Here is a 288358-nt window from a genome sequence, read left to right as displayed (position 1 = left end):
TGCCTCCTTTGTCATAGATTAGTTGAACATATAGATTTGGATTTACTTCTGGGTTTTGTATTCTGCTCTGTTGATCTGTGTCTATTTTTGGGCCAGTACCATATTGTTTTATTATAGCCATATAGTATATCTTGAAATTTGGGATTGTGATACCTCTAGCTTTGTTTTCCTTCCTCAAGATTGTTTTGGCTATTTTTTTTTTTGTGGTTCTGTACAAATTTTGAGGTTATTCTATTTCTGTGAAAAAAATGCTATTAGTATTTTAATAGGGATTGCTTTGAATCTCTAGATTGCTTTGGATAGTGCAGATATTTTAATAATATTTTTCCAATCCCTGAGCATGATTTATCTTTCCATTTGTTTGCATCAACTTCACTTTCTTTCACCAGTGTTTTATAGTTTTTAGAGCACAAGTCTTTCACCTCCTTGGTTAAGTTTATTCCTGGGTATTTTATTCTTTTTGGTGTAATTGTAAAGGGAATTGTTTTATTAATTCCTCTTTCTGCTACTTCATTATTAGTGTATAGAAATGCAACAGATTTATGTATATTAATTTTGTATACTAAAACTTTACTGAATTTATTCTACTAGTTTTTTACTGGGGTCTTTAGGGTTTTCTTTTCTTTTTTTTTTTTTTAATTTTTTTTTCCAACGTTTATTTATTTTTGGGACAGAGAGAGACAGAGCATGAACGGGGGAGGGGCAGAGAGAGAGGGAGACACAGAATCGGAAACAGGCTCCAGGCTCTGAGCCATCAGCCCAGAGCCCGACACGGGGCTCGAGCTCCCGGACCGCGAGATCCTGACCTGGCTGAAGTAGGACGCTTAACCGACTGTGCCACCCAGGCGCCCCAAGGGGTCTTTAGGGTTTTCTATGTCATCTGCTAACAGTGGCAATTTTACTTCCTCCTCACCAATTTGGATGGCTTTTATTTCTTTTTCTTGTCTAGTTGCTGTGACTAGGAATTTGAGTACTATGTTAAATAGCAGTGGTGAGAGCGGACATCCTTGTTTTGTTCCTGATTTTAGAGGAAAAGCCCTCGGTTTTTTCATCATTGTGTGTGATGCTAGCTGTGGATTTTCATATATGGCCTCTAGTAAGTTGAGGTATGTACCTGGTAAACCCACTTGTTTATCATGAATGGATGTTGGATTTTGACAAATGCATTCTCTGCATCTGTTGAGATGATCACATGATTTTTATCCTTCCTTCAGTTAATGTGGTATTCACATTGATTGATTTGCAGATGAACTATCCATGCATCCCCTGGAATAAATCCCACTTGATTGTGGTGATTCTTTTAATGTATTGTTGAATACGGTGTACTAATATTTTGTGGAGAAGTTTTATATCTATGTTCATCAGAGATATTGGCCTATAGTTTTCTCTTTTTTGTATTGTCTTTGGTTATGGCATCAGGGTAATGATGGCCTTGTAGAATATATTTGGAAGCTTCCTTCCTCTTCTATTTTTTGGAGTAATTTGAGGAGAATAGGTAGTGCCTCTTTTTTAAATGTTTGGTAGAATTCACCTGTGAATCCATCTGGTCCCAGAATTCTGTTTGTTGGGAGGTTTTTGATTACTGATTCAATTTCATTGCTAGAAATTGATCGGTTCAGATTTTCTACTTCTTGCTGATTAAATTTTAGAAGATTGTGTGTTTCTAGGAATATATCCATTCCTTCTAGATTGTCCAATTTGTTGGCATACACTTTTTCATAGTAGTTTCTTATAATCCTTTGAATTTTTGTGCTACCAGTTGTTAGTTCTCCTCTTTCATTTCTGATTTTATTTATTTTTGTCCTTTCTTTTTCTTTTTTTTTTTTTTAATTTTTTTTTTCAACGTTTATTTTATTTTTGGGGGGACAGAGAGAGACAAAGCATGAACGGGGGAGGGTCAGAGAGAGAGGGAGACACAGAATCGGAAACAGGCTCCAGGCTCTGAGCCATCAGCCCAGAGCCCGACGCGGGGCTCGAACTCACAGACCGCGAGATCGTGACCTGGCTGAAGTCGGACGCTTAACCGACTGCGCCACCCAGGCGCCCCTGTCCTTTCTTTTTCTTGACAAATCTGATTAAAGTTTTGTTTATCTCTTCAGAGAATCAGCTCTTGGTTTCATTGATCTTTTTTATTTTTACTTTTTTAGTCTCTATTTCATTTATTTCCACTCTGATCTTTATTACTGTCTTCCTTCTACTAACTTTGGTCTTTGTTCTTTTTCTAGTTCCTTTCAGTGTAAGGTTACATTGTTTGAGATTTTTCTTGTTTCTTGAGGTAAGCTTATATTGCTATGATTTCTCTCCTAGAACTACTTTTGCTGTATACCGAAGATTTTGGACTGTTGTGTTTTCATTTTCATTTGTCTCCATGTATTTTTTAAATTTTCTCTTTGATTTCTTCATTGACCCATTGGTTGTCTAGTAACATGTTGTTTAGCCCCCACATGTTTTTGTTTTTTCCAGTTTTTTCTTGTAATTGATTTCTAGTTTCATATTGTTGTGGTTATAAAAAATGTGTGATGTGATTTCAGTCCTCTTAAATTTATTGAGACTTGTTTTGTGGCCTAACATGTGATCTGTCCTGGAGAATGTTTTATGTGCACTTTTCATTGCATTAGTAAGGTTATGGACTGCTGAGTTTCTACTCAGTGATGGCAGCGTCTCCTAAAGAAGCAGCAATAGTACCTCTCACAGGTCAGCATTAAGTGTGAGCTTGTGGGCTTCAGCCCAAGAGTGGCATCAGCATTCTGGTCTCTAGGTAGGACATACTGTGATCAGTTGTTTGCAGATCTGGCCAGAATTCTTTCTCTCCCTGTTTCCATACCCTATTGCCATGTGATTTTGAAACTCCTCCCATAAAAAGTGGAATCTGTTTCTCTACTCTTTGAATCTGGGCTGGCCTTGTTTCTTACTTTGAACAATAGAATGCAGAGAAAATGGCATTATGATAGTCCCCAGCCTAGGCCTCATGGGAACTCACAGGCTTCTGCTTACTCTCTGGAGCCTCCTGACTGCTAATGGAATAAGCCCATGCTAGCCTGCCAGCGAATGAGAAACTATGTGTGTCAGAGTCTAGCCAGCCTTCTTGTCCCAGCTGAGGTCTCAAATATCTAAGGGAGCCGAGCCAAGGTCAGCAAAGCCAATGCACACTCAACCATGGATGTACGAGGGACCTCAACTGAGAACAGAAAACTGACTAGCTGAGCCCAGCCTAAATTGTCAACCACAGAATTTTTTCTTAAATAACTCTGGTTTTATATCTGTAAGTTTGCAGTGGTTTGTCACATAGCAATAGCTATGTAATAGATACACACCTTTTTCCTTATTTTTTAAAGCATTTTTATACCTTTGTAGCGAGTCAGTAGCATTAAGTTGTTTCTGCTGTAGATGTATAGAGTGATTTGTGTTTGCTTGACTGGATTCTATTACAAATGCTTTAGTGTCCATTGAATTCACAAATGTTACAGTGTCCATAGAATGGAATTCTGTGCAGCCATCAAATTAATGAGGCAAATTCCCATAGCATGTTTCTCAGTGAAAACAATGAAATTATGAAAACTACATATAGTATGATGCCAATTTGGAGGCACACACACAGTGATAATTATCATCTTATAATCCCGATATCTTTTCATTTTGTGATTTTTTTTCTTTTATTTTTTACTTTTTCTGCATTTGCTAAATTCTCTGTGAAAGCATGCTTTGCTTTTTTTTTATAATTAGAAAAAATTTCATGGGGTGCCTGGGTGGCTCAGTCGGTTAAGCATCTGACTTCATCTCAGGTCATGATCTCACGGCTTGTGGGTTTGAGCTCCACGTCAGGCTCTGCACTGGCATTGCGGAGCCAGGAGCCTGCTTCACATTCTGTGTCTCCCATTCTCTCTGTCCCTCCCCACTCGCGCTTGTGCACGTGCTCTCTCTCTCTCTCTCTCTCTCAAAAAATAAGTAAAAATAAATAAACATTTAAAAAAGTTTATAATTAGAAAAAATTTCAAATTGTTAATTTTTCAGGACATCTAGATTGATATTCAACCTGGTGGAGTCATGATACCTTCTGTAACTCCCCCTTTAGCAATATATTCAATGTGACTTTTTTTTTTCCTCAAAAAAATGGTTGACAAGAAATCAGGGTCTTACCTCTCCTAAAAGCATTCCAAGCCAGGTTGCAGTCACTCTTGTTGCCCTATAGTCCACAATCATGCAGTAGCATGTGAAGTCGTATATAAACCATTTTTTTTGGTTTCTGTCCTCTCCCTAAATACTCTAAGTCACCTTACCACTCAGCGGCTGCCGGAACATCCTCTTGACATGTATCCCCTGCATGTGTCCAGCTCTAGATAATTCAGCAGATACATGAATCTTTGGTTACTGATAATCTTAATTGAAAGGATATCATGCTTTTATGCTGACTTCAATACCTATAAATACTGCATTCCTGTGACATAAAAGTGTAATTAATGGAGACTTGGCTTAGAAGAATTCAGCCAAAAAGGTGATAGTTGGAGGGATGCAGCTTCTGTGCCGTTTTTGTTTTTTTTTTTTTTACCATTTTTAGTCATTTATATCATAATGTTTATTGGACCCTATTTATTTCTGCAATCCAAAGATTAATTAGCATTCATTGACTCCAGTAGGAATATTTTCTACATAATTGTGATTCATCTGTTTTAGCTTAGATTCATTTATTAGAGAATTATATTTGATTGCACTTTAATGAACCAATACATAAAAAATGAGTGCATTGAAATTCCTTCTATCTAGTTATAGTGATATGTACTTTAGATATTCGGGCATACAGATGTTACATAACGCAGGCCAGAGCCCCATCTTCAGTGTACAAGTGGCTATATTTAAGGTGAAGACTGGGCCAGCATGGGTAAAGCAGAGCAGAACATCGAGCTGATTATCGATGTTAACCTCTGAATTCAGTTGACATACAGAACCCTGGCTCTAAACATTTTTTGTTAGAAGTATCCCCATCAGTAGACTGCTGGCTTGTAGTAATTGGCTTATATCATCATCAAAATTAGAGACATATAGGGATCAGCTGGATTAGGATTTGAACCCAAGCAATCTGGCATAGGAGCCTGCACTCTTGATGGTAGATTTTGGAGTCAGGCTGCCTGGGTTTCCTTTTGGCCTCTGCCATTTACCAGTCTTCACATCTGTAAAATGGGGATATTAATAGTACCTACCTTACTGTCTTTCCACGAGGCAGTGTATGTGAAGAACGGTTCTGGCAGGGCACCTGGGTGGCACAGTTAAGCATCTGACTCTTGGTTTTGGCTCAGGTCATGATCTCACGGTTCATGGGATTGAGTCCTGCATTGGGCTCTGCTCTGACAGTGTGGAGCCTGCCTCTCCTTTCCTCCCCACTCTTAATAAGTAAATAAACTTAAAAAAAGAAACAGTTCTGACATAATGGGGGCTCAATACATGTTAGTCTTCATTTAAGAATGCCATGCTGTGGGGCACCTGGGTGGCTCAGTCAGTTAAGCGTCTGACTTCAGCTCAGCTCATGATCTCGCGGTTCGTGAGTTTGGGTCCCATACTGGGCTCTGTGCTGACAGCTCAGAGCCTGAAGCCTGCTTCAGATTCTGTCTGTCTGTCTGTCTGTCTGTCTGTCTCTCTCTCTCTCTCTCTGCCCCACCACCGCTCCACTCTGTCTCTGTCTCTCTCTCAGAAATAAATAAACATTAAAAAGAACTTAAAAGAACACCATGCTGCCTCCGAGGTATGAAAGTTTAGATCCAAAAGAGACCTCAAAGATGATTAAGTTCACTGTTTTTCAACTGCGGTTCACAACCTGTTAGTGGATTTTGAAATCAGTTTAAGGGCTCACTTCTGTCATTTAATAAAGCAAGTGAGAGGGGCGCCTGGGTGGCGCAGTCGGTTAAGCGTCCGACTTCAGCCAGGTCACGATCTTGCGGTCTGTGAGTTCGAGCCCCACGTCGGGCTCTGGGCTGATGGCTCAGAGCCTGGAGCCTGTTTCCGATTCTGTGTCTCCCTCTCTCTTTGCCCTTCCCCCGTTCATGCTCTGTCTCTCTCTGTCCCAAAAATAAATAAACGTTGAAAAAAAAATTTAAAAAAAAAATAAAGCAAGTGAGAATATGATAAGATAGAAATTATCAAAATGCATCGCATGTAGTAAGGTTAAGTATTGTTTCATGAAACATTTGTTTTAAAATAATAGCAGACGTGATTGATGTCCTGCCCACATCCCCTCAGGTCTCTTTTGTTGGTTCTGCCCATCCCTCCATGTCTTTGTGCTTCTCTTCTAAACAATCTTCCCTATAGTTCTTGGGAAACTACCCTTCAGCTACTGGAGGCACATTAGCCTAATGTATTGTTATTATTTATCTGTTGCTACCTAACAAAGTGTTCAAAACCAGGTGACATGAAATGACAAGCATTTATTACCTTACATCATTTTCCGAGGGTCAGGAAACCAGGAGCGACTTAGCTGGATGCTTCTGGCTTGGGGCGTGTCCCAGGAGCACAGTGGAGCCCTTTAGCTGGGGCTGCAGTCAGCCTGCTCGATGCTTGAGTGGGGCTGGAGGCTCTGCCTTCAAACTCAAGCCTCAGTTCTTGGCTGCCTGTTGCCTGGAGGCCTTAGTTCCTTGTTATGAGAGTCTGTATCATGCGTCTTTTCATAGGACTGCTCATAAAAGGAGACCTTGCTTCCTCCAGAAGCAGTGATCCAAGAAAGAGAGAATCCAGGATGGAAGCCACAGTCTTTTATATCTTAATCTCAGAAGTGACATGCCATCGCTTCTGCTGTATTTTATTGGCTACACAGACTGGCCATGGAACAGGATTAGGAGGGAACTACACGAAGGTGTGAATATCATAAGACAGGGATCATTGGGGGCCACCTTTAGGGTCTGGCTACAACAGGTACCATGGGCTGAAATACCTGGAAGTTACATCTTTCTGGTGGCCTGTAACCAGTGACTGACTAGGAATGAAATGTGAAAGCCCAGCTCCCTTGCCTCAAGGTGAATCAAACTCTGTGCTATATTTTATTCTCCAGAGCTCCCCATGGGGTCAGGCTGAGGCTGAGACTTCAGCTGAAATCTTACCGTGGGTTGATTTCTATTCCTTTCCTGCTCTGCCTCTTCTACCCCCACACCAGTTACCAGTTTCTCATGGGAGCACATCCTCAGTAAATTACTTGCACTCGAATCCTTATGTCAAGGTCTGCTTCTGGGAAATCCCACCTAGGGTGAGGTGGTATGTGTGCATGCGCACACACGTGCACATGCTGGGTCAATATAAAACATGTCTTACTATAAGTCATGGTCAAAAACGTTGAATTGAGAAACAGCCCCGACTCTGATCTGTATCAGTCCTTTTATTTTACAATTGAGTGAACTGCTGCCCAGACAGGTGAAGTGATTAACTCAAGATTACCCGACCCCGAGTGGTTAGATGAGCCCTTGATTTTATTTTGACTTCCTATGCTTAGCCTCTGGTTGTAAAATCATTTCTGTTGGATTGAATTCCAACTCTGACACTTGAGAGTTATGGGACTTAAGTCAATTCAGTCCTTCTGGGCCTTAGTCCCCTGATCTGTAACATGAGGATAATCATTGCTATGAGTAGAAAGAAGAGATCGGATAGAAATGAAATCGAATTCAGCTTCACTATTCATTGGCTTCCCCCACCCCCGATTTTTTTATTGTAATAAAATACACATAACATGAAATTTACCACCATAACCATTTTTAAGTATATTTATAGTTCACTGCATCTGGAGCCGCCATCACCACCATCCATCTCCAGAACTCTTTCATCTTGCAAGACTAACTCTATTCCCATTAAACTGTAACTCCCCATTCCCCTCTCTCTGGAGCCCCTGGCAACCACCATTCTACTTCCTGTACCATCCATTGGCTTTTTGACCTTAAGCAAATAGTGCATTTTCATTCTCTTCATCTTGGGTAAAAAGAGACTAATACTTTCTAGCATATAGTTTATCAAAATAGCTGATATATACAATCAATGGTGGCTGGGATTAAATGTGTGAGGGTTTTTAGTTTTTTGTATCTCACAAACTGGTAATATGTCTAAAAATAAGGTAGAATTTGATAATATTCAGCCTTGAGGGGCCATTCTTCTTTGAATAAGGAAGTGGAATGATTTTATAGTTTGTATTAACATGAGCTTATCTCTTCATTTAGAACTACTACCACTCTGTCCTGATGGGTCAAATATTTCAAATTTTTAAGAAATAGTTAAAAGGAAATGTATCACGTGACACAAATTGTATCAGAAACCAGAAGAAAAGACACTTAGAAATGTAATAACTTGAGGCCTGTATTCAGAAAGAACCAATTTGCACTTGGGTTAGCCTGAGTGCAAACTAGAAGGAGAATGAACTTGCCTACACAGAGGGGGAAAAGAAAAATAAAGCCTGATTCTGGCTGAGGGACTATAAAAGTAGTTCTTGTTTTGTGTGTGTGTGTGTGTGTGTGTGTGTGTGTGTGTGTGTGTGTTTTAGTAAACAATTGAGGTCACTGAAAATTATGCAAAGAAACAAGCACCCATATACATGTCTGGTGGAAAATAGTACATATCTCTTATGAAAGGCAATTTGGCGATATTCATCAAGATTACACAGGCAGTTTGGGACCCAGGAATTATACTTCTGGACATGTACATATGTGCATGTACATGTCACTTACTCTGTCAAGTGTTTGCTTCATAGCTGAATGGATTATATAGGTAATATACGGTCTCTAGGCAGGTGGGGAGACCGGGAAACCTTTTACAGGCATCAAAATGAACATTCATCTACCACATATATAAGAAGATGTATATGCAAGGTTGTTCATTGTTGCTTTTTTTTAATTTTGGTACTACTTAAAAGCTTGGAAGCCATCCAATGTCCATCAAGTTAGGATTGGTTTAAGAAATTATGATACATCCACACAATAAAAATGCTATGCATATATGAAAAGATTGAGGCTGATTTTATGTGCTGATATGTTACAAATTGTAAAATATATTAAGTACAATTGGCAAGATGCAGTATAGTGCATATGCTAACTTTTGTGTAAAATAAGGAGGAAATATGAATATTTATGTTCAAACACTGGTAGGATAAACAAGCAATGAAACAAAATACCCACTTTGTCGAAGCTGGAGGTAAAACAGTAAAATGCACATGTTCAGTTCTCCCCTCTGTATAAGGAAATGTACTAATAATTGAAAAGAATGTTTCACAACATTTGGACTTGTCTCTCAGAGTGTCAGACATCAGTCTCCCAAACCCAGAGGCACATGTGAAGCTGAGCAGCCCCCTTGAAGCCAATTATGTGTCTTCAAGATAGATGATGTGCTAAGGATTGAAAAACATTACTTTTATTCCATTCTCTTCACAAGTCCTTGGGCACATGAACGTATTTGGAATTTACTGGCTTTTCTCGTCCTTTGGGGATTCAGCCAAAACTGAGGCAGAAAGACTTTCATTCTTATATCCTCTTATACAATTTTACTCTTCACTGGTAGAATACAGAATTGAATGTATCAGTTGCAACTCATAAAATTGTCCCGCACTCTCGCCACTTAGGTGAGAGGTTACCTCATTTAGTAAACTACAGTTAAGCAATTATTCTCATCCCTAAATTCCCTGCCACACCTAGCACAGGGCCTCATTTAACAGATGCTCACTAAATGTTTGCTGAATTGAGCCACCTGCTTTATTTTACATTGATGCCAGATGCAGATAAAATGTTAAAATGATTTACATTTCAATTGTGACATTAAAATCTAGGACTACTATCGTTGAATAATGCTTATTCAAATGCTTATTTCAAAAGACCCCTTAGTTTATCATTTTGGAAAATATGCTCTTATGCTTTGATTCTCAATCTCTAGATAAAAGAGGCAAGTGCAATTGCCTTTTCAATTTCAAACCTTAGAAACAGAGCTCTTCCAGAGCACACCTTCTCATTAACTTAATTTGCTTCAAATGTGGTACATTCCATGCACAAAATCAAATAATTGGTGATAATTATACTACCGAAAGCATAAAATCTAGGTTCCTGACTGGGAGAAAGGTTACATACTAGAAGAAAATATTTGCAAATTATATATCTGATTAAAGTCTTATATCTAGAATATATAAAGAACTCTTACAACTCAATAACAAGACACATGATTAAAAATGAGGAAAGTACTTGAATAGATACTTCATCAAAAAAGACATATAACTGGATAATAAGCACATGAAAAGATGCTCAATATCATTAGTCATTAGGGAAATGCAAATAAGAAGCAAAATGAGACACTACCCTACATCCACAAGAATGGCTACAATCAGCAACAGACATGAAAAAGTGTTGGGGAAGATATGGAGAAATGAGAACTTAATACAGATGGGTATATTAAATGGTACAGCAACTTTGGAAAAAGTTTGGCAGTATCTTAAAAGGGGAAACACACATTTTCCATATGATCCAGCAATCCTCCTGGGTATCTACCCAAGAAAAATCAAACCGATGTTCACACAAAGACATATGTGAATGTTAGTAGCAACATTATTTATAATAGTTAAAAACCGGAAACAGTCCAAATGCCCTTCTGCACAACAAATGAACAAATTGTGGCATATCTGTACAATGGAATTTTATTCAGCAATAAAAAAGAACAAAGGACTGATACATGCTACAACATTGATGAACCTCAAAAACTCTTTGTGCAGGCAAAGTAGCCAAACATAAAGACTACATATTGTACAAGAATTGGCAAATCCATAGAGACAGAAATTGTGTAGTGGTTGCCTGGGGCCGGGAGTAGGGAGGATGGAGAATGACTAAAAGTGGGATTAACTAAAAGGAGGGGTCTTCTTGGGGTGGTGGGAATATCTTGAAATTGAAATTTGGTGGTGGTTACAAACTATAAATTTACTAAAAAGCACTTAATTGTATACTTAAAACAAGTGAATTTTATGATATAAAGTCATATCTCAATAAAGCCATTAAAACGTTTTTAAACTTCAGGTGACAGGTATTCTTTCTGATTTTTTATCCTGCATTTTTTTCTTAAGTATCAAACTTAGATTTGACGATATGTTTGTATATCTTAGTTTGAAATTAAGGAATATGTGTTCCTTGATGAATGTTCAGAAAATATATGCCGGAAACATCCTTCTGTAATTCTATTCCCTAACCTAAACATTGTCAGTATTTTGGTGGACACCTTTTGTAGAGGGTATCCATCATAGTTCTCATATTCATAGCTGACCATTAGCTTTTGGATAGTCTTTGAATAGTTGGGGAATGTGATGGTTTAAAACCTATCTGAAAATTTGTGATCCCTCCCATCAAAAGGGAAAGACTAATCCCCTTTTCTTTGAACATAGGTGAGGATTTGTGATTACCTCATTGACTAGAATGTGGCAGAAATGGGGACATCTGGGTGGCTCAGTTAGTTGAGCATCTTAACTCTTGATTTTGGCTCAGGTCATGATCTCAGGGTCATGGGATGGAGCCCCACATTGGGCTCCACACTTAGCGTGGAGTCTGCTTAAGATTCTTTCTCTCCCTCTGCCCCTCTTCTCTGCTTGCATGTATACACACTCTCTCTGTAAAATAAAAAAATAATAATGAAATGATGCTTCTGACCTTGGATTATTAAAAGCCATGCCACTTCTACATAGCTCTCTCTTTTGCGATGCTCACCTTTGAGACCTAATCATTATGTTGTTAAGAAGCCCAGGCCCCATGGTGTCAAATTCTGGCTTCCCAAATACCACCAGAACAACACATTGATGAGACAAAGCTGAGCATGTTGCTTAAAACACTACCTAATGGAATCTGAGAGTCTCAGACAGGGAAGACAATATATTTAGTGATATATTATGAGAGTTGGTCTAAAGTGGGTCTTTCAGTATAGGGGCTTGACTAGGTTTGGGTAAGAATCATAGGATTGGTGGTCACAACAAGGTGAACATTTTGAGGCTGAAGGCGTGTATAAACTCTTCTATTGAAGAGTGATAGGTCTTTCAGAAAGTTCCTATAAAGAACAATAATTTTATTTGCAAATTTATCTTCTTGGACAACAGCCTACTAGAATATTAAAGTCATGTTAACAAATATAATGGAATAGTGAAGTCAGTTTAGTTTAGAAAGTAAGCTGTGTAGGAGTAAGTAGTTTGGTTCTTAGTGGAGAGGACCTTATGTTAGGTATGTGGTCAATGGCCTCAGGTAAATTCACAGCCTGAAAGCCAGCCTGACTTTCATGTCACTGGCTTTACATGTCACTGGACATGTAAATGAATGAGCTGCTGGCGATTCTAGCCCCCAGTTACACTGAGCCAAACAGACTAACTGCCCCCTGTAAACCTTGCCCAAATTACAGATTTGTGAGCAAAATAAATGTTGTTGCTTTGAGCCACTACATTTTTGGATGGTATATTACACACCAGTAAATAAACAGAAAAAGGAAATCCCCATACCTGAGTCCAGGTCCCCCAACATAGGGGTAAAACCTCAAATTCACAGCCCCACTTGCATCTAGTATACAGGAGTGTGACCTAGACCCTGTCAATCTGATGTGAACATCGGTTTATAAGTGAGCAGTCTGTGATGCTTCCATTTCATCTGGAGCGGTGTCTAACCAATGGTAGTGGCAATGATGGTAGTTTCTTGGTGGCTGGCAACTTGAGTGTCTGCCTTAGATCTGGCATCAGGATAGCAGCCATGAGGACTTCCTCTAGTGATTGGTGGCAGTAGTTTTTCAAGTCTGTCTTGCGGTATGGTTTTGAGTTCTGTTCCGGGAAGTTTAGCTTCTAGCCCTCTGAGCAATTTCTCGAAGCGTTAATGAGTGACTTTTCTACTTAATAGTCAACTTGATCAAGAAAGTCATATAGGAAGTGGCTACAGGTAACAGATCCTCAGGAGAAAAAAGGAAATGTCAGGTTAATTATCTCTTTTAATTGTTATTGATATCTCTGAAAACCACTGGCACTGGGTTAGTCCAAGACATGCATTGATCAAGAACAACAACAACAAAAGCCAATTAAATTATTATCTTTGCTCACTAGGAATAACATGCTCATTTGGGGTAAGGTTCTAAGGGCGATAGGGGCAGTTGGACTAGAATGATATGAAAGGCCTAAGGAATTCAAACTTTATAGTGTCAGTCTCTTCTAGCTGAGCTTGACAATATAAAGAAAGAAAAGAGCAAGGCAAAAGCAGAAATTTGTGGCATTTCGATGATTTTTATTCAAAGAATCTCTTATTGCATGCTGCCTCTAGGCTGAGACAGCTGAAACAAAACTCAAATTTTTATTCTTAGGCTGCTGTATAAAAAACATTGGTTTACTAGATATTTTACATAAAAGTTATATTTGTGTTTGGAGAGAGTAGGATCCCCAGAATTGGAATGGAGACATGTAGAATGCAGATAACTAAGTACTCCAAACCCCACAGAGCCTTCCTTCCTCTCCTGGTTGATGAAGCTGTTCATTCCTTGAAGACTCTGTAACAACCTTGCTGAGAGCATTGCCTTTAATTTTTTAAAAATGTTTGTTTGTTTGTTTATTTAAAATTTTAATGTTTATTTAATTTGGGGGGGGGCAAAGCACGAGCGGGGGAGGGGCAGAGAGAAAGGGAGACACAGAATCTGAAGCAGACTCCAGGCTCTGAGCTGTCAGCACAGAGCCCAACGCGGGGCTCGAACCCTCAGACGGTGAAATCATGACCTGAGCCGAAGTTGGACACTTAACTGACTGAGCCACCCAGGCGCCCCGAGAAAATTGCCTTTAAAAGGATAGAAAATTTCTTTTGACTTCTTAGATAACTGCTTCTGAGTATTGTCACACCAAAGCTAGCTCCAGTTGGCAAATTGTGAATTTACTAATGTATGTTGTGTTATCACAATAGATTCAGTGAATGCCATAGGAAGGAAGGCAGAACAAAACACTAGATCAGTCTAAATTCATTATTTAGGAAGCTCTTACAAGGAGATTCTGATTTCACTGTGCTAGCTTAAGATGCCAGAAGTGATTCCAATGGTTTGTTCAGTTGAACTCAGTAAGGGGGCCAGGGTAAATGAAGTCAAGATGCTAAAAGTTTCTTGGTGCAATACAAGTGAAGGAATCCAAAGATAAGAAAATAGGAATTTTGTAGTGGATTTGTTATGCATTGCCTATTCTTTCACTCAGTTCACAGTTTGAAACTTTATACCTAGTGCTTGTGCCATACCTTCTCTAGTAGTGGGTGAGATATATAGGCAGTGAACCAAGTGCTCAGTTTAACACATACTTGGAACTGAAAACGGTTAGCAGTAACCCAGTGCTCATTTCCTGACCTTTCCTAGACACAAAGTAACTAATGTGTTCTTTCCAAAGACAGAATGCAGGGCACTTAATGATTTGATGAAGTGTGCTTCATCAGTGAAGAGAAACAACTAACGCCCACTGGCCTTGGAAAGTAGTGGGGAAAGTATTTGACACTGCTTTGCCCTGGCTGGCCACATGAAGTACCAGTCTGTTGTTATGTATTAAGCCACAGCCTGCAAGATGCACGAAACTGTCAGGTCCTAATTGTTGGGATCAGAGGGAACTTACAGTTTAGGTCAGTGATTCTCAATTGCGGGTGATTTTGCCCACCAGAGGATATTTGACAATGTCTTGTAGACACTTTTGGTTGTTGCAAATGGGAGGCATCTAGAGAGTAGAGATCAAGGATTTTGCTAAACCTCCCACAGTGCAAAGAATGGCCCCCTCTTTCCCAACAAACAAGTATCCAGCCCCAAATATACATAGTCCCAAGGTGGAGAAACCCCGGGTTAGGTGCGTATAAAATATGTACAGGAAATAGAAGCTGACCAGCCTTGCTGTGTTACATATAGAGCAAAGGTTGGCAAATATTTTCTTTAAAGGGCCAGATAGTAAATATTTTAGGCTTTGTGGGTCATGTGGTGCCTGTTTCAACCATAGACAACACTCATTAATCAACGAGTCTGTGCACCAATAAAACTTTATTTCTACAAATAGGTCATGAGCTGGATTTGGCTTATAGGTAGTAGTTTGCCAAACCCAATAGAGAGATTAGCTTGACTCTCATATAGTAATTTTGTCATTTATTGTATGATGCTAATAAACAACTGTTTTATACTGTTTAGTAATCTTTTTATTTTGCAATGAACCCTTTTAGTCCCAATAGGCTTAAAAAATGAAATTCATGATTATTAATGACAATGAACTACTGAATTTCCATTTGTCAAGAAAGTTGATCATGGGTATATAATTTGCACAAAATTTTTGAAGACATTTACCGTTCACCTTGGGAGCCAAAATAATATAATGGACTGTATAAAATCCAGGGGTATGAATCTGTGGGATACATAAATATCTATTTTGAGACAATACTTTATTTAAGAAGCCTGGGCCTGAGGACTTCTGTTTAACATGTGCATCTTCAGAAGATGTATTTATATATCACTCTGTAAGACATCACTTTTCATTTAGATCAAATATTCATTTTACTAAATTAATGTCATTCATTTCATTCTAAGTTTTCATTTACACATATTAAAAATGAAATGATACATGTTATTGTGTTAGCTCCATTAGTAGAAGAAATGCTAAAAGAATTAAGTGAGGCCAGTTTTATATCAGTGATATTGGAAGCTTAAAATGGAAAATCTGCTCATATCAATGATGGTTCAATTTTATTTCACTCAATTCAGGGAATCAAAGTTTTTAGAAGTTCATTTTGTCAAAGGGAAAAAATGGGATTATTACTAATTAAATTGAAAATTTAGTTAAAAAGTTCAACACTGAATACAGAGTTGTTTTGTGGTACAATATGAAAATACTGTTTTGTTCAGTTTGGTGTCATAGTAAAAACAAGGATTTTACTAAGTAAAGATGCCTAAGGAGCTGAAGTATATTTGGAACTGGTTGACAGGGTCAAATGATTCCAAGCTGAGTCAGCAAGCTATGCCATTATAACAACCAAAATTAAAAAGGCCATTGTCAACATTTACAAATACTTAATAAAACACACATTAACTAAATTTTAAAAACTTTGGTGATAAAGTTATTGAACATAGAATAAATATTTTAGCATGGCAGTACATGGTTTCTTTCAAGCTGTGGAAAATGCATATAGGAAAGACTGGGGAAATTTTTTAAATTAAAATAAGCTTTAGGGGCGCCTGGGTGGCTCAGTCAGTTAAGCATCTGACTTCAGCTCAGGTCATGATCTCAAGGTTCTTGAGTTCAAGCCCCGCATCAGGCTCTGTGCTGACAGCTCAGAGCCTAGAGCCTGCTTCTGATTCTCTGTCTCCCTTTCTCTCTCTCTGCCCTTCCCCCACTCACACTCTGTCTCTCTCTCTCTCTCTCTCAAAAATAAGCATTAAAAAATTAAAAAAAATAAAATAAGCTTTAGTTATACTACAATTATCAAATTTATATTTTTGGCTCCTTCGCTAGCAGGCCAGAATGGGCAATGCCAAAGTAATATTTCTGTGAAAGTGAAATGTTTATTCTGGTAACATTGACATGAACTGAAAAGTCAGTTTCTCCATATTTCCATCTTCTGATGATTACTGTGTATATCTTGCTAGTACAGTTGCTTTCCTCTGATTTGTGCAAAAAGTCACCCTAATCTTTTAACTTTTATATGTATGAAAATATGTACCACAAAATGACACTCTTCAGTATTTGTTCTAGGCTTTTTGCTGACCTTCACAGAAAGCACTTAGACTTTTAAGAAATACAATGAGATACAGAACAGGTCACTAATGAGGAGATAAATGGATGGTCCCTCTGTGCCGATCAGAGCTGTTGTTGAGATGAATTTAATAATGGAATCACTGAAAAGGTCATTAAGTTCCAAATACAGCTAATTAAGAAGCAGCTGAGAAGGGGGAAAAGGGCCTTCTCTGCCCTCCACTGCTCTGCCCTGTGTTCTTTCTGGTAGATATTTATTGTTTTCAGCTGCCCGGTATCAGCTGCTATTTTCCAAGAGTTGTCCAGTTTTATTTTGGGGAATATTTGTCTCTCATTAGGGTGGTCACACCAAGAGGTGTGACATAATGCCAGATTCTTGCCTCCCCCTTTGGAAGTCAAAGGCATTCAGTTGTCCCTTGACTTGGCCACTTTAAGAGCCAGCATGGAGAATTTGACCTGAACTTGGCTAATATGATGTCTCTCCTAAGACTTTGAATCTTGAGCAATTGATGCCCAGAAACAGAGGTCCTGCATTGATTAGTCATTTCTTGCATTGAGTTGGTGATTTTTGATTCTGTGCCCTAGGCCTAGAGAGTGACCTTGATTTCTGCAGGCTCCCCAGCATGCCTTTCTAATCTTTTGCCTTCAGTTTAATCAGAGTTTGTTTCAGTTACCTGTAAACAGGGAATCCTAAATGACACATTCTCCTTTAGCAGGGCTTTTCCTACATCTACCTCCAAGTAAATTACTTTACAACCTACCCACCCTTCTTGAATCTGAGGAAGCCATTTCTTACCAAAGGTAACTTGCACTGTTAAGAGCTTGGTGTGTTACTCTTCCTAGGAGTCTTAGGATGATGAAAAGATCTTTAGGAAGAAGGCAGTAGACAAGCCTTGAAGATTAAATGTTCAGATATTTGGTTCTCATAAGACTGTCAAGTAAAATGCTACCATTTTTTGAATACTTGGCTATGTGTGTCATTGTGCTAGGTAAGCACTTTACAAAAACCCCCATGGCAACACTTTGAAGAAGGCATTATTGTGCCCATTTTATAGATGTGAAATAAGAGGCTCAGAACAGTGAACTAATTTGTTCCAGGTCACCCAGCTAATATTTGGGGGATCCAGAATTTGAATCTATGCTATTTGACTTCAAAGCCATTTTCTTAACCGCTAGCATGTGCTGTCTCTCTGTAGGATGGGTATTGTCTTGGGAAAGAAAGATTTTCCCTTTCAGTCATTCTGTATGTGTGCTTTACCACCTCTGTGTGGAATTGGCCCAGCATAGGCACCCAAGTATAACATGCCAATATGGAGGCTGACATTTTTTCCCCTGTATGAAGCTGCATGGGTTAGTTGGACCAGGCTGGAAGTGCACTTCTACAGCTTTTCTATCAGGACTGAGCTCTTATTTTAGTACACTACTGAGGTATAATTTACATACATCAAGATTCAAGCATCTTATATATACAGTTTGGAGAACTTTAACAAATGTATGTATCGTGTAACTATCACCCAGCTCAAGATGCAGAACACTTACATCTCCCAGAACCATCCTTTACTTTCCTTTGTAGTCAATTCCTCCACCCATGGAGACAACCAGTTTTTAAATTACCATAAGTTTTCTTGCTCTCCAATGCCATATAAATGGACTCATATATGCAGTCTTTTGTGTAAGGCTCCTTTCACTCAACCTACTGTGGTTTTTTTTAGGTTAGTCTATGTTGTTGGATGCATCTTAATGAGTTACTTTTATTGCTCATTAATTGTATGAATATGCCATGGAGTTTTTTATCCATTTGCCTGTTGATGGACTGTTGTTGGAATATTTTCAGTGAATAGCTAGCCTGAATAAAGCTACTTTCAACATTCTTATAGAAGTCTTTCTATGAATTTATGCATTCATTTCTCTTGGCTAATATATACTTAGAAATGGAATTGCTGGTCACGAAGAAGCAATATAATACATTTTAATACAAACAACAAGGATGTAAAATTCTGCATTCCTGTCAGCAATGTTGGAGAGTTCCAGTTGCTCTACATCTTTACCCACACCCAGTGTTTTTGATATTTTTTTATTCTGGTGGGTATATAGTTTTATCTCATTGTCATTTTAATTTGTATTTCCCTAATGATTAATGATGTTGAACACTTTTGCTATGCTTATTGGCAATTCAGATATCTTTTGTGAAGTGCCTGTTCAAGTCTTTGGTTACTTTTTTATTATTGTTGACTAACTATGAAAGCGTGTGACACCACAATTGACCGACACAGACAGTCTGTATTTTGTACACGTCAGCATAACCACCAGCCCAGTGATGTTCAATATTTACCCAAAGCTAAGTTGAGAGAGGTCATATTTATAAGGATTGCCTTGCATAAGATGTCCCTGTCTACTTTTCCAGGCCAGAGGTTTCCAGTTGGCAGTGGTAGGCCAACTCTGGATCACAAAAGCATTTTGTTCAGCTAGTATTTTAACCGATAGAGTTGTTAGTACATTAAAAATCAGGAGACAACTCCCTACACATCTGACCTTGTAGGCTCTTAAAAAATTTGAAAATCTGGAAACATTGGGTCTACTCTTTCCTCATGGCAATATCAGCTAAAGCTGAGAAGTGGCCGCCCTCTTAGACTGGACACGCACTTTTCACTTTAGCACAGCTCCATTGCCCTACTCCGTATTGGCTTATTCCCAATCTGCTTCGCTCACAACTGGTTTAGTATCTCCTAATGACTGTTAGGAACTAAATAACTCACCACATCACCCTCTTAACTCTACAAATGCACAAATTTGTGACTCAATGGAAAAAGACTTTATGCATTTTATATATTTAATTTTATTCCAGATTTCATCTTTTCTCTGTCCTTATCTTTCTTCGTCTTGAACTCCTCATTCCTCATTAAGGGATATTGTTGTAGAGGATTTATTTAAATATTTTTTTGGAACAAAGCAATGTATTTTGCCTCTGCATGTATATTAGGAATGATTGTACTTCTAAGAAAGTAAAGCCAGCCATTAGTTATACACCCCAAGTAACTCATTCACTTCTCTATTTCAAAGAGGATGGTCAAGGGGGAAAGAGGTGATAGTAAAAAAAAAAAAAAAAAAAAAAAAAAAAGAGGTCCTCCCAACATTTGACAAGAGTGAGCAGTTTCTTAGCAGGCACTAGGCCTAGAGACCCTGAAGAATATAATACCCCTGGTGTAAGCAAGAAGAGTTAGATACAAACAGAGTTTATGCGCATCTGGTCTAATCATATTACAAAATATATATCACTGTATCACTCTACACCCATCAGAATGGCTGAAGTTCAAAACAGTGATATCACCAAATGCTAGTGAGGATACAGAGGAAACTGAATCACTTATACATTGCTGATGGGAATGTATGGTACAGCTACTTTGGAAAAAAGTGTGACAGTTTCTTACAAAACTAAACATTGTGCTTACCATACAACCCACCAATTTCACTCTTGTGTGAGTGAAATGAAAATTCGTTTTCACACAAAAGCTGTACACGAATATTCACAGAGCTTTATTCATAATATCTCTAAGCAGAAAACAACCCAATTGTTCCTTATTGAGTACATGCTTAAACAGCTCTGGGACATCATCCATATCATGAAATACTGCTCAGCTATAAAAAGGAATGAGATACTGATATGCACAACAACTTGGATGGATTTCCAGGGAATTATGCTGAGTAAAAAAAAAAAAAAAGGTAGTCTCAAAAGTTTACATACTGTATGATTTCATTTATATAACATTCTTTAAATGAAAAAGTCATGGATATGGAGAATAGATTAGTGGTTGCCAGGGATTAGGAGTATTGGTAATGGTTGGAGGGAGGTGGCTGTAGCTATAAAGGGTTCTTACGAGATCCTTGTGATGGAATTTTTCTGGATCTTGTCTGTGATGGTCATCATATGAAACCACATGTGATAAAATTGCCTAGAACTAAATACACACACACACACACACACACACACACACACACGACTGTGTATAAAACTGGTGAAACCAGAATAAAATTGGTAAATTGTATCAATGTGAATTTCCTGGTTGTGATATCGTACCCTAATTAGGTAAGATGCTACCACCATTAGGGGAAACTAGATGAAGAGTATATCCAATCTGTGTGTATTATTTCTTATAATTTCATGCAAATATACAATTACTTCAACATAAAAGGTTGAAAACATACCATTATTTATACAAAAGTGTTAATTAAAAATTTAGCTTCAAGTCAGTGGGTTTAATACTATAGAAAAATGATTTAGGTAATTATGTATGATTCCATATAACTATGTATTAGTCATTATATACCCTATCAGGAAAGAACCTGTTTCAGTTACTATGGCTGTGTAACAAATTACCCCAAAATGTGGCGGCTTGAAATAATGACAACATTTATTTTGCTCACAAATCTGTAGTTTGAGCGAGATTCAGTGGGGATAGCTTATCTTCCTCATTTTGACATCAATTTGGGGGGCAGTACTTAAAGACTGGGGGCACAAATTATTTGAAGGCTCATATATATAAAGATTGATGCTGGTTGGTTGGTATTGAGATCAGAGCTGGAGATGTCAACTAGAACATCTACACATGATGTCTTCGTGTGGGTTGGGCATTCTCATAACATGGGGATTGAGTTGATGATAAGAACCTCCAGAGAGATGGAGAGCTTAGTGGAAATTCAGTACCCTTTCTGAACTAACTTCGGAAGCCATGCAGCATCACTTTTGCCATAGTCACAGTCCTTCCCAGATTTAAGGGGAGGGAACATAGACCACATCTCTTGATATAGGAGTTCCAACATCACAGTACACATTTTTAAATTATGGAAGGAGGGAGGGTGACTAACCAAATATATACCTTCTTTCCTCTCCTTGCAGTGCCCTTGCCCTCTTCTCTGCCCTGCTGGAAAAATACCTTCATTTCTATTTATTAGAGACTCAGAAATCTGTTAACACTTCTGTCCTCTCCCCGAGTACAGTGACTAGTATGGGGGCTTTGCACTGTGTCAACTTTGCTAGGCTGAACGACATATTTCAGAAACCCCTTTCTTATACGTTCCTGGTTATGGTGGGCCAAAAGAGAGACTGTTATGAGATTTTGAGGGAAGAAGAGAACAACAGCTACTCTGTAGCTCACACACATCATCACTGATCTGTTACTGCAGTGACACAGCAGCTGGGCTTTCTGCTGCTCCACCCTCCTCTAATTCTTCCCTCAGCCGCTTCTATCCCTGGGCTAGCTGTGTGAGCTTAGTTCGGTGATGAAGGGTCCCTAGCTTCTACAGGGCAGCCATTACATTAAGGTTAGAGACACAAACTGACGGTTTTTCAGCCCCTCCTTGAGGTCTTCAGCTGGTGCTTGTGGGTTCCAGCTCATTCTTGCTTTCTGTCACTGCATATCCATCTTCCCTTCACCCACTGCCCACTCTGTGCACTTTAAGCTTCAGCATCAGAAGCAAACACAACCATCTTACAGAGACTGATTAACTAGCTTCCACAATTGTGTGAGGTTGCATCCCTGTAACAAATCCCTTTTGTGCATGTGCTCGTGTGTGTGTATGTGTGTGTGCATGTAGTATGGTTTTGTTTTTCTGTATCCTATAGGATGCAAAATTTGGTATCAGAAATCCCTAGTTCAAATATGCAAGTTCCTGGGAGTTAATTTGTAAATTGTATATTGAGGTATAATTGACATATTGATTAATTTTTCATTCAACATCCAACAGATATTATGTCAAGCCTCTTCCATACCTCTATTCATCTAGTCTTTTTATTTTTAATACAGACTATTTCTTTAAAAGTATGACTAAGTGTGATTTAACTTTTGATATTTTTGAAACCCATTAAATGTATAGATGAGAAAATAAATTTGGGGAAGAACCTAAGTCCCATTTTCCCGCAGGGGAGAAACTTACAAGAGATGTAAGTATCTCTGGCTTATCGAGAATCATTTTGTTTATTTGGGCACTGCCAGAGACAAATGGAATGTCAGGATTTCAAGCTATGGGAGAGACGTTAGGGGTGGGGGGTCTTCGGTGGGCTTCTTAGGGGGAACATTCCTGCACATCCTATTGTTTAGCTTTCATGTACACCGTGTCTTGTGTAGTGCCTCCCGAGGAGCTGCAGAGAGGAACGCTGAGTGAGAGAACAAAGAGCGTCTGCATGCACACACCCCCACCCGTTCCTGGGGTTGGGTATTCCCTATTCTTCTGCTCTGAGGATAGGGAATTGAATTGATTAGGTAATTTGTACAAAGTGGTCTCCATCAAACAATCTTGTGATAGTCTTACTGACAAGGGCTACTTAGCTGCTCTTAAACCGCATAAATCACAATTTAAAATCAGTTGCACAGAGGGAAACATTGCTGTGACTCATTTTTCCTTGAAGACAGATAAGCATCAGCTCATACATTTTTAGAGCGCTCACATTTCTGTGCGGATGTGTCTGTTTTGCAATTTAAATATTTCATCTTTGAGTGACACTGAAAGGCTGCAGTGCTCTAATGCTGCTGGATGTGTGAGACCCCTAGATTTTGGTTAATTATGTGTATTGTTCAGAGTACCTGGAAGTTATTTTCTTGATGCCTATATTTTGAAAGATTTACAGCATATCACTTTGCAGAGACTGAGTCTTTACACATCAAAGCACTGCAACGAAGACAAATACATACCTAAGTTTTATCTAAATTAGACCAAAGAACCATATAGACACAAATGCCCCACAACTGTGACACATTTGGATGACTGTCCCAGTCACTATACTGAAATAATTCTTTATTGGTTGGTGAAGAGATGCTGCTGTGTGCTCCACAAGCCCCCCTATCCACCAGTCCAGTAACCTCTGTCCATCCCCTAGAGACCCACAAACCATTCCTTGATCAGGCAAATAAAGAGCTATTGTCCACCACAGCAGGGTGCCTTCAGGACCCTACCTCAGCGCTCGGGTGGGTCTTCAGCCTGGTGCCTGAGGTATATACAGCTATTAAATATTTCCAATATCTCTCCTGCACACAGCTGAAATGGAGAGAGGGCTGGCATGGAAGTTGGGAGATTTGAGTTGGAATCCTTGCTTATCCTCTCTGGGCCTCAGTTTCCCCCGCTTATAAAATGGGAGGTTTGGACAAGATTATATCTAATGACCTGTTGAATTCTATTCTGGAATTCCATTATTTAGAAACATCTGAACTTTTTCCATTTTCATCTTGGAGGTTTGGTATCTTGCAGAGGGAAAAGAATGGCTAAATGGAGTGGGGAGAGCTTGTTCCAAAAGGCTGGCCAGGCAGTGGGATGATCAGGAAAGAAGGCAGAGGAAACAAAACAGGTAACACTGTATGAGATCCCTGCACAACCATGCTGAGAAAACCATTTGCAATTCTGATTCTGAAACCTCTCCAAAAAATTCATGGTGGAGCTGAAAAGTGCCCAGAGCGGGGGAGCTAAGATGACTGGGAAAATAGGGAGCCCCCCTATTGAAGGCAGATTAAAAGATTTCTTATTCTTCTGCAAGGTTGCATAAGAGATAGAGTGAGAAACACGGAGGGATGAACACCAACTTATTTGTCAAACCTTACAGCAGCTCTTGAAGATGGAAAGAACTAAATTTAGAGGCCTCTCCCCTCAGCACCCCTGATAGGGGTGTGAAGTAGAGGCAATGAATTTATGAAACTTGTTACCCCCAAGAAGCAATATGAGCAATTTATACAGATTCTAATAGGAGAGGTGTTACTTTGTGGTGGCAGATCTATAACCTGTTAAGGGCACACTAGGGAAGGCAATTCTGACCTCTTTCTAATCTAGTATGGCCACCATCAAAGAAAGAATGTAGGCCCAAATGGTATCTAGGAATGTTCCCAAGAGGACAATTCATTTTCATCATTTTCCCTTTTTAATTTTTCTTTGTTTTGTTATTATTATTTTATACATGTAATGAATTGTCACTTCCAAAAAGAAAATTCAAACCGTTCAGAACTAGGAAGTGATAAGTAAAAATTTCCCCTGACAACATCCTTCTCCTCAGAGGTAACCGCATAAATAGGTGCCTGTCCATTTTGCCTTGTGAAAAATATATGTATGATAGCATGCATTACAGTTTACTTCATGAAGTATCTTGGGTGCCTTTCTATATCAGTACATATAAATTTACTTAATTCTTTTTAGTGGTTGTGTATCATTCTACTATGCAAATAAACCATGATTTCTTTAGCCCACTAACAAACATTTAAAATTTTTCCAGCATTTGCCACATTTGCAATGTTATGATGAATATCCTTGTATCTCCCATATATCTTATACCTTGGTTCCCTTGTCTGTTAGGGTGGTCCTATACAATAATTTTCTGGAAAAAGTACCACTACATTAAATTCTGTCAGTGAGACATTTTGATAAAATGACCAAATTTGTCCTCCAAGTCATGCTCTAAGCAACTGTTGATGAACGTTTTATATTCCCTACACTATCACGATATGGCAGTTCTTACAATTCCATGTTTTTATGCATCTCCTCCCAACTGAACAGAAAAGTATTCGCTTAAATATATTCCTACTCTCCTAAGAGCACAGATGTTATGAGGATAGCAAAGTGATATAAATAAGCTTGGGGACTTGGAGACATGCCATGTAACAATATCTCTACTGGCCAAATAGATTAAATTATGAAGAATTTGCTGATGAATTTCATTTCTGCATTCCCAAACAGGGTATTTCATCTGAATCTTATTTTTAAAATGTACTTTATTAGATATTTCATTCACAGAAAAAATATACCTTAGGAAGTATAAAGAATAAACACCTGTGTAGAATCATCTTTCTTTGTGGCAATGAGAGGTTGGATTGAATGGAACAATGGCAGTTTTCATTTCCATTGACCTGATCATTATGGAGATCCCACAGTGTCCCCCTTTTTAAATCTTTCTTTGCCTAATCCTTTCCCTACCCGTATTCAGTAAAGTGTAAGTGATCAATAGAGCTTATTCAATTTAATTTTCTGACTGTTTTGAAGGAGTTAATTTCAGTGAACATGGTGGGTTGGTTTAAATTCAAAAGCTAAGGAGTTAAGGTGGTATTCATCCCAGGATTATATATATACATTACTAAGAAACAAGGCCTTATATCCAAGGAATAAATCCTTAGTTGTGAATTTTTCGGCATCCAAAAGCAGATGGGAATGTATATGATAGAGTGGGCCTGGAGGGAGACCTAGGTGGAGGTACGTGTGTGTTGGGGAGGTGGGGCAGTGATCCATATGCTTCTGAAATATACCTGCTGTTCCTGGGTATGCAAATTGATGAAAAACTGCCAGAGCTGCAACGCTGGCTGATGTGAAGAAATAGCTCCCTTCTCTCCTCCTCCTCTGCCTGCAGCATATGGACCCAGAGACTGTTATAAGCAGGAAGATAACCCGGATACTCCATACCTGAGCCAGTTGACTCTCTACTCTACCATAGCTGCATCCTACTATACCACAGAGACATATGCCTTTGTGTATCTGATCAAGAAGGGGGTGTTTTTCAAGCAGGAATGCGGAGCCTAGGGTAGAAATTTCAGCTGGCTTATGGATCTGGGCATTGGTTTGCTACTCCCTGGCACTTTGGTTTTTATTACCATGGCTACACTTCCCACACCATGAGACCATGGGCATTCATTGGCTTCATGTTGCTTTTTCATTGGAACACCATACAGCATTTTTTAAGCCCCAGTAGTCAGAGGCATTTGTTTGCAGAACCTAATTCCCATACAAAATAAATAAATAAATAAAAATCACTTCCTCTTTTGCAAGCCTGCCAATTTGTTTTCTTCAAGGGGCAATTATGTTACTGCCAAAACCGCACTGATAAATAATCTCCCTGTATTTGAATTTTAAAATGAAGCCCTCCAGAGGGTTAGGCTCAGAAAGAACCAGTGATAGCTTACTTTGCTGGACTGAAGCGCAATTTAAAATTCACATCTTAATAAAGAGAACTTCTTCCTTTCTATTTTGAACTGAAAGAGAGAAAATAATGATGAAAGGGAATTAAGACTTACCTCAGTCATTAGGGAATCCCAATGGATTAGACTTACTAATGGAAACCCAATTAAAACACATTTTTGAAGGGTTTTGTTAGAACTCACAAACACCCCAGAGCTAGTTCTAGAATGTCAGCTTTTTTCTTTTAAGTCTACAATTATATTTTTGTTGTATGTTGCATACCAAGTAGGACTAGAGGAAATCAGTGTCTATTAATCAATTTTTAGGCGATGCACAGGTCCCTGGCACTTTAGAGCCAGACATAACTTCATGATTTCTTTATAGTGCACATGCCATGTCCTGTCCTTTTATTAGAGAAGCCTGTCATTAATAAAAGAATCTACATTGCTTCATTTGTGTCTGAAGATCTGAAAATGTCATACTTAGTAAGTTCATAGCCTCACGCCAACAGGCAGGCACCTGCCAGGTTGAGAGGGTATAGCCATCTGGAATAGCATAGAACAGGGTGAGGAAAGCTTTTTCAATTTGCAAAGAAAGAAATTACTGCCTAAAATGAGCAATATGGGACCAAGAAAAAAATGAATTCCCCATCTACTCACCTGCTATTCTTGATCTACAAATAATTCAGTCCTTTGGTTGTTTCCAAGGAGCTTTGGGGAGGAAACCCATTTCATAAGTCCCCATGGCTCCAGAGATTGCTTCAGTGGTTATTATCACACCCAAGACCCCTGGATTCCTATGGACTGTTACATGGTTCAGCTGACTCTGACTCACCAACACATGCTGCTGTGAAGCACCTTGATGTCCTCACTGCTGATAAGCCCAGCATGAGGGTTTGAAAGCCACGGATCCAAGATGAAATGGCTGCCTTGGGCTCATTGCAGGTGTTAACACTCCTGGTTTTATCTCGGGTACAAGTCACAAGACTGGAATGGCAAAGGTTATACATTTTTAATGCACTGCACTGTCGGTCTGAGAATATAATGAAAAGAGCCTTTTCTTAAATATACTCCGAGGCAGGAGTCTTCCTGGGGGTCTTCATGGTGCCAAAGCCATGAATGTTCAATTCAGTGATGAATCAGCCAAGCTGGTTGTCTCAGTTTTGTTTCTCCCAGAAACAGACCTCAAGACGAGTATCCAAGTTCAAGCAGCTTATTTGGGAGGTTATTCCCAGGAATACTGCCAGGTGAAAGCGGAAGCAAGACAAGGAAGATAAGGCAAGCAATAAAGGGTGAATTTTGTAGTAAGATACCACTGTGGAATCCCGAGGGAAACTTCAAAAGGTAATGCAGAATAGGAGTTGGCACACTACAACCTGTGGGCCAGATGCAGCCTGGTTTTACCGAGCCTGTGAGCTAAGAATGGCTTTTTATGTTTTTTAATAGTCACAAAAATCGTGTCACATAAAAATTATGTGAAATTCAAATTTCAGCATCCATAAATAAAATTTTATTGTAACAGCCGCGATCATTCATCTCTGAATTGTTTATGGTTGCTTTCACTCTGCAACAGCAGAATTGAATAGCTGCAACACAGGCCATGTGGCTGCAAAGTCTAAAATATTTACCATCTGACCCTTTGCAGAAGTCGTTTGCTAACCATGACGCAGACATGCCCCTCAGAGTTATCCCACCTGAAAGGCTTGAGAGCCGGTGTGCTTATCCAGTTCCCATCCATTAGGACACGAGGGCTTTAATTTCCTGGCACTTACGTAGCCTGCCTTACAGAATATCCAGGTATTCTGAATTCTATGAAAATTCATTCTCATTACCAGATGACATGATTTCATATTTCTCCCACTTAAAGCATTAGATTCAAAACATGCTCCCTCTGTAGAGCAGGGCTGGTGGTATGAAGTATGTTTTTTCAGTTGACAACAGTCTGTTATAATGAGTAAGGTGGAGCTGAGAATGCCCTTTTCTTCCATATAACTTCACCAAGTAGACAGTTATTTCAGTTAGAATGATAATCAAAACCTAAGAAGAGGCTAAGTTACATATTTAATTTCACTTTTAACAATATTTTGCATATAAATAGCTGAAATGGAGACAAAAGACAGAAGCATTGCCCAAGTAATTGTAAAGCAAAATTGGCATTTGCCAAGGCAAAATTTGTTCTGGTGCCAGATTATAAACACCACTTATTTTTAAGACTGTATGCCTTCTGCACAGTTGCTTTTTAAAAATTTTAATGTTTATTTATTTTTGAGAGAGAGACAGAGCAAGTGGGGGAGGGGCAGAGAGACAGGGAGACACAGAATCCGAAGCAGGCTCCAGGCTCTGAGCTGTCAGCACAGAGCCTGACTTCAGGCTCATACTCATGAACCGTGAGATCATGACCTGAGCCGAAGTTGGATGCTTAACCGACTGAGCCACCCAGGTGCCCCAGTTGCTTTTTAAATGAAGCCTATACACAGCCAGTTTCATACAGCCTTATGCACTAATTTACTTAGATGGTCAAACACCACCAAAGTCTCCCTCTCTTTAAAAGTGACAATAGTGGGGTGCCTGGGTGGCTCAGTCAGTTGAGCGTCCGACTTTGGCTCAGGTTATGATCTCACAGCTCGTGAGTACGAGCCTTGCCATCAGGCTCTGTGCTGACAGCTCAGAGCCTGGAGCCTGCTTCAGATTCTATGCCTCTCTCTCTCTCTGCCCCAACCCACTCTCATTTTGTCTCTGTCTCTCTCAAAAATAAATAAACATCAAAAAAAATTTTTTTTAAATAAAAGTGACAATAGCAGCATAGCTTAAAATCCAAAACGAACAATTCAGAACAGATTAAATTGAAAACAGAATCAACTTCTTCAGAAACAATTTCAAGTTCATCTATAGTCACTAAAACTAAGCACGGTTGTTTCCTCAAATGAAGTTGTTAAAGGCTCTGGAGATTTAGAAATTGTTTTCTCTTAACATACCAGTATATTGTTAAAGAGAAAAAAGTCTGTTTGTCCTAGCCCAGGTTCAAAGTTAGAACATGCAGTACACTTTAATGATGTTGTGCATTGCCCTCTTATTCCATACTATACATGCTGGAGAACTACAAGATTAAGTGCTGCCAAATTAAGTCTGCATAAACTTCCCCCTGTTATTTTGAAGGTTAACCTTTTGGTCATGGGATTCTCCCACTGACAGAGAATTCTCCTGTGCAAAGATATCTCAGTTTTCCTGTCTTAGATGGAGGATGGTTGGTGATAGTAGGATAGGAAAGCACCAGTCTTATCTACAGTGGCCTGGTTTTATTTTTCTGACTTGCTATACCTTTTTTTCCAAGGCTAGAAGACACTTTTCCTCCCATTATTTAAGGTGGTCCCCCAAATTCCATTCATTCATTCATTCATTCATTCATGCAACTATTCATTTAATAAATCTTTGAGTTCCAATAATATTTCAAGCAATATCCCCTCATTTCCCCCTGGCCCCTCACCCCCAACTACCACAGACACCCCTTGTGACTAATCTCAGGTAAAGCAGATTGGAGGATGGAAAAATGCAAGGCCCATGCTGGGCTGGGAGCCTTCCACATGACCATAGCCACCAGAACCACATACGGTCTCCACGATTTTAGATGGTGGAGCGGGGATATGAGGGTTGACTCCGGGACTGAGAAATTCTGGGTTGAATCCCCTGAAAGAGCTCCTGAGGAAACCGAAATGATTTTACCAGCAAGATTTACCTTCTGGACCCTGAAGGCCATTAGGCAGCTGAGTAGGTTGGACTGTCAAATACAAGTTATTAAGTATTGCAAGGGGCGGGTTCCAGCCGAGTTTAGGCAGTATGGCTATGTGATTAACAAGATGGCTCTGGAAATGGATGACAATTACAGTTCAGCTCTATGCCTATAAAATCAGTTTTGTGATCAATATTAGGAGAATTTTATCTGTGTCCTCCATTAGGCCAAGCAGTGTACTATATGGCCATAAAAATACAAGTTCTGTTTCCTCTCTTTAAATCATACCTACATGTTTTTCTTAGGGTTCCAGCCTTAGGCTAGTGGTTTTGCAAAAAGTTTACTCTTGGTGCATGCCTTTTCCTCTTCTGCTGGATCTTTTCTTTTGAACAATAACTAGCCCCTTATTTCCATATACAGTACTTGGAAGGAGTCCATTATACCCTGCACCAAATCTCATTGATACCTGTGAGATCATATATGCTTCGGAATATTAAAATATTAGATTATCTTTTTATTGCTTTTAATTATAAATACTCCTTGGGTTGTTATATTGCAGGAGTAGCAAACACCTGGTAAGCACACTCTAATCCCTTCTTCCTGCAGGGCAGGCATTGCTAATCAGACAGAGCCCTCTGAATGCAGCTTCAAAATATTTCTCAACACAAAGTTCAGGAAACCTCTATCAAAATGAAGTCTATTTGCCATTCTTGGTATATTAGGCTATGAATCCTGTTCTTAGGGGTTAATATCAAGAAAATTACTTTGGAGATAGGTTTGAGCCAGTTTTTAATTTGGAAGGGATGAAACGAAAGAAATAGAAGAGCAAATAGAGCATTGCTCATATAAAGCAATGTTTTTCCGAGGAGAATGCTTATTGGATTTAATTTCCATTACAGCAGGTGGATTCTAACGTTTAACCAGAATCTCTCGGGTTTGAAGAGACCTCTCGTGGGTCATTTAGCTCATATCTCAGCACTACCACAAGATAGATCTCATTATTTTTCTTAAATCCTGTCTTAAAAATGAATGGGTGTCTAATGAGTCTTTAAATTGTGATTTTACTACCTCCTCTAGATGCATGTTCCATAACTTCTGTATTCTAATAGCTTCATAGCTTCTGTATTTTAATAGCTACCAATTCCTCTCTAATAGTTATTTAAAAATTTCCCATAGCATCACAGGTCCTTTGCTGCATCCTTTATACTCACTCTGCCTTTAACCTTTCAAACTAATCCAGTGGGCAGTCACAGCTAGCAGTCTCTGAATAAGAAACATGAGCCATGGATGTTATGGATAGACTGGTCACTATAACCCCTTGAACTCAACAGCTGTTCCTGGCCAGTTCTTATTTTGAACCCCACCTCCCCTAACTCCAAAAGCTTGGAGGATGCTTGGCAATCATGTGTCTGCCCCCTTTGGATTTAATACTGTTACTTTGGGTCTTGGTTTTTCTCACTTGCTTGCTCCTCCATTTCTCTGTACCCTGGACTGCTCATCCAGGGATCCCTGTAGTGTTTCTCCTGACTGTTCAGCCCTGACACTCAGGCGTAATTCAGACAGATTCTTCTAGAGCCTCATTTAAAATGTTGATATTAAGGCATGATTATGTCTAGACTGTGCATACCCAGGTCTACTAATTAGGGTCCTTATCACCCATAGATGGAGTGGGAAGTTATCTTTGTGGTATGATTTGAGTGGGTAGCCTCTATAATCAAAAATATCTTCCCTACTCAGGAAATTCAATCACTGGAGAGCTTTTCTCTTGATTAATCATAAGGCAATCCAAGACTCTCTTTTAAAATTCTGATGAACTAGAAGGGTTAACCTATTAGATCAGAAACTCTTTAGTATGAATTAGGTATTTTTAGCCCACTTTCTTCCCAAATAGGTGATAGTTGAGCATAAGTAGTATAATGGAGTCCTTGGAAGAAGTGATGCTGAAAGAGAAGAAAAGAGCAAAGTCATTTAGGAAAAGCACTGGAGGAAAATTTTGCCTACTTCACCATGTAGTCATGGGCTAACCTGAATCAACTCTCACACCCACACAAGTAAGACTTTTTCATTGTGTTTCCTTGAGGCTAGGTTCCAAATCAATATCTCTTCTACTTACCAAGTATTCTTTATTCATTAATCCTACCTTTGGCTGCCTGAGACTTCAAAGATTATCTCCATACCATCTTATTACCAGGACCTGGGAGGCCTTTCTTCTTTTTCACTGCCCATCAAATCTCAGCTTCCCCTCAAGGCCAAGATCATTACATAACCCTCCACAAAGCCTTCTGAGAGACTTCAAAGCTGACATATCTCTTTACTTTCAATTTCTTTAGCAAAAATTACTCTAGGGAATGAAAATGAGGAGGAAGCTGTGTTCATTGAGTACCCACTGTGTGCCAGGCACTATGCTAAGCACATTTCATAAGGCGTCTCATCTTAATATTCACAAGTCATATCACATATGTGTTATTATCTCCATTATATAACAGAAAACTAAAATCAGAAACGATCTGTAATATTCCAGAATTTAGGAAACCAGTCCAAAATCCCTATCATTTCTCTGCCCATCATTCCCATGGGAAGTTAGCATACATAGCTTTGTACTGATTTTTTCAAGTGTGAAGAAACCACTGTGTAACATTATTTAATGTTCTCTTTTACTTACAATTTTTTGAAGTATTTAAAAAGTAAAAGAGACTAAGTACAATTACACCGAGGATTATGGAAACTCAAAAGGGAAGTCCACAAGGATTGCTATGGCAAGATTCTGCATTTTATGCTACAATAGTGCCCTCCTCCTGACTGCAGCCTCCACAAACGATTTATAGATGTGCCAGCGTGTTGGTTCCCTACAGCCTTCAGGACAGCTCAGTGCATCCTAGAGGAACTAAATGGCTCCAGCCAATTGCTGGGCATGAGCACTGTCCTCCTACTTATCCCACAACATCACAAATATTACCACTTTTTATGTGTGATATGACAGAAATGTTAGAAAATTATCCTTCTGAATAACGATTCTTACAAAAGAAGGTTTCAGTGTAGTATCTACTTACTTATGGCCAACTTTTCATTTTTGAATTCAATTTTTATTTAATTTCTAGTTAACATATATAGTAAAATTGGTTTCACGTGTAGAATTTAGTGATTCATCACTTACATATAATACCCAGTGCTCATCACAACAAGTGTCATAAGTATCTTGTTTTTAAAAATATTTTTAATGCTTATTTATTTTTGAGAGAGAGAGAGCAAGAGAGAGAGACAGGGAGACACAGAAACCAAAGCAGGCTCCAGTCTCTGAACTGTCAGCACCGAGCCTGACACAGGTCTTGAACTCACAAGCTATGAGATCCTGACCTGAGTTGAAGTCAGACACTTAACCAACTGAGCCACCCAGCCACCTCAAGTGCTGTAAGTTTCTTAACTTACAAATGAGACTCCAGGCAAGTGATGTTAGTTATATGGCCACCTAGTTTTCTTATAGTTTTGAAGTGTGAAGCTTTGTACTACAGAGGAGGTAAAATGAAAATAAAAAACAAAAAGATCTATTCTGGTTAGAGGAAATAGAGATCTGTCGGGAAAATTGCCTTGCACCTAACTGGGAAAGTGAAGGAGAAAGATGTTATGTCTTGTGTTCTTACAGTAAGCATTAGATTAGAGCAGTCAGCAAGACTCTAATTTCAAACCCATGAAAATTCAAAAAAGCTGTCCAGCTAAAGGTTGGCAGCTTTTTAGCATCTAGAAGCTTGGAAAGTCTCTGGGTGAGATGAATCACAATTTTCCCAAGAAAAGAATGGAAATAATTTATTAAGGAATTATTGGTGACAAGTAGCTTTGATTTAGCATTGTGCCACTTTGCCAAAACGTCTATTGTAGTTCTTACTAGTCACTCCATCTTTCCACTTATTAGTATTTGCATATTTGCATAAAAGTTAATATTTTTTACTTTCAGTATACCTACATCATTATATTTGAAATGAGTCTCTTGTAGATAGCATACACTCAGGTCTTTTTATTTTTTTCATCCATTCTGACAATTTCTTACTTTTACATTTACACTTAATGTAATTATTGATGTTTGCATTTAGGCTATTTTATTGTTTCGTGATTGTTCCCTCTGTTTTTTATTTGTTTTCCTTTTTCTGCCTCTTTTTGGATTATTTGAACATGTTTTAATATTCTATTTTTTCTCGTGTTTTTTACTCTCTTTATATAGTATTTTTAATGTTTGTTCTATAGATTATAATATATGCAACTTTTCAGTCTATTCAGAATAAATATTTTAGTATTTTAAGTGGAAAGATATTAGCACCATATAGGTCCCTTTACCCTTTATATTGTAGTTGCATTTTTTGTAGTATATCTACATATATCAAAAACTTCATCAGAAAAATCAGAAAACTCATCAAAAACACGTCGAAAAATGTGATAAATTTTGCTTTCAGTTGTCAAATATATTTTAAATAACTCAGTAGGAGAGGATATTCTGTTTACCCAGATATTTACCACTTGGTTGCTCTTTCATTTCTAGTTCCAAGTTTCTTTCTGTGTGAAGAACTTCTTTTTAGCAATTCTTTCAGAAACTTTCTGCTGGCAAGGGACTTTTGGTTTCCAGTTTCACATGTAAGTGGCTTGGAAGTCACCACTCAATTCTAACAAGTAAAAACCTGAACAGACTGGAAAATCACCTCTTCTTGGATCCATAAGAGAAGGAAGGATATAGGACAAGCTACTGTCCCAAACATTGGAGACAGAAAGGCAAATAAAGGGATTTACAGCTTACTAGAACAGAGACTAACTTGGAGAAACCACGGTAGGGACCAGTGCTGGGGTAGGGAGATCTGAATTGTAATTGACAAATTGCTAAAGGCTCAGTGTTGAAAACTCTGAGAGTTAAAAACCCTAGAGGGACCCACTCATGGGGGAAATCCTACAGTATTGTGAGACTTACCTCCAGAAGCTCAACCAGGTTCCTAAAGTAAATACCAGAGAAAAATCCCCTCAGGCTTCCAATAGTGGAAGGGGAAAAGGAACCATTTTGAAATGTGCTAGAACATGCTGTTCTTAACCAGGCCTATCCTCAAGGGAAATGAATTAATTCAGACCCTAACTGAGCAGAAGAAGTGAAATACCCAACTCCAGAACACTCTCGCCATCCTGTCCCACCCAGGAGGGGAGAAAAAAAACTGAGAAATATTTGTGAAGTTTATAGTCCAGAGGCACAGGCTCACTAAAAGACTGACCTAATCATAGGTCATAGAATGCTTTCCCTTTCCCCACACTTCACCACCACATTACTAAAGACCTATTACAGTAGTTCCCTTTATCTGGTACATCATATCTGACTATCAAAAAATAAACTTATAAGACACACCAAAAGGCAAAACAAATAGTTTGAAGAGACATAGCAAGCATCAGAACCAGACATAACAGAGGTTTTGAAATTATTAGACTGGGAATTTCAAACAACTGTGATTAATATGCTAAGGGCCTTAATGGATAAAGTAGACAGCATGTAAGAACAGATGGGCATTGTAAGCAGATAAGTGGAAATCTTAAAAAAAGAACCAAAAAGAAATTCAAGAGATAAAAGACATTATTACAGAAATGAAGAATGCCTTTGATGGGCCTATTAGTAGACTGGACACAACTGAGAAAAAAATCTGTGAGCCAGATGATATATCAACGGAATGCCTGAAAACCAAAAATCAAAGAGAATAAAGACTAAAAACAGAATAGAATATCCAAGGAATGTGGGACAACTACAAAAAAGGTAACATACTAGTAATGGTAATGCCAGAAAACCCAGAGAAGAGAACAAAAGAGATATTGAAACAATGTGACTTAGAATTTTTCCAAATTAGTGTCAGACACCAAACCATGGATCCAGGAAGCTTGGAGAACATCAAGCAGCATAAATACAAACAAAACAAAACAAAAAACACAGCACCATACAACTTGGCATATCATTTTCAAATTGAAAAAAATATCAAAGATAAAGATAAAGTTCTGGAGAAGCCAGAAGCGCAAAACATTTTACCTAATAGAGGAACAAAGTTAAGAATTAACATCCAACTTCTCAGAACCATGTGAGCAAGAAGAGAGAGAAATGAAATATTTAAAGTGTTGAGACAAAAGAAAAACACCAATCTAGAGTTTTATACCATGAAAAATTATCTTTCAGAAGTACAGGGTAAATAAAAACTTTCTCAAACAAAGATTGAGGGAATTTGTTGCCAGTAGACCTTTCCTGCAAGAAATGTTAAAGAAGTTCTTTGAAAGAAGGAAAATAACATGTGTCAGAAACTCAGATCTACATAAAGATAGGAAGAGTATCAAAGAAGGAATAAATGAAGATAAAATATTTTTTTATTTTTCTTATTCTTAATTCATCTAACAGATAACAGTTTGTTCAATATAATAACACCAACAATGTATTCAATGATGTATACTTATCTGCATGTATACGTATATGTGTGTGTGTATATATGCTTACGTATGCTTATATGTAAGTGAAATTAATGACAGCAATACTACAAGTTATGGGAGGAAGGAATTAGGATTATTTTGTTATTATAAAGTACTTACATGACCATTGTAGTGTTACAGAGGTTACAGTGGTACAGTGAAAGAGGAATTGGATTAGATGTAAACACATATTGCAAACTCTAGGGCAACCACTAATAAAAGTTAAATACGTGTAACATATGCTAAGAAAGGGGAGAAAATAAAATCATGTAAAATCTCAATTAAAACCACAAAAGGTAGAAAAAAGAGTGGAAGACAATCATAGGAGCAATGGCAACATATAGAAAACAGTAATGAATATGATAAACATTAGTCCAGCTATATCAATAATCATTTTAAATTCAGTGGTCTAAATGTACCATTAACAGAGACTATAAGGGTAGATCAAAAACATGAAAACTATGTTTTATATGAGAAATCTTTAAATATAAAGACATATATAGATTAAAAAGCAAACAGTGGAGTGTTTTTCTTAATTTCTTTCTGAGACTTCATTATTAGTGTATAGAAATTCAACATATTTCTGTATATGGATTTAATATTTGGCAACTTTACCAAATTCATTCATTAGGTCTAATAAAACAATCCCAATTATAATTATACCAAAAAAGAATAGAATACCTAGGAATGAATTTAACCAAAGAAGTGAAAGACCTGCACTCTAAAAACTATAAAACATTGAAGAAAGAAGTTGAAGATGACACCAACAAATGGAAAAATATACCATGCTCATGGACTGGAAGAATTAACATTGTTAAAATGTTCATACAACCCAAAACAATCTACAGATTCAATACAATCCCTATGCTAATAGTATTTTTCAGAGAAATAGGACATATAATCCTAACATTTATATGGAACCACAAAAGACCCAAAATAACCAAAGCTATCATGAGAAAGAAGAACAAAGCTAGAGGCATCACAGTCTCAAATTTCAAGATACACTACAAAGCTATAATAAAACAATATAGTGCTGTCACAAAATGGACACATAAATCAATGGAACAGAATAGAGAGCCCAGAAATAAACCCACATCTTTATGGTCAATTAATCTATAACAAAGGATGCAAGAATATACAATGGGAAAAAGACATTCTCTTCAGTAAATGGCATTGGGAAAACTGGACAGCTACATGAAAAAGAATGAACCTGGGCCACTCTGTTAAACCATATACAAAAAAAAAAACCTTAAAATGGATTAAAGATCTAAGTGTGGGACCTGAAAACAAAAAGGTCATGAAAATATAGGCAATAATAACTGTGACATTAGCTTAAGCAACATCTTTATGGATTTGTCTCCTCAAGCAAGGGAAGGAAAATCAAAAACTATTGGGACTACACCAAAATAAAAAGCCTTTGCACAGTGAAGAAAACCATCAACACAATAAATAGGGAAACTACTGAATGGGAGAGGATATTGGAAAATGATAAATCTGCTAAGGAATTAATATCCAAAATATATAAAGAACTTATACAACTCAACACATCCACAAAAAGAATAATCCAATTAAAAAATGAGCAGAGGAACTGAATAGAAATATTTCCAAAGAAAACATATAGCCATAATCATCATGGAAATGCAAATCAAAATCACAATGAGATACCACCTCACACTTGTCAGAATGGCTAGAATCAAAAAGACAAGAAATAACAAGTGTTGGTGAGGATGTGGAATAAAGGGAACCCTCCTACACTGTTGATGGGATATAAATTGGGGTAACCACTGTGGAAAACGGTATGGAGGTTCCTCAGAAAATTAAAAATAGAATTATGATATGATCCAGTAATTCCACTACTGGGTATTTACCCAGAGAAAATGAAAACACTAATTTGAAAAGATACTTGCTCTCCTGTACTTATTGTAGCATTATTTACAATAGCCAATTATGGAAGCAACCTAAGTATCCATCAATAGATGAATGGATAAAGAAATGTTTTGGGGCACCTGGGTGGCTCAGTTGGTTGAGCGACCGACTTCGGCTCAGGTCATGATCTCGCAGTTTGTGAGTTCGAGCCCCGCATCAGGCTCTGTGCTGACAGCTCAGAGCCTGGAGCCTACTTCAGATTCTATGTCTCCCCCTCTCTCTACCCCTCCCCTGCTCACACTCTGTGTCTCTCTGTATCTCAATAATAAATAAACGTTAAAAAAAATTAAAAAGAAAAAAAAAAGAAATGTGTGTGTGTGTGTGTACACACACACACATACAATGGAACATTACTTAACTATAAAAGAATGCTATCTCACCATTTGTGACAACATGGATGGATGTAAAAGCTATTGTGCTAAATGAAATAAGTCAGATAAAGACAAATACCATACGATTTCACTTATATGCAGAATCTAAAAAATAAAGCAGAAACAAGACTCATAAATACAGAGAATAAAGATGGTTGTCAGAGGGGTGAGGGTTAGGGGGAATGGGTGAAATAAGTGAAGGGGATTAAGAGTTACAGACTTCTTACAAATAAGTCACAGAGGTGAAAAGTACAGCATAGGGAATATAGTCAGTAATATGCAATAGCATTGTATGGTGACAGATGGGTAACTATGCTCATGATGGAAACATAAGATAATGTGTAGAATTGTCAAATCACTATGTTGTACATCTGAAACTAACACTGTATATAATAAATATACTTCAATAATAAAAAATGTAAATAGTGAGGAAAAATACCATGCTAACACTAATCAAAAGAAAGGAGGAAGGCACCTGGGTGGCTCAGGTTGAGCGTCTGGCTTTGGCTCAGATCACAATCTCACAGTTTGTGAGTTCGAGCCCCACATTAGACTTACTGCTGTCACACTGTCAGTGCAGAGCCCACTTTGGATCCTCTGTCTCCCCTCTGTGCCCCATCCCTGTTTGTGCTCTCCCAAAAATAAATATTTCTAAAAAGGTAAACAGGAGTAGCTATATTAATTTAAGACAGAGCAAACTACTAAGTAATGAAAATTATCAGGAATAAAGAAAGGCATTATATAATGATAAGGTGGTCAATTCTCCAAGAAGACATAACAGTTCTTAGCATGTATGTGCTTAACCAGAGCATCAAACTGTTCTCTTTGAAGTGAAGTTTTTTACCATGAAGCAAAAACAGATAGAATTGTAAGGAGAAATAGTTGAATCCACTATTACAGTTGTAGACTTCCACACCGCTCTATCAGGATGGATAGATCCAATATGCAGAAAATCAATAAGGACATAGTTGAACCCAGCAGCACTAGCAATAAACTGGATATTATTGATGTCTATAGCCTACTTCATCCAACAACAGCCGAATACACATTTCTCTCAAGCTTACATGGAACATTCACCAAGATATACCACATTATGGGCCACAAAACATACCTTAACAAATTTAAAAGAATACAAATCATATAATGTCTTTTTTTAGATCACAGTGGAATTGAACTAGAAACCAATAACAGAAAGAAAATTGGAAAATCCCCAAATGCATGGATATTAAACAACATACTTCTAAATAACACATGGGCCATAGTAGAAATCAGAAGAGAAATAACAAATATTTTAAACTAAACGAGAATGAAAACACAATTTATCAAAGTTTGTGGGATGCATTGAAAGCAGTGCTTAAAGTGAAATTTATAGCATTGAATACATATATTAGAAAAAAAGAGATCTAAAATCAATCATCTAAGTTTTCATCTTAGGAAACTAGAAAAAGAAGAAAAAATTAAATCCAAAGTAAGCAGAATAAAATAAATGTTAAGGAGTGCCTGTGTGGCTCAGTTGGTTATGCATCCAACCCTTGATCTTGGCTCAGGTCATGATCTCACGGTTCATGGGTTTGAGCCCTGTGTCAGGCTCTAAGCTAGAGTGGAACTTGCTTGGGATTCTATCTCTCCCTCACTCTGCCCCTTCCCTGCTTTCTCTCTCTCTCTCTCTCCCCCCCCCCCAAATAAATAAACTTTAAAAAATAAAGTAAATGTTAAGAATTAAAGCAGAAATGAAGGAAATTGAAAACAGGAAATCAATAGATAAAATCAACAAAAGCCAAAGTTAGTTCTTTGACAAGATTAATAAAATCAATAAACCCCTAGCCAGGCTGACTAAGGAAAAAGGGGAAAAGACACAAATTACTAATATCAGAAATGAAACAGGGACATTACTACAGATCCCATAGAAATTAAAAGGTTAACAACTCTGTTCACAAATTTGATAACTTAGATGAAATGCACCAATTCCTTGAAAAACGATCTGCCACAATTCACACAAGAAGAATCACATCATCTGAATTGGCCTATATCTATTAAAGAAATTGAATCAATTATGAGTAACCTTTCAAAACAGAAAGCACCAGGCCCAGATGGGTTTAATGGTGAGTTATACCAAACATTTAAGGAGGAAATTATACCAATTCTCTATAATCTCTTTCACAGAATAGAAGCAGAGGGAATACTTCCTAACTGATTTTATGAGACCAGTATTATTTTAATATCCAAACTAGACAAATAAATTATAAGAAAACTAAATATCTCTCATGAACGTAGATTCATAACTCCTCAACAAAATATTGGCAAATCAAATCCAACAAAGTAAAAAGATTATACACCATGACTAAGTGGGATTTAGTTCAGTGGTGCAAGGCGGGTTCACCATTCAAAAATCAACTAATGTGATCCATTATATCAACTAACTAATAAAAGAAAAATCACATGATTATATCAATAGATAGAGAAAAAGTATTTGACAGATTCCAACACCAATTTATGATAAAAAATGTCAGTTAACTAAGAACAGAGGAGAGCTTTCTCAACTTGATAAAGACTATGTACAAAAAGTTTACAGCGAACATACTTAATGGTGAGAAACTTGGATATTTCTCACTAAAATCAGGTACAAGGCTAGGATGTCCCCCCTTTTACCACTCCTTTTCAACATTGTGCCTGAAGTTCTAGCTAATGCAATAACATGAGAAAGCTAAATAAATGGTACACAGGCTGAGAAGGAAAAATAAAATTGTGTTTGTTTAAAAATGACATGATCGTCTATGTAGAAAATCCAAAAGAATCAACAAATACCTCCTAGAACAAATACACAATTATAGGAAGATTTCAGGACACAAAGTTAATACATAAAAGTTACTCACCTTCCTATATACCAGCAATGAACAGGTGGAATTTGAAATTAAAACCACAATACCATTTACATTAGCACCCCCCAAAATGTATAAATCCTAACAAAATATATATAAGAGCTGTATGGGGAGAACTACAAAACTTTAATGAATGAAATTGAAGAACTAAATAAATGGGTGATATTCCATGTTCATGGATAAAGAAGACTCAATAACGTCAGGATGTAAGTTCTTTCCAATCTGTTGATCTATAGATTCAACACAGTACCAATCAAAATTGCAGTAAGTTAATTCATGGATATTGACAAACTGATTCTAAATATTTATATGGAGAGGCAAAAGACTCAGAATAACCAACAAAATATTGAAGGGGAACAAAATCGGAGGACTGGTGCTGCTTGACTTCAAGACTTACTTTAAGGCTGCAGTATCAAGACAGTGTGGTTTTGGTGGACAAATAGACAAATAGATCAAGTGACCAGAATAAAGAACTCAGAAATAGACCTCCATAAATATAGTCCACTAATCTTTGATAAGAGAACAGAGGCAATACAATGGAGCAAAAATAGTCTATTTAACAAATGATGCCAGAGAAACTGACATCCATATGCAAAAAAAAGGTTAGACACTTATAACAAAAATCATTTTCTCTGACTGCTCTCCAGACTTTGTATTTATTTTTTAGCAGTTTGATTATGATGTGTCTGTAATTTCTTTGGGTTTATACTATTTGAGATTCATTGAACTTCTTAAGTCTGTAGGTTTATGTCTTATGCCACTTTGGGGAAGGTTTTAACCACTATTTCCTCAAGTAGTTTTTCTATGGTATACTCTTTCTCATTTCCCTTTGGTATTCCAATGACATGTTAAACCTTTAGTATTATCCTACAGGCCCCTGAGGCGATGCTTATTATTTTTTTCAATATTTTTCTCGCTGTTGTTTAGGTTGGATTATTTCTATTAATATACCAATAAATTCACTGTTTCTTCTATTATGTTCATTTTCCTTTTGAGCCCATCTTGTGAATTTTTTATTTTGGTTATCGTATTTTTCAGTTCAAACCTCCATTTGATATCTCTTTATATATTTTATTTCCCTGCTGAGACTTTCTATATTTCCATTTATTTCAAGGGTGTTCTCCTTTATTTCTTAGAACATGTTAATAATATTGCTTTAAAGTTTTTGTCTGATAATCCCAACATGTCATCTTGGCATTGGTGTGAGTTGAGATTTTTCCTGGTTCCTTGCAATATCAGTAATTTTAGATTTTTTCCTGGATATTTTGGGAGACTCTGCATTATGAGTTTCTGGGTATTGTTTAAATCTTATGGGGAATGTAGATATTTTTAACAGACGATTGGTTTGAGTTCAAACCAGACATTCCAACCAGCCATCTGTGGGTTGTGTTTCCAACGTCAGTTCAGTTTCAAAGCCTTTGCAGCACTATTCGACTCTATCTCATGTGTGGCCACCCAGTGGCCAGTCTGTGATCTGGGCAGTGTTCTAGCCCATAATTCAGTTCTCAAAATCTTTGTTGTATTGTTTTGGGTCAGATTCATATACACACAACTAAAGACTGAGCTTAGGCACTAATAAACAATTTTATGGGTTGGTTTTCCTAAGTTCTACCCTCTTCAACATTTCCCCATTCCTTTTTCCTCCCTGGGGCTCACCTTCCAGGCTCTAACCCAAAGATGGGCTTTGGGCTACTATGCTGTGCTGTGCATTTCTCACAGTTGTACCTATGTCTAAGACCAAGCAGCAGGAGGGAAGAGAGAGAAAAACAGCAATGGGAATTGGCCACATCCCCTTGGGACACAGGTCTTCTGATCAGTCATAATGGTTCTCCTCCCTCAGAGTTTTGGGCATCTATAGGCCCCCATTGCTGGTGCTGTCTCTACTGTTGCTGCTGCTACTCTAGGATTTCCTCGAGTGCAAGAGAACAGAGAAAAGGTGGCGGGAAGCCTGAGAGATTTCCCCCACTCTCTCTAAACATCAAGAGACCTTCTTCCTCCTTTTCCAGACAAAACTAGTGGGCTTCTCCTGGAGCTCTTGTCCATGCCCTAGTTCCCATTTCTAGGTTTTGGTCTGCCTTGAGTCTAAGCCAGGGATAGCAGAGGAAAAATAAACAAACTCATCACCAGTTTGGTAGTACTTTTGATTCTGGTCTGTTTTATTTCCCAATCTGCATGCTACTGTGGACTTTTCAGTGTCCTCAACTAGCTGCCTTATGCATTCTTTCCAGGTTTTATAGCTGCATTGAGTGGGATATACAGAGTGTTACCCTGTATATCTTTTACCCCCTTTTACTTAGGTAAAAAGTTACCCCCTTTTACTTAGAACCAGAATCTCCTATTTGTTTCATATATATATCTGTGTATTTATTCACAGAACCTCTTTTGTTATTTCTATAACTTTTTCCTCTTGGAAAAGCCTCCTCAACTTCTGAATAACAATACTTAAGTAGAGTAACCTAGAAGCAGAGAATGAGACAGGGATTCTCTTGAGGGAGTGTTCTCGGGAGGAACCACCAAGGAAGGACATGAAGGAAGCAGGAATGGCAGAAGAGACTAAGCAAAGAAGTGGATTCAACAGAAGTCTAGCATCACCCTGATTTTATGGAGGATTCAGAGCAAAGATGATATCACAGAGTGGTCTCCCTTGAGGCAAAGGATTTGGTCTTTTGTTCCTTCATATCAGTCAGTCATTTGCTGTGTTGGTAGGTATGTTCCCTGTGAGGCATCTCTGGATGAGGTAGCTCCTATCAGTTTAGAAAAATTCTCCAGAGAAGAGTGCAGCTGTGAGCTGTTATCAGCTAACACTTACAGCTGCTAAGTAGCAAATAAATAGAGCCAATCTTGGTTCTGGGTAAGATGGAGTCAGCAACCGAGAATGGGTACACTATACTGGTAAAGGGGCTCTGGGTGGGGCAGAAACATCATCATTTTAGTGATTAATTGCACATTTTGATGATAATTGTCACTGAAGGCTTCCATTTCCTTCCAAAACACAGAGAGCCACTAACTAATGGTGGCAGTGCAGGAAACATGCCTAGGCTGAAATCCATCTCTGGGGCGATGGTTCTTAACATTTAGTGTGCATGAGAATCACTTGGAGAGCTTGTTAAAGATTCAGATATCAATACCAAACCAGAGGTTCTTATTCAATTGATCTGTGATGGGAACTGCATTTTAACAAGGACCCCCATGATTCACTTTCAGGTTATGTGAGTGATCATTCAATCCAACCTATTTCGATGATGGCAGACGTCATTCTGTTTTCATTGGTCTCCCCCAATAAATCTGAAGCTCCTATAGGAAGACGTTAAACTGCACTAGTTTCCCCTATAGTGATGTTCACAACCATGATTTTTAAAATACCAGATATTTTTTAAAAGTCTCTATGAGTTCACTGTTCCAGTGATCCAAGTAACTACTTTATGGGGAGCCTGAAATAAGGTTGTTATAAGTGTCTGGGGCACAAAAGCAAAATCTCAGAGCATGAGCCATAGGAACTGTAGAATCCTAGGAGGCAACACAGGCAGCTAGCCCCACCAGCAGTGAATCATAACTTTTAAAAAATAATCTTCAGATAGTCCAGGGGTATCAGAGTCTGACTTACACAAAATGCCCATCTCTGCCAAGTGCCCAGCACCATGAATCAAAGCATATGGCTGGGATGGGCCTGGGAGAATAGCATCTGTTTTTACAGCTGTAATTGTCCATACAGATTGAGGTCAGCATCAATCATATCACCGTTCACTATAAAGGACAGAATATTGATCAGTATCCATGCCTGCCTAATAATACTAGCTACATTTTGGATATCTAGACAGAGTCTTAGATCAAAACGAAACAGTATTTCCAAAGGGACATAATAAAACAAAAACTAACATGAGAAACCAATAGACTATCAAGTATTCTTTTAATTCCCTTGTAAGAATTAGGCTGCACGCTGTGAGAGCAAAGGATTTACTTAGGAAGACCTACTTACTGACATAAAATATCTTCCCACAGAAAATCTTAAAAAAAAAAACCCATTTATACGCTGCCGCATTTTTATACTTCATGAAACTTATCAAACACAGCGCTGCACACTTAAATAGAGCAGTGATTTATCTATTCTTGAAGATCAAATGGAAGCTATGAGGTTCATCCAGTTGCACTGTGGGAAATCTGGTAGAGGGAAGCATGTTAAGATTTTATAGGCCATTAAAAGTGCAGATATTTTAATGATTACTCAGATCAAAATGTCATCTATAGACATAACAAATAAGTGGTTTGGGATTTGTTACTTCCAAAGGGGCTATCATTGAGGCTGACCCTTGCCCAAGGGCATGTTTATAAATATATCAGCTTTACAGAATGGGTAAAACACCTAGTTGTTTATATTCCCTTAATGACTGACTCTTTGTCTGCTTCTGACTTATAGTTAAATGAGCTTGTTGTTTGCTGATAAATCCTCCTAGGACTCAAGAGGTCAAAGTAAAGAACCAGTGTTGTGTGGCAACCCATGATCATCTGTCTCATTTCCTTGAGGAAAGAGCAGCCCTGAGCTGAGGCAATGAACAGTAGGCAAGAAATTGATTAATAGGCATCAGGGAAGATCATTTTTCTGGCTTCATTTATATGCTTCTGTAAGCAGGCAGGCTAGAGTAGACGTGCCTCTGAGAAAAAGTGAAAAACAATGGGGATGGGTTGGGGATTTGGCCAGGGAGATGTAATCCTAGGAGGCCATTTTGTCTCCTGGGTTTAACAGTTTCTGGAAGAATCCAGAGACCATGACAATAGTATGAGTGAATTGACTAGGTCTTGTGTTGTAGGCTGGGCTTCCTGGGAAGCTGACTCTGAGATAGAGCACAGGAGGCAGGATGCTTATCAGGGCATGCCCTTGTTATCAGCTCCTGGGAAAAGGAGAAAAAGCAAGCAGGAGTGGGCACAGGGAGAAGCTGAGCTGTGATGCAGGCCCAACAGTAGCCTCGGCTGACCCACAAGTAGCTCTGGAGTTCCAATGGCCCTTTAGAGTTGTCCTCATTTGGGCCAAAATGGTAGGAATTTATATTCCTACATTGATTTGTCACTGGATATCAGCCTCAGAAGGTCATCAAGGAAACTGCCTTTGAGGCAACCCCTGAAGTGACCGAGAGCTAAGAGTTGTCTGCCATGAGGACTCCTAGCAGCTGTGACAATAAGGAGTTGTTTGAAGAGAGGTCTGGGAAAAATGTGAAAGTGGCTACTATACCTGATCAAATTTGGGCTGTGGCCCATCTGAGTGATTATACTGGGTAGTGGGAACCCCAGAGAACTGTAAGGGTAGCTGTCAAAGGCAAGTTACACCACGTGAATTTTGTTGCCTCTGCCTCAAACAATCATTTTATTCTGGGATCTGACAAGGCAGTACATTAGCAAAGTGTTCTGGACCTGGCCCTAGGTCTGTCTACAGGGGTAAGGCAAGCTATGGTGGAGTCGAGGGAGGAGGTGACAGAGGCTGGGGCTGTCCATGGAGCATTAGAATAGTGAGTGGATATATATTATCCAAGACCTTCAGCAAGGGTCAATATAGGGCATCCAAAATGAAACAAAAGTCCAGTGGGGGTGACACTTGGATGTCCATGCAGTCTGTTGGGATGCAGGGGGAAAATGATAACACTTACCCTTTATTAAGTATTTGTGTGAATCAGGAACCCTGCTATGCACTTTACACACCTCATTTCTTGGTTACAACTCTGTGTGGTAGGCATTATTATCTCTATTTTTATGGGCAAAGAAACTGATTCAGAGAGGAACTTACTCAAAATTACACAGTTGGTTAAGTGGCAGATTTGGGAGACAGACTTTCTGGGTTCAAATTCTGACTCTTATTACATGTGTGACTTGGGGCAAGTGCTTAACCTCTCTATCTTAACCTCAATATCTTCATCAGTAAAAAGGGAATAGTAATAATACCTACTCTTATGGCTGTTGTGAGCCTTAAATACATTAATATTAAAGTGTCGAGAGCAATGCCTGACACAGCTTAAGGGCTAGGTAATCGCGGGGCACCTGGGTGGTTCAGTTGGTGAAGCATCTGACTTCCGTTCAGGTCATGATTTCATGATTCTTGAGTTTGAGCCCCACATCGGGTTCTCCACTCTCAGTGCAGAGCCTGCTTGGGATTCTCTGTCTCCTTCTCTCTTCTGCCCCTCCCCTGCTCATGCGCACATACTTTCTCTCTCTCTCAAAAATTACTAAATGTTAAAGAGGTATGTAATCGTGTATGAACTAAGGGAGTAAGTCAGCCTAATGCCAAAGCCTATGTTCTTGACTATTATGCTTCCCTGGCAGGAGTCTGCTTCTCAGGATGTGGAGGGAGAGAGCTAGGCAGTGTAAATACTAGGAAGTAACTAAGATATTAGGAGACTAATCATTTATTCGTTGATTAACAAATATTTACTGAGCAAAATAATACAAGTATTTATCCTTTATATATGTGCTAGGCACTTTTTCTAAATAGTAGAGATAAAGAAATGAAAAAAACAGCTAAAGTCCCAGACATCATAGAGCTTATATTCCAGTGGGGAGACGATAAACCAAATAATAGATAAATATCGAAATAACATCAGGTAGAGGAAAGAGTTGTGAAGAAAACAAAAGCACAGTAAAGGCACAGTGCGCTATGGAGGTGGGGCTGTGGAGAAGGGCGGAGTGTGTGCTACTTTGGGAAAAAACGATCAGGAGAAGCCTTTCTGATGAAGTGACATTTGGGCAGAGACCTGAATGAAGTGGGAGGACCCAGGCAATAACCTGGATCACAAGCCCAGGCAGACAAAATAGCAGGGAAAGAAGGATCCTAAGAGCCGTCCCGAGTTGGGATACGTGAGCTGCCCTCAGAAGGAGATGAGATCTTTGGTGAGGCAGTTGTCTTCAACAGAAGCAATCTCCAAAGTGGGCTGACAGCTGAGGGCCGCCCGCCAGCGGTGCACCAGGCAGCTGGGGAGATAAGTGTTTGATTCCTGAAGGGCCATCTGGGTGGTACAAACCGGCTTCCACCGCCTTGTGCGTGCCTCATTTGCTTGTTCTATTTGGCTGACACATAGAGAAACAAATCCTTGCCACCAAAGAATATATGCTAAACATTTTGAAACTTCCGTTAAAGTTCTTGTGCAAAAGTACAAAGGTTGAAGTGGGACTTTGGTTGTACATAGGAAGAAAGACAGTGTAAATATTGGAACAGCGATTCCTGAATAACACAGGGGGAAGGAGCAAAAGTCTGAATCGGAAAGTTCTTTGGAAGGGAGAACTTGGCAGATGGGTGATTTTAAAATGTAATACCATGGATTCTTTTGCAATTTGATAACACGTCAGCACTGCCCACATGCTATAGAAACCATGTGCGTGTAGAAGGCCGTCATTAGAGCTGGAAATTGCTTTGTGATTTTGGCAATGGTTTTGCTCTTAGGCCAGGTTCAGATTTCCCTGTTTCTGAATTCTAACCAATGATTGCCATTATGGCGTGTTTGGGAGATGGTTGCTGGAGACTGTAGGGAGAAGACAGAATTCTCTGCCTTTTAAGGAGTCTTAATCACGGTTTTGGCGGCATAGGAGCCTTCAACTTAGTAAACTGAGCAGCCATTTCCATAGCAGAGAAATAAGCTACTGTTTGACCCAGAGAGGCAGCTTTCAGCTGTTGTTTGTTGACCTGAGCCAAGGGAAACAAGATGACAGATTGGACAACCAGCACACCATGCAATTTATGCCCTTCACGGACTGTCAAACATTAATTTAATTTAATTTTAATCATTACCATCTGGTGCTTATATAGAGAGTCAGGCCCAGATAGATATTTCGTTATCTCGAACTGCTGAACAGTGCTGTGTTTTGGCCTGCAGCCCCATGCATACACCCTGAGGAGGGGGCAGAGGGATCATGGGAGGGGAGATTTGCACTGATGCCAAACATACAGCCATTGCCAGTTCCAGAAGCTGTAAATGGGACCTGTTGTTGGTGCTGTTCCCACCATGGGTCAGTGGCCCCTTCTCCTGTCCCATTCACGGGGGCATAAGTGCCGAGTCATGTCTTTGTATTCCTAGACCATTGGCAGAGGGGACTGGCTGGGGATGGTGTTTGAGTGAATTGGGCACACTTGACTCTTGGGCTCAAACCTCTTGAGTAGCCAAAGTGACCAGTAGCCACATTTAACTTGTTAATGATCAGGTAATTATCAAGCATTGACAATGGGGATAAGGACTGGGATCAAATGACCTCTGAGGAATCATCACCCCTGAGAATCTGTGATCCTTTGTGTCAATCAGACTGCCAGGCCCAGCAGGGAATGAGGAGGAAATATAAGGCAGCATCCCTGCCCTATGAGCCAGGTCAGCCTCAGGAGGGAGTTTCCTTTTTTCCCAGTCCCCAGACTGAACCTCGGGTTGTTGGTGATTAGTAGGGGGTAGAAGGAGTACCACTGAAGCCCCAAGGGAATAGGGGAGGGGGCATGAGAGAGAAGCCCTTCATTTTCCTGAATTTTAATTTCTCAGTTGCAAAGTACCTGGGTACCTACCAGGCTGGAGAATGCTATGCATCAGGCTAGCTCTGGCTTCAGGAGACGACACTGAGTCCTGTTCATTGCTCTGTGGACCGAGATCATATGACCTACTTGAGACAGGAGAGCAAAATTTTCCTTTTCTTTGAAGATAGAAACAGGTCTTTTTCCCTGATTTTTCTGAAATAAATTTCAGTATATTCTCATCGCCCCCAAATCAGATGATACAGAAACAAAAAAGTAAAAAATTGGTCACACAAAGATACAGACCACTGCTAACATTTTGCTATCTGTCTTTACACACACACACACACATATACATATACACACATATCTTTACAAAAATGAGATCATGTTATAGGTAATGAAAAGCACGATCTCTTGCTGGGTGACTCTCTTCTCCAGCCAGATGTCAGCGGGACCAGAAGGAGCATTGAGGGGCTTCAAGCAGGGAAAGGGAGAGTAGTACTGCAAAAGTTGCCACTTCGGATTTCAAGGCTGGATGTTCTTTCCAGCTCAAGCTGGGTCTGTCCAACCCACTTCTTGGCAGCCACGAAGGGCCGACTTGCCAGCCCTTCTGAAATATGATGCCACATCTTATTTGGAATATGAATCTTGTTTCGTTCTATGAAACATTAAAATTTTACTTTTAAAAAGTAACAAAGTACTTTTTATCACTGACGCTAAAGGGCAAGTACAGGTTGGAAGAAACATTTGTAAGAGTTAAAATGGAGCATGATAAGGAAAGAGCAAATCGTTTCCTGCCTTGCTTTCCTGACTACACAGATTCTGTTCTTTATGTTAAAAGAGAACACTATTTCATAAAGAGCCCTTTTTGATCTACATGCATCAAAATTAAAAAGATGTGATCTTCAAGTGTATTTCATCCCAGGTAAACCATGTGGTTGAAGCTGTCTCCTTGGGGGGACTCCACTTGCTTTTGGAGAGTGACCAGAGAGTAGAGGCCCACAGAGCCAGGTGGCATGAGGAGTGGTGGAAGAAGCCAGGCCCGTTTCAGTGGAGAAAGAGGGTCTTAGACTAATGGAAAGGTGGCATTAACTTATTTTATATTTTTTTGGAAGCCAGAACCAGAATGAAAGGATCAAACTTATTGTGAGACAGAGAGCTGACACAAGAGATTTGAGAGGATGGAGAAGGAAAAGGAGTGAAGGCAGCTAATATTTATTTAGCACGTACTATGTGTCAGAAGTTGTATTGAATTCCTTGTATTTGGGGCTCCTGGGTGGCCCAGTCATGATCTCACGGGTTCGTGAATTCCAGCCCTACATCGGGCTCTCTGCCCTGACATTTCTCTCTCTCTCTCTCTCTCTCTCTCTCTCTCTCTTTTCCTCTCTCCCATTCTCTCTCTCAAATAAATAATCCTTTAAAAAATTCCTTGTATTCTCTTGTTTAATCTTCACAATAATCTTAAGAGGTAGATAATATTACTGGTGTTTTATAGCTAAAGAGAATAAGACTCAGAGAGGTTAAGTAACTTGCCCAAAGTTACACAGCCATTGAATAGAAGAGTCAGGTTCTGGGGCACCTGGGTGGCTCAGTCGGTTAAGCGTCTGACTTCGGCTCAGGTCATGATCTCACAGTTCGTGGGTTTGAGTCCCACATCAGGCTCTGTGCTGACAGCTCAGAGCCTGGAGCCTGCTTTGGATTCTGTGTCTCCCTCTCTCTCCGTTCCTCCCCCACTCATGCTCTGTCTCTCTCTCTCAAAAGTAAATAAACATTAAAAAAATGAAAAAAATGGAATAGTCAGGTTCAAGACTCAGGTCTGCTTGGCTCCCAAGTGACTCTCTTGAACATAGAATGGGTATCCCTCATGAGCTACTGTGTTCCTGGTAACCTGGGTGTGTTCAAGCAAAGACTAGATGGTTATTTGTCAGAGATGTTTCTAAGGAGATGCATGCGTTGGTACAGAGCTGGAACACATGGCTTCTAAGAGTCCTTCCAACCACATGTTCTACTAAGATCTCTCTAAAACATGTCACTCTTGCTTGTCATCTGGGACACCTACTGTGGTCACGATTAGAATTATGTTTTTGGCTAAAGCATTATCCTCAGAAAAAGCAACTGAAGATATATTCCCATGAGTGTTTTCTTGGACGACCAACCCCAGCATACATCATTGGTCCCCTGTCCATACTCACTCAGCACTCACCATTCCCATACATGTCCATGGGCTCTTGCTCCATGTCCATGGGCTCTTGCCACAAGCTCACAAACTCTCTACCTGAGAGGGCATTCTTTTGGTTCTCAAAGAGTAGTCTGGAAGTACAAGAAAGTTAATATCCTCAGTCCTCAGCTAATAACAGATAAGATATGAAGATAAATATTCCAGCTTCTTTGTTCTTGTTCAGGATAGCCCCAAAGCATGCCTCATATAGTCCCCCAGAGTTCCCCAGTAGGATTGAGTGCTAGCTGCCTATAGGAGTAACCTGTTGTTTAACACAGCCATTATTGGTTTTCTTCCTTTTCCTTGTCTCATTTACCTTAATGCCTGCTGATGTTTTCAGGGATCACCTCTTAAATGAACTCATTGTACTCAGATTCTTATCTCAGGTTCTGCTTTTAGGGTAACCCAAACTAAGACACCAACATTATTTACCCATTAGCACGGAGTTTCTCATCCTCGGCACTACTGATATTTTGGGCTGCATAATTTCTTGCAGGTTGCTGTAGAATGTTTGGGGCATTGTAGAAAGTTTCATAGCATCACAAAAGCCTGCACCCACTAGATGCCAGTAGTTCCTTCCCCCTAATTATGACAACCAAAAATGTCTCCAGACATTGCCAAATGTCTTCTGGGGAACAAAATCAGCCCTGGCTGAGAACCACTGCTTGTTTGAGGTACCCACAGGAAGTACAGGGAGGGTAGGTTTTGCAAGGTAGACCTGTTGGGCTAGGCTGTGGACAAGCTTCTCAGTGTGCTTCAGGGTTTAGTGGGGGTTACAGGTGGAATGAGGAGGAGACTGTGTGCGTGCGCGCGTGTGTGCATGCGCGTGTTGTGGGAGAGAAAAATTAGAAACTCTTCGTTTTATAACTGTGCCTGGTGTCAAGCTGTCCCTTGTCTAAAGTACATGAACAGCTTAGAACTAAATTGTACCCCTTACAGTTCCTTTTAGAAAAATGACAAGCAACAGAGACCATTTTGCTGTTTTTTAACATCAGTTTTCATGTGAGTTCAGTTTGGATGACAAGTTCTTAAGCAGCCATTTCACAGCCTGTCAGTTTCTGCGTTGTTAGGGATGTTTTCACTTTTAAGTACTTCTGTGCAGCTATTAAACAAATCAATATGCGGTTCCAATATAGGGAGTGCTGTCAATTACAGTAGAGGGCCTGATAAAAGATGCAAACAGTTTCTTAGCTGGAGCTTTGGGTCTATTTGGGCCTTGAATATGTGAAAATGAGACACCTGAAGAGAGTTACAGATTTTCAGCGATGCCAGAAGAGATTTAAGATGTAGACTCTAAAACCCCTATATTCCCTGTAAATAGAAGTAGCAAAGAGGTATACATACAGTATAAAGTCTTTATTTTATCCATTGAATTCATGGTAAAAATGTACAAATTGGGGTTTCTCATTTCCACTGTACTCCGGTACCTTCCAAGGTCAAGTAGAGAAGCAGGCTGGTGGTGGATACTGTACATGCCCTGCCCAAATACTATCGGATCCCTTTTGGCAGTTTGGTGTGCTCAGCACCCAGTTCTGGTGTGCTTTTCTGCTAATGACTGGCACCTGTGACCTTTGGCTGTCCCTTGAGATACTGGAGTTGTTTCACCTGTATAAAGACCATGGGAATTTATATTTCTCTGGGGATCCCCATAGCCAATGGACAGGACTATGAAAATCCAGTTGCCTTGCCCCATGTTGAAATAAACACTAAGTGTAATTTACACTCCAAAGCTAATAAGCCTTGAGATTATTAGGAAGCTCAGACTTTTCCTGAAATTGCAACCTTGCTTCTTGGCCTCCTTTCTTTCTCTGTGCTGCTTTCTGCACTCTCTTTTGGTCTCCCCTGGGAGCACTTTCCCAATAAATCACTTGCACAGGAATCCTCATTTCAAGGTCTGTTTCTGAGGAATCTGACTCAAGACCTAAGCATTCCACAAAGTCTACATTGGAATGAGAGAGGAGATGAATTTATTATTCACACGGGATGTTCCATAATCTTACCTCTCCTATAAAGTAGATGTTCATTAGATGTTTCTTGCTACAGTGGATGATGATCTTGGGCTGGAGAAATGAGAAAATGAAGAGACTTCTGCTGCCTAGGCATTGCTCCCCTTCCCTCCACAGCTGAGAGAGCCACAAGTGACCTCAAGAGGTGTTGCTGAATCTCACTTAGGCATGGGAAGTAAGAAAAGCTGGTTTTATTCGTGTTTTAAATGAATTGGCTCTTTGGCACCCAAGCCTGTGCCTCTGTGCTTTCATACTTAAAAGGACATTGCCACTGAGAAGAGTGATTCAGCCAAACAGGTCTGCAGCGAGGACGCTTGGATCAAAAACCTACTGGGATATGAATCTGATACTTACCAGGATTTGAGAGGATCCCCAAAATTTTACTGCAAAATTCATTAATGATACAGCACTATTTTAAGTGCTTTCTACTTGTTTGGCAATGTTTTCTCATGTATTATATAATTTAATCCTTGTGGTATACTTGTGAGATATTAACAGTCCTATTTTATAGGCAAGAAAGCAAGCTGAGGCTCAAAGAGCTTATGCTACCTGCCTAAGGTCACACTCATAGTAAGTGGCAAAGCTGGGATTTGAGCACACGTTGACTTGCTTCTGACAATTATGTGCTTGACCACCTATCACAGCACAGTTCCAACACTGACTGTCTTCTCTCTAACATGATGAGGGAAATATTTGTCAAATTGTGCACAAGGCAGAAAATGATCTCATCTGAGAAGGTTTATGTAGACATTTTTCTTTTCCAAGAAGAACAAATAAATGTATAGGAAATTGAAATATATTAAATGAGCCTGACATGTTATAATACAGATAATATGTTATATGCTGAAGTTTTCTCTAAGCCCAGCATTTTTTATTACAAGGTCAATATGATGACTAAGGGTTAATGCACAGGGTAAAAAATGAACATTTTCTTTGCAATCATTTGGAGGGTATTCCATCTTGTATAATTTCTTTCCTATTTGGGTATATGTGAGGATTGTTCTTGGGTTTGAATTTTTGTTTTTCCCCTCCCTCCTAACCTCCAGCCTCCTCTTTTTGCTCTAGAACTAAGACTAGAAAGGCTGCACAACTACTTCCGTTTTACCCCGTTCCCCCCAGGGTTGAAAAATGTGCTATTCCTGAATTCTAACAGTTTTTGCAAATTCCAAATGCAGTATGAGAATACTTTTGGGCACAACCTTCCATGAAAAAAATTTACAATTTACAGGATATATGCCCATATTTTGGCTTCAGCAGTGAACGGAGACTGCAGATCTCTTTTTGAAATTTTAACATGTCAGTTTCCAGCAACATAGAAAATAAAAGTTGAAAGTAGCTGCAAAAGACTGGGTGGCTCAGTGGGTTGGACGGTTGGGCATCCGACTTCGGCTCAGGCCATGATCTCACCATTTGTGAGTTTGAGCCCCGTGTCGGGCTCTGTGCTGACAGCTCAGAGCCTGGAGCCTGCTTCAGATTCTGTGTCTCCCTTTTTCTCTGCCTCTGTGTGTGTGTGTTTGTGTGTGTGTGTGTGTCTCAAAAATAAACATTTAAAAATATTTAAAAAAAAGAAAGTAGCTGCAAGAGAATGAATTTTTATTTTCATTTAGAAGTAGGTCCAAGGTTGAGTGCAAACTTTCCTCTCTGGGTTCAAATATTGTTTATCCTGAATAGCATATGCCTTCCTGTTTGACAGAAAACACATTAAAGTGTTCTAATTGTGAAACAGCCCCAGGCAAGTGGTATTTAGGAAAATAAAATGCTAAACATGAAATCACAAACCTGGAAGAGACCCTATGAGATCATCTAGTTCTACCCTCATCTTCCAACTGAGAATAGCTAACTCATCCTGTATGGATTATTTTCTATTGTGGTAGGATTTATAAGTCTACACTTTCATCTTTACTTCCCTTTCACATGACATGTTTAAGTTAATGGTGGAATATCTGGGTAATCACAAGAAGCCACCAGTACCTAACAAAACACCTGGCACATAAACGGTATCCAGTAGATCTTCTATTAGAAGGAATAAATGCATCAACACATGAAAAAATGAAGCCTGACTAGTAGAAAATTTATGATGGGATTCTTACTGGTATGATTAATTAATAAAGTGGAAATGAATTATGTCCAAATTCAATGTCTTAGAAGCTCATCCATTTCTCATTCGATAGTGTAGATTTTGACCTTCTTAATAATAATAAGTAAGGTGACCATGTAATGTATATTCCAAACAAGGACCCTTTTGAGTGTGAACGGGGATACTATTTTATTTATTTATTAGGGGAAACTATTAATAATTGCACCAGGACAACAAGACTGCTCTGGACAAACTGGAACTAATAGTCACCCTGTAAACGAGGCTTTAGGAGCAGGAAACGATAAATTCCTATAGACTCTATAAAATAAGAAACAAGGGAGTTTTAAGTCACAAATGAAGACTGGAGGCATTTCACTATCGATACTTAACATTCTTAACCTTGAACGTTCTTACCTCATCTTGTAAGTAAGAAACGGGGCACAATGAGAGGTAAAAACTCCTTTCTAATAATTAGGAAAGAAAGAATTAAACTCTTATCAAAAACTAGACTTAGAGTTCACCCTGCAGCCCTCTAGAACTGTCTATCGGATTGAACAGACTGGGTAGCCCCAGCCCTTCCCTACCTCCTCCTATCCCTGCCAACCTCTCACCTCTAGGCCCTCCCCTTCAGTTACAACTTCCGGTGGAATCCTCTGCTCTCCCGTGCTTCCAAGACCCTCAAGCACCATATTTTACGCTTCGCTCCTCACGGCTCACCAACCATGAGCACCCAGATCCAGCAGAATTATTCCGCCCAGATGGAGGCTGCACTCCAGCGCCTGGTGAACCTGCATCTGCAGGCCTCCTACACCTACCTCTCTCTTCGCTTCTATTTTGAAGGAGGCAACGATGTAGCTCCGAAGGGCATGGGCCGCTTCTTCCAAGAGTTAGCTGAGGAGAAGCGTGAGGGCGCCCACCGTCTCTTTAAGATGCGAAACCAGTGGAGCGGCTGCCCCTTCCTTCAGGACTGGCAAGAGCTGTCCCAAGATGGGTGGCGTGGCAGCGTGGACGCCATGGAAGCCGCCATGGCCTTGGAGAAGAACCTGAACCAGGCCCTTTTGGATCTGCATGCCCTGGGTGCCGCCAACGGAGATCCCGGTCTCTGTGACCTCCTCAAAAGCCACTTCCTAGAGGAGGAGATGAAAGTCATCAAGAAGATGGGCGACCACCTCACCAACCTCCGCAGGCTGGCTGGCCCTCAGGCCGGGCTGGGTGAGTATCTCTTCAAAAAGCTCACCCCGCAGCACAACTTGGAGCCTCCCGTGCAGTGCCCAGCAGCCTTTGAGGAACCCGTCTGCATTTACCCAGCATCAAGATGTCTGCTCAAGCTTCTTTCTTCAGCCAGAACGCAAATTTTTAACCATGCTGACAAGCTTGCCTATGCTGTGAGATCAAATGGAAACAAAAAAGGTTCTTTTTGCAGGAGTGGGAGGTGGGGAGGAAAGCTAGGCTGTGGGGAAAAATATGAAGAATAGGAGAAAGGTAGCGTGATTAATCCTCTAGGTTTTCTAGAAATTGTACCTAGCTTTTGTGAATTGCTTGTGTACATTGAGGATCTGATACACGATGGTTTCTCTGTTAAGAAAAATGAACTTACCTATTCATAAAATGCATACAAATTTAGAGGTTTTAGAATTTCTCTGAAACCATTATTGGTACTGGATTAGATCCCGTTGTTCTAAAACTTACCTTTGGTTTTGCCTAGCAGAGGGGAGATAGGAGTACCTTGTGCTCACCCCCAACCCTCAAACTCATGATAAAATGGCTTTCCCGGTTTTCAAGTTGCTGTGATGCCATCTGTTATGTTGAAGGTAATAAGAAAAGCCCTGTGAAATTTATCTTTTATGTTTTCAATTAGGTTGCTACCGAGAATACTGGTGATGACATCATACACTGACCATCTCTATGAAGCCTCTCAAAGAGAAATTTCTTTCTGGTCTCAGTATTGCGAATAACAGTTCTTTGCCTGGGTAATTGATTTGTTTTTGTTTTGTGGACACTGCAAATGATTAAGTTTCCTTTTCTGACTGCCTGTGAGAAAGCTTAGAGCCAAATCCGTGGTCCACCCGGTGTCAATGATAGGATTGTATAAGCATTTCTACAGAAGCTTCATTTCTGCCTCTTCTGTCACTAATTTCTTGATATATTTTATGGTTTCTTTTAAGCCACCTTAAACCATTTCTAGAACAAGGTTGTGTGTAAATAGATAAATAAACTTTAAAAATGCTGATTGATGGGGCGCCTGGGTGGCGCAGTCGGTTAAGCGTCCGACTTCAGCCAGGTCACGATCTCGCGGTCCGTGAGTTCGAGCCCCGCATCAGGCTCTGGGCTGATGGCTCGGAGCCTGGAGCCTGTTTCCAATTCTGTGTCTCCCTCTCTCTCTGCCCCTCCCCCGTTCATGCTCTGTCTCTCTCTGTCCCAAAAATAAATAAAAACGTTGAAAAAAAAATTAAAAAAAAATGCTGATTGAAAAACTGGCTGTGCAGTTCATGCAACAGAAAAAAGAAGATAACTTTAAGGAAGTCCTAATAGAGCCAAAGTGGCTCTACACTATTAGAATGGAGATGGGTCAGATGGAGGTTAAATTCCAGAAGCCAAAGGAAGGAGAAGCAGTAAAATGTAGCATTCTTTTAAAAATACATTGGATTTTTCTGGTGGATTCCTTTCTACTAAATCTATAGTCCGACAGATAGCAATCTAATAATTGTGTATTATTTTCCATGCTCTTTGAAAAACTGGAGTTATAACTTGTTCTCAAGCCACAGAAGTGAAAAAAAGTCAATTCTCTTCCTACAGCAACTTTCCTTCCTGGAGCAGGAAGACCAAAGTCATACTATCATTGCTTTTATCGTCCAGGGGTCAGAGGCATAGGAAGAACATTTTACAGAGATTGGGACAAGTGTTTTTCTCAGTTAAAGAGAAAACCATATCTTCCTGTTTTCATGCAAAGTCTTTTGATAATAAAAAGGAATGTACTGGAAAAGTTATTCCTGGAGAAAGGAATTCTGCCCATTTGCTGGTAGTCGCCAGTAAGAGATGGAAGGAAGCAGTTAACAATTTTCAGATTTGGATTAAAACTCAGATCTCTGTACTTAAAATATATACTTTCAATCAAAATTATTTTCAAATTGGCACTCAAACACATAAATCAAAATGAGAAAAAAAAGGGGTGCCTGGGTGACTTAGTCGGTTGAGTGTCCAACTCAACTGATTTCAGGTCATGATCTCACAGTTTGTGAGTTTAAGCCCTACATCGGGCTCTGCGCTGACAATGTGGACCCCACTTGGGATTCTCTCTCCCTCTCTCTGCCCCTCCTCTGCTCGTGTTCTCTCTCTCAAAATAAATGTTTTTAAAATTTTTTTAAATGAATGAGAAAAAAATCACCTAATATTGTGAGATCAATTGAAAGACTATAATTTAAGGTAGATTGTTTGGGAAGAAAGATGCAAGCATATATTTCCAAATAATGACATTATATTTGTCATTATTTATTAGTGTCTTTTAACGTCAATAATGGGGCTGTACAAGAAAGCTTTATTAAAGTCTCCCAAATAGGCTGAAATGTTCCTTGGGCATCACATAATTCTTGAAAAACAGCAACTTGTGGGGCAAACAAATCATTCAAAGACATATGGACAACATATTAGTTTGCTTTTTTTTTTGTTTTTACTGTTTTATTGAGGTAAAATTGACAACTAAAATTATAATATATTTAAAGTGTACAACATGGTAATTTGATATACATTTACATTGTGAAATTATTACCACAGTGAAATTAATGAATACATTCAGCACATCACAGTTACCTTTTTGTGATAAAACTTAAGATATACACTCTTAACATATTTTAAGTATACAACACAGTATCGTTAACTATTGTCACCATATATTAGACCCTCAGATATTATTCATCTTATAACTGGAAGTTTGTACTCTTAGTTTGGCTTTTAAAAATGACTTAAGGTTCTTAGCAAATTTGCGGGGAAGTGGGGAGTTGATGACATTAAAGCTCTAGAGATTATTTTGGACTCAGGTCCCACAGTGATTTCCTTTATGGCTAACCACTGTGTGTGTGTGTGTGTGTGTGTGTGTGTGTGTGTGTGTTTGTGTGTGTGCGCGCGCGTGCATGCACTCTTTCACAGAGAGTTATAGTAAATAATTCCTATAGGCTGTGAGTAAATTCCTTATACCAGGGGTGCCTGGGTGGCTCAGTCGGTTACGTGTCCAACTCTAGATCTCGGCTTAGGTCATGATCTCACAGTTCTGTGAGTTTGAGCCCTGAGTCAGGCTCTGCACTGATGGTGTAAAGCCTGCTTGGGATTCTGTCTTACCTTCTCTCTGCCCCTCCCTGACTTGTACTCCATCTCTCTCTCAAAATAAATAAATAAACTTAAAAAAATTCCTTATACCAGCCTTCAAGGCTCTCCTTGGTCTACCATGTCTAATCTATCTTTTAAATGGAATTTTCTAGGGGCGCCTGGGTGGCGCAGTCGGTTAAGCGTCCGACTTCAGCCAGGTCATGATCTCGCGGTCCGTGGGTTCGGGCCCCACATCGGGCTCTGGGCTGATGGCTCAGAGCCTGGAGCCTGTTTCCGATTCTGTGTCTCCCTCTCTCTCTGCCCCTCCCCCGTTCATGCTCTGTCTCTCTCTGTCCCAAAAATAAATAAAAAACGTTGAAAAAAAATTTAAATGGAATTTTCTACCACTTCCCTGTTGTTGGAAGTTTGGGGAGTACCAGCTGTTCATCTTTCATCCAAGTTCTGATCACTTACAACAGACACAAGAAGTCAGATGGAAATCCAGATAGCTTTATTGGTGATGAAACCAAATTGGAGAGTGTGTTAGGGCTTCGTATTGCCACATCCTGAATTAATTTCAACCAGCTAGTAGTTCCAGGAAGTGAAGCTGAAACAAAGAGCAGAAACCAGGATGGACCAACCAGAGGCAGGCTCAGCCTTTTCTGATAACCCCATGGAGACTGGAACCCAGGGCAATGCTTATTGCCCAAGGGAAGTGGGAAGGACATGGCAGGCCCTATTACCTTGCCATTGCAGTGAGCCTGAACTACAGCCAATGTGCACTTCATAGACATTAGTCTCTCAGAGTTCCCTGTTAGAGACCAGAGTGGATGTTACCTCTCTTTTATAGAAGTGTGAGGCCTAGGAGATAAAGGTCTCCTGCAAATAACTGCAGGAGCTCTCTGCCTTGGCCCAAGTATTCAGTTTGTTGTCCCAGTACTTGAAGTTGTCATGTGGCTCCCCTTACCTGGAAGGCCCTTCATACCCCTCTTAACCAAAATCAAACTCATTCTACCTTTCAGCCTTGTTTAAATCTACCTTGTTCTGTGAAATCTTCCCTGATGAACCTAATCCACTCATTTGGCATGGATTCATCTTGTCTTCATTGTCTTATGGTACCCACTAGACTGTAGGCAAGTTGGAATCTGAAATACAGGTAGCATGGTGGTTGAGCAATGGCCTCTGGGCCAGACTGCCTGCCTGTGTTCAAATCCTGCCTCTACTCTAACTCATCATGGTCTAATCTCTTCACTTTTCTTGGTCCCAGCTTCCTCATCTAATAAACTGGACATGATCACAATAAGGATAATACCATCCAACTCACAGATTTTAGGGAGGATTAAATAGGATAAACCATGTAAAATCTCTACATTGTGACTCAGCACATGGTAAATGCACAATAATTATTAGCTATCTTTATCAACTGACTTTATATCCCAGCAGAGCTTAGTAAAGAGCTATGATAAGAACATCTCAAAATAAGTTTGCTTCTCAGTTTTAGGAAAATAGATAACTTTAGATTCTAGAATCTTCCTTAATGATCATTCCTCCCTCTAAATAGGCCCTATGTGTAGAAGTATAATATAGGTATTTGCTTATTTCTTGAACGTGATGTTCAGTGAGTAGGAGCGGGAAAAAATGAAGGAGGACCATTCTCTCTTCAGCCAAATAAGCAAAGCCACCTTATTTAGAACCTGGGATTAATTGTTTTAATTACCACACTGCTAAAAGCAGGCATGACAGCATTTTAACCTTTCTCTCAGGAAGGACAAGCCACACAAAGGGGTCATTTCAGAGCTGAAACTAATTAGCTGCTGGCTGCTACTCTTCGCATAGTTTCCAATTCTTGGGAGTCTTCTCTGCCCACTGTTCACCCACACATCCTCCTCCTTCCATTTCATGGCAGCCTTGGATATTCAGCATGAGGGAGCAGAGACTGAATAGGCACAGTCAAACTCCAGGCATCACTGAAGCCTTGAACTTCTTTATTTAGGGCCTGTTTAAAGCTCTGTTTTGTGTGTATGTGGGGGGGGGGGGGCGGGGAGACTACTGTGCAGTTGACTGTTTCTCTCCAGAAAGATGTACGGTCTTAAAGGGTTTGGTTAAAAATGCTACTTATTTAGGGGCACCTGGGTGGCTCAGTTGGTTAAGTGCCCTACTCTTGATTTCGGCTCAGGTCCCAGGGTCGTAGGATCAAGCCCCATGTTGAACCCCGCAAAGAGCACCACGTCGAGCCCTGTGGAGCCCTGTGTTGGGCTCTGTACTGACACTGTGGAGCTGCTTTAGATTCTCTCTCTCCCTTTCTCTTTGCCCCTCCCCCACTCACACACACACACACACACACACACACACACACGCACACACACTCTCTCTCTCTCTCAAAATTAATAAACTTTAAAAAATGCTATTTATTTTACAAGAGGGAAACATTTTTATTACATTCATGTCATGTTATTTATCTCCATAAGCCATTTATCCACCTCAATGAATAGTTTTTTCTTCACAATAATAATGAAGCAGGTGCTAATACATAGGGAATTAGGAAGGGGGCCACACATTAAGAAAGAATTTGGAATTAATATAAGGTTTCAACTGAGTATAAATTCTTTAAAAAGCAGACATCCTCCTCAGGATTTTAGCATTTCTGATGGCTAAATTAGGGATCATAAGAGGAAGCCGAGAAAAGGTCTGTATTTCACCAGGAGACCTCAAAGGTCCCCTAACTGTGTATGGTGTCCGATCAAAGTGTGGGAGATGTGGGCAGAGGGAACTATTCTGGGATTTAAAATCAAGCACATATTCCTGCTAAAAATTCCTACCCTGAATCTAATAATGAGAGACCATCAGACAGATCCAAACTGAGGAGCATTATACAAAGCAACTTGCCTGTAATTCTTAAAAGTGTGAAGGTCAAGAAAGACAGAGAAAGACCAAGGAATTATCCCAGGTTAAAGAAGAACACAAAGTGTAACAACTAAATGCATGATCCTGGATTGTATCTGTGTAGGGGGAAAAAAAAAACTATGAAGGACATTAAGGCAATTTATAACATTTTAATTCGATAATGGTTTTACATCAACATTAAATTTCCTGAGTTGGAAAGTTGCATGGTGGTTAGGTTGCAGAATATTTTTCCTTTTAGAAGACACTCGCTAAAGTTATTTAGGGGTAGCTGGGCACAATTTCTCCAACTTGCATATAGTTAAGAAAAGCAACTGGTGAGTCTGTATGAAGGGTGAACTGATGTTGCAGTATTTCTGTAAGTTTGAAATTATATCTAATAAAAATTCATCCCACAAAAGATACCAGTCACAGATGATTTAGACCTATAACTACTGTTCAAAAATAATTTGTTGAATAAATATTGTAATGGCTTTCAAATGACCCTGTGAACTTAGATTTCTAGTCACAGGGCTTCAGAAACAATTTAACTACCAGAAAGTTCCAAGTTGTTTTCTTCTTCCTGAATATAAATTACATACTTACAGATTTTTTATCTATCCCTCATCCCCAAAAAGGATGTCAACAATTTTTTTAAGAGAGTGGCCGAAACAAGGAGGCAACGAAAAGAAAATCCTACTCTTTTATCACTACACAAGTGATACTGCTGCTGGATTAAATATTTTAATTTTTCAGACCTTACAGTTTTATTTTTTCAAAGGAGAATCTGTATGACTTGCTTTTCTGGTGAAAAAATTCTTCCTTTCAGCTATTATATGCCTTTTAATACTATGCAGAGCTTCAGGATTTAAAACTCCTGTCAACCTGAAAGGTCACACAACAGGATGGAAGATTCAGTTTGGCTTTCATTTTTATTCTCTTCTTTTCAACTCTCATTCCGCACTCGTGAATACTCTCAGCACCTGCACTTACAACCTTTCTTTTGGGCCTTCCTTTCCACTCATCATCACACAAAAAAAAGAGCATTCGCTGACGTTCAAAACTTACCTGATGTTTATAACTAGACCTCACTATTATTACAAGCTGGTCGAATGATGTTCCCAGCCAGGCTGTTTTGTCATGTTGGACATAAACAATCTCACAGACTACCAAACTCAGAGTTACTCTGAGATCATGATAAAATGAAACAAAATGAGGTCATTTCATAATTTTGCCTAAGCACAGACCAAATCAGTCACCATACTTCTCACAAAATATCATAGCATTGCCCTTGCTTTCTGACAGCATCTAATCTAGAGCAAATCTCTGCTTCCTTGGTCACTCCAAAAATCATCTGTCAAAAGCCCAAATCCTAGCGTAGTTTCTTTCAAATGTATCCTTATTGAAATACCCCAAAGGCCCTCATGATGTGTGTTCTCTCTCTGCAGTGAGTAAAATTCCAGCTTGCTTAACTACAGGTGTGTTCTTTTTTAACTTAAAAAAATATTGTTTATAGTTGATATACAATGTCATATTTGTTTCAGGCACACTAGTGATAATAATTCTATACATTATGCAGTGCTCACCATAATAGGTATAGTTACCATCTGTCACCAAACAACACTATTAAAATATTATTGACTATATTCCCTATGCTATACTTTTCATCCCCATGAATTACTTATTTTATAACTGGAAATTTGTATCTCTTAATTAATCCCCTTTACCTATTTTGCTTATCCTCCCACCCCCCTCCCCTCTGGCAAGCACCAGTTCCTTTTTATTTATAAGTCTGTTTCTGTTTTTCTTTGTCTGTTTTTAGGTTCCACAATGAAGTCATATGGTGTTTGTCTTTCTCTGTCTTACTTATTTCACTTAGGATAATACCCTCTGGGTCCATCCATGTTGTCATAAGTGGCAACAGCTCGTTCTTTTTATGACTGAGTAATATTTCAGTGTGTGTATGTATACACCACATCTTCTCTATCCATCCATCTATCATTGGACACTGAGGTCCTTCCATATCTTAGCTATTGTAAATGATGCTGGAATGAACGTTAGGGTGCGTATAGCTTTTCAAACTAGCGTTTTCACTTTCTTTGGGTAAATACTCAGCAGTGGAATTACTGGATCACATGGTATTTCTGTTCTTAAATTTTGAGGAACCTCTATGCTGTTTTCCACAGTGGTCACACCAGTTTGCATCGTGCATGGGGTTTTGCAACACTCAACAGAAAAGGGGTTCCTTTTTCTCCACATCCTTGCTTACACTTATTTCCTGTCCTTTTGATTCTAGTCATTCTGATGAGTATAAGGTGATATCTTATTGTGGTTTTGATTTGCATTTCCCTGATGATCAGTGATGTTGAGCATCTTTTCATGTGTCTATTGGCCATCTGGATGTCTTCTCCGGAAAAATGTCTATTCAGGTCTTCTGTACATTTTTAAACTGGATTATTCTTTTTTTTTTTTTTTGGTGTTTTGGTGTTGAGTTGTATAAGTTCTTTGTATATTTTGGATATTAACCCATTAGCAGATTTATCATTTGCAGTTATCTTTCCCTATTCAGTACATTGACTTTTCATTTTGCTGATAGTTTCCATTGCTGCTAGTTTATTTTTGCTTTTGTTTCTTTCTCTTGCCTCAGGAGACATATCCATAAATATATTTGCTAAGGCCAACATCGAAGAGACTATTGCCTATATTTTCTTTTAGTAGGAGTTTTATGGTTTCAGGTCTTACATTTAGGTCTTCAGTCCATTTTGAGTTTATTTTTATGTATCGTGTTAGAAAGTGGTCCGGTTTCATTCTTCTGCATGTAGCTGCCCAGTTTTCCCAGCGCCATGTATTGGAAAGGCTGTCTTTTCTCCATTATATACTCTTGCCTCCTTTGTCATAGATTAATTGACCATATAAGCATCGGTTTATTTCTGTGTCTCTATCGTGTTCCACTGACCTACGTGTCTATTTTTGTGCCAGTACTACAGATGTGATCTTGGTCATCATTGCCTGAAGGGCAATGACACAATATTCTGGGGGAATATTCTGTATTAAATCTACAGATATTTGAGAGATATTATTAGAAGTGTCCAAAGCAGGTATGTCCAGCCTCTTGTTTCACATAATCAGGAAGTATTTATTGGTCATGTTCATTTACTCATTCAAAAAATATTTGTTGAGCATTTACTCTATGCCAGGCACTGAGCTAAGTGCTGCAGATAACGAAATGTGTGACACAGTTTACTTTCTCAATGAACTCATACTCTGGTAGTCAAGACTAACATATAAAAATATTACTTCAGTACAACATGATAAGTTGTATAGTAGAGGTGAGAGCCAGGTAGTGGTTTGCAAAATAGGGCAGGATTACTCTACTTGGGTGGAACGTGGAATATTTTTATGAAAGAAGAGTAACTTAGCTCATCTTGAAAGATGATCAGTGTTGACAAGGGAATAAGAGCTATTCTAGGCACTTGAGGTAAATGGAATGACTCGAGTGCTTGAAATGAGAAAGTAGACCACAAAGAAAAGTCTGGAGAGGGAGTCTGGACAACCCCAGGTCATGGTGGGCTTAGTGGATTTTATTTCACTGTAGCACAGAACTCGTCAGAATTTATGGAGAAAGCAATACAAATAGAAGCTGCAGCCCGTGCATTCATAGAGTTTACATTCCCGTTGGTGAAATGAAACTCACACATAAAAAAACAATCACAAGTGATATAGAATTATAGCACCCACATCCTTTTGTCTACCCTGGAAATTGCTTGCAAATAATTCCCATACAACCCCTTGCCAAAGGGCACTCTGTTTGGTCTGTATGTGGGAGTGTTCAGAAGGGCCCAAGCGTTAACTCTCACCCCTTCCCTCATAGCGACCTTGAACCGGTAAGAGAAGGAAATTAGCACACAAATATCTCAGTGTCCTCAGTGTTCAGTAGCACAGTTCTGAGACATGTTTTATAAAGTATCTCAGGAAGTACCCAGTGAATTGAGCCCTGGGTTTCCCACAGCAGTAACCCTTTCAGTTACACACATTTTATTGATTGTCCTTCCTTCCTTCACCCTGCTTCTGGAGATCACACCTCTTCTCTCAATAAACTGCTTGTACCCAAACCTTTGCTCAAGGTCTACTTCTTCACAACTACAAACTGAGACAAAAGTAAAGGAATAACTCATGTGTTACAGTCTCTATTGGCTCTAGGAACTTCTGGACAATTGCATTATTTTCTACTTTTATCCTCCAACCAGCATGCCTCACTCTTCTTCCCCGACTCCCTTGCTCTCTCTATTGCTCATTACTTTGCCCCTAGGTAACAGTCTATCCTTGCAGTGTGACGGCTCCAGGAAACACTCAGCCTGGAAAGCCCTGACTGCCGTGCAGAAATGCTGCTCTTCTGGTCTCAGCTTGGCAAGCGAGTTGGCTGCCTTTCAGCTTTCAGATAAATTGTCACATGTGGGAGGGGGCACTGAGACCATTACCAGTCACTGTCACTTCCTAAATATTCATAAATACAACAGCTGGGGCTGGGTAAACACATTTTTCCAGACAGCGGTCACTTGGAATTCTCTGACTAATGACAACATTAGTACTGGAATCAAGTATAAATTTATTCCTCTAAACATCCAGGTCATGGACACACTGAGACTTGAGAAGAACATTTGAGCCTATTTCTCTGAAGCAAATATTAACGAGCCGGATTTCTATTCTTGAGTCAGCTCACATTCCAATTATTATTAGCTGGTTACATCAGTAAACTTGTATTTAGCATGACACCTGTTGCAAAGAGGATCATGTTTCTTTAGGCCTGTAAAAACATTTTAAATCTCTAGGAGCAGTCAAAATTTGCCGTTAAATCTGCTCCTGTAACAGCATTGACTGGAACATCTTTGTGGCATGATGCAATAGAATGAGAAGTAAAACAAAAATAAGAAATTGGAATATGAAGCCTTTTAAAATGACTGGCCAAACGTTAGTAAGAGCTTTAAAAATATATGTTAAAAATCAAATTTAGTAAATTACCAGGTTATAAAATCACCATATAAAAATCAATGGGAATGGTAAATGGGCATAAACTTTTGTTAAAACTCATTGAACTATACACTTAAAATATGTGCATGTTGTTGCCTGTAAATTATACCTTAATAAAGTTGATGAAAATTAATAAACTTGAAATATACCAATGGTAACGAGTGAGAAAATATAACGGAAGGGAAGACCCCATTTAAAACAGCAAATAATAACTGGAAGCCTATATCACCTGAAACTAATGTAATGTGTGTCAACTACTCAAATAAGAAAATAAAAACAGAGAATAAGCCAAAATAAATAAGCTAGAATACCTAGGCAAAACTTTATTTTTAAAAAGTCCGTGAGTTCGAGCCCCGCGTCAGGCTCTGGGCTGATGGCTCAGAGCCTGGAGCCTGTTTCCGATTCTGTGTCTCCCTCTCTCTCTGCCCCTCCCCCGTTCATGCTCTGTCTCTCTCTGTCCAAAAATAAATAAACGTTGGAAAAAAAAATTAAAAATAAAATAAAATAAAATAAAAAGTCCAAAGCCTAAACAACAGATGTTGGCAAGGTTGCGGGGAAAGAGGATCTCTTTTGCGTTGTTGGTGGCAGTGCAAGCTGGTGCAGCCACTCTGGAAAACAGTATGGAGGTTCCTCAAAAAACTAAAAATAGAACTACCCTAGACCCAGCAATGGCACTACTAGGCATTTATCCACGGGATACAGGTGTGCTGTTTCGAAGGGACACATGCACCCCCATGTTTATAGCAGCACTATCCACAGTAGCCAAAGTATGGAAAGAGCCCAAATGTCCACTGATGGATGAATGGATAAAGAAGATGTGGTATATATATACAATGGAGTATTACTCGATAATCAAAAAGAATGAAATCTTGCCATTTGCATCTACATGGATGGAACTGGAGGGTATTATGCTAAGTGAAATTAGAGAAAGACAAAAATCATATGACTTCACTCATATGAAGACTTTAAGAGACAAAACAGATGAACATAAGGGAAGGGAAACAAAAACAATACAAAGAACAGGGAGGGGGACAAAACATGAGACTCTTAAATATGGAAAACAAACAGAGGGTTCCTGGAGGGGTTGTGGGAGGGGGGGACGGGCTAAATGGGTAAGGGGCATTAAGGAATCTACTCCTGAAATCATTGTTTCACTATATGCTAACTAATTTGGATGTAAATTTTAAAAAATAAAATAAAAAAAAAAGTCCAAAGCCTATATGAAAAAAATTATAACACACTTCTGAAAAACACAAAAATACACATGAACAAATAAAAAGACATACTGTGTTCTGGGTTAGAAAAATTTATTGTCACTAACGTGTCAATTCATCTTAAGTTAACTTATAAGTTTGCATACTGACTATTCAATAGTGTTACAGAATTGTTCATTTTTTATATGAGAGTGATATTGCAATTAAAAGAATTCTGGGGCGCCTGGGTGGCTCAGTCAGTTAACGGTCCGACTCTTGATTTCAGTCCAGGTCATGATTTCAGGGTTGTGGGATTGAGCGCTATGTCGGGCTCCACGCTGAGCATGGATTCTCTCTCCCTCTCCTTTTGCCCCTCTCCCCGACTCAAGCTCTCTTTCTCAAAGTAAAAATAAAATAAAATAAAATAAAATAAAATAAAATAAAATAATTCTTCTCTCTTAGAGATACTTTTTGAAATACTTATGAATAAAATAATATGATTATCTGGGATTTGCTTCAAAAAAATCTAGTGGTGGGGAGAGGGGAGAAGTGGTTTAGGGCATATATGAATCAAGATGGCCATGTGTTGATAACTGTTGAAACTTTGTGACGGTATAAGGGGAGTTCATTATACTACTCTTCTTAAGAACTTTCCTATATGTTTTTAAAATTTCACATTAAAGAGTTAAATAAAGTATAAGATAGTCTGCTTTTAAATAAGTAATAATTCTCTTTACAGATATCATTATAATTTTCTGTTTTCTTCTTTTAGAATAATTGATCAAACAAAACCTCAGAATGTAAATCAGTGCTTCCCAAGACCAAAATGAAAAGAGAGGAAGAAAAGAGGAAGGGAGGGACAGAAGGAGGGAGAGAGGGAGGAAAATATATAAGTATATATATAATTCAAATCAGAATATATTACAGATATTTTTCCTGTTTTTATTTTTTGTTATTCTTATTTATTTTATTGAAGTATGATTGACACACAACTATACTGTTTCAGCTATACAACATGGTTCAACAATTCCGTGTTATGGTATACTCGCCATAAGTGTGGCTACCTTCTGTCACCATACAACACAATTATAATATCTTTGACTGTGTTCCTTATGCTGTACCCTTTATCCCTGTGACTTTCTCATTCCATAACTAGAGGCCTATTCCTCCCACTTGCCTTTACCTATTTTGTCCATTCCCCCACCCCTCCACCCCTCTGGCAACCACCAGTTCTCCATATCTAAGATTTAAGAGTCTGTTCCTTTTTGTTTGTTCATTTGCTTTTTAGGTTCCGTATATACGTGAAATGGTATTTTTCTTTGTCTGACTTATTTCACTTAGCGTAAAACTCTCTAGTTTCATATGTGTTGTTGCAAATGGCAAGATCCCATCCTTTTTTCTGGCCGAGTAATATTTAATTTTACACACACACACACACACACACACACACACACACCACATTTTCTTTATTCATTCATCTATAAATGGACAACTGGATTACTTCCATATCTTGTTTATTGTAAATAATGCGATAAATAGGATTTCATATATCTTTTCAAATTAGTGTTTTTTTTTCCTTTGTGTAAATACTCAGTAGTGGAATTACTGGATCACATGGTATTTCTATTTTTAATTTTTAGAAAACCCTTCAAATGATTTTCCACAGTGGCTGCACCAATTTACATTCCTACCAATAGGGCACAAGTGTTTGCTTTCCTCCGCATCCTCGCCAACACTTGGTATTTCTTATGTTTTTGGTACTAGCCATTCTGACAGGTGTAAGGTGATATCTTATTGCAGTTTTGATTTGCATTTCCCTGATGATCACTGATTTTGAACATCTTTTCATGTGTCTGTTGGCCACCTGTATGTCTTCTTTGGAAAAATATCTGTTCAGGTCCTCTGCCCATTTTCAATCAGATTATTTGCTTTTTTGGTGTTGAGCTGTATAAATTCCTCATATATTTTTTGATATTAACCTCTTATTGTGTATATAATTTGTGAGAATCTTCTCCAATTCAGTAGGTTGCCTTTTCATTTTGTTGATGGTTTCCTCTGCTGTGCAAAAGCTTTTTATTTTGGTGGAGTGCCAGTAGTTTATTTTTGCTTTTGTTTCCCTTGCCTGAGGAGACACAGCTAGGAAAATATTGTGACGGCCAATATTGCAGATATTTTGTTACTCTTGTAAATTGACAGTATGCATTAGCCAGTGATTCTTAACTAGGTGAACATCAGAACTATCCAGAGAGAGATGTTTTTTCCTTCTTATTCCCTAGATCTGGGTGGGGCCCGAGCATCTGTAGCTTTTAAAAGTTCCCCAGGTGATTCTAATGTATATTTTTTAATGAGAGTCACTGTGAGCATATAAAATGCCTAGAAAACTTCTGCAATCAAGGAACTTATTTGATACTGCTTACCTTGATAGTTCCCAAACTTTTGTGACCAAGGAACCCTTTTATCATATAACACCTGTTAGGATCTACCCAAACCAGTGTCAGTAACAGGCAGCAAAATACAAGTTTAGGCTTCCTTGAAGGCTATCTCAGCAGTAGAAGTTTGAATTGGATTACCTCTGAGATAGCTTCTGGCTATACAATTTACATCGTAAGGCCCAGATCTCTAGGGATGAAGAGTGACTACCAACATAATTAACTTTGTATTCAGCCACGTGATTCCATCAATAATATACTGATAATTTAAATGTATTCTTAATCCATTATTTCTGTTTCTGTCTTCCAAATCCATCCCCTTATAACACCCCCCTACACACACACACACACACAATTCAGTTCAAGTACTTCACCTGGGTGAGATTGGTAAAAATATCTTTCCAATGTTGTTATCACTCTTTAGTGTAAGAAATAGAATTTGTGGCACTGCCTTAAAAAATAAGCCCTGCGAGTAGAATACTTACAGCTTTCAAAGAGGAAGTTGAAGAAAATTGCTTTATATTGACCTCCCTTCCCAATTAAAAAGCAAATGTCAATGGGAGCAGAGCCCTTTGGGAATTAATGGTTGTTGCTAGGGTGACCAACCAGTCTGGTTTGCCAGTAACTGAGCTGTTTCCTGGGACACAGGACATTCAGTGCTAAACGAGAACAAGGCAAATCAGGCAAATCTCAGGCAAATCAGGACAGTTGTTGTCGAACCACTTAGAAAGATGAAGAGAATTGTGGACAAGGTGTGTATTTTTCCCTGCGGGCTATTATGCAATTGCCTTTATCTTCCGGACTTTTTCTATTCCCGCCATCGTGTAGTGGCTGGCTGTGCCTCAGTGTCATCCATTATGTTTTATTACCTCTCCTTGCTGTGAAAGTTGGAGGGCTGCGTATTTTTCAATTTTACTTCTGTCTTTTCTGAGTTTTAGTCTTTCATCCCCTGGCAACACGGGGAATAAAGAGTAGGAGAAAGCATCCTTGGCTGCTATCCATTTACATGACAACTGTGCTATAGGTGGGTGGAGAGGCAGGGGCAGAGAGAGGCACATGTTAGAAAACATGATGATGACTGGGAGATGCTGAACATAACTTATTATGCAATGAGCCAGCTCGTGCCTGATTTGCATTGTCCCTTATTGATTGATTAATTGATTGCAATAAGCCCAAAACCAAACTCTTACTTTGGATGCACTAAAAAAATGCTTTACCACATCCTCAGTCATAATTTATTCGTTGTTTACTGGTTCTGAGGATGCCAAGTACCAGTCACACTGGAAAGCTAATGCCTTTCAAGCACTTTATTGCCACCACCGTAAGCTTTGCCACCTAGCTAAGTTTTTTGGACTGTAAAGTCACCCCAGTTGATAGATTATCTGTTAGCATTTCTTTTGGTTGCTGAGACAGAAGTTGCAAGTGTTACACAAAATAACAAGACTGACTCCTTCTCTGCTTTCCAGGCAGCAGGTCTTTTTAAACTTTTTAAAATACCACACATGTATTGTCTCCCAGTTTCTGGGAGCCAGGAATCCAGGCCCAGCTTAGCTAAGCCCTCTGGCTTAGGATCTCTCATGAATTGCAGTCAAGATGTGGACTGTCGCTGTAGTGTCACTGGGGAAGAATTCACTCCTGAGCTCACTCCTGTGGCTGTCAGCAAGATTCAGTTTCTTGCAGGTGTTTGGACTGAGGGCTTCAGTTCCTTGCTGGTTCTTGATGGAGGGCACATTGAATTCCCTGCCACATGGGCCTCCCCAGTGTGAGAGCTTGCCTCATTCAAGCCAGCGAGAGCGTCTGTTAGCAAAAGGGAAGTCACAGACTTACATAACTAATCATGAAAGTGTCATCTATCACTTTTGCCATATCATATTTCTTAGAGGCAAATCACTAGGTCCAGTTCACATTGAGGGGGAGGGGATTGATATGGGTGTGAATACCAGGAAGGAGGAATCATGGGGAGCCATCTTAGCTCTCTTCCATTTGACAGTTTTGGAAGGAGCAAAGCAAAGTGACTGAGCTGCCTCTGATTCCTTGTTTGTATTTCTGATATTGCCGCTCACTGGCTCTATAGCCTTGGAAAAGTAACTTCTTGAACTTTAGTTTCCTCCTCTGTGAATTCAGAAGAATAATAGTACTTAGCTTTCAGAGGGATTGTGAGGGTTAAATTTAAATGAAATTATTTACATGCACATTTAGTATGGTTCCTGGCATGTGGTAGGTACTCGAAAATGTTACTTGTCTTAGCCAGGGTTGCCTAGCAGCATCCTAAGAGGCAAGCAGATGGGTCAGGGAGCAGAGAAGGAGAAGAAGGCAAGCAAAGGTGGAATCTTAGCAAAGATCCTACAAGGGGGAACTTCAGCCTGATCCTGCAGGGAACCCTTAGTGTGAGTTGGCCTTCCTGGTTATATCATCTTGAGGTCAGGCAGCTGTGCTTTCATACTGCTATGATCTATATCCACTGGGTAACAACCACCCACCTCAGGGTACAGTGGGAGGATGGGAACTCCCAGCACTAGCTCTCTGACCTTGTGGGTAAAGTAGCTCCAGTAGCCTGAGGACAACTCTCTAAAGAAGAGCCACCACAGGTGCTGGCCTGGCCATTTAAAGAACACTGATGTTGGTGGAGAGAGGGCACATAATAGTAAAATGGCAAAAAGTGATCACTGATATTGTCCAATATATTACCCAATTAAAAAATGAAGGTTCTAGTCTGAGTAGAGAGATAAAACAAGTTCACAGAAATCTATAATCAGTTGCAAGATGTAATAATTGGTGTAATTGAAGTTTCAGATTGGGTCTTGGAAGAATTTTCAACCAAGTCTTTACAAGAGAAGATAGACAAGAAAGCATCCCAAATGATATTGAGTATTGGTCAGGATTTTATAAGCAGAGATGAGGGAAGTGGTATGAACCAAGGCATGGAGAACCTAGGGAGAGGTATAGGGAACAGCAAGTAATTCAGTTTTCTGGAATGTATAATAGGAGTAGAGGAGGGAAAGCCAAGCATAGATGACGCATGAATGTAAGGATGATAAATTTGCACGTAATTGAGAAGGAACTAGGGAGCTATTGAAGGTTTTTAAGCAAGTAAATGACCATTGCTCTAGTTTTGGAAATTAATTTGACCTTGCTGACTATGATGGATTGGAATGAGAAAGGAAGGGTAGGGGAAGGAAATTAGAAGATTATTACAAAAGACAATATGAGTGATTGTGAGGGTTAGGAGCAGGGCAGTGGTGTTAAGAATGGAGTATAGAGTGTTAGAAAGTAGTCCAGTGTCATCCTTTTGGATTTAGCTATCCAGTTTTCCCAGCACCATTTATTGAAGACTGTCTTTTCCCCATTGTATATTCTTGCCTCCTTTGTCATAGATTAATTGACCATATAAGTGTAGGTTTATTTCTAGTTTCTCTATTCTGTTCTATTGATCTGTGTGTCTATTTTTGTGCCAGGACTATACTATTTTGAATACTTCAGATTTGGAATATAAAAAAATGAGTAAACAAAGAAAAAGCAGAATCAGACCTATAAATACAGAGAACACACTGATGGTTGCCAAAAGGGAGAGGGGTGGGGGGGGCTGGGTGAAAGGGAGGGGGAGATACAGGCCTTTCATTATGGAATGAATAAGTCATAGGAATAGAAAGCAGAGTATAAGGAATACAGTCAATAATATTGTAACAATGGCATAATGGGACAGATGGTCACTTGTGGTGACCATAGCATAATGTATAAACTTGTCAAATCGCTAAGTTGCACACTTGGAGTTAATGTAACATTATGTGTCCACTATACTCAAATTAAAAAGGTAAATTGAGAAGAAGAAGATTAAAAAAAAAGATGGAGTGTAAGGGGCGCATGCAAATGTTGCAGAGAGCTTACAGATTTCTTACTCGATTAGATGTAGTGAGGAACAAAGAACAGGCTTCCAGCCTTTGGGAAAGGAGATAATTTGTGGGAGAACGTAACAAATTTACCTTTGGATCTGCTGAGCTTGAGATGTTGTTGAATTATCCAGGGAGTGACGTCCATGACGAAGTTCTGAACATAGGAATAGAGCTTAAGGAAATAACTGAATTGAGCTGTAGGTTTCGTAAGGTGAGACCACAGACATTGATGAGCTCATCAAGGCTCAAGAGAAAAATGACAAGTCCTGGAAAGCCTTTAAGAGCAAGAGGAGGAAGAAAGTGCAGAAGACAGCATCCAGAAGTAGAACCAAAATGCTTCTGTCATAAAAGTTAGGAGAAGAGGAAGACTACAGGAGAGCAACATGACAAGATGGAGAGAGATGGAGAGGAACAGGGAAAAGGATACAGCAATGAGATTGACAGCTAGCAAGCCATCTGTGACACTGGTGAGTGGTTTTCGTGGGGTGGCAAAACTGGAGTCCACACTTCAAGGAGATAAGCAATAAGCAGGTTATGAGAAATTTTTTTCAAGAAGTTTGATTGCAGCAAGTTTGGCAGCTTGTGGGAGGTAGGATATAATTATTTTTAATACTGGGTAGACATAAAAATGTAAGCAAATGGAAGGAACAGTAAAATGGAGTAATTAAAAGTATAAATTGATGGAGCTAGATCTAAAGTGTCACCAGAAGAGATTGAGGTCAAGAGAAAAGGAGTATTCTTCCTGTCCCTTGCAGGCACAGGTCAGGTTTAAAGCCGTTCATTTCAGCTTCCTATGGTTGGTGTAGTTATTTCCCCCCCACCCCTCCACCATTCCCTTTAAGCTTATAATCTTTCAAATCGTTATTCAAATGTCTCTAGTAAAGTGTCTAATTTCAGATGAAGCTTGCCATTTGGGAGAGTAATTTGCAAAAGATGACTGTATCGGGGTGAGGAATAGCGGATGCCTGACTAGCAGTGAAAGCTCACAAACCCACCCACCACACGCATCATTATGGAGGAGAGCAATCACCCTAAAACAAAATGCATTTTCCACATCTAATCTTTGGTTTCTGTGTTAACTAAAGGTTACATTAGCACACAGGTAAAATATCTTTCAATTGAATTTTATGTGCCAGTCACTCTTGATACCTCTAAAGGTAAGGATTTGAGGAGGAATCTGTTGGTCAAAAGCTGTATATAGAATAAGAAATGAAAGAATCTTAAAACTAGTGCCCAAATTTTTTTTATCTTCCATATATTTTTGTTTCTATTGTTTGGATTTCTTTTCTCAGACCCCAGGAGAAGGGCTTTGTGGTTCTAAAATGGGTCTGGGAAAGAAGGAAGTGAAACTATCTCTGTGAAATTATGAGTATTTTTTTAGAGTTTCGTCCTGGATGACAAACATGGAATTAAGCTTCTTAGAGGCAGCAAGGCCCTACCCTGTGCAGACAGTGACAATGGCACCTATGTTTCCCTGTGTTTGGGCTTAGTGTTTGGGGTGGTGGCGGTGACCTCTGTAAGATGTGCAAAGCCACGCTGCCCTGTGTAGCCACTTTCCTCCTCCTAGATTTATATATGTTATGGTTAGCAAACTGGGAATTAACTTAACCATATGGTAATTGCATGAGGGGGTTTCTTTTCACCGATCGGTAGCCCACAAGAAGAAAACCTAAGGACCAAACAATGGAATAAAAAAATTCACAAATTGAAATTAAGAAAACATTGCTGAAATGAAGGAGTTTTGAATATATTGATGGGGATGGCATACTGTATCCCAGGAAAAGTTGACATTTAATGAGCATGCCAGTTATTAATCTCACAGCTCCAAATATACCCTTCTGTTTTCCACTTGGTGATGCTGTGGCCAGAGCTCTGCAAATTACATTTTGCATTTGCCAGCTTGTTCCTTGTTAGGCTCTGCCAAAAGGGGGCAGGAATAGGGGACATCTTTCCTCCTATTTGCATGATACTCTCCATTGCATAGACCCAGCAAAGGTACTTTATTGGTTCCTGTTTCCAGCTTCTTTTGGCATCCACATAACTGACTGGTCTTGTTCCTTTGAGATAACAGCAGCAGAGTGCACACTCTTCAGAGGTCTGAAGTTGAGCTATGCATGGTCTCTTCAAATTCCTGAAGTGACAGCACCAGCTAGGCAGCACCCTTTCCTTGGGGATTGGAGTCCCCTCCTCCAAGCTTCTAGATTCTGATCATGACTTCCCTTTGTTTTCTCAGTCTTAGAAGGGATAGCTGTTTCCTGCAGGTATTATCTCTGGGTTCCCCCAGCATTCTCCTTTTGTTCTGTCAGCTCTCTCACACCTGTGAAAATTTCCCTGTATTAAATCCCCTCTATTGAAGTACCTAATATGAGGTCTCTTTTAATGACTGGACCCTGACTGATAGAGTGGGCAAGAACAAAACGTATCCTAGCAAATTTTGTAGACCTCAGAAATGAAGAGGTGTCCTTCCTCTTAGCCTTAAAGCATAAAGATAAAGCCAGCTACAAGGGAAACAAATCAGGTTGACTTCTGACTTTTATTTATTTTTTTAAAAAAATTTTAATGTTTATTTATTTTTGATAGAGAGACAGAGTGCAAGCAGAGGAAAGGCAGAGAGAGGGGAAGACACAGAATCCAAAGTAGGCTCCAGGCCCTGAGCTGTCAGTACAGAGCCTGATGCAGGGCTCAAACTCACCAACCACGAGATCGTGACTGAGCCGAAGTCAGACGCTCAACTGACTGAGCGACCCACACGCCCAGCTTCTGACTTTTACACAGTAATATTCAATCCTAGAAAATAGTAAGTACAGTAATGTCTCTAAACTTGTAAAGGAAAAAGAATCCTGAGACGATTATAACCATCTAAAATTTTGTGCAGGTATAGAGCCAACAGATAAATATTTTCAGATATACAAGAATTCGGGAAATACAGTCCTTTGAAATCTTCTTGATGAAACTAAAATAAGAAATTTGCTCAAAAGATGAATGGGGATTTTATGGCAAGTGAACTGGCACTAGGCACTAACTTCAGACTAAAGTGAGATGGTAGACTGCAACTGTAAAATACGGAAACAAAGCAATAAAATTCCTAACAAGACTCAAGAAGTAGAGGAGATACATCTTCTAACAGATTGTTGATTGTTTGTAAAAATGCAATTGACTTTTATACTTTTTTTTAATTTAGGAAACCTGCTAAACTCTTCTTCACCCTAATAAGTTATAAATTATGTCAGCTTTTCTACACAGATAATCACATCATCTGCCATCAAGCCAGCTTTTTCTTCCTTTTCAATTCCTGTACATTAAAATATTTTTCTTGGTTTTATTGCACTGGCTATGATGTCCAGTAGAATGTTGACTAGAAGTGGTAATAAGAAGTCTCCCTTGTCTTTTTTTTCTCATATTAATGGTAATCCCTTCATTTTGCCACCATTAAGTGTAATAATTGCTATCAATATTCATAGCTGTCCTTTATCAGGTTAGAGAATGTCCCTTTTATCTTGAGTTTGCTGAGTGGTATGATCATGAGTATATATTGACTACGTCTGTAGTCATCAAACGAACTGAGGTGCATCTCCTCTTTCTCAGCTTCCCTATGTGCTTAAATGTTAGATATTACTATCTATATATATTCACTTGTCTTATTATTTTATATATTGAATTGGTTTTATTATTTTGTATATTCAATTTGGATCTTACTCATTATCTTTCCTTCTTTCATTTTAGATTTCACATCTGAGATTATTTTCTTTTGCTTGAATGACAGTCCTTTAGGATTTACTTTAATGAGGATCTGTTGATAAAAACCTTTTAATTTTTGCTTAGAAATATTTTTTTACTTTATCTGTATTCTTGAAATATAGTTTCTTTTTGTTAGTATAATTTATTGTCAAATTGGCTAACATACGGTGTGTAAAGTGTGCTCTTGTGACATATAGTTTCTGTGGGTACAAAATTCTAACTTGACAGTTATTGACCCTCAGAATATTAAAGATATTATTTTATTGCCTTCTGACTTCACTTGTGGCTATTGATCTAATAGCCATTCCTTTATAAGTGATTATTAGCCTTTTCTCTTTGCCTGATTTTGATATTTTCTCTGTTTTTGTTAATCCATAGTTTCATTAGAACATATGAAGGTGTGGATTTCCTTTTATTTGTCCTGTTGGGATTTATTAAGACTTAATAATGAGATTTAGTGTTTTTCAACAATTCTAGAAAATTCTCACCCATGATCTCTTTAGTTATTTTCCTCCTTGTCTTTTAATCTTTCCTTTATAGGTTTTATCTCCTGTCTCTGGGCTACATTCTAGATAGTTTCTTTAGCGGCCAAGCCTCTTTCCTTCCATGCTGTAGGACAAGAACTCCCAGTTTCATCTTCTTTCTGTCTGTGTGGAATCCATCTTTTATTCCTCTCTGGAAACATGAACTTAAATGGAGTTTGTTCCTGCTTGATAGACTCTATTGGTAGTCCCCTAACTTTCCATCTCCTCCCAATTCTCATTTCCCTCCTCTGATAGTACACAACAGTTCAACAAATCTTCTGGCTAAGGAGACATCCACTAAGAGAGTGCGATTCCAGTCTCCTTTTCTAGAAATCATCTATAACTTTATAAATAACTCTCTTGAAGCCCCCACCTTGGCTTTGAAAAAGGGAAGTATCCTGCCCTAACCCAGAGAAAGGGTGTATGGTAATGGTGAAGGGTCAAAACAGCTTATTTTTCATAGACTAAAGGCCCATGGGCTCTTCCCCGAGTTTTCCCTTTATATTGACTAGGAGAAGGATGGGGTAGGGTGGGTGATGACAGTGTCTGTTTTTACATCGCCACTTTATATTCTTTGCTTGGGTGTGGCTAGCCCCAACTCTAGATGGCTTGATGAACTTAGATTTAGGATACTAATTAGCCTTTTGTCATCAACCTTGGGCCTTAGCTGTAATGCCGGGGCAACAGAAAAATACAACTCAACATCTGGTTATACATCAAAGCATTATTTTTGAGAAAGGTTGATCAGGCATTCCTATCAGCTGTATTCCCAACTGTACTTCTTAATGTACTGTGCTAACTCAAATAACTAAATGCATATGTGTTTAGAAGAATCACAAAATATTTTTGAGATCTTAGTTTTGATACAGCAGTTTGTTTTTTAATTTCTAAAATTACATGTGCTCTGGAAAACAGCTTGTTAAACACTTTAGGATGTGTAAAATTTACACAACTCAATATACCCTAGCCACGTATTGGGCAGTCCTCAAAACAACAGCAAGTAAACAAAAACATCAACTTCTGGTTAGCTTTCCAAATTAGAGTGAGTACAAGCACAATCTATTGATTGTCTGGGATGAACACACACTGGCATCATCCATTAACAACTCTAATTAGGGGAGCCATCAATTAAAGTAAAGCAGGCCTTGGGCTGAAAATAAACATGACAGAAAACAGTCATGATCTGCTAATTATCTGATCACTAATGGACATTGGTGAGTTAAAGGACATTATGACTCATAAAAACAGTGAACTTTTAGGATAAAAGGAAATGTGCTTATTATAAAACAAGTTAAACAAGACAGAAAAGCACAAGGAAGAACATAAAAATGTCCTTCCACCTAGAGATAAGTGCTATTCATATTTTGGTAAACATCTTTATAGACATACGGGTAATGTTCTTTTAAAACAATCACATTTTGCCACTGCTTTGGCTATCTATGACGTACCTTACCATTTCAGATGCTTCTCAATATTCTCCATAATCTCTTCACATTATTTCATTTTATAGAAGATAAAGTATCAGCCAGTGTCCATTTGTAGAGACATGCCTGAGCGATGGTGCCTGAGAGGGCATCTTCAGAAAACTGGAATGTAAAAAAGTTATGGAGAATATCGAGAAGCATCCCCAAAATTCAAGAGTTGTCCACAGTTTTAGGAAAATTTTCCAACTTTGATAAGGAAGATTATATTTAAAGGCACGGTGTTAGCAAGTTCATTTTGCCCTGTTGATCCCATGCTGGTGTTAGATCAGTGGTAACTTCTTTTTGGTTTTGTCTGTGTGGATCTTCTTTCTAATTGTCTTAATGGTGTCGTCTTTAATTGCCTAAGCAGGACTGCCACCTAGCTTCAGTTGCTAGGCTTTCAGAATGTCAGAGGTTCCGTCAAATAATGAGTGGCCAACTTGAAGTTCCCTTCGAATGCTTTTATCACTTATTACTTCAGGAGCTTTATCTCAGGGGAAACGGCTCTTCATTTGGACTTTTACAATTCAAGCTTTTTTATGTTGTCACTGCAGGCATTGAAGATTTCGGAGGAAAAAGTAGAATGATTTATTCTTTTGTGAGCAGAGAATAACAAGAATGAACAGGACCTTTGGCCACCCAGAGGATGGAGCAAAGGAGAGTGAGCTATGGTCCTTGGTTAAGAGTGGTGGGCATGGGCATCCTTCTTCCCGAAGAAGATAATAAGTTTCAAACATCACTGAGATTCTCAGGTGCCTTGTAATAGAAATAATTGCTTGATATCTGTCAGAATCAGTGGTTCTCAACCCTGGTTGCACATTAAAATTATCCGGGAAGCATTGAGACAGTAATGGTGACTAGGCCCGCCTCCAGTGACACTGATTTAGTTTCCAAGATGTTTCTCCAGCATCAGTATTTTTAATAATTCCAGCAAACACACAGGGCTGCGAATTGATGGTGGAAATGAATAGGAGGGAGAGGAAGTCTCATTGTATCTGTAATTTAGATCATGCTTGATGTCAGTGTGAGCATCTTTTGGGGAAGGAGAAATAGAAAAAAAAAACGTAGGGAATGTCCCCACTTGCATCATTCGTGCTTAGCACTAGGTATTTCCTTATAGCTAGGGTAACCGTAGAATTTATCCACATCAGGACACTTGTGAGAGTGGAAGAAGGAGCTAATAACAGGTATGCCAGGACATTGCTTGTTAATTGTAACTGTCCAGGCAAATTGGAATCAGTTGTTACTCTGCTCTTGCTATGGCCTGCCTCTCCTCTTGGTCTCAGTAATGGCCCAAAGTTAAGCCATGCTGTTGTTGATGTTTTAATACTTGCCTGTTGGAAGACTTTTAAGTCACTTTTAAAAAAACATGCCTTTACATGTCAAATGATTTGGCAATCAGTTTTTGGAAAGCCATTTTTGAGGGTTTAAAAAATTCTGCTTTCCCAAGATTCTTCTTTCACTTCACTACCACTGCACTCTTGCAGGAGAGACAGGAAATGAAACCCACATACATTGCCTTTTGTGTGGGGGGTGGCGTGGGGGGAGGACTGTGGATACTCTTTAGAAGACTTCCAGGCAAAGTTTAATGAGAAAGACGTTAGAAACTACTTGTTCTAATTAAGTTTTTAGTTTGTGTGTGGATTTTGCATGCACATACTGCATTCATTTCTTATTAACAAAGATAATTAAATGTTAACTGGACTTAACACATTTGTGAATGCATACTCTTAATTGATTGCCTTTATTGATTAACGTTGTTCTTCTGTCCAAATGAAATGTCTGTGCAAGGTCTTTAAAGAAGTAGAAGTATCACATAAGTGGAAGGCATTATGATTATCACTGAGAGTTTGTACTTTAAAATAGAATCCTAGGGGCTCCTGGGTGACTCAGTCGGTTGAGCTTCCGACTTCGGCTCAGGTCATGATCTCACGGTTTGTGAGTTCGAGCCCCACATTGGGCTCTGTGCCGACAGCTCAGCGCCTGGAGCCTGCTTCGGATTCTGTGTCTCCCTCTCTCTCTGCTCCTCCCCTGCTTACACTCTGTCTCTCTCTCAAAAATAAATAAAGATCTTTTAAAAAAAAGTAAAAAAAATAGAATCCTTATTTTCCTAGGATGATTTGGTTCAATGGGTTTTCAATTTTTTTTCACCTGAGAACCATTCTAGCATATGAAATCTTACATGGTAATTCAGTAGATAAAACAAGTTAAAGACCAGTGCTTGGGTTGAAGTGAGAAGAGGTGATTGGAGTGAGGATGAGGGGAAGGGGGCCATGCCTCACCTGTTCAGTCCAATCCCTCACCCCTTTCAGGATAATGTATAAGGTGAAATTAAATGGAATCACTTCTGTCCGTGGGGTTTTAAGATGGAGCCAGGAGGCCATTAAGGATGTGGGCCTTATGCTCGTCCTCACTGGGTGGAACCATGAACTTTCGAACTGGGTCAAACTGCAGATATTCCAAGGACCCTGCACAAACACCTGCAACTTGCTATGGTAACAGACATTTGCTTAGTGACAGCCTTAGCAACCAATTATATTTAAGCAAGACTAGTTTTCTGCCACCAACACCAATCAGAATTCTTTGTAAGCAGCATATACAAACATGCTCTTTTGTCTTTAAAAACTGACTTTTGTGTTTTGTGTCCCTAGTAGGACACAATTTGGGGTGCCACCCAAATCTGTGCTCCTGAATTGCAGTTATGAGACCCCAGATAAATGCTTTTGTTTGATTTCAGTTCTGCCTCTTTTCTCAGTTGACATTTCAGGTGCAGGAAGAGAGTAGAGGAATAATTTTGGGCTTGGGAACTCAATATTGTGGACCTGGTTTTGGTCCCAAATTTCTGTTACAGCCCAAAATATTAGTTTACTTCCAGAAGTTTCCTTTTCAATTGAGGGAGGATAATAGATTCTGCCATCTGCCTGTCACTCAGGGATGATATGTGAGCCAAAGTTGATCAGTATGGCATGCTTTGATTTCTGCCAGTGACAATTTACATAAATCTAAAGTATTTTACGTTTGTATAATGAAAGTATTGATTATTAGAAGAGCAACAGGCCTAGAGAGAGAAAATGAGGCAGAAGTTTAGTTGTTGAGTTAAAGAATATTTTAGCAAGAATCCTACTCTCGTTGTATCTTCTGTTATTCATAAAGCGAAAGTGACAGGTGTACAGTTTTGTTTGTTTCATATATCCTTTTCTTACAGCATCTTGTCTATCAACTAGTGAATGGATAAACAAAACATATATCCCCACTATAGAATACTGTTCGGTAATAAAAAGAAATGGGCTTTTGATACATGTAAAAGCATGGCTGAATCTGAGCGATATTATGCTGAAGGGAAGAAGTCCAACTCAAAAGAACACATATTCTACGATTTCATTTATGTGACATATTACAAAAGGCAAATCTAATCCATATTAACAGAAAGCAGATCGGTAGTTGTCCAGACCTAGAGATGCCGAGGCTCTACTAGAATGGGGCACAAGGGAGTGTTTAGGGCTTTTGGAAATGTTTGCATCTTGATTGTGATTTACAGGTTTGTAAATTTGTCAAAACTAATCAAAGTATATACTTAAAATAGGTACATTTTAGTGGGTGTAAACAGCATGTCAATTTAGTTGATTGAGAAGTTTCATTTTCTTAGGACAAACAGTTGGTTTTTGGCACCAATGCCAGCGGAACAAGATGAAATATTATATTGAACTAGTCCTGTGCGAGATATAGGTTAGTTGCCTTGCTTTTATCTCTTTGACACTATTGTATCTTATTCTAGAAACTTAAACGGTAGATGTGAATATTATGGCATCTTTTGCATTTACCTAGTTTCACTTTATCCTCTGATATATTTTATTTTTCACCCCATTTTTAATGGTTGCTATTTTATTTGTGTTGAAATGCACCCATGTAAGTTATGTTAAGTCATTTCTAGTACAAGGTAGAGTATAAATTTTTAAAATTAAAATAAACTTATTTGGGCTTATCTTACTATAGACAAAAGTTATTTTTTAAAAAAAATTAAAAATTTATTTTTAAAAATTTATGTATTTAAATTCAACTTAGTTAACATACAGTGTTGTATTCAGGATTAGAACCCCGTGATTCATCACTTATATATAACCCCCAATGCTAATCCCAGCAAGGGCCCACCTTGATGCCCATCACCCATTTAGCCCATCCTCCCACTCACCTCCCCTCCAGCAACCCTCAGTTTGTTCTTTGTATTTAAGAGTCTGTTATGGTTTGCCTCCTCTCTGTTTCTATCTTACTTTTCCTTCTATTCCCCTATGCTCATCTGTTTTGCTTCTTAAATTCCACATATAAGTGAAATCATATGGTATCTTACCATTTGCAACAACATAGATGGAACTAGAATGTATTATGCTAAGTGAAATAAATCAGAGTAGTGTGTATTTTTACTTCACTATACTTGTACACGTATTAGTACACACACACACACACACACACACAATTACTAACCATTAATAGATTTAGAAATCCAATAAAGTTGGTGGATTTGAGAGTATATCTCTTAACTGTGATAGGACTAATAATGCTTGAGGTTTTCTATGACTCCTCTCCTGAAATAAATAGAAACTTGACCAAATATGACTAACAGTGACTACCCTATAATTGAGAAAGCTGGCAAGAAATAATTCTAGACAATTCATTGGAAGAGCATGGTATAGATTTAGGTATTGTTTATCATGTCAATGATGGAGGTGGAGATTAATAACAGCAAGCCCTGCTGCTGTGATATTTAGGAATCCTCACAATAAGCTTTTATTTCCTGTAATCAAAGCTGTCTTATGGCATCAATGAAGTGTGTTGTTCAAAGGAGATTTCTCATTGGGAAGTGTGCCCAAATAAAAGTACATAAATGAAGTTTTAGATAAGGAGTTGATGAAATAAATCTAGGAATAATCCTTATTAAGCACTTTCCTACCTTATATATGAAATGTATATGATTTATTAAGAAATGTGTCCCCGTAAAGTAAGAATAAGGAAATCACTTTAAAAACATACAACTCCATTTGAAGGTACAGGTGGTACCCACATGTGGTTGTGATAGGAATGGGCAATACAGATATGTTAATGAAATTAAAATTATCTGAAAATATCATGTTTAAAATTTGTTAAAAATCCAAAAAACAGAACTAAATAGAAGGTGAATAGTACAGCACAAAAAGTAGAGCAACAACCATCATCTCTAATGTTTGTATCAGTTAAAGGTTGCTTTGTTGTAAGTTGAACACCCTTCCTTTAAACTGTTTTTCATAGACACAACTACACTATGGGAAAATAAATTAACTTCTTTCTCTTTATTACAAATATTCATAAAGGAATAACATTATCACACACTTTTCTTTCCTTAAGTTAAAAGCAAAGATGAACTAAAATTTCTCCCAACGTTGGAGATTTGTAGCAAAACTTTAGCATCAATATTTTGCCTGCTCTCGACCCTTGCCATTCAGTGTGGTCCACTTGTAGACCAGTAGTATCAGCCGCACCTGGGAACTGGAAATGCAGACTCCCAGGCCCCACCCCAGACCTTTTGAATCAGAATCAGCATGTTACCAAGTTACCCAGAGGAGTTTGGATGTGCTTTAAGTTTGAGAATCCCAGTTTTAAACCCTCAGTGTAACCCAAATTACTCAAGAAATTGCTAGAGTGACCAGCTATCCCCTTCTACTCTGTACTGAGACATTACTCTGGACTTAGGGCTTTCGGTGCTAAAACCAAGAAAGTCCAGGCAAATTGAGACAAATTAGGAACCCTAAAATTGACCTAGGTTCAACGTTAGAATTGACAAGGAAAAAAATGGATGTGGAGAAATTACACTGTGGGTCCATTACTATGTTCCCACTCACTAATTTTAAGCTTTAAGAAAATAGATGAAACTAGGAACAGCTCTCTGCTCTCTGCGATGTTGAGACCTCACAGCTCTTTATATCCTCCTGCAAATCAAAACATGGAGTCCAGCGTCAGAGTTCTAATAGGTAAACTCTGTTTGCTTTGTCAGTAAACTTCTTGCCACAGATTAATACACTAGATAGTGTCAAGCAAGACATTTTGTTCTATTCCTTTTCTGGTTTCTCTTCTCATTCAGGATTGTTGAACTGTACCTCTGGCCTGTGTATGATTATCATACAGTTGCAAAACCTCTAAGGAAGGCCACCTGGGATAGAGCTGTTTGCTCTCATTAGCTTGGAAAACAAGGCTCTGTTTATTTCTCATGCTATTGTCAGGGGGACCCTGGTTTAATTCCAACACAGGTCTAAGTGTTGATTTCACACAAAGGGATTCGCTTAGGTGTCTGTGGAAGTTCTAAGGCAGCCTCCCAGGAGCCACCTGACTCAACACTGTGTGACTAGGGAAAACTGGGTGTACAAAATACACTGTGTTTTTCTTTTACCACATGTTATTAGCCAACAGTTATGAAGGCAAATCAAGTAAATAAAATGCCAGCAATGCTCTCTCATTTATCATAGGCACCAGTGTTGATTTTGAAATCATGCCTGATAAGTGTCCCTTTTGTACAGTGCTCACCCCCCCCCCCCAATGTGGGATGGGTGATCATTCACTGAAGCAGATACTTCCCGTGCTCTGCCCATAATTCCTCCAATCCATTTACGATTTTCATGCTTTCTGTCCCTATGTAGTCTTTTGTTCCCAGCACTCGCAGCTAACACTCTTATTTGGCGGACTACCCTTAGGCAGCTGGAGCTAGATATGCTTGGAGACATGGAAAGATGGAAGTGCCTGGGAAGCTATATCCCCTGAGTGTAGCACTTACCCAGTAACTAACAGTGAGGAGAATTAATATTATAGCAACCTTGCCCCCAGATGGGGACAATTCTTAGATGTGTTTTATACTGTCTCCATAACTCCCCTCTGGGATTGACCCAAAGAAATATTCCTTGGAATTTTGCTTGCTATCACACCCTGGCTTGGCCTCCTTTCCTTCCTTGTCCTATTTCTCCATGTGTCTAATGGAAATACCTCCTAACAATTCACTTACACATGAATTCTTGTCTCAAGGTCTACCTCTGGGCAACCTAATTTAAGACACACGTGTTATGTAATTTAAAGAGCATCCATATCTCTCCTCTCTCAAAAAGACATACACACACACACACACACACACACACACACACACAAATAGATATGCAAATGCCCCCGAGTGTATGCAAAGATGCTCTACCTTGATCATATAAGAGAAATGAAAATTAAAACTACACTGAGATACTATTTTCACCTGTGAGAGGGGCAAAAACTTTCAGGATTTGACAACATACTCCATTGGTGTGGCTGTGGGGAAACAGACACTCTCATTATGGAGCTATTGGAAATGCAGTTCCTTTGGAGAAGAATTTCTAACATCTCTAAAAAATTACATATGCACTTACCCTTTGTACAAGCAGTCCCACTTCTAGGTCTAACAAAAACACAAGTTGACATGATTTTAAAAAAGTGCTCCTTTTATCACTCTATGCAGTAGCAAAAAGAATGGAAATAACCCAAATGTCCCTCAGTGAAGGGACTAATGAAGAGTTTTGCTTACAGGAGGAGGGAGGGAATATATGAGCAAGAACCACGATGGAAGCTAGAACTCTCTGAATGTACCTTATTCTATCATTTTGACTTTGGGATCATATATTTTTTTTTATACAAAGAAAAACAAAAATTAAATTAAAATAAAAAGCAAGCACCTCAAAAATATAAAACAAACTTTAATGATGGAACTTAGTTATAGATTAATATGGTAGCTTAACCGCAGAAATATTTCAAGTGACTTAAAATGCATTTCTTCTACATTCCTTGAGGGATATATTCTAAAGACCAAATAACCCCCCAAAGAAATCTTATACTGCACTCAATAGACTTATTTTTTAAACTATTGTTGTTTGGGGGACAATGATATGTGAAATAGTGTAAATCAAATTATTAATTATGTTAATTACAAATAAATACTTTCACTGTAAGAGAAAAGGGATACAAATATAAAATCAAGTTAAGACCCCTGTAACCTTAGATTTTACTTGGAAATGGCAGTATAAACTCATGATTTGTGTTTCACTTTCTAAAAATGCATCTATTTCCTAATTCTGTTCACTGAAAAAGTATAGGAGCAATGAAAACCCAGTAGGAATGAGGACCCCTAAAATTCCATTTATGATCTCTAAATAGCATTTTCCACAAAAAAGGAATCAGAGTTCCTTAGAGTAATGTTTAAGTTCCAAGTCTGGGGCAGGAATGTATAAAAGGAGTCAGAGACATCATGTTGTTCTAGAAAGCAAAGAAACTATCAAAGTATATTGGAGTCATGACAAAAAGGTTCCTGCTGGTGAAATATGGGACAATTTGAGCATCGGAAAGAATAATGAAGCACACCAAATATATAATTACCCACGATCTTACAAAGTTGTAAGAAATCATTAGGTGGAAGTCAACAGGGACCTTGACAATGGAAGGCTCAGGCTGACAGCACCTGAACCCACTGTCATCAATCAAGTCACAGAAGGAAACAATATGACCTTATTGTCATACAGGCCAAAAAAGATAATGAGGATAATTTAATGAAAGGACTATTTACTGAGGTGTGGGCATGGTTAAAGAAAACCAACACAGGGGCACCTAGGTGGCTCAGTCAGTTAAACATCCAGCTCTTGATTTCAGCTCAGGTCATGATCTCACAGTTCGTGGGTTCAAGCCCTGCATCCGACTCCACACTAACAATGGGAGACTGCTTAGGATTCTCTCTATCCTCTCTCTCTGCCCCTCTCCTGCTCTAGTGTGTGTGCATGTGCTCTCTCTTTCTCTCTCTCTCTCTCTCTCTTTTTCTCAAAATAAATAAAAACTTTTAAAAATTTAAAGAAAACCAACACAGAATAATGAAGTACTCAAGAATTTGTATGAGCAGGGGACCATTAACCCTAGGCCTAGAGGGATAAAGAGAGCAGTTCCTGGAACCTAAAAAGAGAGCTGGAGCTGCAAGAGAAGGCTACCTAATGGCAGCCGTGCCCTTTGGATAATGAAATGTAACCACTGTCAACCTGGGGCAACTCAGCAGGGAAGCAATCAGAGGGATAAATACCTTGACTTTACTCCCTTACCATTCTATGATCTATGGGTGTCTATCATTGGATAACCAGGAACCAGAGGACAAAGGAGATTGTTGATGCAGTCTATAAGAGTTGGCTCCTAGGGCAGACAGCAGGATGGAGAGAAGTGGAGAGTAGAACCAGAGGCACCAGTCTAATTCTTTAATAGACCTGAACAAAAGATCAGACTTCATAAGGATGCTCCCAGAATTCAGGATTTCTCAAGTTCTCCCTCATTTTGAAAACCAGTAAGAAGTAGGTTCATGTTGCAGTGAATTCCAATAAAGTCTTCAGAATGAAGGCTGTAGTGACCCTGTTGTTCATCCCATCTGCCAACTGGCAGACTAAAACATCTATGGTAAGAGTCAAGATTTGGTTAGAATCCTGAGCTCCTGGGGCTCTAGAGAAAGATAAACCCTGTAGAAATCTAATTTGTCTGGCCCCTTGCAGTTCCTTTAAGTTGATTTTAAACAATCTTCTTCAACAAAATCTTGTCCAACTTCCAAATCTTTTTTCCTCTCCAACTAATTCTTCCAGAGCTCTTGCTCTTACTATCCATGAAAAGACCTAATTATTTTTGTCACTTAATAACTAGTGTGACCATAATATATAGTTGATATTCATGATTCACAAATGGATTCATGATTCCACATTTAGGAATTTGCCTGCTCATGGGGCGCCTGGGCGGCTCAGTCGGTTAAGGGTCTGACTTCGGCTCAGGTCATGATTTCACAGTTTGTGAGTTCAGGCCCCCATCGGGTTCTGTGCTGACAGCTCAGAGCCTGGAGCCTGCTTTGGATTCTGGGTCTCCTTCTCTCTCTCTCTCTCTCTCAAAAACAAATAAACATTAAAAAATTTAAAGAAGTTGCCTACTCGCTAAAATTTATTTGTAACACCAAAATGAATTCTGGTGGTGCATTTGCTGTCTTTCACAGACATGTGCAGAGCAGCAAAAATATTAAGTTGCTTGCTCGGCGTGCATGTTCCTAGCTGAGCTTGAACATGGCAATGCTCTGCCTTCTTGTTTCAGATCGCATACTATAAAGAGACATCCTCATTTCAGCCTATGTAATGCCGTGTTTTCCCCATTTCTGTGCTTCTGTCAGTGATTTTGTGGTTTAAAATAGCCCTCAAGCATAGTGTTGAAGTTCTGGCTAGTGTTTCTAAGTGCAAGAAGGCTGTGATGTGCTTTATGGGGAAAATACCCGTGTTGGGTAAATTTCATTCAGGCATGAGTTACAGTGCTTTGGCCATTAGTTCAATGTTAATGAACCAACAATGTACATGAAATCAGGTAACACTGACTGTCGCACTGGAGAGAATAATTCTCAGGTGGATGACTGGAAGCGTGGCAGAATCCTATGCTTACCGCATCTGTTGATACCCATGTGCCTGCTGTTAGGGAATAATAGCTCCTCCTTAGTTCCACCTTCAATTTCTGTAATAGCAAAATCTAACTGGGTCAAAGGAATCGGGAAAATAGTTTCCAGGCTTTGCATCCTGTGGTACGAAGGAGAACTTAGAAGTTGGAGATCCTACCAAATATCAGTAAACCCGATATGACCTGGAGGAAAAATAACTCTGATATGAGTAAATACCAATGAACTATTCAGTAAATGTTTTCTATGTGCCATCTTTGTGCCAGGCACGTGCTATGGGATTTCAAGCAGTAATTTTCAAATTATGGGTGAAAATCTATAATGGGTTGTATTATTAATTTGTTATGTGCATCCAGTGTTTTTTTTTTTTTCAACGTTTATTTATTTTTGGGACAGAGAGAGACAGAGCATGAGCGGGGGAGGGTCAGAGAGAGAGGGAGACACAGAATCGGAAACAGGCTCCAGGCTCCGAGCCATCAGCTCAGAGCCCGACGCAGGGCTCGAACTCCCGGACCGCGAGATCGTGACCTGGCTGAAGTCGGACGCTTAACCGACTGTGCCACCCAGGCGCCCCGCAGTGTTTTTAAAATAAAATAGAGCAGAGGCAACTGGATGGCTCAGTCACTTATGCATCTGACTCTTGAGTTTGGCTCAGGTCATGATCTCCTGGTTTGTGAGATCCAGCCCTATGTCAGGCTCTGTGCTGACAACGTGGAGCCTGCTTCAGACTCTCTCTCTCCCTTTCTCTCTGCCCCTCCCTTGCTTGTGTGCTTGCTCTCTCTCTCTCTCAGAATAAATAAACGTTTAAAAATAGAGCAAAGCAGAACAGAATACACATATAAGACTGCATCAAATGTAGTGTGAGTGAATATTGTTTGTAAAACTTTTGTCTCAGATACGTAGATATATATATGTCTACTTGTTTCTGTAGTAAAATGCATTTCTTTGTGTTGATTATAGTCAAATAAAATTCAAGAAAATATAGCTTTAGAGGAAGGATCAGTGAACCTTTTCTTTAAAGGATCATATAGCAAATTTATTAAGCTTTGACGGCCATGATTCTATGCTACATGTACTCAAGTCTGCCTCTGTACGATGAAAGCAGCATAAATAATCAGTAAACGAATAGACAAGGCTTGTTCAATAACAGTTATATAAACCAGGTAGATGACCAGTAGCTTTTGACTCACAGACCTTAGTTTGCCAACTCCTGATTTAGAGCAGTGCTTCTCAAACCCTCTATGGTAAGATGTCAGCTTTTTATTTTTGTGTATTGCTGCCCAGCACAAGTATACAGTTCATACTATATACGACTCATCCCAGCAAGCTCAGCACCCAGTCTGGTCTTTCCATGTTCAACAAGATGAGTACAGTGGTCATGAACTTAAAAAATATGGCAATGATGGGACGCCTGGGTGGCTCAGTCAGTTAAGTGTCTGGCTTCGTTCGGCTCAGGTCATGATCTCACAGTTCGTGAGTTCGAGCCCCGCATTGGGCTCTGTGCTGACATCTCAGAGCCTGGAGCCTGCTTTGGATTCTGTGTCTCCCTCTCTCTACCCCACCCCTCTTGCACTCTGTCTCTCTCTGTCTCTCAAAAATTAATAAACGTTAGCAATTTAAAAAATATGGCAATGTTAAATTTCTATAAAAGATTATAAATACATATTCTCAGTTTGTGTACTTGTTGCAGACTGGTGACAAAAGAGTTCACAGGCCAGGGACCAATTCTGGTCCATAAAGCACATTTTCAGTAGCACTGCTTTATTGCGCACGCGCGCGCGTGTGTGTGTGTATTTCAAGTATAATTAACATACAGTGTTATAGTAAGGTGTAATAATTTCAGGTATACAATATAATGATTTGACAATTCTATACATTAGTGTTCACCACAATAACGGTACTCTTAATCTCCTTCACCTATTTCACCCATCCCTCCACCAACCTCCCTCTGGCAACTACCAGTTTGTTCTCTATACTTAAGAGTCTGGTTTTTTGTTTGTCTCTTTTTTGCTTTGTTCATTTGTTTTGTTTAAATTCCACATATGAGTGAAATCATATGGTATTTGTCTTTCTCTGACTTATTTCATTTAGCATTATACCCTGTAGATCCACCCATGTTGTTGCAAAAAGGCAAGCTTTTATTCTTTCTTATGGCTAAGTAATGTTCCATTGTGTATATACACCACGTCTTCTTTATCCATTTATTTATCTGTGGACACTTGGGTTGCTTCCATATCTTGGCTGTTGTAAATAATGCTACATAGGGGTGCATATACTGCTTTGAATTAGTGCTTTCATTTTATCTGGGTAAATACCCAGTAGTGGAATTGCTGGATTATATGGTAATTCTAGTTTTAGCTCTTCGAGGAAACTTCATACTGTTTTCCATAGTGGTCGCACCAATTTGCATACCTATCAACAGTACACAAGGGTTTGTTTTTTTCCACACCCTTGCCAACACTTGTTATTTCTTGCATTTTTTACTTTAACCATTCTGACAGGTCTGAGGTCATAGCTCATTGTGGTTTTGATTTGCATTTCACTGATGATTAGTGATGCTGAGCATCTTGTCATGTGTCTATTGGCCATCCGCATGTCTTCTTTGGAAAAATGTCTATTCAGGTCCTCTGCCCACTTTTAAATTAGATTATTCGGGGTTCTTTTGGTGTTGAGGTGTATGAGTTCTTTATATATTTTGGATCTTAATGCCTTAGCAGATATATCATTTGCAACTGTCTTCTCCCATTGAGTAGGTTGCCTTTTGGTTTTGTTGATAGTTTCCTTCACTGTGCAAAAGCTTTTTATTTTGGTTGAGTCCTAATAGTTTATTATTGCCTTTATTCCCTTGTTTGAGGAGACATAACTAGAAAAATGTTGCTGATGTCAAAGAGACTACTGCCTATGTTTTCTTTGAAGAGTTTTATGGTTTTTGGTCTCACATTTATTTTTTTTTAAATTTTTTTTTCAACGTTTATTTATTTTTGGGACAGAGAGAGACAGAGCATGAACGGGGGAGGGGCAGAGAGAGAGGGAGACACAGAATCGGAAACAGGCTCCAGAGCCTGACGCGGGGCTCGAACTCACGGACTGCGAGATCGTGACCTGGCTGAAGTCGGACGCTTAACCGACTGTGCCACCCAGGCGCCCCGTTTGGTCTCACATTTAGATATTTAATTTATTTTGAGTTTATTTTGTGTATATAGTAAGAAAATGGTCCAGTTTTATTCTTTTGCATGTAGCTGTCCAGTTTTTCAAACACTATTTATTGAAGAGATATTTTTTCCTCCTTTGTCACAGATTAATTGACAATATAAGTATGAGTTTGTTTCTGGGTTTTCTATTCTGTTCCATTGATCTTTGCATCTATTTTTGTGCCAGTATCATTACTGTTCTGGTAACTACCCCTTTGTAATATCTGGGATTGTAATACATGCAGTTTTGTTCTTCTTTCTTAAGATTGCTTTGGCTATTCAGGGTCTTCTGTGGTTTCATGCAAATTTTAGGCTTATTTTCTCTAATTCTGTGAAAAATACTAGTAGTATTTTGATAGGGATACTAAGTTTGCTTTTGGTGAATACAAAGCCAACATATATGTTGAACGACTCCCGTGAATCCTGTTTGACACTTTGTTTTGGCCATTATAACCTGATTGAATTAAAATCAAGGCATCTTTCCTTTTCATGAGAAACTATGGAATAAGGAAGAGATAAGTAACATCATCTTAGTCTACAAATGGATGATCTTAGGTGCCAGAGACTGGATGCTTCCACTAGGGTCACTTGGTGAATTGGGTCTTCTGATTAATTAAATTGCAGAGATGGCACGTACCTCCGGTGTGTTTTTGTCCCTAAGAGAATGCCCAGATGATTTTGGCAACTAGATCAGCTATGGATCAAGCTACTGACACTCCAGCAGTCTCTTCATCCTAATATCCTTCTGTGAACCCCAGGATGCTCCCCCCCCCCCCCCCCCCCGGTGACATTACTCTTGAGGAAGGGTCGTTTGGGACTTTTTGTGCTTTGTGGAATGTTTTTCTTTTTAAGTTTATTGACAGAGAGAGAGAATGAATGAACAGGACAGGGGCGGGGGGGGGTGGGGTGGAGAGAGAGAATCCCAAGCAGGCTGCACGCTGTCAGCGCAGAGCTTGACACAGGGCTTGAACTTACGAACCATGAGATCATGAAGTGAGCTGAAACCAAGAGTCGGATGTTTAACCAACTGAGCCACCTGGGCACTCCGGGACTTTTTGTGCTTTGAAAAAGATTCCACTCCACCTATGTCCTAGACTCCATCTTCAGCCTCTCCTCTCCTCCATGTTACCCTAGAAGAGTCATACTCTCATCTACTTTAAGTTGGACTGACATCCGAAGAGATTTCAGACTGAAATCTTTGAAGATAAAGTTTTTATTTTGCTGTTTTGAGGAGCAAAGACCCAGGAAATATTAGCAGGACAAGAGTGGGACAGAAATCAGACAGAATATGAATTTTGCTTGGGTTCATTTGTTTTTTATTATGCTGTGAACTAGAAAGCTTAAGATTATTCTTGATAACATACCCATGAATAAATGGGTCAGGGAAGCATACTCTGAATCAGTCTTGTCACAAATAAGAGAAGAGGATGTTGCCAGACTGTGAAACACTCCCCCATGGGTAACAGATCTATTAAGTAGACATTGTCCCCCTCCCTGCCAGCAAAACACAATTAATGTCATGGAGAAAGCTCAAGTATGGTTGGGGAGCACACGTTTTATAAAAAAGCTAACTGTCTAAAACCTAAAATGTATGTATTTAATTTTCTCTGGAAATGGTTTGTGATCATCTTCCCTCATCACTGCATTTTTCAAGATGGAGAAAGCCATTGTGTTCGTAGTACATTTCAAGTTCTTGGAATGACCGATAGCATTGCTAGTTGGATGATTTGGGAAGGATTTTATTCTCTTTAATATATTATTTTAATAAGTAAATTTAAAGCAGACTATTTCTCTAGTTTAATTGCTTTTGTGACATTCCACTGAATCCCTGTAGTTTATACAATAAGGCTGACTCTGTTGGAAGGGTGAGCTGCCCAGCCAAAGAGAAGAGAAATCACTCTTGGGCCTAAATTTATTCCTAGTGTTGACTCATCTTCCCAGATGCATCAGCACAATCTTACTCACCTTGACATGGCAAGAATGAGACCATTGATCTGAGTCAAGGACTCTTCCAAATCCTGTTCCTGTTCTTCCAAGGCCAGAATGCAAACTCATCATCAGACATATGGGTCATAACCTTTTTTAGGTCACAAAAATTTTGAGTATCTGATGAAAGCTATGTTAATTCAAGTTCTCTAAGGTGGGATTAGCTGTGTAAGAGATTTATTGAGAGAAAGGCTTGTGAGGGAATATGAGTGGGGAAAGCAGAAAAAGGGAGGCTAGGAGAGCTGTCAGACTGAGGATATCTGATCTGATCCCCTATCAAGGAGAGAGGAAGGGAAGGAAGGTTAGGTGAAAGTGTCTTAGACTTCAGTGCAGTTTTCAGAGAGTTCAACAAGGCTCTCCAGGAGTCCTTGAGCCAAAGTTGGCCTGTCATAGGAATCCTACATCTGCCAGGAACATGCATGCCTTTGTATTCCTACTATACTCATTCACTGGCTGGGAGCCACTGGGAGATAGGGTCAATTACACTCCCAACAGTCAGAGGTCTAAAAGGGGCATTCTTATGGCTGCTTGTCTACTTCTTGTGCTGCACAGATCTACCTCCCACAAATTCAGGGAACAGATCCTCCATGGTTATCATGGGCTTCTTTTCCTGAGGGGAAAACACAGAAAAATAGGGTTAGTGGGGCAAATTGTAACCGCTGTTGTTACAGTTGGTCTTGGAGCTCCAATTATAATTCATCATCTCTCTCCTTTACTGTCTATTCTAAATTTCTCTCACCCTCAATTATCATCTCTCTAGGTCTTTGGCTTTACTTGATAGTATAACCAAAACTTTCACTCCTGAGATATCTATGCCTTTGGGAATCATACTTTTTCTGAAGCTAGAATTGCTACACTTGCCCGTTCATAGTTATACTTGAGTAAGAGCATACCAAGAGGTACCCAAGTGGGAAGTATTCTTCCCTACTGCCATTATGTAGAAGCAGCCCTGCTTCCTCCTGATGATCAGCATCAATTACTCTTGCCATGATTGTGACTCCTCTTCTTGCTTTCTGATCCCTGGGCACAAGAAGTCCAAAGTGTCCTGGTGTTAGCCATAGCTTATAGTTCAGTGGGACTCTTCCTGCATCCTCTGTAAAAAATGTACTCTTTTCGAGGACCATGACCACCAACCCTATCATGCCCAGAGTTGATGGGACTGGAAGCAGAGTCCTCCAGTATTAAGTGGAGCCACTCATATTTTTATTCCTTAGTCTTTGAATCCATTTGTTCTTTCTACTGGGGACACAACGCCGGATAGAGGTCTCTGATTTAATATATACACTGTGTCCTGAAGGGCACCCTCTTCTTTGAGAATGTTGCCTCAAAACTGGTACTTTATTTATTCCTTTCAAAAGCCATACCAGTGTTCTGCGAGGCTGATTGCTTCTGGATAGTGTGGTGCATGATACAACCAGTGGATCCCATGGTCATGGGTTCACTTCCACCCCTCCTTTGCTATAAACTGAGTCCCCTGGTCAGTTGCTATGTTGCATGCTTATGGATCAGGCCTTCCTTAATCCCCTGGATAGTGATACTGACTGAAGCTCTACAGGCAGAAAATATGAACCCACACCAATCCTTTCAAGAGGGGTTGACTTAACACCAAATAACCAAGGGATAGTGCCATATCTGGGAGTTCAGTATGGGTCTCTGTTGCCAACAGGATGGACATTCAGAGGCAGCAGTAACTAGATCAGCTTTGGTAAGTGGGAATCCATATTATTGGCCTATATCTTGGTCACCATGGCCACTTAATGAATATGTCTATCATGCCAATTATGAGATGGCTAATGACAAAGGCTAGCTGATGTCAGGTAGCTGAGTCATTTTGCCTCCTTGGTTGTTTGGTGCCTCTTCTGTGGTGTGTGCTTTCTGGTGGACATTTCCACGTGATACGAAGATCTTCACATTTTGTACCTACTCCTCTATTTCCATCCACATTCCTCTACCCTAGAACTTCTGGTGTCTGATCTTTGAGTCTTCCTCCCAGGTCATTGGCCACTGCCCATGAATCTAAATATTCTCATCTCAGACCATCAGTCCTTCCACACAAAGTGGATGGCCAAATGCAACACTTACTTTCCACTCATTGGGAACATTTTTCTTCTCATTGTCATTCATGGATACTCCCGAGCATAGCATAATATAGCCACCATCCATTTTCGGCTTTCGTTCACACACTGAACCAAACGATCTGTAAACCAAGCAAGAGCTTTATTCTTTTCCTTCAGCTGTTTGTATAACTTTCCCCCATGTGGCTATAGGTTCAAGCCTTGGTGGGGCACTGGTGCAACTCTTATGGGTTACATGGGGATCTGGGATGACTGCTCATGCAGTTTATTTGTGTCCTCTGGTCTTGCTCAGGTCCCATCCTGGATGTACCATTTCCATATTATTATGGACTGATGCTAGGATTATCTGACTTTATAGCTTGACAGTTCAGAAAGAACTCAACTGAATGGATAGTTCCAGCTACATGGTCACTTAGTACTTATAGTCAAACATGTTGTCTCTACTGGAGCCCAGTAACATACCAGGACTTGTTTCTCCAAAGGCATATCAGTTTCTGCCCTGGCTGGCCCTTGCTTCTGATTCCCAGGGCCTGTGTGGCTTTTCTCTTGCTAGAGTTTGCCATAAGTTCCATACTGTATCTTTTCCCACCACTGACACTTATAACACCATAAGGATTGGGCCATACAATCCAGCAGACCTATGGTGTTACAATAACCTGGACCTGCTGCAGAACCCTTTCCTGCTCTGGACCCTACTTAAAGCTGGCAGTCTTCCACGGCAGAGGAATGTTCCTAGGAGGGCATTGTGCTGCCTCCAGAACCTGAAGAGGCCTACCAGATGCTGTGCTTCTCTGTGGTAAGGGACATAAGATTCAGCACTCTTTTTTACTTTGGAAAGAGTGTTCCAACATGCCCTTGACCCTTGGTTACTGGAATAACCACCTGTGAAATCTTTAGCAATTAAGGCACTACTTGGTGCCAAGGACTGGCTATGCCCCATCTACCAACCAGGACAGCGTCATCTTCACCTGCAGGGCAGTGAAGTACCAAGTTTCAATTGCATATCTTACCACCTATATTCTCAGACTCTCAGTACTACTTATGTAGTCCAGACCTAATGAGAAGTAGATGCCACAATGGAACTAGCCATATAAGAGATTTGTTAGGGACTATGCCTGTGAGAGGATATAGGGAGGGAGCCAGAAGGGGCTGGGAACCTCAAAGCGGATCTGACTCTGGGTGAAAGAGAGAGAGAGGGGAGGAGGAAGATAGGAAGGTTAGGTGGAAGCATCTTAGACTGCATTGTGGTTCTGAAGGCATTCTGTAAAGCTATCAGAGAGCCCTTGAGCCAGGGGTGCCATTGGAGAAGTCCTGCATCGTTGGCTTGGAGCAGGCTGTGGGAAGTATGGCTTTGGCATCAAAACAATGATAAATTTCAGAGTACAACAGCTGGGACCACCAGTCACTTATGGTCCTTGCAGTGGATTTGAGAGGTCCATTTTCATGGCTACCACAAAAGCTTTGTAACCCTTCACAGAAAAATACTAATATACACATGGGGAAATGTGTGTCATTTCATGGGGTTCACAGACCCCTTCAAGTCCATTTGTTGGACCACATGGATGGTTAAGACCACCTGTTTACAGAATTTATTGCTGACCTCATTTAACAAGAATCTTCTGTGGGCCTTTATCTGAAACAACACATCTTCAGAAAACGCTGTAAATTTCTTAAGGATGTATTATAACCTCTTCATTAAAAAGGAAAGAGCCAGGGAGCCTGGGTGACTCAGTTGGTTAAGCTTCCGACTTCAGCTCAGGTTATGATATGGTTTGCGAGTTCAAGCCCTGCATCAGGCTTTGTGCTGATGGCTCAGAGCCTGGAGCCTGCTTCAGATTCTTTGTCTCCCTCTTTCTCTACCTCTCCCCTGCTCATGCTTTCTGTCTCTCTCAAATATAAATAAGCATTTTAAAAAAAAAGGAAAGAGCCTATATCCTCCTTAATATATAGGTACAGTACTAAATACATTATAGATAATCTGAATATGTTGGATGGGTACCCAATAAAGATCCCAGCCAAAATAGTCCCATTTTGGGGATAGGTTTAGCCCTAGGGTTGGGAAGCAGCAGCAGCTTTTCCATCTTGAAGCCCTCTCTTGTTTCGTGGTTTGAAAGAGCAGAAAGTTGGTGACTCTACCAATTGCAGAAGGTTCAGGCTTTCGTTCTAATTAAGACAATGCCCAAATTCTGTAATCAAATAAAATGTTTGCAAAATGTAATTCCACTTTGGTAAGCAGTGTAGTTGAAGCAACGCAGTGAAATATGTGTCTAAATCCAAACAAAGGATGACCTTGGGCAACTCATTTAATTCCTGTTGGATTCCCCTACCTTTTTTAATGTTTAAAAATATAAATACTGTACATTTATTTATTTTTTTATTATTGTAATTGAGATCAAATTTATATGCTTCAAAGTACATGAATATCAAAGGAATGGCTCAGTGAGTTTCTACATACACCTAGGTAACCACCAATCAGATCAAGATATAGAACATTTCCAAAGCCCCCAAGGCTCCCTCATGCTCCTCCCCAGTCAGTACCCATCCATGTAAAAGTAACCACTATTCTGACTTCTGTAACCATAGATTAACTTTGCCTGTCCTTTAATTTTATGAGCTCTTTAGTGCCTGGGTTCTTTTACTCTGCATTATGTCTGTGAGTTTCATCTAAGTTTCTATAGGTGACTGTGCTTCATCTATTTTCATCGTTGTGTAGTATTCCATTGCATGAATATACTATCATCTTACTGTTGATGGGCATTAGGATTGTTGCCAGTTTGGGGCTATTATGAAAAAAACTGCTGTGGATTGCTGAACATGTCTTTTGATGGACACGAGCACTAATTTCTCTTGAGTGCATATCCAGAAGTGAAATTGCTGGGTCATGGGACATATGTATGTTCAGCTTTGCTAGATATTGTCAAATAGTTCTGTAATGCGGTTGCACAAACTTACACTCCCATCAGCGAGGTATGAGAGTTTTAGTTATTCCTTCTCCTACCCTAGCCTCATAGAAAATAGGTATTGTAATTCTTCTAAATTTTAGTCATTCTGGTAGAGATAGTCCACTTTTAAGTAAGACTAACTGGGCTATTACCTAGCAAGAAAAAGGCATATCAGTGCTCTCAGAACCTCTTAGACAGTTTGGCACGGATTTACCCTGGTAGATACACAGGGTTTTGAAGTGGACTTATTTTCTTGACTATTTATGACAGTATTCTTGGTCCTTTGGAAGCAGACCTCTAGAAATAACAGTTTTACAATGACAAAGGCCCTTAGAAAAACCAATGGAAATGATTCCTGGAAACTGAAAGTCGAGTCTATGGTCCAAATAGAAGTGGGATGAGGGGAAAATGGCCACTTCCGGGATCAGAGAAGTGGTTGTCTTCCAAGGAAGGCATGGATCCTGTATTTTATTACTGAGAATAACTATCTACTCTTACTTAAGTATGTACAACTTCTTCTCAATGGCAATTAAAGGATTAATAATTTAATTATCAAAGAAATTAGACTTTGTTAGGTCAGAGCAACAGATGTTTACATCCATAAGGTTCTGCTGTTACTGAGCTTTTATTGATAAAGAGGAAGGACTGGGAAGCCATTAATAATTATAACTAAGTAGTTTGCCTACCTTATTGTACTCTTAGGCCCATGGGCAGGAAATATGTTTGTTTAATCTATTAATCTGTAAATCAAGACTTGAAGACAAGAAATATAGATCCAGCACCTCCTTTAACCCTTTCCCTTATCTAGTATTACTTTATAAAACTTCCTTGATTTGCCTATGGGGCTCTATGTCCAAGGTATCAGCATAATTAAAAATGAACAAGTGTTTATTAATTGCTTTCCTTGTGATAGGTAAGGGGCTACGGATCTTTGCATCTATTATTATATTCATACTTCACACTGAGTATCTCACTTAAGTTCTTCTCATCCTGAGTAGCTAAGAGATTATATGTTATCAATACTGCTTTAAATATAGAATTACAGAGGCACAGAGGTAAAGTGACCTGCTTGTATATGTTTCATAACAATTTCAAGTTCAAACTGTTTATTCTTCTTCTTTAACTTTTAGATTTGATTACCAAGTCCTGTCAGTTTTCTCCTGGATCAAATCGCCAATTTCCCCAGCTCCTACTCCAGTTTAGGGCGTAAAATAGCCATGAAACTAGTTTCTTAAGTAAATCTATACAATATCATCAAATCCCTATTGATGAAAGACTGCTTTCATGATGTCTGTCTCTCATGTCAAACTGTTCAATGGCTCTCCAAAGTCTACAGACAAATTTTTCAGACTTAGTACTTTATTGATGAAGGTGCTCTTCAGTTTTGTACCAACATACTTTTCCAAATACATCCACACACAAATCCTCCATTTCTGACAATATGGACTATTCATGGACCATCAAATAAGAATTCTCATCTCACACATTCCCATCTCACACATTCAATCACCATCCTGCCAACTTGAATGCCTTTTTTTTTTTTGTCTGTCCAAATGTTGCCAGTCCTTCAGTGGATGGAATCATATCCATCCACTGACCTGCACGTTTTCTGATCAGTCCTAAGGGAGGTATTTTTTCCCTTCTCTGAAGTCTTGTGGCATTACACAGTTGTATTAAGCAGACGGCAAATTATTTCCAGAGTAACAACAAAATGAAAGGTGGCATGGTAGATTTGAAAATAAATTATATACTCCTTGAACAGAAAGAGCTCCAAATGTGAGGTGACAATATAGATGGAAAATGTAATTAAACAATTAAAGATATATTAGTAACATTTTTGAGTATGTGCTATGCAGCAGACCATACACTATTTTCCCTGAATTTGCACATTTGTATCTATAAGTAGGCACTATTATTATAATCTATTTACAGATGAGGAATCTGAGGTTAGAGATGTTATAGGACTTAGCCAAGGTCATTCAGCTAATAAGAGGGGAGGTAGGATTTGAATAGCCCATATTTTATCCCTCAGGCTATGGTGCACTTAAGATGTGTTCTCAGGGAGGAAGAAAGGGAGATTGGGGGAAGTGACCCATTGAAACACTAATGGGAAGATGAATACAGAGAAGCAGAGGAGGGCAAGAATTAACAATGGAGAAATAAAAAGATGGAGTGACCCATAAGCCAATAAAATGAAGTTTAGGGCCCTGGAGCGGTTCTGTCAACATTTGTCTTCCAGGGTTCTCCTTTTAGAAGCAGATCTGTTGTAGAGTCTTCAATGGCTCGAATTCAGACAGATATTTAGTTCTTAGCTTTAAAGCTGTAGATTGCCATCTTATTGGTTTGTCAATAGTTGAGTAGACTTTTAAGAACTAATACATACCAAATATCTAAGAGATTGGTGGGTAAACCAGGTAACAGTGTATTCATGTACAATGACACTGTTTTAAGATACGTTCAACTCACAGCTGTCATCACAGAACACTCTTAATGGATGTGTCCTGCCATTGGCATTTAGAATAAAAACCAAAATCCTTGCCTTGGCCTCAAGGGCCTACATGGGCTAACCCCTGTTAAACTTTCCAGACTTTTCTTGTGCTCTCTCCCTTGCTCACTCCACTCTAGCTATACTCCTCCTTTTCCAGTTCCTTGAAGATGCCAAGCCCTCCTTCCCCTCAGGGCCAAACCTGTGTACTATTCCCTCTAGCTAGAATACTCTTATCCTCCATTTTTCCCTTAATTATATGAGGATCAGAAATTAAATACTTTAATTTCTTTTACTGATTTTAGTTAAAGAAATGTAATTTTTACAATTATATTTAATGAAAAGCCTTGAGGGGAGATAATCTTATTAGCATAAGTACTTTGAGAATTAATTCAAAGTGTCATGATGATTGTGCAAGTCTCAGGAAGATAACAAAGAGAAGTCAGAGGACATTTACATTCCAGTGACCACGTCAAAAGGCACTGTTGGAAAATAGCCAGTAGGGGCATAAATTATTGAAATTAGGATATGTGCTCTGTCCCTTGTTAATGGGATAAGATCTTCAGTGAGATGTTCTATGACAAGGCTTGTAAATACAAAATGTCTAGTGCAACCACTTCTGCTCATAAAACTGTTATAGGAACTTGTAGTTCACTAAAGTGATCACATATTTTTGTAATAAAAAATGCAATGCGCTCATTTAAGCAATAAATGAACTTACCAGCCCTAATGCTCAACTTACAGCTATAGAACTGGCATCACCTCAGACAAATCTGATTCAAATCCAAAGAAAAGCCTGTGCCCGCCCCCTCCCCCCCCCCCCCCCCCCCCCCCCCCCCCGCGGCCAATTATTCTCCTCAGTCAGGGCTCAGTTTTAACATCACGTTCTCTGAGAGGCTGTCTCTGGGCATTGTATTTAAAGCAGCACTGCTCAAATTTTAGAAAGCCACTTGGTAAAACTACAGAGGCCCAGCCTCTCCCTACTTCAATAAGTCAGGGCCTCTGTATTCTTACTAGCTAGCTCTCCAGGTCATTCTGATTCTCACCAAAGCTTGAGAACTACTTATCCAAATGTGTATCTATCCTTTCATACCTTTATTCTCTGTTAGAGCATCCCATTTGTTTCCTTTAGCTCTTATCGCAATATCTGCTTACACGTGGTGGTCTGTGTCCCCTGCTAGACCATTAGCACTAGGTGGGCAGACACCATGTCCTTCTTGTCAATTACTGTATCCCCAGTGCCCAACACACTGCCTGCCACAAAGCTGGGGGATCATAACAATAGATGGCTTGTTATGCACAAGATTAATAAAAAGAGATTTCAATGTGGATTTTATCCATAGTTAGCACAACCCAGACTTGCTTTACAGAAGTGAGTCATAAACTTTTTATTTTCCACCAGAATCTTTTTCGGGATGCTACTAATTACAGATAAAATCAGACTACAGTCAGCTGTTCTGATTTAATCAGGAGTGAGTGTTCCAGAGTTCTTCCCACGTGGGCTCCCTTGGATCCCCACAGGCAGTATAGGACCTTGCTTCACAATGGGTGGTCTCTGGACCAGCAGCACCAATGGATGGTACAAAAGGAATGCTGGGTAAAACTGCTGACACCTTAGCACAAATCAAAGCAGTAGAACTACAAGTCATTTTATTCTTCACTAGCACAGTCATGCAGTTTTTTTAAAAGCCAGATTCACTTATGAAGGTCCTTGGTGAATCAGTAAATATAATATTAAATGTCAACCCTTGAGAACATGTCTCTTTAATATTCTGTGTGATGCCATGAGACAAACACATTATGAAATATTGTAACTGTCTGAGGAAAAGCACCTGTGCAATTCCTTGAGTTGTGTGTTAAACTAGTTAGTTGCCTTTTGAATGGTACACCAGTTTTAATTGGGGGGAAAAAAAACAACAACTGACAAACTATGGTCATTAGGTCTTGGATATTTGGCAGCTGCCTTGAAAATGAATGAGGTAAACCTGTCACTTCAAGGAAACTAAGTGACAGTACTTACTGCCAAAGAAAAAATGTGAGCCTTCAAGAGAAAATTAGATTTGTGTAAAGTCTGTATCTGCTTTGCAATTCTTAAAGATTTTTCTAATGAGAGAGGGGGTTATCTTAGTCCATTTGGGCTGCTGTAACCAACCACCACACAACTGGGTAAGCTTATACACAGCAGGCATGTACTTTTCACAGTCCTGGAAGTTGGGAAGTCCAAGATTAAGATGCTGGCAGATTCAATGTCTGGTGAGGGCCCACTTTCTGATTCATAGAAAGCTGACTTCTGGCTGTGCCCTAATGGTAGAAGGGGCTAGGGAGCTCTGTGGGGTCTCTTTTTATAAGACACCTAATTCCACGAGGGTAGAACCCTCATGACTTAAACACCTCCCAAGGGCCCCACCTCCTAATACCATAATCTGGGGGTTAGGACTTCAACATATGAAATTTGTGGGGACACATTAAGACCACAGTAGTGTTGATATTAACAAATGTGATTTTTTATTAGTTTTATTATTTTTAAAATATTTATTAATTTTGAGAGAGAGAGAGAGAGTACATGCAACCAGGGGAGGGGCAGAGAGAGAAGGAGAGAGAGAGTTCCAAGCAGGCTTCATGCTCAGCATGGAGCCGGACGCCAGGCGCAATCTCATGACGGTGAGATCATGACCTGAGCCAAAATCAAGAGTTGGACGTTTGACTGAGCCACCCAGGCACCCCAACAAATGTGATCTTTTAAATTTTATGTAATATAATATACCATCATTGGGAAGAGCTATATAATTCAGTAAACTGATATTTTCCAAATGACCAGTGTGGAATCACATATGGGTAAAAACCTATTTAAAGTGCAAGATAGGCATGCAGTGTAATGTAACAGTGTAGAAAAGTTCACTGATGTGGTTTTAGATTCCAAATTGCAATGAATCTTTAAGGAGCTATCACTTGAAGAGTTTCAGAGTAACATCAAAGAATACCCATGATTATTTGAAAATGCTATTAAGATAGCCCTCCCTTTTCAACTACTCATCTGCATGAGGCTGGATGTTCTTCCTGTACTTCAAACCAACATAGCACCACAGATGGAATGCAGAAGCAGATATGAGAATTCAGCTGTCTTTCATTAAGGCAGGCATCAGAGACATGTGCAGAAGTACAACACAGTGTCGGCCGTTCTATTTGTTAACTTGGTTTTGGAAAACATGTTTTTTTTTTAATAAAAATACATTGTTTATGGTAACCTGTAATGGGTTTACTATTGTTATTTTAAAATGAATTGCTAAATAATTGTTTCTAAAATTTCTGCTTCTGTTTCTGCTGTATATATGGGATACGTGTATCCCACATAAACAAAAGCTCTTTAATATCTTCATGATTTATGAGAGCATAAAGAGGGCTTACACCAAAATGTTCAAGAACTGCTGACTTAACAAGTTTGCAAACTTGTTTCTTTGAGGAATTTTAGCCTCAGAGATGGATAAACCCTGATGAGTTCTCCTAGTCCCTTTCTCCTTTTATCACCTAGCCCCCAAGTCCAACGATCGCCAAATGACTCTGGTTTATTTCACATAAATGTACATTCCCATTGTGCTTTCCTAAGCAAAGAGTTTAGTTACTTTGATTAGATGTTTGAACTTGTGGGCGTCAATGATTTGGTTTGGCAAAGAGCCAGGTCGCTCATCTGGGTAACATATTCACAAACTGGCTCCTAGAGATACATAGCTCAGTTGAAGCATCCTCTGCTGCGCTCTGCCAAGTTCACGAGGCAAGCTCACTCCTTGCAATTTGTTTTGGACACCAACTTTTCTACTCAATATATTTCTGATAGTGGAATATAATTTTGTTGTGAAGGGCCAAAGAAAAATACAAAGTATTAGAAAAAATAGATCAAAAAAAGGGGGCTAATATTTATTTAGCACTTGCTCTCAGCCAAATACTCTTACATATTTTACTTCATCTAATCCTCCCAATGACTATGAGGTGGGCATTATTATTCCCATTTTACAGATAAGGAGATCAGGGAGATAACTGTTATATAGCAGAGGAGGGATGAAACCCAGGCTGCGGTGGCTCCAAAGACAGTTTAACAGAGGATCAGGGTTGTGTCGAATGCTTTATGGTGGCGCTTTATCGATGTGGTGATGAAAACCCCTCAAATAAGTCTTTATGATAGCTTCAGACCAATGAGTCTCAAAGTGTGGTCCCTGGACCAGCAGCATCGGCATCTCTGGGAACTTGTTAAAAACAGATTCTCAGGCCCCAATCCAGACCTGCTGAATAAGCTTTGGGGGAAGTCCAGAAGCAAACGCAAAGGGCAACCAACTAAACTCAATCTATAAAGAGACTAAAATGTGACAGAAATAAACCAGAAATATCATGTCCATTAGCTCGGCTCCACCCTTCTCTGGGGAAGGCAAATTGGTCTCCTATTCCGTGCAGCTAATAAATTCCTTATTATGAATTTGAACATGCGGCAGAAAAAGAATATTTACTATGTATAGTGTTCTGTTTCCTTCTAAGGAAGGCTGATCCAGATAACCAGAAAAGTTTCTGCTTGCTAAGCATGACCTCTTCACTATTTTTCCAATGGCTTCTTAACTCTCTACTTGTCCCTCGATGCCTGAAGGATGAGCAGTATAGTACAGACCTCTGCGAAACCTTCTTTGGGGATTATCTTAGATCAGATTCCCTAGAAGCAGATCCTGAGATGGGGATTCTTGTGCAAGTAATTTATTGAGGAAGCACTATCAGGAGAAGGGACACAGGTTACACAGCAGGGGAAGCTGCCTAAGGATGTGTTCTTAAGCAGATACTAGCCTCAGCCTGATCCCATGGGGAGCTCTGGAGCATGAGTTTTACCAGAGTGGGCTGCTGGTGGGATGAGGGTTAGAGCCTAATCTCGCAAGCTAAGTGGTTGCTCGTAGCTGAGGATGACGCTTCAGAGAAAGGGGCAGCTGTGAGCCATTAGCAGCCACCCCTGACAGCAGCCGAGGGGTGGTAAAAGGGCCTGGATGGGGCACCAACAGCATTTACTACATCAATATTTTTGGGTCTCTGTTCACATCCCTGGGTATCTATATCCATGCCTGCCTCAAGTGTGAACTCTCCTCTCTATCCCTTGACCTCACAGAAGCATAATCCTGGACCAGCCAGCTTTCTATTCCCCACTCAGCCTAAAAGGTAAATCAAGTCAAGTGGCTACATTTGTGGGATCCCTGACAATTTTCAGAGGGAGTTGAATACATGCATTATCCCTCCTTATAGAATATATTTCTATCCTAGGAACATTTTTGTTGTTATTTCCTATTTTCTTCCTCTGCAAAATGAAAGAATAATCTGGCTTATTTCTCAACCTCCTTCCAATTGAAAAATTCATTTGCCTGGGGATACCTGGGTGGCTTGGTCGGTTAAGTGTCTGACTCCTGGTTTTGGCTCAGGTCATGATCTCACTGTTCGTGAATTCATTTTTTGTTATTATTATTTTTTTACCATTCATTTTGGAGAGACAGAGTGTGAGTGCGGGAGGGGCAGAGAGAGAGGGAGACACAGAATCGGAAGCAGGCTCCAGGCTCTAAGCTGTCAGCATAGAGCCCAATGCGGGGCTCGAACTCATGAACCATGAGATCATGGCCTGAGCCAAGGTCGGACGCTTAACTGACTGGGCCACCCAGGTGCCCCTCATGGTTTGTGAGTTCAAGCCCTACAACGGGCTCTGTGCTGCCAGTGTAGACTTTGCTTGGGATTTTCTCTCTCCCTCTCTCTCTGTCCTGCCCTGCTCATGTTCTCTCTCTGTCTCTCTCAAAATAAAAATAAATACATACATGCATACATGCATAAATATCCATTTGCCTGATGGTTTTGCTCCCGAAGGCAGTTGTTGTGCTTGCATTGTTTAGGAATGAGTTTTACAAAAACATTAATTAAAAATTAAGACTGGTGTCATTGATATAATTCAGGCACTTTTAAAACCGTAAAAAGATTTCATCCTTATTAGGAATTCCCTTCCATTTGCTCCAACCAAGATTTTTTTTATGATTAATTGACTGACAATAACTGACTGGATAATTATTAGGGATGAATTTTTTTCAAAAGATTAAAGAACTGCAGAGTTGATTTCAAACTCCTGCTTCAGTGATCTCTGTCATGTATTTGCCACACAAAGGTAAACAGACACTTTCACTTCCATTGTGAAGTCATAATGAAACTGGGGCAGAAACCCAGGCAAGATACCAAAACCATCACCAAAACGTCCCTAGGTGTCCTATTTCAATCAAGTCCAAGGTGATATTGAAAAAAAAAATGTAATGTAAATAGTTGATGGTAGGGCCACCCCTACCAGATACTGGCCCTTTGTGTGATTTAAAATAAAACACCTGTTCAGGCTTATGAAATGTGGAGAAGTGTCCCCTCTGGGTGAACAACTTATTAAAAAGTCACTCCTTCCTCCTGGCTCTCCAGCCTGTAAAGAAGCACAAGACTCGGTAACTGAAGTGCAAATCACATTTCAGCACTACTCACACCTTTCACCTGAGACCTTTGCACAGAGCGTAACTTTCACGTCAGTATATGGTGTTCCTAGTTGTAGGAGTCTGACGATTGTGACTGAAGCGGTTTTCTGTTCTTTGATGTGACCTTTTATATTTGTCAAAAGACATCAAAATTCCTGAGTGGTGCCTCAACCATCTCTGTAATCTAGGCATTGATGAGAGCTTCCAAAACAGAAAGGCCCAAAGAAAGAATATATTCTGGACACCTTTTCTATATGTATTATTCATTCATTTTTATCACCCGAGGAGATTTGCCTGGAAACTTTGGCACTGGTGCTCTTGCCATTTTAACTGAGGTTCTAAGGTCACTTGCTTGTGCCATCTGCCTGGTGGTTTTACAATAGTCAAATCATTCATGCACTATCCATTAGAAATATCTGATACTGAATTACTTGTCTAAAGTAATTCACCCAGGGGTGCCTGAGTGGCTCAGTTGGTTAAACGTCCGACTTTGGCTCAGGTCATGACCTCACAGCTCGTGGGATCAAGCCCTGCATTGGGCTCTGTGCTGGCAGCTCAGAGCCTGGAGCCTGCTTCTGATTCTGTGTCTCCCTCTCTCTCTGCCGCACTCCCACTCATGCTCTGAAAAATAAATAAATAAACATTAGAAATAAAAGTTCCTAGAAACTTCTCATTGGGAAAAAAAAAAAACCTGTTGATTCTTCCTGACACTGAAATTACTGCTGTATAATTACTTCTTGTTTTACTTCCAATGTTACAGTGAAGAAAGACTGGAAGAAAGGAACTCTTTGGCTAGTTATATTAGGTAGATAGGATCTATTATGTACACCAGAGACCCAAGGATCGTTGCTGGAGTTTTAGTTATTCTTTGTTGAGGTGGTAGTTACATAGGAAAGGTGAACAAGGAGGAAAGTGTAAAAAGAGAAAGGAGGTAAAAAAAATGGCTTTGGAATCCTTTCTTAATAAAAACGCTTGAGAAAGTCGGGATAGAAGGAACATACTTAAACATCATAAAAGCCATTTATGAAAAGCCCACAGCTAATATCATCCTCAACGGGGAAAAACTGAGAGCTTTCCCTCTGAGATCAGGAACACAACAGGGATGTCCACTCTCACTGCTGTTGTTTAACACAGTGTTGGAAGTCCTAGCATCAGCAATCAAACAGCAAAAATGAAATCAAAGGCATCAAAATTGGCAAAGATGAAGTCAAACTTTCACTTTTTGCAGATGACATGATACTCTACATGGGAAACCCGACAGACTCCACCAAAAGTCTGCTAGAACTGATACATGAATTCAGCGAAGTTGCAGGGTACACAATTAATGTACAGAAATCGGTTGCATTTTTATACACCAATAATGAAGCAACAGAAAGAGAAATAAAGAAACTGATCCCATTCACAATTGCACCAAGAATCATAAAATACCTAGGAATAAACCTAACCAAAGATGTGAAAGATCTGTGTGCTAAAAACTATAGAAAGCTTATGAAGGAAATTGAAGAAGATACAAAGAAATGGAAAAACATTCCATGCTCATGGATTGGAAGAATAAATATTGTTGAAATGTCAATACTACCCAAAGCAATCTACACATTCAATGCAATCCCAATCAAAATTGCACCAGCATTCTTCTCAAAGCTAGAACAAGCAATCCTAAAATTTGTATGGAACCACAAAAGACCCTGAATAGCCAAAGTAATATTAAAGAAGAAAACCAAAGCAGGAGGCATCACAATCCCAGAGTTTAACCTCTACTACAAAGTTGTAATCATCAAGACAGTGTGGTATTGGCACAAAAACAGACACATAGACCAATGGAATAGAATAGAGACTCCAGAATTGGACCCACAAATGGCCAATTAATCTTTGACAAAGTATGGCCAATTAATCTTTGACAAAGCAGGAAAGAATATCCAATGGAAAAAAAGGCAGTCTAACAAATGGTGCTGGGAGAACAGGACAACAACATGCAGAAGAATGAAACTAGACCACTTCTTACACCATTCACAAAAATAAACTCAAAATGGATGAAGGACCTGAATGTGAGACAGGAAACCATCAAAACCCTAGAGGAGAAAGCAGGAAAAAACCTCTCCAACCTCAGCCACGGCAATTTCTTACTCGACATATCTCCAAAAGCAAGGGAATTAAAAGCAAAAATTAACTATTGGGACCTCATGAAGATAAAAAGCTTCTGCGCTGCAAAGGAAACAACCAACAAAACTAAAAGGCAACCGACGGATTGGGAAAAGATATTTGCAAATGACATATCGGACAAAGGGCTAGTATCTAAAATCTATAAAGAACTTATCACACTCAACACCCAAAAAACAAATAATCCAGTGAAGAAATGGGCAGAAAACATGAATAGACACTTCTCTAAAGAAGACATCCCAATGGCCAACAGGCACATGAAAAGATGCTCAACGTCGCTCCTCATCAGGGAAATACAAATCAAAACCACACTCAGGTATCACCTCACGCCAGTCAGAGTGGCCAAAATGAACAAATCAGGAGACAATAGATGCTGGAGAGGATTGGAGAAACGGGAACCCTCTTGCACTGTTGGTGGGAATGCAAACTGGTACAGCCGCTCTGGAAAACAGTGTGGAGCTTCCTCAAAAAATTAAAAATAGATCTACCCTATGACCCAGCAATAGCACTGCTAGGAATTTACCCAGGGTATACAGGAGTGCTGATGCATAGGGGCACTTGTATCCCAATGTTTATAGCAGCACTCTCAACAATAGCCAAATTATGGAAAGAGCCTAAATGTCCATCAACTGACAAATGGATAAAGAAGATGTGGTTTATATATACAATGGAATACTACCTGGCAATGAGAAAGAATGAAATCTGGCCATTTGTAGCAACATGGATGGAACTGGAGGGTATTATGCTAAGTGAAATAAGTCAGGCAGAGAAAGATACCTTATGTTTTCACTCATATGTGGATCCTGAGAAACTTAACAGAAGACCATGGTGGGGGAGAGAAGGGGAAAAAAAGTTACAGAGAGGGAGGGAGGAAAACTATAAGGGTCTCTTAAATACTGAGAACAAACTGAGGGTTGGTGGGGGGTAGGGGAGAGGGGAAAGCGGGTGATGGGCATTGAGGAGGGCACCTGTTGGGATGAGCACTGGGTGTCATATGGAAATCAATTTGACAATAAATTATATTTAATATGAAAAAAATAAAAATAAAATAAAAATAAACACATCAATGACAGTCATAATAAATGACCAATACAGGGAGAAAAATAAAGAGAAGTTCCTTGAAATACCAGAATTTACTTTCCTTAGAAGGCAGTGGGAAATAAAATATGACAAATTTGCTGTGAGGAAAAAAAAAGTGGCTTTGGAAAAATTAAGGCTAAATCAACCTTCCCTGTTTTCATTATTCTTAATATTATAAATTATGTCTTCTTAAGATTAAAAGGTAAGAAAGCAAATAAATTCCTACAAGTTTGGGTTGAGAAAGATGTTAAATTGTGTGTACACACACAAAAAAGAATGCTTTGGGGCTCTTTGAGGTAAAGTGACTACATTTTGACAAGAAAATGATTAGAAGTTCTGATTGAGGGAAGAAGATTATACCTTCCATGTAGTTCAGAGAGTAGCTAGTAAAGAGAAGAGAAGTCGTTACCATGGGCTACCATTTAGAGAGTGGAAGGATACTCAGGATTATGGCCTTTGTATGTAGGCAGTTTGAGGGAGAGCCTCCACAGTCCACATGGCAGCTTCTGGTTAAATCATTCCTATACTCTGCTGAAAGAAGATAGTCCATTAAACTCCACTCTTTCTTTCTTAAGTGTTCCCAAGAAATTACCATAGACGAGAAAGTCAACCTTGACGTTTATTAGAAAATTTGATTTTTCCCTTGTAACATTACCAGGCTTTTTTTCCCTGAAAATGTTTTATTGCATCTTCATTGCAAATCTAATTTGTAATTCATCTCTTACTCATTTAAGTCTTAGCTCTCTGCTGAAGAGTATCTGTCAACCAGCCTGGAAACATTCTTCTAATAGTGGAGGTGGAATGTAAAGATAGTTACTTTTTTTTTTTGTCTTCTGCAAAATACATTATTTTCTTACAGTTCCATTTACATTGTTTAGCATTTTAAGTAAAAATTTTCCATTTGTATCATAATAATTGGACAATACATATTTGGGTCACCCACAAAAGCAGGTAGCTTTAATTACATTATAATAATCCAGTGATGCAAATTTTTATTATCTAGAACAGAAATTGGGGAGAAAAGAATGGACTAAGATGTGGCAAGCAGTGGGTTTATAGACCTATCCAGTGTATGGTGTGAGTAGATGCATGATAAGCAGAAACATGAAAAAAATTAAATCGCTCCTGCTGGGGAATTTGAACCTACGAAAATATCACTCTCTAATGGATCTTATGTTCCTAGCTAGGTTTCCATGGTTTTACCACTTGTTCACAAAGGCTTCTTCAGACTTTTGACATTAAGTATTTGTTACAGAGAAGAAATGTGTTCTCCTGAGAAATCCTCCTTCCTACAAATGCCTGGAAAAAACTCCAGAGTTTGGGCACTGTTACCACTGTTTTCTGAGAATTTCATCATTTGCCTCCATAAGTGAATGTCTGTCTACTTCATTTGCCTGAAAATTGTACTACATCAGCAAGATTGATCATTTGGCTTCCTTGTTGGTCCTGAGGGATATAAACACAGCCCACAGATCTACCAGCGGCTGACTGCCTGGTAAATGTTTACTTATAAATTAGCGTGGGTGATAATTTATTAAGGTAATAAGCATAGATTACATTTAATGGCTTAGACATTATGCATTATGAACATAATATTTTATATTTAGTTGAAGCAAATGTATATGACTATTAATATGATACTCAATGTAACTCAGAAATTGTGAATTAGAGAGTTTAAACCAAGTCAATCCATGTATTATAGTGCACTGGCCCTTAAATGAAGGCCTTCAGGAAGGTTTCACAATGGCAGAGCAATATCATATCATTCACCTATACTGTGAATCAGGATTTGTTTATTTCTTAGATTCTCTTCTCCTTCCTCCATATAAACTGACTCATTTGGTCACTGAAGGACGTTGCTTCTCTTTTGACAAACGTCACTGCATCAAAACTTTGGCTTCTGGAGCTGAGGTGAATAATCTGTCAGCAGGGACACCATGACAGCCTGGGATGACACAACAAAGGAAGAGAAAGAAAGAAATGGGCAAACATTAGCCAAGAATCTGTTTAGGGACCTGGGGAAGAGGAACTGGATTGCAGCTTTGAAGACCTGTGGTTAAAGTGTGTTTTCCCAAGAAAATGATAAAGGGACAGTTCAGAACTAATATTTATTTTTATTTGGAAGGTCAGGAGGGATCAGGCTGACCCAAGTATATGCACAAACACCATGCTTACTTGGGCCTCATTCCAGGACTACTGGGTAAGAGAGTTGGAATGAGATACCATGGTGGTAGCCATGATTGGATTTTCCAGTTATAAGTGAAACCTAGATATTGGCTGGTTTTAGAGCAATATAATTCCTCTCATCCTAGTGTTTACACTGTGGTTTGGTCACTTGTAACCTAGAGAAGTTTAGAATCAATCAGATGTAGAGTAATCAAAGTAAATCGTTTCAGCTAACAAATAATGTCTCCCTGAATCTGGGTCCTCATAAAAGAATATTGATAACCAAGGGTAGAGCTTCCCATTAAGCTGTCACCCACAAATGGTAATTTTCACTTTTACTCTCCCCAACTTCCATAATGACTGTAGTAATAGTATCAGAAACAACCATGACAAATGCTTATCGAGTGCTTACCATGTACCAGACTAAGTGCCTTATCACGTGTTAGTCAGTTAAGAAATATTTTCCAGGCACTGTGCTAGGTGCTGCTAGGTGAGTTAGAGAGAAATGTCGATGCATTATCTCATTTAATACCACAATCTTCTAAGGTAGCTTCTGTTGTTATAATTTATGGGTGGGGAAATCCATCCTGGAAACAGCAGGTAGTACACAACTGGGTTCGGATCCAGGTTTCTCTGACTCCACCCTTAGGAGGTAGTTTTACTGCCTTACAGGTACTTACTATCTCCTGTTGACCATAGTGTCCACGTGTCCCTAGCCTATACCAGAAGTGCAAACCTTATATTTTAAAGGTGTTCATTGAGCAGTTACCATGTGTCGGGCCCTGTACTGAGTACTTTATTGGCATCATACCATTTAATATCCTTCCCTACTGCATGAGGTGGTAAGACATATAAAATACAGATGAGGAAGGTGTAGGTTTTTCCTGAGTGATGCAATTGTGTCTGTTTTCATCTCCATTTCCATACGGATAAACTGGACTTAGAGAAGTTGTGGTACCTGTCCAAGATCACACAGAGAGCCAGAATTTTAATTTGATTTTCAAAGTCTGTTCTGGAAGCAATACCCTGTACTGCCTTTAGTCTACAAAAATGTATTGAACACATATTTAGGCTGTCAGGCACCATTCTAGGTATAATGAAGAATATAGATAAGAAAAAAGCTCTTATGAAGGACTTTCATTAGGGGGACGGGCAACAAACAAATAAGAAAATATCAAGTCATGGTAAATGTCATTAGAAAATAAAATAAAAAACGGGATAAAAGAGGCTGGAGAACCTCTTAAGAGTGGGTGGCCAGGAAAGGCCTTGTAAAATGAATGACATCGGGATCTGAATGACAAGAAGAAACTAGGAAGGCCAAACCCTGGGATAAAAACATCTTCCAGGTAAAATATTTTACACTTTTCTATGGCTTTCTAGGATCACATCTCAGGTTTTGTTTTATTGTTAATGGTCATTGCACATGTCAAATTTCTTTTCAAATGTCAAATTTTAGAAAGTCAACTTGGAGTAGAGGTGACAGATTTGGTTAAATAAATAAATAAATAAATAAATACTATTAAATAGGCATTTCAGAAAATAACATTTTTAAAAACTATAAGTATGTGCCAAATATTACACGGGATATACCCATACTAAAAAGTTATTGGTTGCTTACCTAAAATTCCAATTTAACTGGGTGTCCTGTATTTGATCTGGCACCCCGAACGTGGAAATAAAGGACTAAAATACTGTGAACTACATTTGCAAGGGTGTTGTGCATCTAAGGACCGTCCTGATGGCAGTGCTTTGAAGCATCAACTCTGTTGCCTGGTCCCTTTAGGTTACTTTAGCTCCACAGTAAAAGCTGTAGGCAGAGGAAGAAAGCTACCTGACGTTTTATGGGTCCTACAGCCTTACTAATTATTGCAAAATACAAAAGCTTTGTGGGAAGGAGGGGGTGTATTTAAAAACAAAACAAAACAAAACAAAACAAAGGGATTCAAAGGCCTGTGCACTATGGAGAGAACAATGTGATTACTGGAGTGTTCTGAACAGCATGGCTGGAAATCACCCAGCATGGGGACCTTGAAAAGCTCCTCTAAGTAAGTAGTGAAAGAGTATGCATTTGCTTTAAAAATGCTGTGTGCTTTTAGGACAAGCCCCCCCCCCCCATTTAGTTATATACCTGCCATCAGTCATTGTGGACATGTTAGAACTTGAGGCTAGATTGTACTTTTCCTTTCTTCTTCCATCCTGATTTTAAATGAAATTGTGTGTGGAAATCATTATCTAGACAGGAGTCCTGTCCAGCAGAATGTTCTGCAATGATGGAAATGTTCTATATCTGTGCTGTCAAATACAGATATTGTAGCCGCCAGCCCTGTGTGGCTATTGAGCACAAATGTGATTAGTATGTCTGAGGAATTGACTCTTACATTGTATTATATTTTATTTTTATTTTTTATATTTACATTTTTATTATTATTTATTTTTTTAGGTTTATTTATTTTGAGAGAGACAGAAAGAGCACAAGTGGGGGAGGGGCAGAGAGTGTAAGAGAGAGGGAATCCCAAGCAGGCTCTGCACAGTCAGCATGAAGAGCCCGACTCGGGGTTCGAACTCACTGAACCATGAGCTCATAACCTGAGCGGAAATCAAGAGTCAGGCGCTTAACCGACTTAGCCACCCAGGCAACCCTATTATTTATTTTTTAGAGAGAGAGAGGGGGGGAGAGGGGCAGAGGAGGAGGAAGAGAGAGAGAGAGAGAGAGAGAGAGAATATCTTAAGCAGGCTCCATGCTAAGCATGGAGCCCAAAATGGGGTTCATTCCTACAACCCTGGGATCATGACCTGAGCTAAAATTAAGAGTCTGGTGCTCAACTGACTGAGCCACCCAGGTACCCACATTGTATTATATTGTAATTAGTTTAAATTTAAATTGAGATAGCCATCTGTGCCTAGCGGTTACTGCTTAGGATAGGGACGTTCTAGAGGAAAACAAGTATTGTGCCTTTAGAACATCCCAGAGAAATCTATCTCAGCAGTGTTGAGCCCAAACACCATTCTAAATAAGCTATCTAAGAATAATTTCTTTGCATGTAGACTAGACAATCTCTAGGATCTCCTCTCTCTTGAACATGGCATACTACTATGAACTATACAGGTGAGTGGGGGCTGCCCACTATTCATTTTTGAAACAATCTCCAGTGTGCAGCGGAGGGACTGGCACACACAATAGATGTCCAGTATATGATTGCCAAAATGAACTTCACTCAGTGGGGCCCGCAATCATCTAGTTCAGAGGCATGAAGAGTGCAGCATGTGTATCACTACCTCCCCTCCAGATTCCGTGTCAAGTTTCACGAGTCAGTTACGCCCCTTTCTTTCTGAGACCACAGGCAGGCTTAGAATCTTCTGAACATAGGACTCCAAGTAGCCTGTTGGTGAGATTAAGGACCTAATATTAAAAACCAGTTGCCATCTGTATAGCTTGATTTATTTATCTCATACGTGAGGAAACCATGACCTAGAGAAGTAATACTTATCCAAGCTGGCACAGCTGACTAGTATGAAAGACTATATAAAGTATATAAAGTATATGGTATATAAAGAATGCAGCCAGGGTGCAAGTCTCCTCACTCCCAGGTGAGTATTCTTTCTATTTTAGATGCTCTGTGTTCATTTTAACATGGCTATGCCTCTTGTTTGCTTTAAAATGTATTTTCCCAGCGGGTGATGGGCATTGAGGAGGGCACTTGTTGGGATGAGCACTGGGCGTTGTATGGAAACCAATTTGACAATAAACTATATTTAAAAAAAATAAAATAAAATTTATTTTCCCCTAATGATAGTGGCACTTCAGGAAGGTGGGATATGGAGAGATGGTGGTAGCACTTAGATGGATGGAAAATAGGTAGGCATGAGATTTCACTTTGTGTGTGTGTGTGTGTGTGTGTGTGTGTGTGTGTGTGTGTGTGTCTTTGTAAGCATTTCAACCATGTGAATACAGACGTATTTAATTTTTTTTAAGTAAATTCAATTTAGGGGCGCCTGGGTGGCTCTGTTGGTTAAGCATCTGACTTCAGCTCAGGTCATGATCTCACGGTTCGAGAGTTTGAGCCCCATGTTGGGCTCTGTGCTGACAGCTCGGAGCCCGGATCCTACTTCGGATTCTGTGTCTCCCTCTCTCTGCTCTTCCCCTACTCATGTTCTGTCTCTCAATCTCTCTCAAAAATAAATAAACATTAAAAATTTTTAAACAAAAGCTTTAAAGTGAATTCAATTTCAAGATGCGGTTTAATAAGCTCTTCAAAAATGCAGAAGTGCAGAGCATCTCCATAAATGATATTTTAGAAACCTTTCTTTTAGTTTTTTTTTCCCCACTGAATTTCTACAGAGGTCATATTTTAACAGATTTAGGTTGATTTATCTTTGTAACTTCAATCATCTTCTGAGAAAGACTAGAGCTTGGAAAACATTTCTTGCCATGTCTCTTCCTGACGTGTATGGTTGGAGAGCTAACATTTTCTTTTGTGTAGTTCTTTGCTACTCGAAATGTGGGCCCCAGGACAGCAGCATCTGCATGACCTTGGTGCTTGTTAGGAATGCTGAATCTTGGGCCCCATCTCGGGCTGGCTGAATCTGAATCTGCACTTTAACGAGATCCCTAGGTGATTCAAATGGATATTAAAGCTTTAAAAGCACTGGTCTAGATTACATAGCAATTGCCATTTTGGCCAAAGCTAGTGTCCTGAGGTGGCAAGCTGGAAGGTACGGTAAAAAAAAAAACATCCCTCTTATTAGATATGACAAATTTAGGCCTGATCCATAACTTTCCATTGCAAAGGGAGTCATAATTGGCTTTTAAGCAGCCACAGTGGAGCTCGAATCTCTGCTGGTCACTGTATTAGGTCAACAATGAGGATGTTGTTGACGATAATAATTATAATAAATTTATAGTGTATTAGATATGATACTAAATGCTTTACAGGTATTATTTTAATGCTCACAATAACCCTATCTATTCCCATTGATAGATCAGTTAAAAAATTACCGGGTAGTCTTTTCCAGCCTGTTTTTCTCTACTCCAGAGGTTAAAGGCTAAAAACTACATTTCCCAATGGCCCTTTGTAGCAACATGGATGGAACTGGAGAGTGTGATGCTAAGTGAAATAAGCCATACAGAGAAAGACAGATACCATATGGTTTCACTCTTATGTGGATCCTGAGAAGCTTAACAGAAACCCATGGGGGAGGGGAAGGGGGAAAAAAAAAAGAGGTTAGAGTGGAAGAGAGCCAAAGCATGAGAGACTCTTAAAAACTGAGAACAAACTGAGGGCTGATGGGGGGTGGGTGATGGGTATTGAGGAGGGCACCTTTTGGGATGAGCACTGGGTGTTGTATGGAAACCAATTTGACAATAAACTTCATATATTGAAAAAAATAAAAAATAAAAAAAAATAAAAACTACATTTCCCAGAAACTAAGGTGCAGGCATGCCACCCAACTGTATCTACTCAATCTTAGAGCCATAAGGGTGCAATGTGCAATGGAAGCCATCCTCTGGGACATTGGATCTTCTGCTCTGTATGCAGGTGGGGGTATCTGGTTCAGCTGGGGCGGCTATAATGGAGTGTTTGGCATTTCGTTTCAGGGCCCTTAGGTGCCCCGCTTTGGGGTGGCTGTGTCAGTGGTGGTTAGCTACTAAAAAACCACAATGTTGCTGGGCAGTTGTCTTGCCTGTGTTGTTTCTGAACATGTGGTATCTGAGAACGATTCACTGCACCTTCTTTCCCCAGAGCTTCTGGGCACTGCTAAATGTCTTTTAATAAATTCCTGTATTACCTTTTTATCTTTCCTAAAGTGGACTCTATTTGCCAGTGAGACCCCAGTAATTGAGATCAGTTTTCCAGAGAAGAAGGTGAAGTTTACAGTATTGTAATGCAGAGATTTGGGGTTAATATTTCCTTGAATAGCAGTAATGAAGATGAAACTTCTGTTAAAGGGACCAGTGTTTTCTAAGATTAGTTTTGTTGCAATTGTAGAAAAGTTCAATACCTAAAACAAATATATCCATGTGGCCAAGTCAAGTAGAGAACCCAAACAATTATCTAGGTAACTCATGAAAGGAAGAAAGAGAAGAGGAAGGAAATAAGATTTCTTTGAATGCCCATTTTGTGCCAGGGACTGAATTAGAGGCTTCTGTAAACATTAACAAGGGGATTGTAAAATAAGAATTATACAGTATAATGGTTGGCAGGCAATGGTGGCTGGTGTTCAGGCTGATCAAGAGCAGTCAGAATTTTTATTAAAATCTGTTTGGAAGGAGATCAATTGTACACCATTAAAAATGCAATAAAAATGCTAATAAGCAATAATAATCTATTATGAACTTCCTGGGGAAAAAAATAGATGCCATATGAGCAAGTCAGGTAGGTGGATAATCTTGGTTGCAAATTACTTACCAAAAGGCATGAATGACCAAGTTAGGGCCGCACAGAGAACCCCTTCTTAGCTTCTGTTCCCTATTGCTTGCTTACCATGATTGTCCACTTCCTGTTTTCAGCCTCTGGGAATACTAGTGATCGTGGAGAATAAAACACTTCATCATCCACTTCTTCTGGCTTTCTGGGCAAGCAGTGTAAAAATGTCCAGTCAGAGGCAGCAACTTTAGCAGTCTAAAGAAGAGATGGGATAAGACCGTGTTTTGACTATAATACGTGGCTATCAAATTTGTCTTGTCATTTATTTATTTTAAAGTTTATTTATTTATTTTGAGAGAGGGGGAGAGAACACGAGCAGGGGAGGGGCAGAGAGAGAGGGAGAGTGAGAGAATCCCAAGCAGGCTCCGCGCCGCCAGCACAGAGCTCGATGTGGGGCTGGAACTCAGGAACCGTGAGATCATGACCTGAGCCAAAATCAAGACTCATACACTTAACCAACTGAGCCACCCAGGTGCCCCTGTCTTCTTCAGCATTTAGATATACATATGGCACTGAGTCAGAGACCAAATGCAAAGGCAGAGACAAAGGGGCAGAGTGATGGTTTAACCTCAAGGCACGGAAGGGAAACGTAAATGGTACTTTCAACGTAGGGAATTTTATCGTCATTTTCTTTGACTTGGGAGATCATCACTCCAAATTAAACCACTCACTCGTTTTATGGTTCTCTGTCTAGAGGGATTGCGGACATTTCAGTAAAGAGCCCTGTTGGTACAATATGTGGCTGATAGCAAAAGTCACCCATTACACTCCCAATGTATTTTAAAAGTCGCCCTTAAGGGACTGTGTTCTATTTTGAGCTCATCTCCAAGTTATGGATTTTAGCAGCTGAAGCATACTTCATCACTAATTAAAACACCTTTGAAAAAGAATGCTGAGATAGGAGTGCACAAAGCAGGATTATGGGTAGTATGCACTAGATGTTTCCTTAATGCAAAAGTCCTAACAGTTTTAATTTTCTCCAGCCACTAATTCCTGAAAGCTGCATTTCCCCAGCCATTTCCATTGTTCACGTACAGATTCAAAACTGCATTCCCTCATAATTTCTTACCTCAAAATTACTGCCTGTATACTAAAATTTTGTTTTGCTTCCCATACTTATTCTAGGTTCAGAACCTTCTGAATTTCTAAAGTAATGGCAGAGGAACATGGAAAACGAATAACATTTGAACCAGGCATACATCAGTGGGATGAATGTTCTTCAAGCCTGCAGTCCCAGCGCCACAAAAATGCCTAAGGCTGGTCAAGGCAAGTGCGAGGTAAACCACAAGGAATTTAGAATTTCTCCATGAACCTGTTTACCTGTTTGCCACATATATGACAAAGGATTCACCATAATATATAAATAATTCCTATAACCAATAATAAAATGGTAAAAACAAATAGGAAATGGGCAAAGGATACGATAACAGTTTATAGAAAAACACATGGAAATGGCCAATAAACGTGAAAAGATGTTTAACTTCATTAGTAATCAGGGAAATGCAAAATTCTAAAAGCATGAGATATAGATTGTAAAAATGAAAAAATGTATGTAACAACTAACGATGGAAAGAGTGCAGAGAGTATAAATTATCGATTCTTCTTGGATGGCTATTTAGCAGCATTTATCATATTTTTTAAAGTATATACCTCTTTACCTAGAAATTCTTTTTCCAGGGATCTATTCTCCAATAATACCTGAACGAAGAAATCTGTATAAGGATATACACTGCAGCATTGTTTGTAGTTGGGATAATTGGAAATAGCCTAGTTTATCAACATAAATCATGGTCCACTCATACTTTGGAATTTTATGCAGCCACTAAAAAGAATGAAAATTGTTTAAATAAATGGACAAGAAAATTTGTCAAGTGGAAAAAGTAAGAATAATATATCTAATAAGCCTTTTATGAGAAATCAGTAGGGGTGTGTGTGTGTGTGTGTGTGTGTGTGTGTGTGTGTGTGTGTAGGCATATATAAATACACAGGAAAAATTTTTTTTTTAATTTTTAAAAGCCTGGATGACTCAGTTGGTTAAGCATCCGACTTTTTTTTTTAATGTTTATTTATTTTTGAAGGAGAGAGAGAGACAGAGTGTGAGCCAGTGAAGGGGCAGACAGAGAGGGAGACACAGAATCCGAATCAGGCTCCAGGCTCTGAGCTGTCAGCACAGAGCCCGACACGGGGCTCAAACTCACGAGCCGTGAGAACATGACCTGAGCCAAAATCGGACACTTAACCAGCTGGGCCACCCAGACACCCCTTAAGCATCCAACTCTTGATCTCAGCTCAGGTCTTGATCTCAGAATTGTGAGTTCAAGCCCCTCATTGATTGGGCCCTGTGCTGGGTGTGGAGCCTACTTAAAAAATATATTTTTTTAAATGCACAGAAAAGGTCTGCAAAGAGGCACATGAAATTGTTGAACAGCGGCTACCTCTGGAAATAGTCACTTAAAGGAATGAAGGAAAGACGTTTTCACTTTTTATTTTTCAAACTTCATTCTATTGACATGGATAAATAAGGAGCTTCTATATTTATATATTGCTGGGGCACCTGGGTGGTTCAGTCAGTTAAGTGTCTGACTTCAGCTCAGGTCATGATCTCACAGTCTGTGAGTTCGAGCCCTGCATCAGGCTCTGTGCTGACAGCTCAGAACCTGGAGTCTGCTTCAGATTCTGTGTCTCCCCCTCTCTCTGCCCCTCCCCTGCTCATGCTGTCTCTCTCTGTCTCAAAAATAAATAAAAACATTTAAATATTTATATTTATATATTGCTTTGTCAATAAAATACCTATTGCAACTGCTCAACCCCTTTCTCTACCAAAACAGACTAGTTGCTCTGCTGACAAAATCCCAATGTCCACTTGCCTTGTAGAGTATTCCTCCAAAACAGTGGTTCGCAAAGTGTGACCCTGGAGCAGTATCACGGGGGAACTCGGTCCAGATGCCAGTTCTTGGGTCCCAACTCTGACCTACTAACTCAGAACCCCCTGGGGAATGGGGTCCTGCTCTCTCTGTATTAACAGCTCCAGGCAATTCTGAGGCATTTTCAAGATTGAGAAGCCTTGCTTCAGATATTAATGAAAGGCATCAGATTAGATAGGATCCCCCTGGGAATGCCCTGGAAGGAGTAAGCAAAACCAAACTGGACTTGAGAGTCCTTAACTACTAGAGGCAAGGACTAGCCTGAAGAACATAATTATGCCGCTTCTCTTAGAGGAGAAATCCGAAGAAACTGCATGCGACAAGAAGTAACAGTGTCTCTAGAGAAAATGCCTCCGTGCCTCCGTTGCTGTGAGAGGGAAAAGCTTGCTTCTTCCTTCTGCCTGGGTTTCAGATTCCTTCACCCAGGACAGAAGTGTCTTTCCAAAGGACATAGCTAATCTTCAGGAGGAGAGAAATCCCTGGAGGATACAGCCAGCGAGTCCTTTACAGGGAATGAAAGAACAGTCTGCCCTCCCCAGAGTGAATGAGTGATTAGATGGTGCTGGCCTTTCTGAATGGAATTAATGAACCTTCCGAGAGGCATCAATTTGTACCTTCATTGTAACCTGGTAACCTTGGAAAGCCTGGAGCCGCTTTTTCTTCTCCTCTTCTTGTCCCATGCTTATCCAAGTGTCTGTAATTAACACGTTGCCTCCTCGAGCCGCTTCCAAGGGATCGTGCGTCAGCGACATCTTGGTGCCGTTCTAGCATACACAAGCGTGCCAGTTAAACAACTGGGGCAGAGAAAGGCGATTGTAACTTTACATATAAGGACCATACCTCCTTGGCATACTGCTCTGCCAGCTTGGTTACACTGGGATCCGGCTCATAACCCTGCAGGGGGAAGAATTCAACCGTTTGTTAGGCAATTGTAATGTATTAGGCTGTCTTATATGTGTGTTATTTTCCTTTCAACAATATTCTCTCTCTCCTTCCCTTTGTTGCTTTAAGTTGTAGCTCAATGCGCATTCGGCAGAATTTACATCTAGAATGTAAAGCTTAATAGTGCTTTTTGGAATTTAAAAAAATTGGTAAACTGAATAGGTAACCCGTCTTCCTTTTATTATCTTTGGCAGCTTTAATTATCAAGATAAACAGGGCGTGGCGCTTTCCAGCTCTTGGTAGTGCCTCTTCTTGTTCCTCTAATAGCCTAAGAGGATCGTATACATAATTCTACTAATTATGCTAATGAAATTTTATCTCAGTCTTTCCACTTTGAGCTGTGTGGGTTTTTTTTTTTAATGCTTTTTCTTCTGGAGTGCTTTTCCCCACTCATTTCTTATGGATAAACGCTTTCGGGTCTCAGCTCAAATACTTCCACCTCAGAAGAACATTCCCAGAGCACCCCAGCGAGGCACTAACAGGCCAAGTGCACACCCCTTATTCTTCTGTACTCACTAGCAAGTGTTCTGAGTGCAGGGCGCGTGCTTAGAAGTGGCATTTACACAGCAAGTACACTACTTTTGCTCAAATATATGTGAATGGGACGGTTTGGCGAGAGCAGGGTCGGGGCTTGGGTGAGACAAGCGAGGTGCCTGGGACACAAAGTCTGAGCAGGCCTGTCAGGGTCTTTGCGGGGACAAATGGCGCACCCTAAGAGCTTTGCTTACTTAGCCTAGTCTCAACTCCAGGTGAGGGGACATTGCGGGGGCACTAAAGCCCCCCGGGCTATTCTAGACCCCACAGATACTCCGCTTCCTCCCTCCTCACCCTCCCATCTGCTTTGTACACAGCAGCAAGAATTGTTTTCTCTGAAGCCTGCAATGTTTACTACTTGTTTCTGAAGTCAAAGCTGATTAAGAGTATCAAGGCTCCCCCCACCCCAACCCCAACATTCCCTGTTTCTGTCTCTTTTAATTCTCCTCAACATCTTGCTGCAGGAAAGCCAATCTTATTGTTATCCCTGTACATGTCTTGCCCTTTTCTGCCATCTCAGCCTTTCACCCTTGAACACCCCCCGCCCCCGTCCCCTCCTGGGTGTCTTCATTGGAACATGTCAGCTACTCTTTCATCAAACCTCTAGCCCAGCCTCACCTCTAGACCCTCCGTATGGAGGTCTTTTCAGTCCGAACACCACAATTATTCTCACCGCCCCCTCCATCCTTCTCATTTTCCTCAAATCTTAGCACTTCTTATGAGCTGGTTTTTATAGATTCTCAGCAGAGCATTGTGGTGCACACTGTGATATGCCACTCGGATCCCCGCTTCATGAATAAAGGACCTATTCCCCCAGCTGCTGGGTGTGCTGCCAGAAGGTGGCTTTCAGCCGTCAGCCCTCTTGGGGCACCGCCTCAGCTGCAGATAGCGGACTCATCCAAGGTCACATACCCTTCGGGGGCGACCTTCATTCAATGACTGATTGACGGGAGGGGATGGAAACCCTCCTCCCTCCTCCCAACTTGAGAGCAGCTCTAAATGGCCATCTCAGATCTAGAAGTCTCAGTAAGGCCAGAGGAGGCTGCTGTTGGGCCTGCCCTGCAGCTCGGCTTCTTCCCCTGCCCATTCCTGCTTCCTTCCCTGCCCTTCGGCAGGTGTTGATCTCCAGAGCATGTCCTAATAAATACCCTGTACACTAAACTCTGTCTGAGACTCTGTCTCAGAGTCTACTCCTGAGTACCTCAACCTGCAGCAGGCACGTTAAGGTTTATTCATTTGAAACCGGTTTCTATTTGCACATAATTGTCTACCATAGTTCCTTCTCTCATTACAGAATTCGTGAAAGCAGCTACGCATGATGTTGATGATGATGGCTGCAGACATTTTAGAAGCTATTAACCCCCTCAATACCCATAAATTCTGGAGGTTTTTCTTATCAGGATTTGGGGAAGGTAATTAATAAGGCTTGGCTGATTTAGTAACTAATATCGTGACCATTCATACTGGTAAACATAAATGAAGAGACTTAGCCAATACCCCGTGTGCCTCCTGCCCTGAAAATTTAGCCTTCCCTTTAGACAGCAGGTTTTATACTCCTTACATATAATCATTCTTACAGAAGGAATCAATAAGTACTTAGAGAACCAACAGAGAGGTTTGGGAATTAGAAAATCACCCAACCTTGCACGCACCAGGCCATGACTGAGAATACAAAGAAGAATTCTTTACTCACAGCTCAGCCTTCAATACGAAATCACTCATTGGCTTTTACATAAATCTTAAAACCAGAGGAAGAAGGTGATTAACAAACCCAGTTCAGTCTAAAATTCACTTAGAACAATGTTAAAATCATTACCATCAATAGTTTATGGAGCAATTTTACAATCAAGGACAAAATTATGTTTTCTCGAACATGTAAGTTATTCTCGGCTGAAGAATGGGGAAATAGATTAATTATGGCCTTGGGAACTTCAGGGCTTCTTTTTAAAAAATTTTTTTTTATGTTTATTTATTTTTGAGACAGAGAGAAACAGAGCATGAGCGGGGGAGGGGCAGAGACAGAGAGAGAGAGAGACACAGAATCTGAAGCAGGCTCCAGGCTCTGAGCTGTCAGCACATAGCCCGACATGGGGCTCGAACCCATGAACCGTGAGTTCGTGACCTGAGCTGAAGTTAGACGCCCGAGGGGCTGAGCCACCCAGGCATCTCAAGGGCTTCTTAAATTTACAATAAATCTCCTAGCTTTATCTTTAAAGGAAATAGGCCTACTTATAAATTAATGGAACAACTTCTGTACTATCAGACTTTCCTGAAGGTTTTTTAAAACTCTTACTCCCACCGAAATTTAGCCAAGTTTTAGTACTCTTTATCATTTAAATGAGTTTCTGCATGAGAACAATACTGAAATCACTTTGTAATATTAGAATTTTTTTCCTTTGGTGTTAATAAAACATCTTTGACATGCAATGAAATGTTTAAATCATATAGTTCTCTGACAGAATAAAGCCTTTCCAGAAACATCTTCTAGCAGGGAACAATTATTGTTAATATACGCTTTATCTGTAAAAACTAAATACAATAATAGTTTGCATTAATACAGAGCCTTTCTTCAAATTAGAATTATAGCCAGAGTGTGCGCTCTTTCCATAATGTGAACAGGAACCGCCTTAAGCGCGTGTCAGATCTGACCCTTTATTTCAGTTTACGCTGAAGGAAAGAGAGTGATCTCTCTGAGTCCCCAAAGTTGACTATAAGCGGGCAGCTTCTAATACATGCCATTGTCCATGCCTGACATTGCTTCTATGGCAAGTGTATTAGGTAGAACAATATCCTCCAAAAATTCATCCTCAGTCAGAACCTCAGAATGTGACCTTTTTGAGGAGGGTCTTTGCAGATGGATTAGGGTGGACCTAAATTTAACATGACTGACGTCCTCATAAGAAGAGGGGCATCTGTACGGAGAACATAAAGGAAAGAACATGGAGGCAGAGTCTGGAGGGATGCAGCCACAAGCCAAGGAAGCCTGGGGCTGTGGGGAGAGAGACTAGGAAGGATCGTCTCCTGGAGGCTTCAGAGAGCATGGCACTGCCACCATCTTGATTTTGGACTTCTAGCCTCCAGAACTGTGAAGTAATACATTTGTGTTGTTGTAAGCCCCCCAGTTTGTGGCAATTTGTCATGGCAGCCCTTGCAAACGAAAGCAGTGGGGCGCATTGACTCAAACTGGTTCAGCAAGAACACTGGGGAAAAGCATTTTGTTTTCTTTTTCTTTGGCAGGATGCAGCAGACGATGTTGGTGCTGTACCCAAATGCCATCCTAGGATCCCTTTTTACAGCTTTCCCCCCTCTCCCCATTTCAGTAGGCTTGGAACAGCACTTGCAGCCCTTCTTCGGAAGACAGCGCTCTGGCTTCTCAGCTGCGTGCCCTGCCAAAATCACCAGGGGATTTGCCACTCTCCCTCCCCCTGCTGCCCTTGACCAATGACCGATTCAAAGGATGAAAGCCCACCTTCCTTGCTTGGGTTGAGACAATGCTGGGGCATAAGTTACACTCCCGAGCTCACCCATGGGATCAGGCGGAAGCTTCCTTCTGTGGGATAGTGCCCAACATGGCATTAGAGTGAGCAAATCCTATAGTTTGCCTGGCAGTCTCCCACTTTTAGCAATGATGGTCCAATGTCCCTGGAAAGTCCTCAGTCTTGGGCAAACGGGATAGGTTAGTCACTATAAATGGCCCTCTTGCTTAGATTCTTCCCTTTCTCTGTCCGTCTCCCTTTGGAGTACTTCTTTAATAAGTCCCCTGTACACAAATCCTCATCACAGGGTCGCCTTGTGGGGAACCTGGCCCAAGACAGTGGTGCAGGAAGGGGTGAAGAGGGCAAAAAAGCCTTGGGAATTTGGATATGTCCTATTGGAGAAATTCAGCCATTAATCCACATTGTGTGACTCATGTTCCTGGTGATTGGCAAATAAACATCTCAAACTCAAAAACAGAAGCAGGGAGTAATTTTTAGGCCTCACACATTCCCCTCTGGATATCTTAGCTTATCCAAGTGAACCCTCACACTGAGTACGAACAGCAAACACATGCCTGGTTAGAAGCACACTAGTGCACATTAAGTGTGAATACTCATCTCTTAATAAGAGGGCCAGTTCTATCTTTTACTTTGTTTCTGAAATGGTTTCTGTTTTGGAGAGTTTTCCCTTCCAAGACTCCTGATAGGATATTAGTAGCCAATCAGAAATATTATGGGGGAAATATCCAGTAGCAATGGGGTATTTAACAGGTTCTGTGGGGATCCTTCAGGACTGGTTTGTGTATGAGTCTCTTGTAGGGTTATTTTTTACCCTCTAAAAGGCCTATTTATTTTGTATGAGGCTGGGGGTATCTTAACAGAGGGCTTCTCCTGGGAGATCTACACTTTTTTATTTGGGTGTATTTACTTACAGATTTATGTCATTATGTAGGTAAAACATTTGCACGTTAAGAAATTCAAACCATGTAAAAAAAAAAAAAAAGAAATTCAAACCATGTAAAACGATATACCATGAAAATAAAGTCTCCCTCCTTTCTCTGTCCTTGAACCTCCCAGTTCCCCTTCTCAGAGGCAGCTACTGTTACAAGCTTCTTACATATCAAAAGGGTTACTTTGGACCTATGAAAGAAGTCATGCTTCCCCTGCATTCTGTGTGAGATTAGCGGCAGGGTAGGAAGTATATGGAGGGCACTGTCACAGCCATGAAGGACTCAGATTTAAAAAACTAAAGGGCTCCTGGAGTTGAGTTTGAAGCACTAAACTGATGTAGATGCCATCATTGTGCCCTTCACATTAGATTGACATTTTTCTACTAAATTGCAGTATTAGAAAATGACAACATCCTCTCCATGCCTTGGGAGTTGTATGCTGTCTGGATTTCATTGCTTTCTTCAGTCTTTGTGGTAGCAATGCAAAAGGATGCCAGTCATCATAATGGCTGGTTTTAGGGCATTCAAAGGGATAATTCAGACAGGCTTTTAAAAAAGACTCACAGGATGAAAGGCATCAGCCAAGATTATCTCTTAGGGTAGAGATGGGAAATTGGGCACTCAAGAGGCCAGATAGCTGTAATAGTAAGGTTGGTAATGTAAACTAAATTTCGTGGCCTCACCTGTGCTTACCTTGAATGGAAGAGAGGTTTGTTTTCACTAGGTAATTGCATCTGGGATGATTTAAGAGAGAGTTAGTCTCAACAAAGAGATTTTCCCTACCTTTGGAGTAGCCGCCTGAAGGTGCATCCCAAATTTTGCAGCACTCATCATGATAGAATGCAAAATGTTGTTCCCATCCCCAATCCAGCTGAGGGTAAGGCCTTTCAGAGAGCCATAGTGTTCCTAAAAGGCAAGCGAGAAGATTATATCCAGGAGGAAATCCACTTATGTGAAACAATTATTAGGGCTAAAATGAAGGAAACAGTCTTCACCTAGTTTTTAATACTTTGTTGGAATGAATAAACCTTTTTTTGCATTATACAGGGCCATTCAATAACATGAATGTGCAATCCCAAAAAATAGCAAAACAACTTAGTATCTTAAACCAAGACATCATATGAACTTGTACAGAGACTCTTATTTTCATACATTTCAAATCTGAATCTTTGTTGTATTCTTTTATTCATTCATTCAACAAATTGAGTGCCATCAATGTCTAGAGGCTTTCCTTGGTCCTGGAGATAGAACAATGAAGAAAGGAGACAAAAAAATATCACTGCCTTTGTGGAGCTTACATTCATTGGTATTAGAAAGGGGAAATACAATGCACCTGGAACAGTGGAACATGGTGGCTGTGTTCCCATTTATACGAAGTTAAAAAACATGCTCATCAATATTCTTGGTTGTTTATGGATACAGATGTGTAAAGTATAAACACATGCCTGGGAATTATAAAAACAAACACCAGGATAATAATTTCTCTGTGAGGTGAGAGGAAATGGGATCAGGGAGAGTTACACAGTAGGCTTCAATTCTACTTGAAATATTTTATTTAAAAACAAAAAAATTCTGAAGTTAGATCTGACAAAACTATGTAAGGGACCCAAAGGTGTTTGTTTGCTTTTTCTTGAAGTGTCTGTAGGTTTCACATATTTTATATATTTATAAAGATGATATTTAAAAAAGAGAAAGGCAAAGCAATTTGGAGTTCGCAGAACTATTAGATGGCTAAGCTAGGATTTAAATTCAAGCCCATCTGATTTAGATTGTGTTCTTAATAAGCTGTTTATTCGTTCAACTCCTGCTTTGAGTATCTTCTATATGAAGGCATTGTACCAGGTTCTACAGGGGACAGTATGATGGATAGGACATTTGTAATCTAGTAATGATAAAGCCCCAGGCGGAAGCATTAAATTATCTGGCATATATGTAAAGCCACACCTGCAAACAGCCACTTGGTATCCTACATTGTTGTATCATCTTTGGATGAATTTTATCCTCATCACCAAAGAGTTTCATTTTGAGTTTAACTTCACATTCATATGTGCGTTGCTTATCCAAATAAGGAGGAATATGGACCTATCCAGTTTTCCCTGTCTTCCCAGAATAGTCCATCAACACGGAAACCGTGGTTGTCAGGATTCCTGGTGGCAAGCCCGTGTAGATTGGCTGTGGCAACCCAAAAGAGATGAATCTTTCAGAGTTATTCAAGTTTCTAATTTAAGGAGACATAGCTAAATTCGCCTCAGTTCTCTAAATTCTACATGTTCTTAACTCCTAAACAATCAGTATATTAAAATGATAGAAAATGGCCTCCTTCTCAGAAAGCGATTTAGTGGTTGACCACTTTGAATATTCAAAGCATACTCTACCAGTCTTCACTCCCAAGCCACAGAGCCTGATGTATGCTGGATTACATAAAGCTTTTCCATTCTGCATGCTCCAGCCTTCTCTGTTCATCCATTGTGTTAAATATGTCACCAAAAAGCAAAGTAATTGAGAGAACAGGGGATGAAAGGGGGGCTAAAAGAGGTTGGGAGTTGGGTTGAGAACAGAAGGATCTTCAGATCTGTTTTTAACAATGTCCTGTCATCCTTGGATATTTGGTATGCACACATATGCTATAATTCTTTGCCAAGATGATATTTGAAAACAAAACATCAATACCATGATTTAAATGGCTCTATTTAGAACTAGTCAGGAACAATTTGATGATTTTGCTCTTGTGGAAGGCAAAGAATGAGCCAACCTGGAGTGTGAGGTAATCAGCCAGGATCTGGATAGGATGGTACAAATCGGACAGCCCATTGATGATTGGGATGGATGCTTCTTTAGCCAGGATATCCAGATCTGATTGTTTATACACTCGAGCCAGCACTGCATCTGTCATGCTTGACAACACGCTGTAGCAAACCAAGAAAAGATAATCTAAGTTAATTAGGCTTATTAATTCCTTCTTTAATACATGGTCTTAAACAGGAATAAGAAATGCTAATAAATTAGAATTTCTACTAAGTTACAGCTACCTATCAACATGATAGGTTTAAAAGCTAATAGTAAACATGTAGTCATTACAGAAGCCAGATGGTGTTCCAAAGGTCTTATCCAGTGACCGCTAATTTTACTATTTTTTACAAAGCAATCGTGGGCCTAACAGTCCTGATGATGAATTATAATTGGTAAGTGGCAGTTGGTAAAGTTTTAAGGGACAAGGCTAAAAATAAGGTACATTAATGACCTTGCATGTGGCTAATTTTCTTTTGCATTATCCCAGAGACAAATACACATACTCACTATAAAATTGAAAGTACCAGTGTGGCAGCCATGAAGGTGCACACACACATTGTCCCACAAGAGAGAACCTTCTGGGAGGAGTCCCATTAGCTGACAAACTCCAGCTGCTGTACTTTTGGGATACACTGCAGTGTTCCCACTAAGGCCACACTCCCCCCAGGCTGTTCCCAGTGGGGGCACCAGAGTTGAGCTCCAATGGGCACTCTTTGCTCCAAGGTCCCCCACTGGCCTGGCTGAGACTTTCTTAGAGCTGTGCTGCAGTCTCTGGTTCTTTATACCCTACTCCCTCCTTCCTCTTCTTTCACTGGGGTCAGACCTGCATCCTGCTCTGAAGGCTCTCCCTGCCTACTCCTGCTTCCTCCCTCCTTGATTCTTCACAATTGTTTCCCCCTACAGATCTCTTGCATGTCTCATTCCATCTTGCAGTCTGCTCCTCCATGAACTTGAACTGATACAGCCCACAATAAATTCCTGCAGGGGCTGAGCCTGAGGAGGTATTCAGCCCTTGTCCCTGCACTCTGCATAGCTATTGGCATCTCTGAAAATATCAGAAAGCGCTCAATATCATAAACACAAAAATCCACCAAGAAAGCAAGACAATCCAAATTGTAGCCATGAATTCAAACAACACACAGAAAAATAGATGTTATTATTCTCATTTTATAGAAGAACCTAAGACACAAAGAGGTGAAGTAACTTGCCCGTTATCATGCAGCTAATCAAGTCGGAGGAGCTCATATTCAAATTAAAGTCAGTTTAACTCTAAAGTCCATTACAACACATTGCCTCAATTTTGCACATGAAAACATCTGGAAGGAGAGCCTTGGATCCAGATTTTAACTTTTTTCCATGCGTCAGAGTGATGGTGGTTCCTCAGCTAAAGCTAACAAACTAGCAAGGATAGCCTTTGGCTTAAAATCTTGGTTTCTTATTATTTAAAGGGAAACCCGCACAATAAAGGCTCCTAACCAGGGGTGCTTGGGTGGCTCAGTCGGTTAAACATCTGACTTCAGCTAAGGTCATGATCTCACAGTTAGTGAGTTTGAGCCCCACGACAGGCTCTGTGCTGACAGCTCCCAGCCTGGAGCCTGCTTCAGATCCTGTGTCTCCCTCTCTCTCTGCCCCTCCCTAGCTCACACTCTGTCTCTTTCTCTCTCAAAAATACATAAACATTTAAAAAAATCCAACGGTTTCTAACCATTTGAATTTTAAAGAATTCTTTTTAATGGCAAAAATTGGAAAACCTCTCATGATAGTAGTTAGAGTAGATATAGTCATAATTATAGAGTATCTGGTTTGGGGTTCCTATTCTGGTTCTGTAACTTACTAGCTATGTGACCTTGGACATGTTATTTCATTTCTCTGTGACTTGGTTTCTTCATCTGTAAAACCATAATAATATCTATCCTATTGAGTTATTCTGAGAATTACATTAGATTACCTATTTAAAGTATATAGTGTGATGGCTTATTCATGGTAAGAGATCAAAAAGTGGTAGATATTATTACCATGTCAAAAGAAACTGCAACTCAACACAGTTGAAAAATCAAATAGTCCAATTTAAAAGTGGACGGAGGACCTGAATAGACATTTTTCCAAAGACATACAGATGGCCAACAGACACGGGAAAAATGCTCCAATCACTCATCATCAGGGAAATGCAAATAAAAACCACAATGAGGTATCACTGTACACCTGTCCAAATAGCTAAAATGAAAAACATGAGAAACAGTAAGTGTTGGCAAGGATGTGGAGAAAAAAGAACCCTCATGCACTGTTTGCAGGAATGCAAATTGGTGCAACCACTATGGAAAATAGTATGGAAGTTCCTCAAAAAGAATTAAAAATAGAATTACTATATGATCCAGTAATTCTATTGGGTATTTACCCCAAAAAATGTAAAACACGAATTCAAAAATATATATGTACCCCTGTGTTTATTGCAGCATTATTTACAATAGCCAAGATATGGAAGCAACCCAAGTATCTATCCATAGATGAATGGATAAAGTAGATGTGGTATACACATACACAATGGGATATTACTCAGCCATAAAAAAGAATGAGATCAAGGAGCACCTGGGTGGCTCAGTTGGTTAAGCATCCGACTTTTGATTTGGGCTCAGGTCATGATCTCCCAGTTTGGTTTGTGAGTTTGAGCCCCATGTCAGGCTCTGTGCTGACAGTGTGGAGCCTGCTTGGGATTCTCTCTCCCTCTCTGTTCACCACCCCCACTCCATTCTCTCTCTCTCTCAAAAAAAAAAAAAGAATGAAATCTTGCCATTTGCAACAACATGGATGGACCTAGTGGTTTAACACTAAATGAAATAAGTCAGAAAAAGATAAATACCATATGACTTCATTCATATGTGGAATTTGAGAAACAAAACAAATGAACAAACTAAAAAAAGAGACAAGTAATAAAACAGACTCTTAAAATACAGAGAACAAACTAGTGGCTGCCAGAAGGGGATGTGGGTGGAGGGATAGGTGAAATAGATAAAGGGGATAAGAGTACACTTATCTTGATGAGGACTGAGAAATGTATAGAATTGTTGAATCATTATATTGTACACCTGAAAGTAATATAACACTATTAATTATACTTGAATAAAAAAATTAAAAAGAAAATTTTTTAAATGCGTAAAAACTAAAGCTAGTATATATTCAGTATGGTCTTCATAAATTTGTATTTTAATTATCATATATGTTTGGGAAATTAGTCCCTCTTATACATCTGAGACATTTTTACTCAATCTTTAGAAAATTATTGGTGCTTATAAAATTCAAGGGCCACTAAAAAAGTTCCCTGACCCCAGAGATTAGAGAGTCAAATACTGAAAATCATATTCCTATAACAATATCTCCTAGACTCAGATTTTTTTCAAATTTTCATGGATTTCTCATATCCATAATTCCCAGATTTTCAGATTTCATGGATCAGCAAAATTTCCAAAGCAATATGGAGATCAACATAAGATTCCCAACTTTTTGTTTAGTAAATTAGGGGCATGAAACAGGAAGCAAATATATACATATAATATGTTAATATCTTCATTTAATTAAAGAAAGGACATTTTAACACCCAAAAAGGTGTGAATGACCTAATCTCAAAGAATGATCCTTGGAATTGAATTAATTTAGCTTATGAAATTCACTATATTGTCTTTATTTTTCCTATTTTACCACTTCTGATAAAAACTTCTCATGGCAGGGCATCAGTGGAGGGGTCAAATTTGGAAACCAGTGCTCTGAACTATCTAATCACATTGTATGTTGTAACATGAAAGAGGTGAATGAAAGAGCCACTTTAGAGTTTTCTCTTGCAAAATAGGTGATAGTTGATGGTTGACTTGAGATGCAGGTTTTCAAATATTTGCTGCATATAAAAGTCACCTGGAAAATTTTTAAAATTCTTGGTGCCCAGACCATAATCTTTGTCAATTTTGTCAGAAAAATAGAATCTCTAGGGATAGGTATTTTTTAAAACTTTCCAGGAGATTCCAGTGCGCATCCAAGGTTGACAACCAAAGCTAGCACCTCACTCCTCAGATCAACAACATCACCCTCACCTGGGAACTTGTTAAAACTGCAGAGTCACAGGCCCCACTCAGTTTCACTGAATCAGAATCTGCATTTTAGCAAGGTTTCCAGGTGGTTAATTTGCATATTAAAGTATGAGATGCCTAATAAAGACAGAATTGAGGCCACCATATTTTTAAAAGTACCATTCTTTTCTTGGAACCCTAACCAGGCCAAAAAAAAAAAAAAAAAAATCAAGAGATGGCAGCTCACAGAAACAGAGAATTTTGTCCATAATCTTGCGGCAGGGAGTGCTTTCTAGTTCAACTGAAGGAAAAAAAGCATCTCAAATCCTGAGAAATGAATAATCCACTCCACTAAAGCCTCCTCATTAGAATAACCAGCTGCCCTTTCCCATCGGATGCCCTAAGGCAATGGTCCCCAAACTTTGGTGTGTATCAGAACTAAAAAACTACAGAGACCCACGTTCCTGAAATAGGGGAGAATCTGGGTCTTTGTACTATTACCAAGTTTCCTGGGTAACACAGATAACCTTAAAAACGTTGAGAACCACTCTCCTAAGGCATAGGCTTCTATTTAAAATAGAAGAATTTTAGGTCTTCTTCCTTTTCTTCAAGATCTTAATACAAATTTCTTCCACAGTACAGATATACTGATGCTTCATATTATAGAATACAGGCTTTTAACTCTATCATGATGGAGTAAGTTAGATGGAGATAGATATCCCACTAAGGTCTATAACTATAATTATTAATTCCTTATTTCAGATGAATTAGTTAATTTTATTATACCTAAAATCCTATGAGAGAGAGAGGTAGCAGAGTATTTGACTGGAAAAGACTTCTTTAAATATACATCACTTCCTAAAAAGTGTATGCAAATAGGATAAAAAAAAATCTGGATTAACCATTGCAGTTGACCTTCTGGAATCTCATGGAAGGAAAATGGGATTTTACTTCTATTGTAGCTTCTCAAATAATTTTGGGGAGCTAGAACCATGGGCCTCCAACCTCTTATGGTTTCAAGAACTTTACAGTGTATTGTTGAGTTTTGTTAGATTTAGTGTGGTATTGCATGTAACTGTTATCTTAAACATATAGATGAGGAAACCAAGTCCTGGCAAACCTCAAAGTAGTTAGAGCAAGGTTAGAAAAGAATGAAGAAAGTTGAGGCTAAAAGAGGGAGACATGAGGGGGCAATTGGAGGAGTCAATGCCCTATAGATACAAATTTTTCAAGAAGATCAAAAAAGGGCTGTTGTAGTTCCCTCCCTTGCACAATCCCAAGAGCTCTCGAAGCAAAGCAGCCAAAAGCGAAACATGAATTTACTTGCCCTGTTTATAATGCAGAGTTGGTATCCCTGGAAACCGTATGGCCTAATATTATGGGAAAGCACCTGGTCTGCTTTATTGAGGTTGCCCAACACCTCCTAGAAAAGAGGGTCTTGACCTTGGCTACCTGTCAGTACTCCCTATGGAGCTGTAAAAATCCTGATGCCACCTTCTGTCCTTTGAAAAGTTAAAGCAGAAGATGAGGTGGGGGATTCACATGAATATTCTTAAAGGTTTCCAAGTTATTCCAGTATGAAGATAAGACTAAGAACCAATGTCCTCAAAGATAAAGAGAGGAGGAGGGGGACGGTGGGATATCCTGCTGCTGGATGGAACTATGGATCAATGTGGAGGAGGAAAGTCTTAGTAGTTGCTGAAATCTCAAACTATAAGATAAGTAACGGGTAACAACATGGTATGCTATACTGGAAAGAACAAGATCTCATACACTTATAGAAGTATTTTCCTTTTAGCCCAGTCACTATCAAGAACAGTCCAGTGGCAGCAGCAGTGGCTATAATCTTTTCCCTCTCAACACTTGTAAGTATCCCTAGTGCCTAGAATTTGGTCTTAATATTGTTCTATTAAAAAAAAAAAAAAGGAACCAGAAACTATTAGAGGATAGTCAATTCTATGTCCTTGCACTGGACAAAAATCAATATATGTCTGTAACACCCTGTTGTTTCCAGGAAGCAAAAGCAATTTTATTTATTTTTATTTCTTTTATATTTCTTTCTCTTTTTAAAGTTTATTTATTTATTTTGAGAGAAAGAGCAAGAGAGAGAATCCCAAGCATGCCCCACGCTGTCAGCCCAGAGACTGATGCAGGGCTCAAACTCATGAACTGGGAGATCATGGCCTGAGCCAAAACCAAGAGTCGGACACTTAACCAATTGAACCACCCAGGTGCCCCCCAAAAGCAGTTGTAAAATTGCAGAGGCAGTGCTAAAAGGGAAAAGAATCTACTTAAAGGAGCTCCTATTTGTCAAGTTGTGATCACTTATAGTAATAAAAATCATCAAATACAACAAGTTGTGCTTGTAGAAGTCCATGATGCTAAGAAAAGGGTTATTATAAAGAAAATGTACAAAATATAATTGTAGTATCAATGAACAATGAGTATTACCACGTACGCTTCAATTTATTTACTTAAGAAAGTACTTCCATATACAGATAGATATTTGTGGGCTATTGTTAAGTATATTTCTGTTTATAAAGCAGAGATGCATATCATTTTTAATATGTGTAAATCACAAAGAATTGCATTAACTTATAAAGCAAATTCCTAGAGACAGTAGAAACTGTACAATAAATGGACAGATGCCCTCAGCATTTGTGGTTTTATATAAAGTGAGGAAGAGTCCCAACAGTTAACTAGCACCAGTTACAATATTCAATTTCCAATTAGAAAGATGATACAACCATTTATTCTAAAATAACTTAGTTAACTGTCCTAAAGAAGAATCTAAATTTTCAGACACCTCCTGTCTCTCTGGGAATAAAATTTCTTGATGACCCAACTAATTCTAAAACAGTGTCATTAAGAAAGGCATATACTTTAAAATATCGCAACCAGGCTAGGTTAATATGTCATAAAAACATTACAGTGGGTCTGCCAGAGATTAAAAACAAAGAAAATCAAATTTAAAGGATACTTTATTTTTGGTTTTTGTAAAAAGTCAGAATTTATATGAAAAATGAAAATCGAGATCCTATGATAGACAGAATAATGCCCCCCCCCCCGAAGATGCCCATGCCCTAATACCCAGAACTTGTGATTGTGTTAGCTTAGATGGCAAAAGGAGTTTTGTAGATATGATTAAATTAAGGATCTTGAGACAGATTATCCTGGGGTGGGCCCAATAGAATTGCAGTGGTCCTCATAAGAGAGAGGCAAGATGTCGGAAAAGAGAGAAGATGCTAGCCAGGCTGCTGGCTTTGAAGGTAGAGGAAGCTGGAAAGGGCAAGGACTTGGATTCTCCCCTGGAGCCTCCAGAAGGAGCATAACCCCATGGAACCTTTAGACATCTGACCTCCAGAGGTGTAAGATAATAAATCTGTGTTGTTTTAAGTCACTAAATATGTTAAGGCACCGACAGGAAACCCATATAGATCCATGATAAAAAGTGAAAACTATGTCATAAAAAATATATTCAGCCTAGTGGTTAGCAGCTTGAGTTTATTTCATCTTGAACCTACCAAAATTGAGTATTTAGCAACCCATTCAACCTGCTTTCCTAGCCTCCTGAGATGACTTTTTTTTTTTTTTTTTTTTTTTTTTACCAGATGAGCCTGGTAAAATTACATACATAAGTTCTGAAAAGGTATCAAAGTAGTCTTTTGTAGAATTTCTGACAAATCAGCAATTGATAGAAGTTTAAATTCCAGGACCATATAAGGATAAGAATAAAAGTAGGAATGGGGCACCTGGGTGGCTCAGTCGGTTAAGCATCCGACTTCGGCTCGGGTCATGATCTCGCGGTCCGTGAGTTCGAGCCCCACGTCGGGCTCTGTGCTGACAGCTCAGAGCATGGAGCCTGTTTCAGATTCTCTGTCTCCCTCTCTCTCTGACCCTCCCCCGTTCATGCTGTCTCTCCCTGTCTCAAAAATAAATAAACATTAAAAAATTTTTAAAGAATAAAAGTAGGGATAAGAATGTAAAACAACACCTGTGATGTCAATAGCGGTGTGCCCAGTTTTGTTGTTAGAATATTAATCAGCTCTGTAATCAGTATGCCATTTTATTTATATCTTTTCCTTTTAAAAATGTTTAGAGCATTCAAGGAAATCTGAAATGCTAGGCTTATGATTACGTTAAATGTTTAAAAGCATTTGATTATTTTTGCAATTAGTGTTTAAATGGTTGAGGAGACTTGTTTTGTTCATTTGACATGTATTTCATTTATTGGTTAAGTAGTATGTGAATGTTTAAAGAAGTTGTTCTGAAACTTGAACACGCATCAGAATCACCATGAGGGCTAGTTGGAAAACAGCCAGTTGTGTCTCTCAGTAGGTGTGGGTTGGGGCCCCAAAGAATTTGAATTTTTTTTTAATGCTTATTTATTTTGGAGAGGGAGAGAGAGCAGAGTTAGGGGGGCACAGAGAGAGTGGCACAGAGGATCCGAGGCGGGCTCTGCACTGACAGCAGAGAGCATGATGCAAGGCTCAAACTCCTGAACCAGGAGATCATGACCTGAAGTCCAACGCTAACCAACTGAGCCATCCAGGTGCCCCAGAATTTGCATTTCTAACAAACCCCCAGGTACTGCTTATGCTGCTAGTTTGGGGACCACATTTCAAGAACCACAAAGGAATGTTAGCTATTTTATGTTTCAAGGAATGCTAAATGCTTGATAAATTCACGAGACTAATATGTTGGACAGTAAACAAGGTACAAAAAGTAGGTCCATTCCTTTAGGCACAAAAAGCCCCTGGACATTAAAGCATCTATGGGCAAAAGGGAGTGCAAAAAAGCTTGATAGAAAATGTCACTTCAAGGGCACCTGGGGGGCTCAGTCGGTTAAGCATCCAACCCTTGATCTCAGCTCAGGTCATGATTATCAGGGTCTTGAGATTGAGTTCCACATCAAGCTCCATGCTGACTATGCTTGAAGTTCTCTCTCTCTCTCTGTGTCCCCTTGCTCCTCCCCAGCTTCTGCTCTGTCTCAAAAAAACTAAAAGGGGTGCCTGTGTGACTCAGTCTTTGAGCGTCCAACTTCAGCTCAGGTCATGATCTTGCAGTCTATATGTTCAAGCCCCACTTCGGGCTTGCTGCTCTCAATGCATAGCCTGCTTCAGACCTTCTGTCCCCCTCTCTCTCTGTCCCTCCCCCACTTGTGCTCTGTCTCTCTCAAAAATAAATAAAACATTAAAAAAAAAGTAAAGAAAATTCCACTTCAATCCTTCCACCACAGAAGCTGATGGTGAAGTGGAATTAATGACACAGGGGAAGAGGAGCCACTCCCAGATTGTTTCCACATTGGAATCAGTTGTGGGAATAAAGATGTTAAAGACCTTTAAGTAGACAATTCGTATTTATTTTGCAAATGATGCTGCTTTCTACTTTATGTTTAAAGTTACGATAAATCATAAAGAAATCACCATTCTTAGTTTTCTTCTTCCAAGCTACTAAAGATCTTTAAAAAACAAAAAACTTTTCATTGGAAACAATGACAAACCCATACCTAGAGCTGGATTTACGGGCCCATTAATAGTAATCTGGGATTTTGGTAGCTCTCCATCAGTTGAAAACCCCAGTTTTAAACATTGTAAGACCTGTGTTGTATGTGCTACACATGAAAGGCTGACAAGTTAAAATACTCTCTGGCTCTATAATGACTTGATTTTTGTCTGTTTTCATTTCCATTGCCTATACAGAGTTCTGTCTGCCTTCTGTTGCATTCCTGCAGTTTTGTAGACAATCTTGGGCATCTGTCAACAACGGTAGCAAAACAGCCTTTGCAAAATCCAGATTATCCAATGTTAAACTTTCTCATACATATCATTTTCCTCTGGAGGTTTGATAGCCAATATTAGGGTTTAAAAATAATCCACAAGTTAAAATATGTATTCAACTTGATTTTACCTAAATGTTTAAAATGTGGTCTACACCACACCCCCACCCCACCTCCCCACCTTCATCATCTCTTTCCTTACTGTGTAGAACAAGGAGAAACATGGCATAGGACTGTAAATGAAAAGACGATTCAGGAGATAAAATGTTAACATTGATTACTTCAGACTGATGGCAGTATTGATGGTTCTATCTATATTTTTAAATCTCTTTTAGTATTTCCTACCAAAAAGAGTATTACGGTAATAACCACAAAAAACCTCCTATCTTTCAAAAAAGAAAATTCCCTCCAAACATGATTTTGCAAGTAATTGAAAATGAACTAGAGCTTCTTAGAGCAATGGCTAATTCTTGGCCTTGGTAAAGAAATGAGCAAGATGAGCCTGGAACATCGTGCCATATCAAAAAGCAAGGGAGTTATCAAAGGCTAATAGAGTTATGTCAAAATGACCCAGTAGCCAATTTGAGGACAGATCACATTGGCCAAATGGGGGATAATTTGAGCACCGATAAGAACAATGACGGCAGTGAATTGAAACCTTCAAATATATTAAAATACATGACTTTATAAAGATACTAAAAAACAGAAGAACATGGACAAGTCATAACAAGACCAATTTCAACTCAATGTAGAAGAGAACTCTCAGGTGGTTTGTATAAACTCTCATCAGAACAGTCAGACTGCATCAGTATGAAACTAGATAGCCCAGGGTATAGAGTGCCCTGAGAGCAGATGCTTCCATGCAAGCTCAAGGACAATTTTGAGGAAATGGCGTAGAGGCGGCATGAAAAGGATGGCTAATCTAAATAACCCATAAAGACCTTTCTGACTTTGGATTTCTATTATTCTTTGACATTTTTTCCTTTGGTATAAGATCAAAACTTTTTAATGAATTAACTGAAATGCCCAGAAGGCCAAAACAAAACAAAGCAAAAAATACTATAAGCAAAGTCCCCCATGGCCCCAGGAAGGCCTGATGCGGACTCTGTATGGTCGGGTGAACAGATACGAAAAAGCAAACAAACAAACATAACAAACAACAACAACAAAACAGGAAAAAAAGCCACCAATATATAGTGTTCTGGGCCAGATCTTAAGAGCAAATGTGGATATTGATGAGGTGGACAATCACATAACAATCCTGATGCTGTCAGAAATCGAGTTGTTCCTAAACTCATTGGAATGTGATGAACGCATTGCACAAGCCAGAGACAAACATAACTTGTGTTCTCATAGGGCCCTGCCATGCATTCTTCCTTTTGTCCTTATCTTGCCTTAAATCGGACAGTGTGCCCCCTGAATTCCAGTTTGTTACCAGTGACACCTCCAATCAGTTGAATAGCTGACTGGCAAACAGTGGGAGGAATTTTTGGCTGTGCATGACACCACTGAGAACTCTGTAATTATTACAAAATGGATTATTTCCTGTTTTTATTTTTTAGTGAAGCAGGCCAAGGCCTTAGAGGAGACATAGACTTTATCCCCAATGTAAATTGGTCAAGGAATAAACTTGTTAACAGAGTCTCCCTCCAGGAGAGAGAACATTCCATGTACTCTGATATCTCTACCCAGGTTATAATTTTAGTTGTATCAATATAAGAATAATGAGGAAACAAAATAATACCTTTAGCAAACCTAGATGGGCTCCTCTCAAATGGTCTGGTGTTGGAAGAAACCCAGGGATGTTTAATAATTGCCACATGCAATTTATTCATGAAAGCTTCTATAATGGCCAGATTATTTTGACTTGGATATTATGCCTTGCGTTGAGGACCTCGGGGATAAATGGGTAGGGCATCATGGCATTGAGAATGACCTCCTCAAAATGTGCTATAGGAATTTCAGTGTTGGGTCACCGTACGCTGACTAGGGGACCACAGCGAGTGATGTCTCACATTAAATCAGAGCTTGTCCTGGGATTGAATTAGGCCATAATTTGGTTCAATCAGTATTACTTGAATTTATTCTGTGTGCCTGTCCTTCATAAACATTATCTCATGTATCATCATGTAACTCATTAAGATCAGTATTTGTATCTCCATTTGCTAGCTGAGAAACCTAAGAGTCAGAGGCAACTGCTCTAAACCACAAGACCAATGTGGTACGAGCTGTGACATAAACTGAAGCCCAGCCCTGCTTCAAAGCCTCTGCAGTTTACACTATGGCAAATTGCCTCTAGACTATGAATGGTCATAGTTCATGTTGGGAAGGACTGGCTTTTGTTACCATTCACCCAAGGATATACAAATGTCATGCCTGCTAGTTTTTTGGTGACCTCTGTAAAGATTCATGGAGATATCATATTTCCACTATATATATATATATATATATATATATATATACACACATACACACACACACACACACACACATACCAATTTCTTAGTTCCTAATTAGGTACCAATATTTTAAAACATTTTTTAGAGCGGGGAGGGGGAAGGGGGAAGGGGAGGGGCAGGGGGAGAGGGAGAGCAAGAATCTTAAGCAGGCTCCATGCTCAGCACACAGCCTGGCATAGGGCTCAATCTCACGACCATGAGATCATGACCTGAGCTGAAATCAAGAGTTGGATGCTTAACTGACTGAGCTACTCAGGTGCCCCTAAAACGTTTTAGTAAGAAACCTAAGAAAGATTGCCTTTTTCAGGCTTGATATCACTGGTATAAATACCTTTAATAGTAGTATTCCAGCTTTTTAAAAACATTCCTTTCAATATGACAGTGGTTCACTCCACTTGAGGACTGTGTCTCATCCACAAATCCCTCTATAACTTCCAATATTTGAACTGTCAGAATGACAATGATTTGAAAGCTTTCCGTGTTGTTACAGGGGCATGCAGATATGTGATTATGTAGTGGGTTGAATGGTGTCCCCTAAATTCATGTGAAGTTCACCTGGAAACTCAGAACGTGACCTTGTTTGGAAGTAGGGTCTTTGCAGATGTAATTGGTTAAGATGAAGTAATACTGAGGTAGGGTGGGCCCTACATCCGGTAATGGATGTCCTCATAAAAAGAGGAGGGGATACACAAAGACATACAGAGAAGCAGCCCACCTGACCGTGGAGGCAGAGTTTGGAGTGACGCAGCTACAAGCCAAGGAACACCAAGGAGGGATTCTACCCAGAGCCTTCAGAGAGAGCATGGCTTTGCTGACACATTGGTTTTGGACTTCTCGCCTCCAGAGCTGTGAGAGAGTAAATAATCTCTGTTGTTTTAAGCCACTAAGTTTGTGCTCGTTTGTATGGCAGCCCTAAGAGACTAATACAGTGGTTTATGCTGCTTTTCCTTTCTACTACTTTTCCATTGGTAGAACACATTCTAGCGATTGCTACCATAAGTAAATTACAGCTATAGGGAAAGTGAGTAGAGTGGAACCAGCATCACGTTGTTGGGTTCTACAGGAAGCCTTTCGTACTCATGGTTCCTGCAGCTGTATGACTAAGTGCCGTATTACAGTGAGATGACTGTGGAGCTATTATGCCCCTTTCACTGATGGACTCAGAACATTAGGCATAAACAGCTCTGATTATGGAAGAACGAGAAAGCCCTGAAACTGGAGTGATAATGCCCCACTGCTGTTGCTAAGTTCCATCCGATTTCAAACTTCTGAAGGATGCATCATCTCAGTCATGCTAAGGTGTCACTTCTGGTGTCACATGTAAAAGGACAAGCCCACAGTGAAGGGAAAAATAGACTATCCAACGCTTAACCCCAGGAGAGCACCAGAGAATTGGCAAAAATCTGAAAACACCCTCACAGCTGAAGTAAATTTACCTGAAAAAATACGTATCTGTTGTGTCTTCTGGTATGTTACGGGGTGGGAAAGAATTGCTGAGAGAGACTTTTCAAAAGAGGGAATTGAGCAATGCTTGATTCTCTCTGATGGGTGCTTGGCCCTACAGGGATCCACACTGAACTGCGGAAACAGTTCAGATCTTGAGGCTGCCCTCCTATGGGTGCAATATGTGCTCCCTTACCAGTTAGGGTGCATCTAGGTAAAGGATATTTAGCAAAATCCAGAAGAGATGAGAGCTCAGTTGTGCAAAAATGAGTTAACACAGCAGTTCTGACATGGCTGTCTTCGAAAGGCCTACTGACAGGGCTGGCCCTCAGCTGGCGTCTGGGAACTTAGACTTCGGGAGGGTTTCCACCAGTCCTAGAAATAGTAAGGATGGTTCACTGCCTAAATTGTATAAACACTATGGATGATGTTGAACACTTCCCTTCCTCCTGGGAGTCCAGAACTTGGGTTTATGCTAGGCTGAGGGTGCCACACAATCTAAAGTAACCCCCACAGATCACCCTGCTTTTGCTTCGTCCTAACACTCATCCCAACCTGCTGGTCTCGTCACGCTTTCTTTGTTTAGTGAAAGCCCCCTCCCTCTAGAGTATAATTTCCATGCAAACAAGGATTCTGTTTGATTCGACCAGCATTTCATTCTCAGTGCTAAAACAATTCCTGGAAGAAAACCTAGGCATTCAATAAATATTTTTGAATAAACAAATAATTAAATCATTTGACTAAATAATTGACACTTTGGAAATTGCACTTAACAGCCTTCGGGAGGCTAGCCCAGTTTTGCCTTTTTCTTTTCTGTTGCCACATTCACTGTATTCCCCCTTTGGGTCTTCTCTCACCAACGGGCAGTCACTTTTTTTGTTTTATTCCACCGGGCCCCCAAAGTAGCCAGACAGGCGGATGGAGAGGCAAGGCCATCAATCAGTGTCAGGTGTGCACTGTTCTCTTGATTTGAAAAGGCCAGCACTGTCATTTAAACATCATCCCATCTCTTCACATCTTACAAAGTTTAACTTTGACAAAAAGCAAGGAGAGGCAATTGCTATGGATTTTACGGTGCATATTGGCAGGGTAGATGTCATTAAGATTCACTTCCTTGCTTCTCCTGTTCAATTGCTTCTGTGAAAGGCAGTGGACTTCTCCTGTCTTCTTCAGTTTAGATTCATTGAATTTCGGAATCTCAGCCATATCTTGTCAGATATTTTGGCAGAGGAAGCAGGAATGGGGTATACAGAAGAAAGTCAGATGCCACGGTAGCTACCCTGCCCCCCTTGCTGACATCCCCACCTTGCATTTCAGCCTCTTCTGTTTATTGCGCTATCCTTAGTCTCCTTGTACCTAAGTATTTCCTCCTGCCCTTCCCTAACTGTGCCTGTCCACAAGGTTCAGCCTTCTGCAGTTCTCCCACAATGCAGTTCTCCCACAGTCAGTTCTACCACTGAGCTTATAGTTCTATTTATCCAGCATTCAACTTCCCCCAAGGTCTATCTCCAGTGGCCTGTGGACATTCATATTGGAAGTTCAACCTTTAATGCAATATGTCTCATACCTAATCTAGCACCCTCTCTCCAAAGCAGACACTCCTTTCATTTTTCTGCTTCTGCTAATGTATCCACAGATATTTTAAGAATAACCAATGTGAAATCATTTTGCCTCCACTATCAACGTACCCTTCACAATCGGTTATCATGAAACCATATAAATATCTTATTAACTGTCCCTTCCTTACCATTCCTTTAACTCACACACTAGCACAGTAGATTAACAGCACAACAGCCCCGGATTACTACACAACCTTGTAATTCGGGGTTTTGCAAAGTGTGGTCCAGCCACCCAGGCAACAGAATCATTTGAGGGGCTTGTTGAAGTATAAATTCCTCAAAACTATCTGAGCTCTCACCCGCAGAGTTAGAATTTCTGAGTCTGGGCCCAGAATTCTGCATTTGTCTGCATTGGGACACCCCTCTGTTGAAGGCCTACCACTTCATAATCTAGTATATTTGCATGCACTTGAGAATATAAATTGGGCCTTAAGGATCAGAATTCCCTCACTTTATAGAAAAGGAAACTACGATCTGGGGAAGTTTTCACCTATGACTCACAGTAGGTAAGTGGCAAAGCTTGGACTAGGTCTCGAGCCTTGTGATTTCCAAGCCATGCCTGACTGCTAGCCTTTTAAAGGCCTGCATGGAAGGTTGGCCCTTGGATGGCATCCGGGAATTTCAATTTGGGGAGGGTTTCCAGGACTGATAAGAGTGGCCCACTGTGCCTAGAATGTTTTTGTTTTTGTTTTTACAAACAATATGGTTTAAAGTGAATGCCTGCTCTCCTTCTTAGTGTCTGGATTTGGGTACATGTCAAATGGAGGATGCTGTGTGACCAGCCTCCAGTAAAAATCCCGGGTACTGAGTCTCTAAGGAGCTTCCCTGGCTGGGAGCATTTCACACCTGTTGTCACAACTTGTTACTAAGGAAATTAAACGGGCCTTGAGTGATTCCATGAAAAGGACTCTTGGAATCTTGCATCTGGTTTCCCTTAGACTTCTCTACATGTGCCTTTTCAGTTTGTTGATTGTGTTTGGTATACTTTCACTGTAATAAGTCACAGCTGTGAGTATGACTATATGCTGAGCCCGTGAATCCTCCCGGTGAATCATCAAACAGGGGGGTGGTGTTGGGGACCTCAACACACATAAGTCAATGCTTTCCATAATGTATTTCACCGTCTCTCTCCTGGATTATATATGAGAGGCAGTAGGGGTAGCCAAAATAGCATGGCCTTTAAAAAAAAAACAAAAAAAAAAAACGTGATTTAAATGCTGACCTCACTGCTAAACTCCATTACTTCTCTAAGTCATGGTTTTGTCATCTATAAAATTGGGCCAATAATACTTAATGTGTAAGGCTTTTACAAAGATTTAGAGATAATGTACAAGAGGGCCACCCTTTAGGGAGGAGCTATTATTTTTATTCAGAGTCTTTTGGGTAAGAAGGAATGATCAGAATGAATTCTATGGATCCACTTTTATGTATCCGTATATCCACGTAGCAATGGAACTAATTACAAAGACTAAAAGGTCCCAATTACGTTGGAACTTGTGAGCAGATCGTTGTTCTTGGGACCTGTGTAGAGCTCCTCTAAGGACTTGCATGGGAATTGTTGTGTGGAGAGCAAACACAGCAAAGAACATGTTTATACTCATTCTCAGCTTTCAACCCACGCTTGGTTATTTGTCTCTTGCTTTTGGGCTCCTGCCCACTCCACTGATTTCCGGGTCCTGAACTTTTTCTGGCTGTCAGTCTGCACCCCTTAACCCTTTATTGGATGTTCAGCCGTTCCTCCAAGTTTATCCTTTTTGCAACCACTACTTCACACATGACTTACCATCATTCGCTTGGTTCTATATGGAAGATCCCCACTGAGACTTCTCCCCTGGATGTGCCCCTGGCTTCATCCCTTAACCAGCTTGTAATATTTGCTTAGGAATGAAGTATAGGTCACTTTTGTGGAAGCAGAAGTATTAGGCAAATGTAACCCCAGTCAGCGGCAGCATATTTGGAAGAAAAACTCGTTTAGGTTTATTTATTCTTTTTGTTCCATGCATCCGGAAGATGAACACAAATGCTTCTCAATACTAACATGGTCCTATCTGATATAATATCACTAAAAGGTCTAAAGATGAGTTATTTCAAATCTAGCAATTCAGAGGAGGTAGATTCTTCAGTACATACGAGGGTAGCTTCCATAAAAAGTAGTGTTGCAAGGACACTTTATGGCATATCATTTTCGGGAAAAAGTCATTAGTCTTTGATATCAAGCGTGAAATATTTAAACAAAGACATTTGCTCTGTAGTTCTCATTCAAACATGCTCTAATGGTGACAGCATTTCATGGGGAGTCTGGGGGAGGGGGGGGTCTATATTTCAGTCTTTATAATATAATGGTTAAGAGACTTTTCCTACCTCTACTTCTATCTAGATAGGGGTGAGCTACTAGTGCTTGACAATAGAATGTGTGTGCAAGTGATTGTGTCACTTCCCTGCTAAGGTGAGTTTGAAGCAAGTATCCCATCCCTATACTCTCTTCCCCTAGCTCCTGGCCAGATGTAGACACCCAGGATGACCTTGGACACCACACGTTGAAAATGGTAGAGCCATTCTCATTTGGAGTCCCTGAAAAGCCACATAAATAATGAATATTTCCCTCTTACTAAGTTACTTACTAATGGCTAACATCCACACTACTTTAGCCATTGACATTATAAAATTTTTGTGTCATAGTAGCTAGTACGTTCCTAATTGTTGCACCTCTTTATGCCAATCTATTTGGTTTGTTATAGGATTAAATAAGTTAAAACAATGCCTAGCACATAATAAATGCTCAGTAAATGTTAGCTGTTAATATTATTACCTGCTCTGATGCTAACTAGTTAGTGAGTCACTGAACATGTCAGTTTCCTTGGACATCTGTTTCTTCAGCTGTAAAATATGAGTCACACTTGATGTTTTCCAAGTTTCCCTAAGTTTGAAATTTTTATAATCAGAAACCCTTTCAAACTGCTAAGGAAAAAAAATTATCTTAACCCATAGAAACTGACCAGAGGATGAGGAGAGAGGTATTCGGAGCATCAGGTAAAGAGAGGAGGAAAACAGAGAACAGTACAAAGGATGCTGAGGGAGAAAAACCTTATTTAAAGAGAAGCATATTTCCTTTTTGAAATTTATCAATTCTGAAATAAGCTTTGAAGGGAAGAAGATTTACAAACCGAGCTGTGTCCGTGAGACTTTCATTCACACCCAAATGAATATCTTGCGTGGTAAGAAAACAAGGGTGTCCTCCCAGAAGTGCAAAGCCTACAATAAAAGAAAAAAGGGGGGAAAGCATTTTGAAAAAGAGAACTAAAGTAGAAAACAACATTGGGGTGTCTGGGTAGCTCAGGTTGGTTACACGGCCGACTTTGGCTCAGGTCACGATCTCGTAGTTTGTGAGTTCAAGCCCCGCGTCGGGCTCTGTGCTGACAGCTCAGAGCCTGGAGTCTGCTTCGGATTCTGGGCCTCCCTCTCTCTCTGCCCTTCCCCTGCTCATGCTCTGTGTCTCTCTGTCTCTCAATAATAAATAAACGTTAAAAAATTTTTTCAAAAAAAAAGAAAACAAAATTATAATTGGCACCATCTCAATTGAAAAGTCAAAAATTTTAAAGCTCTCTAATGTCTCTACTAGGAAATTCCCAGGCAAAGCAAAATGAGTGACTGCGAGAGGTAGATAAAATTTTCTGTAAAGACACTCAACTCTCCTTCAGATGGGGGCCCATTTATCTACCCTGTTGTTCAGAACCTTTCAATAATGGGGCATTGTTCCCTTCTGGAGGCTATGCCTGGTTTTGATTCTTTAAAATGTATAATGATGTCCATCCCAGAAAATGGAAAAATAAAATGTAGTGTGGGATATCATGGATTACAATGGAAAACTACTCAGGAATAAGAAGGAATGAACTCTGAATACAACATGGATGAACCTCACGACAATTATGCTAGGTGAAAGAAGCTAGATACGGAAGAGTAGATAATGTATAATTCCATTTATATGAAGACACAGAATAGGCAAAATTGCCATAGAGTGGCAGAAATTAAAAGAGTAGTTGCTTCTGGAGAAGGTGATTGTCTAGGAAGCACTGGTGAACTTTCTAGGGTAAGAGGAATGTTTTAAACTTTGATAGAGTTAGTAGGTTTATAAAAGTTGAGGGGTGCCTGGGTGGCTCAGTCGGTTAGGCATCTGACTTCGGCTCAGGTCATGATGTCACGGTCTGTGAGTTCGAGCCCCTCGTCAGGCTCTGTGCTCATAGCTGGGAGCCTGGAGCCTGCTTTGGATTCTGTGTCTCCCTCTCTTTCTGCCTCTCGCTCCTCTCTCTCTCTCTCAAAAATAAATAAACATTAAATTTTTTTTTTTAAAAATTGAAAATAAAGTAAGTAGTTGCTTCTGAAATGGAATGAAATAATTCTATTCTACCTATTTTATGCTAGTTAAGAGTGTTCACTTAAATATGCCCAGACTAGGATTTTAGCTAGAGGGTACTATGTTCTGACTCTGGCGATGACTATTCCCAGAGCACTACCATGTCCTAGCACTTTATAAACATTCTTCCATTGAAAACTTTACTCTAATAAGAGCACAGTAGATATTATTATAAGAACTTCATAGGCAAGGGTTCTGAGAGTCAAGAGTTTAAAAACTTGTTCAAGATTGTTTTTAAGAGCCTATGTATAGCCCTAGGGCTTGCCATAGGGGAGCCAGCCCTTGAGCTAACTTACAAAGGAATTTGCAAAGACAAGACAACATAGTGGAACTGGACTCCGTCTTCTTCATCTGGAAAATGAGGCAATTTGCCTAGAGCCCTTAAGATCCCTTGCAGATGTGATGTGCTACATCCCAGGTAGAATCAGAGAACGTGAAACACGCTAACAATCCTACTTGGTATGGGTCCTGTAATAAAGAGTCTGACTGAATTTATGATGTTTAACTGCTACCAACTTTCAAGCCAACCATCACTCTCTCTTCTCCTTCTGCCCTATACCTAGGCAAGCTGGTAAGAATGTACAGACACTCCTTGCTTTGGCACTAGCGGGAGGCTCAAACTAAACAAAACCTGGCCAGTGCATGGGAATCTTCACCCCAGCCCCACCTCCTAACCGCAAAGCCCAGGACGGTATCATTTTTCCATACTCTGATGCCACTTTGAGACCAGCATGGGAGTCAGTCCTGCTCTACCCAAGAAGCCACATTATGTGAGTAATAAACCTTTTCATACCCTCTTGGTGCTTGTGTGGCATCCTCACTGTCAATAATCAAATCAAATTTTTGTGGAGGGCACATTTTGTCTCTGTGGAGTGACTGCACTAGGCCTTGGCATCACAGCATAGTTCTGAAATTTATGCATTCATTCTACAAAATGTGCCTGGTGCTATTCTAGGTACCGGGAAAAGCATTATAAACAACAGGGTACAAGTGCCTGCTTAGAGTGAACTTACATTCCAATGGGGAGAGAGATAAGTAATAAATTGAACGAGGAGGCGCCTGGGTGGCTCAGTCGGTTAAGTGCCTGACTCTTGATTTTGGCTCACGTCATGATCTCATGGTTCATGGGGTCAAGCCCCACATCAGCACAGAGCCTGCTTGGGATTCTCTCTCCCTCTCTCTGTGCCCCTCCCCCAATCACGCACCCATGCTCTTTCTTTCTCCCTCTCTCTCTTTCAAAATAAATAAATCAACGTTTAAAAAATAAAGTGAGCACTGGGTGTTGTATGGAAACCAATTTGACAATAAATTTCATATATTCAAAAAAACAATAAAAAAATAAAAAAATAATAAAAAATAAACTGAATGAATAAATGAAGTATGTTGTTATGTTAGATGTTGAGAAGTGCCATAAGAAAAATAGAACAGTGAAGGGAGATAGGGAATATAAGGAATGAGTTGTAATTTTCGTATGATCAAGGAAGCCACACTGAAACACACCAAACAGTGGAAAGAGCATGTCCTGAGGTCCTCAGGAAGGGTCACGACTGCCGGGTTCAAGGGACAACAAGAAGGTTGGTATGGAAGGTACAGTGTAAGGAGGAGAGCAGTACGAGTTGAGATTGCAGAAGGAAGGTAGAGGGGAAGAAACAACTTTGACTTGTCTGAGTAAGATAGAAAGCCACGGGAGGATTAGAGCAGAGGAGTCACACGATGGACTTAGGTGTTAATATAACATCTGTCGTGGGGCAAGGGTGGAAGCAGGGAGACCTGTCACTAGACCTGTCTGCAAAAACCTGGGTGAGAATTGATAGCTTGGACCAGGATGGTAACTGCTGAAATGATGGCAAAGTGATTGGATTCTTGATATATTTTGAAAGCAGAGCCAGCAGTCAACTGAACACCTTGCCTCATACCTCACTGGAAAATGTAGCAATCAGAGAACTTCTAGATTCCACCACCCCGCCTCCCTACCTGCCAGCATCTGTACCCATATATTCTACTTCCCTTCCTCTTAAGCATAGATGAACTTGTCATGCCCCGCATACTAGAAGCCACACCCCCTTGTGTACTCAGGAACATTGCTGTAGTAATTCTTCCCTTTCTCCCTTACACTACCTTCATCACGAATATGCTATTCTCATTTCTATTCTCATTTTTCACGCATTCGATGAAGGCAAATTTTCTCATCCCTATTTCTCCCTGCTAAGTATCCCTTTAACTGTTTGCTCCCTTTGCAGCAAAACTTTGTTTTGTCTTTGTCTCTTCAGTTCTCTTTTCTCATTTCCCTCCAACCTATCCCCGTAAAGCTTTGGCTCCCCTCCCTCCCAACACTGCACCAAAACTCCTCTCACCAAGGTTACCAATGATACATCTGGTGGCTATTTCAGTCCTCATTGTTCTTGAATTAGCAGAAACAAAGTTGTTCACCACCTTCTGCTTGATAAACTGTCTTCAAACACTGTCCGGGACACCACACCTTCTTGCTCGTTCTCAATCTCCGTTGACGGTTCCTTCTCTTTTCCTGGACTTCTTAACGTTGATGTGCTCCAGGGCCAGTCCTTGGTCCTCTTCTCTCAATCTATACTCATTCCCTCTATAATCATATCCAGTCTCCTGGCCTTAAATACCACCTATATGCTGATGCCTCGCAAATATCTCTAGGGCAAATCTCACTCCCATACCCCAAACTAATAGCCAACTGCCTTTTCATCGTCTTTGTTCACGTGTCCAATAGACATCTCAAACTCAATGCTGCCAGAACTGAACTCTCAATGTCCCCCTCTCTCCTGCTCCACCTAGTCCATCCTGCTCACAGTTGCTCAGGCAGAAACCTCGAAGTCATCCTTAGTGTCTGTCTCTTACCTGATACATCAGAAATCTTATTGGCTGTCCCTTCAAAATACATCCAGAATCTGTCCCTCTTACCCCTTCCACTGCTGCCACTCTGGCCCTAGCCTCCATGTATTATAGCTACCTACTGGTGGATTCCACTGCTTCTATCTTGTCTCCACCCCCAATCCCTGCAGGTTGTTTTCAATAGAGCAGTCCGAGAGAGCCTTTTAAAATGCAAGTTAGATCATGTCCCTCTGTTCAAAACCCTGCAAAAATTCCTCATTTCACTCAGAGTAAAAGCCAAGTCCAAATAAGGGAGTACATGTTTTGCCCTCAGTTCCAGGAACATTGTTCTCCTTCTGTCCAACACATTGTATCACCCACTTATTTATTATGTCTATCGTTTATTATCTGTGTCCCCACTAGAACATAAGCTCCAGGAAGGCAGGAATTTTCCTCTGTTTTGTTCACTGGTGTATCACTTTCAAGAACCTAGAATAAATGCTGGTACATAGTAAGTGCTCAACAAATACTTACTGAATGAATGTAGGAGGGATCTTGACTGCAAACATCTAATGCTGTTAACAGAAAGAATGGAATTTTCTATTATGTGTGAAGTGAGCTAATGGAATTGAGTGATGATTATAATCACTAATCACTCTTGAGTATTAAATCTGTTTCTATATAGGAAACGTCACCTAAGCAAAGGTGAATACTGCACATTCATCAAGAAAGTATTCTTTGTGCACCTACTATGTGCCTCGCACAGAGATGAATGTCGCTGAGGGTTGGAGACTATGGAGGGAGGTTTCAGACAAAGTTTAAGACCTCCTGGCAGGTCTGCTCCAAGTCATGCTGTGACTAGAAGTCATTGTGCTATAACAATGCAGGATTGGGTTACTGCCTTTTCATCTCTGTCTCTGTGCTATAAAGAAGATTCACATCAAGCCTGGACTGATGAGGTAGGGGTAGGAAGAGGGATTATAGAAAACATTAAGAATAGGAGTCTGAGCCTTCAGCACTTCTCAAAGGAGATGAGATGGAGCGACGTTGCTTCCGAGAAGGAATTTCCTCTGCAAGTGTGGTCTCTGGTCACAAAGGAACCTCAGACCCCAGTGTAAGAGCACAGCTCAAGCATTTGCCAGCTCATCGGACCCGGCTGGTGATAAGCGCTTCAGGAGGGGGCCAGAGGTTCAGAGAAGCCTCCAGGAGCTGCCGTTGCTGAGGAGAGGAGGGTAGAGGGACAGGGCCCTCCTTTCTCTTTACCCTTCATCCAGAGAAGCCTGCTTTTATCTGTCATTTGTTCTTGCACTCAAGTTGGATATTTTTGGACAAAGCGTTTCTTCTGTTAATATCTTAATACCTTCCTGGGAAAATAAGACTACATCTGATTTTGCCCTTTTCCTCACAGATCCCTGCAAGCTTTGGAAGAAGGGTATAATTAGAATTCATGCACTGGAAATATGAGGGCTCTGAGGGTTCTTGCTGGTAGAACTAAGGCAGTCGTGAACCTCTCTGTGCTTTACTTTCATACCTGCAGAATAGTATCACATTTTTTATATTGTCACCTTTGTAAAGATGATACATTTGAAATAGCTTAGAAAGTGCCAGCTTCTATGTCACCTTGAAAGTGAGATACCAAAGTTAAATAATGAAAAGAACCATCTCTTAGGATGCCCTGTGCATTTTTTTCTATCGGCTACTGCACTTACCAAGATTAATAAATGTATCCGTCTATCTGCTCAATTAATTTGCAATAAAAGAATATAATCATCAGTAGGCACACAGGAGAATTGTGCAGCTTGCCTGGCAGGCATACACAAAAGAGTGGATGAGGAATAAATGATCTACAACTACACACAGCGACGTTGGTACATCTCACAAACATAATGCTGAGCAAAAGAAACCACACACAAAAGAACATATGCTGAATGATTCCATTTATATAAAGTTCGAAAACAGGCAAAGCTAATCTGTGATGTTAGAAGCCAGGATAATGGTTACCCTTGGGTAGGGGGAATGGCAACTGGAAGGAGATACAAGGGAGGTCTCCGGGGTGCTATTAATGCCCTATTTCTCTATCTGGGTATTAATTACAAGGATGTGTTTACTGTAAGAATTCATCGGACTACATATGCATAATGATTTGTGCACTTTTCTATAAGTGTTTTACACTGAATAAAAAGATTACATGAGCAATTAATATGGCTTAAGTTGGGTGATGAATTTTATTCTGTTCCCTCAGATCAGCAGAAATACTGTTGTATCTCTGCAACTCAGGCTTGGGATAGGATCCTCAAGGACTTTCCTATGAGGAGACTGGCACAAATCTGGGGCAATAATAGACAGTTTTAATTGCATCCCATTTTCGTTCTAAATACCAAGATAACATGAGGCTCCTGGGTGGCCCAGTCAGTTAAGTGCCCGACTTCAGCTCAGGTCATGATCTTGTGGTCCGTGAGTTTGAGCCCCACATCGAGCTCTGTGCTGACAGCTCAAAGCCTGGAATCTGCTTCAGATTCTGTGGCTCCCCCCCGCTCTCTGCACCTTCCCTGCTCATGCTCTGTCTCTCTCTGTCTCTCTCTCTGTCTCTCTCTCTGTCTCTCTGTCTCTCTCTCAAAAATAAAAAAAAATTTAAAAAATTTAAATACCAAGGTAATAGGTTTTGATGGAAAATTGTGCCGAAGGACAACTCATAAGATGCATATATACATTATAAAAATGCCCTGCCATGGTTTTGGTTGAGGTTTACTGTTTCTGTAAGCATTTAAAGCAACTACTTACTCTGATTCTCCTACTGTTGAGTTTGGCAGGATGCCATATACAATTAGACCCATGGATACTTATTGAGGTTAATGATGAATACTCTGTGAACCATAACTTTTTATGGTCACGTGTTCCTTTTCTCATGTATTCGTCATAACAGGTTGCAATTTTGTGCACGTTTCAGAGCACTTCTGTATGGAAAACCATCATTTAACAAGATGCTTAATGCCATCCACAGAAACAATTTTGCTGGAACAAAACATGATAATTACCTGTTCAAATTAAATTAGATATTAAAAAAATACATTTAATAATAGCTACCGATCCTCGGTCTGCCACTTATTAGCTGTGTCTGTGGGCCATTTGCTGAACCAGTTTCAGACTATTTTCTTCAATGGTCTTACCCTCACAGAATTGTCATAAGGATTAAGTGAGATAATCCATGTAATTAATGTAGAGCATTTGGCACAAGGTCTGCACCCAAAGGCTTATTAAGTCTTCACTCTTGGTTTTATTAATAGCTTAACTACCATATAATATATATGAGTGGTAAAACTGATCAGTTGTTCGGGGACATTTGATATCAAAAATAGCATTTGAGCAGAGAAAAGTTGTATAAAACACCAACAGCTAAGAAAAATTAATTTAAAAAAACTTAAAATTGATAAATGTCCATGTACTAATCAATTATTTTGATGACTTCAAAAAAGAACACCTCTCTTAAGTTCTGACAAAATAAACTCTGCCCAACTCATAGAGGACCGCTGTTGAAAAGGAGCCGAATTTGAGAATTACTGACTTGTTTATGCAATATTCATTTTTCCTTTGCTATATGTCAGATGTCAACATATTTTGTAAAGGGGCCATCTTAAAAGAGCAAAATGTTCTCATCTGTTTTCTTCCTGGGACTTAAAGATCAGGTGACACCTTACATGTTTCCCCTCACCCTCCTTTCTTCAGTCAAGGGGCAAGGGGAGTGCATTAGTAAGAACAATGAAGTTTAGATCTGAATCCTGGTGCTCTTTGTTAAGTAAGTGAATTTACCAAGTCACTTAATCCCTTTGAACTTTATTTTGTCACATATTTGATGAACCTCATTACTGACCATTACAAGGCAAGTATTGCATGAAGTAGTTGTTTGCTTCTAAATCCTAGAAAGCTCTGATACGTGTAGATGGGATGAGCTATTTGAAGAAACAACCAATGTTTTTGTTTGTGGTTCCTCGTACTTGATCCTATCCATTTGTCCATTTGGGCAGTCATTTTATTGATTCAGGGGAGGTCTGATAAAGCAGAAATGCAGAGAGAAAGAAAAGAGGTGGTGTGTGGCTTATAAGTTTAAAAATGGACTTTTTTGAAACATTACAGAGATAATAGCTTAAGAGAAATTTTGAGTTTTAATAGCTTACAATTCCAGGCAGAAACAGTAGATTTGAAAGACATCTTGGCGAGTCAGAGCCAGTTTTTTCTTCCTGCTTTATCACCTAGCCTCCAATACTGGGAACTGGAAGGGGAAAAAGAGGAGCAAGAAAAGAAGCAGCAGAAGAAATAAAAAGTGATGGACCTTTGACACTGTACCTGTCGTCTGTCCTCCCAGGCCACGTACTGAAGGGTGGATACATGATGGACATTTCAGATGAGTTTGGGGAACCCCAGAGCTGATAACATGTGTCTCTTGCCTTTAAGACAGAGTTCTAGGAGGCAACACATGTTATAGTACTCCGTGGCGCCCAGATTGAGGAAGGAAGGATTGAGAAAGCCTTGCAGTTTCTCTGTACACGGGATGGCAAGGAGAACTGCCAAGAGGTTGGGAGAGTCAAACCGAGAAATATTTCACGTCTTGTGATGATCCAAGTGCAGCAGACTCCACAGTGAATGGGAGACAGCCAAGGTCCAATGGGGATACGGAAGTCTCAGCAGACTCCAGTGTGGCCATTTGATGATGATGTCCTGCTGACCAATGACCAGACCCCCATAGCCCTAGATGTCTTACTCGTGTACTCTCCGGGACTTAACCATGACTGTGGGGAAAGGGAGAGGAGAACCCAAATTGACAAAGTAAACCCTGAAATGACTGAGGATTGCCTAACATTGCCAAGATTAGGTTTCCACCATCCTGCAAAATTGGTACAGGCTAGGGAAAATCCTTTACGTGTTGGGAAAATACACATTTCTTGCCCACGTGAGTTTGAAGGCTGAGAATTTGTGTCCACTCACATTTTCTACTGAACACGAAAAGCTCTTGGAGACTTCTAATCAAGTGTTCGTGGAATTCCTACAGATGACACTAACCTTTCTGCTTACAGCTTCTTTGAGAATTGGAAAGAGCATTCAGAGGCTTGCCCTGCTACTCCCAGTGACAGTGTTTTCCCTTTGTGGTTGCTAAGGAGACACAAATTCCCCCACTGGATGATTCCTCCCAGATCCTCACCCTCTGGCCCCTCTTCAGCACAAGTGTGACCTTGTCGGTGGACTCACCTGTTTCTGTGGACAGTCTTGTTCGAGTACTTCTTTTTTCAAAAATCATGCCTAAGGACTTCCCTTGTAATAAAGGCAAATACTGAAAATTAAGGACAAGAATACAATTAAAATGAAAAATATATTTTATATCCAGTATCAAAGATTATGTTTCAAAAGTTATTCCTTACATTATCAGAAAATGTAGAACAACTAATCACTGCTTCCATCCAAATAAGCACTCAAAATGTTATTGTAAAAGTGCATTTAAAGTGTTTTTTGTCATGGGGCACCTGGGTGGCTCAGTTGGTTAAGTGTCCAACTTCAGCTCAGGTCATGATCTCATAGTCCCTGGGTTTGAGCCCCGCATCAGTCTCTGTGCTGACAGCTCAGAGCCTGGAGCCTGCTTCAGATTCTGTGTCTCTCTGCCCCTCCCCTGCTCGCACTGGTGTGTGTGTGTGTGTGTGTGTGTGTGTGTGTGTGTGTGTCAAAAATAAAATAAAAACATTTAAAAAATGTTTTAAAAGTGGTTTTTGTCATGTTCTGTACAAATAGGAGGAAGGGAACAAGAACTACAGATTATGGGCATGTAATTGCAAAATATTAGTTGCTCTGGGTTCAGCCTGAACACTTGTTCTGAAGTATGTTAATATTTCTTACTGGAACCGTCTTTTTACCTAAATCCATGGAAACCCCTATCAATGTTCAATGACCTTGAAGACGCTTGGTTCAGTAGTGTTTTCTCAGCTAGAAACAATGCTGCTCTGTCACAACATGGGGCAGTAAGACTCCTAAGGATGAAGCCTCAGCTACACTTTTCTCATGCATCCTTGTGGGAGCGCAAAGGCTTTGTTTCTACAAGTCTTTTGGAAACAGTCTGGAGAGTTTGGGTGTGGGGTGGGGCTTTTCCTTCTTCCTCTTCTGTAGATGGACTTCCTGATAGGGTGAGTTCTGGAACAAATAGATTCCTGCCAGCTAACTCTTCTTACACATGAAGTATGAAGAACAGGCCTGGGATCTTGGGGGACCTTTTCTGCTTATTTCAGGTCTTCTATGGGAATGTCAACCCATAGCACTTGGAGTCACTCCTGTTCTCAGAACTTGGAGAGCTAGTGAACTAGATTAAGAAAATCAAGGTTGTGTAAACCTTTCTTGGCCTGGCACCAGATCTTTAAAGTGCTTTTGAACAAGCTTGGAACACGTATGCTTTCACAATTAAGCAGTCTAAATGAGACTGCTGCATGAATTAAGCGTGTTTCAAACATAAATTGCTCAAAATGCAGAATAATGCTTACAGCTAAGCACCATATCCCATCTCTTCTCCTACTTGGTTACCACTTAATTGTTTCCTTGCTAATCTGAATTATTTTCAACACGGTAACATCACTGTGAATTTTTAACATTATCTTAATAATCATATATCTGATATTCATCCACAATTGAAATTTGTTGCCAGGAAAAAAAAAAAGTATTGTCCTTATGTTTAACTTGATAGAAAACACACAGAGAAAAGAATGAAGGTATAAAAATAAAATCTTTCCAGAGAAATGATTCCTTAGGTTCTGATCCAATTAATAATGAATTTCAACATTCCGCATGAGAGAAGCACAATGACTTGTCATTGAATAACTGATTTTTATGCTTTTTATACGCCTGTACACTCAGTGATAATCAATTACCTTGACTGTGTGGTTTCATGACTTAGCTACTGTTTAGGAATTTTAATATATTTTCTTTTCCCTCTTTCTTTGGAAAGGCTGTCTTTAAAAGGGCTGGTAGTAGGGGAAGGTAAAATGAAAATGCTACATACCTCTCCTTTATGTTTTATCCTCAATTTTAGATCTGCCGATAGCCATAACATATACTTAATTTCTTCTCCTGTAAAGTCCTTTAGAGTGAGGAGGTCACGACCCTTCAGCTGTACTTTATTTTGTAGTGGCTGTCCACATCTACACAAAAGAAAAAAGAAAATTCAAGAGAAACAGATATTTAAGAAAAAGACCCCATTGAACTGGGGTGATTTGGTGTTCGATTCTTGAAACAAAGCGTAGAAAATCGCATGTAGCCTCATGTGTTCCTGCAAAGTGCTAACGCGCTAAAATTGATAAGGCTGTGGTTTCCTTTTTTTTTTTAATTTTTTATTTAAAAAAAAATTTTTTTAATGTTTATTTCTTTTTGAGACAGAGAGAGACACAGTGCAAGCAGGGAAGGGACAGAGAGAGAGGGAGGCACAGAATCCGTAGCAGGCTCCGGGCTCCGAGCTGTGAGCACAGAACCCGACGCGGGACTCGAACTCACGAACCGTGAGATCATGACCTGAGCTGAAGTCGGACACTTAATTGACTGAGCCAGCCAGGACCCCCTCCATTTTTGATATCCAATATTTTGGATGTGGAGAGAAAAGAAAAATTTGAGGAAAGAGGTTGAATTCTTATTTGCTGGGAATAGCCCTCTTGGTGGCTTAGCCACTTACTAGTAGTGCCACTTCAGGCAGGTTGCCTAACCTCTCTCTGCACCTCGATTTCTCACCTAGAAAATGAGTATAATAATCTTATAGCATTGTGAGGATGGAATGATTTAATACATGCAAAGCAGACGGTGTCTGGCATAGACTAAGCACTTGATAAATTTTAGCTATTATTATTGAAATCATTAGATTATATGAACAGAATTTATAATGTCCATACCATAGAAAACATTTTCATTCTTTTTCCTCTACCACCCTTCAAATCTCTTCTTTGGAGATTTGTTCTTTACTTGTCCCTGGTCAAATACAATGGGCCTTGTGGCTTTTCTGGCAACTTTCAGAAAAAAAAAAAAAAAAAAAAACTCTGTGCTTACTTTATTCCCTCCAAAGAGTCTTAGTAAAATAATGCATAATAATAATAATGATTTTTTTTAACTCTAAGAAATGTACTGCAAGTTAACACCCTTCTTCCTTCCAGCTCATGCCTGATTCAAGCCGGCCTCCTCTAAAGGGACGAGGGACCATGAATTGTTTCCTCTATTTCCCACCTTTAGTCGCTCCAAGTAAAGCCAAGGGAAAGTGAGGAGTTAAGGGTCAGGCAAAGTCTGATTCTGTTCTAGCAATTTAGCATTGGCCTAGGTGCTTAAGGCTGACACTTTATCTTCTGGGGTCCTTTTGAGGGTCCTTGGGAGAACTCTGTCATCACTGGAAATTTCTCACAATAGTCCTTGTTGGTGGACAATTACATTTCTCCTGCCATCCAAGGGAACACATCCAGACTCCTTTCACAGAGATCTCCCCACCCTTCGGGAGGTCTCTTGGCCATCATGTGAAACAATACCATGCTAAGTCTCTTTCTCAATCTGTATTGGTTCATGGGAATCCCTTCATGTACTTTGCTCTGACAAAAGTCCGTTTCTTTCCAGTATGAACGCATCTCTTATTCTGCCATCAAAACAGCTAGGCAGCCTGTCCCTCTTACTCTAGATTTCCTAGGTAGAGACTTGAAATTGGTGTGCAGTGTCCCCAAGCTCTCCTGTTGAACCTATCAGTGCCATTGGAGCCACGTTCCCTAGGCTTGAGTTGAGGGAAGAGTACCTCTCCCCGTCATATACAATGGTAAGACTTTCAAAATCTTCTTCCAATCTACGCCCATCTCTTGGTTTCTGCAATACATTTTAGAAGCTGGAAGTGGTCACCAGTGGGTTGCAAGACTAATTCTTGTGTATCTCCTTTGCTCCTGTTTTAGTGGCGTAGCATCTCGCTTTGGAATGAGGGAAGAGAAAACCCCTATTGGGCCTAAGCAGAAACCGAGACGGAAAGAGTCCCATTTTAACACTTTGTTACATTGTGATGGCAATAATTATTTTGGGGGGTAATCAGTATCTAAAATTGAAAACATTTATTCTTTTGTTATTCCTAGTGTTATCTCTATTTAACAATAATTATATTGTATGCCATTAGAAATTGTGAATAATGAAGGGCAAATTGTGGTTCACCACATGGGCTAAACATTAATTTTACTAGAAGCAGAACCATTGTCACAAAATGATCATGCTTGAATTCTAGCTTAAGAAAAGAGCTTGTGCTACTTGAGATGAAGAGTAAATTCTCTGGTGGGAATTTCTATATGTCTTTTTGCAATGGTGACAAGATAGGTAGGAAAATCACAAATTCACTCAATTTTGTTGTTTCCACTGCATGACATCAAATAACTTAGACAAAAGAATCTTTCACTAAACCCCCAACTTTCTGGCAGAGTTGATTGGTTCGTTTAGTCTCCTATAGATGAATATTTTTTTCAGTTGATTTTTTGTGACGTTAAGCCCTTCAGAGATTCTAGTTAGTAAGAAAAGGAACTTCCATAAAGATCGAAGTTTTGTGAGTTAGTTGGCTAATGGTTGATTGATTGATTTAATGTAGGATACCAATACCATATTCAGTCCATAGAAATTAGTGTTTTCAGCTTGTATGTGGATCAAAATTTTGGTCAACATTCCTGCTTCAAAGATGTACCATAGTCTTCAACTTGTAAAAATATGTCATTCATCTACTCTCTAAATGGAAATTTCTTTAAGGCAGTGGTCCACAACTTATTTTTATTATAGACCCATAACATAAAACATTTTGAACATGGATCCACAATGTATGTTTGCTTATTTGTATATGTGTTACTACCCTGGTAGATTGTGTAAAAAACAGAACACAAAAAATGTAAAAGTTTAGATGAAGGAGAACCAAAATTTTAAACGTAAATTCGTAAATATACAAAAAATATTTTGCTGGCTAAAGACGTTTTAGAATAGACCTTCATTTTCTTCCTTCCATTAGAACTCTAGTAAAAATCTTAGAAAACTATGTCCAAGACTTGGATGATAGTATTCAGAAATTTGAGAACTTTAAAAACATGGCCTTTAGGCAGAAAATGTGTTTTTACATTTGCATTTTGGTTATATGTCTGGTTCTGATGTTAATTAGTGATAATATTAAGCAACACTTGGAATATACAAGTACCGATATTGTTAAGAAGTAAACCCTTTGACTGACACTGATGAATTGTTTAGAGTCAACTGGACCTGGGGTCTGTAAACAGTTTATCATGTCTGGCCTGAAATGGAGGCATGGCAGCTTAAACTTTCCCAATTCACATTGAAGGCATGTTTGAAAATATTTTTTTCTTTCTGGAATGAGGTCCAAGTAAGATAAAATCACAGAAGATAAACTCTCCTGACTGCGTGTCTTACAATAAAGCATTAATATTCCATGGCTTAAGACTTCCTCCAGTATTATTTTTAACAGAGAAAAAAACCTTGCTGGAAACCCCTGCTCCCTAGGATTTAAGAAATGTGTGAAACACCACTATAGTTGGTAAACTCACATCCATTGACAACAGGAGAAACCACTGGTATGCTAATTTTGAGGACTTCTTGCCTAGAGCTTAAGTTCAGACTTCTGGCAGTTTTAGAGTCCACAAAAGCTGAGTCTCCAAACTGCAAAACTTAAAGGATTGAACACCCTCCCCGACTCTCAGCCTTTGCAGGCTTGTGTCGTGTCTATCTACTTCCTTCTTTTTTTTTTTTTAATTTTTTTAATGTTTATTTATTTTGAGGGAGAGAGAGAGTGCAAGCTGAGGAGAGGCAGAGAGAGAGAGGGAGACACAGAATCTGAAGCAGGCTCCAGGCTCTGAGTTGTCAGCACAGAGCCTGATGCGGGGCTCGAACCCACAAACTGTGAGATCATGACCTGAGGCGAAATCGGACTTAACTGACTGAGCCACCCAGGCACCCCTCAATCTACTTCCTTCTAAATACTCTTGGGACTACAAGTTTTATTCAACAAAATATCACGGATCTTGGAATTGTGGTAGTGGTTGGTGGCGGTGTTGAATCTCAGAGAAAAAGAACTGAAAAAGGAAAAGAAATTATGCATGGAACTTAATTTTTCTCCTGGGTTCTCATGAAAGGAAGCAGGAAAATAATGGTCAAAGAGGAGACTCAACAACACCTTCAACTACTGCAGAAAAGCTCCAACTTTCAGCTCTCTAAACAGAAGACAGACTAGGAGAAGTAAAAAGTCTCGGGGTCTTTCTCAGATTTGTCCTCATACTCGAAGAAGTTGGGATTAGGGTTGGGTTAATGTTATACTGTTGGGATTGCATTGTGAGATGCATCTCTTGTTATTTCTCCATTGACAGACTCAAATTTAAAAATAAAAAGAAGACACCAACATCCTGCTGGAATCTTCCCTTTTTGTCCGGACCTTTCATTTAAAAATGTGTATAGCAACAGAAACCTTATTTCAAATTCTCTTTCTTAGAGCACAAGTAATCAGAAGAATAACTCTTTGTGACTCCAATCTCCATACGGCAGCCACTGATAATATTGCCTTCACTTTTGTTGTCCTGGGATAGCATCTCCAATATATGTTAGCAGATAAGCTTTAAAAAAATACAGATGAGGTGCCTGGGTGGCTCAGTAGGTTAAGACTCTTGATTTCAGCTCAGGTCATGATCTCACAGTTCGTGCAATCATGAGATCAAGCCCCACATGGGGCTCTGTGCTATCAGCACAGATTCTCTCTCTCCCTCGCTCTCTACCCCTCCCCCACTCATGCCTGCGTGTGCGCACATGCTCTCTCTTTCTTTTCCATACTCTCTTTCAAAATAAATAAACATTTTTTTTTTTCAACGTTTATTTATTTTTGGGACAGAGAGAGACAGAGCATGAACGGGGGAGGGGCAGAGAGAGAGGGAGACACAGAATCGGAAACAGGCTCCAGGCTCCGAGCCATCAGCCCAGAGCCCGATGCGGGGCTCGAACTCCCAGACCAGGAGATCGTGACCTGGCTGAAGTCGGACGCTTAACCGACTGGCCACCCAGGCGCCCCATTTTTTAAAAACCATAAAATGCAGATAGTTCTGGCTTTGCATAGTAGTATGGGACTGTAAATGACCATTAAATCTGCAACCATGCAAAGCAACTTTATTAATAAGTGGGAAATATCACAATTGTTCTGTGACTTTTAATGTTCTGTCAAAACATTTAGTACTCTCCTTTTGTCAGTTATAAATGAGTAGGGAAATGAAAAAATTAGCAAAAGTGAAATATATTTATTATGCCATAATTTAAAACATTAGAAGCATTGAGAATTATAGTGTTTTATTTTTTGTAAAAAATGGTCAAGAGTAGTTTGAACCATGCATGCTGTCTTCTTATTATATAGCATATGTTATAGAGCAAACATCTTGTCTATGCTTTGGTGAATTGCCATACTCTCTACGTTTGGATCACCTGCCAACATTTTATCCTTTGCACTTTCGATATTATAAATTATCTCTGAGAATTCATTTAATGTGACGTGCTTTGCTGGTGTCACTTCCTATGGAACATCTTTACACTCGGTGTCACAACTGCTTTCCTCATTTATGTAGGTAAGTTTGTCTTCACTAAGTTCCTCTGGCTGCATAGCTGCAGCCTTTCAAACAATTAGCAGGGTCAACAATACCACCATAAACTATTTCTTCTATAAATGCATTCCCATTTGATTCAAATTTTACTGCCAGTGTTGTGGGTTGTTTTTTTTTTAATTTCTCTTCTGTACGTTGATCTCTGTCAGACAATTCCTCCTTTCGATTATTCATTTTTATAAAGTGGCACCTAAGCTTATCATTGGGAAAAAAGAAGGCATCACAACCACATTCGTTGCTGTTTGTAGGTAAACTGAATGACAGATGCCCAGTGAGCAACCACCAAAACTTTGAAAGAAGTCATGCGATTGGTCATTGATCATGATGTGGAGCTCTCATTCACATAGTGATTTGTGGACAAAAGAGCGAGCAGTGAAGTTTTTCCTTTATGCAACTGCTCACAATTAATATACTGTGGCAGCTGAAATCAACAGTGTACTCAAAAGACTGGTGTTATTTGACTCAACTGTGCTAATTGAAATCCCTGCATATTGGGACCGTGCAAAGGAAGGAATGCCTGTGCTCCAAAGGCTTTCTCATTGCAGAACTCTTCACATACCATTCTTTCTGTCCGGAACACTCTCCCCTCAGCTCTTGATGCTGGCTTTCTCAGCCTTAGGCCAAGGGCTTAAACACCACCTCCTGGGAGATTCCTTCCCTGACAGTGTTGAGTAATCTCCGCTTTGCCTTCATGTTGTTCATGCTACTTACCATAATTTTTAAATATGTATTTATATGTCTGTTTATATTACTTACTTTTTATCTTCCCATTAAACTATATGATCCATGATGGCAGGGATCCTGCCTGTTTTATTTATTAATGTACACTCAGTGCTTGTTACAATGTCTGGGATATAGTAGGTATTCAATAAATATTTCCTAGGTAAATGGGCGAATGAATGATATTACGTGTCTGGACAAAAGTAAAACAATTTGTATAAGAATGAATTCAGCAGATTTCTGAGAATTAATTTAGAGAGATTTTCCCTGATGGGTTTTCAATGTCCTTATGAAAGTCTGATGACAAAAAAAAGACACCAAGAGCCCCCAAAACAGAATTATTGTTGAGGGAAGAGCAAGTATGGGCTGTAGCCTAGGCTGAGCACAAGGCCTGAGTGTCATGGAGGAAAACTGATTGTGGCCTAGTGTGTTGCTAAAGCTGAAATTCCCCCAGGGCTCAACGACTCTGGTGTAGTATTTGCACTCCTGGGAACAATAGTTGGACATACGCACATGAAGCAAAAGCATTATAACCTCGGAACTCAGGCACAGCAGTCTGAGTCAAGTGCAAAAACCTGGAAGACTGGTGAGAGGATCTGGTGGGACAAACTTTTGCCCACAGCACCCTGAGAGCCAAACCCAAAGTACAGTAATAGTGAACTATACCAATACTTTGGTTCCCTCTCTCCACAAGCCCCTTTTATACTAAGTCCCCAGGGCTCTTGGGGACAAAAAGGGTAGAGAGGTAGATACTGTACATCTGGTTATCATGGTATGTGAGTGATTAACTGGAAATGTTTTTTAATTGCATCTCAACCAGTGAAGGGGAGTCATACTGTTTACACCATTGAAAAATCATTAGACTAGTCACTGCCTGTCTCTGTTCTATCCAGGAGGTGGGGCAGGAAGTGTTCCCATAGGAAAAATTGCTGCTTTTCATAGATATCAGGAACTAACCAGGAAAATTTATCACTGGAAGGAAAGCAAACACAATGGTTCAAGTTTAAGTTCCTATCCTGTTTACTGTCTTCTCATAGACCTCCTCTTGGCTCTGAAATGGAGCTGCCACACCTCTTTCCTAAGCTGCTTAAAATGTAGAGAAAAGCAGAAGAGGTCCACAGTTGTACCTTTGTTGAAACACCTCTGCCGTAGGCCTCCCCCCGCTTTTTTCCTGGTCTATATCAAGCATTTCTGGCTTTCTGGTGATAAACCCACACACAAATTATCCAGCTAAAACCACTGGCATAAATGGCTACTTATAGAGACCTCGTGCTTCAGTTGGAGGCAGCCTACCCTGGTTCTCGAGCGCCTGAACCAGGGCCAGAATCACTATTTTAGTGTTCCCATAAAAATACTTGGTTTTCTCGTACACATAATAGGGAGGATCCAATACTGGATGAAACAATGGGAACCACGTACAGATTTTCTGTCAAAACTGTCATTGCAGTCTGGTTAAAGCCAGAGTTTTTGAAAAAGGCAAGACTAGTTCCTTACATTAATTGTATCCCTGGAAGAAATAATTACAGAGATTTCTCAGCCCCAAATCACTGAATGCTAAGAAGTTAAGCCAAGGTAATAGTAGATCTTTGTATTAGCTTTACCCAAATATCTTCCTAGGTAGAAAATGGAAGCATATTCTGTATTGGCAGAATAAAGCCTTTCATTGCAAGAGTCTGCGTTTTCTAACTCTGGTAAATTGTTTGGAGCACGGGAGGAGACCTGGATGTGTTCCCTTGTATAATTGTATTTTGTTGGAAGAGAAAGTGCTTGATTTGAGTAAAATGTGGTCAGTCAGGGGCGCCTGGGTGGCGCAGTCGGTTAAGCGTCCGACTTCAGCCAGGTCACGATCTTGCGGTCCGTGAGTTCGAGCCCCACGTCGGGCTCTGGGCTGATGGCTCAGAGCCTGGAGCCTGTTTCCGATTCTGTGTCTCCCTCTCTCTCTGCCCTTCCCCCGTTCATGCTCTGTCTCTCTCTGTCCCAAAAATAAATAAACGTTGAAAAAAAAATTAAAAAAAAAATGTGGTCAGTCAGAAACAGACTGCCAGAATAGGAAAAAAATTCAGTGTTAAGTGATATTTTGATTCCCATGGAAAATTTGAGATGAAGACTTTATCTTCTGGAGGCATAAGGGGGTAGTCAATGGGCCGTATGGCTGAGATTTTTGTGTTTCTTTAATGTTGCAGATTGATGCAACCATTAAGGCGTATGTTCTTGGTTTTATTTTTTCTTTCTTTACTAAGATATCTTGGCTGTATTTTAAAAAAGGATACTGCGTAAGGGTAGAATGGCCAACTTTATCAGTTTGGAAGGATCAAAATAATCAAAGCAGTGGAATAAAAACAGCAGTGGTTTTAATTATTCAAATTCTAGTCCTAGTCAAACTTTGACCTCGGGACGATCACTTTCCATCTTTGGCCTCAGTTCTTTATCTGAAAAATTAAGAAAATGAACTTACAATCAGTGATCTCTCTTGTCTTTGTCTTCCGCAACATTCGTGAAGTTTATAAACACAAGATTTCCCATAGGCCATACTGGAGCCATCCGAATTCTCAGTGGCCTGCCTTTAATTTCATCCCTTTCTTGCCATCTCAATATTGGAATGCATGCAAGGGAGACTGACTTTACCTTCACAAAACCCTTGAATCTCATCCTACTGATTTGGAAAAAAAAAAAAAAAAAAAAAAGCACAAACGGTCCAAATTTCTTTACTTTATTAACAATAATAGTTTATTACTAAAAATCGACTTGCAACCTTTCTCACTGTTGCCACATGCTCACATGTGGTATAAATCACTATTGTAATGGGGGGACTAGGTGGTTCCTAAGATATCTTAGATCGTCAGCCTTCTAAAATGGTGCAACTTCCGCTCATCTGAAAAACGAAGCAGGCTCGCTTTGTGCAGACCTGCTATTATAGGTCTGGAACCCTGACACTGTTGAAAATCTGTAGCTGCCCTACTTCTTCTATCTTAGTTAAATCACTACATTACTAAAAATAACAAACCGGAAATAAACCCAAATTTTATTGTTGGCCAAGGGAAATATCATGACCCCCTTCCACGCCTGATCTCAGACCCTGTATAGTTTTGTGAAGCCGGGAAGTATGTTTTTAACAGGGCATTCATTTTCAGTTAGGACAGAAGACGTGACTAATCACAGAGGACTGTTTTCTCTCCTCTAGGCAAGAGCACGGATGGCCTGTAATCACTTCATCGGTGTGTCCACACGCGTACAGATAGCATGGGTGTGGGATGAAGGGAGCATAATGAGTTATGTAAGCCCTTAGAGAGGTCTGGAATGAAATACCTGAAAACCAGTCACCTCCGCTCCAATCCATAACCTCCACAAAATTGGGTGGCTTAGCTCAATATTCTCTGAAGAAATTTCTATTTGTGAGATGAAATTGAACTGCACTTACAAATTGGTCTTCTCTGATAAAGAAAGAGATTTTTTTAGTGATTTCTTTAAAAGCTCTAAGTGGTTTCCCTAATAGGCAACAAATCACAGGACACTGTCTATTATCCAAACACCGCCAGGCTCTAGAGCCTTGTTTGTGAGATGAAAAGCCTATGGATTGGGTCTTCTCGGCAGTCTTGGTGTCTGATCCTATTGATTTGGGGGAAAAAAAGAAATAATAATTGACGAAAAATGATTGATTCAGGAGGCTGCATGAATGGTTTCAGCCTCACTTAAGCTGTTATTTTTATCCTGTCCATGGCAATATGGCTGCTCACTTCAAAACGGTGCGGTACCCGTTTTATGGCATTGCCAAACACCGACCACACATTTCTTATCACTCTCTGGTGTTAAGGTCACATGGTATATTCTGTAGCAAGGTCCCTCCACCCTTCCCAAGAGATATGGGTCGGGGGTGGGGGGAAGAACTCGACTCCCTGTGGAAGGCTGAAAGTCAAAGTACAATACAGGCAGAGTTGACTGGGAGTTTTCCCTGTTGTTGAGAGGTCATCAAAGGCCTTAGGTCTTACTGGACCTCAGCAAATCTGAATTCATCTAGCTGGCAAGTAGCACGGCTAACGAAAAGAGTTGGAAAGAAAAATACCCACGCCGCATGAGAACAATACCGTTTCAAAGTCAGCCCATTTTCATGAGGCTTATGCTCTTAAGTTTCTAACGGCATGAGTGATTCGAGGCTCTCATATTTTCAAATAGTAGGTACAGATTTGGGCTGATTTAGCTAGGCTTTAGCCTCAGCCCCATTCACTGTGAGAGACAGCTAGCCAGGACTTTGAGAATTATGGTCTGACTACTGGATGTAGATGATAGCATATTAGTAAATACCAAAGAAGCCTCAACATTTGGCAGATGTTTTAGTTCCAAACATTTAATTTGTGACCGTTATTTATTTTTTTTTTGCTTCTTTTTTTTTTATTTTTTTTTCAACGTTTTTTATTTATTTTTGGGACAGAGAGAGACAGAGCATGAACGGGGGAGGGGCAGAGAGAGAGGGAGACACAGAATCGCAAACAGGCTCCAGGCTCCGAGCCATCAGCCCAGAGCCTGACGCGGGGCTCGAACTCACGGACCGCGAGATCGTGACCTGGCTGAAGTCGGACGCTTAACCGACTGTGCCACCCAGGCGCCCCAGTGACCGTTATTTAAAAAATCTCTCGTGGTTGGTGGGTTTGAGCCCCGCATTGGGCTCTGTGCTGACAGCTCAGAGCCTAGAGCCTGCTTCGGCTTCTGTGTCTCCTTCTCTCTCTGCTCCTCTCCTGCTTGCACTTGCTCTCTCTCTCTCTCTCTCTCAAAAATAAACATTAAAAATCAATAATCACTGTAATTTTCAAAGAAGAGTAGAAGTTTAAGTTTCAAGCTTTGGCTGTTCATTCAGGTGATTATTTTCAGCTCAGTGATGATTCTTTGTTAAAAACTATGGGAAAAAATGTCATCAAACTGTTATCTGATGTAATGCAGTGACATGGAATAATAAAATAATGAACATTGGTCTGTCACTTTACAGTTTTCACGCGCATTATCTCGCTGATTATCACTAGACTGTGACTTCATGTGTCTGGTATGAAGTACCTTCTTTGCCACTGTATCTCCAACACCTTGCAAGGAGCATGGCTCGGAAGTAGGTGCTCAGTGAGTATTTATTAAACGAATGGTTGAACCACCTTGTGATGTAAGCAGAGCAGGTATTACTCTTTTTCCCATTTTATAGGGGAAGCAACATTACAGAAAAGTTTAACGACTTGCTCAAGGTGATAGAGCCAGAAAGTGGTGGTACCAGGCCTTGAATCTTGTTCTTTAGACTCCAAAACCTGAGATTTCCTCCACATCCTTGGGTTATGTGGTCAAACTCTAGTACTAATTGGTAAACCCCAGAATTTCTGTCGGCCTCATAAACCTTCTCTGTAAAATAAGAGAAGGCTAATAATATTCTGTGGCTCTGACGTCCCACCTAGGTCTAATACTATGAGCTCAATTTACAGTATCATTTACAATGTCATTCTGGCTTCTGAGAGTCTTCTATTCACCAAAGAAATGGTGCTAATGATACAGTCCAGAGAGGTCAGAGCTGTCAGGTGGCCCAGAGGAGGGACTCAGGGCCACTGTCAAAGACCCACTTAGTCACAGTGGGAGAAAACTTCAGACAACTTCAGACTAGAAGCTTCTCCTTTTAGGAAGTCAATGAGGTTGTTTTGAGGTTGGTTGGAAAGAGTCTCTGGGAAAATTCTATGTGATTGTTAACATGCAGTTACTGTAGAAGCTTTCTTGCAACGATGTGCACATTCGATGGCCTTGCTTCCTCAGTTAGCTAGTTGCCCCTATCCCCTTCCCCACAGACACACCCCACACCACCCCCACTGCATGCTCAATAACTATAGAGCAGGATGTAACTCATAGAAAGAATTCACTGGAAACAGCCGCCTTTCACATGCTACCAAGAATTTCAGGGATAGATTCCAAACATGGATTTTGTTTTAAAAATTTCATTATCCTCATCACACATAAGGCTCCTTGGCAGAAGCTTTGTAAATATTTATCTGGTTGTTATTTGGGGGTCTCATTTTTTTTAAGAACTGATTAATCCCCACTCCCTAGAATGATGTATTATTTTCAAGCAAATCCAAATACAAGCTGAAGACCCTGTGTAAATTGGTTGTAATTTTTCTTCAGGCAGGATCCCGTTTAGAATGTACACAAATGGAAGATGTCAAGAACATTTAGCCTGTTACACCCTAGGAGGTTAGTGACGCACCCCCGCGCCCCCTGCTCCCAGCCTGCTCTGAAATCTGATTAGAGAGGACTGAGAAATGAAGGCTCACCTGGAATTAGAGACAGCTGTCTCAAATAAAGGTAGAGCCTGGCACTAAACCCTCCAAAACGACGCCTTTTCGAGGCTGTGCTCCTTTGCAGAATAGAACTTCAGTTATCACCATAGTTCCTAAGTCAGGCTCCAATCTCTGGCCATCACTTACCGAAAATTTCGAACCACGAAATTGTGACCATCTCTAAGAGCTGCCTTGTTCAACAGGGTCCTCAAATTAAACAGCATCTTCTTTTGATAATGAAAAAGATCACTGTATGCTCTTGAAAACGCCTCACCAAGGTCGACAGACAGTGGGCTCCACCTAAAAGCTAAGAATGCTTTCAACTGCAGTGCGAGAGCAAAGGTAAAATCACCCTTCAACTACCTTATCAAATTCCCCTGGTTAGAGATACTGCAGGTCAGGGTACAGGAATGCCTGCACTTTAAGCCAAGCTCCACCACTGCGTGCGTGTGTGTGTGTGTGTGTGTGTGTGTGTGTGTGTGTCTGTTTCGAAGGAATCCTGATTCTTTTGGTGACCAGACTCCTCATTTTTCATAATATATTTATGCTGTCACATACTTGCACAAAATCAATTGACAAGTACTCATTGGGCGTATAATATATGCAGGGAGTTGCAGTGCTGGCTGCTGTGAAGGTACGTAGAAATAACCCACTGAGAAAATGTGAATCGTCAGTGCAGAACCCCAGATGTAGACATGACAACCCGGAGTATTTCCAACGGTATTTCATTTGTAACTCTAAGTCTCAGCTTTCCCGCAAAAACAAACAGAAAGAAATGCCCCGGAGCTATTTTTTTGGTGGCAAAAAGCTGGAGTGGGGAGGTATAATAAAAAGATCTCACTCCTGGAGCTCCCATTGTGCCTTGCACATAGTAGGTCTTCGATAAGCAAGTAGTTGCTTATTAATTCTAGCAGGAACCCACAATCAGTAGAAGTGGGGAGGGGGTACCATACGCTCCTCCCCTGGTAGCCTCTCCAGATCACTAAGAGGTCTTCCAATGCTTTACATTTATTCATTCATCCACAGTTATAAATCAGATATTTTCAAAATCCATTCTGTGTCAGATATTGGACTGGGCTGGAACTTCAGTGAAGGAAGATGATCTCACTGTCACAGAGTTTGCAGTTCAGTAAGTGTGATAATATTTGTAAATAAGCATACATAACACAAGCCCGTAGGAGAGGTCCAGATAAAGCGCTACCATATCACAGGAAAGAAAAAGTACTCTAAGCTGGGAAGGGTGGGAGGCAGGAAAGAAAGGGCTGCATCTTCTGATCAATTTATGTGACTTTAGCAAACCCAGGTAAACACTCGCTGGAAGTTTATGCAATGCAAAAAAATATGCTATTTAAAAATTAATTATGGCCACTTCAGGAACCGGAATGGCTATGATGTCATAATTAATGTCAGCAGGGAAATAAATCTTATTGCTATTCCCTTCTACTTACAAAGAATGATGAGGGACAGAGCGGGAAAGACTGAACTGTTCAAACCTTTACTAAGTCTTCTGTTCCAGAAAGAATATTCCAGGCAGAGGCAAGTGTTCACAAGGGTACAAGAGTAAGAAGGTATAGAGTGAATGTTCCAAGTGGGAGAATAGAAGTCTGCTTTGTTGGAAAAGACTGTAAAGCATCTTTGAAGAGGCAAAAGAGGCCAATTGTTGGATAGGTTTCAGACAGTGAAATTGCTGTATGTAATACAAGGAAGGAAATTGAATGTTTGCAGTGAGATTGAGGGAAAAGAGGTCAACCCGTATGCTAGTGTAAAGCCCATATCTCCAGTCAAGTGTGCTACCTACACAAACAACTCGTGTTAGCAATGCTTGGGGAGAAATCAAGTGTCTGCAGTGCTGTGGTGTAGAAAGTAGGTGGCATTTCTGAGATGCCAAAGCGACTCAGAAACCCTTCTAATTCTACTGAGGTAGGAGCTCAGTCCCTCAGAGGAGACTAAGAAAACTGAAACCACCCACAACCCCTAGCGAGATTGGAACATAAAAGGTGCACCACACGTGGGATGAGGTTAGAGGCAATTTCATTGAATCTCAAAAGACGGTATCTGGGTAACATGTGGAAGAGCACCATAGAGGGTTTGACATTCATCCTCAGAGTTCATGCTTTCATTGACCCACACCATGACTCCTCTAATTCCATTTTAACTGCGTGGTTTGGCACCCTACCTAGTTCCCTTTCTTCACCCAGCCCTCCATTCACTCATTTTTCTCTTCCACCACCAACAGTTGTGCAGTGATCACAGACTGGGTCTCTGTACCAGGTGGGCTCTGAGGGAAATAGTGATAAATAGGAGTGATGGATCCTTTCCCACTCGGAGTCAACCATTTTGTCTCTGTGCTCTGACGCCAGGCATTCTAACCAAGGGGGAGGGGCTTGTTCTCTGCTTCCTTGCTTCAGAAAAGAAAATGAAAAAAAAAAAAAAAAGTTCTGCTTTGTGGCATTGATGGGTTTGTGTCGTGTAAATGCTCCCACCACGGCCAGATCCAAGCTCCCAAAGTGACATCACTGAACATGGAGTTGGGGGAGAGGTGTAGGATGGGCTCTCACAAGCCATTGTGAGCACAGAACTGCCGACCACTCCTATCCGGAAAGGATTCTCTCTAGATTTGGAAAGGAATATTGGGGCCAGATTGTTGAGGGCCTTGAAAGCCAGATTATGGGGTTAAGAATTTAATCTATAGTCAAATAAGGAAGATTATTAAAGTTTTAGAGCTGGGGCAGACAAGGGGACATATGTTACTATCTGCGCCATATTGTGAAAACATGAATCCAGCAGCATTGTGTAAGAAGTATGGTGGGGAGAATATGGAGGCAGAGACAAAGGTTATTGTGTTAGAACAAGGACGTGAGCACATACTGGGGATGTGGAAATAGAAAACAGAGGATGGATGCAGAAAGATTTAGGGATTAGAATCCACCTATCAGAACAACTGATAGGATGTGGAGGGAAGGGAAATGGTAAAGTTAATGAGACTCCAGGATTCCAAGTGTATCCTGTCATTTGACATTTGAGCCTAAAATTCCAAATGGCCAAATGGTACCATTGAGGATATAAAGAATGTTAGTTTCTTGATGTTTTTTAAAAAGTTGTTCTTTTTTAAGTTTATTTATTCTGAGAAAGAGAGAGAGAGTGTGGGCAGGGGAGGGACAGAGTGGGGGGGGAGGGAGAGAATCCCAAGTAGGCTCCATACCAACAGTGTATAGCCCAATGCAGGGCTTGAACTCACAAACCCATGAAATCATGACCTGAGCCAAGATCAAGAGTCAGATGCTTTAACCAACTGAGCCACCCAGGCGCCCCTGTTAGTTTATTGACATTTAAAGCTTATAAGCATCATGTATGAACTTGAAATATTCCTTTGAAATTGCTACTGTTTCCCTAGTGAAGTTCAGGCATCGAAGGGGGAATCAACATGACGTAAAGAATTATGGGAAGGATGCTTGAAGATCAAATGCCATCTCTGGCTGGGTTGCTAACAGATAGCAAATTTGGCCAAATCAATCACTTGACTGCCCTTTCACCCTCCGGGTCCTCACCTGTCTAAATAAAGGTTTTATAAAGTGAGCTATTACACTACTTGCTAAACTTTAACATGATAACCAAACATGAAGTGCAGTGTCTAACAACCTCAGCATAGCTATTGCCAAAGATCTATTGCAACTTTGAGCTCTGTACAAATAAGACATATGGCTGTGACTGCAGTGAGAAACTCTGTTTATTTCAGTGTTAGTAATTACATAAATACTTTTTATAGCTGGTTGTATGGAATCTTTAGAATCCTAGGAAATGTAAAGCATTTGCATGCAGTACACACTTGAGTTACAAGCCCTGTGAAATTGTCACTGGTGCTCTATCTCACACTAGATAAGAACAAAAAAAAGCACGTATCCCAGTGTGAGACCAGAAACCATCCTGTGACCGTGAGGAGGAGCAGCCTTAGAATGAAGTGTGGTTTGCCAGAGTGCAAGAAAGAAGGAATCTTGGTCATTTATGACATCACTGAGTTGCAAAATCAACCAACCTCATGACCCTCCTTACCACTAGATACCGTGTCCTATAAAATAATAAATGCCCTTTTTGTTCAAGCCGCTTTGGGTTTTTTTAATTTAAATTTTAGTTAACATGCAGTGCAATATTGGTTTCAGCAGTAGAATTCAGTGATCCACCACTTACATACCACACCCGGTGCTCATCCCAACAAGTGCCCTCCTTAGTACCCATCACCATTTTAGCCCATCTCCCACCCACTTCCCTCCACCAACCCTCAGTTTGTTCCCTGTCATTAAGCATCTTTTGTGGTTTGTTTCCCTCTCTTCTCTCCCCCCTCCCTTCCCAAATGTTCATCTGTTTTGTTTCTTAAGTTCCACATATGAGTGAAATCATATGGTATTTGTCTTTCTCTGGTTGACTTCTTTCACTTGGCAGATACATTCTAGCACCATCCACTGTTTAAGTCACTTTGAATTGAGGTTTTTGTTACTTGCAACTAAACGCATGCTAACTAATACACAATTTGGCTTAGGTTTTTAAAGGTTTATTTCTCATATAACAATAGGGAAAGAATAATGTCCTTCAAAGATGTGGGTTCTAGTTCAGAACCAATCATTTATTGATGGAATGACGTTGGGCAAGTCAGTTTCCTTATCTACAAACAAAAACAATACTCTTTTTCTCTTCTTTATTTTTTTAAATTTTGGTTAAATGCACGTACTTCATATATTTTGTAATTAAAAATTTAATTAGCATGCAGTGAACTTAATTTTTTTTTTTTTTTGGCACACAGGGCTATGAGTTGTAGTGCCTATATAGATTCGTGTAACCACTACCACAATCAGGATACAGAACATCTCCCCCCCAAATTCCCCCTTAAATTCTTTCGTAGTCATACCCTTCTCTCACCCCCAACCCCTGGCACACCGATCTTATCTCTCTCTCCTATGCTCTTGCCATTTCTAGAATGTAACTTAAATGGAATCATACAGTATATAATCTTCTGAGATTAGCTTCTTTCGCTCATGGTAATGCCTTTGAGATTCATTGTATTACTGTTTATCAGTAGTTTGTTCCTTTTTATTGCTGAATAGTATTCCATTGTATATACCATATGGAATACTATTGTATACACACACACACACACACAATGGAATACTATTCAGCAATAAATACACATGGATATGTATATATCACAGTTTGTTTATTCATCCCCACTAAAGGATATTGAGTTGTTTCCTCATTTAGAACTTACAAATAGAGCTGTCACAAACATTTATATTTAGGTTTTTGTGTGAACATAAGTTTACTTTCTTTAGGGTAAATATTTAGGTGTAGAGTGGCTTGGTTAGATGGCAGGTATACATTTAACTTTTGAAGAAACTGCCAAAATATTTACCGGAGCACCTCTGCCTGTTTGCTATTCCCCTCGTGATGCGTGAGGGCTCCAATTGTGTTGCCTCCTTGTCAGCATTTGTTACTGTCAGTATTTTTCATCGTTGCCACCCAGATAGGTGTGTGGTCACTTCTGATTGTGGTTTTAGTCTGCATTTCTCTAAAGGCTGATGATGTTGACCATCTTTCCATGTGCTTATTTGTCATCTACATATCTTCTTTGCTGAAGTATATGTCAAATCTTTTGCCTACTTAATTTTTTTCCAGTTTTATTAAGAAATAATTGACATACATCACTGCATATATTTAATACAACATGATGGCTTGATTTACATATGTTGTGCAATGATGACCACAATAGGTTCAGCTAACATCCATCTTCTCATACACATACAATAAAAAGCAGAGAGGGACGCCTGGGTGGCTCAGTCACTTAAATGTCTGACTTGGGCTCAGGTCACGATCTCACAGTTCGTGAGTTTGGGCCTCTGTCATCTCAGAGCCTGCTTCAGATTTTCTTCCTCTCTCTCTCTCTACCCACCCCCCTGCTCGTGCTCTCTCTCACTCTCAAAAATAGATAAACAAGCATTTAAAAAAAGAGAAATAATTAAAAAAAAGAATATAAAAGAGGGAAAAATTATCTGTGAGAAGAACTCTTACTTTTCTACATCTCATATAGAATGCCTACTTTATTTTTTAATTGAGTCATTTTTTATTTAGTTTTGAGAGTTCTTTATATATTCTTAACACAAGATCTTTATTGCATATGTGATTTGCAAATATTTTCTTTCAGTTTGCTGCTTGTCTTTTCATTCTCTTGATGGTGTGTTTTATGGAACGAAAGTTTTAAATTTGGATCAAGTTCAACTTGCCGGTTTTTCTTTTTATGGGCTACACTGTTGATGCTGTATCTATGAGCTCTTTGCCTCACCCAGGGTCACAAAGATTTTGTCCTATGTCTTCTGAAAATTTTACAACCTTACAAATTACATTTAGATCTATGATCCATTCTGAGTTAAGTTTTGTCTGAGGTATGAGGTTTAGGTTGAGGTGTTTTGGGTTTTTTTGCGGGGGTGGGGGGGTGGGACACATCTAGATATCCAATTTCCCTTTCCTTAAAAGTCTTCTATGTTCTAGGTCATATCCAATTTGCTGAAGAATCCAAAAAATCCATTTATGTTAATGTCCCTGGAATGCTCTATGAACTATAAAGCTATGTCCTATTGTAAGAATGTATTTTTATGCTGTTTGGATCTGCATGGGAATTGACAATAGAAAATAAATTAGAATTATGAGGGGTACCGGGGTGGCTCAGTCAGTTTAGCATCTGACTTTTGATTTTGGCTCAGGTCATGATCTCATGGTCATCATCTCAGGTCGTGAGATCAAGCCCTGCATCCAGCTCTGAGCTGGCCATGGAACCTGCTCAAGATTCACTCTCTCCTTCGCCCTCTGCCCTTCCCCCTCTTGTGCACATGTGCTCTCTCATACATAAATAACTAAATATTTAAAAAGAAAAATAAGCTAGAATTATGATTGTGGAGGAAATCATCTATCAGCTGGCTACTGTTTTTCTCTCCACTTGTATGTATGTCCCCCCCAGAGTTCCTGCTTTACAGCAAATTTGGAATATTACTTTGTAATTAACAGATAGTAATAGGACTTTGTCAAAATATTGATTCAGGGGTGTTTTCTTGCTGCACCACTACTAAGTATTTGTTCAAACATGCAGGCCCCAGGGGAGATTGTGAAATCAGTGGAGATTATCTCTGACCCCCTCTCCACCTCTTTTCCCACCATATCCTTTCAAGTGAGGCATGTGAAGAAGGTAGACAGGGTCCTCCATGAAAACCAAAATTCTGAACCAGAGCGTGAAATGCTGATTATCAAATTCAAGTGTAATCTCTCTTTTCTCTTGTCATAAAATCACATTTCCATTGAAGTCAGTCTTCTGTTAATCATTTACTCTGGCAGTTGGTGATTTTAAGCAGGACCTAGCATTTTTCAGAGCTTGGATAGGGACAAAAATCTCAAGTTTTCCTACCTGGTGCTCTTCATTTTGCGGTCTGGTAAATGCTGGCAATGTTAGGAAATGCACACACAATTTGTGAGGTAGAGGAAGGACAAATAAATATGATTAATGATCCAACCTTAGTGTCAGAGGCACATGAGATGCAAAAGGTGAGTTTATCTTTCATGGGTGCCCTTTTATTTGCTTAAGCTCCCACCCAGAATCCTAGAGCCATCTGTTTCCCCATAGGCTGATTCTAATTCCTCCCCTTGGAAGCACAGAGGTCAATCTGTGCATAAAGAAGATTTATTAACAGAGCAAGGGCTATTGGGAATTAAACAAACAGAGAAATCACAGAGGCTGAAAGTTCACCAAGTGCCTCGACAGTAATACCTGATGCTCCTTAGGACTGCCAGGTACTTCTAGAGTTTGAGTGATATGGGGGCCCTGAGAGGCTATTGGCATTGCTTCCTGCTGCCCAGTGTTTGGTCTAGAAGCACTGTCCCAATAGTAATTTCCATGGCAATATTCTCACTTGAGCCCAGGACACATTTCCTGGATGTCCTCAAAAATCACTGTGTGGTGAATGCCTTCCCCACCCTTTTCTGGTTCTTGATGAAAGCTGCAGTCTTCTTTGTGGTTGGTGTCTCTCCCCAGACACAACCTGTGAAGTCCTCTTTATCTGCTCATGATTGTTTTATTTGACCACATCTTCTAAGTAGGGGCTGTGCTCTCACCTTCAGCGACAAGCGAAACCCAGCCTTCTTCTCTTAAGGCTGCTCTCCTGGTAGCAATTCTGTGGCCTATAAAGCTAGGACCTAACCAGGGTCCAGAAGAGAAACTCTGAGAATCCTGTCTCAAAAGTGAGAAATAAGTCCTTTCCCTGGAGCTTTGTTGACTATTTGGAGTCTGGGTCATGGGGACTAGGCACTCCCCATGACCAATTCCAGCCTCCAGAATTCTTCCAACATCCTTTCTTCCAAAGAATCAAGGAGTTCGTGGGTTCCCAGGTCATCCTCAATTGTTACCCAGTGTGTTCCCATTAAAATATAAGCAAATCAGGGGCACCTGGGTGGCTCAGTTGGTTAAGCATCTGACTTTGGCTCAGGGCCTGATCTCAGGGTCTGTGAGTTCAAGCCCCGCGTCGGGCTCTGTGCTGACAGCTCGGAGCCTGGAGCCTGCTTTGGATTCTGTGTCTCCCTCTCTGACCCTCCCCCGTTATGTTCTGTCTCTCTCTGTCTCAAAAATAAATAAACATTGGAAAAAAAAATTTTTAAGATAAGGAAATCATCTGGGAAGCCATACAAAGAATTAATCCAGAGATGGGGATGAATATGTGATAATGGATGTAGAGTACATATGCTACTGAATACCATACTACAGTACTGTACCTGGCTTTACTGAACAATAATGTTAGCTTTTATTAGTTACTGGCATTAGAACATGCAGTGAGAACCCCCACACCTTGTCCCAGTTGTTGGTTTATTGTAGTCACTTTCCTGGAAATAAAAGAGAGGTGTCCTGGTTTTTCTTCCCAACATTATCCTCTAAACTAATCAAAATTAAGAAAGAAGCAAAACTGATGTGTCTCAGTGAGGACCTATGATGTGTTTTCTTCTCTCCTTTCCTTTTCCCCTTAAATGATGGGAAAACCAGGGACTTTGTTCTCCCTCAGTACTTCAACTGACTGACTTTTCATGTTTCTAATATTTTACTGTCTGATAGTATTTTCCTTCTGTACCCTGCCATGCTCACCAACCTATTCCATTTGAGATGGAAATGAGATAAAGTAATTAATGATTAATACAAAGGACTCTGTAAATGCCAATAGTCAGTGTTGCTCTCCAGTATAATGAAACAGTGGAACAAAAATGGATCATTACATCTTTTTGCTTCCATGGCCACTACTCTTCTGCCAGTTAAAATTTATAATTATTGCCTGTTTGTTCAAAGCAACGAGGGACATGAAGACAAACCAGTCACTATTTTGAAGCAGGTGTCCCCAAGCAATTGAACACAAAACGAGTCTGGAGACATCAGCAATACATTTTGCGAAGTTCACGTGACAATAACACATCATGATCACCTTCGGTTTTCAGTGACATGACTGACTCTTCCCCCCCACCCACCCACAAGCTCTTTTTCTGCAGTGAATGTGCCGTTCGCATCTCATCTCTCCTATGAGTTAATTTATATCACTACCAGGTGTTTTTATGCACCTTGTGTCATAGCACAGGACACTGGACAGAGAGGATAAATAATCCAGGTAACTTTAGGTTAGGTAGGGGGCAAAGAGTAAATGCATTATTGAGTTTAGAACAAACTGTTTGATCAGCTTGAAGTAAATGCTATTTGCTAGTTTTCCTGTTGTAATTCCAAATGGGACAGCACTTTGGAGTTGCTAGGTGTAAGTGCCATACCTGGAAGGCCACCTATTTCTTTGTGTTTGGGGAAGCCTGGGGACCTTAGTATTATTCTACAAATGATTAAGACATAGCAAAGGATCCAAAGAATTGGGTTTCCATTAGAGGGTCTGGGTCTATTCACCACCCAGAATTCAGGGTTATTTTGGAACCAAACTCCTATAGAAGTGTGGAACAATTTTGAAATTGACCACAGTTTTCAGAACATTCTGTGCTATTTTTTTCTTCTTCATCCTGACACTACCCTTTCATTTAACAAAGTAATGTTGGCATCTGACACTATTCCTTAACTTTATTAAGTAAGTATAATTAAAAGTTATTTACGTTCAATTATTTGCTTATCTGCTTCTTTGATTGTGCCTTCTCTTTTCATCAATACCAATTTTAGCTTCATCTAATCAAAGTGGTGAAATAATTAGATAGATAAGAGATTTAAAGTAAAACTGATGCATCAACCTTGATAAGACCCTAAGGCTTCCCAGAATATTAACTTGCTTTACCACTGTTATCCCTAAGGTTCACCTTGATTTTTATGTGCCTCTTAACTTGGGTGGGAGATACTGAGAAAGCTATTAAAATCAATATGAAATGTTGGGGCACCTGGGTGGCTCAGTCCATTAGGTATCCAACTCTTGATTTTGGCTCAGGTCATGATCTCATGGTTCGTGAGTTTGAGCCCCGCATTGGGCTCTGTGCTAATAGTGCAGAGCCTGCTTGGAATTCTCTCCCCCTCGCTCTCTGCCCTTCCCCAGATTGTACTCTCTCTCTCAAAATAAATAAGTAAACATTAAAAAATCATAGGAGGAATTCCGTAAATATTATGACTTGCTGATATATGTTGAAGTTTCACGTACAGTGAGAAACTGGGTCAAAATGACCACTTAGAACTACTCATTAGACAAAAGGAAAGATTTGAGACTATGCATTTATTAAACTTAAAAAAAAATTTAATGTTTAGTTATTTTTGAGAGCGAGCACAAGCAGGGGAGGGGCAGAAAGAGAGAGGGACAGAGGATCTGAAGCGGGCTCTGTGCTGAGAGCAGTGAGGCCAATGTGGCACTCGAACTCATGAACCATGAGATCATGACATGAGCCGAAGTCAGACACCTAACCATCTGAGTCACCCAGGTGCCCCAAAGATGCTCTTTTACTGAGGAGAGTTACCTTGTAAGATGAAGGCAGTTGTCTTCATCCACCCCCACCAATCCCCAAGATCATCAGATCTCATCATAATTCTGGGAGGGGGATGGCAGTGACAAAGTCTGAAGCAAAGAATGGCAAAGAACTTGTGGATCTAGTTTATATTGGAAAAACTCTGGCAAGTGACTATGAGAATAGAGTAAAAGTATGCTTGATCAAGGATGAGACGGGTAATTTTGGATTGGTCTGGATCCAACAGCTGAAGATTCACTGTGGATTGAGCAGCTATATTGAATCTGAGGAATAAAGGAGGGAAATGCTCCCAAAGGGCAAAACTTCAAGTGGTATACCTTGACTCGCATTTCACTTGGAGGGAGAGAAGCCTTGAGGCATGGATCTATACGCATTCATAAGCAGTGGTTAATGGTTTGGCCAGATGATTAAGGACATGGAAGGGACAAGATTAAAGACTGAAGACAAGTGTTTTCCACATGAAGAGCAGCTGAAAAACACCAGAGTTGTATTGAGAGAAATACGTGTTCATTGAAGTTTTGATATGAACAGCCCAAGAGGTTTACGTGTTCTATTAGGAAAACAGTGATTAGTGCATTCTATTGTGTGGACTAATATATATCTTTGGCTTCCCAGCATTTGAACCCCCAAGTATATTTAAAAATCTTGTTCCTTTCCTACTCTCTCGTGTAAAGATCTAGAGACATAAAGGGAACTTCCTAAGATCAGGGAATGAGGGAAGGAAGGAAATGAGAGCGAGAGAGAGAACAGAGAACTGGAAATAAAAACCAAATCCATATACTCCCACTGATAGTCTTACTGTTACAAATTAATAAATGATACATAAGAGGTCATTTTTTAATTGAGATTTGTCTTTTTTTTTTTTTAAAGAGGAGGCAGAATTGTCTTGTGAGCTCTTTCCAGATACCTAGAAATCCCCAGGTGTGTGAGTTTTGAAAGAAGGCAGCAGCCCGGTTCCCATCAAGGAAGCCAAAGGAAGCAATATTCCCTATCCTCCCTCCCCTCGGCGAAAAGGGTTAACTAGTAGGTGAACTAGCCCTAACCAATTGGATGCTTCCACCCAGGACTTTTCTCTCAAGAGTGTGACCAAAAGACGAAGGGACAAGATTAGAAGCACGGTGAAAACAGTGGCTTTGTCTAGCAGTGAAATCCTAGCCAGATTGTTCCTGCTGGGTAGCTTTCCTTGATCTATGCCTTTTTTTTTTTTTCACAAGCCTCATTCCCCAGTCTTCCATTGATTCTCTGCACTGGTTGATAGCCTCAGGTGCTAGTTATCTACCCAGGAAAGTTGATTTGCATGGGCTACATCAGTGAGCTCTCAGGTCTTCTAGCTTCTGGTTGGATTTGGCCATTGGAACCCCAGCTGGAGAATGGAGGGAGAGAGTAGAATGAAGTCAGAATATTTATGTGTTTAGATATGTAATACGTAATATTTCTGGCTTCCTATGAGGTCACCTTGGGTTGGCTGTTCCTCAACAGAAATGAACTGTTCCTCTCAAGGTGGCCTACTCTACATAACTCTCTCTCCTTCCAAGTTTTTTTTTTAATGTTTATTTATTTTTGAGAGAGAGAGATCCTTCCGAGTTCTAATAAGCTCACCATGCCTTCAACTTCTGGGGCCAAGGGATAGTAACAGTTCTATTGCTGTCAGCACTATGCCTTGTGTTTGCCCTAACCCCCTTCCGACCCTTTGGAATTAGTTCCTTTGTAAATAAACCTTTCTCCAATTATCCTAATAAGAGAGTACCATCTGTTTGTCAGCAAGCTGATATGCCTTCAAGTACCTTCATTTTCTGGTTAACTTTGTGCCAAAGAAACCCAACAGACTTAGCGTTCTGACAAGAGGATAGAGAAGGAGCAAAAGCCTAGAGTTGGGGTCAAAGGTGAAATTTTCAGTGAATGGTAATAAATGAGAGTGAATGTAGCCAAGGGACTCTGTTAGGAAAAAGTCACCCATGGAAAGGCATAGATAAAAATAGCTCGGAACCCACTTACAGTCTTCAAGCCTGACCCCCAATCACAAAGGGCAATGGCTCACAGTTGATGTAAAAGGAAGCTTCTGTTCATAAACGTACAATTGCTGAATAGTCAGGCCATTCATTTTTAAGTGTCTGGACAGTCATTAAGTCTGCCCTCCCTCCCTCCCAGTTCCTGTGGTGTTTTACACAAAGCAAAATGCACATAGGTTCTTCCACACGTCTCCTCTAGAGTTTTCTTTTCTGTCAGAGAGACACAGCAGTGCCATGTTTGCAATGATGAGCGTGAAAAAGCTATTAATCTAGCTCCACCTAGATGCACCAAGTCTAACTGCAGGGCTGCCTCCAGCTTCATTGTGTACAAAGTAATGAAATTCTAAAAGCACGGACCCTGAAACAAAAACCGGGAATTCAAGTTATGGGAGAAAGCAAATAATATGTGAAGAGCTTACTGAAAGCCAGGCACCACAGATTGTGTACACATAATCTCATTTAAACCGCACAATCCTGCAAATTAGGAGTTATTCTCCTGATTTAACAGGTGAAGAATCAAAGGCAGAGTAAGCAACTTTCCCAGATTATTCATGGAACAAGCGGTAAAGCCATAATTCACAGCCGTGCTAGTCCAAGCCTAGCTTTGAAACTGAGGTGCGCGGCCCCCAGGGGATGCTCGAGACAACCCATTTTGGTGGAGCAAGCCAAATAGTAGAACTTTCGGTTCTGTTTCATTTTCATCAGCTTATCTGAAATCTTTTTGTGCATATTTTACAATATACACAATAATATATGAGTACAGCAGTACATGCAGACAAATAGGTAAATACACATGTATTTCTTCTGCTGGGTAGTTTTCCTTGATCTTTGTCTTTGTATTTTCTGAGCTTCATTCCTCAAACTTCTCACTGATTCTGCATGCCAGCTGGTAGCGTCGAGTATAGGTATAAACCCAGGAAAACTGATTTGCATCGGCCACATCAGTGAGCTCTTACATCTTCTGGCTTCTGGCTGACTATAAATGACGTGCGATCTAAAAGGTTTGAAGACCACTGCTCTGCGCCTCTCAAAAGGCAGTATAGTGTAGTTGTTAGGAGGATGGATTCTGGAGCTAGACTGCATGTGTTCCAACCCCAGCTACCACGTTTTAGCCGAGAGACGTTGGCTAACTTCACCTCTCTGTACCTCAGTTTCCTCGTCTACAATATGCAGATTTAGATAATTAATACATAGAGTGCTTTGACCAATATCTGACAAAACTAAGAGTACAAGCCATTATCATCACATTACATGATCCTTCAAAGTAGTCATCTAGGAAAGTACCTTGTCATAGAAGTCCTGCCATATTTCCCTTACAACTCTTCTTTAGGAACTGGCTCTTGAGTTAGTCTGTGAGCCACCTGAGATCACCAGATCCCCTTCTTTTAAAAAAAAATTAATGTTTATTTATTTTGGGGGGAGAGAGAGTGGGAGAAGCAGAGAGAGGGGGAGACAGAGAATCCAAAGCAGGTTCCACACTGTCAGCACAAAGCCTGATGTGGGGGCTCAAACCCACAAACTGAGGGATCATGACCTGAACTGAAGTCAGATGCTTAACCAACTGAGCCACCCAGGTGCCCCCCCAGATCCATTTCTTAATAGTCATCCTTTATTTGTCACCCCAAAGGATATTGTTCTTCTTGAAAATGTTTTTTTACTTTATATCAACTTAAGTTTCATATTATTTTTGAAAACAAATCTATTTTCTAAAATCTAATACAAATGCAAAGATTAAGGGTTTACATTTCTGTAGTTTTTTACAGAAACATACCTCAAGCTCTCAAGTTTCTTCCAAGACTATCAAAGCATGTTCTCAACAATTTCAGTGTCCTCCCAAAGAAGGGGAAATGTCTCATTTGGATGCCTAGTTATGTCTAGCGAAAATAATGGTCATTTTACTGCAAAAAATTAACCATTTTATTAGAGCATGGTGTAATATAGGGAGTCCAATCATCTACATCAAATAAAACTAGGTTTGACTCCTGGCTCAATATTTGCTAATAGAATCACTTACAGATCATTAACATCTATGAAGTGATTTAATAATTCCTTGCTGCAGGTTTGGGGTGGAAAATGAGCTCAGTGAGGTAGAGAGCCAGATGATGTAGTCTGTTGTTAGGACTATGGCTTTTTTTTTTTTCCAGTGAACAGGGAGGGTCTGTTGGAGGGTTTTGAGAAAGAAGAAGGCGTGTCATTTTCTTAAAAGGATTGTTCTGATTCCTGGGTTGTGAATAGTGTTAGGATGGAAGCAGGGACACCAATTAAGAAGTGATGGCAATGGTCCAGGTGAGAGGTAATGATGTTTTAGGACAGGGAGGTGATAGTGGAGGTGATGAGATTGTAAGGAGCTTAGACGTATTTGATAGAGATAGAGATAGAGATAGAGAGATAGAGATAGAGATAGAGATAGAGATAGAGATGGAGATAGAGACGGATCTCAATCAGGTAGATGTGTATAAAATACAACAAAGGGACACAATCATTACTACTTTATGCTCAAAACTTGTGCAATAATCAATGGATGGCTAGTTCAGGATTGGTGTGAACTAGAATCTTATATTTTTTCCTTCCAGTCATATTTTAATTTTTCCTCAATAGGCAGATAACATAGTCTTCCTGAGAGTTAGGGTTCTGTAGCCAGACAAATATGGGTTCAAATCTTGGCTCCACCTCTTACTAACTGTTTGACCTAGAGGAAGTTACTTAACCTCTCTGTACCTCGGTGTCTTTATCTGTAAAACGCGGACACTCAATAACATGTATCCTAGACAGTTTTGTGAGGATTCACTAAGTTAATGTGTCTAAAGTCCTTAGAACTGTGCCTGCCACATAATAAATGCTCATTGAATGTTAGCTATTATGATTTTCAGCTTCTATTAGTTGTTTGATTTCTTATTTTTTATTTTGAACCCTTTTGTTTTGATCAAAAAGCAAATTGTGTTAATTATATAAAAAAATTAAAACCATACAGATAGGTAGGGCTTAGAAATTAGAAGGCCACGGGGCACCTGGGTGACTCAGTCAGTTAAACGTCCAACTCTTGGTTTCAGCTCAGGTCATGATCTCATGGTTCATGGGATCAATCCCCCAGGTCGTCCTCCATGCTGACAATGTGGAGCCTGCTTGGGATTCTCTCCCGCCCCTCCCCCATGCACTCTCTCTCTCTCTCTCTCTCTGTCCCTCTCTCAAAATAAATAACTTAAAAATTTTTTTGATGACCTCTCTAATTGCACACCCCAGAGGAAACTACTATTAAACAGTGTAGTAAATATATTTTTTTAATTTGTTTAATGTTTATTTATCTTGGAGAGAGAGACAGAGTGTGAGCGAGGGAGGGGCAGAGAGAGAGGGAGACACAGAATCCGAAGCAGGCTCCAGGTTCCAAGCTGTCAGCACAGAGCCCGACGTAGGGCTCCAACTCATGCACGGGGAGATCATGCCCTGAGCCGAAGTCATAGGCTTAACCGACTGAGCCACCCAGGCCCCCCTAAAGAGTGTAGTAAATATCGATCCAGATTTTTACCTATGTGTTTATCGCACCTATCCATATATGCATATATGTTAATTTAGTTTTTATGAAATGGGATAATACTCTACATATTATTTTGCAATTTGTTTTTATCACTTAAAATTTGATCTTAGATATTTTTCCATTTAAGTGCATGTAAAGCTATTATATTGATTTTCATGATTGCATAGTATCCTATTGTGTGGAAGCCCAATAATTTACTTATTCAGTAGCTTATTGAAGTCATTTATCTATCTTTATCTATTTATTTATTTTGTTCTAACAAACAATGGAGTATTTTTGGTGCACATATTTTTGGTGCAAATTTCTATATTTCTGTAGGAAAAAATTCTGAAAGAACTTATTATAGAAATGGTTTTGATGAGTAAGAATGATATGCCTTTTTAAAAAAATTGTAATTTATATTGCCAAATGACCTTTCGAAAAGATCATATTTTTGTTGAATTCCCACAAACCGTGAATAAATGTGCTTATTCTTCTGCTAACTATATCCTGGCAATCTTTTTAATCTTTGCCAGTTTAATAGGAAAAGTAAATAAGTGTTATGGTTTTATTTACACTTTTAATAATACAGTTAACTGTCTTTTCAAATGATTAAAATTTGAATTTTTTGGTACAAACTTCTTATTTTGTCCATTGATTTTTTTTTTTTTTTTGGCTGAGATCTTTTTTATTTATTTTTTCCTTTTCTCTCCTTTAAGATTTGGAAAAGGCAAGCTATAGGCCTGGAGAAAATATTCATAATACATAAAACTGACGATAGACACTGGATATCTATCCAAAAGAAGTTTTGGCATTTGTCCGAAAAAGAACCCAAAAAACAAAAAACCATGAATAGCCAAAGCAGCTTTATTTATGAAAGCCCTAATGTGGAAATGACTCAAAGGTCCACCAATAGTTAAATGGATAAATAAATTAAGGTATATCCCTAAAAATGAACAAATTACCAATACACACAACTTAAAATAATTTCAAAAACACTATGCTGAGCAAAAGAAACCAGACATGAAAGAAGTTGTACAAAAGACAATACTAACCTATGACTGATGAAAAATCAGAATGTTTTTTTTTTTCTCCTAGGAGGTGGGAGTGGGGAAGGAAATGTTCATCTGGCTTAGGCTGGTGGTTACATGGTATAATGGTATAAACATCTGCCAAAGCTCATCAAAGTATGCACTTAAATGGGTGCATTTATTCTATTTCAATTATGTCCGATCAGATTGACTTAAAAAGGAAAACTTGTTTTGTTTCTAATTACAAACACTTCAATTGTGCATTTAGGAAGAGAAAATAATATAAGTCACTCACATATCCACCACTCTGATCGAAAAGATGTCAACATTTTGCCATATTTGCTTTATTTTTTTAATGTTTATTTATTTTTGAAAGAGAGCGAGAGAGACAGAGCACAAGTGGGGGAGGGGCAGAGAGAGAAAGAGGAAGACACAGAATCTGAAGCAGGCTCCAGGCTCTGAGCTGTCAGCGCGGCACCCGACGCGGGGCTCGAATTCACGAACGGCGAGATCATGACCTGAGCCGAAGTCAGACGCTCAACCGACTGAGCCACCCAGGTGCCCCTTGCCATATTTGCTTTAGATCTCTGTTATTTTTAAAGAAGCAAACCATTACTGATGCTTGTTCCACCATTCATCCCTTCTTTCCTGTTCCAGAAGAAATGACTCTCCCTAATGTGATGTACATCATTCCCATGAATGATCATATTGCATATACGTCACTCTACAAATATTCTATTTTTCATGTTTAAATTCTTTTTCAACAGGGGTACCTGGGTGGCTCTTGATATCAGCTGAGGTCATGACCCCAGGTTCATGGGATGGAGCCCCATGTCGGGCTCCATGCTGAGTGTAGAGCCTGTTTTAAGATTCTCTCTCTCTCTTCCTCTGCCCCTCTCCCCACTCATACACCTCTCTTTCTCTAAAATAAAATTTAATAAAATAAATTATTTTTGATAAAATAGCATCATATAGTGCATACCATTTTGTAATCTTATTTTTCTCAACATTACATTTTTGAGAATTCTTCATGTCCATACATGTATAACTGGCTCCTTTGTTATAACTGCTATATAATATTCATTCCGGTGTGAATAAACAGCCTTTCCATGCCTCTACTGGTGGACATTTAGGGTCTTTCCACTTTTTTCTAGGATAAACAGTGCTGTCGTGAACAACCTCATGTATGACACTTTGGGCATAGTTACCTTTTCAACTTTATTTAGTTTGGCAAATTATTTAAATAATGTGATCGTACTAATTTGCATTCTCACTAGCAAGCGTCCCATATTCCTAAATACTCAAACACACTTAAAATTAATAATGTTATTATTTTTGCCAATAATATGAGTGTAAAATGTTATCTCATTATTACTTCTTTTGCATTTTCCTTATTTCCAATAAGGTTGAATATCTTTTTATATGTTTATAGGCTATTTGGATTTTTATTGCTGTGAATGAAATATCCTTTGATTATTTTATATTTCTTATATTTTTGTCTTTTTCTTACTGCTTCATTGGTATTCTGTACATACTCTGAATACTAGATCCTTTATCCAACAAATTGTCTATAATCACATTTACCAGCCTGTTCATTTATTGCTTCCATAAACTACTTCCTATGCTTATGAGTTAAACTCTTGCTACATAAAGTGTGATCCATGGACCAGGAGCGTCAGCATTAGCTGGGAATTTGTTAAAATTGCAGATTCCTGAGGCCCACCCACAATCTGCTAAATCAGAAACTGCATTTTAACAAGACTACTGGATGATTTGTATGTGCATTAAAGATTTTAAAATAGCAGATTAAATGATTAAGAAAAGTGTAAATTTTCTTCCGTGAGTAATAGGATAGTCGTCCCCACCTGCCTTCTGCTGCTTTTCTATAAATCAAATTCCCTGGCTTTGGACCCAAATGTCCTCAGTTAATATATCCTGGAGCTGCACCACAAAATTTCAGCAAAGAAGCTATTAGAATCTGATTTGTAAATGTGGATGTTTATGGGATTTCAGAGTGGGGTTTTCAAAGTGGAGATACACCTGTTTATCTGAGTCCAAAGAAAGAAACAGTGGTGGCAGCTACATTGTTATACAACTCAAAATGCAAGCCTTGGAAGTTTCATTGAGTGCCCCCAAGAAAGGAACTGGTTCGGCGAGGAAGCGTGATCTGTCAACTGTCTTCCTTGTTTGTACCTGCCTCTATTTTTAAGTTGACACAAAATGCTCCACAAATGAAAAACAACTAAAATTAATAGGGGGAAATCCAAGAGTTGTGCATATTGTCAGACGTGCGATGACTCCCGTATACCTACATGATTTCCTGAGGCTAGCCACCTAGGAAGGGGCACGGAAAAGAGCACGGGACTGCAGCCAAGAGTCAGAAAGTTATACCTTAGAACTCCCTGCCTTCTCCAACACGAGGGAGGTGATTCCACAGAAACCATCGGCCTATAGGGATGTGGCAGAGATATTTACCACTCCCTGAATGTCTCAGGTGCTCCCACATTTCCCCGCCTGCCTGCAGTTCACAGGGGCACAGCTCATGGGATCAGGCCAATGGGTTGTAAGAAGCCCAAACGTGTCACCTGTTGCCTGAAACATTTCATTTCCTGCTTCCTCTCTCTCTTGGCCTGCTATGGCAACCAAAGAGGTCAGGAGTCACAATGGTGCCTTTGTAAGGTTGTTGAACCTCCGTCAGTTGTCCTGGCCCCTGAGTGATCAGTGAAAGAGGATCCTCCCAGTGAGCCACGTTGGACATGTAGCATGAGTGAGGAAAAAACATTTTTGTTCGTGTTAAGCCACTGAGATTTGAGTGTTTCTTACAATGCAGCATAGCCTGGGTTATGCTGATACAGGGAGCATAGATGAGTCTGCCTTATTAACAACAGCTAACATTGCTGAGTGTTACTTTCTAGTCCAGGCACCGTAGTATAAGTTCTATGTGCATTATCTAGTATCTCACAATAACCTTCGGAGATAGAAAATAGTATTATCATATATTATATGACGTATGTGATATGTACCTATACCATATGTATCAGTTTTATATAGATATAATCTACTATATGTGTGTATGTATGTACATATCAGTGGTATATTGTACACGGAGGCTTTCTTCCTTTCCTCTTGTTATGCTAAACGTACTGTCTCTCCTTCTAGCTAAGACTAGTCCCTTCACATGAGATCTGGATGCTATCTCTTCCTTATGTTATTGGTTATTCTTTCACTCTCTTGAACCTGTGTTTTCTGTCCTATTCTGTTTGCCCCTCAGTATTCTCAAGTCTCCCCAAACTTATCAGAATCCCTCCATCTACCCCCCTTCCTCCTCCTCCAAATACTATCTCCTGTCCCCTCTTATTCCATCTCAATCTCCTGTGTCTAAAGTGTTCACCCTCACTTGTTTCCTTCAGCTTCTCCCACTCTCAACTCCAGTATTATTTCTTCCTCCATCACTCTACCAAACACCTCTTTTCAGCACTACTGGTGATCCCTGCATTGCGAAATCCAGTGGGCAGCTTTCACCTTACCTCATTTCTGAGCGTCGCGTGACAACTGACCACACCCCTCCTGTTGAAACCCTATTCTGTCCAGCTCTCCCTCCGTGGTTTCTCTCTCTTTTTTAGCTTCATCGTCTCTTGCTGGGCCATTAAATATTGGCCTTCATCACAACTCATCCTAGCCTCTCTTTTCTTTCCTTCTATAGTCACCATATAGCCAGTCTTTTATAGTCACTTTTATAGCCAGTCTTTCACCTAGAAGTCTTTCCCAAGGCTTCCTAGACCCAGGCACCCCCAAATATGTGCCTCTATCTGGGACTCCTACTTGCCAATTGGCTGCTCAGCTCGGCACCTCCAGTTGGATGGATGCCTTAGTGTGCTCAAGGCTGAACCATACTGTTCCCTCCGCCCCACCTACTTTACTCCACCCTTCCTTTTCTTTCCTCAGTGTTCCCCATCTTGGTGAATGGCACCACCCTTCCCCTATTTGCTTATGTTGGAAACCCTGGAGTAGAGCTACATCAATACCTTCTGGAATGCTCAGGCAGCAAAATGTGCTTTCTCTTTTTGAAATTAAAAAAAAAAAAACAACTAAAGCATATCATAACTAAAGTAAGTGTTTAGAAATTCTTATTTTCCCATAGTGACTATTATGATGCTTTCGTAAAGAATATTAACCTTTTCCCAAAATAATTTAGGGCCCTTTGCTGTTGTTGTAAGAGCTATTTGTTAGCCCTGCACTGCCTAAGAGTCAATAGTCAGACACCATTCCCTGTTGGTTCTGCCTCCTAAGATATTTTCAAATCTGCCTGCTCCAAATTTGTCAGAACACCATATGCCAAGCCATGGTCACTGTTATCTGCACTAGCCTCTGAACCCTCCTCCTTGCTCCAATTTACTCCCCACAGATCAGCCAGGTAGAGTGATCCCAGGAATACACATGGCTGACCCTGTCACTCCACTGCTTAAAACCCCTCAGTGGCTTCCCATTGTCCTTAGGATAAAATCTCAGATCCTTAACAGGCCCAAGACCCTGCCACTTTGCCATGAGCCAGTGTTATCTCTTTGAGCTCCTAGAAAGGGCTACACTTTTTATGGGTCCTTGCCCACAATTTACTTTCTTCCCAGAGCTGTCTCACCTCTCCCTGCTTCTCCTTCTTCAGTTCTTAGATTTAATGATATTTCTTTAGAGAAGCATTTCTTAACCTCTCACACCAGGTCAATGCTTTCCCTTAAACACTTTCTTGGTAACTCCCGCTTGATGGTTTGTGTATTGCATAGTTTAATCCCTCCTTCCCATTTTAATCAGACTCCCTGAGAAAGCCAATAACATGCTCTAGTACACACAAGATCCCTGAATCCAGCTTTGTTTATTTCTAGAGTCCGTGGCCACAACTACCACATGTGCATACATTTACTCCTCCTGGAGGATGGCTTTGTGCCTCTTTGTTTTATGATGAATGGGAAACTACAGTTAGTAGAAAAATACAACATTTCTGGATGAATTCTAAAGCAATGATGTGCTGCTGTTGGCGAATCTCTTTGTGGATTTTCTTTCAGTAGCAGATTGCACACCTCAGCCATCTTATGTGGGAGGACAGAGGGGAACACTCAAAGGACAGGTTGGGCAGGCTAAGCTAGACCCCAGCTCTCCCCCATTGTATGACCTCCACATCCATAAAAGGGAGTAACATTAAGTGCCTTACAGGACTGCAGTAGGGCTTATTAATTCAATAAAGATTTAATGAGCATCTAGTATATGCAAGGTCTCGATTTATATGCTGGGGATACAAATGCCTTTTGTGGATATTTAACATAGTGCCTATTTCATTTATAGTTATAGATGGTCACTTATTACTAGTATTATTACATTTGTGTGTCGACGTTTGCCTGTGTCACACAGCCTGAGTGAGACAGCAGGTGATATTTGTGACGTCTGTCACTACCCTTAGGAGGACCCCGCAGGGCCTGGATCTCCACATCCTCACTGAACGGCGTGGCCGCCCTTCCCCTCCTGGCCACCAGAGGGCGCGCGGCCTCTACCGCCCCGCCCGCAGCGTTTGCGCCTGCGCCTGCGCCGCGCCGGGCGCCCGGCGCCAGGCCTCCGCCCCCCTTCCCCAACGGCCGCCCCGCCTCCCGCCCCAACGTTCCGCCCCCGTTGCCCCTAGCGGCTGTTTGTTGACTTCCGGGAACGCGGCAGTTGCCGATGTCCGGGGTGTCGCTATGGGGACTCGGGGGGCTTCCGCAGCCCGCGTCGGGGCTGAGAAGCTGCCATAGACCCCGCGGAGTCGCCCCCGCCACCTTCCCGGTTCAGGGGCAGGCTTCCCGCACCGCCTTCGGCATGGGGGAATCCGAGGAGGTGGTACCCGGTGAGTCGCGTCCGCGGTGGTGGCGGCGGGCCGGGAGGGAGGGTCCGCGGGCGGGCGGGCGGCCAGGTCCCGCCTCCGGGCCGCCCAGTTGGGGGAAAGGCCCGGGCGGCGGCCGCGGGACTGGGTCCTGAGCTCAGGCCGTGCCCGGGCGCAAGACTGAGAGGAGCAGAAAGGAAGGGGGGAGCACGGGGAAGCGGTATTTGTGTTTCTTCTTTCTTTTAAAAGAAGCTTTCGATGAGTTTCTCGAAGGCAGGGGCGGTTTTTACCTCCCAATAAACTTCCCAAAGTACCTCCTTCGAGGTCTCCAGGACGCAGTTGTGTATTGAATGCAGTAAAGAGTGGGTGACCAGGGGGTCGGGTGTGGGGTATAAAAGCTGTTAGCGAGTGCTCGGTGAAGACTATTTCCCTCAGTTCCAGAAATAACGTTTGACATTGTGACCCTGTACCATATGTATAGCGTAGCAGAAACAGACGTTTCATGAAGTAGTGCTTATTCTAAGCACTTGGTCTGCACTCGGATCTTTTCTATAGTACATCCCTTTAAAAATGCTAATCGTGACCTACTAAATTGATTTTCTGACCCACTAATGGCTCAAGAACAAGAGTTTAAAATAACACTGGATTACAGCAGAATCAAGTATTCACTGAAATAAATAAATATGTATTGTGTTTTCTGCCATGCTCTTGGCTCTGACATGATTAGATTTCTGACCTCCTGGACTTCACAGCCTAGTGAGAGATACTAGAAAGTAAGCAAAATGACAATACCATTTCACAGTAAAAACCAGTGGACAGAGCACAGCCACCAAACCCTGTCTTGTGGTGAGGGGATCAGGGCGGCTATCTGGAAGGCCAGAATAGGACAAAACAGTTAAAATTATTCATCCTAGGAAAACCCAGAGCCTGTTCTAGAACCTGGCCTCTCACATCTCAATTATCAGTTTGAACTGACACGCCTCACAGTTGTTCTCAAAAGATTTCTTATAGTGCCTAGTCTTTCGTATATTATTATTTATTATTAATACTTATGTTTGCTATGTTTTACTTTTTGGTACCCATTAGTTTCTTTCTGTGTGATTGTTCTTGAGATTTCCTCAGAATCTGGATCTGGCCTATCTGGGTGTGTGTGTATGTGTTTAAATGGTTATTGGGAACTAGTAGAGATTTTTGGTCTCTCTCCAAAATGGTACTGAACCAAAGTAGTTTGTGAATACTACACAGATCAGGTAGTGTTCATTCATTGAGAGCGTTAAATCTCAACGTACTGTATTGACAGGATGCTGATGATGAACCAATACTGTCCTGTTCCCACGTGTGGAGAAAAGCCTTCATTGAGGGGCTGGACCATGAGGTGTTAACCAGGGTTAACAGCAGGGGTTGTATCAGCTCATTCCAGGGAGCAGATGGTCCACCTGGGGACAACAGGACTTTTAGTAACGGATGACTGCCTTATTTATTTATTTATTTATTTTACTTTACACCCGTAAATGAATAATACATATACAATTTAGCAGATTTCATAAATAAAAGTCGAATCAAGTCTGAGGAATAAGACTGAAGTAAGGTAGAAAGAGAGCATGAACAGTGCTGGAGTGGAAGCAAAGCGGACAGGAGACAGGGAATCGGTATAGACAAATTACTGAAAATGTCTTTTAATAACAGGCCGCAGAGTGAAAGTTGTAAAATAGAAACTGTCGTATGTTTTTGCAGATTCAGGTGCTGTGTTTACTTTTGGAAAAACTAGATTTGCCGAAAACATTCCCAGCAAATTCTGGTTTAAAAATGATATACCTACAGTTCTTTCCTGTGGAGATGAACATACTGCAGTTGTTACAGGTTAGTATTGAAATCCTAAAAGAGGATAGTAAGGCTTAGAGCATCCTGAATCTTAGAGATGTGCTGTGTTTGAAACATGTTGGATATATACTCTGCTTTACCAGAAATGTGATTTTTCTTTCTTTTACCAGAGAATTCTTGACAATTTGATTCATCAAGAGAGTGTTTTCAATTTTAAATTCCCTGAGTATATTTAATTATGATTTTCTATGCACACTACTTTCTTGGAATATATTTATTTTACTGTATCTATATAATCAAAAGTGATTACTGTATAACCTTAGACACTTTTTACACCTAACAGAATCTGTAGATGGACAGTTAAAATAATTCGCTTTAACCTGGGCAAGGTAACCGGTTTCAATATGGAAAAGCAATACAACTCTTAAGTATAGCTTTTTTTATTGCTTTGTGATGACTTCATCTCTCATCACTTTATGTTGAAAATGTTTCACTTTCTTGTGTCTTTTTCCTTCCCACCAGGAAATAATAAACTTTACATGTTTGGCAGTAACAACTGGGGCCAGTTAGGATTAGGATCGAAGTCAACTGTTAGCAAGCCAACGTGTGTCAAAGGTTTGGGGTCTTTTCTTCTTTATTGCTTGAAATACTTAAACTGCATACAGTACTTTTATGCTGATTGTAATGTTCTTTAATATCATATTAAAAATAAAAACCTTTAGTTCTTTTATTCTCTAGTATTTACTTGGCTGTTATTGGTGTTTAACTTTATTTTTTATGTGATATTCGGAACTACTTTTATATGTTAGGGTCTAAACATCACATTGATTTTAAGCCCAAAGACCACAAAGGAAGTGATGATTCTTCAGTATTGCCCTTGAATATCCTTTTGTTTTGCCTGTTTGTAAACCTACTTAAATATTACTGTTATTATATATACAAAGAACAACCGATACAATATATTAGAATTTTGAGCTCTGTCTCATTTGTCACAAGTTGTGGACATCATGGTTTTATGTGATTGCTGGTTTTAGAAGTTCTACTTTACCCTGCGGTATATAGTGAGTAGATGTACTGAGTGAGACATTGGGACTAGGGGTTGGTTAATACTGGTGTCCTTACAAGAACAGGACAAACTATTTTAAATCAGGACTGTCCTCAAAAACGTGGGGCGTATAATACCTTTACAAAGCTTTCTTGGCATTATGTGCGAAACTTCTGTTTGGCTATAACCTGCGGACATCAGCTAAGCGTGAGTGGTGATGGAGATTCCTTGGAATGTGACACCAGCAGTATTCTTTATCTTCGTAGCCAAATTTTTAATTTCAGCTCCAAATTGCAGTGTAATTTAGCATATCCATGCTATTCATGGAAGTTGTTATGGAGCTTTCACAGTATTCCACTTGGTCAAAAAGTATTTATGGAGCACAGTCTCCTAAACCCTGGGTTTATTCACAGTCCTTATGATCTTTACTCTCAAATATCTAATACATGAGGTGACAGCATTGTCTAGACTCTGAGATCCTTGACACCAGAGGCTCTGTCTTAGTGATCTTTGCAACCCCTATGCTAAGCACTTAGAGGGATATTCTGTAAATTTTTTTGAATATGCAAATGAATGAGTGAAGAACTTTAACACAGGTGTATGCCTATGAACATGGGACTTGTAGCATCTCATTGTGTGAGGTAGAAGGTGACCTTGCTGATGGTGATAGCAGATGAGGGAATAGATGAGGTTGGTGGGAGGCATCATAACAGTGCAGTGGATCTCAGTACTTATTAATTACCTGTTTTGAAAAATATGTAGATGCCTAGGCCCTACCTCAGACCTACTGGTGCAGATTCTCCAGGGGCGGGGCTGAGCTATCTGCATTCTCAAAGCTCCGCTGGTTATTCTGATGCACGGCCAGTTCTGAAAACTTTTGGTTCATTCCTCAACATCAACTCGGGAGTCCGACAGGCCTGGGTTTAAATCTTACTTCTACTACTTAGTTACCCTTGGACCTGGGTTATTTATCATTCTCATAACCATAAAATAGTTTAATTGTCCTATCTTTTTATATTTTTAGCTTTAAAACCTGAAAAAGTGAAATTCGCTGCCTGTGGAAGGAACCACACCCTAGTCTCAACAGGTGTAGTATTCAATCTGTACGACTTCCTGCCCTGAGGACTGAGGTCGCACTGCAGTAACATTTGTGACTTTGTAAAATTAATAGAAATGGTACCTTGGCAACAGTAAGGTTAGGATTTTTAAAAATGTAAATGGTTGGTATACTTGTTTGCCTTTGAAAATATGTATTTCAATGTTAAATGGCTGAAGAAAATCCTCTTTTCTTGGATTATGTCAAGGGGCAGATCTCCTTACCTGTGTGCACACCTCAAGGGCCACTTGCTCCTGGTCTTGCCTTTCCCTCTTTTCTGAGGGTTAGTGGAAGCCGCCCCTGAAAGGCTATTAATGTGAGCACAATTCCAATCAAAATCCAAACTGTGTGTGTGTGTGTAGAAAGTGACAAGGTAATTTTAAAGTTTATATGGAAAAGCACAGGACCTAGAGTAGCCAAAAGAGTTTAGAAAAGAACAGAATTGGAAGACTAGCACTACTGATTTCAAGACCCGTAAAGCCACAGTAATCAAGACAGTGGGCCATTTGCAAAAATAGGGACAAAGATTCACAGAACAAAACAGTCCAGAAGTAGACCCACGCGCATATGCCCAACTAACGTTTCACAAAGGTGCCGGGATAATCCAATGGGGGAGAAAGTCATCTTTTCAAACAAATGCTGCAGGAACAAATGGAAACCCAGGCACCTATCACCAAACCTCCTTTCCTACCTCCCTTCCGTGTTCAGGTTATTCTCACTGCCTCCAGCTTCTCCTGGGCTCTGTGCCCTCATTCATACTTCTTCCTTGCTGAAATGTCCTTCTCTTTTTCAGGTTCTTACCGTTTAAGATAAGTCTAAGTCTTCTTCCATGGAAGTTTCCATGGCTATTCAACTTTGACTCATGCAGCTCTCTGAACTGCTTTAGCATTCCACCAGCTCTTGTTCATGCCATATGTGTTAAATTGTGTGGTCCTATTCCACTTGGCCTTCTAGTATGTTCCATTTGAAAGCTAGTCTTGCTTCCTCAGTTGGGTTTCATTTTTTTCCTAAAATTCTTTAAATTTTTACTGATTCAGGCTGATTTTGCCCTCAGTTTCCCCTATAATTTAATTTCACGTACATTTTTATGACTAATTTTTAATGCATGTATGGTTTTAAAAAACTACTTTAGAGCTTACTGGCAATTTTTATTATCTAGGCATGATATACTTCATAATTAATGAAGTAAACATTTATATAGTACTTACAATGAGCCAAGTGCTGTTCTAAGAATTTTATGTCAGCTAATTTAATCTTTATAACAACTCTGTGAAGTAGGCAGCATTTTTATCCCCATTTTACAGAGGAGGAAGATGAGCCACTGAGAGGTTAAGTATAGCTTGCCCTAGGTCACACGGCTGGTGAGTGGCAAGCTGGCATTTATACCCAGGAAATCTGGCTCTCCAGTCCTTTGTCCTAAACACAATACTATACTGCCTTCCTATTTAGCTTGAAAATTAAAATAATTACACAACATAGAGTTTTCATGTTTCTAATTATATTCTCTGTGGATTTGCCTCATTTGACTTGTTACATATTATATCTTAACTTTAATGGGCATGGAAGTTAAAATTAATGAACCACATCTCTTTTAAAATAGTTAGATTTGGATTATAAACTAATTTGGAAATTACTTTCCCCTTTTTTGCTCTGAATTAATAAACTGCTGCATTAGCAAGGAAATATATTCCCCACATTCTGTGCACTTCAATTGCTACTTAAGCTCTAGACTGATTTAGGAAATCTCACAAAAATATATAACCCTGCTTGTTTTGCTTCGTTTTTGACAATGAATTGAAGTTCAGCAAATTGTAGGATAATGTCAGCTTTCATCTTTCTTCACTGTTAACAGAAGCAATATCTGGTAACTGGCCCATCTTGTAAAGATGGTGACTCTGGTATACTGATGTTTTCTTTTCCGTGTGCAGAAGGAGGCAAAGTGTATGCAGCTGGAGGAAATAATGAAGGACAGCTGGGACTTGGTGACACCGAAGAGAGAAACACTTTTCACCTAATTAGTTTTTTTACTTCCCAGCATAAGATTAAACAGCTCTCTGCTGGATCGAACACTTCAGCTGCGCTAACTGGTGAGACTTTGTTCCATTTCAAGCTGGGATCCATCCCTTTCCCTTAGACCAGGTTTTACCAACTCAGTAAACTGACGACAGCATTACTATTTAGTTTTCTTTCATTAACTGTGTTTTCGGAAGACATTTAAAATCGAACTTTGAGTCATGACATATATTACACTTTTGTGCTTAGAGTCAGACGTCAACACTTAGCTGCTGTGCCGTCCATCTACTCCTTTAGATGTTCTTAAATACTATCTTCATTGTATAGTGAAAGTTTTATTTGCAGCTTAATGAAGTTGCTATCAGAAACATGGAAATCTATGGGATGTATGTTACTAAAATACAGTCTGTAACGGTCATTGTATCTCTCTGGCCTCCCTCTCAAAAGCCCATCTGAGAAATGTCTTCAAAATTGGAGCGAGATCTCCCTGGTGCCTGTGAGGGAGCTGCCGGCGGGCTTGTGGGTTCCTGTCGGCAGAGCCGGTGACTTCCCGCCCGGCTCCTGGCTGTCAGGAAGGCCAGGCTCAGAGCCGCAGCCCCACGCCTCCGTCTCTGTCTGCCGTCCACTTAACAATTTGACGTCCTTCTTTTGGTTCTTGTTCTCAGTTTTCCTTTTATTTGCCTCATTATTACACCACTTCAGAGATTTAAAAAATTTTCAATTTAATGAACAGACATAGGTCTTGATAATTTCCTTTCTAAAGTATCATACCCAGCTTAACTTTTTCTTCCATCGAAACCCTTGTCAGAAAGAACATAAGCTAATGTGTTTCGGAGATGCTGTATGTCCTAATTCTCCGGAGCTGTGTTACATGTTTTCAAGTATAAATTATATTAAAAAAGTGAAATATATTTCTATGTATTTTTGTCTTCCTTTAAAACTTCATTTTTCACAGTGCTCTCAAGAGCAAGATCCTCCAGGCCCTTTTTTTTTTTAAATTTTTTTTTCAACGTTTATTTATTTTTGGGACAGAGAGAGACAGCATGAACGGGGGAGGGGCAGAGAGAGAGGGAGACACAGAATCAGAAACAGGCTCCAGGCTCTGAGCCATCAGCCCAGAGCCCGAAGCGGGGCTCGAACTCACGGACCGCGAGATCATGACCTGGCTGAAGTCGGACGCTTAACCGACTGCGCCACCCAGGCGCCCCTTGTCACTATTTTTAACCTAGATCCTTCACTTGGTAGTTTTAAATTATTTTATCTTGTTTAATCTACCAAACACAAAAACAGTGCTCAAAATCTACTGTACTGCACTGCCCTTTGTACACTTCAAAATTTATTCAATGACCTTATTTATTTTTTTTTTAATTTTTTTTTTCAACGTTTATTTATTTTTGGGACAGAGAGAGACAGAGCATGAACGGGGGAGGGGCAGAGAGAGAGGGAGACACAGAATCGGAAACAGGCTCCAGGCTCTGAGCCATCAGCCCAGAGCCCGACGCGGGGCTCGAACTCACGGACCGCGAGATCGTGACCTGGCTGAAGTCGGACGCTTAACCGACTGCGCCACCCAGGCGCCCCAGGCCCTTTTGACCTAGGACTTGCCCAGGAGATGTCCAGTGCCAGTCATGCTGTCATTCAGTTGCAGGAAGACTGCTTGGAAGGAGGAACCATTTTCTGTTTAGAGATGGTAGACTAGGAAAAGGTTCTTGTAGGGAAAAACACTCTGTCTTTGCTAGTGAGATCAAGATATGGACACGATTTGCATCACATTATTCTCTGTCCTTTACCTCATAGAAGCATTTCATAATAGAAATTGAACTCTTAAGTAGCTAGCTGGTGTGAATACCTTAGCGTTTTCTCTCAAGACACGTAGTTTTTCTAAATTAAAAAATCAATGGTGTGTTGGAAATAGAGTGACTTGATAGTATTGCTACCTCTTAAAACCTTCTTCCTTGTGTTTTCTTTATAGAGGATGGCGAGCTTTTTATGTGGGGTGACAATTCTGAAGGGCAAATTGGTTTAAAAGATGTAACTAATGTGTGTGTCCCTCAGCAAGTGACCGTTGGGAAGCCTATTTCCTGGATCTCTTGTGGATATTACCATTCAGCTTTTGTAACAAGTAAGAAAGGACATTTTGGATTTATCATGGTCTCTCCCATTTCTAAGTGTTTACTCAATAATAAAATGAGCTAACATTCTACAGTTCTGTGGAAATGAGGCCATGGCCGTCTATTTAATGAAATAATTTTGGCCTGTTTTGGGTCACAGTGTTTCTCCATTTTAGTGATGAGAGTTTATAATTTCAAACTCACTGTGACAGGCTAACTTTTCAGTGAATATTAGGTCTGTGAGAAAAACAAAATGCAGATGTTAGAAACTCTTCTCAACTTTGATTCTCAAACTTCTTGGATTCCTTGGCGTTGGAAATGAGACCTATGGGCCGGTTTCCCCTGGGTGCATTTGCCTGTATACTTAGACCTACTCTACTCTTGTCCTGATAATTTGCTTTTATTTCAGCAAGAGAGTCCCAGGCTTTCACTGTGAGAGCAGGGATATAGAGTAGATGAAAAAAGAAGATTGCTCAGTATGGGATGTGATTTCCTTTGCTGGGACTTTGCTCAGTATCCACAGTCTCTCCCTTTCCAGGGCTCCCTGGCAACCCTTTCTGCCTTAGTTAAAATATTTAAAATGTTTTCATCTGCACCTACACCAGGAGTATTGAAGTATGATCCTTCCATCTTATCAGAGGTTTTTCTAAGCACGAAAACACCTAGAGGAAGTAGTTTTGTGGCCCCTCTTACATATCTCTAAATCTTTGTTTTATACATTTACTCCGTTTTTCATGCACGTCAGATTCAGATTTAGAAAGTGCTTATTGGCCCATCCCGGTGGCTCCAGATCTACCAATGACTTGGTAGCATCATGGTACCAAGAGAGGGCAAACGCCCAACTCACCTGGCATTGTTCACCACTGTATCAGCTTGTGTCTCGAACAAGCTAATAATAAATATCACCGAATGAGGGAGGGAGTGAATGAACAATTAGTTGTGTTCCTTGGGGCAATGCTACCTACCAACTTACTGGCAATTTCTGGGCTTGTGGGGTGGCTCTAGTCTGTGCTCACTTTATGAGACAAACAAAGAGAGCACACAAATGGAAAAACAGTCCAAGCAAAAACCCCAGGCAAAAGCATTGTCTTATATTTAGATTTTAATAAAAGTGCCAGATTCAATGTTATGAGCAAACTCTGCTTTGGCCAGCAGGAAAACAAGGGGAATTGCTCGTCATAACCAGCAGGCATTACACTGAGCATTTTTGTTTTGTTTGTATTTATGCCTTTTTAAAAACAGCTTTATTGAGTGGAACTTAAGAAACAAATGAGCAAAGGGGAAAAAAAGAGACAAATTGAGAAACGGACTCTTAACTATAGAGAACAAACTGCTGGTTACCAGAGGGGAGGTGGAGGGGGTGGGGATGGGTAAAATAGGTGAAGGGGATTGAGGCGTGCACTTGTCGTGATGAGCACTGGGCGATGTATGGAAGTGTTGAGTCACCATATAGTACACCTGAAACTAATACAACACTGTACGTTAACTGGCTGGAATGAAAAAACAATTGTTTTAAGTCAACAGACACAAAACCAGCTTTATTGACACGTAGCTCCCATACCATACAATTCACCCATGTTAAGATGTGAGGAGCAGCAGGAAATTTATAGACAGAAGTGGAAAGAAACTCTTTTGGACTTAGTGACTCCTTTCACGTGAGAGGCAAGAGGCATGAGAAAAGAGGAAGGGAGCTGACATATGGGACACTTCTATGCCAGCATTTGCTACTTGATTTTCTATGCTGATCAGTCCGGAAAACTGGTACAACTGTCTTTGTAGTATTTGATCAAGTTTTAAGTGGTGCATACCAGGCATGTCCCACAACTTCCCTAAGTTCTGATTTACTAGAAGGACTCTCAAGCTTCAATAGCAGGTTATACTCACGGCTAATATTTATTACAGCAAAGGATACAGAGGAGGAACAGCTGGAAGAAGATACCTGTCTTCCAGAGAAGTCTAGCATATGCTCCCTAGTCCTTTCTCTTCTGAGGCTGCACAGGACGTGCTTTCTCTTTGGCAGTGAGCTACAGGGATGTGTGTGTGATGTCCCTGCCCAGAGAAGCCCACTGTATTCTCAGGGCCTGAGGCTTCTTTGTGGGGGGCTGGCAAGTGTAGGTATAACCTGCTGGCAAGTAGTCACAGCAACTGAAACTCAGGTCCCTCGACAATGAAACCAGGTGCCCTAAGGACCCACGCTGGCATAAATCGCTGCCTCAGGTATACAAAACAAAAATGTGAAGCACTAACGAAGAATACTCCAAGGGCCTCATTCCCCGGGGTTGGTCCGTAGTCAATTGTGGTTCTCTTGGAGACATGCAAGTGATAAGCAATCAGATGTACCGTGTTCCCTCTTTGCTCACACCAGTGGTGATATGTTCTGTGTCAGATTACATTATATATCTACAAAGATTTTTAAGTTCCTGCCTTATAGAATTCAATTATTATCCATTTACAGAAATGGGTAAAAAAAATGTACCTGCCTTCAAGAAGCTCATAGTCATGGTGTGATAAGTATAGCAGAAGCAAGTCAAGACTACTAGTACGGACAAGACAGTGACTAAACATCAAGAGTTCCTTGATAAGAGAATCTTTCTGGAGGAAGTGCCATCTACTTGAGTAAAATCTGCTATCTTAAGGCTTACTCAGCATATTTACTTCACACATAAATGAGTTTTTTAAAACAAATTTCATAAAACATTTAACAAGTATTCATTAAATATTTCATATACTGGACACTGCTAGGTTCTTGGAATACCAAAATGGACAAGACAAAATCCATGTCCCTATGTGGGCTTAATGTCTAGTCGTTTTGCTTTACTAAAAGTAAGTGGAAGTAAGATGGTCTTCTCTATGTCTTATGAAAGAGCTAAAATCCTTTTCTAGTTCATTAGTAGTGATGGTTGTGAATTCATGAACATTTTGGGTTAGAATAATCAAGGGGAAAAGAAAACCTTAGCTTTATTTCCTTACCATGCAGTAAAAATATCTCAAGAAAGGTTAAATTTATCCAGGTGTCATTGAATGCATTTTTGGTTGAACGTGAGAACGTGTACCTCAAAGACCAGTATTTTGTCCGTAGGTCTGTCATCATTGACTACTGTTCTTTTCCTTCAATAGCGGAGGGAGAACTGTACACGTTTGGAGAACCAGAGAGTGGGAAGTTAGGTCTTCCCAATCAGCTGCTTTGCAACCACAGGATGCCCCAGCCGGTGCCTGGAATTCCCGAGAAGGTGGTCCAGGTAGCTTGTGGTGGAGGGCACACAGTGGTTCTCACAGGTACGTGTGGAACTCGCTGCTGCGTTCCCAACTTTCTGTGCTGGCTAATGAAAAAAACATTTACGTTCATTTTCTTTTATTGTGATGAGAAAGCTTCACACCTGATCCACCCTCTTCACAGATTTTTAAGTCTGTAATACAGTATCGTTATCTCTAGACACAGTGTTGCACAGCAGATCTCTAGAACTTATCTTGCGCAACTGAAACTTTGTACCCATTGATAAGCTGCAACCCTTTCCCCCTCCCGACCCTGGCAACCACCATTCTGGTCTCTGCTTCTATGAGCTTGACCGTCTGAGATACCTCACATAGGCTGGCCTTGCATCTGGTTTTTACTAAGATCCCCACCTTTGATTTCCATCGTTAACACACATTCCTGGCCTATGGAAGAAATTTGTAAGTAGAAAAAAATGAATCTTTTTGAATTGTTTTGAATCTTTTGTTTGAATAGTGGACATTTTCATGATCTTAACACCTTTAACGGCAGCAGATAACATTGTTTTAGCTTGTTTTCAAGGACCGTTTTCCTCGCCCACGCGTGTGTGTATATATATTCCATATTTATCTAAAATTGATGTTATTGGGGGTGCCTGGGTGGCTCAGTCAGTTAAGCGTCCGACTTCAGCTCAGGTCACGATCTCGTGGTCCGTGAGTTCGAGCCCCGCGTCGCGCTCTGGGCTGATGGTTCAGAGCCTGGAGTCTGCTTCGGATTCTGTGTCTCCCTCTCTCTCTGCCCCTCCCCCGTTCATGCTCTGTCTCTCTCTTCTCAAAAATAAATTAAAAAAAATTAAAAAAAATTTTTTTAAACAAACAAACAAAATAATAAAATTGACATTATTTTTCCTGAAACATTTTCTTTTCCCTGTTCATACTATTTTCTACATGTCATTGATGATTCTTTTCTTTGTGATATTCACAATGTAGAAGTTGGTAATTTCTTTGTGATTTTTATGTTCTGTTATAGTAATTCATCAAAAAATGTTAAGTTTTAAATTCTAGATAATAAAAGAAAGTTAGAGCCTTAAACACAATGTCACTTTTGGCTTTTGAATTTCGTATTTGGTATGACATGTCACTTTTCAGGATCCTAGTCAATCCGGTGAAATATATGTACTTCTTGATAATACACTTATTAAATTGCTGCCCCTAAATTTGTTCAGCATCAGATTTCTTTATGACGAGTAGTACACAGGTAATACAGTCAGTGAATTATTATGGGTTTTTTTTTTTGGTCAAAAAGAAATGAACAGTTTCTGAAGTTACCACTTAATCGTCAAGTAACCCAAAGTTAGCATTCTAGACAAATTTTGAATAATATCCAATTCTCAGATGATCTGCTTAATGTTGCAAGGTGATTGAGCAACATTTTACCTTTAGATTTCCCTCCCTTCTATCACTTTGCCTTAACTTTTTGGTCTAAATCCCAGTCATGCTTATTAAGCTATGGTTTTCCATAATTACAGTGCCCCAATGGGATCCTTTTTCCAGGTTAGAAATAATTTTTTTTTCCAAGACCTCCACTCTGAATTTTGGAAATAATTCTGGGGTTTAAGATTTCTTTGAATTTCTGCTAACAGAATGAATTTTCATATGTTTTTGGAAAGATTTGTTCTAGCAGAGCCTGGGTGGCTCGGTCCGTTAAATGTGCAGCTCTTGATTTCAGCTCAGGTTATGATCTTCCAGTCGTGAGAGTGAGCCCCTCATCTGGCTTTGTGCTGGACATGGAGCCTCTCTCCCTCTCCCCCTCCCTGTGCCCCTGCCCTGTGCACATGCGCGCTCTCTCTCTCTCTCTCTCTCTCTCTTTCTCTCCAAAAAAAAAAAAAAAAAGATTTATTCTAGAAATTAAACTTTTAAATTAATCTTTATAAATTATCTGAAAATGTATTCTATAGGCAGAAATACAACTTATTCTTTATGTGTCATATATTTTCTATAGTTTCTACAAAGATTATAGAAAGAATTTATTAGGAGACTGAAGCTTATTCTAAAGGACACAAATATTGATTATATAATAATAATGTCATTCAGCCATATATTATAAAATACTGTTATAGAAAATGAGCACCCAGATAATCCATAATACTTTTAATTATACTTAAAATTTTAAAATGCGCTGAAGCGTGATATTTTCTTGCAGGATTATAAAAATTTACCTTTCTGTGGATTTAATTTTGAGGTTAAAAACTTTGCTGCCAGAAATTGTTCTCTCTAGATTCTTGCAGCCTTCAGGATGTCACAGAGCAGTAAAGTTTTCATATTTAAAATTTTTAATTTTGTGAAAAGAATAGGAGGACCATCAGGGGTGCCTGGGTGGCTCAGTCAGTTAGGTGTCCACCTCCAGCTCAGGTCATGATCTTGTGGTCCACGAGTTCGAGCCCGCATCAGACTCTGTGCTGACAGCTCAGAGCCTGGAGCCTGCTTTGGCCACTGTGTCTCCCTCTCTCTCTGCCCCTCCCCCACTCACACACTCTGTCTCTCTCTCAAAAATAAATAAATAAATAATAAATAAATAATAAATAAACAAATTTTTAAAAAAAGAATACAAGGACCAAAAGACAGTTGCCATGTTCTGATTTGCATTTGGCTAAATATGGACATTGCATAAAAAATGTAAGCGTTCCATCATTATACCATAAATAACAGGCATTTCAAAACAAATATTAATAAGCTCTCAATTCTATTGTAAAACACACTCTCTTAAATTATATACATTTATCTGTATGGAAAAGTCACTACTTTACCTGTTTTTCACATATCTCCACGGACCTGTGACAGCTTTATATGATCCAGCCCTGGTGAGAAACCTGTGTCCCGGAGTACAGTGTGGACAGAAATGTTTAGTCCTAACTGATGAAGAAATGGACCCGAAGCATGTATTGATTATCGTTGACTAAGTGCTAAATTGAATACTTGAGAGCTATAGAATACTGTGCAAGACCTTAAAGGAAATAATAGCTAACCATCTGTTCCAGACCATTCCCTTCACTAAAGGAAAGGGCTTGGGTTAGGTGATTCTATGGGGTCCCTCCCTAGCATTCTTTTTCCTTTTGTCTGTAACTCTGATCTTAAAAGCTGTTTGGGTATCATTCATTAAAATACTTTAAAGGTAATTTCAATTAGTTTATTGCTGATGAATTTATTTAAAACATAATGTTTCTACATTGACTGTAATAGGTTAGAAAATGAAACTACTGGTTGTAGTGAAGGTATGATTAGTTTCTTCTTAGAATCAGGGAGACAGTGGACTCCTGTTGAGAAAGTGTCAGCCTGGAACTTGGGATACACTGAGTGAGACAGAGTGATAGATGTAATCTGGTATGTCATCCACAGCGTTCCCGACAAACAAAACTGTCCTGCTTATAAGATGGGGTCCATAGTGAAGTCTGGATCCCAAGGGAAATAAGAACTTACCTTAACTTCTCTAGATTATGTTTGGACAAACTCAAATTCTGTACATGGCAGCAAGCTACTAGTCATGAGATCAAGTGTATTCTGAGAAATCAGAATAATATGGAAGCTAATAAAACTGGTTTTCCTAATAGGGTATTATTAATCAGCATCAAATTACATTGTTAAATGTTACAAAGGTGATATGGCTAAAAATATATTAGTTGCGACATGTAACGTCCTTAGGTAAAAGAGTCTTAGGTCATTTTTTAAAAAATGGAAACTGTTGTCATTGCTAATCATCCAAGTACCCAAGAGCGTACCCAATAGGGTAAGGAGCAAAACTTGTGTAGCCTGATTCAGGCTGCCGAAATGGCTTCATTTTCTAGGCTCATCTCAGCCTGCGCAAGCTAGAGTGATTATCGGCCAGCAAGAGATAGGCACTTGGTTTTTTATGTTTATTTATTTTTGAGAGAGAAAGAGAGAGAGACAGACAGAGTGTGAGCAGGGGAGGGGCAGAGAGAAAGGGAGACACAGAATCCGAACCAGGCTCCAGGCTCTGAGCTGTCAGCACAGAGCCTGACACGGGGCTCGAACTCAATGGACCCCAAGATCATGACCTGAGCTGAAGTCAGATGCTTAACCAACTGAGCCACCCAGGTGCCCCTGGTGACTTGTAATTCTCATGTAAATTCTCCTCTGAAATTGTTTTACAAAATATATTATTCTGTTAAACTACTTTTGAAAAGTAAGGAGTTTTTCTGGAGGAAACACTACTCATGTTTTTATTTTAAGGCAATGAAAGGAATTAGCTTAATGACAACTGATGCTGTTTTTAAAAAGCTGAGTGCTAATTATAAGGACATGTTAGGTAGTTCACTGAGTTACGTGTCTTCAGCAATTCTTCTTATGGTTATCCGTAAAAGATAAAACCAGGCCCATGCCCTAACTTTTAGAATTGTGTGCCTTGTCATTTTTCTCTTCCTTTGTCATTGAGAATGTGTACCTAGGCATTAGGCATTCTTATATGGGTATTTCAGAGGCACTTAACTTTCATCATGAAAGTTTGATTGTGACAGTTTTTCTAGCTATAATGGTGACTGTGTCTGCTTCCCTGCATTCCTTTTCTTATATTTATTTGCTCATTCCCTTTCAGAGAAAGCCGTGTATACCTTTGGGCTGGGACAGTTCGGTCAGCTGGGTCTTGGTACTTTTCTTTTCGAAACTTCAGTACCCAAAGTCATTGAGCATATTAAGGATCAGAAAATAAGTTCTATTTCCTGTGGAGAAAATCACACAGCTCTGATAACAGGTACAGATGAGAATTTCTGTTACATATTTATAGAACTGGGTATGTTTTAGTACAAAATAAAAACTATGTGGAATGATTGTATCTAACTTAAGCAAAGGAATCAATAACTGACAAAATAGAAGTTCTTGTTTAATATGCCAAAGTGTAAAGTTGTAAACTCTTTTTTAGTATTTGTTCAATTTAAAATCAGTGTAAATGATCCAAAGATTTAGAACCTCAAAACAAGTCAGTGCTATAGTAGTATTATACTCTGGCAGGAAGCTGGAATCTTTTTGAAATTGCATCAGTTTGCAGGCTCTTAACTCTGCTCAGGCCAGAGGAAAAAGTCTTATAAGAAAGAACCTACTATAAAAGAGTCTCCACGTTCAGTCAGACACAGCTATATTCTGGCTGAGTCGGTTCCTACGAACCTTTTGCCACTAGGAGGCGTTTTCAGGAGTGACTCTGCTACTTTCTCCCCAGTGATCGAAGGGCACCTCAAAGGCTGCTAAGTGGACACCTGAGTCCTCGAGATCTTTCGCTCTGTACTTTCTCCATTATCCATGGAGACTGCTTTGGGCCTACTTCTCAACCTTAGAAACCATGTGCTGCTAATATGGACTCAATATAAGATTCTCCCTTAGAAATGACTCCCTTACTTTACCTGTAGATAATTGATATACTGTACAATTATCATTGCTTTGGAACAAAAGCCTCTGCAATTTCAGTCTTTCTGGCTCACATTTCTATCTAAAAATGAAGTCAAACATAAAAAGGCAGAAATCATACAGTGTTTTGAAATAAACCAGATACTGGTATTTCCACATTTGTTTCCTTCTTTCTAAAAAAGCTACTGCTAAATGAAGCTCATCTAATGGTATCTAGTTGGGGGAACTGGTAATCTGCATACACAACGTACTACCATACATTGCCCTTCTTCCCCAAAGAGCCTTTCAGAGAGAACTACCTGCCCATTTTCAAGTACCAATGTCCTTTTTAATGTAGCATGAAATCAAACTATATAGAACATAAAGAATTATTATTCATTCATGGTCCCACAAGGGTTGTTGATATGTATCCCTTACGGCAGGGTCTTTATGTCAGTTTTTCATCAACTGTCCTTACTGCTGTTTTTCATCAACTCTAAATTGCCATAGATGGTAAATACATACTTTTTATGGATCATCTAACATACAATTAGACTATTTGGTTAAATTTTGATACTACCTTTCCTCCTGATGGAAGAAGTCATAGCACAAATAATTGAACATTAACTTGGTTTGTCTTTTTGCTCATGAAGCCTCCTCAGGGGGCAGGTGTTATGAATTTTTTTCTTCCAGGACTAATGAGAGGTGTGTAGTGAGTTATCTGTAATTTCTTGCCAGTTCCCCATTATGTAGCCAGTGGCTTATGTTTTAAACAGCTCTCAAGCTGGAAGTACAATAAAGTAGCTTGGATCAGAGTTTATTTTTTCTGGCTATAGATCATCAAGTTAAAACACAGAGCCTAAAAAGCACTTTGGATAAAGAAATGAGGGGTCAAAAGAAGAGGAAGAAGGGAAAAGGATGATAAGGAGGGTATCTAAAGAAAAGAAATTAGCTAATACTAAGTATTATAAGAGTCTAAATTCAGGGTGTAAATACTGCTTATTGCTTATTTATGGTTTTTGAACTTGACACTTTACTGCATAATGTTATTTCTCATTTTTAATTTAGTTCTCTTGAATTTTCTTAGGATGACATTACTTTGCCCTCTTAAACTAGAAGTTCCCAAATGAGATCTTAACATGCCCTAGCTCAAAACCATTCATTCAGGGGCGCCTGGGTGGCTCAGTCGGTTAAGTGTCCAACTTTAGCTCAGGTCATGATCTCGCGGCTTGTGAGTTCGAGCCCTGCGTTGGGCTCTGTGCTGACAGCTCAGAGCCTGGAGCCTGCTTCTGATTCTGTCTCCCTATCTCTCTGCTCCTCCCCTGTTCTCTCTCTCTCTCTTTCTCTCTCTCAAAAATTAATAAACATTTTGAAAAAAGTTTAAAAAACCATTCATTCAGTTTATTGCCCTTAAGATAGAGTTTAAAAATTCTTAATATGAACTAATTGGGTCCTCTGTGGTGTGGTTTCTTCTTACCTCTTCAGACTCATCTCCTTCCATTAGTTGCCTTTCAGCTTCTTGACTGTGTTATGTTTTCTCTTGATTCAGAGCCTTTGGATGTGCTCCTTTCTTGCAGCTAAAATCCTAACCATCCTGTAGGTTTCAGCTTGAAAGCCTTCCTAACCCCCACACTAGAAAGAAATCCCCTCCTGCCCCCCTTTCCTTCTGCTTCCATGACCTTTTCCCCCACCTGAGGGAGAAAGTGTGAAGGAGGGCTTGAGAAGAGGAGCAAAGGTTCAGAATAGCCGCTGTGGCAATGGGCAAAGGGTTAACTGCAGAGAAGCAGCCAGATATCTCCCCATCATCGAAGGGGTCCTCGGTTATTGGTATAGGGACTAGTCCACCTGGTTGGTTTACAGCACTTCCTTCAGGGGCATTCCATGGCCCAGGGACAGAATTAGTAAAAGAGACAGTTGGATTGGTCCAAGCTAGTAGTTCTCCACCGGTGGTGGTTTTGTCCTGCAGGGACACATGACAGTGTCTGGAGACATTTTTTTCTTGCCCCAACTGCAGAGGCAGGGTGTTTTCTGGACATTTAGTAGGAAGAAGCTATGGATGCTGCTAAACACTCCACAAAGCACAGGACAGACCCACACAGCCAAGGATTCCCTGACACCAGATGTCAGTGGTACCCAGGTTGAGAAACCCTGATGTAATCAGTGGCCTGAGGGGGAAAAATAGGTCGTATTGGAACATAGGGGGCTCAGAATACAAAAATCTCCTTCCCCTTGAGAAGATGGCGCACATCACAAGATCGCTCACACTGGGTTGCTGCTGTTGCACACAGTGCCTCACACGACCGGGCTTCAAATTCACAAACCGCCAAGGGCTTAATGATTTTTCTCAGAGTATCTGTTGCCTAACGTTATGTGCAGGACCACGGAGACCACATAGGGTGTGGAAATATCAGTGAATCAGAGTGAATACGGTGTAGAATTTGAGGGGGAAAATCACAATTGCAATGTAAGTAAATATGTCTGTCTATTTACAAATAGATCCATATAAGTAAGGCTTTTATAATTCTCTCTTTTTTTGCATTTTAGATATAGGTCTTATGTATACTTTTGGAGACGGTCGATACGGAAAATTAGGTCTTGGACTGGAGAACTTTACCAATCAGTTCCTTCCCACTTTGTGCTCTCATTTTTTGAGATTTATAGCTCAATTGGTAAGGGCACCACATTTCCATGTTTACATTTTCATATTGTAATACTTGAGTTTCAGTATTTCATAGAAACTAAGGAATTTTATGTTTGTATAAAAGAATATCATGCCTGTATCTAATCAGTATACTCGTTTCCTAAAAGCCAAACGTCAGACATCATGCCACTTGGAAAATCTGTCCCTTTCCTACTTTCCCTCCTGTCAGCATCTTCCTTTTCGCCCTAATCTGGACTCTTCTGCTTCGTTCTCCTGTGTCTCTTGAGAGCCAGAACAGTGCCATGCCTGGAAGCTTTGTGGCCTCTGCCAGCGCCCAGCAGAGTATCTGACAGTAGTCCACTGTCAATATTTGTTGAATTAGATCTTACTGAGTCTTATTTGAAATGATAATAATTTCAGGGCCCCTGAGTGGCTCAGTCGGTTAAGTGTCCGACTTTGGCTCAAGTCATGATCTCGTGGTCCTTGAGTTGGAGCTCCACATTGGGTTCTGTGCTGACAGCTCGGAGCCTGGAGCCTGCTTCGGATTCTGTGTCTCCCTCTCTCTGACCCTCCCCTGCTGGTGCTCTCTCTCAGCATAATAAGTAAACATTAAAAAAGAAATAATATTATTTGAAAATAATTTCAAAATATTATGAAGTAAAGGTTCAGAGTATGCTATTCTTATAACCACCACGTTGAACACTATAAAGATACTAAAAATCTGTGTCTTGCAAATGCTACACAATGGTGGTTTAGGCATTTTATTGAAAATCAGCTATTTCTGAACATCCTTTGGATGTTGGTTTCATTTTTCATTGTTGCACCATTGTGCATGCTTACCTTTCACTCTAAGGACTTTGAAGCATTAAAATAAACAAAGTGTTCATGTAAAGAAAAAGGTTTGGAGATTTAATTTCCCCAAGAGACTGATTTATGCTTGGATCACTTTTTTGTAAGTAGAACTTCTCGGAGTAATTTTTTCAAGGTGTTAGTGTTGCTCCCAAATTAAAATAACATTTTCTAACTAGTTAGGAGAAATGTAATGTGCCAAATAGTTTTTTTTCTCTATACTCTATTAAATTGGAAGTAAAATGGTATGTTAAACTTGTTCTCATTTTCAATTGCAGTGTTTAAAGAATATATATATTGCCACCCGTGTGTGCGTATGTAACTTGGGAGGGGGGCAGACGACTGACTGACTGACTACCTAGGAAGTCTACCATTAAGTAAACGTTTTGTGGCTGCCAACTGTTAAAAACCCATTTGCATTTGAAGCCAGTGTTGATTGATTTATCTGTGGTTTTATGCTGCAGGTGTCTTGTGGTGGATGTCACATGCTAGTTTTTGCCGTTCCGAGACTTGGTGGGACAGAAGAAATTGAGTTAGAGGAAGTTAAGGATGCTTGCTTCCATGCAGAGGCTTCTCTGCCCCTCAGCAATCTGAACTCAGGGAATGTTTTGCAAACAACTCTATCAGCACGTGTGCGGCGACGAGAGAGGGTACAAATTGTGGCCAATTCTATATCGTGGCACTACAAAGAAAACAAAAAAATTCATTTTCTTTTTAAATCAAAGAAGGGTCTTCTAAGACAGATTTACTAAATAAAATGGTTAGAGTTTCAGGCTTACAAACTTGAAGCAAATTCAGAGTTAAGCTGTTACACACACAAATGAGAAAATTCAAATGATCATGGATAACCTTGACTTACCGAGTTTGGATACAAAGCAAGGATACAAAGCGTCCTTTTAGAGGCCTATCTCAGCTCTTCACGTTGAATGCTGAATTGTTTTCTCACCTCTATGTGCATTGATTCTACTTTGCTTTTTATCTGTTGGCTATACCTCGTGAGCTGTGGAAGGTTATCCATTATAAACAATGAAATGTAGGAAACAGAAATAAGGACTTCCGTTCGAGATAGGGAGTGTTCTTTCTCATTGAGATTTAGAGGTTCTCATTCAGCTTTAAAATGATTATTTCAATAACAATATTTAAAAAAAGAAAATGTCAAATAATTTTAAAGGGGACATTCCTTTTTAAAAAAATTAAGTTCCAAAACATTTTCCTTTTGAAGTAAAAAGGTTAAGTTTGACTTTTTGTTATGAAAAAGCGTACATAGAAAGATTGAGAAATATCAGTGTTTTGGAGTTACTCTTTTTGTTTAGGCCTCATGACTGATTTTTTGTTTCCTAGCAGAGAAAATACATATACGCTTTTCCCCATCATGTGAAAAACAGGCTTCTAACTTAACAATTTAGAGCAATTTAGATACAGAGATAACAGAACAAAACATTTTTGAGTTCTTGGGGATTATTTAAAAATGAATGTGGGACAGTGGGCAACTTTGAAGTCTCTTTCTTAAATATTTTTAGCAACTGGAGAACAGTTTATATCAATATTAAAAACATCCTCTGTTTATTTAACCTGTTTATTTTAAAGGAGAAATCGCCCGACTCTTTTCGAATAACACGAACACTACCTCCACTTGAAGGGATTCCTGTGCCACCTTTTTGCTTTTCCCCCATTCCATTTCCTTTCCATATGTCTGCAATTAATCTGCCAGAGACCATGATACCTGAAGATGAGGACCTCGCGCAGCCAATGGAACCAGGTAACATCTGATACTCTGCAGGCTCACACAAGAAATGTACCTTTTATTTCGGTTGTTTTCATGTTTATCTTAAGCTGTTTTTGTCAATTAGTTAAATTGTCTTCCTAGTTAGAGGCTGACATCTCTTAGCTGAGCTCAAGTCCAGGAATACTCTTACAAATACAGAGCATCGTAAGTGACCCTAGAAATCCCGTGTAACAATAGCAGTGTATTTTTATAGAGCAATGTATAATACACATAGTACCTTCTCTTATATCATCTCCTTTAAATCCTGAAGCAATTCCATGAAATAGGTGGGAGTTAATAAATTTGTTATTTTTATAGATAAGAAATGCAAGGTTTGAAGAGAGTGAGTGACTTGGTCACAGCCACTCAGCTTATAAATGAAGTGAGCAGGATTTGAATACTAGTCTTCTGGACCTATGTGAAGTCCTGCGTTTAGATAGTATAGCATAGTGGTTAAGAGCATGGGGTATGGGGTTCAATTGACCTGGAGTGGGATGTCTGCTCTGACATTTATTGACTGTGTGATTTACTTTGGGAAAGTTACTTAATTTCTCTGAGACTTAGTTTCCCTATCTTTGAAATGAGTCTAATACTTCTTTAGAGAGTGATTGAGATTAAATGAGATACGGTATATAAAATACTTAGCATTGAGCCTAGCACCTCTAGGAACCTCTTTGTAAGTATAATCTTGGTTATTATTAACACCTCTACCTCACTGCCTATTAGATATACATTTTATGTTTTATTTTTTTAACGTTTATTTATTTTGAGATAGAAGGAGAGCGCAAGCAGGGGAGGGGCAGAGAGAAGGGGAGAAAGAATACCAAGCAGGTTCCGTGCTGTCAATGCAGAGCCTGACATGGGGCTTGATCTCACAAACCATGATACCATGACCCAAGCCAAAATCAGAGTCGGACGCTTAACTAAGCCACCCAGACACCCCCATTTAATGTTCTAAATTGTAATCCCAGCTCCTTGGCTATGTAGTCCTCTTCTAAGTAATTTTGTTTACAGGTATTTGTGTATCTTAAGAGGGTATGTATGTTACTGCAGGGAATGTGCTTGGATAGTAGGGGCAGGGTAAGAAGCCAGGACCCAAGAGATCAGAGTAAGCAGTAGGTTTGGAATTAAGATAATTTGGGCATCTGGGATTAAGAACCACGGCACAGAGAATTTTTAGTGTCTTTGGGATCAAGAACGTAGACAGAAGTTGAGGTCATAAAAGCAAGAATTGTACGCCATGAGAATAGAATATTATCTACAACCAGGACCTTCGTAAGGAGCTGGTTTCTTGCATCTCACACACAACTTTTGTATGATTCCTTTTGAGATAAGAATCACTGGCACCATTCTGTCCTGTACATGGAAAAAGCCGAGTCTGACAACAGTGTGTACAAGGAAAAGAGAAGTTTACAGTTTGGGGGAAGTCGTTTCCTACCTTAAGAGATTTGAATGTGAACATGTACAGAGTTTTGTAGCTAGATCCAAAAGAAAAGTGATCCCTTATCTTTTTGTGGCTGTTTGCTAAAAGTGTCTACAAAGTATTCTGAAAGTGATGTCTAACATATAATGTGACTTTTTCTAAATTATTTGCAGACTTCAGTGTTTATCGGGGAGGTAGAAAGGTCAGGGAAGATCTTGCTGAGAAGGTGACATTTAAGCTAAAACATAAAGAATAAGAAAGACAGCCACATGAAGAGAGAGGATGATATGCATTTTAGGCAAGGAAAATAATGTAGGCAAAGGTTTGGAGGCAGTTTATAAGAAAAGGAAGGAAGGGGCGCCTGGGTGGCGCAGTCGGTTGGGCGTCCGACTTCAGCCAGGTCACGATCTCGCGGTCTGTGAGTTCGAGTCCCGCGTCGGGCTCTGGGCTGATGGCTCAGAGCCTGGAGCCTGTTTCCGATTCTGTGTCTCCCTCTCTCTCTGCCCCTCCCCCGTTCATGCTCTGTCTCTCTCTGTCCCAAAAATAAATAAAAACGTTGAAAAAAAAAACTTTAAAAAAAAAAGAAAAGGAAGGAAGACCATTGGAGCTAGACAGTGAGGGAAAAGGCTAGAAAGATGCTGAAGAAAGAATGGGAAAGTATTCATGATTTTATAGGCTGTGAGAAGCCTATTTTATTTGAGTGTTTTTCTTAAGTGCAATAGAAAGTCATTAAAGGGTTTTAAACAGTGGAGTGATGTGCTCCAATCCAATTTACATATTAAGATGCTCCCTTTGCCTCTGTATGGATTGTAGGGAGGAAAGACCAAAAGTAGGAAGAACATTTAGCAGCCTTTTGCAGGAGACATCAGTGTGTGGTCCAGGGTGTTTGCTGTGGAGATGGAGAGAAGGGGGCAGATTGGACATACATTTTAGGCAGAACTAACTGGATTTGCCAACCTTATTAATGGATTACACATAGATGTGAAGGAAAGGGAAGAATCAAGGATGGTTCCTAGGCAAGAAGATGGTTGGCAAGCTTGAAGGAAAAATTAAAAATTGAGTTTGAGGGGCGCCTGGGTGGCGCAGTCGGTTAAGCGTCCGACTTCAGCCAGGTCACGATCTCGCGGTCCGTGAGTTCGAGCCCCGCGTCGGGCTCTGGGCTGATGGCTCGGAGCCTGGAGCCTGTTTCCGATTCTGTGTCTCCCTCTCTCTCTGCCCCTCCCCCGTTCATGCTCTGTCTCTCTCTGTCCCAAAAAAAAAAAAAAAAAAAAAAACGTTGAAAAATTGAGTTTGAGATACCTGTGAGACATCGAAGCAGAAATATCGAGCAGGCAGTTGAAGATGGAAGCCTAAAGTTCAGAAGAGAGGTCTGAACTAGAGAGATAACTTTGGAACCCAGACAACACAGAGATGGTATTTGCAACCCATGGGACTTGGTGAAATCACCTGATAGATAGAATCACCTATTAGCTAGAGAAGAGAGCCCAGGATTTCGCCCTAAAAACATCTAACATTTAGAGTGTTTGGGAGGAAGAGCCAGCAGAGAAGCTCCATCAGCCAGTAGGGTAAGAAGAGGGAAATCAGGAGAGAGTAGGGTCCTGAATTCAAAGTACTGCTCAGAGGTCGTGGAAAAAGCTCAAAGAAGCATCCCATGGATCTGGCATCGTGGAGAACACCGGTGATCTTGACACAAGTAGTTCCAGGGGAAGGGCAGAAACCAGAGTGTTTAGAGTTGAGGCATAAATGGGAAATGAGGAAGTGAAGAGATGGGGTGTGTAGATAACCCTTTTGCATATTAGTCATGAAGAGGAGTGGAGAAAAGGGCTGGCAGTTAGAGGGAGATGTGGGGTCAATGGAAAATGTTAGAGCATTTTTGTATGCTAATGGACACGAGCCAGTAGTCCCAGATGGATTGGTAGCACACGAGAGCGATAATCCCCAAAGTGCAAAACTCTTGAGGAGAGTGGGGCTGGCATACCGAGCAGTCTTTGATAAGAGGAAAGACACATCGTATATTTTAACAGGAAAGTGGAGGTAAATGTGTACATTTGTTGGTGGGAAGATAAGGCAGATCAGGTCTGATGACTTCTATTTTCTCAGTCAGGTATAAGGCAAAGCTTAAATGTTATCTACTGTCTCTTTTCCAAACCTCCATTCTCTGCCGTCTCCGAACTATCCTGCTTAGCATTTCCTATGTTAACCTTCCTCAGGCACAGTTCATTTCCTGTCTGTTCCAGTATCTTCTGAGAATCCCTAATATTTTTTTAATTAAGTGTAAGTTTCCCCATATAACTCCCAACATGCTTTTCTAGCTTCATCTGTCAATAGTCTTTTTCTTATAACCTTAATTTAGGTCACAGGTCTGTAATCTACAGCTCATGAGCCAAATCTAGCCAGCTGCTTATTTTTGTAAGTAAAGTTTTATTGGAACTCAGCCGTGCCATTCCTTTATGTATTGCCTATGGCTGCTTTTCCACTACAGTAGCAGCGTTTGAGTCATTAGGACAGAGACTATATGGCCACAAGGCCTAAAATGTTTGCTATGTGGCCTTTTACAGAAATAGTTTACCAGCTCCTAATCTTGATCAGACTGAGCTCTTCACAGTCAGACTTAGCAGAAAAGCTGTGAAGTCAAGACAGACCTGACATTGACACTTGGCACTTAATAATTTGTGAAACGGAGATACACTACTTACCTCTCTTGTTGTCATGGAGGTCACTCAACATGTATGAAGGCATGCGCTCCCAGCACATGGAAAGCCTTCATTACAAGCCATTCTGCCACTTCTCTTAGCGCTGGGCTTCCTTTTCTTCTCTGCCCACTTCATCTACTCCTCTCAGAATTCTGCTCACTCTTCCCTGCACCTCTTCAGTGAAATATTTCCTGATTCCCAACATTCGGGTGTGATTTCTCATGCCAATATATCACATATTTTATATTCCCTTCTAGACTGTAAGTTCATTAAGAAATAGTAGTTACTTAAGTTGATTATCTCCCGCATAGTACCTCACGTGGAATAAGCACAAACTGGTTATTTGCTCATTTGAATTGAATGTATTTACAAGGAACAGATCAGTGGAGACTGGTGTTTTCAGCGAAGACTTCATTCAGGAGTTCCTCTCAAATATGTATACGGGTGCTAAATGCAGGCAGAGTAAATGAGAAAAATGTAAGGTCAAGTAGAGCTCATAAGTCTTTTTTTTTATTGGTGTTTATTTTTGAGAGAGAGGGAGGGACAAAGTATGAGCGGGGGAGGGGCATTGAGTGAGAGGGAGACACAGAATCCAAAACAGGCTCCAGCACAGAGCCCGACCCGGGGCTTGATCCCACGAGCTGTGATGTCATGACCTGAGCTGAAGTCGGACGCTTAACTGACTGAGCCACCCAGTGCCCCAAGCTCATAAGTTTTAATGATCTGCTTTATGATGTAATAACCTTACAGTTTTCCATGCAAGTTTGTAGGTGCTTGTACTAGTTATCTTTTTCTACATAACAAGTGACCTTAAAACTTATCTAAGAGTTTGTGAGGGCCAAGAATCCAGGTGCAGCCCAGCTGAGGGGTTCTGGCTCAGAGTGTTTCCTGCAGTTACAATCATGCTGTCAGATGGGGCTGTAGTCATCTGAAGGCTCAATTGGGGCTGAAGGATCCTCTTCCATGTTCACTCATGTGAAGATTGGCAGGAGGTTTTACTTCCTCAGCACGTGGACTTCTCCCTAGGAATGCTCCTAGCATGGCTTCCCCCAGAGAAAGGGATGCAAGAGAGAAAGACGGGGCGGGGGGACCAAGATGTAAACTGCATTGACATTACAATTATGTCAGCTTTATTTTATTGGCCATACAGATCAGCCTGGTAAAATGTGGAAGGGAACAACACAAGGGCACACATACCAGGAGGATGTGGGTCACTGGGGCCCCTTTTAGGGACTGGCTGTCACAGTGCTTGATACCTGGGTAGTACATCTCCCAAAGGAATAGTGTTTGCCCGTTCATATGAATGTAGCAGTTGTTATCAGCATCAAAACCTTTCAACTTTCAGAAAGAGACTTTAAAACCTGATATCACTATGAATGAATTCTGTTCAGTTCCCTAAACATGAAGTTAAAGGACTTTAGTAAAATTATGTCTGCACTTTACATTATGGAATAATTTATTGTCTAGTTGTCTTTCAGTTTTCCATTGAAATCTGGTTTTCCCTTTTCCCTTTGACTCAGATTATTTTCAAGATAAAATGACCACAGAGAAAGAGACAGACATTTCTTCAGCAACAGATTCAGAAAGCCTTGGAGAAACTACTGATGTCTTAAATATGGTAATGGTTTTCTTATTTATCTATATAGATTTCTTTGAATTTTAGTTCATCATGTATTCATATGTGTGTATACTTCCTATACTGTTAAATGCATCACAAAAGCTTTTGATTTTGGTTTTGTTTTCATTTTGCTTGTTATTTTTATGTTATACGTTATTTTATTGAGATACAGATTTCATACAAATACAATTACTTTCAGTCCTCATAACATTAGTATGCAGTTGAGAGTTGATTATATTACTATCTGAACTGTTTTGTGTTAATTTCATATATACATTAGAATGTGTAAATGTGTAATTCTATACATAGTATTCTTTTTAGAACATATTTTTTTATTTATTTCAGACACATATGATGAGCCTGAATTCCAATGAAAAGTCATTAAAATTATCACCAGTTCAAAAACAAAAGGTAAAATATGGAGACTTATTTTCATTATTGTGGGTAAGAACAGTTTAAATTACATTTTTTGTTGAAAGGTTTCTAGAAAGAACACATGAAAGATAAGTATTCATTTACTTTAGATTTTAACAGACACAGGAATACATTGTAGATAGCCTCAATTTGGGTCTGCTCTGTTGGAATATATTTCCTGTGGTGCAGAAAGAGTGACAGAATTTCATTGGTATCACTAACAAGTCATAATAGCAGTATTTTCTTATCATCAAAGCAAAGGATTATTACGGCACTTCCTAAATACTGGAAGAGGCTACTGTTTATCGGAACAATTCTCAGACTTGGGTTGAGTAGGACTTTGGTTGAGTTACCATGCTGACCTAAAAGGTCTTTTCTAGCTCTGAAATTTGCTGGTTTTAGTGAAAATATTTGATAATTGCTTTTCCAATGTGTGGAATGGGTTTTAATCTGTCAAGGAATTGCTAGCATAAAAACAGAAATAAACATTTGGAAATTAATCACAAACCACGCTTGGGTGATAAAGGGAGGCTTTTAATGAATAACAAATGAATAGCAAAAGGAAGGGATAGTCTGGTTTTCACAGCCCTGTCGAGATAAAGGCCTGCCCTAAAATCCTTTGCTTCTCCTGGCTTTGAGGACCAGTGAGGTGAAAGGAGGAGAGGGGTTTGGCGATTAGAAAAGTAAATTGGAGAAATATAAATTGAAGGAAGAAGGCTTATAGAAAACATGTCATTTCCATTTCCAGTGCCTTTGCCACATTAATAAACTAAAACTCCTTAACCAAAATGCAAGAGAGTCTCGCTGAATTATAAAAATTTAGTGCCAGTCTTCATTTAGTCTTATCTCTAGTTTGCTGAGAGGCCTGGCCAATAACAACATTCCTTTTGAATATGGGAGAGCTGTTGTCGTCATACACCGAGGAAGCCCAGCGAATGTTGACTGACTATACTTCCATGCAGATATCTTTCCTATGTATTTTCTTCCTCTTTTAGACTCGAGGCTCTCCTCTTCCGTGCTGCCTTACTGTACTAGGGAAATAAAGACACATGCATGTAGAAATCATTTCTGGCATCTGGGCCTCCGTCTCTCTTTAGGGCTCTGGAAAGAATTGTGACTTTGTAAATAGGACCTAGAACAAACAGAAAAGGAAATCATTTCCTTTTAAACTGAGATATATTTTATACACATAGTCCTTTTAAGTAGAAGCCTGACGAGACCTATTCTAGTGAACAGAAAAAGATTTATTTTAGTGTTTCCATATATTAATTTTTAACTTGTGCTGTTTTAATAATTTTTTAAGCAAAAAAAAAAATGACCTCTTCCTAGGCCTAGCACTCATGCCAATTTTTAAAACTTGATTTCATGAGATTTTACAATCCAGAGAGCTGAATTCATCAAATATTTCAATTCATTAGCTTGTAGAATTTAGGCCAACAATTTGATTTTTACCTTATTTTGTCCAGCAGGAAATTAATTTCATATTCTTAATGTATCATTTGAGTCACAATGTTTAGTTTCATAACTTTTATAAAAATCTTACATTTTACCTGAAGTATTTTTTCCTCATAGTGGTTTCTTTTACATATGCAAGTTTTTATAATTAAAGAGTACAATAGATAAAAGGAAAGGGTTAAAAATTTGAAAACCCAAAGAATTGTTTTGAAAAGAAAGATGATATTATCTAGTATGTGGATAAGAAGATTTCATTTGTTGTTTTCATTTCAGATTTTTCTTGTAGAGATAAGCTATTCATTTTTTCTATTTTGTAGCAATTTCATGTTTTCATTTATTTTGTTTTGGGAAGTTCATGGAATCAAAAGACCAATCACAGTTTGACAATTAAAATACTAGGGAAGGTAGGAAAAAACGAAACTGCATTGCATGGAAAAGAAGTGTACATTTTTAACAGTATTCTGCAGAATCAGTCTGGAAGTGTACTCCATTGGAGAATTGATTCAGGATGAGAAAAGGGGTAGAGAAGAAATATCGATGGTACTGTGTGAGTAATGGCCAAACGGAAGCAGGTGGTAAGAATGTGCAGGTTAGACGCAGAGACACGGTACCACAGCAGAACCGGCTGCCCCGTAGACTTAGAGAGTAGCATAAATCATCTCTAGAGAAAGCGACATCTGAGCAAAGCATCTGGCCAAACTGGACGCTTTTTATTCCGCCAGCGACACTTAAGAGTGTTGCAGAATCTTGGCGGTATTTTGTAGCAGATAAGTTAACCTTTGTCAATTAACAGTCATATGACAATTATTTCACAAAATTTGCAGAAACAAGAAACAGTCGAGAAACTGGAGCAGCATACAGCTCACTTTGAAAATGATGGTAGTAAAGAGCGTGCAAGTGAAGAGACGTCCAGAACGGTGAAAGAGGGGAAAGTATATAGACAGCTGGTGGCAAAGGGAACGTACATGCTGCCAGTACCTGGGACTGGGCGCGCGTTTTCATATGAGGACTTAGGTGAGGAGTGGGGCCAGCCGAGGCCTCAGGCTGACACCCATGCCAAGGGTGTGCGCCAAGAGATATTTAGATGTGAGAGCAAGCACGGTATTTACCCACCTGATGGCAGAGAGATAGAACGGGAAAGTGATGGAGGCAAAAGTCTGAAGGACTCAGACACGGAAGAAGCAGTGTCTGAGGGAGGAGCTGAGCTGCCGGAAATGGCAGGTCTGAAGGATATGAGACAAAGTGAAGAGAATTTAAGAAATATGAATATGTTCTTTGACGACTTACCAAATAGAGATGTGGATATTGATGATGAAGAGAGTAAACGCTTTGTTAAGGACGTTAAGAGGAGCAAGCAAGATGTGATCTTTGACAGTGAAAGAGAATCTATAGGGTCAGACGGTTACATGGAAGGAGAAAGTGAAAGTCAGCAAGGTATCACTGATGGCTCTGAGCAGCCCGAGTCAGTAGAATTTAGTAGCGGAGAGAAAGAGGATGATGAAGTGGAAACTGACCAAAACTTGTGGTATAGCAGGAAATTTATTCAACAAAGGCATGAGGAAGAGACTGAACACAGAATGTCCACATTCATCACAAAATATAATTTTAACTTTGGGCACTTGTCAGAGATCCCAGAGGAGCAGGAAGGCACAGAGGAGTCAGAAGGAAGTGAAATAGAGAAGCAAGAGGTAGATGCAAATGAGGAAAATGTGGAGGTGCCCGAAGGAAAAGAGGAGAAGGAAATAGAGATCCTGTCAGACGACCTTACAGACAGAACTGAGGTGAGTGAGGGCAAGGGAAAGCCAGGGGGAGAGGTGGAGGAGGATGTGCCTGAAGCTGGAGGTGAGGGGGGAATCCAGCAGGAGGGAAATTCTGGAGTGGAACAGAGTCAGAGTGAGGAGGGGGAAGAGGAGGAAGACGAGGGAAGAGGAGAAACAGAGAGCCTGGATAAGGGAGAGAAAGACCTAGAAGAAGAGGAGGACCAGGACCAAAGGGAGAGGGAACAAGACCATAAAGGGACAGGGGAAGGGGAGGGGCAAAGAGATGAAAAGGAAGGGGAGGGGAGAGAAGGGGAAGAGGACAAGGAAGAGGAAGAAGAGAAAGAAGGCAAGGAGGAGGGAGAAAGGAAAGAGGAAGAAGCTCAAGAGGAAGGACAGGGAGAAGGGGAAGAAGAAGAGGAGGAGGAGGAAGGGGAAGGAGAGGGAGAAGCAGAGAAAGGAGAGGAGGAAGCAGAGGGGGAAGGGAAGGAAGGAGAAGGGGAAGGAGAGGGAGAAGCAGAGAAAGAAGAGGAAGAAGGGGTGGAGGAAGAGGGGGAAGGGGAAGAGGAAGGAGAAGAGGAAGGGGAGGAGGTTGGAGAGGAGGAAGGAGAGGATGAAGGAAAGAAAAGAGAAAGTGAAGGGGAAGAAGAAGAGGGAGAAGTGGAGGAAGGAGAGGGAGAAGGGGAGGAAGAAGAAGTGGGGGAAGCAGGGGAGGAAGGAGAGGAGGAGGGGGAAGAGGATGAAGGAGAGGGGGGAGAGGAGGAAGGAGAGGGGGAGGGGGAGGAAGAGGGGGGAGGGGAGGACAGGGAGGAAGGAGAGGGGGAAGGGGAGGAAGGAGAGGGGGAAGGGGAGGAGGGGGGGGAAGGGGAGGAAGGAGAGGGGGAAGGGGGAGAGGGGGAAGGGGAGGAAGGAGAGGGGGAAGGGGAGGAGGGGGAGGAAGGAGAGGGGGAAGGGGAGGAAGGAGAGGGGGAAGGGGGAGAGGAGGAAGGAGAGGGGGAAGAGGAGGAGGGGGAGGAAGGAGAGGGGGAAGGGGAGGAAGGAGAGGGGGAAGGGGGAGAGGGGGAAGGGGAGGAAGGAGAGGGGGAAGGGGAGGAGGGGGAGGAAGGAGAGGGGGAAGGGGAGGAAGGAGAGGGGGAAGGGGGAGAGGAGGAAGGAGAGGGGGAGGAAGCAGAGTGGGGAGTGAGGGAGAGGGAAGACAAAGAGGACGATGAGGAAGAAGAAGGGAAATACAAGGAGATAGGAGATGAAGAGAGGGAAAAGCAGGAAAGGCAGGGTGAAGGAAGAGAGTCCAACAAAGTGAGCAAAATCAAAGGGTCTGTGAGATATGACAAAAATAAGGCATACCCCAAAAAGTTTACTACTAACACAGAGGGAAAGGGGAAAGAGCACAAGGTACAGAGGTTCAAAATGCCAGTGCAGTCAAAACAAGTTTTAGAAAATGGGCCACCAGGTTCCGAAAAATTCTGGAACAATGTATTGCCACATTATTTAGAATTGAAGTGACAAGCTTTACATTTGACCTGATATTGTCCAGCCAAATAATTTGAACATTTTACACGTAATAGGCACTCAGTACATTGTATTAAATTGATTTTATGTCATGGTCACTTTATGTGTGGTACAGTAACGACTGATAAGACAGCACAAAGCACTGGTAAATTTGGCTCCTCTTAAGCCAATATTTTGGTATATTTTCCCTCTAAATTATAAATCTATCACTAGAAAATGGTCATAGCAGATAGTTAACATTATATATTCCTCATTAAGGGCAGAGTTAGAAAATCGGAGTATACTATAGGAGTATTGCGTTTGTATATACAAACTGGCCCCTTTAAAGATGGCACAGATCCTTAAGGGCTATGAAAACATCTCATTTCTTACACATTTCTTTCAGTCTCTGATTACAAGTTGCCTATACATAGAATAATTTTATAAGATTTTCTGAAGATTTTTTAGGGCTTTCTAAAGCTAAAATGGAAGATTCACATTTTTAAAAAGTAGTGCTGTCTTTTTACCTTTTATGTGTCCTTTTTGCAACAGTTTACCAAGTGACAGCTGGATTCAGGGCTCAGGTTGTAATGTGATGTCTTTCAGTTACTGTCTGGGCAACTGGCAGTGTATCTCATGAAATGGAGATGAACTTAAGCATCTATTCTGGAAGTATGTACAACTTTTAAGTATTTATTGCCCAGGCAGACCTCCCCACTGGGCTTCAGTTTCCTCATGTGTAAAATGGAGTAGATTGGATGATAGAACTCCAATCCCTTTTAACTCTCAGACTCTTTCATTCTAACAGGCTGATTTACTCCCATCGTGTTTGTTATTTGCAGAAGAGGTTTTTAAGGAAGAAAAATTATACTTTAAAATTAATTGAGTTTCTATAAAATATTGTTCTTGACTCTTAGAAACTTAGGACGGCTTTAATGTCTCTTCTGTCATTCTGTATTTCTAAACTATAACTTCTGAGCTTTAACTGTACTGTCAGAATCTTCATTCCCAGTGTCTATGATGTACCCTCAACCTGTTTTTCGCTGACTGTTCTGTAATTCTCAGTTTATTGCTTGTCAGAATGTTTTAAGAAAATAAACATTAAGTGTATTCCATCAGTAATTGTTTGTGGAAAGAGAAACTAACATCATGTATTGAATTTTAGATAGGCTGGATTTCTGTTAGTGTAAATTCAATCTTCCCTTACAATGTTCAGTTCGTGTAATGCAACCAGATCGTTCTTTATTCATAGCTCCATTTTCAATGGATTCACTGCTCCAGTCCCTTCCATATCTTGGGCATTAGGGATTTCTTATACTTTCTTTTATCAAGGAAGATCTTGATGGTAAACTTCCTGTGAATTTTGTGTAATGGGATCCTCTGTGCATTTGATTCTCCGTGAACAAGAATCTGGGGAGAGAGACTAGAATACAAAGAGAAGAAACTCCTAGGAGCAATTGTAGATTTTGTTTTAGCTGCAGGGATACGTGGTTGCTGCCCCTAACTAACCAAATATGCTAATCTGGCATTACAGGGTTCTACCAAATTCTACCACAGTCAGTAAGTGCCAGTGGGGTAGAGTTGGTACTTTGACAAAGTGTATGTGCTGTGTTGTCGATTCAAGGGCCTACCATGGTTATTGAAAAGTCGACTTAAAATGATTGAGATGGATGATTGAAGAGGAGTTCATAAAGGAAAAGCCTTCAGGGAGAAAAGAAACTCTTGCATTCAAGTTACTAATGTAAAAGGTGTGGACATTCTTCTTGCACCAAACACGTCATCAGCCAGCAATGCTGAAATGGAGTTCTTACCACGTGCCCATCTCAGTATTGGAACTGGTCTAGAGAGCCGCTTTTAAACAGCATTTCCTGCCCATTTCTTCACATTGCCCTGGCCAAAAACATGTTCTGTGCTCTTTTAGGAAGGGTAGCTCGTGCAGGCACGGTGTTCTGGTCAGAAGAGCACAGGCCTAGTCATTTTGAGATGTGAGTTAGTACTTGGTTAAATAGCTTGGAATAATCGGTTCCGTTCCTTGTCATCCCCATCTGCTGGTTGATTAAGCTTTTCTTGTCATTTATCACTGATCATTACTGAGGCCAGTGTGAGTTGTGTGTGTAGAGTCCATTGAGTTACAGTTCCGGGTGAGGACTCTGGCAGAAAAATAGTTTAAGGTAAGCTATGAAGGAGTACCACAGAAACATCTGCTGCCGCTGAATAGCAGCTCTTGAGGTGAGTGCAATGAAATGTCTTCTGTTACTTCATTATAGAGGTAAACTTGCTCTTCACGTATATAAAGATAAAAGACTGCCATAAAGGAAGGCACTTTGATTCCTCCTTCCTTCATTCCTTCTGTTGTGCCTGACATATGGCTTCATACTTGGTGCCTATGATTCACTCAACCAATAAGCGTGTACCTAAGCACCAAAAAGGGAACAGAAGCTTTCCAAAATCAGGTAGATCTCCAAAAATGAGGGCTGCTTGCAGTCCAACTCCTGTGGCCTTTTTACCTGTCAGGGACATTAGGTAGGTACAGATTGCTTGAAAGAACACCAGGTAAAAGGAGTTCCTCGGGCTCTGCCTCTAGCTGTGGCTTAACAGTGCCCTTGTGTTTCCCAATACCCCCGTGTTCTTAGCTAGGACTACCCAAACAGAAAAATAGGGTCCGAAAACAAATCTGTGGCTTTCTAGGCTGATGGGAGCCATGAGCGTGTTTCAGTGTGACTGCAGCCTAGAGTATCTTTTGGTCCTGGGTAAGGAGGCAAAGGGCCTTATGTGTTTATAAAAGTTGTTAAACAGCAAGAGTAAGATGATCACATTTGGCCTTTTGCAACATTCTGGCAGCAGTATGGACGGTGGGTTGGAGAGGAAGAGGACCAGAGCTAGGGATGCCAATTAGGCTGCTCTAGGGGACCAGACAGAGACAGAAGAGGGGCTGAACTAGAACAGTGTGGACAGAGTCGGGGACATGTGTTAGCAAGAGAACTTCAGGGATAGAATTGGAGGGCTTAGTAAAGAGATGTAAGTTGGAGGGAGGGAAAAGGCCAAGCTTTTCTTGTTTCTGTTTGAAGAACTGGGTAGGAAGTGTGCCATTCACCAAGGCTGAGCACAGAGGAGTAGGGGTAGATTCAGGAGCCTGCTGGGCCTTGTTCATCCAGGAGGTGTCCAGCGGACAGATACACGTCTGGGCCTGGAGCTCAGGGGAGATGGCCGGGCATTACCGACTTCCACGGGGAGTTAAAAGCACGGAGTTGAGTGAGAGGCGGCACTCACAGTGTGCGAAGGGAAGACAACTGAAGACAGAGTTTGAGGAAACATCAGTAGGTAACGGAGAGGTTGAGCGAGGGAAATCTGAGAAGGAGGCCAGGTAGGAACACTTTCTAGGAAAGAGAGGCGCCGCCCAAGCCAAGGAAGCAGTGGTGGAGGGCAGCAGAGAGGTCTGGGAGAGGCCCGGCAGAGGCCAGGCAAGAGCCCACACTGCCTGCTAAGAGAGATCCCCAGGAAGCCTGCCTTGCAGAGAAAAAGGGACAGGGACTTCGGTGCCGTGGGAAAAACCATCTTAGACTTTTACCTGCGATTACTCTATATGAGGCTATACAAGCATAGGATCTTAAAGTGAGCTTATCATTAAAAAGGAAGAGCCTACAATGCCCTGAGTTTCAGCAGGTGGGGGAAACAGCTCTGAGGGTGGCGGTTCTGGTTTTCACATTATTTGAGCAGAGCTGGGAAAGAGCCTGGGCCCTGGCACCTGGTAGGCCTGCATTCAAAACTCCAGCCCTTCACAGATTAAGCTGTGTGAAAACCTGGAAAAGCTTTTGTTTTCTTTTTCTTTTTTTTTTTTTTTTGACTTTTCTGAGTCTTATTTCTTTTTATAAAGGGAAAGGTCTTTGGATAGTTAACACATGAAACATGTTAGTGGTACTCAGCAAATGGTAACCTGTGTCACTCTGTCCCCTCTGACTCCCATCAAGTCAGGTGCAGAACTACCCTCGTGCATCTCCAGGTCACTGACAGATATGTGTGAGTCTAGTCCTGTGAACCTGACTTCTGTGTAAATACCACATAGCTACCCTCCCTGCCCCCCCAAATTGGCTTAACACAGATCTGTGGGAATGAAGTGAGTTGCAATAATGATAAATATACCTTTAAATATGGGGTAGAGTGAAACTATGCACACCGTCCATGGGTCATCCTCAACATTTGAAGCATGGTGAGAGCTGATGGTACTCACACAGTTAGGCATCACTGCTGTCACAGGACAACAGATTTTCCTGTGTCCTAATGTTTTTTTTTTTTTTTTAATCAAGATAGGTTAAAGAATAACTCCACACATAACAACTGCCTACCAACAAGAAGTTCTGTATGCCGGGCATTATATTCACTTTTGCAGGCCTGCTTGTCAGAGTCAAACTGGAATGGATTTGGCGGTGAAAATACTGGGTTAGGAATGAGCCAAGGGTTTTGGTACATAGAAAGAAGGAAACGTTTAGGGATTATAAAGTAGTGACAAAGCCAATAATTTGGAGGTCCACCTGGGAGCCCATAGGTGCAATCTGGCCTGCAGACTTACTTTGTTTGGCATACACAGTGATTTTTTTAACATTTGAGGCCATTGCCAACATTGAAATACCCAGGAATTCTATACTGAAGCAGTGTTTTTCAAACTTCTCTTGGAAACCTGAGGCACCACTGGCCCACAGCCCAGTCAGAGTGGCCCTCCACTTCCGTGTCATCCTGGCCTGCTCCTGACAGGCCCTGCCTTCTCCCCTGGGCTGCTCTAGGTGCCGGGCTCCTGGCAAGAATCAAGGGGTATGTCTAAGAGGGTAGAACAAATAAGTGTACACTTTGAATCAATTACTTTCTGATGATAAGATCTGGGACATTATGGTGAAAAGGTGTCCAGGCATCTTGGGATTTTTTTTTTGATATTCCTCTGTGTATACTAGGGAGTCTTACAATCACAAATATGTTTTTAAATTGCTTATATTTATATACAGATACTTATCCTTTGCTTTTGTTATTTTCTCTGTAAATAATCTTTTTAATCTTGATATAAACCCGCTGAGGTAGGTGTTGCTAGTGTCATCCTCCCATTTAACAGAGAAACTGTTACATTAATTAGGCACCTTGCTCAGGCCGTGATTGGTGGAGCAGAGCTTGGAAAGCAGTAGTTAGGTCTTTGTATTGAATGCCCTTCCTTCTCTCCTCCTGCCTCAGTGATTTCTAGGGTAGTATAAACATGAAGTTACATATTAACCCCTCTTGTCCTAAAAAACCTTGAAATTGAGCTTTTAGGATATATGCTTCCCCACCTGGTATGATGTAGGTACAAAGTTTAATGCTCTATTAACCTAGCTGGAAAATGTCTGCCCTATATGACATTGAGGCATCTCACAAATCCAGAATTGTAGCACAAAATTTTACACTGTACAGTGTCTTTTCAAAACTTTTTTAAAAAACTCTTTATTGGAATATAATATATACAGAAAAGATCATATCTCATGCATGTATGTCCAGCTCAGTGTATTTTCCACAAATTGAACCTGTTCGTATAGTCAACATCCAGATCAAGGAGGAGCACACTGTCAGCTCCCCAGTAGCTCCCCTTCATCCCTCTTACAGGCATTTTCCATCCCCCCAGGGTGACCACTGTACCAGTTTCTGATGGCAACCTCTAGTTTTTCAAGTTTACGATATGATGGTATTCTTAAGCCAGCTGAAACCTCACGAGGAACGTTTGGTTTCTTGGTATTTCCCGTAAGAAATGTAAAACGTGTGGGCCCTGGGCCAGATCCAAGACTGCAGCTCCCCGTGTTGTGTCTGACCAATGAGACAACGGTCCTCTTGCGAGAGCCAGGCCTAATCACTTCTTCACTGTGGTCCCAACACAGCATGCGTTTCCACTGACCATCCTAGACTGCTTTATGTCTTACGTGCTTCTGGTGACAAGAATGTATTTAAACTTTACCCTTTCTCTTTGTAAAATGATAGTGTTCTGCCAGTCTCTCCTAAATTGTTTCGGTTTGAAGGTAAGTACTGTATGTGATTTAAAGTAGTTGTCCAGATGTGAGTAGATTAATTTTCAATGTGCTTAAGTGCAACATGCTACACTTGATGTGATTTCTAGTGAAAATGTTTTCTAAGAGCTTTCTCAAATTGAGAAGACGGTATCATTCCAGCAGTTGTTCGTTGTTGCAGATTTTCATAAAGTTAATGAGTAAATTTATAGTTTATTATAAAAGAGATGAGTGTTTTGCTTATTTCTGAAATAGGGCAAAATGTCATGTTCCTTTGTGTAATCTCATGATATTGTCCTATGGTTACATTAATACTTAGTTAACTGGCATGACTGGAGTTGACCCAGGTGCTAAACTAGCAGAACTCTCCAAGTGAAGAGGACTTTGCTGGAACACAGCACACTGACCCTCCCTCTGGGAGACAGTCAGTCTGAAATTGTCCTTCTCAGGAACAGTGTTCTTTTCTAGTTGGCCTTCATTTATGTACATTCATGAATACATCTGTCTATCAGCCATCAATCCTAAATCCAGTAATCCTGCTTCCCATTCCCCTCCAAAGTAGTCTTTGATCATTTTACATACTCATAATGTGCTTATGGCTAGGCATAATATACAATAGAAGTTGCTTAGGAAAAAAAAAAAAGAAAGCTTTAGAAATTCTTGGTAAATGGTAGCTACCTTGTAGTTAACCCTACCCCACCTAAATGTGCAGCACATCCTTTAATATAGCTCTCTACCCTGGCACTCTGTTTTCCTCTCCCGCTTTCCCCTCTCACATGCACTGACCTTTGCTTGACCTAAGTCAAGCCCTCCCAGAGCAACTTCTGAAACTCTTTTAAATCTCAAGCCTTCACTTCTGGATTGCTTGTCCTTAGTGGCAGTGCTGTTAGGCCACACCCTTTTTGCTACTGGCCTGAGGATGCCACTTACATCTGTTACTAAGGTGTGAAATCTAAACATATCCTTTCCCTAGCCTGAGTTCTCACATTTTGTATTTTTGCCAGAAAAGAGATGAGTTAATTACAAGCATTATTTTCAAACCACCCACAAAAGATTCCTTTGGGTGTCCAGCTTATCCTTGGCCAAATAGTGACTAGGAAGGTGACCATAAGAAGCTAGTTATAGTGGGGCGCCTGGGTGGCACAGTCGGTTAAGCGTCCGACTTCAGCCAGGTCACGATCTCGCGGTCTGTGAGTTCGAGCCCCGCATCAGGCTCTGGGCTGATGGCTCGGAGCCTGGAGCCTGTTTCCAATTCTGTGTCTCCCTCTCTCTCTGCCCCTCCCCCGTTCATGCTCTGTCTCTCTCTGTCCCAAAAATAAATAAACGTTGAAGAAGCTAGTTATAGTGTTGAAGGGATATAAAGGGTGTGTATCGTCTGAGGCAGGTATGGCCCATGTGAACTTTGTAAAAACATTCTTCATGGGAGTAAATGGCACAAGTTACTTACTGCCTCACCTATTTTAGGGGCCATTGTGCCTTTAGTGAAGTGCATAAATGAAAAGCATAGGGAAAAAGTCCAGTAAGGAGCCTGATCCCTTAATGACAAAAAATAAGCAGTATTCCACCCAAAATACGAAACTGCAAAAAAAAAAAAAAAAAAAAAAAATCTCAGTATAGGGTAAAGTTACTCGGAACATAACGAATATTTTTCTGCCTATACTTAATATTACATGATTTACTATGTGTATCAAATCCATAGACAGGTTATCTTATAATTTGGATTCGTTGGACAGGAGCCAGATGGACTAAGTTCTGCCTCTGTTTGGGTTTTCCCTCTGCTTTAAATTACCAAGAGCAGAGCATTTAAACTGCCTATGTCCCTTTATCTTCTTCCTGGAATGTAAGTAATTATACTTAACTCTCTCTCATGAATATCAGTGAACTGTACTTCTGGAGTGATTTTAAATCCCTATGTTTTGGAAAATAAATATAATATATAGATGTGATCATGTTATAATGCTACCGTAGAAAGCTTTTTAACTTCTCTAAAGTTTAAAAGCATTCTTTTGAGACAGCTCAAAAAGCATATTTAATTTTTTTCCCCCGTTTAACCTTGTCATAGATGCAGATAGAATTTTGGAAATCCTGGCCATTGAAAATGTTGAAATAGAACGATGTGCATAAAAGCCCTGGTAATACAGTAACTTGACATGCATCATAGATTATGTAGTGTTTTATTTCTTTGACTTCACCATTTGAATCCATATTCTGTGTGTTCTTTGAGATAGTATAAATTATTTATGACAGCAATATCAAATCTCTTTTTTTAAAAAAGAAAATCTTAACTCATCCCTGATTATCAATTTTGACACAGGATCATGAATTTTCGGAAGATGAAGAGCTAGGGGACGTAGATGAAATTGATGAGTACCTGAAAGGCGAGAAAAAAGTTGCTGCAGATGAAGCCAGTGACAACTCAGTTGAAAAGGTATTGACACCACTGAAAAGGTATGATGATATGTGCTTAAATCCTGGTATCCTGCCCAAGAGAAAGTATGTGGGTTCCATGGTCTCTGCAGAGGGCAGATCCCAACTTCCTTTGGGAGCAGAAATACTTCTCTGAATAACTTTGTTCATGTGCTGTAGGAAAAGCTTTGGGCAAATTTATGAATTAGGCACACTTTGTTTCTGACGCTTTCCACACTTCTTGGTGGCATTCGGATCCCCACTTGAGTGGAAATCAACTTATACAGGCCAGTATAGTACACTGTTGAGAAATTAACTGAGAAGTTCAGCACTGGGTTCTTGAAAGGATGAAATTACAAAGTTAGGAGCCCTATACTGGTGGCAGAAATGGGACGTGTGTGTGCGCACGCATACTAAATGTATCTTTACATGTATGTGTGTTAAGTGAAAGCTGTTCACAGCAGTGTTGGAGGCTGTGATCACTTCTGCACAGATGTGGTGTAGAAGCAAGGATTTATAGGAGGATAAGGAGGCGCTATCACCGAGGAAAAGAAAGTCAGCCTAAGAGTGGAGCTAGGAATCCCAGAATCATCTCTTTTTGGCAGTTTTGTCCACGAGTGACACTGCTAGGAGACAGTTGGTAGGTTTGAAATCATTCATTTGCTAACACTGCTCTGGATTAATTTCACAGGCATGGAATTCAGAAACCCAAACTGAACAACACTATATTGATTCAGTTTTGGTTTCAGTGTCTGTACCTCTTTTAAAACGTGTGTTGATTCATGTCCATGCATTTTTAATTTACAAAATGGGATTGTGCTATAGAGGTCATTTTCTTTCTCAAGACTCATTCCTCTCACTGAGAAAAAAAATGTTCTAGCAATTACTATTTTCTTTCAGAGGGAGGGACAGATTTATAAGGAATGTTTATGAGCTCCAGGTAGGGGGGGTCCCTAAAACTCTTTAACATAGAACAAACTCCAGTCTGACAGTGTAAAATGTTGAGCTAATTCATACACCAACTAACGTTCCTGAATCTTCTTTGAGTAGGATCCTGCCACTTTTTGTAATCATAGAACTTTAAGCTAGAAGGGACATTAGCAACCACTCGGCATCTAAGGCAGAAGTTTGGCAAAGTGAAGCAGCAGTCGCCTGTTTATGTTGTTAGCTGGAGGCGAACTTGAGAACCCTTGCCTAAAACCAGGATGACATTTTCTAGGACATCACAATTATGGTTTTTTATTACATTGTTTCTTTATCGCTTATAGGACAAGAAAACCAACCAAGAGGAACGGGCTATTTGTGAATACAATGAGAATCCAAAAGGTGTGAACACATTTGACTTCAAAAGCATGCTTCCAAAAGGCTAGATACCTTAACACACACACACACATACGTACACATGCATGTGTGCACATGTATGCCGTCGCTGAGTCATTATAGCTTATACACCTGTATTCTATTTTATCCTTTTTACTGTCACCTGGCTCTCATAACAAGCTAAGAAATATGTGCCACAGGCTTATTTGTTCTCATGAATAACCACCACAACTTCTTCACATAAAATATTCGCATTACTCATGGCTACTCGTGTGTCAGTGTGAAGTGGTTTAGGACAGCCTTTTCACTGTCTTTTTTTCTTTTCGATCAGTAGTAGTAAGTTAGGCTTTTGTCCCACATCTCAATTTACATGCCTGATGGGCACTGCCAGACCCCATTGCTAGAGCCACGGCCGGTTATCCCCTCATGTACCCCCCGGAGCTCAGACCTGAGTCGTTGATCTTATTGCAGACATTTAAGACAGGTCCTTCCCCAAGCCTGACTGTTGGTGTCAGAGAACAGTTGCCACAGAATAGAGGGGACTGTGGTTACCCTTGAGACCTACATTCTCTACACCGAAATCATCTGTTTTTGCTGTACAGCCCACCCTTATATCATGTTTCCACACCGCCACATCAAAGTCTGCTTTTTACTGTGTTCTCATTAAAAATAACCGTTCATAGTGGTGGATATCTGATCTGAACCTAGGCAGAAGGAGGCATAGTTCCCTTGATACTTGTTTTCCTTCTGACTTCTGCAGAAAGAGTAGTAAGTTTTAGAATATTTTAAGCAAAATGTTAAAATATTTATCATCTGTAAGTATTTTTAGCATGTAGTCTAAAGTGTGAAAAAGAAATTAAAAGTAAGATTTAAGTAGTTGATAATATAAAATTAAAAGAATGCATGTGCTTCATGAGTGTATTTAAAAGATCATTTTTTGGGGCACCTGGGTGGCTCAGTTGGTTAAGCGTCTGACTTCGGCTCAGGTCATGATCTCACGGTCCATGGGTTCGAGCCCCACATCGGGCCCTGTGCTGACAGCTCAGGGCCTGGAGCCTGCTTCAGGTTCTGTGTCTCCCTCTCTCTCTGCCCCTCTCCTGCTTGCACTCTGCCTCTTCTCTCTCTCTCTCAAAAATAAATAAACATTAAAAAAATTTTTTTAATTAAAAAAAAGGATCATTTTCCAACTGTATAACTTGTGGATCAATTTGAAACACTAAAAAGTAACATGTCCATTTGTGTGCAAAGAATTTAATTTAAAAAAGGAAATTTATATTTTCCGGAAGTCTTTCCTAACACTGTTACCTTTGTAGCTGTGTTTGGGTACTGGTCATGCAAACGTCTACATTGGTCAGGTCATTCTGGGCTTTTTGCCTTAACTCAGCCTTTCAGAAAATATGCATTGTAGACCTTGTTCAGTGCTCCAGTGTCACGCCCTCTTTAGTATTTACCCCGTAAGTCAGGCTTGATGGAGTTGCGCTGAGGGCATCAGAACTTTTCTTCTTCTCATTACTTAGAAAAAAATATTTCTAAATATATCCTGTTGTAGGAAGCATGTATGGCCGCGCAAAGAGCAGTTCTGCAAAAGACCTGGAAGACACTGCATCAACAAGTAAAGACCTAAAAAAATCAATGAAGGTAAGTGAAATTTATTTTTCATTTTAGTGGTAAGACCAAAGTATTGAATTGCCTCCTCCTGCTTTTAATATGGCGATCCACATAATTTAACCCAAAAACATGTGAAGAATTTCAAGTGATGTTTCACATTTTAGCATGCATATCTATTTGCTGGACTTTAGATGGAGTCAGGTTGCCCTGCCAGAATTTAATAGCATGTTCCTTTCAGTAATCCCATTCATGCTGATTCGACTTATGGTAAAAGATAATGCAAAAGAACTTTCTTGCTTGAATTATAAGAGTGTAATCATCATGAGAGTCTGGAGAAAGTAAGGCAAAACCGAGAATTAGAGAGGATGAATGCAAAAATCAAGATACCCGTGCTTAGGAGAACTTACGAGCTACTCCAGTCTCTCCTGCCGAGTACCTGTTTTGAAGTTGTTAACAGTCTGGTGGAGATGCCGCTGCTTTTTGGAAGTTACTCTTTCCACTTGCAAAAGAACTTTCTTTACCCATGAGGCCACATTTCAGGGTAGAAGTGTTACAAGGAAATGTGGATAAAGGGTAACTGAAAGGCCTTGTTAATTCCTCTTCAGCCTTCAGGTTTGGGCTTAAGTTAGTCACTTCTGTATAGAGGCCTTTTGTGACCAGCTGCACTTAGGTAAATTATGTCCCCTTACTGTTCTCTCACATAACACCCTTTTCTTATCCTTTTTTGTATTTCTCGTAACTGGCAATGGCACAGTGAAGTGTATGCTTATTTGCCTTATGACTGTCTCTCTCTCCACTGGCCTGCTGCTCCATTGGATAGAAACTATTTTCTGTTTTGCTTTCCGATGGATCTTTAGCAGGTAGCACTGTCCCTGGTACATGGTAAATGCTTAGTAAATAATTTTGGTTGACAGTGAACTATAGAACATAAGGAGGTGGGAAAGAGGATAGGGTGAAGGTAAAAGCAGGGGCAGCCCTTAGAGCAGTAGACGGTTTGTCTCTGGCTACTCTGAAACTACTTTCACGGTGACTTCTGGCACAGGTCCCACTGTGGTCATCTTTTACTAAAAATTACTTGGTGAATAATCTTACCCTGATGAAAATGGCCTTCTGTTTAGATTATCATATCCAAGAGAGAGTTGTGACCTGGCTCAAAAGATACTCCAGAATTACTGTCCTTCTCAGAATTGTAACTTGTGTCATCAGCATATCCGATCAAGTGTTAGGGACTTTTTAGACTCTCTGTCTAGTAAAAGAACATTTACCAGATATTCTACTACACAGCAGTCCCGTGAAGACTTTTTTCCAATTATAAGAACTCAGGAGAAGACTCTGGAAAAGGAAATGAAATGTGAGGGAGCAAGATGAAAAGTAAAGGAGTCAGGAGACGGAGGAGCCTAATAGGAAAAGCGAAGTGAAGCAGCAGAAAGAAATATTTGAAACATACCTCTGACCAAATGAAAATGTGTACTCATGATTTTTCATGAATACATGATTGAGTTTCGAGAAGTTTTCAGGCTCTCCAGTCTTAAGCGTTGCAATTGCCCATAGGCGGTAGGATTTGGATACACAGGACTAGGAGAGGGGGCCGAGCCAGGGAAGGAGTGCCCTGTGGGAAGCAGAGTGGTGCCTCCCATACAGAGCAGGCCAAGCAGGGAGCTCTAGTGCCAGCACCAGGGGATGGGACAGAGGTGAGGTCAGGCCAGGGTATAGTGGGCTACAGGTGCCAGGTTGAAGAATTCAGTCTTAAACTTGGATTCTGCTTAAATGCTCATTGACACCTAGTGGAAAAATGTATTTCAGTAAATGCATATGTCCTTGGTTAAAGAAAAGAAAGTAATGAAAATCATATTTCAAAAGTCAAGCAGTAATAAATGTATTTCCTACTTAAAGAATATCCTGTTGTTCTACATATTTTAAAAAGGAAATAGATGATTTAGGTGAGATTTTCTTTCAGTCATTCCCACATGACCTTTTATTTTAATCTACAGTGTCTCTAACCTTTTTATACCATCTGAGACAAACAAATCAGACAGTTTTTAAAACTTGGAAAATGAATGATGCATTAAATCATATCAAAAGAAACATGTTTGAGATTTTGCATTCCAACTCCCCCCCCCCCATCCCCCCAGGTAATTAGACATCCCAAAGATAATCTGAAAAAAAAAAAAAAGAAAAGAAAGAATTGTACTCTTGGCACCTACAAAACAGAATTCACCACTGAATTTTGTCTTGGTGATTTTAAATGTTTCAGGTAGACAAGTTACGACCTATGATTTTAACGGGTGGAAGAGATCTTTTGTTAGGTGATTGTTCTATCTAGAGATTACCCAATATTACTTTTCCGAACTATAGTTAGTGCTGACTATTTGGATCCACAGTTAGTCACTAAGAAAAATATGTTATCGGCCTAATTTCCATCTAAGGTAGCTAAGGAAAAAAACGATAAACTTTTCAGCTATTAAGAAGAATTTTACATTATAGAATGAGTTTATTCATGTATTTATTTAGCATATACTAATCAGTTATCTCTTAATGTGCCAGGCACAAGGCCAGAGGCTGCAGATTGAGAGGTTAAAGATGCACTGCCTTCCCTCAGAAAGTAGCTGGAACATGCCAGATTCTCTGGATAGCTCCCAATGCCCGTTAACAGTCAATAGATTTTTTACCCGTTGTCACTACCATAAATAAAGGACGCTGAGATGAGAATTTCTCCACCAAAAAAACATGCTTGTGAATTCTTGTCTTTCCTAGTTGCTATCTTTTCTCTGATGGTATGCTTTGTTCATCCATTGCAAGCTACAAATGAGCACTTGCCTCAAGTACACAGTTAGCTTTACTCTGTATTAGGAGAAAACTTCGAGGTAGATTACACATACGGTGTCCTGTCATTGTCAGTTTTTCCCAAGCTTGAAACCTGAGACGGTCTCAGGCTACCCAATAATGACTCCCCTGCTTTTTAAAAATAGCTTTATTGAGGTATAATTGACATATAATAAACTACACATATTTAAAGTATATAATTTGGTTAGTTTTGACGTGTGTGCACCTATGAAACCATAATCACAAGAGAGTGAACAGTGCCGTTATTGGCGGAAGGTTCTTTGTGCCTTTTTGTGATCCCCGTCTATGCCCCTTGGCCCCCTGCTATCCTTAGCAAACCTGCTTTCTCTTATCATACATTATTTTGCAAGCTCTAGATTTTTATATAAATGAGATCCTACACCATGTACTCTTTTCGTTTGTTGGCTTCCTTTGTCCAGCCTAATTATTTTGAAACCCATCTATGCATGTATCAGTAGTTCATCCCTTTATGTTGCTGAATAATATTCTAAGTGAATTTTTATATGATGAGGGTATGAATTGAAGTTATTATTTTTTTTGCATATGGACATCCAATCGTTCTAGCACCACGTGTTGAGAAAAGATGACCCTTTCTCTACTGAATTGTCTTCACAGAAATCAGTTAACTTTTCCATGTGTGGGCATATTTCTAGAGTCTAATCTGTTCCTTCCACCTGTTTATCTTGTGCCCATATCACACTGTCTTGATTACTGTAGCTTCATAATAAGTCTTGAAATCAGGAAGCGTTAGTCCTCCAACTTTGTTCTTTTTCAAACTTGTTTTGGCCATCCGAGGCCCTTTGCATTTCCATGTGAATTTTTAGAATCAGTTTGACAATTACTGAAAAAAAAAAAATGTCTGCTGGGATTTTGGTTGGGATTTCTTGGTATCTACAGATGAATTTGAGAAGAATTAACATCTTAACAATATTAAGTCTCCTAACTCATGAAGATACCTTTCTATTTATGGATGCCTTCTTAAATTTCTGTCAGGAATGTTTTGTAGTTTTTAGTATACAGGTCTTACACGGATTTTGTCAGATTTATTGTATGTCTTCTGTTTTTTATTCCCTGATTAACTGGTTAGAAGTTTATCATTTTTATTCATCTTTTCAAAGAACCAGTTTTTGGTTTCATTGATTTTTCCGTATCGTTTTCTATTTTATTTATGTCCACTCTAATCTTTACTAGTAAAACCTTGGTTTGTGAGTATAATTAGTTCCGGAAACACGCTTGTAATCCAAAGCACTCATAGATCAAAGCAAATTTCGAGAACCGTTGGCTCAGTTGTGATCATGTGACGTTTGGCATCCCGTACTACTCATATTGCAAGACATCGCTCGCTTATCAAGTTAACATTTATTAGAAATGTCTGCTTGTCTTGCGGAACACTCGCAGAACAAGTTACAATCCAAGGTTTTACTGTTGTATTTCCTTTCTTCTACTTTCTCTGGGTTAATTTGCTCTTCTCTTCCTAAAGTTTCTTAACATGGAAGTTGCGGTCACTGATTTGAGACTTCTCTTATTTTTTAAAACAGGCTTTTTGTGCTGTAAATTTCCTCTGAAGTACTTGTTATGTTGTGTTTTCATTTTCATCCAGTTCAGAATACTTTCGGATTTCTTCTTTGACTCATGAACTCTTGAATTTCAACTTATTTGGGGATTTTCCGTAGATGTTTATGATATTAATTTCTAATTTAATTACATTGTGATTGGATAACATACTTAGTATGACTTGAGTCCTCTTAAATTTATTAAGACTTGTTTTATGGCCCCGAATCAGGTCTATCTTGGCAAGTGTTCCATGTGCACTTGAGAAGGTTGAGAAGAATACTGTTGTGTCCTGTCAGTACCAGTTGCATCAAGTTGGTTGACGGTGTTGTTCATGTATTTTCTATCCTTTGAGTTGCTGTCTACTTGTAAGATCTATTATTAAGAGAAAAGCATTAATAATCCCTGAATAGGGGCTCCTGGGTGGCTCATCGGTTAAGCATCTGACTCTTGATTTTGGCTCAGGTAATGATCTCTTGGTTCGGGAGTTCAAGCCCCACATTGGGCTTCACGCTGACAGCGCAGAGCCTCCTTGGGATTCTCTCTCTCTTTCCCTCTTTCTCTCAAAATAAATAAATAAGCTCTAAAAAACCCTAAATATAATTGTGGATTTGTCGACTTTCTTTGTACTTCTATTAGTTTTTGCTTCATGTATTTTAAAGTTATTACTAGGTTCTGTAACATTTAGGATTGTTATATTCTCTAAATTAATTGACCCCTTCATCATGAGATGGCCTTGTTTACCCCTGATAATAATCTTTACTCTGAAATCTGCCTGGTCTGATATTATATAGCGATTCAAGCTTTCATTTGATTAGAGTTATCATGTTATATCTTTTTCCATCGTTTTGCTTTTAACCCACTTGTGATTTTACATTTGAAGTACGTTGATGCAGGCAGCATCCAGATGGGTTGTGCTCTTTTATCTAATCTGACAATCTCTGCCTTTTAATTGGAGCACTTAGCCCATTTGTATTTAATCTGATCATTAATGCAGTTACATTTAAATTTGTCATCTCACTATTTGTATTCTTCCTTATCCCTAAAAAATGCTAAAGTTTGTGTTGTCTGTTAATAATATAGCCATACTCTCTTTGCTTTGGTTAGCCCTTGCCTGATACATCTGTTTTCATTCTTTGACTTGTGTTTTAGATGAGTCACTTGCAAATGGCTTATAAGCTGGATTTGCGTCTTTGAAATTTTTAATATACGTACCTAAGATCTAAAGCTAATTAATGTTCCTGTCCTTTCCCCAAATAATAGCAAGATCTTAGAGGAGTCTTCTGTCACCCCTTCCTTCCCATCTTACATGTTATAGTGTCAAGTATTTTAAGTTTTTAGCGTCACCAATCACATGTTAACTATTATTTGTTATACCACTTTCTTACTCACCATTCCTTTTTACATCTCAGATGCCCTTTTTGGGATGCTTTTTCTTCTCCCTGAAGAAATCCTTTGGAGGTTCCTGTCAGAACTTTGGAAGTTCCTATCCATTTTGTAGTTAACTTTGTCAGTTTCTGTTCACTTGCAAATGAACATTGAGGTGACTGGGCAGTGCTCACTTTCTCTTGGTATCTGCTCCTATGCTCCTTTTAAGAAATTTGCTCTAGTGTAATTGCTGATGACTTTGTATATAATCTGTCATTTTTTCTCTCTGGCTGTTTTTTCACGCTGTTTACCTTTAACGTGCTTCAGTTCACTACTAGATGCCCAGGTGTGAACTGTTTTGCTTTAACTTTCTTCTAATTCATTATGACTCTTGACTCTGAGAATTCAGGTCATTCATCAGTTTAAGAAAACTCTCATCCATTGTGTATTTGAGTATTTCCTCCCTCCTCTTTGGAATTCTGATATGAAATTTTTCTTTTTTTTTTTTAATTTTTTTAATGTTTATTTTTGAGAGAGAGAGAGGGAGAAAGTGAACGAGCTTGAGCAGGGGAGGGGCAGAGAGAGAGGGAGACACAGAATCCGAAGCAGGCTCCAGGCTCTGAGCTCTCAGCCCAGAGCCTGACGTGGGGCTCAAACTCACAGACCGCGAGATCATGACCTGAGCTGAAGTCGGACACTTAACCGACTGAGCCACCCAGGCGCTCCCTGGTATGAAATTTTTCATTCTGTTGTCCATGCCTTTCAATGTTACTTTCCCATTGTCTGTGTCTAAGTAATATTTTGGGGGAATGTCACAGCCCTCATATTTCAGAGCTCTTTGATGCCATAGTTTCTTTACAGCTAAAACTAATCTTTTTAACCTACCTGTTGAGTGTTAATTTCATCGATTATATTTTTCTCATTTTGAAATGAAATTCTATTTTGATTCTTCTTCAAATCACTCTGATCTTTTAAAAACTAGTATCTTGTTTCGTGCTCATGTTTTTTATCCTGGTCCTTTAAGCACACTTATATTTAGTCATCCCAACGTCAGACATCTTCAGGAATCTAAATCTGTCTGTTGCTTTGGTTGACTTGCTGGTAGTGTCCTGCTTCCTCATGTGTTTTGAAATTTGGATTCTGGGGGCGCCTGGGTGGCTCAGTCGGTTAAGCGGCCGACTTTGGCTCAGGTCATGATCTCACGGTCCGTGAGTTCGAGCCCCACGTCGGGCTCTGTGCTGACAGCTCAGAGCCTGGAGCCTGTTTCGGATTCTGTGTCTCCCTCTCTCTGACCCTCCCCCGTTCATGCTCTGTCTCTGTCTCAAAAATAAATAAACGTTAAAAAAAAAAAAAAGGAAATTTGGATTCTGAGTTCATGTTCAGCTGAGACTTTTTGTGGACGCCCCTTAAGGCTTCCATGAAAATCCATCCATAGAGAATTTGTCAGAGCCTCTGGTAGCTCTCCTGGGCATTACCATTCCGGGAGCACGAAGCGTTCCTCACCGGCACCAGTAAAGTAAACGGGAGCCCAGCCTCACACTAGGAGAACGTGCTTCTCCCTCACTCACAGCCTAGACCAAGGGACACAGGTTATTTTGCCGTCTCCCAGTGTGTGTAAGTGGACTTAATTAAGGGCATAGTCTCTAGAGGGTCCTCACTTTATGTAGGGGGGTCTCAGTCCCGATTTTCCACATTTTATGAGATCAGATACGTTTACCAAAGCGAGTCTAAGTTGTGAGATCAATAAATGCCATTTTATTGCTCGCTCACCTCTGAGGCTTCCTGCGCCCTCTTCATTTTGTGGCCCACAGGGATTTCCCTTCATTTTTTTCATGAACTTCTGTACACATCATAAAATTAGATGTTTTACACTTAGAATTTTTTGATGTTTTGTAGTAGCAGAATTTTCATGATAGGGATTCCCGCGCAAAAGCAGAAACGAAAGAGGGGTCCCCCCAGTTTAGTCCATAGACCCTTTTCTAGCTAGACTCTGAGTTTTTGGGTTACACCTTTTTGCTTCAATTCCTCCATTCTTCAAGACTAACAGCAAGCAATTACTTGCATCATTTTGATTTCCCAAGGAGCCAAGTTCTCACCTGTTTTTTGTTTGGGGCATCTTGCCAGAACTGATATTTGTGCTGTTACACTTCAGGAATCCTGTTTTCTCTCTGACTAAATCCTCAAAGGGGTTAAGTCAAATGGAACTTTCCAGTCATCATCTATCTCCCTTGATTTCTCCTGTCTGTGCTCTGTTGGCCACTCCCTTCTTGGTACATTTTCCTCCCTGACTCCCGAGGTGCCTCTCTTTCCTGACTGTGTTCCTACAAAGCTCTGTCCCAGTGCCGGCTCTTCTTCCTCCACCTGTGTCTCACATTTGGCTCTTCCTCAGTCTCTTTTCTTCTGTTCTCTTTTCTGCCTGCCTGCGATCCTGGGTTATGGCATCGACTTTCCTCTCTCCGGCTGTTGTGTGTGTTCTCCCTGTTCACGGCCCCGGACTCCCCCGAGTAGCAGACCCAGGTATCCAGCTGCCTGCTCAGGCCCCTGGGCCCCCAAAGCCATCATTCGGCAGCACCAGCGTTTTCCCAGAAGTTCCCATCTACAGGAATGGGGCAATCCTCCAGGATACCCTACTTTTCTTTTTTTTTTTTCTTCTCTCATCACAACAAAGTGAAATAACAAATCTGCTCTTTAAAGAAAAATGGTAATGTATTCCCAAGGCACTGACAGTGTTGAAAGCTAAACCCTGAAAGGTCTTCTATTAGGGAAGGGGCATGATTGCCATTGGTAAAACAAGGTGCTGCTGGACACTAAGCATGTCCCTTTGTACATGTGACACCCTGTAAGGGTGTGATGAAACAATGTTCAGACTAGTTGAAAATTATCCCCCCTAAATCCTATTAAGTGGCTATTCACTTACTGAAATGAATTCTTTGTGTGTGTGGGTTTTTTTTCTAGATTTTCTTCTTTAAAAGGATGTCACTCACGAGTCAGAAAAGTATGCAGAGTAATAATGAGCCACTCTCAGAGATAAAACCAATAGGAGATCAAATAGCTTTTAAAAGCAATCAGAAAGATGCCAGCCAGAGCCACATGGGGCAAAATCATCAGGATACTTCACCCCCAAGTATGGCGAGAAGGTCAAAATCTTGTACGATACTATAAATATACATTTATGTCTCCGTGATCACCAAGCACATTGTAATTTATACTTGAAAACCATTCTGACTTCTGAAGGAAAGTTTCTGATAACAAACCCTTAAACATAGAAGTTAATGTTTTATTTTGAATGTTACGACCAGTTTTGCTGTTTGTTTATGCTAATATTTTTGACCAGCGATTTCAAAATATGTGTATCTCAAACTCTCCTTCAAGTTCTGTGGCCTTAACTGTTCAGTGTTGCGTAAAATATATATTTTTATATGTGAAATTTAAATTAAGATATTTCATAGTTTTTACTGAACAATTTCTTTATCCTTTCATAAGGCAATATTTGCAATCTCATGACACTGTAACAGTTTTTAATGTATTTGCAATTTTTCAAAACTGAGTCAAAATTGTTTTTGATGAACACATTTTAATAAACTATATCTGGTCGGTTCCACTGTTTAAATGTGTGAATATCAATAAAATTAAGAGGTACTTGGGGTTCTCTATCAGTTGACAGAATGGGGGCCAAAAACAACCTGTTTAGTTTTAAAATACTGAGAGACACAAAATTCGTTTACCTCTGAGTAAAGAAAATATCAGTGCACCCGTGTCAGCGGTACGTCTTTGTGGAGAAACTGTTGACATTTCTTTGCCTCCCACTCTTGTTCAGGGAGGGGATTTGGCACGGAGGCGTGGCAGACTGTGTGGTACGATCTGCAGCGTTTAACCTACCACGGATCACCACCGTGGCGGAACGAAACACGGCCAGGCTTGCTCACTTCAACCGTCTCCAGCATTGACCGTGATAAGTGCTGTTGACTCCGTCACACGGTGCTCTGCCACAAGGAGTAGGAAGGGGAAAGCTGTCGAGTCTGCTCCGATAGAAACGTGGCTGTCTTGCGCTCACAGATAGTATGCGTTTCATGGAGCAGACCGCTTTGTCTTGGCCATTCGGGCTTCTGACTGCAACATTTTATTCTTCGATCGCAGTGACCGTTGCCCCAGTTGAAGACAGGAAAAGAAACTCCATTCTTGTGTTTCATGCAAAGGATCGTTGGTCTAGAGTAGATGTGATTTTGAAATGGTACAAAATGGTCTTCCGTGTAAATATTACAGTCAGGGCAATTCTGATTTTGCCGTTGCCGCTGTAGTGCTAGTATAGTATTGCAAAAATCCTTTACCAAAATGTAAACTGTAGGAGCCTAGTGGAAATAAAGCACACAGATGGTACTGAGACATGCCGGTTGTGGCAGGCACATTTCAAAGATGGCCCCCCAGGTTCCCGTCGGCTGGTATAGTTGCCCTGAGTAATCCCTTCCCCGTGAGCATGGGCAGTGAATATGATGAAATACCACTCTGTCGTTTAGGTTACATTCTGTGGAAAAGGTGAAAGATTTTGCAGTTGTAATTAAAATTCCTAAGCAGGTAACTTTAAGCGAAAGGGAAATGATCCTAGGTGGGTCTGACCTAATCAGGTGAGCCCTTTCAAAGAGGCACTACAGATGAGAGATGGAAGAAGTCAGAGCAATTGAGAGCAGTGGAGATGCGGGCATTGAAGAAGCAAACTGCATATTCCAGAGAGGACAGTGTGGTAGGGAATGGTGGGAAGCCTCGAGGATGTGAGGGCCTCCATCCCACAAGTGCAAGGCACTGAATTCTGCAAATAACTGGTGAGGCTGGAAGAGGAAACCAGTCCTTAGATTAGACCATAGCTCTGGCTGACATCTCGACTGCAGCCTTGTGAGGCCCTGAGCGGAGGGCCCAGCTCAGCAGCACCCAGGCTCCTGACCCAGGAAGATTACGAGATAATAAATATATATAGTTTTAATCCACTAAGTTTACAGTAATTTGTTATGCAGCGATAGAAACTAATAGCACTTTTATTCTGGCAAAAAGCCTTTCTATCTGGTTTTTCCACCATCAGAGCCAGCATGAGAGTTAATAGAGGCTGCTAACAAGACAGAGGTCACTGTCTTAGGTAACATAATCGTGTAAGTGGTGTTTTGTCACCGTTGACACATTCTGTTGGTTAGAAGCAAGCCACAGGGTCCACTCATACTCAGGATGAGGGCAGGGCACGAAGACCGGGAGGCAAGGGCTCTGCGTGATGGGGGCCATCTCAGAGCCTACCCACCATACCAGTCATTTGGCCGATTCTGGGAAAGGAGAACGGGTTGGGTTACAGACCAAAGAAAGGATTAAGTCAGAGCCCTTGGAAGAGGTGGACATGAGACCAGCATCATGTCATGACAGCATCATGCCATCCCTGCTTTCTCAGATGTCTGCAAGAGTTCAGACTTTAATAAGGTGGTTGGTGCAGAATCGTCAACACCGAGAGTCCGTTTTAGTGTATAGGAGTAAATGCCTTTTTAAAAAGCCGTATCAAAACACCATACCAGTTGTCTGCCCCTGTAAATGCTTGTATTCTATTGATGTTCTAAATGTGATCTCATATCTGGCTTTTACTTTGAAGAAATAGTAACCGAGCACTTCCTATGGCCAGATATGATGCCACAAACTAAGAAAACATGGGCGTAGAAGGGAAAAGATGGGGAATGATTCTGCATTCTCACCTGGAGCTGTTTGGGCCACTTAGAAACCTAAGTTTCCTAGCTGGGTGGAAAGGAGATCAGTGGATGCTAAACTTAAACAAACAAAAAACAAAGCTAACATATTTGAGAACTCTTCAGAAGAAGCCAGAAGAGATCATTGATACAATTGAATAGAATGATCCATTTATACTAGTTTCAAAAATAAAAGGAATTCTATTTACCAATAACCTTAGCTTAATAGAAAGTGAAATGATTTATTTCAATCCCCAAACTGTTCATCTTCATCGTCTTTTCCATTCACCCCTTTTTCCTGTATATAAAAAATTTGCTTTGGACATTTTTTTAGTTTGTTTATTTATTTATTTTGAGAGGGGGAACAGAGAGAGAGAGAGGAGAGAGAGAAAATCCCGAGCAGGCTCCACACTGTCAGTGCAGAGCCTGACAGAGGGCTCCATCTCATAGACTGTGAGATCAGAACCTCAGTGGACATGAAAAGTCAACCACTCAACTGACCGAGGCACCCAGGTGCCCCTGCTTTGGATGTTTTCACTGACCTTTCTGGGACTTGAAAATAGAATCTGTTGACTTAACATTTAGGGGTTCACCGACCTTGTTCAGATCATTATGAACCAAATGTTAAATGGATATTAACTTCGAAAATGTCAGTAGTGGTAGAACTTTTTAGGCATCGTAAAAGGGCATGCAAATCCATGTCAAAACGTTAAACAGGAGAACTTGGGAGGCACTAAGGCCTTGCTATGTATGAAGAAACCGTACAGTTCTGGAAAGGTTCTTGTATTATTTTCCTAGGGCTTCCGTAACAAGGTACCCTAAGCTGGGTGGCTTCAAATAGAGATTTATTGTCTCATAGTCCTGGAAGCCGGAAGTCTGAACTTAAGGTGTTTGCTGGGCCATGCTCCATCTGGAGGGAGCCTCTCTTGACTTCTGGTAGCCTCGGGTGTTGTCTTCTAGATACATCACTCCAACCCTTTGTCCTCGCACTGCATTGTCTCCCCATTGTCTTTGTTCTGTGCGTGCCCATCTCTGTTTCCAATTTCCCCTTTTGGTAAGGACACTGGTCCTACTGGATTCGAGCTCACCCTACTGACCTCATTTTAACTTGATCATTTCTTTAAAGGCTCTTTTCCCAAATAATACCACATTGTGAGGGCTTAGGACTTCAATATCTTTTCCAGGAGACCATTCAACCCATAGCAAGACGTCAGGTTGAGAGCTACAGATCACACAAAACATCCTCAGTTGTTCATAGTCTCTACCCTCGTGTAGTCTTGCTATGACTTTTCCTAAAATGAAAAGACTTGCAAAATTCTGGATCTTTACTGATTAGGTATCTTCAGTGGAGGTGCTCTGTGATACTGAGATTTCTATCTCGTGTACCACCAGTTACAGCAAAGCAGGAATTGTCACGGGGTGTTATCTTTCCCAGGATCCCACACACGGTGGGCTTGTGTTAAATGTCAAATGATTGTCAAATAAATTCTCACGTGTACAGACATAGAGTTTGGGTAAGGATCTGTTTCTTAGAAATTTGCGCACACACACTGTAAGTTTAATCTCAGTTTTTTTAAGTATTTGCCGTATGGTTTATTGCAGTATAATGCTGCTGCCCACAGGCCATTATAAATCCGTAGAGGGAAAAGAAAGTCTTGCCATGAGCAGAGGAGAAACTCTTCCAACAGAAGTAGTGAACACGATCAGAAGCATCCATAAGAAAATGAGGCCAACTCAATCATCAGGGTTGGCCACAAGAATGAAGCCAAAGTTACTGTCACAGACCTCTACCCTCAGGGGCCTAAGTGGCAATGGGGTTAGAGGTGAAAATCTGAATAATTACTGGGGGAGACAACCAGACTGATTACGTTATCATGCTCCTGAGTTTCAATTAAGCATCTTTCTGCCTGCTTTGATTTTGGGAGGCTACCAAGACTGAAGACATTTCCAGACTTATAAAATTTCCTTTTGCCAGCAGGGCACATGGTTTAAAGATTTTTCATCTGATAGTAGTTCTTTAAAAAGCTTAACAGTATCTTTTTTAGACAGAGCTTGAAGATGTGGCTTACTTTTTTACCTTGTAAGAGTAAGAAGTGAGTAAGTAAAAAGGAGACAAATCAAAAGGTTGGAAAGTCTTTATCTCAAGAGTGATGGGGATATTTTATTGAATTAAACAAACAGCGCATTTAAACCAGGGGTCACGTAACTAAAGTATTTTCAAAGGCTAAACGGGTATGCATATTGGAGCTGTGGCTGCTCTCTTCTAGCTGGTAACTGCTGTTTCTCAAGACTGCGCCCAGTATTCCCCGATCCCCAGCGTTTTATTTTTTATCTTTTTTAATGTTTGTTTATTTTTGAGAGAGAAAGAGAGAGACAGAGAGTGCAGGTGGTGGAGGGGCAGAGAGAGAGGGAGACACAGAATCCGAAGCAGGCTCCAGGCTCTGAGCTGTCAGCACAGAGCCTGACATGGGGCTCAAACCCATGAACCGTGAGATCATGGCCCGGGCTGAAGTCAGGTGCTTAGCCGACTGAGCCATCCATGCGCCCCCGGTTCTCAGCATTTTGAAAAGAAGGTGGAAATCTGGGTTTTTATATGGATAACTCATTTGCGTGCATGTACATACATAAGTTAGGGAGAGCCAAGCCATCGCTGCAGGCCAAATTTGGCCCACAAGAAGCAACTTGTGACCTCCCTTCTGAACAAAGGATATAATTTTGGTAAGAGAAATTTGTTCACAAGGAAAATATGTTGAAAGAATTAATTGGGCCCTGGATTTATCTGAATTGTAATCTTCCCTAGTTTGATATCAGATTTTCAGCAGGAAAAGAGAGCTAAAGAATTACCAAGGGGCGCCTGGGTGGTTCAGCCAATTAAGCGTCCGACTTCGGCTCAGGTCATGATCTCACAGCTCATGGGTTCAAGCCCCACATCAGGCTCTGTGCTGACAGCTGGGAGCCTGGAGCCTGCTTTGGATTCTGTGTCTCTTTCTGTCTCTGCCCCTCCCCTGCTCAGGCTCTGTGTCTCTGTCTTTCAAAAGATAAATGTTAAAAAAAATTTTTTTTAAAGAATGAGAAGAGTGACCTACTAAGGTCAGTTTTTGGTTGCGTACCTATGTACATTTAGCCTTCTTGGGAGTATGGGATGTTGGGGGCATAATGTAGTATAAATATATTGATATACGATAAAATGAGATGTTTATATTGGAAGAAGCTGCATTAAAGAGACCACAGACTGACAGGCTTTTGGTAAATAGTTCCTCCAACAATTGTGACAGATGATACTCTGGTATAATGTCACTACACAACCCTAATTACTGAAAATGTCAGGAAATGTAATCCTAACCCTAAAATTATTTACTAAAACTACAGCAGGAAAAGTTACCTGTCCGAGCCAGGCTGCATTCCCAAATAGTTCCATCTGCTTCCACTTTCATGTGGCATGTATAACACAGGTCTATTATGATAGGTAAGATGTCTTAAGTAAGGTTAGCAGTGGACCAGAGAGCTGGACCTAATTTTAAGAAATGTGTAAAGTAACGGCGATACCTTTGTGTTCATTTTTGTAAGTTTATTTATTTTGAGAGAGAGAGAGGAGAGTCCCACGCAGGCTCTGCACTGTCAGCTCAGAGCCCAATGTGGGGCTCAATCTTACGAACCGCAAGATTGTGACCTGAGCTGAAGTCGAGAGTCGAATGCTTTACCGACAGAGCCACCCAGGTGCCCCGATCCCTTTTTGTTTTTACCTAAGAAAAGTCTTATCTGGGGGGACGCCTGGGTGGCCTAGTCAGTTAAGCGTCCATCTTAGGCTCAGGTCATGATCTCGCGGTTTGTGAGTTCGGGCCCTGCGTCGGGCTCTGGGCTGACAGCTCAGGGCCTGGAGCCTGCTTCGAATTCTGTGTCTCCCTTTCTCTCTGCCCCTCCCCCACTCACAATCTGTCTCTCTCAAAAATAAATAAACGTTAAAAAAATTTTTTTTTTTTTATAAAATTCAGTAATTAAAGCATGGGCACTTTAATTGGAAATGTGGAGATTTTTTTTTTAATTTTTTTTTCAACATTTTTTAATTTATTTTGGGGACAGAGACAGAGCATGAACGGGGGAAGGGCAGAGAGAGAGGGAGACACAGAATCGGAAACAGGCTCCAGGCTCTGAGCCATCAGCCCAGAGCCCGACGCGGGGCTCGAACTCATGGACCGCGTGATCGTGACCTGGCTGAAGTCGGACGCTTAACCGACTGCGCCACCCAGGCGCCCCTAAAAAATTTTTAAAGAAAAGTCTTAGCTGGTTCAGTCAATGGTAAGCATCTGTCCTAAGGTGAAAAAAAATTTTTTTATATTCTAGAAAACCTATTGAACTTCCTCACAATCAATCTTTACAAGTAATTTGTTTAGAATTGTCAAAATAGTAGTACGCTACTTTTTAAATTTTTACAGAACTTTCCCTGTGGGCATGAAGGTTATTATAACAAAAGTTTTCTAAGGAAAGTCTATCAGTTGCTTATAATCATTAAAATTCTACGCATAGGAATGTTTCATTTCATTTGTTTGGATAATGTTTATTTTCCAGCTAGTCATCAGACTTATATTAGCTCCTTAATTATTATAATTATTTAATTTACTCCATATAGTAATTAAGAATTACAAAATTATGTAAAAGTGTAAACCAATTTGGGAAAACTTTTAAGCCTCAGATGGATCTTTGGTTGGTTTTCCTCATTACTAGATACTATACAACTTTAGAAGTTAAAGCTGGAGACTTTAAACATGAAATCTGGTAACATTACCTCTTGTGTGTTTAAAAAAATTTATCGTGAGACATTTCAAATATGTAGAAAAGTAGGAATATTAATATAATAAATGCCCACAAACCCCCATGTGGATTTAAGTCAATTACACTTTGCTTTTTCTTCCGTGTTCTACCAGCACATCCTGATGTTCTAACGCTAAACACATCAGTATACATTTCTAAAAATGACATTTTTGTGCATATCTGCAATGCCAGAATTTTCATTTAACACAGTTATCAATAATTTTCTAATATCACCTATTTACTCCCCAATCTCTTCCTCAAATTTCCCGTGTGCTTCCCAAAATACCTTTTAGTAGCCGGTTCACTTGAATGGAGACTCAAACAAGGTCCATGCATTATATTAGGTTGTCTCTCAAGTCTCTCTTAATCTCACAGAGTTCCCTCATCATCTTTTTTTCATGACAGTAAGTTTTGACAAACTGGGACAGTTGTCTTATAAAATTATCCCAGGCTTTAAAGCAAGTCTGGGGGCGTCTGGATGGCTCAGTCGGTTGAGTGTCTGACTTCAGCTCAGGTCACGATCTCGCAGTGCGTGAGTTCAAGCCCCGTGTCGGGCTCTGTGCTGACAACTCGGAGCCTGGAGCCTGCTTCGGATTCTGTGTCTCCCTCTCTCTCTGCCCCTCCCCTGCTCACGCTCTCTCTCCCTCTCTCTCAAAAAATAAGCATTAAAATTTTTGTTTGAACAAAGCAAGTCTGTAGTCTTCTGGTAATTCCTAGGAAGTGGCTCAAACCACCCAGGTGCTGGGAACAGATAGAAAAGTTGGTCAAATACATGTATTTGAAGAATTTGAAAGTATCAGAGTGCTATGAAGATAGTATGGGGCCAAAATTTGGGAGGAAGGAAGCCTGAATAGATGTGCCTGGTACATGAGGTTGCTTTTCAGCAAAAGGTATTAGTTGTTCCTAAATTCTAACATTTTCAAGGAATTCTTGATGGAGAGTTTTGAAGAAGATGGAGAATTTTGGTAGAAAATGGAAACTCTTTTAAAAAGAACCAAATGTGTTGGGCTCTTCCCTGATAACATGGAGCCTGCTTGGGATTCTCTCTCTCCCTCCCTCTCTGCCCCCCCCCCCCTTGCTCACTTGCTCTCTCTCTCTCAAAATAAATATTTTTTTTTTAAAAAATAACTGAATGTGAATTTTAGAACTAAATACAAGCAGTGAAATTAAGACATTATTAAATGGGCCTAATAGATGGACAGGAAAAAAAAAAGGTAAACTGAAAGCTAGGCCAGAAGGAAATATTCAGACTGGAGCACAAAGAGACAAAAGGGTGCAAAATATACAAGAGTCGTTGAGACATTTGTGGTGCTGTGAAAAGGTTGAATACATGTGTATTTGGAATCCCAAAAGGAAAAGAGAAAATAGAACGGAAGTACTATTTAAAGAAATCATTTCTGAGAACTTTTCAAGACCAAAAATTAGCCCCCAAATTCAAGAAGCACTACAAACCTCAAGCAGGGAAAATATAAACCCACACCAGTGCACTTCATAGAAAACCTTATAACACTTATGATAGAGTATGGCTCCTATCTTTTATGCTACTTGACAACTTTTAAGCCCACCTCACCCTCTTTCCTTTCTGCCCCACATCTGGGCAAGCTGATAAGAAGGCCCAGGTGTTGGGGCGCCTGGGTGGCTCAGTCGGTTGAGCCTCAGGCTTCGGTTCAGGTCATGATCTCACAGTTTGTGAGTTCGAGCTCCGTGTCGGGCTCTGTGCTGACAGCTCAAAGCCTGGAGCCTGCTTCCGGTTCTGTGTCTCCCTCTCCCTCTGCCCCTCCCCTGCTCGCACTCTGTCTCTCTCTCAAAATAAGTAAACATTTAAAAAAATTAAAAAAAGAAGGCCCAGGTGTTGGGGCACCTGGCTGGCTTAGTCACTAGAGCGTGTGACTCTTCATCTCGGGGTTGTGGGTTCGAACCCCACATTGAGTGTAGAGATTACTTAAAAATAAAATCTTTTTTTTTTTTTTTTTTTTTTTTTTTTTTTGTAAAGAAAGCCCAGGTGCTCTCTTCTTTGGCATCAGACCAAAGTTCAAACCTTGGCCTATAGGTGGGAACCCTTAGTCCAGCCCCATTCCCTGACCACCACAAAAATCCCAAGCCATTCTTCTTTCCTTGCTTTCTCAAACCATTCTCAGACCAGCTCAGGAAGCCCACCCTGCTCTCCCCAGTGAGCCTCATCGTGTGTGTAGCAAAGCTTTCCTACTTTTTGGGTATGTGTGTGGCCTCATCGGTTTCATTATCAGAAGTAGATCTTCTTTCTGTCAAGAGTTCATTTCACCCATAGTACGACTATGCAGGTGATCAGAAAGAATGTTACATTAGCTCAAAAGGAACACTTAGCACTTAATAACTGACTTGTCAACAGAAACAATGAAATCTGGAGGATAATATGATCTTTTTTTTAATATGCTGAAGGAAAACAACTGTCAAGTTAGAATTCCACGTCCAGAGAAAATTTGCTTCAGAAATGTAGGTGAATAAAGGCATTTTAAGACAAAAAGTGATACTCGTCAGGTTTTTGTTCCCTAAGGCGGTAGTTCTCCACTAGGGGGACAATATTTGGAGACATTTTTTTTATTTGTCACAAGGAGGGCAGAGAGGTGGGGGGTGGGGGTGCTGCTGGCATCTAGTGGGTAGAAGCCAGGGATGCTGCTGACCACCCTATAGTGCACAGGACGGCCCCTCCCAAATGAACTACCCATCCCCAAATGTCACCAGTACTGAAGTTGAGAAACATGGCCCTCGAGAGGGGAAAATTTAGGATGACGCAGACACCAATACACGAATGCTTTAATAGCAGTTCTCTTCACAATCTCCCAAACCTGGAAGCCATCCGCTATCTTCCATGGTGAGTGGAAGCAAAGAGTAGCAGGTCCCTAAGATGGAATACTACTCAGCATTAAAGAGAAACTGTTGATAGATGCCAGTGTCACGAATCACAAAAGCATTATGCTGAGTGAAAGAAACCGGTCTCACCAGGTCACCTGTATATGATTTTATTTCTATGACGTTCTCGAAACGTCCGGGGAACAGATGGATGGTTGCAAGGGTTTTGGGGGAGGGGAGGGGAGGGTGTGACTACAAAAGGGTAGTTAGTGTAAGGTAAATTTTTGTTGGAGAGACAAACTGTTCTGTATGCTGATTTGGGTAGTGTTACCTGAAAAGATACTTGTGTAAAATTCATAGAACTGTACATCTAAAAGTCAATTTTGTTAGATGTTAATATTTTTTAATCAAAATATACTTTAAAGAACTCATCAGTCAAATTATATGTTCCCCAAACCATGAGGCTTGACAATCTAGCTTAATCTGAAGGTAAGATCTGTCTTATTTTAGAGTAATGCCTCATTGCCAAGGGTATATGTAAAACACAGGGAAGTTTTTAAAAATAATAACTGCCTGTGCCTTACCTGGTTCTGATTCACTAGGTCAAGACCAGGGCCTGGATATGCCTTTAAAAATAACTCCATAGGCAATTGTGATACATCAAGTGGAGAATAACTGATCAGAACTGGCCAATTACTGTAAAACTCCAGAATGTTATTTCTCACAAGCGAACTGTGAGATCATTAGACATCAGAAATTTCTACCTTGTCTTCTATTAAAGATCCTCGTTGCATGAATCTATGTAGTTTAATTGCTGTAACAAATGCTAAATCTAAATGGTTTAATAACCAATAAGTGTTTATTTCTTGGTCATGTCAAAATATACCAAGGGTCAGCGGATGGCCTTGCTTCACACAGTAAGTCAGGGACCTTTGGCTGTTATCACTTGGTGGCTTTGGTATCACCTTTGTGCCTTGGCATCCTCCAGGCCTGGAAGTTGTACATATCCCTTCTGCCTACCTACATTCCATTGCCATTCAATGGTATGGGCCCAACTTCAAGGTAGATTGGAAATGGAGGCTAACTGTGATCCCAGGAAAACAAGAAAGCTGCCACGGTTGAATACGTTTACTGTATATGCCAGTGGAGGGCATATCCACGTGCGTTTACAGTTAACTGAGTGAAGGACCGTGGAATATTTTATACTTTTTATGGACTAAAACTCATTTTGAAGACAGTTAAATCCGCATAAAACAGTCACGTTGCGAAAGCACGACTGTGAGTTCCTAGGAATACTAGAAAATACATAATGGAATTTAACCAAATCCCAAATTCCCCTTTGCCGATCTGAGTACATATTAGCTTCAGATATAATGACATGACTTGGCTTTTCCAACTCCATCGAGCCTTACACAAAGGTACGAACTCTCCCTGCTTGCTTTTGATCACAAGGACCTGCTGACATCAGCCCTGATTGTGTCCCTTGTACTCCAGCAAATGGGCACGTCTTCTAGGTTTTGTCAGCTCTGTTCTCCAGGATATTCAGTGAAGATCCACACAGATGTTTCCCCCCTTCCTACCACCCACACAGACTGTGGCGTGCGCTTGAAAAAAAAAATGCTCGTTACACATTCATTCTTGCAGTATATGAAAATATCCTTAACCATAACATACGCACCCTGTATCTTAGCACGTATGATATACTGGATATGGTCAGTGTGATGTCATCATAGAAGTGCTCCAAGAACACACATGGAATATCCCATATCTCCTTCACTTTCCATTTAAGTGCTCAAAAAAATGATTCTTTGGGTTGTGTGATAGAGACGCCAGCGACATTTGTATGTGTGGGAAGACAATGGAAAAAGGAGGAAATGGAAGAATAGGAATTGTCTATGATCTACAGAAAGAGGAATTTATCCCGTTTTCTTAGAAGTTCCCAAATATCAAACAATACACCTTGTCTGTTCCCTGTGTTTGTAACAGACGCATTTGCATTGATTTGCAAAGGATTTTCATGCCTCCTCCTTCCTGAAAAGCTGAATGGGGTAACATAATTGGACAGTGTTTTTCCTATCTTTCATAATCATTAGTAAAGGGATTACTCCATGCACGAATACATCCAAGTAAGTGTTTTCAGGAGTCAGGAGAGAGAGTACTCCAAAAGACCACACCCCAGTCTTCAGCATGAGGCCAATGTCAGAACTACATCGTAGGGTTATGACTTCTTAGTGGCAGGATTTCGTATTTAGAAAACCAGAACAATTTATTTTCATTAAGGGATGAAATGTAAGACCTAGGGCTCAGGGTGCAGGTGAAGCGATAAGAAAAGGAGTAAGATACATGCATAAACTGATAAAATTGTTGTCAGACTAGGAGGCGGATCTGTGTCACTTGTTCCTTAAAATTCTCCACGTGGTAGATTTTACATCCTCATAAGGAGCCAAGCAGAGTACCTATCTCAGGGTTGGTGTCCAATACTAAGGGGAATAATCATGAAAGAGGAAATTGAGAGGTTGGAAGAAATGTGACATTTCACCAACCATAGGAGACCTTGAAAAGAGGCCTTGAAGGGATTGAAGTGGCCAAGATTGAAAGAGAAATGAAACCCAAATAATACACAGAAACATGGACCTTCCCTCTGAACTTGGATTGGAGCATAGCTCAAAAAGCTGAAGCAACTTGGTTTCGTAATACAAATACACTTTCCTTTAAGCAACTGCCTACCGTGTCCAAGTTTCTTAAAGTAATATAAATGATTTTACCAATGATCAAATAGCCTGCCAAATCCTCTAAATCTTAGGGTAAAAATGTGACCTCCCAAAATCTACTGCAGGGAGAGTTCTTACATTTGTGTAAGGCTCGATGGAGTTGGAAAATGGCTTCCGTATTTATTTTTAAACGAAGGGGAGCTATTTGCTCACAGCTTGGTGTAGCAAGAGAGTCAGCCATGGCCACTCGCATTTGGCAGACACAGGTAAGAAGTGGAAAAGCTTGATGGTGAAAAAAATGGAAGGCTTCAGGTATGCTCTAATTAGAAGTTGGTGGCATGGGAAAGCCCTGGGTAGGCTAACAAGAAGTGGGGCATCCTAGCGGTTGTGTTGAAGAGCGTATTTGGCTTTCTCTGCTTAGCCCTGAGTTGGAAAGGGCAATGATAGGGAAGTTGGTAAATCCTAACCATTTTTTTTTTAATTTTTAAACTTGAGTATAGTTGACATACAGTGTTCCACTGGTTTCAAGTGTCCCCCATACCGATCCTACTTCTCTGTATCTTCTGCTTTGCTCAGCACGAGTGTAGCTGCCATCTGTCACCATACCACGCTATTTCGCTATCATTGGCTATATTCCCTATGCTGTGCTTTATATTCCCATGGCTTATTCGTTCCATAACTGGAAGCCCGGATCTCCCACTCCCTGTCACCCATTTTGTGCCTTCTCCCACCCCCTCCCCTCTGGCAACCATCAGTTTGCTCTCTGCATTTATAGGTCCGATTCTGCTTTTTATTTATTTGTTTATACATTTGTTTCATTTTGTTTAGATTCCAAATATGGGTGAAATGATGTGGTATTTGTCTTTCTCTATCTGAATTATTTCACTTAGCATAATACCTACTAGGTCCATCCATGTTGTTGCAAATGGCACAATCTCATCTTTTTTACAGCTGAGTAATATTCCACTGTGTATATGTGTCACATCTTCCTTATCCATTTGTCTATCAGTGGACACTTAGGTTGCTTCCATATCTTGGCTATTATTAATAGTGCTGCTATAAACATAGGGGTGCATGTATCTTTTCAAATTAGTGTTTTTGCTTTCTGTGGCTAAATACCCAGGAGTAGAATCATTGGGTCATATGGTATCTCATGTTTAATTTTTGAGGAACCTCCACACTGTCTTCCAGAGTGGCTGCACCAGTTTGCATTCCCACCACCAGTGCAAGAGGGTTCCCCTTCCTCCACATCCTTGTCATCACTTACTACTGCTTGTCTTTTTGATTCTACCATTCTGATGTGCGAGGTAATAGCTCCTTGTGGTTTTGATGTGCATTTCCCTGATGATGAGTGATGTTGAGCACCTTTTCCTGTGTCACTTGGCCATCTGGATGACTTCTCTGGAGAAATGTCTATTCAGGTCCTCGGCCCATTTTAAAATTAGATTATTTGTTTTTTGGTGTTGAGTTGTAGGAGTTCTTTATATATTTTGGATATTAACCCCTTATCATATATATAATTTGTAAATATCTTCTCCCATTCAGTAGACTGATTTTTCATTTTATTGACAATTTCTTTCACTGTATAAAAGCCTTTTATTTTGATGTAGTTCCAATAATTTATTTTTGCTTTTGTTTCCCTTGTTTTAGGAGACACACCTAGAAAAATGTTGTTACAGCCAATGTTGGAGACATTGCTTGTGTTCTTGTGTAGGATTTTTATGGTTTCAGGTCTCACATTTCGGTCTTTAATTCATTTTGAGTTTATTTTTATGTATGGTGTTAGAAAATGGTCCAGTTTCGTTCTTTTGCATCTAGCTATCCAATTTTCCCAGCACTGTTTGGTGAATACACTGTCTTTTCCCTACTGTATAGTCTTGCCTCCTTTTTATAGATTAATTGACCATATAAAAAAATTGTGTTTCTATTTCAACAATTATTTACCACCTCAAAATATTTTCAGGAAAAAAGCAGTAGAAATATAAATAACAACATTTGACAATAATTTTCTCTGCCTTTAAAAAATACTCTTTGTCTCAGTAGGAAGGCTAAAAATTTATCCTCTACAACTGCCAAAAAAAGAGAGCTGAAAGCAATTGACCAAAATGATATTTTAAACAGCTTTGTTACATTTTTCATTTCCGTTATTGTACTTTTCAGCTCTAGAATTTTCATTTGGTTTTTATGATTTTTTTCTATGTTGAGATTCCCTGTTTGTTAACTCATTATTAACATTCTTTTAATTTGTCAAGCATAGTTTCCTTCAATTCCTTGAACAAATTAATAACACTCGCTAAAGTGTTTGAAGACATTCTCTGCTAAATCCAACATCTGGGTCCACTCAGAGTCAGTCTCTATTGACTACTTTTTTCCTGAGTGTGGGTTACTTTGCAAAATCTTTGTATGTCTAGTAAATTTTGGTTTAAAAGTAGACATTTCAGGTAATATTTTATATGTTATAATAACTCTGGATTATTTTATTTCTCTGAGTGTTTCTTTGTCTGGTTGCTTTGTTTGTTCGGTGTTTAGTAACTTGTCTGAATTTAAACCGCAGGATCTGTCTTTACCTCCCCACAACGCCTACCTTCCCACCTTAGTCCCAGTATGCAGCTGGTGACATCTTTGTTCAGAGTTTTACGTCTTATTTTTACATTTTAGCCCAACTTTCTAAAGGTTAACTCTGGGTCTGAGTAGCTTAGTGTCTAGCCAATTAATTTGGCTTAAGTTGTGTTCTAACAACTGAGCTCATAACACTTCCACCCTTTGCTGAGTGAACTGTGCATGGTTAAGGAATGCATTCAAAGCTGTAGCCAGTTGTCGTGTTTCCCTTGGCTTCCACTTTTCTCCAGGATCATTTGGCCCTCCCCAATGTTTTTTTAGTTTGGAAGTCCACGGAGGGGGTATGGAGAATCTATCTCAGCATTCCTGTGTTTCTCTGATTTCCTGGGTCTCCCCATTAAATAACTGGCTATCGTCAAAATTCACTTCAAACCAGGACCTCAGCCTTGGGCTAGCAAAGCTGGGATTTTCCCCATCTGTTACAGACCAAGTCCATCACTTCTTACTGGCAAATCTGTGCCTCTTCATCCTTTTCCCTTTTTTCTTCACAGGTATTACCCCCAATAAATCTCTTGCACATTTAATTCCATATTGGCATCTGCTTTTCAGAGGACCTAAATGGACACAGTAGGTGGCACAGTTAAAAGGGCCATCCACTTTGCAGTTTTCATTGATGAGGTATTTAAACTAGAATTGGATGATCTGGACTCATCCTCATTCGTAAAACTGAGACTGCTCTGGAACCAGTATCTGATCTCTGTCCAGGTCTACTGGCTTAAATCAAAGATACTGCTCAGTGCTTGAAGGAACCGGGGGGTAAAATTCTTCCTGTGGGAAGGGCTGAAGCAATCATATGGGGGGGGGGGGCATTCAATGGCCATGTTAATTTAATCAGTTGTCACCAGCCTGAGGTAGGAAAGCTAGATTAGGACCCAAAGGAGGGTCCACAGGGAACACCATCCAGGCAAAAGCCTGAGCCAAGAGGTAAAAAGCATATTCCTAATAACCTTCTAAGATTTCCTAAATGTATTCAAGAACTGCATTTAACTACTGTTAGTCAAAACCCGAATACGGTGCCTAAAAACACAAATGTTTGTTCTCTTGCATAAAACCAGATCACAGGTAGACAGTCTACTATTCATGTGACAGCTCCACAAAGTCATCAGGGATCAAGGACCATCCTTTTTGTCCAGCCATTCTCACCATGTGGCTTCTTCTGTCCTTAAGGTCATCCCATGTTCCAAGGTAGATGCCAAAGCTCCAGCCATTATATATGCAGTCTAGGAAAGAGAACGGAAGCAAAGCAAAAAGGCTCTCCCCGCAAAGTGAGTCAGCTCCTTTAAAGAAATTCCTTCAAAGTTGCATATGCCACTTCCACCAAATCCTATTGGCTAAAACTTGATTTCAACAAAAGAGGGCATAGAATGTAGTCCTTTATTCTGGGAAGCAATGTACCTAGCTAAAAATCGGGCTTCTGTTAGTAAACAGAAGTCTGCCACAGTCATCCATCAGTTTTAAAAATCCACATTGATCTAGTTTAAGTTGAACAATGTGGTCAGAAAGAGAGAGGATCTTTGGAGAACACTTTTCTTTATGGATCCCACTAAAGAGAGATAAGAGGGTCGATTGAACCCCTTTTGTGAACCATGGCATGGAATCATCCATGACCAGCAGTTGACAGAGAAGAGTCTTCTCAGTACCCTAGAGACCCTGGAAAGAACTCAGACATGAGACTCAATAGCATACAACTTCATGATATTTTTACATGGCATTGAAGACTTTTTTTTCTTCTGGATAACAACAACTGGAAAGGCTCAGCCACACCTCATTTATAAAAAAGAGATGGTTCTATTATAAACTTCCTTGCCCAGTGAGGTCTTATACAATCATGGCACCCCTGGCTTACCCCCAAAAAGGTACTGAATGTTTTCAAATAACATTTAAACAAAATACAATCAACCAAACTGGCTGTGAAAATCTACTAAATACAAACTCAGATTTGGTAACAGCCTCTCTTATACACACATACACACACGCACACGTACATGCACACGCATTCCAGTAAAAATCATCCCGGATCTAGAATTGAGTCTGATAAGCCACAGTTGCACTTGCTTGAATACCTTGACTTTATTTACCTGAGAAATCTTGATTGAACACACAGGGCGGAATTTAGAAGAGCTTCCTAAAAAGTAGATGGTTTTTTGCTTTTGCTCTGATTATTCATGGAACGTGAATATATATTATTTTTCTACGCCAGCAGTCCTGTGTTGATGAGACATATAAATGTATAGAAAGGAGAATAATTCATGTTCATGAGGTGCATATTGTATCAGAAACTTTCTTGAATGGGAAACATTCTACAAGAGAGACTACAGACTTGGTTTTCCCTATTGTGGATACCAGAATCTTGCCTACAACTGTCAGGCAGAGAAATACATAACACATGGAAGAAGCATTTCACCCAGAACTTCATGAAGACAACCTAGAAATTTACTGAAAATCATAAATGTATATATTTTAGGGGCACCTGGGTGGCTCAGTCTGCTAAGTGTCCAACTCCTGGTTTCAGCTCAGGTCATGATCTCACAGTTTGTGAGTTCGAGCCCCGCATTGGGCTGTGTGCTGACAGTGCAGAGCCTGCTTAGGATTCTGTCTCCTTCTCTCTGCCCTCAAGCACACACACTCTCTCAATCTCTCTCTCTCTCTCTCTGTCTCTGAAAATAAGTAAATGAAGTTAAAAATATATTTCAAAAAATAAAAATAAATGTATATATTTTATTGTAAAGGTAAAGCAGGATGATATACAACACTTAATAAGCACTTACATACCACACACTGCTCTAAGTGCCTTCTCTTTATTAATTCATTTAATCCTACCAACAAGCCTATAAGAAGAGTTTTATTATCCCCATTTTCAGATGTAGAAATGAGTCACAGAGAGGATAATTCACATAAGCACACACAACTTGTAAATGGGTTTCTGACTTTACAAAACTTGTGCTTTTAGCCACTGTAAATTATGTAAAGTATAACACTGTTTTGCATTCCCTGCATTAATATGTATTTTTGTTCTCTCTCTGAGAATTGATGACTATCCTTCACCAGGTGTAACTAAGAAAATGGTCTTTGTTTTGATCCTATTTTAGTTTATTTTGTCTGTCACTCAGGTTCCACTGACAAGCCCCCTTCTGGGTATCACATTGCCCCCTCCATTAAGGCCTGTATTAAGTTAGGCCACATGTGTTGACTTTGTCTTGTGTCAACCTCGCTGTTAACCTGGGACTATGTTTCCCAGAATTTCATTCCTTGTGTGGTTCTGGTTTCTGGTGGGCCACAAGAGATTCTAGAAGGTAAAGATGAGGCAGTAATTATTCGCTGAAGGTCAATGTAAGGTGCCAGGCAATACTGCAGAGTTCATACATTGCTGCTGATATGCAGGCTTGGGACAACAGATTCTGGGCCTGTAGACTCCTCAAGTCCCGCAGGATCTTCCTCAGCTTCAAGTTCCGGGCCAGATGCTTATGCGGCTCCTTGACAAAAGGTGCCAACTTCTGCAGGCTCCCCACATCATTAAATTTGAGATGGTGAGAACAGATGATTTTGGCTTTGTCCTTGTGGGTTCCAGTGTGTCCTTGCTCTCTTCCTCTTCAAGTTCAGTGTTTCTTCCTTCTAACCCTGATACCTGTAATGACCTTGGGCTCATCACCAGATGCAGAGACATATAGCACCTCACCAGATCCCATAGCTGTCTAAGGTCTAACTTCCAAATGCCGTATCAATTATAGGAGTTCTGCTTTCCTAATTGAACGCTAATGGACAAACTCACTTATACTATGTTAACGAATTAACCTCAAAACCAGTGGCTTAACCTAACAAAGGTTTATTTTGAGCTCAGATTCTAAGTCCAATGTGAGTCAACAAGGTGGGCGATGGGGTGGCTCTGCTCCACAGAATCACTCAGGGACATAGGCCAACGGAGATGCTGACATCTTAACACTTGAGCTTCATTGTTGCTGAGACAGAGGGAGGGGGACTATCAGACTCTTAAATGCTTTGGCTTGAAAATGACAAATGTTACTTCTTCAAGTCCTTTGGCCATCCGACTCCATTTAACTATAAAGGGAATCTGGAAATGTAGAGAAATATATGGATACTCAATAAGCAGTAAATGTCTCTGCCACAGTTCACACTTCTGTTTACCAAATACCCTTAATGCTTTCCACTTCCCTATACTGGATGCTACTGGTGCCCCACCTTGATGTCTTTCATTAGGCAGATGGACACATCCCTAGCTGCTCTAGGTGTTGGCCAATGGCTCACAGCTTCTCTCTCTTTTGGAAAGTTGCCCTTGGCCAAAGGGAAGCCTCTTTGAACAGAAAGTGAGTAGACCTTCTATCCCTGGGGAGTGGACCTCAGCCAGTGATTGAATGACATAGGGTTCCAAAGGCCATTTCTCTTGCATCAGGGTAGCTAATCCTAGTGCTCCAGAGGTCTCCCATAGGATCACAGTGAATCTATTCTATACCTAATACCACAGTTATGCTTAGATTTCCCCCCTGCTCTACCCTTCTTCCCTAAATTCCTTTATCCTAAGAACATGTTCCCAATAAATCACTTGAACAAGAATCTTAGACTCTACTTCTAGACAACCTGATCTAAAACATTCCCACACACAGAACAGGCTCCACCATTCTCCAAGGGAGGCCGCTAAAGTCCCATCTATTCAGTGAATCTAGCTCATAATCCTGCATCTCTGGGTGATATGTGGTGACTACATGTGGACCAGTCTTGGTTCTACTTGGTGTAAAAGACTAACAAAAAAGGTAAATTATCCAGCTTACTCTCCAACATACATCTGATGTATAAGGGCATAAATAAACACTCCTATTTGGAAAGGGGAAAAAGGGAGACACACAGAAGTCAGTGGGATGTAGCAATTTCAAAACTCTGCTTTGCAGATGATTGGAGGCCCCCCCATGCTGAGAATGAAGGACATTCTGGATCAGGCCCTGATTTTCTCTCTTGGAGTAACACCACTGTCCACTGTTCTTTGTGGTCCCTGAATCTGCTCTTTGGAGGTTTTTCCTTTCCTATAATGCTCCTTGCCACATCTGAAGTAGCTGTTGAAGAACATCTATGCCCTCCTTAAAATCTGTATAGATTTCTCAGTTGCCTTTAGAAGATTGGGGATTAAAATTAAAATTAGAAGATCGGTTTTAAGTCTTACATAGTCAAAGGCTTGTTTTGTTTTGCTTGGTATTGCTCAGGCTTGTAGCTTCTTGAGCAGAACAAGACTCTTAAAAACATAACCGACTTAACAGTAGATGAACAGATAAATAAAATGTAGTATATCCATATAATGAGATATTATTTAGCCATGAAAAAGAATGAAGTGGTGACACATACTACAATGTGGATGAACCTTAAAACAGTACAGTCAGTTACCTAGAATTGAAATAAAAACTTGAAACAAAAATAAGAATAAAAACATGCAGGGTTTGGAAGACTTACAAAAACAAAAACATTATGCTAAGTGATAGAAGTCAGATACAAAAGCTCACAGATTAGTGGTTTCTGGGAGGAGGCAAAAAGGAAGTGACTGCTACCTGGGATGATATTTCTTTTTGGAATGATGAAAAGGTTCTGGAATTAGATCATGGTGACAACTGTACAACTTTGTGACATGCTAAGCATCACTGAACTATACACCTAAAAAATAAACTTAGTAAAAACTTAGTAGATTTCTTAACATAGTGTAATTAATTCTGTGTTGCAGTCACACCCACAGTTCATTTGGGGACATAGTTAACAGATCTGGAGCATTTTTTCCTGTTTTCTAAATTCCCCATCTTTTTCTTTCTTTTGATTTAATGGTAAAGGAATATAGGACAGAGAAGGCCATAATCTTAATCAGATCGTTTCCTTTAGTAATTTTATACAAGAGAGAGATTTTATTGAGGGCCACACCCTTGATCTGATCTTTACCCTACAGCACTTTTCAAAACGTTGCTTTATTGAGGTATAATCGAAGTAAAATAAATGGCACATATTTAAAATGTACAATTTGACACGTTTTGACATGTGTGGGTGGGTGTGTGTATATATCCACACTCCGTATAATGATCTTATGCCTCTTTGCAACCTCTCTTTTTCACCCTTCTCCATATTCTCCCTCAGGACAATCAATGATAGGTTTTCTGTTACTACAGATTAGTTTGCATTTTCTAAAATTTACCTAAATGGAATAATGCAATATGTACTCTTTTTTTTTTTTTTTTTTTTTTTTTGTCTGGCTGAATTCACTTGGCATAATTACTCTGAATGGAATGGTAGGGTCTTATGGTAGGTGTGTGGTTGTCTTTTTAAGAAACCACTATGGTATTTTCCAAAGTGGTTAAACCATTTTACATTTCCGCCAGCAGTGAATGAGTTTCAGTTTGTCCACGTCTTTGCCAACACGTGGTATATATGGCCAGTGTTTTAAATTATAGTCATTCTGAAAGGAATGTAGTTGATCTCTTTAGGTTTGAATTTGAATTTCCCTAATGATGTTGAGTATCTTTTCTGTGCTTATTTGCCCTCCATATAACTACTTCGATGAACTGTCTTTTATGAATTTGAGAGGTTATTTTCTTTAGTTTTGACAGTTCTTTACATATGCTAAATATGTGATTTGCAAAAGTTTTCTCTCCATCTGGGGTTTGTCTTTGAATTTTCCTCACACTATCTTTTAAAGAGCAAGTGTTTTTAATGTTGATGAAGTTGTATTTAACATTTTTTTTCTCTATGGATTGTGCTTTTGGTGTAGTATCTAAGAAATTTTTGCCTACCCCAAGGTCACAACGTTTTTCTCCTATGTTTCCTTCTAGATATTTTACAGTTTTATGTTTTACATTAGGGACTACGATTCTTTTTGAATTAACGTTTGTCTTTAGTGTGAGGTATGGATCAAAGTTCTTTTTTTATTGACATATGAATGTTTCCTCATTCCAGCACCATTTGTTGAGAAGACTACCCTTGCTCCACTGCATTGCCTTAGCACCTTTGTCACAAATCAATTGACCTTATAAGGGCAGGCCTATTTCTAGATTTTGTCTGTTCCATTCCTCTATTTGTCTACCTTTATGCCAATACCACTCTATGTTCATTAATACAGATTTTTAATAAATCTTGAAGTCAAGGAGTGTTATTTCTTCAAATTTGTTCTTTTTTTTTCAAAGTTGTTTTTGCTTTTCGAGGTTCTTTGCCTTTCTGTGTTAATTTTAGAATCAGCCTGTTCATTTTTATTTAAAAAGCCTCCTGAGATTTGGATTTGGATTGAGTTTAATGGATAGATCAGTTTGGGGAGAACTGACATTTTAACAATATCAAGGCTTCTGATCCATGAACTTTAATTTCTCTCCGAACAATATTGTATGGTTTTGGTATTTAGATCTTACACAGCTTTGGTGAAATTTATCCCTAAATCTTTCATATTTTTAATGCTATGTCAAATGGTAGTATATTTAAATTTCAATTTTTAATTGTTTATATAGTGTATAGTATAAAGAACTCACTTACTAGTTCTAATAGCTTTTTCACAGATTCCATTTGATTTTCCACATAGACAATTATTTCATCTTTGAGTACAAAGTTTTGCTTTTTTCTTCTTCATAGTCTGAAAGTTTTAGTTCCTTTTCTTGCCTGATTGCTCTGGTTAGCACTTACATTACAATATTGAGCATCCAGTTGAGTGGCAAGTGTGGACATCATAATCTTAGGGGGAAAACATTTAGTCATTTGTCACTAAGTATGATATTAGCTGAAATTCTTTTGTGAATGTTCTTTATTGGGTTGAAGAAGTTTCTTTCTAGTCTCAGTTTGCTGATTTTTTTTTTTTTTTACCAGGAAGGGATATTGAATTTTGTCAAGTACTTTTTCTGTGTGTATTGAGATTATCGTATAGTTTTTCTTTTATGGTCTGTTAATGTGGTGAAATACGTTGATTGAATTGTGGATGTCAAAACTAGTTTGTATTCCTAGGATAAACTCCAGTTGGTCATTATGTATTGTACTTTTTACATTACATATGGTTTGATTCAACTTGCTAAATTTTAAAGAATTTTTATATCTATGTTCATGAGGGAAATTATTCTACAGTTTTCTTTTTTTTTAATATCTTTGTCTGGTTTCACTGTCAGAGCGATGTTGGCCTCATAGAATGAGTTGAGACATATCTTTTCCTCTTCAGTTTTCTCTGAGTTTATGAGAATTGTTATTATTTCTTCCTTAAATGTTAGTTAGAATTCAGCAATAATGTCAGATGGGCCTGGAATTTTCTTTGTAGGAAGACTTTTAACTATACATGTTGGCTGTTAGGTGCTAAAGCCTAGGAATGATGTATCACATTTCTCACAGCCAGAATCAGCCCATGGTTCCACTTAATTGCAAGCAGGCTAGAAAATGTAGGGGAGAATGTAGATATTTGGTGATCAATAAATGTCTGTGCCATAGGGTCTTTGAGAAAATTTATAGATAATTATGTCTACATTGAGTAATTGCTCAAAGTTTACTTCAAAGTCCTAAGATGTAGGCAGGTTCATCCCCTCCAACACTGCATAAAAGCCCATTGCTTTTATTGCACAACTCTGGAAATAAGATCATATTCTCTGTGCTGTGGCTCCATTCTCTGTTCAGTGGAAACTCAGTTTTCTCTTCCTATGGCTTCTGCCCCACAATGGTGAAAGAGAGAATTTTATCCAAGTTCAACTTTGGCAGGAAAAATAATTTCTAAATTGGATCCAAGATGAAAATGGTTCCTTCGTCTTATGGAAACACAAATACCATGATTCTTCCTGTCTTATGCTATAAATATCCCAGTGTCTGCAGCAGCTTCTCTTGGCTGCAAAAATATTTAAATATTTCATGTCCATCAATATTTGGGCTGGGAAATCCCACAAAAGCTTGAATTTTGTTAATATGCCCATATTATTAACACTGATATCCTAGGCATATCAGATAAGTTTGATTATAAATTAAAAACTTATTGTAAGTTGTGTCACTTGGGCCACATGATAAGATGCTGCAACAGAAGCCCTTTTTTCAGTAGCTTATTCAAGGTGTATATTTCTCTCTCAGATCACAGTTCAGAATTGTGCTGTCCAAGGTTAAGAAAACTGCTGTACAATCCTCTGTATGGGGCTCCCATTTATTTCATAGGAGATGGCTGCCCAGTTCTCATCTCCCAGCCAAGAATATAGGCAAAGGCTCAAGAGAGCACATGAACCTTCCATTGTGAGAAGACAAGTAGAAATAGCATACATTACTTCTACTTACTTCTGATGACCAAAACTTAGTTTCATGACCACACCAAACTGCAAGGGAGAAAGTATCATCGTGAGCTGGGAATCCCAGTGTCTGGGGAAAGCTTGGGAGCTCTAGGGTAAAAGAGACTGGATATTGGTGGAATGTGATTAGGATGTCAGAAATGCTCAGTATCAACAGGGAGGCAGAAAGAAAGGATTTGGTAAGAAGGAAAAGGAGGGTCGCTTTGGATGGGGATGGGGTGCACGGGGAAATCATAGGAATCGTCACACATCATAGGAATCGTCAAGGCACTGCTCTTGGGTTAAAAAATAAAACGCCAACCATTTTGTCATTTTTCTGTCACTTGTTCTAGATTCAGGGTCCAAATGACAAAGAAATGGTGCCTGCCTTACACTGTATTGGGGAAATAAGGAAGAATCAAATGGATGTTACCGCCTGAAACCCTTTGGGTGTCCATAGTTGGAAAGGGAGCCATTTGGATTTCTCACCCCAATAGATTTTTTATAAAAGGGAGATGTAGTTTCCCAGAACGAAATTGGGGTACCATTTGGAAGGGGTGTTGGTCTATCATAAGACATGTCTACTAAAGATGGAATGCTTGGCCCATCTAATTTATTTGGGCATTCTAAAAACAAGATTGTGGCTATTGTAAAAAAAAAAAAAGTCACCCTTTTACCTTATATGCTGCTAGGATATAGATTTTACTGATGCTTTCTTTGTAATGTTTCTTGTACCTATGCCTTCTTCCCCATTCTTTATATGTTTTCTGAGCCTTTTCCTCTGTTGCTTGAACTATCCCTCCTTGGCTAGGATGCTAAGGATGCATGTAAGAGAAAATCCTAGCTCAACTGATGCAAACAATAAGGACATTTATGACCACCTGTATCAAGCAGGCCAGAGTTACAGGTAGGCTCCAGGCACCATGGATCTGGGTTCTGGTTCTGTGTGGCTTACAGTTCTCTTCATTTTCCCCGTGTCCATATGTTGGCTCTAGTCACAAGCTGGTCGCAAAATGGCTGACACATTCTAGGCATCACATCCATAAATAACAACATCCGTGGAAAGAGAGGAACTTCTCTTGTCTTATGATTCTTTTAGGAGTATAGTGGATGCTGGGAAATGCTGGCAATATCAGGACTGGAGAGCCTGCAGCTGTCGGCCCTTTTTGGAAATGCTCTTTGTAGATGATAACTGCCTGATTCATGCCCACCTTCCCTTCCTGGGAGTGGCCAGTATCCAATAACTGTGTGTCACGAGTGTATGAAGGCGCAGCCTCCTCACCCTAACTCAGAACAACTCTACAAGACCATCTTCAGAGTTGTTTGTTGTGGTGGCTGAGGTCTTCCTAGAGACAATATCACAGCTGAACTTCTCCCTCTGCCCCCTCTTGTTGCCGTCTCTTTCGTCCCACAGGTGTTGATCCTAAGCGCACTCCTTTGTGAACTTGCTGCCTGTTCATTGTTTTCTCAGAGCTTGCTTTTTAGGGAACATGATTTATAAGAAGAAGTAAAGAAATCTTTCTGATATCCCCTCACATCTTAGTGTCCTACTGTGTCACATGCACACCCATTAATGGATCCCTGGGAAGCTGGCACAATCGGCTTGGGACAAGTAGGATTTGCCTTTGGAGCAGGCGACGGGGTCAAATTCCTCTAAATCTTGTGGAGCAAGAAATGCACAAAACTGGGGCTCTGCCAGCAGTGAAGATGTAGAAAATGGATATTGATTAGCGATCAACAGTGTTTGAGGAATCAGCTTCTGCCTCTGGGTTGCCCTTCTTACTCCTGGCACTCACTGCCATAGTCAACTTCCTCAGAGTCTGCCTTGGACATATGACTTTCATGCTTTAAAAAAAAAAACCCTAAATGGATAGACACAGATTGCATTACAGATAATTTCAATCTTTTCATTTTCTTTCTTTTGCTCCAACCCACTCAGAGAAACAACATATGCCTATCGGTCACAAGGGCTTGTTACTATTTAACTACAGACGGGATCCTGGAAAAGGAAAGAAACAAGAAGGACAGCCCCCGCAGGGTGCTGCAAATCAGGCTTTACAGAAGCAGGTGTTTTTCACAACCCCGGGAAGCCACATTGCAGTCTCCTTAAGCATCACTCACCTATAAGTCCTAGGCTCTAGGATCAAGTACATAGCTTTTAGTCTGCTCTTCAAGAACCTATATAACGTTGGCTCTGATTATCCTCTCCCGCTGCTTTTCCCACTGTCCCCTTCCATGACCCTTCTGCTCCCGTCTTTATTGCAATGCACATGCCCACTTCCATGTTTCTGGTCACATTGTTCCCAGCCTCCATTCTTCAAAACCTGCCTTGAGCTGCACCTGCTCCATAATGGCTTTCCTGACACCTCCAGTCCATCCTGACGTCTCATTGACCACACCACCCATAGTGTCACCCAGCACATGCTCCGAGTTCACAAAGTCTTCTAACCCACTGAAACATCAAATATGGATATTTCTTTGTTTTAAGATTTTTTTTAAACAGTCTCTATACCCAACATGGGGTTCAAACTCACAAACCCAAGATCAAGAGTCGCATGCCCTACTGACTAAGCCAGGCAGGCACCCCATCAAATGCAAATATTTCTATATGCCTTCCCAGCTTTTGCCCTAATCACATTTCGGTAGTCAAGCGATTCCTGGATGTGACCACCCTACAAGTTAATGCCACAAAGACACAGGCTGAATCACTTTAAGAACATTACCAGACAATAAACAAAAGTCTATGGGGATGTAGATGCTGGAGAGTCAAGAGCCATTCACTGAACAGCTAAGGATCTAAACCTTTAAAACTCAAGTAAGTGTCTCAGTAATTTCTCACAAAAATAAACACAGGGAATGTGGAAACCCTGAATGCCAGTAGTCTCTGGTAAATTCTTGAAGTGTTCCATGTGGGAGCGACTGAAGTGCAGAAACCCTGTGGTGTAACTCCTGATATTTCCAAAGTGCCTTTTCATATAGTCACGTGTTTGATGAATGAATGTTAAATCATCAGTCCTCATGCTTTGAGTAATTAATTTTATAGTGAGAAATGTCACCTCAAATAAGTATTAAGAAATTACACAATTGAATGTATTAAAGTGTTCAGCTAAGCTCTCATGTGTCAGAGTTTCTAAACCTAGTGCAAATAGGAATTCATTCGTTTACTTAAAAAGTGTTTTTGGAATACCTACCATGTACTCTTTGTTAGTGCTATAAAGACAATGATGAGCAAATCAGACACTGTCCCTACTTGTATCAAAGGAATTGTAGTCTGTCGGGGAATACAGGTGTCAGTCAAATACAAATATTTACCCAAATAGATAAACACTATGGTAGATTCAAATGACTCACACAAATAGGTACAATAATAGGTCCATGCTCAGAAGCACATGTTTCCGTTATCTACTGCTGCATCACGAATCATCTCAAAAGGTAGTGGCTTAAAATAACAACTACCATTTATCTTACAGTTGCAGGGGTTGACCGGGTTCATCTGCACAGTTCTTGCTCAGGGTCTCTCATATAGTTGCAGTCATACAGTGACTGCGGTTGGAGTCATTTTGAAGGCTTCCTCACTCCCCTGTCCAGCAGTTGGTGCTAGCTGCTGACTGGGGTCTCATCTGAGCTGTCAGGTGGCACACCCCTATGCGAAACCTTCATGTGGCTTCTGTACATCACAGTTGCCGGCTTCTAAGAGTGAGTATCTCAAAAAAAAAGAAAAAAAAGAGAGAGAGACTAGACAAAGCTGTATCACTTCTTATGACCTAACCTTGATCACTTCCGGCATAGCCACAGACCCACCTTGATAAAGGGGGGGAGAGTGCAGAGCTCCCTTGATGGCAGGAGTGTTCAATGTCACCTTGCGAAGAACCTGAGGGATGGGGGAGGGGGTATTCTTGCAGCCATCTTGGAAAATACACAGCACATGAAACGGGCAGACTTAAAACTTATCTCCTAGGGAGCCTAAGAAAGCTTCCCTGAATTTCCATGGAAAGTACAATCTGAAAATAAGATGTTATCTAGAATAAGGGGTAGGAAAAGCAAGCAGAAGGACGAGTATGCGCAAAGACCCTGAGGCAGAAAGAAACAGAACACAGACTGAAACATCCTGAATCAATTCAGTATATGTAGAGTTGGAGATGCATTTGAACAATCAAGAGAAGTTATATAGTAGGGTCAGGAACACAGAGGGGAGCCCAAGGGATAGATTTATGAGTTCTCAGTGTTCAGCCGGTGATTAAAGTTCCGAGTGTGGATGGGGTCACTTAGGGAAAGAGTATAGAGATTCTCATGGAATTTAACATTCAGTGGTTGCCCAGAGACTCATGGGTGGCCAGAGGCTAAGGAGCATGCAGAGTGGTTGGAGGAATGACAGTGCAGTGTCCTGGACGCTAAATATTGTTAGTGTTCCTGGATGTGACAAGTAGTCATTAGTGTTGGATGCTTTCGAGAAGTGTATAAAGATGAGGACAAAAACACGTCTATTGATACAAACAATATGCAGTTTGTAAGAGCAGGAGTTATCTCAGAGGAGCAGTGTGGGACCCAGATTGGAGCAGGTTGATAGAGGCAGAGTTCAGACAACTTTTCTGAAAAGGAAAGAGCCGGAAGAAAACGATACAGTATGACCATCATGCAATAGCATGCATTTGAGAGTAAGGTGTACCAAACATTAAGTTTCCTTGTACCAGATCATACACTCAAGATCTTGACACATCACTGGTGTAGTCTCCTTCGAAAGAGAAGGGGGCATGAGGTACATGAGGAAAGTGCCTACGTCGTATATGTTCCAAACAAACAGAAATTGAACCCACTCCATCCAGCAAAGAGAGAAGGACTTGAGCAATGCAGGAAGGCTCAAGCAGCCACCTAAAAAGATTAATGTAGAATCTGAAAGCCGATAGCTCAGAATCTCTGTTTAGCTTGGGTGTGTTCAACTCTTGTGGGCCTTTGTGCAAATCTTGTAACTTTTCCATGCATCAACTTTTCTTTGGCTACTTACCAGGGTCAGAGAAAGGCTGATCCTTGAAAAGCACTCAGAACAAAAAGTCCAACAGGATTTGACTAAATGAAGCATTTGATTAGTTATCACTAATAGTATGATGCAACCCAGGAAGGACTATTAACTCATTGTTTGTAAAATTGGCTTGCTTTTGTATTTGGCCGGGGCCCTCAGAGCTCTGGCCAAACAGCAGGGTTTCTGCATGTGCTCTGGCCTCCCTGAGGACCTCACAAGGAGCCAGAAACTCTCAGGATCCAAGAGAGGTCTTTAGGAGAACGAGGAGAAAGGGCATGGGTACAACCACAGGGAGAGGCCGCCTGTACCGTCCACACACATACAGGGGGTGTGTGTTAGCTGTTTTTGCAGCTGGAAGCCATTCTTGAGCTCAATCTCTAAAACTAATTTTCCAGTCTAAGTCCTCGCGGTGATGCTGACCTTTGGGTTGATTATACGAGAGCAAATGAAAGCTTTCCCTCTCCTCCAACACATCCTTCTTTGACTTGAAACATGTGACAAGGCTGTTACCTCCAGCAGATGCTTTCTGGATGAATCAGCATTCTAAAAGACAGAGGCCCCAGGATGTGCCAACATCAACAGAATCAGCAGGGATTAACAAGAGAGAAGGGGAACAGCTGAGTGGATGCAGCCTTCAAGCAGGGGGTCGGTGGTAACATCTTCAAAGTTGGCAGCCCAAGAATCTTGCTGGAAATGAAGGGTGAAAGGGCCAAAACTGCTTCTGCAGAGTCCTGAACAGACCCCACTGGGCCAAGGACTGGGGTCTTCTTTGAGAAGTTGGTATCCTAAAGGTTGAGAGCAGATCTCTGAGGATCCCGATCGCCTTTAGGCAAAAAGCATCCCCAGTGCCAAGGTACTTAACAGTCCTTTTCAGATGCATAGCCTCTGGGGCAGCAATTGATTGTTTCCTCATTACCACATTAAAGTCTTCCTTCCTGGCTCTTCTGCTTCTCTGCTCTTCTGTGAGGAAGGGGGAGTAAGGCCACAAACCATATTCCAACCCTAGGAGAGGGCTTTGAGGTTACGGGGCTCAATCCTTATGGGAAAGAAGTTATGCCACAGGATCTAACTGATGTTTCCTCACTGTTCCATTTTCTGTCAGCCTCTAGTCCTGGGTCATGTTCCCTTGTATATATTTCCACAGGACCTGCCTGGCAAGAGAAAAAAAAAGTCCTTCCCCTTTGGGACTCAGATGTCTCCTGTGGAGATCCATTAGCTGATGTTTGCTACAGCCTCCTTCACTTTCCCCTCTTCTGCTTGTATATCCTCGTTTTCCTTTTCTTCCTTTATCTCCAGTGTCCTTGAGGAATTCGTCCACAGCACTGACTTCATCTTTCACCTCCATGCAAACATCTCAAATCTATATCCCTCTCCTCAACTCTCCTACTGAATTGCAAATTATCTTAGCACCAGACGTCTCCACCTTGTTGTTTCACCTGCACTGCTGCCATCTTAGCATGTTCAAAACCAAGTTCATTTTCTCTCCACACTGGCTCCTCACCTGTGTCAGTCTGAGTTTAACCAGAGAAGTCAACTCAGTAAGGGATATATATTGCATAAGGCCAGTATGGATTTGAAAATTGCTCTTAGGCAATTGTGGGAGCTTGCTGACCAGTCATCATATGGCTGTTATCTCTGAGTCTAGTGCTGGAGCTTGAAGTTCATGGGGGCAGGCAGTAGAGAAGGAAAGCTATGAAGTGCAGGGAGGAGATCAAGTGCAGACTGGAACCCACAAGCTTGAGCTGGAACTCCGTGGGGAAGGGCTATAACCTATGACAGTTCTTGTTGCCTCTGACCTTGGTGATGAGGGTATCTACCAGCAGAAGCGGGGCTCTTTATCACAGAGCTAAACACATACACCTGACCTAGGAGTCAGGCTGAGGGAGGATCGGGGAAGGCAGGGCACTTGCAGGCCCAGCTGCTGCTTCATATCAACGAGGTAAGTCAGCAAATTGGCAAGGTGAGAACCACAAAATGGCCACTGACTGCTTCCCTTCCAGCCTCCAGATTCCCTGAGAATCTCCCCTGTGACTGACCCTAACTGGAAATAAACAAGACAATGAATTCTGGGAAATGTGGCTCAGTCTCGCCAAGTTGACTCATTGCAAAGCCATTAAAATTCACCCCTAGTCAACTTAGCATACATATATATCTCCTTAAAGTATACTTAATCTCCGAAGAAAGACAATGTTAAAGTCCTACTTCTGCATAGCATCATACAACTATCCCCCATACAACTAAAAAAAAAAAACAAAAAACAAAAAACAAAAAAAAAACGCTGTTTCCCCAGAAGAGAATTGCAAAGTTCCATTTTTGTCCTTGAGTGATGTTCATTCTTTTCCAAGCTGGTTCACATTCTTCCTTTGATATCTTATAATTTAAATCCTGAGATATAAAGTTAAGTATTACTAATACCTCTTGTATTAGATGATAAAGGGATGTAAAAGAAAAACAAAAATGTCTGGTTAACATATATGGAAACATCTATATTAATTTTTTAATGTTTATTTATTTTTGAGAGAGACAAAGACAGTATGCGAGTGGGTTAGGGGCAGAGAGAGAGGGAGACACAGAATCAGAAGCAGGCTCCAGGCTCTGAGCTATCAGCACAGAGCCCGACGCGGGGCTTGAACTCACGAGCCGTGAGATCATGACCTGAGCCAAAGTCGGAAACTCAACCGACTGAGCCACCCAGGCGCCCCTGGAAACATCTATATTAAAATAAGGAAGAAATATTCATAACTATTACAATCATTGTCTCTGCAATGGTCACATGGTCCTAGCTGATATTTGTGACTAGTCTCTTCCTACATTCTACCTTTGCATATTCTTTTTGCTCTCAGCAGGCACTGAGGCTGCTGGCCATGGCTTTTTGCTTGGTGGAGTGACCCAAACTTTCATTCTTGAAGGCTCTGGGATATTAGCAGCCTTGCCTGAATTGGGTTGTAGTTTTCTGTTGACTTTAATTATAGGACATGGGCATATTAAAGGTACCTTGAGGATTTCCTGCTTTCCAAATATTCTCCTTATGCCCATTGTGTGGTAGTAGCAACACAATTTCTCCCTGATAGTCAGGATTAATCAACCCAACCAGAAAGTAACCCCCTTCTCTGCTGTTCATTCAGTGACACGAGGAACCCAGAGGGCCCAGGCAATGGTCTCAACTTCCATTTCAGTGGAATCATTGTTGGATCCCTTGGTGGAAGCATTCCTGTCTTTGGAACTAAGACCTCTAGACCCGCAGAGCCTATACATCATGGGGATGAGAAGTTACATTTTGCTAATGGATCACTAGAGCTAACAGTGACTAGTACCCTTCCCATTTTCACCACTGTACCCCTGGATTGGTGAATACTGGTTATCGTCGTAACAGCTTCATATATTGGATCCTGACTCAAAGCATATACAACATCCAGGAGGACCTTGCCCAGTCCTGCAGTGCACTTAGCTGGTGCATTAACTGTGTCTTCAAAAGGCCACTCTACTTCCTTTTTTTTTTTTTAATATTTATTTTGAGAAAGAGAGAGAGAGAGGGAATAGGGGAAGGGCAGAGAGAGAATCCCAAGCAGGCTCCGCAGTGTCAGTGCAAAGCCCAGTGTGAGGCTTGAACTGAAACCAAGAGCCAGACGTTTAACTGACTGAACCACATAGGCACCCTAAGGCCACTCGACTTCTCTCAAGCTGCTTCAGGATGAGGGGGACATGGTAAGACCGGTGAATTCCATGAGCATGGGCCCTTTGCCTCATTTCATTTGATGTCAAGTGAGTCCTTTGATTGGAAGCAGTACTTGTAGAATACCATGATGGCACACAAGGAATTCTGTAAGACCACGGGATGGTGATTTTGGCAGAAACATGTGGACAGAGAAGGAAAACCCATAACCAGTGTGAGTGTCTATTCACAGAATCAGGTAGACCACTCCAAGTCCTTCCTCCTAGGTGGAATTGCCCTCAACATTGTCCATCGGGGCTGTCAGAGAGTAGGGCTGCGGTGTTGGCCACTCTCCGCTACCATTTCAGGTGGTATTTACGTGCCACGCAAAACTATCTGAGGTGTTTCTTCCTCAGTCAAATGGTCCTAGGGAACGCTGCATCAGGCCAGAGATGTATGTTGGAAGAGAGAAGGTAACGTAGCAAAAGGAGGTGCCATGGGCATTTGGGCCACTTCCTAATGCAACTTACTTCTGCTTTTGGGGGCCTGCCCGAGCCTGACTACGTATACAGTAAAACCTTGGATTGTAACTTGTTCTGCGAGTGTCCCACAAGACGAGCAAACATTTCTAATACGTTTTAATTTGATAAACAAGCGATGTCTTGTAATACACCAAATGTCACATGATCAAAATTGAGCCGATGGTTCTTAAAATTCGCTTTGATATGTGGGTGCTTTGGATTACAAGCATGTTTCTGGAACAAATTATGCTTGCAAACTAATTTCACTATATATCACTTCCATTGATGATAGACTGATGCTCTGCACACCCAACTGTATGGCTTGGCCATTGGAGAACACTCAGTTGAAGATAGGCAGCTCA

The 288358-nt window shown here is 40.1% G+C and overlaps 3 protein-coding genes across 13 annotated transcripts; 2 read left to right on the top strand and 1 right to left on the bottom strand.

Annotated features, from left to right (window-relative positions):
* The first annotated feature begins 57468 nt into the window (after positions 1-57468).
* On the top strand, positions 57469-58933 carry LOC125157814 (ferritin light chain-like). The gene is made up of 2 exons (XM_047844846.1): positions 57469-57958; positions 58605-58933. Exons 1-2 carry the CDS (start codon positions 57469-57471, stop codon positions 58625-58627), a joined length of 513 nt encoding a protein of 170 aa, XP_047700802.1. The 3' UTR covers positions 58628-58933.
* A 57974-nt stretch (positions 58934-116907) lies between these two features.
* OTC (ornithine transcarbamylase) lies at positions 116908-197629 on the bottom strand. Of its 2 annotated transcripts, none has more exons than XM_047843438.1 (10): positions 197528-197629; positions 164943-165081; positions 163154-163235; positions 153828-153915; positions 135271-135424; positions 133302-133424; positions 127457-127510; positions 127231-127380; positions 123750-123887; positions 116908-117046 (listed from the first exon to the last, which is right to left on the bottom strand). In XM_047843438.1, the coding sequence occupies exons 1-10, from the start codon at positions 197578-197580 to the stop codon at positions 116987-116989; spliced, it is 1041 nt and encodes a 346-aa protein (XP_047699394.1). In that variant the 5' UTR covers positions 197581-197629; the 3' UTR covers positions 116908-116986. The 2 variants fall into 2 exon arrangements, with proteins under 2 accessions (XP_047699394.1, XP_047699393.1); XM_047843437.1 differs by lacking the exon at positions 197528-197629 and adding an exon at positions 177729-177805.
* A 209-nt stretch (positions 197630-197838) lies between these two features.
* Positions 197839-254477, top strand: RPGR (retinitis pigmentosa GTPase regulator). 10 transcript variants are annotated; one of them, XM_047843433.1, is made up of 18 exons: positions 200783-201002; positions 202713-202838; positions 203322-203414; positions 204869-204931; positions 206869-207027; positions 208926-209075; positions 212182-212340; positions 216884-217039; positions 220210-220334; positions 221620-221805; positions 222743-222914; positions 228557-228654; positions 229000-229065; positions 231348-232304; positions 242097-242210; positions 243457-243514; positions 245058-245146; positions 247661-247854. In XM_047843433.1, exons 1-18 carry the CDS (start codon positions 200840-200842, stop codon positions 247805-247807), a joined length of 3081 nt encoding a protein of 1026 aa, XP_047699389.1. In that variant the 5' UTR covers positions 200783-200839; the 3' UTR covers positions 247808-247854. The 10 variants fall into 10 exon arrangements, 6 of the variants coding, with proteins under 6 accessions (XP_047699386.1, XP_047699385.1, XP_047699389.1 ...); XM_047843432.1 differs by lacking the exon at positions 247661-247854 and adding an exon at positions 253835-254477 and having other exon boundaries at positions 200785-201002; XM_047843434.1 differs by lacking the exons at positions 231348-232304; positions 247661-247854 and adding an exon at positions 253835-254477 and having other exon boundaries at positions 200788-201002.
* The last annotated feature ends 33881 nt before the right edge of the window (positions 254478-288358 follow it).

This window comes from Prionailurus viverrinus, chromosome X (assembly GCF_022837055.1).
Source record: "Prionailurus viverrinus isolate Anna chromosome X, UM_Priviv_1.0, whole genome shotgun sequence".
Taxonomy (NCBI): domain Eukaryota; kingdom Metazoa; phylum Chordata; class Mammalia; order Carnivora; family Felidae; genus Prionailurus; species Prionailurus viverrinus.
Note: the sequence above shows the minus strand (reverse complement) of the source record. Positions and strands in the feature narration are given on the sequence as shown.

Coding starts and splice junctions, on each gene's coding strand:
- LOC125157814 (XM_047844846.1), top strand. CDS start 57,469: ATGAGCACCCAGATCCAGCAGAATTATTCCGCCCAGATGGAGGCTGCA. Junction 57,959..58,604: donor TGGCCCTCAGGCCGGGCTGG/GTGAGTATCTCT, acceptor GTTTTCAATTAG/GTTGCTACCGAGAATACTGG.
- RPGR (XM_047843429.1), top strand. CDS start 200,840: ATGTCCGGGGTGTCGCTATGGGGACTCGGGGGGCTTCCGCAGCCCGCG. Junction 203,415..204,868: donor CAAGCCAACGTGTGTCAAAG/GTTTGGGGTCTT, acceptor TTATATTTTTAG/CTTTAAAACCTGAAAAAGTG. Junction 220,335..221,619: donor TGAGATTTATAGCTCAATTG/GTAAGGGCACCA, acceptor TTTATGCTGCAG/GTGTCTTGTGGTGGATGTCA.
- OTC (XM_047843437.1), bottom strand. CDS start 177,805: ATGCTGTTTAATTTGAGGACCCTGTTGAACAAGGCAGCTCTTAGAGAT. Junction 165,082..177,728: donor TTCGTGGTTCGAAATTTTCG/GTAAGTGATGGC, acceptor TCTTTTGTGTAG/ATGTGGACAGCCACTACAAA. Junction 153,916..163,153: donor AAGACTGTCCACAGAAACAG/GTGAGTCCACCG, acceptor CTTTTATTGTAG/GCTTTGCACTTCTGGGAGGA.